At 42.8% G+C, this 288,358-nt stretch overlaps 7 protein-coding genes and 1 non-coding gene across 20 annotated transcripts; 7 read left to right on the top strand and 1 right to left on the bottom strand.

Moving 5' to 3' along the window:
* Nucleotides 1-53,330: 53,330 nt before the first annotated feature.
* Nucleotides 53,331-185,506, top strand: LOC114796374 (ephrin type-A receptor 6-like). 2 transcript variants are annotated; one of them, XM_028990259.1, is made up of 17 exons: nucleotides 53,331-53,409; nucleotides 62,639-62,703; nucleotides 81,671-82,334; nucleotides 112,046-112,201; nucleotides 114,489-114,824; nucleotides 155,705-155,829; nucleotides 156,056-156,218; nucleotides 158,093-158,201; nucleotides 168,668-168,738; nucleotides 170,647-170,772; nucleotides 171,091-171,276; nucleotides 175,762-175,823; nucleotides 176,866-177,075; nucleotides 178,451-178,600; nucleotides 179,877-180,070; nucleotides 180,325-180,474; nucleotides 182,114-185,506. In XM_028990259.1, the coding sequence occupies exons 1-17, from the start codon at nucleotides 53,331-53,333 to the stop codon at nucleotides 182,226-182,228; spliced, it is 2,961 nt and encodes a 986-aa protein (XP_028846092.1). In that variant the 3' UTR covers nucleotides 182,229-185,506. The 2 variants fall into 2 exon arrangements, with proteins under 2 accessions (XP_028846092.1, XP_028846093.1); XM_028990260.1 differs by having other exon boundaries at nucleotides 53,349-53,409; nucleotides 180,325-180,498.
* LOC114797524 (U1 spliceosomal RNA) lies at nucleotides 147,983-148,146 on the top strand. Its single transcript, XR_003750901.1, has one exon. It is a non-coding gene; the product is annotated as a U1 spliceosomal RNA (small nuclear RNA).
* LOC114796377 (F-box only protein 47-like) lies at nucleotides 184,955-188,869 on the bottom strand. The gene is made up of 11 exons (XM_028990262.1): nucleotides 188,837-188,869; nucleotides 188,103-188,264; nucleotides 187,577-187,741; nucleotides 187,410-187,486; nucleotides 187,250-187,327; nucleotides 187,049-187,157; nucleotides 186,626-186,799; nucleotides 186,249-186,398; nucleotides 185,657-185,799; nucleotides 185,180-185,339; nucleotides 184,955-185,077 (listed from the first exon to the last, which is right to left on the bottom strand). Exons 2-11 carry the CDS (start codon nucleotides 188,245-188,247, stop codon nucleotides 184,977-184,979), a joined length of 1,302 nt encoding a protein of 433 aa, XP_028846095.1. The 5' UTR covers nucleotides 188,248-188,264; nucleotides 188,837-188,869; the 3' UTR covers nucleotides 184,955-184,976.
* A 561-nt stretch (nucleotides 188,870-189,430) lies between these two features.
* Nucleotides 189,431-192,390, top strand: LOC114796378 (claudin-14-like). 3 transcript variants are annotated; one of them, XM_028990265.1, is made up of 4 exons: nucleotides 189,431-189,548; nucleotides 189,707-189,860; nucleotides 189,942-190,104; nucleotides 191,126-192,390. In XM_028990265.1, exon 4 carries the CDS (start codon nucleotides 191,388-191,390, stop codon nucleotides 192,087-192,089), a length of 702 nt encoding a protein of 233 aa, XP_028846098.1. In that variant the 5' UTR covers nucleotides 189,431-189,548; nucleotides 189,707-189,860; nucleotides 189,942-190,104; nucleotides 191,126-191,387; the 3' UTR covers nucleotides 192,090-192,390. The 3 variants fall into 3 exon arrangements, with proteins under 3 accessions (XP_028846098.1, XP_028846096.1, XP_028846097.1); XM_028990263.1 differs by having other exon boundaries at nucleotides 189,707-190,104; XM_028990264.1 differs by having other exon boundaries at nucleotides 189,440-189,607; nucleotides 189,707-190,104.
* Nucleotides 192,391-193,669: 1,279 nt separating this feature from the next.
* On the top strand, nucleotides 193,670-198,494 carry LOC114796375 (high-affinity choline transporter 1). The gene is made up of 9 exons (XM_028990261.1): nucleotides 193,670-193,818; nucleotides 194,109-194,376; nucleotides 194,782-194,895; nucleotides 195,002-195,157; nucleotides 195,251-195,399; nucleotides 195,467-195,610; nucleotides 195,765-195,918; nucleotides 196,609-196,826; nucleotides 197,425-198,494. Exons 2-9 carry the CDS (start codon nucleotides 194,193-194,195, stop codon nucleotides 198,073-198,075), a joined length of 1,770 nt encoding a protein of 589 aa, XP_028846094.1. The 5' UTR covers nucleotides 193,670-193,818; nucleotides 194,109-194,192; the 3' UTR covers nucleotides 198,076-198,494.
* A 16,451-nt stretch (nucleotides 198,495-214,945) lies between these two features.
* gcc2 (GRIP and coiled-coil domain containing 2) lies at nucleotides 214,946-229,723 on the top strand. Its single transcript, XM_028991813.1, has 23 exons — nucleotides 214,946-215,106; nucleotides 216,215-216,274; nucleotides 216,369-216,453; nucleotides 216,557-216,624; nucleotides 218,093-218,197; nucleotides 218,399-220,768; nucleotides 220,866-220,929; nucleotides 221,044-221,144; nucleotides 221,270-221,368; nucleotides 221,548-221,667; nucleotides 222,171-222,335; nucleotides 222,579-222,683; nucleotides 223,711-223,873; nucleotides 224,148-224,248; nucleotides 224,405-224,482; nucleotides 224,913-225,050; nucleotides 225,513-225,634; nucleotides 225,879-226,055; nucleotides 226,358-226,575; nucleotides 227,750-227,944; nucleotides 228,074-228,213; nucleotides 228,307-228,508; nucleotides 228,725-229,723. The coding sequence occupies exons 1-23, from the start codon at nucleotides 215,101-215,103 to the stop codon at nucleotides 228,796-228,798; spliced, it is 4,956 nt and encodes a 1,651-aa protein (XP_028847646.1). The 5' UTR covers nucleotides 214,946-215,100; the 3' UTR covers nucleotides 228,799-229,723.
* An 856-nt stretch (nucleotides 229,724-230,579) lies between these two features.
* LOC114796942 (LIM and senescent cell antigen-like-containing domain protein 1) lies at nucleotides 230,580-251,352 on the top strand. Of its 10 annotated transcripts, none has more exons than XM_028991479.1 (11): nucleotides 230,580-230,809; nucleotides 245,354-245,513; nucleotides 246,300-246,366; nucleotides 246,448-246,568; nucleotides 246,667-246,816; nucleotides 248,182-248,332; nucleotides 248,884-248,976; nucleotides 249,379-249,427; nucleotides 249,536-249,611; nucleotides 250,178-250,359; nucleotides 250,670-251,352. In XM_028991479.1, exons 1-10 carry the CDS (start codon nucleotides 230,781-230,783, stop codon nucleotides 250,314-250,316), a joined length of 1,035 nt encoding a protein of 344 aa, XP_028847312.1. In that variant the 5' UTR covers nucleotides 230,580-230,780; the 3' UTR covers nucleotides 250,317-250,359; nucleotides 250,670-251,352. The 10 variants fall into 10 exon arrangements, 8 of the variants coding, with proteins under 8 accessions (XP_028847312.1, XP_028847313.1, XP_028847310.1 ...); XM_028991480.1 differs by lacking the exon at nucleotides 230,580-230,809 and adding an exon at nucleotides 233,496-233,832; XM_028991477.1 differs by lacking the exon at nucleotides 230,580-230,809 and adding an exon at nucleotides 237,016-237,197.
* Nucleotides 251,353-252,092: 740 nt separating this feature from the next.
* ranbp2 (RAN binding protein 2) lies at nucleotides 252,093-269,498 on the top strand. Its single transcript, XM_028990657.1, is given in 33 exon segments — nucleotides 252,093-252,289; nucleotides 252,994-253,061; nucleotides 253,380-253,491; nucleotides 253,567-253,719; nucleotides 253,803-254,033; nucleotides 254,128-254,270; nucleotides 254,428-254,623; nucleotides 255,254-255,557; nucleotides 255,639-255,820; nucleotides 255,908-256,089; nucleotides 256,207-256,330; nucleotides 256,436-256,597; nucleotides 256,724-256,861; nucleotides 257,537-257,668; nucleotides 257,750-257,962; nucleotides 258,042-258,125; nucleotides 258,238-258,379; nucleotides 258,462-258,556; nucleotides 258,647-262,225; nucleotides 262,227-262,255; nucleotides 262,257-262,293; nucleotides 262,295-262,535; nucleotides 262,538-262,702; nucleotides 264,048-264,125; nucleotides 265,235-265,444; nucleotides 265,522-265,602; nucleotides 265,737-265,924; nucleotides 266,014-266,200; nucleotides 266,608-266,700; nucleotides 266,781-266,926; nucleotides 267,032-267,305; nucleotides 268,561-268,898; nucleotides 268,995-269,498. Coding segments are annotated over 33 exon segments (8,685 nt in total). The 5' UTR covers nucleotides 252,093-252,217; the 3' UTR covers nucleotides 269,301-269,498.
* The last annotated feature ends 18,860 nt before the right edge of the window (nucleotides 269,499-288,358 follow it).

The raw sequence follows: 288,358 nt of genomic DNA, 5'->3' as shown, positions 1-288,358 counted from the left end.
TGGTTAAGGAAGCGGCCCCGTAATCTGAAGGTTTCCGGTTCGAATCTTGATCCGCCAAGGTGCCACTGAGGTGCTGTAACATTCGTGCCACCTCTGCCACGCCCCCAGCGGTCAACCTCTCCCATGTATTAGTGTGTGTTCTTCCGGGGCTCACTAGCACCCTCATTATTACCACCTGTTCTTCATCACAGGTAAGTGGTGGTAATCACGGGTACTTTGCGGGGTAATGACTTCTGATCGGTGATTGGTTAGTTTAGCGGTAATGGGTCTGTCCACTCCTCTTTATAACTCTTTAGTCCTACGTTCAGTCTCCCTCACACAACCAGAGTTCGTCACTGCACTGCATGCTGTGCTTAACGGCAATTGACAGTGAGCCCCACAGAAGGACTGGAACTCAACTCTCCCCTCTAGACTCACTACAGCTCAGCCACGCCAGTTCAAAGCCTGGGAAAGACAAGGGCGATCTTTGGCTCTCGCGGAGGGCCTCGCTGAAGATCCCACAACCCGACTTCTAGTGGAGAGGCGTGGCACTTCACGCAAGAACATTTCAGTTCTTTCATTTTGTTTTTGAGTTCAAATAAAATACGCATTGTTATTTCTTCAACCTGTGGTGAATGCCCTGCAGTCCCCTACACAACCACCAGCTCCGCCCGCACCTACAGTGGAGCCTCGCAGCTCCAACCACCATCATGCTTTACACCATCCGTTACAGCGGGGATTCGGGTACCTGCAGGAATTTCCTGCTCTCCTTTCAGCTGTATTTCGCTGAATTTCCTGAGCTGACTGTCGTTCAGAAAATCTCAGTCTTCATCCAGCGGCTTTCTGGGCATGCTCATGACTGGGCGGCAGTCGTGTATCGGGGAGGAGGCCTTGAGATGACGTCTTACTCGGCATTCCTGGCGAGCTTCAAGACCGTCTTCGACCACCCAGACCAGGGGCAGTCGAGCAGTCAGCGCCTCCTGCAGCTCAGGCAGGGCAACGCCTCTGTAGCAGACTACTCGATTGAGTTCCGGATCCTTGCCGCAGACAGTGGCTGGAATGAGCCTGCGCTCATAACAGTGTTCCGGAATGGGTTGAGCCAAGACTTACAGACTGAACTAGCCTGCCGTGATGCCGATCTAGGGCTGGATGCCGTGATCGCTCTGGCCATTACGCTAGACCAGCATCTGCTCGGGAAAGGGCGCGTGGCGCCTGCGACTACTTCCAGACGCGTTCGTCCTCGGATCCGGTCCGATCCGGTGTCAGAGACTCCTGCCCCTGGTCCAGGGAGTGAGGAAGCCGCCCAAGAACCCATGCAGCTGGGGTCCACCTGATTGTCAGCGGAGGAGAAGAGGAGACACAAAGAGCTAGGACTTTGTCTCTACTGCGCGGACCCTAGGCACTCCGTAGTCGGGTGTCCGCGCCTTCGAGTCCCAGAGGGGGGTAGTCTTAGAGTATCCACCACATCCTACCAATTCAGTTCTCAGTTTTTTGTTTCTGGAGTCATTTCCCATTGTGATAACTCTTTCCCTGTGTCTGTCCTTATAGATTCGGGATCGGCTGGGAATTTCATCTCTTTATCCCTGGTCTTTGTTCTCTCAATATCCCGGGTGGAATTGCCACGGCCGATCACCGTTCGGGCCCTGGATGGTCACCCCGTCAGTAATGCACCAGTCATGCAGAAATCTGAATTTGTCACTCTTTCTATCCCCCTCACCATTCTGAATCCCTAGAGTTTTTTTGTTTTACCCATGTTAGACACCCAATTGGTGCTGGGACTACCTTGGCTACGCCAGCATAACCCCAGCATCAATTGGGTCGAAAGCACTATTACCGCGTGGTCACCATCTTGTGTTTCTCATTGCAATTTGGCACCCGTTTCCATTAGTTCTACTTCTATTGAAAGCCCCTTAGCTGATTCGCCCGTTTCTGTTCCCCCTCACTATTCTGATTTGGCGGAGGTGTTTAGTACCTCCAAGGCCTCGAGCCTCCCACCACACCGCACTTGGGATTGCGCCATAGATCTCCAGCCTGGAGCAACACCCCCTCGGTCGCGTGTGTATCCGTTGTCTGAGCCAGAGACTCGGGCAATGGAGAAGTACGTGGCCGAGTCCCTCAGGCAGGGATATATCGTGCGGTCCCGTTCTCCTGCCTCCGCTAGCTTCTTCTTTGTTGAGAAGAAGGATGGCGGACTCCGGCCCTGCATTGACTACCGAGGGCTCAACGCGGTCACGGTGAGGTATCCACACCCCCTTCCACTAATCCCGTCTGCTATTGAGCAACTCCGGGGGGCCAAGTTTTTTACTAAGCTCGACCTCCGGAGTGCCTACAACCTGGTTAGGATTCGAGCAGGCGACGAGTGGAAGACGGCGTTCAGCACAACGTCTGGTCATTATGAGAACCGGGTCATGCCCTATAGGCTGGCCAATGCCCCCGCGTACTTTCAGGGCTTTATGAATGACGTTTTCAGGGACTACCTGATGCACTTTGTCATCGTCTATATCGATGATATCCTGGTCTACTCACCTACTGAGTACGATCACATCAGACACGTCCGTCTCATCCTTCGTCGCCTGCTCGAAAACGGGTTGTACGCCAAGGCCGAGAAGTGTGAATTCCACAAGCGGGATGTAGCATTTCTCAGCTATAACATCGGTCCAGCGGGTGTTAGCATGGATGATCATAAGATACGGGCTGTTTCTGAGTGGCCGGAGCCCACAACGGTAAAGGAATTGCAGCGGTTCTTGGGGTTCGCTAACTTTTACCGTAGGTTCATCCGGGGATTCAGTTCTGTGGCAGCGCCCCTCACCGACCTCCTTAAAGGAAAGCCCAAAATGATCAGATTCTCCCCAAGGGCCACCAAGGCATTTGAGGAGCTTAAGACACTCTTCACCACAGCTCCAATCCTTAAGCTTCCGGACCCCGCTTTGCCTTTTGTGGTGGAAGTAGATGCTTCCGAGGTCGGATTAGGGGGGTGTTGTCACAGAGCTATGGGTCCCCGGGAAGGTTACATCCTTGCAGTTTTTTTTTCTAGGAAGCTGTCGGAGGCAGAGAGAAACTATGACATTGGGACATCCCTATGACATTGGGACATCCCTCACACAACCAGAGTTCATCGCTGCACTGCATGCTGTCCTTAATGGCAATTGACAGTGAGCCCCACAGAAGGACTGGAACTCAACTATCCCCTCTAGGCTCACTACAGCTCAGCCACGCCAGTTCGAAGCCTGGGAAAGACAAGGGCGATCTTTGGCTCTCGCGGAGGGCCTCGCTGAAGATCCCACAACCCGACTTCTAGAGGAGAGGCGTGGCACTTCACGCAAGAACATTTCAGTTCTTTCATTTTGTTTTTGAGTTCAAATAAAATATGAATTGTTATTTCTTCAACCTGCGGTCTCCATTTTTCACCTGAGCTAGAGGGGAACGTGACAGGTGCCACTGAGCAAAGCACCGTCCCCACACACTGCTCCCCGGGCGCCTGTCATGGCTGCCCACTGCTCACTCAGGGTGATGGGTCAAATGCAGAGGACACATTGTGTCACTGTGTGCTGTGCTCACTTCACAGTATATCAATTGACTTTCAATTTTAGGGTGCTTATTTGGCTCAGAATTACCCTTCTGCAAAAGCTCTATATCCCATAGTGGAACGAATTATATAAAGCATGCAGAATAGAGAATACAAAAGGGCAAAATGCATTTATATTTACAGAATTTGGGAGACGCTCTTATCTAAAGGTCACATCACTTGGTTCACTAGGAACTGATCTGTAAATCAGTTACCCTTAGTTACATAACTCAGAACCCAACTTTATTATTGTTATTATGTTTTATGTAGATTTATTTGAACCATGTATTTTAGAAAACAAAAATTGTTTGAAAATCCTCAATTTTTGACTCATCTGTTCAAACATCTAGTGGAAGTTCATTCCACTACCTAGCTGATAACATTTGCACAACATAAATAATATAAAGTATAAAACATCCATTTCAGTATAATTTTACAGTGCAGATTTTCAGATTGCAGCAATTGCTCAGCTGTTTAATGCCCTCATGTCTATTTGACCACATTTGGGGGGCTGTTGGACAACTCCAAAAAAACATGAAATTTTGACAAACCTCTTCTGTGCATAACATATCTCTACCAACAGGACAACACCAGAATCTCATGCATGTTGCTGCAAATGGTGCTACGCCATGTGTGGTCAGTACTCTGAGCACAGTATAACTTGCCAGTACACTGTACTGCCTCATTGAAATGCCATCATCCTGCCATGTCCTGTTTCTGCAGTATCATCTTGTAAACACATTGTCCCTTATCTCATGTATGACATAGAAACATTCAAACTACTTGTCACCACTGGCTGTATTTGGCACAGAACTATCACTATAAAAAATAAAATGAACCGGATTTTTCTTTACACACTGGCAGTAAGGTCCGCTGGGCTATTAAAAGTGAATGCTGATGAATAAGGCAGCATGTGTGTCCATAACAGGGGTTTCTGTAATAAAATATGTCTATCAGGCCGGTAGCTTCATTTACAGCATTTATCAGACGCCCTTATCCAGAGTGACTTACAATCAGTAGTTACAGGGACAGTCCCCCTGGAGCAACTTAATGTTAAGTGTCTTGCTCAGGGACACAATGGCAGTAAGCGGGATTTGAACCTGGGTCTTCTGGTTCATAGGCGAGTGTGTTACCAACTAGGCTACTACCACTCTACTTCTAGAAATTATGTTACCAACTCTGAAAATCAAATACTGATGGGGCAGCATGGTGCACCATAAACATTTGTGTCTATAATAAAATGACCGCTGGCAGTGTTAAGCACGTAGACTGTGACACTTTATCAGGTCTGTAGCTGCCCAGAAATTCTAATATATAACTAAACATAATATTGATGGCCCATCGGTCATTAGCTCTGACAATTGTTTTTGTTACATTTGAAGTAATTACATTGCTATTAACCACGGTCTTAGTTTAATTTCCCAGTCTGGTCTCTAGCTCGCCCTCTCCCCCGTTCTCTCCCGCTCTGCCTCAGCTCCCCCTCCTCTGAAGTCACCTTCACTCTTGCACCTTTGCTGCACTTTATGGTTAAAAGCTGTTATTCCGCCTGAGTGCAGCGCGGCACCGCTCTGTAATATTTCATTCATCAGAACAATTAAAGCGGAACGTCGCCTCAAAGCCGATAATTAGAGTTTTTGAAAAGTGAACCTGACCACAGCCAGGACAAGACAGCTTGATTACATTCATTTACTCACTTCCCCCCCTCCAAAGGTTATTATCCATTGTCTTGTCAAGCAAATAGAGAAGGGGGAACAAGATGAAGAATTAAAAAAAGGAAAAGTGCTGTGGCATGAGTAGGGTGTTTGGAACAAGTGTCCATAATGGGGAAAATTACTCTTAGAGCAAGTGATACATCAGTATAATTTCCAGTCTAGCTGGGAGAAAGAACTGCCTCTGCCTTTTGGGAGTGTATTACATTACACTGATCTGTGGGTTAATGGACTGGAGAGGCGATTTTGCATGTGTGTGAAGTACCAAACTGCATTTGAAAAAAAAAAAAACAATGTTTTGGTAAATGCCCAGCTCAGTATAGATTCCACATAATTATGGGGTGTGCAGCTACTCACTACTCACTCACTCAACAATTTTATTCCAGATTTTTTATGTTTATTCGACCAAAGAGTGTATTAATACATAGAGCAGGGTTATCAATCGATTACAATTTTTTTTTATATTTTTAATAACTAATTTTGCAGGTAATTTAATCATGATTAATATCATACATTACACTGGGGGGAAAGAGTGGGGAGTGACAGGCAGATGATCTGATCTTGATCACCAGCACATTTTTGTGCACATTCATATTTTGGTGAATCCAGTTGATTTGCCTCAAAGACTCTGTGAACATAGGGGTGGTTTGCAAGTCTGGATAAGGGCATATGCCAAATGCCATAAGAATAAACATTGAATTGATTGTCTTGCAGTGTAACTCTGTGCAGCTGAATTCCCTCAAAAAAACACATGCATTGGGTAAAAGCAATCGATAAGCAGTTTCAGACAAGTAATCTTCCACTAATTTCATCACCAAAGAATTCATGTATACACAATTATCCCCCGCCGAGTTCAATTAAGGCCAGTGGTAAATCCATATTGCATAATAAATGGTCACAGGAGTGCTATATACTGTACATTTGTACATTGTTTCATTGTTTTTTATTCTACCACCAGGTTCCTTGCACAATAGAACATTTATTATTTCTGCCAAGGTTACTGTCAAGGTTGCATGTGTTGTTAGATGGCCCTGCTACTAGGCATGTCCTGAGACAAAAGAAAAAAAAATACCCACACAAGCAATCTGTGGCTAATTCCTAGTATAATTAACCCATGATCAATTTCACATAAGAGAGCCGGGGTCACGGCTGCAGCTGAAAGTGTGGGAACAAAGAAATGGAAGATTAAATTATTTAGCATGGGAGTGCTGTGGCTTTAGCATGGTGGGTGTTGTCTACTGCCGTCTTGCATGTAGAGTCGAGGTTCCGGACGTGCGGTTCTCCATTCTCGGTAAATGTTAATGATTTTACAGTCCCTGTCCCCTGTAGCTACGACCTTTGAACCAATGTTTAAAGAAGTGAGTGATTTGAAGGGATGCCAATGGACAGACACTTTATTGCTGAAGGAATATTTATAACACTTGTGCGCTTGACCTAGCGGCATTTTCAGATTCCATTTCATAAAGACACGTGGTGGAAAATTGAGTCTTTTTTTCTTTTTTAAGCTTTGGTTTGGCATTTCGCGGTGACATTGCTAACATCGTGGTAGTTATCTTATGCACTTGTGATGCTTCATTTGGTTAATGATTAAAAGATGGAGGAAAATAGGGGAGAAGTGGGCAGCCAGTTCAACCTTTTAATGAGGTCCTTAATTACACATTAATGTTAATGAGTTCTACTTAGTAACTAACCATTGTGCTGACCACATGAAAAATATATGTTTTTCCACTTACATTGAAACTAAAATTCACACACAGTGGATAACAGCATTGATCTGGTTATCAGATTAACACTGATTAATTTTTTATTATAACATGTTTATTAAAAGACGGCAAGTTCGACCCACCCAGATACCCAAAGCAATACGAAGTGACTCACAATTCAGTTCTGCCGTGCATGAAGTCACCCAAGTCCCTGTTGATGCCTTCAGATTAATTAATTTATTTGTTGTAAAACGCTTATTTTTATCAGTTGACGGCCCAATTTAATATAACACATCACAATATAATATACTTTCAATAAAGATTTAATGTAAATGAAAAGTGTTTTTATTTTGTTTGTATAGTTTATCTTTGTGGCCTCAGGGTTTTCATTTTGCTGTGAGATTTAAGATGATCATAAGTTGTATGAATCATGAATCACCGTGATATTTCTCTGTGCCATTAAAGAAAGATGTACACAGCGGATCAATGGAAAATAGAAAAATAAACACATAAACAAATCCATCAGGAATATTGTGGTGCAGTTATGAACACTTGATGTCACTCTGTCACCCTGATACTTGAAAGCATGAAAGGGTGACGTGTTAAGAACCCAGCTTTGGAAACATTCTTGATAATTGTCACTATCGCGTCTTCCTAAAGCAGCTCTTGCGTAATGAGATGTTGTCACTGATCAGAGAATTTGTCATTGACCATTTCTTTTGTGTGCACCTTGTCCAGGAGTTCCCACACCTCAGAAGGTGTCTGGCAGGATGGATGGAGAAATAAGTTGTGAAGATGATAAAATGTGGGTCCGGGTTGGGTGGCGATTGTGAGAGAGGCGGAGGCGAGAGCTTGCATCCCTCCCCTCTTCACGGCCAGTGCACAAAGTGGAGCGCACAGCCGGCCCTGGGGGAGCACTTGGCACGCGAACAGCTCCACATCCTCGCCGCTCCCAGGCCTCCCAACACACGCAAGAAATGATCAAAACAACAGCAAACAAACCCCCCACCCTCCCACTGACACACGGTGAGACACGCAACCCAACCCCAGACACAGCAAGCTGCACGCCACCTTACAACCTGCTTCTTTAAAACTTTATTTCGGATCATCCCTGTTTTCACAGCCAGACGAGTCATTTTCACTGTATCATCATGTGAAATATTATAGAATGACTTGTTAAATTGTCATTTTTGCCATTTTGAATTCTATAAGAAATGTATATACTACTTATAATATGATTTTTACTTAATCTATGGCTGCAAGTGCACCATGTGCACTTTTGGTGGGTAGATAATATTTTAGTATGGGTTATTTGCTTACAAAGTATTGTGATTGTTTACTGTGTCATAATACTAAATTATAATAGAGCTGTTTTAGAAATGTACAACATGAGATTATGGCTAAAGATTTAAATGAACAGCCCGGATTCATGTGGGTGCCATGGCTACTTGCTGTATTCAAATGCTGGATACTTACCTGCAAATGCATTGACTGTAAAATGCTGTAAATTTTCACCTTTTTTGACAATGTGAAAAATATGAATGAGAAAAAATATATTTTTTGCCCAACCTCATGCTTTGGTTTAATTCATCAGCAGTTTGCTAATTGTTACCTGAAATCAGAAGGTTGCCGGTTCAAATCCTGATCCATCAAGGTGCCACTGAGGTGCCACTGAGCAAAGCACCACACACTGCTCCCCAGGCGCTTGTCATTGCTGCCCACTGCTCACTCAGGGTGATGGGTTAAATGCAGAGGACACATTTCGTTGTTCTGTGCTGCAGTGTTTCACAATTACTTCACTGTATTTTTGTATGGATCTGTGTTCAGTTGTTGACATAATGCATTATTTTATTAGGAATTATAATCACTGCTGCAGAGGGCCACTAATTAGAAATAGATCAAATAATTGTCAGTCATAAGTTCAGTCTTAAATTCAGCTAATATGGCTTCAACTGTCTGGATTTCTCCCCATTGGTAATTTTAACTAAAATGATCAGAACAGCTGATCTATTTGTCATAAATAAAAAAAAAAGTGCTGCGATGGAGAAGTAACACTCGCTATTATTAGAGCTCTTCCGCAGAGCATCACTCCCCTCTCTAATGAATTTGTGTTGTTTGGTTGCCAGTAAAAAAGACAGATAAATGGTGCGACCATCTGCCGCATGGTTTGATGGAGGTTTGGAGCCCATTTCAGTCTGTCTATTTACAATAGCAGAGGCCCTTTCATGGTTCCATCGGCTCGGTGGGAGTCCCCGGGCTGAGCCGCTGCACGCTGGTTTCTGGCCCTGAGGACGGGTGGCCTTGGGCTCCCTGAGGAGCCAGCCTGGTGGACGCCCGCGCCTGTTTATCCTCTCGGTGTCACACAGCAATCGGGACACCTATTTTAGGCTCCCAGTGACCGGACAGGGGAGTAAAAAGAACTGCAGAACTTTCCAAGTCTGGGCTGATCTTGAGTGCAGCGCATCTTTAGGGAAAGTTTGACGGAGCTTGTGGAGGCACAGGGGCTGTCGATCAAGCAGGTGCTGAAATTTCTCCTCAGTCATCCATGAACTAATTAAGTGCCTATTTTTAATTTAATTAAATGTCAGGTCGTCAGGCGTGAGATGCTAGCCATGAGACTTAAACTCTAAACTTTTGGATCTCCCACACAGAATGGCTGCAAAGTAATTAGAAGAAGGTGTCCATTCTGATTGCTTTCCTTCACTTAATTAACTATTAATAAGTTCTAGCATGAATGATGATGGGAAGGCTTGAGTAATTTTCAGGGATTGCCTTATGTGTCTCTTTTTTTATTACATGGTCTTTTCAGGCTTTTATCTCAATTATGCCTTAAAGAGAAAAAAAAGTAAATTTTCTGAAAGCTTTACAAATACACGTAGTTTATTATAAATCCCTTTTTTATTATAAATGTAACTGTGAGATAAACACAAAGGCATGAAGACTCACATGGGTGCGAGTGTGTAAGTGAATGGTGTGTAAGTGAATGGTCAGCTGAAGCTGAAGTGTCCCAGGATGAGCTCTGGCACCTACAACCTTGAGTAACAAGACTAAGCAACGGTCCAGTCACTGGTGAAAAGACACCAGATGGTTTCAAGATAGAATGCACTCTCCAATCAAAATGCACAGGTTACTAGTGATGAATCAAATTATGTTTCAGGTAGAAATACATAGGCATACATTAATATTTACATTACAGATAACTATCAGCATTCTCTGTCATGAGGAAAACCAACTATGTGCCAAATTGTGAACATGCAAATGAGCAAAATGTTTAAGTTTCACCAGCCAAGCAGGGCCCTACATCTGGATGGACAGCATCTGCTATAGGTGCTATGGGATGTGCTGCCCCTGGGGGCAGTGGTGGCCTAGCGGTTAAGGAAGCGGCCCCGTAATCAGAAGGTTGCCGGTTCGAATCCCGATCCGCCAAGGTTCCACTGAGGTGCCACTGAGCAAAGCACCGTCCCCACACACTGCTCCCCGGGCGCCGGTCATGGCTGCCCACTGCTCACTCAGGGTGATGGGTTAAATGCAGAGGACAAATTTCACTGTGTGCACTGTGTGCTGTGCTGCTGTGTATCACATGTGACAATCACTTCACTTTTTAGAATTTTTTTTTTTTTTAGAGCTTCGTAGCCTCTCCAGTCCATTGCTGTTTAAAACATTGTTGTTTAAACCAATCTAGCAATTTTGGATGGCATTTGGCACTTAAAGGCATTATACCAGTTTTATTTATTTTCTGTATATAGGTTTCTATTTTCATTTCATGTTTATTTACTGTTATTAACTGTCTAACTGTCCAACTGCCACTTTTTAACAGTCTGTGTTTAGCTTTTTTTATTTTAATAGTGTGAAGCACTTTGGTCAACCTAAGCTTATATTTATAAAGATTGATTTATTGATTGATTGAAGGTCTGTACATTTTGTACCTGAGACATACAGTATATTATTAACTTAATCACAAGGACAGCCAAGTAAAAGGTTTGCATATATTGATAAGTGAGAGTGCCAATTGATTATTGCCTCCCATGAATATTTAATTACGTCCCTATTGTTCAGTGATCAGCAGTCTCTAACCCTACAAGCTGTAATAAAGTGGCCTGTGAAATAAATACTAGCAGCTAGCTTGTGTTGAATTAGTAATTAGCATGATACCTGTTCATTATCATCAGCAAATACCACAGTTCACCGTCTGTTTGTGCTCGCGTTTGCCCTTGGACATTCTTTTAAGAGCAATAAAACAGTTCACCCGCTGCTCTGTCATATGCTCTAATGAATGTGTTTGTACTTGATTCTTGAAGTGATAAACAGACTTCCATTTTCTCGGCGGACATGTTAATGAACTCGATGAAAGTTAACGAGGCAGGCATAACCTCGCCGTCTGTGGGGGGGGTGACCAAAACCTAATTGATTTTTCCTGTGCAGGGAGGCGCCTGGGGGGAAGATGAGGTGCGTTAAACATAGATGAGATGGGGACTTCAAGCACCCGTCTGCATACTGTGCAGCACCCATAGAGATTTTAGCCTTTTTACAAAGTTGCCAGTAATTTGTCCAAAACCAGATCTATGACAACAATCAGGAAAATGGGCAGCTCTGTACAAGTTACTCGGGGAAAAAAAAAATATCTTCTTTTTAAAATTGGTCCACTTTGTCGGAGTATTTAATCTTGCAAAATAAGCGAGGCAGCAATCAAATCGCAAACGCAGTAGCCATTATAAAAGTTAGAATTAATCTTGTGAATTCAAGTACAGACAGGCATTGCTTAATTTTTTACATTGTTGCTCTGCTGCCATGTTTAAATTTCACATTGTGTTATCTCAGTGGTTGAAATTGTATTGCTGCTTTCACAAAGCTTTTCATGAGAGTGTTTTTGACTGCGACAATAAACGGTGACAATGTGAGTGAGTGACAATATGATTGAAATTTTCATGACATTTATCAAGTCACCATCACTAGTTTTCGATACGGTCAGCCTGAAGCCCTGCAGGATTAAGGTTCTTGCTCAGTCAAATGAACATTGGGTTCGAGTTGAGTTTATTACCCACTAAACTGACTATACAAATCTGATATATATGTATAAAAATACTCGCTTAAATATTACTCAGTAAAGTTGCAATTACACTAATACAAATGACCAAACAATTCCAAGTATTGTCATATAACAGAGAAGTCCAGAAGGAATCATCCAGTTTAAAACATTTTTAAAGAAAGAATGATGAGTTGTGATTAGCCATATGTCTTTTAGTTGACTTTTGAGTCTATGATGTTCTGCTGTATGTAACAGCAAGCTTATAAATCCACCTTGGCATAAGGTCATTGCCATTTCAAATAAACAAACTAAATCTGATTGGACCACAGCGCTACTTAACAGTAATCAGATCCCCGGATATCGTTTCGTGTGTTTGCATCGACACGTGCGCTGCGTACGATAGGGCGGTGGGGACGGGATTTCTCGCTGTTTGAACATCACGCCTGCGAGCCCCTGCCCTGGGGAGGCGTGTTGTCTGTGTCGATCGGCACTGGCAGCTTTGGGCTCTGATTTCATTATCACTGATGACTTTTTCATGAGCAGCGCCTGTCCCTGTGCATCACTGTCAGGTGAGTGGGCGCAGCCTGGATGGCGGAGGGCCTGACTGAGTATCTGACTGTACATCCAGCAACACCCCTGAAACATCCTGTTAAGCTGGAGACCAAACAACAGTTTCGACAAAGTTATGGTTATTCTGGAAAAAAAATATTTTAGAACCTCTGCTATCCAATGAAAGCCACATGGTGGTGAGGCTTTTATTGGCATGGCCTCACACCTCCAAGCATGAAAAAAAAAAATGCAAAAATTGTTTTTAAAATTATTCTGGTTCATATGGTGTCTATACTTGTTCATAAATACATAAATAATGCACTTAATGTGAGAGGTGAATAGACGGTGACGTTTAAAAAATGTACAAAAATTCACATGGCACGCAGGAAACAACATTACCTGTGGGTGTGGGAGAGACTAACATGTAAAGGAGCTTAATAACCCCTACCTAACATGGATCACCTGTGGGTGATTTGGACCCAACACACATGTGTGTGGGTGGCACATGGCTAACCCAGGGCTGCCTATGCATCAAGCTGTGTACACTTTCAAATGCAATCTAAGATTTTTTATTCTTTATTTTATCATAAACCAGCCACAACCAACAGTTGAGACAGTACGAGACAGTCCAATCATGCTTGCATGGCTTAGATTGGCTGTTTTGTGCAAAGACATGTAGAATTAAGGTGCTGTGTGTGGTTCAGAGCAAAAGGTGCGGGTGTGGATGGTAAAATTACCAAATAGCACAATAGTCATGTGATATTTGGTCAGTAACAGTAAAGCATCGCCAACCATCAGTCAGGTTTGTGCCCAGGTAAATCCTCAGCAGACGCAGTATTTAAAACCAGCGAAGCCTGATGCTCTTAATGATGTATTTACAGTTTAAAGCTTGATTTAATTATTCCTTAATGCATAGAGAATGCACCAGCCCAAGCGTGGCGAGCCTATATGGCAATAAAGGCAGAGAATAAGTGTCAGGATTGCCTGCAGCTGGCCTCCACACCTGACTTTAATCCTGACGCCCCATAAATGCCGGAAGTTTCCGCCCGTTCGGGGTCGCTGGCATTTTCGTGGACTCTGCACGAACTTGACCTGGTTTTGTTTTGAGTGTTTTGAGTTCTGGCAATCGCCACACGCCTACGGGTTAGTTTATGTTCGTAATTTAAGTTAAATTGTTTTCGGCCACCGCGCCATTGTTTATTTGTATTTCGTTATTGTTTGTTATAATAAAACCCCGTTCCCAGAATGTCAGACCTCTGCGCTTCCTTCCCTCGTAAGTCCGTAGTCGTGACAGAATGCCAGCGACCCACCCAAAAGCGCAGAGGTGGAAAGCAGAGGAGAAGAAACGCCGCGAAGGACGCAGCCCGGCGCGGCGAACGCGGACACCAGGGGAGAGACGCGCCGCCCGTTCTGGTGGAGCGTTTTCTCCCCGAGAAGCCGTGGTACGCGGCGCCGCGTGATGACGTCACCCCCGGGAAACTCCGCGAAACCCGGAAGCGACAACGTCGGCGGGTGAGTGGGCGGAGCGAGGACGTTGGCGTCGGCAGCAGCGAGGAAGTGACGTGGGCAGCGAGCGCAGAAGATGCGACCCCCACGATCTTCGCCATGTCGAGCCAAGAACTCTGCGCTCTGCTGGCAAGGCTCCCCGTGGACGACACGGACGACGACGAGAGCACGGGAGACGAGAGTTGGGCTCCGCCCATCGCGCCAGTCTGCGATCGTCGCAAGGTCCGTGGGGACCCACGTCACTTCCAGGGGGGTGAGAAGCGGCAACAACAACGGCGGCGTTCCTCCAGCGAGGAGGTGGGCAGCCTCCAGCCCGAATGGCCAGAGTACTGCCCATGGGAGCTTATCGCGCCATGGGTCCAGGATGTCCGCAGGGTGGACGACCCTTGGAGTCACCGGTGGGAGGACACGGATGACGAAAGCGATGATGACGTGGATTTTCGGTGGGCGGTCGGTGCCGGGATGGCTCCGCCCAGCGTGCGCGTCCGAGATCATCGCGGCGTCCGTGATGACCCATGTGACTTCCGGGGGTACGAGGTTGACACGGACGACGACCAGGATGACGCCGTTTGGGCAGTCGGTGCCGGGATGGCTCCGCCCATCGCGCCCATCCAGGAGCGTCACGAGGTCCGTGGAGACCCACGTCCCTCCCAGCAGTGTGAGGAAAGCTGGTGGAAGAGGGCGACGGGAGGTCGCCAGCCAGCAACTGCGCTGCCGGGACTGCCTCGCAGGGAATCCTCCATTCCTGCTCCAGTCGCCGACCCGCCTTCCCTCTGCCCGGACGTTCCCCAGCAAAATGGCAGCGCAGCACCAGCGTCCACACCTGCTGGAGAAGACGTCCACCCCCCTCCACACCACACACCTACCACCATCTCCAGCGACGTGCCCAGCCCCGTGTGGGACCGCCCAATTGTCCCGGGACCCTTCAGTGGGGCAGCAGGGGAGCCAGGCCGAGGGACCGGGGCCGCCACGCCTGACCACGCCGGGGAGCCAGCCCGAGGGACCGGGGCCGCCACGCCTGACCACGCCGGGGAGCCAGCCCGAGGGACCGGGGCCGCCACGCCTGACCACGCCGGGGAGCCAGCCCGAGCGACCGGGGCCGCCACGCCTGACCACGCCGGGGAGCCAGCCCGAGGGACCGGGGCCGCCACGCCTGACCACGCCGGGGAGCCAGCCCGAGGGACCGGGTCCTCCAAGGGGAGGATACAGCAGGGCAGGAGCCCTGTGGTTGCCGCCGTCCACCCCGCCGCCTCCACTGATGGTACTGTTGGGGCTCCGAGGACGTAGCCCTTGGAGGGGGGGCTCTGTCAGGATTGCCTGCAGCTGGCCTCCACACCTGACTTTAATCCTGACGCCCCATAAATGCCGGAAGTTTCCGCCCGTTCGGGGTCGCTGGCATTTTCGTGGACTCTGCACGAACTTGACCTGGTTTTGTTTTGAGTGTTTTGAGTTCTGGCAATCGCCACACGCCTACGGGTTAGTTTATGTTCGTAATTTAAGTTAAATTGTTTTCGGCCACCGCGCCATTGTTTATTTGTATTTCGTTATTGTTTGTTATAATAAAACCCCGTTCCCAGCATGTCAGACCTCTGCGCTTCCTTCCCTCGTAAGTCCGTAGTCGTGACAATAAGTAGGGAGGAGCATACACAAGGCTCACTTAACTGTGCCATCTGATGATGAATGTGCAGGGGCAAGAGCATAGTTGGAGGAATAATGAAATGTGCAGACAGTACAGTTTTTAGTGCAATATCATACAGCCCTAATAGGCCCTGTGTATGCCAACATGTGTCTCTTTGCATTCCATTTAAAATAATTTCTGTTTTATTGGTTGCATAAATCCATGTTTCCCGTGAAAAGCTAACAAGACTGAGCTGGTGGCATAATAACATTTCTCGTGATACATAAAAGAGCAGGGACCTCTTTGCTAAAGAGATAAGTAGGTACCCAAGTCACCTTTCTTTATCAGTCCTTGAATAATTGAATAGTAACACGTGGGTAGTTCAGTCTCCCGATGCACTCGATAACCTTGTTATGCAAATGACATTCAAAATACCACGGTTTCATGTTTTGTAATTGCATCTCATACCAGCATTGTTTTCTTTGAATTTGCACTTCTCCAGGTCTTAATCTGATATGGACTGGTTTATATCTCCAGGATAAAAAGTCACATTGTTAGAAACAGCTACCCTTTGGGTGAACCTCCTGTGTGTAAAGTGTATTTAAAGTGTATCTGCAAGGGAGGTCTACCTTATGTCATGAGTAGTAAGATATAGTAGACAGAAGTTTGGGCTGAAACACAAAACAGATTTTCAATATTTTATGTTATGTAGTAAAACATTATTTAGCCACAAATGGCTCAGATGGTAAGATGTTAATAACGCAAGTTTTCCAAGAAGTGCGGGAAAAGGATGCAGTGAATTTTAAATACTTCATAGGTGTGAGTGGATGGTGTGTGGTGGTGAGTCCTCGCCTGGTGACCTTTTGTCAGGCGGCTGTGCCCCTGATTGGGAATAAGCAGTTATAGATTGCGAGTGATTGACAATTTCGAATAAATTTTCATGACACTAGCTTTTGTTACAGTCACCCTGAAGCCACCCAGGGTTAAGTGTCTTGCCCACATAATACAGGTGGAATCATTGGGGTGAGTTTATTACCCATGATAGCAGTGGCGGTTTTTGATAATGGCCACGTGGGTGGGGGCGGCACCCATGCTGCACCGATGGGCACTGATTGGTTTTCTATTGGCTAATTATGTGAAGTAAAGGCGCCCTCTATTAGTGAGGTGTGCCCGTTGCTTGGGGAGGGTTGGCTGGAGCTGCATCTAATAAACAGCTTGCGAAAAAAAAAACACAAAAGCACCAGACATTGTGATATAGAATTATAAAAGTGGAAACGTTTTTTCCAAATTTGCAGGAGGTGAGCGAGAGGGGTTCAAAATCACATAAAACCCTGTACAAACCAAAGATGCGCACTAAGGTGTAGGTAGGTCTATTAGTTTATGTAATGACGAGATTCTTGGATTCTTGGGTTGGGTTATGGGTGTTGATACTGAGGGCAAAATGAACACCAGTAGAAGATGGACAAGAAAAGGCCAAAGCCATCATGATCTCATTTTAAAAAGGGGAGGAAAGAAGAGGAGGAGAAACAAGCAAAAAAATAAAAGTAGGCACATGTGTCATTGGATAATTTGCCACTTGGCTATGAAGACAGTACACCGATAGTAGACACTGAAGTGGCTTATGGAACCTTTAGGAACATATTCAGCATAAAATTAATTGGCCATTAATTGGAATAGGTGTATGACGAAATATAATGGTTGTTTGTACTCTGCTACGCTAAAACTGGACTACGACATTCCCTTGTAGTCTAGCTGACTTAGCAAAAAATATCTCTTACAATAGTAAGCCACATTATTTAGGAACGTTACCTTACTGTAATTGCAGAGCATTACTACCAAACGTTGATGTTGTGATAGCTTATATAATAAGATGCATGTTATACAAATATAAGTGAATATTTGACAAAAATTAGATGTTTGTTTTAATTATGAAAATGATACTGTATCAGAGTTTTATATTGGTTTCTATTCAGGGACACTTCTGAAATATTTTGGAGCCACTGCCACCGGCCAAGATGAGAAGCAGTCCACATCCCGTCCACAAGACCCAATTGTGGGCACTTTAGGTGCGATTGTGTGTAGCCTGAGTGTGTGTTGCATAATATTTAGGAAAAAGAATTCTGCCACTATGAATGCTGTTTATTCCATATAGCTTATGTATACTAATGTAGATGCATTCTCATAGAAATCCCCTGAGGATGAGCCCCTGCTTACGGACCTTGCAAACTGGCCTTCAGATACCACTGACAGCACTGGAATACATGTGGTTTGCAAAGGACTAAGGTAGCACCTGACTTTGATTTCCCTAGAAATGAAGATTGCAGAATTTGCCACCACCAGTAAAACACTGGATAGTGGTGAAAAGATGCCTGTATGCTGGCTAGTATATTCTGATGTAAGCTGTTTTCTAAAAGACTCTAACTCTAAGACTCTAATCTAACAAGTTCTGGACTGACAGATTGGATGCATGCCAGCTCTCTTCTCACCTCACATGACAATAGTCCGGAACACCATAACTCCATGAAAGCATGGAAAGAACTGGTAGTGATGATTAAAAAAGGTGAAACAATTGACTCTTCTCACTGCTATCACTCAGTCTCTTGCAGTCAGAAGTTTAGCACAGAAACATTGTTTTCTCCTTCAAATGGCAATATTATAAAGATGTTGTGCTCATGATCCCATAATGCAAGAATGTCCAGGAAGGCACATACAGTTACAGCAGCTTTCACTGTCACCATGTACAAAACAAACTCGTTGATTTGTTGAGCAGCAGGATCACTTGGTGATATCAAGCTGGCAAAGTTCTTCTTCATAATTCTACATATATTGCATTCCAGATATTATCCATTACAACTGTGCCATTACAAGAGAAGCCTCATGTCAAGGAATATTTTCTGGGTTTTTTGGAAGCTGTCAAAACCACGTGGAAACATTTTGCATCCTTGTTTTTAAACCGACTGGAAGAGCTGAAAATTCCCTTCGAGAATTGTAGAGGTCAGTCATATGACAATGGGGCGACCATGAGGGCTCCTGGAACTGAATCCTTGAGCTATCTTTGGTCCGTGTGCTGCAAAGGGACGATTCAATGTTTGTAAAGTGTCGTGGTATGACATTTAGAAACAAACCTACCAATCCCAGCACATGTAGTCCCCCAACATACATGTGGATGTAGCTGGCAATCTCCTATAAGAGACAGAGGGAGATCTTTGCGACTACAGGGCAAAAGGCTTTGCATCTGCACAAATGTCAGCCAAGGAAATGTGTGAGGACATGGACACAGAGGCTGTTCTGCAACAGAAAAGACAGAGATCTACAAAGGAGCACTTCTTTTACAAATCATTTGATGAGCCATTAAGTGATGCCCTGAAGAAGCTGCAGTTGACCTTTTTAAATGTTGTTCTTGTTGAGAGATTCCCCACATTGGAGTACTGACACATTTTCCAACTCTCTCAAAAGGGGACCTCACTGAATGGTGTAAAGCCCTCTGTGCTAATTTGCCATCAGATTTGCATGCCTGAGAGCATGCCCAAGAGATTTAGAATTTGCCTGACTCACCTGCATGGAACTTTACATGACAGTGAAATCCGAATTTGTCGATTGCAGTTACTCTCCCTGTAACTGTGGCTAGAGAGGAGCTTTTCACAACTGAAACTTGTGAAGACATGTCTGAGGTCCACTATGTCTCAGGAATGCCTCACTGGCCTTACAATGGCAGCATCAATCATGCATTTGTGGCCAGTTTTCATATGATGACATTATTGATTACTTTGCATCAAGGAAATGTCCTGATTTAGATACCATTTATATTCTGACTTATTTTAATTATTGGTAATGTTTTCTTTCAATACAATTTGAAAACCCATACTTTTATTTATTTATTCATAATGTATTCATAAGTTAGGCCCAAAACATCTGCTCTGCAGAGCATTTCAATAAATTTGTTAAATATAAGTATGTCATGTGGATACGAGCTTTGCAACTCAGTCTTCCTCTTAGAGGAACTGCATTTTGTGTTTTACAGAAACAACAAAAACATAGATTTCCAGGCTAATTTTGCATGTTAAAAAAAAATTTTCTTCAGAAAGGTATCATTTTGACTGGTGTGCCAGTTTAACAGCCCGGGAAACGTGGCGCTGTTCACATCAGGCCAAGCTGCCGCCGTCCACTGAGAGTGCTGCTATTCTCAGGCCTGTGGCTAATGATGAAGTAACTGCGCAAGATAACACCTCCGTATAACCTTGTCATCTGTGGCCCTTAACCAAAAGACTTTTTTAAAAAGACACAAATGGAAAAGAATCACAATCTTTGCCTTTGGGGGGTATTCTTATGCTTAAACTGGATACCAAATCCTGGCAGGAGAATATTAAAGTCATTGTTAATAACTGTGTTGCTAATTAAATGTAATACCTGTAGCAACATAAACTAGATTAATTCAATTCAGTGTACTTGGTCCACAGAGTTACTGCAATTAAGATAACTTTTGAATATTATTATGGTGCTGATCCTTGAGGTGGCTCGATGATGAATCCGTTATATGCTGTAGAAGTTTTACCTTTTGTTTTAGAATTGCCAATGACTCACTATCTGCTCTCTATTGATGACAAAGCAAGTGACATCAAATGAAATTTAACCGAGGGATATGTCCTCATGATTCTGCCAATTCTCTATATCCTGGGGCAGAGGGGGGGATTGTTGGGGCAGCATTAACTCAAATGGGATAATGATGTGTCAGAGCATGACCAACCACAGAAAATTGGAAAATGTCTTTCATCATCACTAAAGTGTCCTTTCTGTGACCCGGTTGGGGTAAATTAAAATGGTGGTGTAGTTACTGCATTGATTCCTGTTTGCGATCTCAGGCCTTTAGGGTTGTAATAAGCCAATGTTCCAGATGGAATAGCAGGCTTCACTGCTCAATGGCCTGTTGGTGTATTAGGTTGATTTGTAATATTTCATTTGTGTTGCAGACAATGCAGCATATCAGACTTTTAATTCAGAAGTGTACAAATTACAGAACTGCATGCACTCTACAGAGAGCATTACAGAGAAGAATCGAATACAGGAACCCTTATTATGAAAGACTTTACCTTTTAAACCTGTTGCAAAACCATCCACATGGTCACATGATTAAAAGAAGGCAATTGACATTAGTTGGTGTTAATTATTATAATTTTCTTAGAATGATTATATCTTATTATGTTAGAAGTCTTAGTTATCTATCTTCTTGGTAGTGTAGATGTGTGTGAATGTGTAATGAAAAGTAACACATTTTTTTTCTGTGGCAGAATTTTATTTTCCCAGGAGAACTATCACAAAAAATGAAAATATGGACATATGTCTTTTCAGAAAACGTTTGTGGCAGTTTTGTTGATCAGAGGATGTTTTCGCTGAATCACCACTTTACTGATTTGCCATCATTAAATAAAAAAAATGTATTTCTGAGACCTTTTTGAAAATTCTGAACGCATAATTTTTCCTGAGTTGTCGTGCCATTGTGACAAATAAATCTATATATTGTAGCAGGCTCTCGCCGCAATAGGGGGAAGAAAGGTGGGTTGACAGAGTCTGGGCCGTCCCTTGGCATAGGCAATATGGGCAAATGCAAAAGGGTGCCATCCATCCAGGGTGTGCCACAAACCTATGAAAAAACATCTAACATTCAACCTTTCTTATAACTAGTTCTTATGAATGTGTTATAATATGAAAATAACAAGCACACATAAATTTACCTGCTTAGCAAAGCCTAACATTTCAGAAATAAATTATCATGTAATAAAACAAATGTAATAAAACAAACCAGAAGTACGTGTTTGATGATCGCATGTTTTGTGGCCCGCCCGAAACAACCCAACCCAACTCAACCCGAGCCTGACATAAATGATAGAAATTGAGCCCAAACCCAGGCTGAGCCACGGGGAAGCCCTAGGGGAATTGTAATTTTTTTGGATATGTCATCAAGCTCAACATGTCAATATTTACAAAAATGATCTGGTGCCGAGGAGGAGAAAAAAGAAAAGAAGAGAATGAAAAATTTGTCTTATTTTTGTCAATAAAAATGAAGGCCACTTAGTATAGTTTTTATTTAAAGCTGTCTTGTTATTAGTCAACAATATTGCATGTCAAATGACCAGCAATTATTTTGCATCACTTATTGTTTAAATCATGTCACAAAGGTTTGTTGATGGAAGGTTAACTTCTTTCACATTTTTGTCAAGTGCTTGTAGTGCACACAGAGAATGCTGGTACATTCCGGTTGGTCAGCCTCCACCACCACAATCTAAAATATTAAATACTAATATTAAATACTAAATATTAATAGTGTAACAGACACCCTAGCCAGTGTTCACTTCATTTGTTCATGCAGAGAGAACTGAAACCTCACAATCAGGAAAATCCGAAACAGGGAAGATTACTGAACAGCTACAGTTCACTCCCCTTCACCCCATGAGAACAACCTTCAAACACATTACAATACAATAAAAAAGGCCAGCGTCTCTGGGTGTAATTTCATTTACTCCACTTTTTGGTAGAGTAAAAAAATCCAAGTGTTAACCCCTCCTCTTAGACTTCAGCTTCCCCAAACTCCACTGTACTCCCCACATTACTGTAGAGATTAATAATTCTGCTGCCAGACCAGATCGAGAGAGGGGGGCACGTGACAGGTTCAGTTCCGCGGGGAAAGGTTGCTCACACTGCTAAATCTTTAGGTGTTTAGTAAGATGTCTGACCACATTGTGGAAAGAAAAGAAAAGCGAGGCAGTTGTCGACCTGTGCCTCTGATGTCGAAATGTTAATGCCCTAAATTAGTATTTATTTTAAAATTTCTATAAAACAATCATAATTTATACTGCAATGCAATATCATTATTTACATGATGAATGTATGAAACCCTTCCATCATATGGTAAGTGAGCTGGTAAGAGAGCATGGCGTTGATTTTGATCAACTGCAAAAAGTACGGAGTACTTATCTGAAATGTCTCGTTCTTGTCAGTCATTTGCATCATGTGACCAATGCACCCATGGAGCATGTAAATCATAGCTGATAAAACAGAGTATTTTTTTCAGACCTAAGTCTGTGATGATGCCAGATGTGTCATCTTAACTGAGGACTAAATGGAACTTCAGATCAGTCGTCTCGCTATGAATACTTCGCTATGATTGGCACATTTTTTGCTTAATTGCGGGATGTGACGCTGGCTGCGCAACAGAAGCCCATATTGCAGCGAGCAAGTCGGGGACACAGCGGGGAGCGGTGTAATATGGATTGATTCCAGGTCTCCCAGCAGCCACTGAATAATATTACATTGCCAAAGTATGGATTGTTGCGGCTGTCAATAACGCAGAAGCTGCCAGCGCTCTTCTTGGGCGTAGGTTGTGCTCAGGCGCATGGTGACACATCGACGTTCCGCACGCTGCAGACAGCATCGATTCCACAGGCAGAGGCGTCAGGACTGCAGGAGAGCAAACAAAGTGCTGGGTAACAGCTGCTTCCTGAACCTCCATACATCACAGCATGAAAGATGGAGGAGGGGCGTGCTGTGGCATTTAGTGAACATCACACTCCTGTTTGTTGCTAGAACTTGCTATGTAAAACATGAAAATAAATTTCATTTTTTTGTCTTGTTTGTAGTTTAGTCAGTTTCAGTTGAGATAAATGGCTGTACATTAAAAATACGAAACAGTGAGCGAGTATAACGAAAACCATGTCTACAGTAAGCAGCAGTGGTACAATGTTTCTGAAATATTGTTGTCATGATCCGGCAGGGGTTACTCCGGGTCCGGAGTTTCATGTAGTCCTGTGTTCCCTGATTGTTATCACCTGTGTTTCACTGTATAAAACTATCCTGTTTGTGTCTGTTCGCCGTCGGGTCATTGTACGGTGATGTTCCCTTGTCGCGTGCATTATGTATTACACCCCTGTCCTGTGACGTCGTGCGTATGCGTCCTGCTTCCTCGCCAAGTCCAGCCCAACGTGACAATTGTATTTGATGCCATCTGCTAGTACTGCCTTTTTGTCTGGATGCCAACTTTTTCATACATATTTACTTTATAAAAAACTCCATACTTGTATTTAGACATTTTCCAAGAGCAAAATTAGCATTTTATTCTTCAGTCTTCAGCCCCAACTATTCTCATCCTTTTCTCCTCATGCTGTACAAGACCCCAATCCCACACAAAGCCTGTCCTTTTTTTTTGTCAGGTCATTTTATCCCTCCCGCTGTTCATTCAATGTGCGGGCCGAACGGTGTAAATTATTGTAATCTTGTCGCATTTTAAATGTCTGCTTCATTGTCTACTCTGTCTCCTGGAAGCCTTCAGTCTCGGCCAGGGCTTGGGCTGATGTCATCTATGAAAAATCCGCTCGCTAGGACTCTCTTTGCTAGAATCTGGGATACTCAGACAAACACAAATATTCCGGTAATGACTGGATCTGGATTGCTTTCTGATGTCCTGTGACTTTTTAGATGTTGGAGCTGCTGGATTTAACTTATGCTGTACTGTGTTTGCCTTTGTTAAACTTGCATAGGTCATGCTTGATATTGGTGTACAGTGTGTGTCTGGTACCAATGGAGAGTAGAGGTGGAAAGCAATTGGCCAGTTTGATAAAGGGATGTTTGAACTAACTGATTAAAACAGACCAAAACAGGCCAAATTTAAAAGTGCAGATACCTGTCTATACGGGATATGTCTATGTTCTTATAACTCTATATTTCAACACTTTCAACACTTACTTCTCTTACTTCTCCAAGTCCATCACAACAAGAACAAACCAGAAGCTGTGGATGACTGCAGAGGTACGTGAGCAGCTCAAAACCCGAGACGCCACATTCAGGAAGGGTGAACCCTAAGGTGGTCAAGGTGGCCCTAAGATCAGTGTGCACGTGTGCAGAAAATTCCCAGCCACTTCGAGGACAGTGGTGACAAGCGGCTCGTGTGGCAGGGCATCCAGGCCGTCACAAACTACAGGACTAAAACCTCTGCCTGTGACAGTGACCCACTCCCTACCAGATGTGCTGAATGACTTCAACAACAAACATAATGATGTGACTGCGAGGAAATCAATCCCTCCTTCCAGTGATCAGGTGCTGTGTCCAACCACGGTGGACGTGAGGAAAACTCATGCTGGATTAGACAACATCCCTGCAAGATGCTCAGAGAATGTACAGACTCGATGGCAGATGTTCTCACCAACATCTTAGGAGATGATTGTTAATTTTAGAAGACAACGGAGGGACCACTCTCCACTGAACATCTACGATTCTTGTGTGGAGATAGTCAAGAACACAAAGTTCTTCGGTGTTCATTTAGAGGAGAACCTCTACTGGAATCTCAACACCAGCTCAACAGCCAAGAAAGCCCAGCAGCATGTTTACTTCTTGTCTGAGGAAAGCCCATCACCCACCACTCATCCTCACCACCTTCTATAGAGGGATCATTGAGAGCAATCTGACCAGCTGCATCACTGTCTGGTTTGGAAACTGCACTGCATCGGACCGCAAGACCCAACAGTGGATAGTGAGGACAGCTGAGAAGATCATCGGAGCCTCTCTTCCCTACAAAAACGGACATTTACCAAACGTGCTGTATCAGGAAAGCCTGATGATTGTGAAGGACTCTACACACCCCTCACGTGCACTCTTCACCCTCCTGCCATCTGGAAAAAGGTACCGAAGCTTTCGGGCCCTCACTGCCAGACTGTGCAATAGCTTCTTTCCACATGGCATCAGACACCTGAACACTCAGGGACTCACACCTCTGGACTGACACACTCACACACACACACACACACACTACCTCTGTTATATTGGATAACATAATCTGCCTGTAACATCATCTATTAATACAACATTCCATTTTGCACAACAATATTTGCACTATTTTACTTTGCACATTTATTTATTATTCATTTCACCTGTTTAGCGCTGTCTGCCTCATTGTTGACTAATGTTAATGTTAAAAAGTTAAATGTTATTCTTGCACTGCCCGTGTCTCCTATTTGCACTTTATGTGGCCCAGTTTGTCGGTGTCGCACACGTGCACTTTATGTCAGTACGTAACTTTGTTTAAATGTTACACGTAGCACCAGGTTCCAGAGAAACACAAATACATCTGAAATGACAATAAAGCTCAACTTCAACTCTTTTTTTTTTACTTTTTTTTGCCATATATAAAATGTAAGCATCAGTTCCCATACCATGCCATGCTTTGTTATAAAATTTAATTTATTAAAATAAAATGTCTTTCTTCTCATTCTTTAATCGGTTATATTCTTTAGTTGTACTATTTTAAATACTGTACTTTTACTGATACAATTTGTTTCAATTGTCAAAGCTATTGCTGGCAAATAATAATAATAGTAATTCACTCAAATAATAATAGTATTTCACTCAAATGATTAAGTTTGCCTCTCTAATTATAAACTAACAGATAGATTCTTCTGCAGGGCTGCATCTCTGCTGATTTACTGTTCACCTTGATCAGACTCCAGCGGTGAGCAGCTTTGCTATGTGTTCAGAAGTATTTAACACTTAGAACTGATGGGATAATTATTGTCAGCATAAACGAATGACTTGGCTCTCCAGTTGGAGCCTTCGGATCACAGATCTCCTCTATTTCAGTAGCATCTAACCCAAGGCAGACTAAATTTTAACAAATGACCCTCACTTCAATTTCAGGTTGTTGTGATAAGTTTTAAGGATCCCCATGCAACATTTGTAAGCAGAATAAATTTCCCACATGACATCTCACCACCTTGAAATAAACACGGCCTGCACAAGCCGAACTGCTGTCATTTTAGAGCAGATTTAATTTCACACCACATGAGGGCTTAACTATTATTAGGCTGGTCTGTTATGCAGACAGATGCCAGCTCAGCAGGTGGGCTGGAAGTCGAGATCACACCATCCCTGGAGGTCTCAGGTAGCTAATGGGTTGTCATGGCGACTGAACTCTTGTATGTGATTGGCAACTCAGTATCAGACATACAGAACAAGTGAATCTGACACTTTTTGCCAGAACTTTTGAGTTACATGAAGTGGTGGTGGTCAGAACTTTGATCTTGTCATGGCTAATGCTACAGTTAACATTATACAGCTTTCTGACTTGTGATTGGTTCGTTAAGGATTACAACTGATCAGCGAAACGGACCATACACTACACAAATTTTAACCCAAACAACTCCATTGGGTTTCCAAAATAACGTTTTGCCATGACCCCCATACAATCCTCACGTTGTTCAAATGGACAACCAACAAGAGCAATGAAAATATAATATGATGCCATGAAATTTACATTTACAATGACATAACATATTGGTGTACTAGGCACCAGTATTTTACAGAAAGTACCCCATTCAGATAGGTTTGCTACATTATCAGATGTATCACTACACCTATTTGTAATTTGTACAAATAGTATACTATAGACAAAAATTTAGTACATAGGTGATTCTATTTCATTATTTGTTTTTCATTTAAATACATATATGCTGTATAAAACCCAGCCACTGGGGTAACATGTGCCCATGCAATTCTTGATGCAGGCCCCAAGCCTAGGGTTGTGTCAGGAAGGTCATTGGAAGTAAAACTTCTTTGTGCAGACAACCTGACCATTTGATCCGGTGTGGCAGCCCCTAATGGAGCAGCCGAGTCAGACATACATGACTCTTTTAATTATGTGGAACTAATTATGTGTTCCCATGCATGATGTGCTCAGTCATTCGCATCAGCAGGTCAATTTATTCTATTGAAAACTGGTTTCTGGTTTACCAAGTAAAAACACACCATAATAGCAATAAACCATAGATCTTGAAGACCTGCAATTTAGGTGAAGTAACATGCCTTTCTGATTGATTTATTACATGTTGTGCTCTCGATTAATTAGAACAGTTAGGACAGTTTTCCAAACTACGCTTATGCTTTTATTCAAAATAGGGCCCGTGTCAAGAAATGAATTGGTGCACACTAGTTTTGTTCAGGCCTGTGTTATCTTGTGTCCTGTGCTCTAATTGGCTGTGGCTTATCCATAACCGCGTGGACCGATCAGGGAATTTTTTCGACGACTGACATTTACCTGAAATCATGTAGTCTAAACTAAAGCATCATAACACCATAATTCTCAAGGTTCCATTCAAATGCAAATTGAATCACGGTTTACAGTGACTAATTGGATGTCTTAGCGCCATGCATGATTCATGATTACACAACTTTTTCTTTTTTTCGCCGTGACATTACTGAAGGATTATTTTCAAGCGAACATACAGTATTGAAGTAAAACAAACGTGGAGAGGATTTCCCACAGCCTCCTCCTTACTGATTTAATGGAGAAGCCTAAGAAGTGGTTATTTATGTCCTGGCCAAACCCCCCAGGGCCTCTGATGGTCTGTCAGGAGTCAGCGTGATGTAAAGGTGTGGGCTTTTTAATCGGCCTGATAAAGCGCAACACCTGTCCTGACAAAATAAGGGGGACAGGGGGAGATTTACAGAGGCATGAAATAGAGATTGAATTTCAAATGAAGAGCCAGGCCACTTAAAATGTAAGGCGTGAAATGACATGGCCCTGTCAGCTGGGCTCCTGCAGGTCTGTAGGAAATAAACAGCGACAGACACCGCGGTCCTCCTGCCTGAGGTCTCTGTGGACATGGGGAAAGGGACAGACTGAGATCCCTTTTTTATCCCCTCAGTCCATGCGGGATTCAGAATTATCTATAAGCCGTGGACCCAGCAAATAATTTTCCTTTCCTTTTCTTTTTTTCAGAGAGATAACATGTCTTATTATAATATTCTTCTGTTTTTTTCGAAAGGCAGGAACAGCGCAGTTAAATCTGCATGAATGTATTTTTCACTTCCTTTTTTGAAGTCAAGACCCAAAGACCTTGTTGTAAGACATGGAAAAAAATCAATTTTAAATCTAACAAGGTCTTCCCGACGGGCCATTATTGTTCTGTGTGTTCAGCCATTCTAATTTTAGCTATTGAACATCTAGCTTTGATACGCTTTATAATGGGCACTTTTATTTTTTCATTTGTCTTTCAGCTCTTCTTTTCGTGCTTATAACATTTTAATGTAAGCAGGTGGCCAGTTCTCTGGTGTGCAGCTAAATTTGTCCCAAAAAAAACTTTTCCACTCAATTCCCCTTCCGCCCATCCTTTAGGGACACCCTAAAATAAATATTAATTGTGCTCTCCTTGTTACCAGAACATTTGGGGGAACTTGCCCCAGGCCTCAGAACTGCAGAACAAAATGTCATTTTACACCAACACGGCTCACACAAGGATATTTTTAAAACTTCAGTGCATTTAATGTTAACCTTTTTTTTTTTTTTTTTTATTCGCCTTAAGGTCAGCCCAAGTAATCGTTGCTGTCACATCTATTCAGTTTAACGCCCCGTGGTGCTATATTAAGACGTTGGTGTCTGTGTTTGCAGACGTGATTACACCATGAAATGACTAAAGCAGCTCAATTCAGCCAAGTGCAACAACGGGAAGCAGCCTTCTTCACCGTCCCAACTGTGATTGGCTCTCAAACCCAAAAATAAAATCAAATGAAAAAAAAAATAAACATAGCCATGCATTGGAAGTAATTATCCTCGCTAAAACAGGCAATCAGCTCCTCTTCACTTGGCCGGCGGATAAAACGAGAGCGCTGAGGCACTTTCCATCGCTTATGTAATCATTCCCATTCAAGGCAACTTCCAAACAAACTTATGTTGCCAGGGCTGGATTTGCGCTAAGATGTGAAATTGACCGTGGGTGTGCTTTATGTTTTACCACGTTGAATTACCTCTGATGCTAAAGGAAGCGGGATTAACACAGAAGAAGGTTACGACTGCAGAACCACATTGGTGGTGTCCTGGGTCTGGAGATATTATAAATATTCTAAAGAATACAACAAATAAAGAATAATTTTGCCCACTTTGATACATACTTGGCTGATAAACCTGATTTCATAAAAAGTCAGGAAAACACTTTTATACGTTTTATTTTCCAATAAAATAAGGTGCATGTTTACAACTCAATCTGATTCAATTTTAAGGGGAAATGACCAAACCCACTTTTACAATCCTTCGTGTTGTCACGTTCCCCTCTAGCTCAGGTGATGAATGGAGGACGTAGGTTGAAAAATGAGAATGGCGTATTTATTTTCAACTCAGGAAAAAATGAAACTACTAAATTGTCCTTTCTTGTAGTGCCATGCCTCTCCTCAAGAGGTCTTGTTGCATGATCCTCAGCAAGGCCCTCAGCGTGAGAGCCGAAGATCGCCCTTGTCCTTCACCGGTGTCTCAGGGAGCTGCGACGTGGCGGAGCTGTAGTGAGACTAGAGGGGAGAGTTGAGTTCCTGCCCTACCGTGGGGTTCACAGTCACTGCCGTTTAAGGACAGCATGCGGTGCGGCGAGAAACTCTGGATGTGTGAGGGAGAACGTAGGACTAGAGGGACCTGAAAAACGTCATTCATAAATCCCTGAAAGTACACGGGGGCATTGGCCAGCCCATAGGGCATGACCCGGTACTCATAATGACCAGAACGCCGTCTTCCACTCGTCGCCTGCTCGAATCCTAACCAGGTTGTAGGCACTCCGGAGGTCGAGCTTAGTGAAAAATGTTGCCCCCCCGGAGTTGCTCAATAGCAGATGGGATTAGTGGAAGTGGGTGTGGATACCTCACTGTGACCGCGTTGAGCCCTCGGTAGTCAATGCAGGTCCGGAGTCCGCCATCCTTCTTCTCAACAAAGAAGAAGCTAGCGGCGGCAGGAAAACGGGATCGCACGATATATCCCTGCCTGAGGGACTCGGCCACGTACTTCTCCATTGCCCTAGTCTCTGGCTCAGACAACGGATATGCACGCGACCGAGGGGGTGTTGCTCCAGGCTGGAGATCTATGGCGCAATCCCAAGTGCGGTGTGGGGGGAGGCTCGATGCCTTGGAGGCACTAAACACCTCCGCCAGATCAGAATAGTGAGGGGGAACAGAAACGGGCGAATCAGCTAAGGGGTTTTCAACGGAAGTAGAACTAACAGAAACGGGTGCCAAATTGCAATGAGAAACACAAGATGGTGACCACGCGGTAATCGTGTTTTCGACCCAATTGATGCTGGGGTTATGCTGGCGGTTATGCTGGGGTTATGCTGTGCCGACTACGGAGTGCCAAAACAAAGCGAGCGAGACAAAGTCCTCGCTCTTGGCGTCTCCTCTTCTCCTCGGCCAACAATCGTGTAGACCTTGGCTGTATGGGTTCCTGGGCGACATCCGCACTCCCTGGACTAGGGGCAGGAGTCTCTGACACCGGATCAGACCGGATCCGAGGACGAATGAGTCTGGAAGAAGTTGTGGAGGTAGTCGCAGGCGCCAAGCGCCCTTTCCCACGCTGATGCTGGTCTAGCTTAATGGCCAGAGCGATCATGGCATCCAGCCCTAGATCGGCATCGCAGCAGGCTAGTTCGGTCTGTAAGCCTTGGCTCAAACCGTTCCGGAACACTGTTATGAGCGCAGGCTCATTCCAGCCACTGTCTGCATCGAGGATCCGGAATTCGATTGAATAGTCTGCCACAGAAGCGTTGCCCTGCCTGAGCCGCAGGAGGCGCTGACTGCTCGACTGCCCCTGGTCCGGGTGGTCGAAGACGATCTTGAAGCTTGCCAGGAATGCAGTGTACGACGTCATCTCAGGGCCTTCTGCCCGATACACGGCTGCCGCCCAGTCATGAGCACGCCCAGAAAGCCGCTGGATGAAAACAGAGATTTTCTGAACGTCATTGAGCTCAGGAAACTGAAATACAACTGAAAGGAGAGCAGGAAATTCCTGCAGGTACCCGGAAACCCCCGCTGTAACGCTCCTCCAGCGAAACATGATTGTGGTCGGAGCTGCGGGGCTCCACTGTCGGTGTAGGCGGAGCTGGTGGTCATGTAGGGGACTGCAGGGCATTCACCACTTGATGGAGTACCTCAGAAACCTGTTTCAGCTGTGTTTCATGGCGGTGAAGTATAGGAAGCAGCTGGGGGGGGTTCTTCTGTTGGCAGAGGGATGTGGGATGCGTCCATCTTCTCTCGTTCAGGTTCGGTCTTCTGTCACGTTCCCCTCTAGCTCAGGTGATGAATGGAGGACGCAGGTTGAAAAATGAGAATGGCGTTTTTATTTTCAACTCAGGAAAAAAATGAAACCACTAAATTGTCCTTTCTTGTAGTGCCATGCCTCTCCTCAAGAGTTCTTGTTGCATGATCCTCAGCGAGGCCCTCAGCGTCAGAGCCGAAGATCGCCCTTGTCCTTCACAGGCCTCGAACCGGTGTCTCCGGGAGCTGTGGCGTGGCGGAGCTGTAGTGAGACTAGAGGGGAGAGTTGAGTTCCTGTCCTACCGTGGGGTTCACAGTCACTGCCGTTTAAGGATAGCGTGCGGCGAGAAACTCTGGTTGTGTGAGGGAGACCGAACGCAGGACTAGAGGGACCGGCTGGTTATAAAGAGGAGTGGACAGACCCATTACCGCTAAACTTACCAATCACCAATCAGAAGTCATTATCCCGCTAAGCACCCGTGATTACCACCACTTACCTGTGATGAAGAACAGGTGGGAATAATCAGGGTGCTAGTGAGTCCCGAAAGAACACACACTAATACATCGACCGCTGGGGGCGTGGCAGAGGTGGCACGAATGTTACACGCATCATATGCAACTTATTAAGGACCCAACAGGAAAGGTCACAAAGGATTAATAAAAGAAACTGGGCTTTATTATCAGAGGTCAGCAAAACACAATGAAACTTTATTTGAAGTAACAGAACAACATCACAGAGTAGTTTCCCTTGTTGACTCGTCAAATCTGGTGCTCATTGTTCAGGAATGTCAGCCATGCCTTGTTTACCTCCGGTACGAACCTCCCCAGCCAACATGTAACTTCAGACACAAAGGGTTAATACAAACAGAGCGACACCTTCATAATGCCAATATGTGTTCACTTCACGTCTGGCAAGGTGATACAGAGAGCTTGCAAGCAAAAATGTAATGGTGTAAATAATCATGAAATGTCAATATAACCCTCAACCATCATACAAAAACAGAAGAACGTTCCACCATACATTATTACAGTATTTAAGCTTTAGTTTTAGTTAATATAGATTAGTTTAGTGTGTATATACATATATAGTTTTCTTTTATGATTGCACTATGGGGGGGGCCTGTGTGAAACATTACTTCAATAAAGACTACACTGTGTATACTGTTGTCCTGACAATAAACCAATCTTGAATCTTGAATCTTGAATCTTGAAACATTACCCCACACACATGATCACTTGAGTTTCAGGCCAAACCTGAGCATCCTTCACAGTTCATCTCTCATGAGCTTCTTTCCATATGATTGGATCCCTGTCCAGATGTTCCTGCCTAAGGTAGCCACTTGCTTTCCTGCAAACCTGACATGGATAAGCGGTCTACAGAATGGATGGAACGGTGGGTGTAGGCATGGAGATGAAATGGAGGGAACCACATGCGGATAAATGTGTAGTGAATACGGAGTAGCTACACTCGGGCAGTTTTCACATCAGAGAAGAGTGCACCTCAGAATCATGAATATCTTGTTTTGTTCATTTCAGCATTACACCAAAAACATGAATACGGCATCCAAAACACGAGCAGATGACTGAATACTCAGCCTCACGTAATATTCTGGAATTCTGAGCTCTCGCAAATGAATGGCCCTGATTGTGGCGCCTCAGTTTCCTTCATTCATTACACAAAGGGCAGTCGGAGAGCGATTGTGTTTCAGGCATAAATAAATATTCTAAAAAGGTCACCTTTCCATCTGTTATTTGCGCAACCTCTAAAAGTAATTACAACCCAAATGGTGTCTGGTGCAGTGTTTGTGTGTTTTCACTGTTGTGTTTAGACAAAGTTTACCCCCCCAGGAGAGAAAATGGGAACATTGCCTACAAGGCATTTGATAGGCGAAACTAGCGCTGCATGTCCAGAATCACTTGACTACGGCCACCTCGTGGTTGCTTCCTTGCGGTGAGGAACATTAGGGTCCGGGACGTTGCTACGCATATAAAATGCACACATTAGGCGTTTTTTTTTTTGTGCATTACACGTGGAAACACGCCGCAACATCTGTGCCATGCTCCCATTTGATTCGTTTGCTAGCATAAAATCTGTGCTGTAAAAAAGAAAAAAAAACTAATTAACTTGGCACAGCTTTGTTATTAAATTTGTTGTTTTGTTGGTTTTTCCTTTTTTGATAAGTATAATTTCAATTTTATTACATGGGAGGGTTGGGGAGGTCAGATTATCAGGTCACTAGCCTATGAAATTGAAAGAACGGTACTTTGCATTTCATGTGAATATTTTGAATGGGGGCAAAAAGTGGTGCAATGAATTAGAATTAAATACTGAGCCTATCTGTCTGTGGTGTACATCACTAAATGCATTTATAAAAACGCTCCTCTAGACTGTCTCCTGTGATTGAAATCATTTTCTTTCTATAGGCATTGCATTTTTTTTCCAGCCATAAACCTCCCGTTCAATTTATGCAATAATAAAAATTTACTGCATTTTGCATTATGGTAGGAAATAAAGAGATAAAGTATAAATCAAGCCTAATGCTTCAGCTTATGTACAGGGACATCACAAATCCCACACTAAATCTCCTAAGGTTGCAGAATTAGAGGGGCGACAGCAAATTCATTTTGCCTTGCTTGTATCCATGATGCAGCTATCTTACAATTACCATGGACCCAAATAATAAAAGCAAATTGCTCCAGTAAAACCTATTACAGTGTAGAGGAGAGGGCTAGTGTTCACATTGGTGGTTCTATGAAAGAAGACTGTGGAAGGGAGGGGTGCAGGAGGCACATATTCCCAAAGTTTGATGTAATACTGACTGAAACAATAGACTCTCACAAGCACTTTTCTGAGCTTTATTAACACTGATTTGTTGCTTTATGAGAAATCCAGATCAGATTGCTCTCTTTATTTGGTTATGGTGCTGACATGTAGAATTAGTTAGATATCTGAAACGACAAATCAGAGATGAAATTTCTTGTCTGTGCTAATACTAAATTTTTATAGTCTTAATACCTCTATGCAGTAGATATAAATTAGAAAAAGATGTCATTTGTGTATAGCAATATAAAATGTTTGACTCTAATGGTTTCCATCTATGCTCCATCTTTGTTCCATCTCCACTGATTTCCGTAATTGTGATTTATTCTTCTTTTCTGGAACAAATTTCTAGTTGAATCTTCGATGTTGACAGAATTGATAAAATACTTATGAATAGGTTGTGTGTTGAGATTGGATTGCCTATTGAAAGTAAAAGTGAAGTGATTGTCATTGTGAAACACTGCAGCACAGCACATGGTGACACAACAAAATAGACAGAATTTGGTACTCAAGCTTCTGTCACGTCCCCATCTAGAGGTTGGGAAACATAACAAAACGAGGGGAATGTGTGCAGTGGGACTACACAGATGCCAGGCCCAAGTGAAATATTGTGCTTTTATTTACAGTGAGTTTTGAACAACCAACCAAACCAAAAGTGCTATATACAACAACAGCACAACAATCCACAGGAGGACAACACACCATGAAGGGAGAGACCGTACAGATACACAACATAGCCACAACTAACAACTCTAACCACTAGCACACAACAAAGGCTTATCTCCAAATATACAACTCTACAACTTTCCAAAACTCTCCTCTCGCCTGCTCCTCCTCAGGCTCCACAACAATGAAGCCCCGACTGGTGGTTGGAATGGTCCTTAAATGCTCCCTGGGCCTGTTGACAAGGGAATTGGTTGGTTGAACCATAATACCAATCTCCGCCCAGCAAGCAGCCTAAAAGGGAACACGCACAAACACAGAGCACCCCAAAACATTCTACAGCCCAAAGGACATAACACTTCCTCTAGTGGTGCTCTGTGATATTACTGTTAACGTGTATTTAAATGTTGTGCTGTTACCATTCTTAATATGTAGTACAGCAGTACAGGTAATATCCGTGTATTTCTGTTATTATCTGTGTATATGACTGCAGCATTGACAGCGTATGGGAGTCAATTATAAAAAATATTCTTATTAGGAGTAAAATTGACTCCTTGGTGAACTTGCTAAAAACCACCTACACTACTGCTTTTTAATGCCGGTACTTGCAATTCCAAATATATTCATAGGTGGTTCTTCACTGAGCAAAGTTTGAGATTGACTGAACTGCATAATTAAATGCTGTTGTTGAGTTTTTTGCACCATCTTTGCGATCTTGCATCATGCTTTTGCTCAGTGTAAAGTTGCAATATCATCTCATTTAACACAAAAAAAAAATTGAAAAAGGAAACTTCTGTTTGTAAGCCTCCATACATTCTAGTTTGGGTTTGTAAAACATTATTCTTGGTTGATTTACATTTATTAACCTATATGACCCTTTAATGGGACTGATTTGCATGATCTAATTATGAGGTCAGTCCCTCTGGAGCTAAATGTTTTGCTCAAGGACATGGTGGCAGTAAGTGGTATTTGAACCAATGATTTTATGGGTCACCTCGTTGATCATTTTAATTTGTTGCCCACCAGGCTGCTGCTAGCTCTCCTGCTCCCATCTGCTGCAGCGCATCCTTCAGAATTGAACTGAATTAGGGTCATGGGCGGAGGCTTTTTGCGGGTCCGAGCCCCGGTGCTGCATCCTTTCCATCGTTTCCACGAAGAACAGCCCTCCCGGCTCTCTCCGCCCTCTCTTCCCCATCACCAGCTACATGTCAGCCCTAGATTGTGTTTTGATGTTCCCACAGACCTGCGATTGAGCTCCGCTCTCGGCAGCCACAACAGACATTTGTCAATTCATATGCATCAGGGCACTTTCCTTGGCCGGCCCCGTTGCGGCTCGCCTGCCTTTAACTCAGGCACGCGAGGCTCCGGCATCAATACAGTATGAGGTTATGAGCAGCCCAGGGCCCGGCTGCCGAGAGTGGTGTCACATGTAATTACCATTATTTATAAAAGTCACTCAGGGCTGGCTGGCCTTGCCGCGTGCTGCTCCCTCCACGCCCAGCCGCGTAAGTAAATATTTGCACGCGATCCTGAACTGTTGAGAGTTTCCGCGGCGGCGAGGGCTTCCATTACATGAAATATTCAGGGCACAGGGAGACTCCCATGAGGCAAAGTGCAGGATTTTAACTCCGGTTTGATTATAAGCGATGATTTTTTCATGAGCTGTGACAGTCTTCTTGAATTACAGTCAGCCGCTGCTCCTTTCTGATGGTCACGAAAGCCTGTAAGGGAGAGGGTGGAGATCCTGGCTTGCACTGGCTCCTCGCCTGTGGGTTTGTACACCCCCCCCCCTAACTGCTCAGGAGGAAGGAACACAGGAAGCTTTTTCATGTTAACAGACATCCACAGTACCATTTATTGTGGTATGGCCAAATACAGCATTTTTAGCATCATGAAAGAATCTACAAGTAATGAATGAATCCGTTCGCATTAGCAGACTCCACTTATGCAAATTACGTTACACCTTCAAACACATATTGGACAGAAGTGCTACCAAATTAAATACATAGTTGGTTTTCACACGAGACACGTGTTAGATCACAAAGCCAGAGCTGACAGAGTGTGCAATTAGGCAAACGGATGAGGGCTGGACAGGTTTAACGTAGGTGTTGACAGGGGACTGTGGGGAGGAAGGTCCCGAGGAATCAAAAGCTCTGAAATTGGGCATGAAGCTGATGCAGAAAACATTAGAACATTAATCTGTACCTAGTGTGTAATAACACGCTATTGGTCTCATTAAGACTCAGATTTGTCTACCTATTTAGTAAATTGGCTAAAACATTGCATTTGGGTGTGTTAGTTGCACGCCCTTACTCCTGCTAATTGCTTTATTTAAATTAGTTTGAATGGTTATTCACCAATTAAGCTTCATTCGAACTGTCTCTTTATTAAACAGTCTTTCTTAGTTTGAACATGTCATTTTATATACAGCGCAATACTGTAGATTTTTTTTTCATTCTGTCTTGCCCTCTTTACACTTTACACTTGGTTGTTATTGAAAATATTGAGTATATATGTAAATATGACTTTGTCCATTCACATTAACAGCAATTAACAGCATTTATCAGATACTCTTATCCAGAGAAATGATCAAAGATTATGATTACAATACAACACAATAGACGTCCTCTTCTTCTGTTTCAGCTGGTTCTCCTTCAGTTTCTTTTGGTAATCTTGTAATCTAGCACATTACAAAATGTGCTAGAGACAACAAAGCAGCAGATATGTGCTAGGAAGTTGTGATTATGACGTTTCTTCTAGCACAAGAAGGTAGCACTGTGTGGAGAAATTCATTTATTAAACAATTTTGGATTTTTTTTTCTATTGATAATAGTATACCAAGGAGCTGTTGGTTCTTTATTGCATTCAGTAGGAATGAGTAGAATACGTGGAAATGGCTGACAGCAGAATGCGGGGCACTCAGCGCGGAGACTCCTGTCTCGTCCTCACCAACCAGCAGGAAATGACACAAGCAGAGCGCTCTGCCGCGATGCTCACTGTCTGGCACGCAGAACCGCGTCGCCGCAGGAGGAGAACCAGCGGGACTTGGGCTGAGGGTGGTCAACAGGAGTGGTTCTAACGAGCTTTCCTCGACTAATGAGGCCGGGAGATACCTCTCTCGTGGAACCTGAGTCGGCATTGCGCAGAAGAGACACCTGGAAGGCCCGCTGATGGCACCGCTAATGAAATACCTCTGAAGTATGCAGTCAGTTGTAACCAGCGTCATATGCCGGCCCACACCCCCCCCCTCCCCCCCCCCATGCCAATCAAAAATGTACACTGAAGCAAAGTGGTAATGCATCTGTTCTTTTTTTTTTTCTGTTCAGAGACGTGTAACACCGCAGACTGCTGTTGGGACATAATGTTCTAATTATAGAGATGCGCCGCAGGCGTGCCAACTGTCCTTCCACACAAGGAGCCGGTGCTTTGTTGATGGTGCGTTAAAGTGCCTCACATCATCAGCCTAAACTGACCCATTTATTTCCGTGAGAGGTCGCAGAGGTCTTCAAGGATGCGAACGCTCCTCCGTGCACAAGGCTCAGGTTACGCGTGAGCGAGCGTGCAGGTATATACGGACCGCTGACCCAGTTCGATTTCCTGTGGGTTGCGCTCAGCGCTCCAACGCACGGGCGCTTCCGTCGTGACATTTTAATGGGCCGCCACCGAGGCTCCGTTCAGGTTTAAGTGTTGTTGGGAGGGTTGGCGCCAGAGGTGAAGGCGTGAACAAAGGTAGCTGAAGATGACGGCCCAACGCAAGGCAGCTATACTTACCTCGTTCGCCGTGATGAAAAGCAGCAATTAGCTTGTCTATGACAAGAATCTTACCTCAGTTAACGGTGCCCCAGCCAATTATTCACTTCAGAGTTCTCAAGATGAGCAAGAACCCCGGACAGATTTAAAAATAAGCAAGGGCCATCAATCTGCCAGTGCATGGTTACAAATTGACTTTAACAGCTTTTTTTAAGGGGTTCTGGAATGTGCTATTATATTTATATCTGTCTTGCATGTAATTATTAGGTAGGGCAATAAATCTGAACTCTCTCGCAGATGTCCTGCTGTGAATATTTTTAGAGGACTGGTACAACGCATCTTTAATTGTACAATTAATTGTACAATTTAGCTGAAACTAAAGGAAAATGATCAGTGAAAGGTTTTCTTTTACTTTTGCTTCCTAAAATAAAAAATAAATAATCCAAAGTCATAGAAACATTTAGTATTTATTGGTGCTGTCAGCCTGGGATTAGAGCAGGATCAGTGGTTTCCACATTAAACTCATCCCTGATAATCTCCCGTCACCATAACCATGGCTGGATTTCGGGCACAGAGTGTTCAGCTGTGATCATCAGCCGTACAATTTTGGAAAAGAGTGATGAAGAAGAAGAAAACATATTTTGAGGGTCATCAAGCTGCCAGTGAGGCCTGATGCAGTCTAATGTCTTCGCCCATTATTCTGCCTCAGTGCCACCCATCCTTCAGATTAGTGGCGATCAATGCGGTTGAGGTGGACCTGCAGCGATCACGCTGTCTTCCCACGTCTATTTCCTCCAGTTCACAGTAAATACCACCTGCACCTCTCATCTCACTCAATTCAGCACACTCACACACGCTCTTTAAACTGAATGCTGGCTTGGTCAGGCATGACACATTGCTGCTTTAAAAAAAATTTTAAATAATGAATGCTATATATCTACACATATACAATATATACAAGCTCTTGTGTTGACAATACTATTTATTTGCCAATGTAGGACAATTTTAAAAATACTTTTTGACTGCTTAATTCACATTCAGGTTAGACGTCCAGAGCTCACTCCAAGTCACTGGACAAGGTTCCTGGTCGCAAGGAACTCAAAGCAAGGTTCTGCTTTTGAGGGGTAATCCATATTCATATATTTAACATTTATTTTTTTGTCACGCTCCTGTCTAGCTTCAGTGTTCAGTTTATAGAAGAGTAGAAGTGAAATTCTTGACTTGGGGTGTCATGTGTATCAAGCCAATGACGTGCGATGCCAGAGTGACACGCGAACTGGGACCAGAACGAGAGAGACGTGTAGGAGGAGACGAGAAACCTCGGTGCGGCGGGACGCAGGGAGGCAGGTAAGTTCCTCCGCGTTAATCTGCGAACGTGGACGGCGCGAGCCGCAACACCACACTGATGTTGTCGTTCGCGTTTTAAGACACAAGACAGGGCAGGACAGGGCGACAGGAAGGAGTTTGTGGATCAGGAGAACAGAGAGGACAGGTACGGTCTTACTGGGTTGAAGGTTTTCGGGGCCGAGTCGAATGGCATGCGTCATTCAATGACTGAGCAGTTGGCAGCTGCTCTCCAGCCTAATATATAGGAGTCACGTTACCTCGTTTCCGTGTTACTCCCGGTCACATGATGAAATCATGTGACAGTTCCCCCCCACCCCCCCCACCCCCCCTCCAGGGCCGGATGAAACGACTCGGGATCCAAGACCGTTCTTCTGGTCCATAGCCGGTCAAATGCACAAGGCACTGGACCCCCCGACCTCTGCGGCGAGAGGCAATAATGCGCTCCACAGTGTAGGCGGGTCCCCCGTCGACGATGCGTGGCGGTGGCGGATCCGGAGCCGGAGGATGAAGCGAGGATCGGACAATGGGTTTGAGTTTACTGACATGGAAGACCGGATGGACACGGATGGCAGGAGGGAGCTGGAGATGGTATGTGAGGGGGTTGATCCGACTGAGGATCCTGAATGGTCCGATGTATCGAGGGGACAGTTTGTGTGACTCAGTCCTGAGACGTAGGTCTTTGGTGGACAGCCACACTCTCTGTCCCACTCGGAAGTGCAGTCGACGAGGGTGCCGGCGATCGTGCTGGGTGGACATCCTTCAGGAGCGATGAGGAGGGCCGACCGCGCAGATTTCCAGGCCTTTCGGCAACCGCGGATCATCTGACGGGCCGAGGGGACCCCACCTGCAGGCACCTGGTGCGTGAAGAGGGGGGGCTGATATCCATGGCACGAATTGGGGTCCCCGATCAGAGACGATGTCCTGGGGGAACCCATGGAGGCGGACCACGTGTTGAAGCACGAGGTCAGCGGTTGTGGCAGAGGACGGTAGGCCGGGCAGGGCGACCAAGTGGACCGCTTTGGAGTAACGATCCACTATGGTCAGGATGGTGGTCATACCATTAGCTTCAGGGAGGCCGGTGATGAAGTCCAAGGGGAGGTGGGTCCAGGGACGATGAGGAATGGGAAGAGGACGCAGGGGCCCAGCAGCCGGAGTGTTGGAAGTCTTGGCCCGGGCACAGACGTCACAGGCATCCACGTAGGCCTGTACGTCCCGCCGTACTGAAGGCCACCAGAATGCTCGGCGAATGAAGGAGAGGGTACGTTGGCGTCCTGGATGGCCTGAGAGGACGGAGGAATGGCCCCAATGCAGTACATCGGGCCGGCAGGTATTTGGGACGTACAGGCACCCGGGTGGGGTGTTGTCTGGGCCAGGGTCGGATGCCTGGGCCGCCCGGACCTTCGTCTCGAGGGACCACCGGAGAGGGCCTAGGATGCGATGAGGAGGAAGAACGGGTTCGGGGTCAGAGGATGGTGAGTCTGGGGCATGTTGACGGGAAAGAGCATCGGCTTTTTTATTTTTGGACCCGGGACGGTAGGAGAGTTGAAAGTTGAATTGCTCGAAAAATAATGCCCACCTCGCCTGGTGGGGATTGAGTTGTTTGGTAGCTTTGATTGATATGAGGTTTTGGTGATCGGTCCAGACCAGAAAGGGGGTGTCACCGCCTTGTAGCCAGTGCCGCCACTCCTCGAGGGCCCACCTGACTGCTAGCAGCTCACGGTCCCCCACCCCGTATCGCCGCTGTGCAGGGGTGAACTTCCGCGAGAAGAAGCAACACGGGTGCAATTTCCGGTCCGGACCGCGTTGAGAGAGGACGGCGCCAGCACCCACCTCTGACGCGTCCACTTCTACAACAAACGGAAGGGAAGGATCTGGGTGTTGAAGAATGGGGGCGGTGGTGAAATGACGACACAAAGATTTAAAAGCTTGAATGGCCTCAGTGGTTAGGCGGAACGGACGTGGTGAAGGTTTGGTGAGAGCAGTGAGGGGTGCTGCGACCGTACTGTAGCCACGGATGAAGCGACGATAGAAATTTGCAAACCCAAGAAACCGTTGCAGTTGCTTCAGCGTCGTGGGTAGGGGCCACGCCACTGCTTCCAGCTTCTTGGGCTCCATGGCAACACCCTGGGACGAGATGGTAAAACCCAGGAACGTGGTGGAGCACTGGTGGAAGGCGCATTTCTCCAGCTTACAGTACAGTCGGTGGGCGAGCAATCTCTTTAGTACTGCTCTCACGTGTTGAATATGGGATTCCAGAGTGGGAGAGTAAATGAGTACGTCGTCCAGGTAGGCATACACCCACCGTCCCAGCATGTCCTGGAGAGTATCATTGATGAACTGCTGGAAGACGGCGGGTGCGTTGCATAGACCGAATGGAATGACAAGGGATTCAAAATGACCAGTGGGGGTGATTGTAGGCCGACCTGAGATCCAACTTCGTAAAGTATTTGGCTCCCGAGAGGGCGTCAAGGGCGGTGTTGGTTAGAGGTAAAGGTGTTCGATTTTTGACTGTGATTTTATTGAGTCCACGATAGTCCACGCACGGTCGCAGGCCACCATCCTTCTTGGTCACAAAGAAGAACCCTGCCGCGGCCGGGGAAGTCGATGGGCGGATGGTGCCGTTTTGAAGCGCCTCTGCCACAAACAGCTCCATGGCCAATTGCTCTGCCTTCGAGAGGGAGTAGAGATGTCCTTTCGGGGGAGTGGTTCCTGGCAGCAGGTCAATGGCCATGTCGCCTGGTCGGTGGGGAGGCAGCTGGACAGCTTTGGCTGGACTGAAGACAGTGACTAGGTCGTGATAGCAGGAGGGGACATGGTCTAGGACAAGACGGGTCGGTTCTGGGTTCAAGGAGGCAGACGGGGAGGGCTGTGGCAGAAGGCAATGGCGATGGCAGTGCACTCCCCACTCCAACACCACGCCCGATGACCAGGAAAGGTGCGGTTCATGGAAGGACAGCCAGGGGAACCCGAGGAGGAGTGGTGAGGTGATAATATTGGTCACTAAAAACTGAATCCTCTCCACATGCGAGTCGAGCCGGAGATGAAGAGGGACCATGCGGTGAATGATGGGTCCTGCGGAGATAGGATGACCATCCACGGAGGTGATTGTGAGAGGACTTGGGAGGAGTTCCAGGGGAATGTGATGTTGTTGGATGAAGGAGTGGTCTATGAAATTTCCAGCCGCCCCGGAATCCACAAAGGCTGTGGTGGAGATGACTCGCTGATTACATTCCAGGACGGCCGGGAGAGTGAGTCGGGAGGTCGGTGGCATCAGATGTGGAGGAAGGGGCCCAGCTGACCGCACCGTGCTGATCTGCTGGGTGTCCCGTCTCCCCGGACGACTAGGGCAGGTCAGGCGGATGTGTGAGGGGGAAGCGCAGTATGCACACAAACCCTCCCGAAAACGCCGTTGCTTCTCTTCGGGGGTGAGGGTTGTCCGTCCCAGCTGCATGGGTTCCCCCCTATGGTCTGGAGGAGTGACGGTGGGCTTAGGTGGTGATAGAGGTGGCCGGGGAGTCTGGTGCAGGATTGGAGTGGGGGCCGCAGTTTTCGGGAGTGCCAGCAGGTGGCGGGAGGTCGGTGGCATCAGATGTGGAGGAAGGGGCCCAGCTGACCGCACCGTGCTGATCTGCTGGGTGTCCCGTCTCCCCGGACGACTAGGGCAGGTCAGGCGGATGTGTGAGGGGGAAGCGCAGTATGCACACAAACCCTCCCGAAAACGCCGTTGCTTCTCTTCGGGCGTGAGGGTTGTCCGTCCCAGCTGCATGGGTTCCCCCCTATGGTCTGGAGGAGTGACGGTGGGCTTAGGTGGTGATAGAGGTGGCCGGGGAGTCTGGTGCAGGATTGGAGTGGGGGCCGCAGTTTTCGGGAGTGCCAGCAGGTGGCGATCAATCCGCAGCGCGAGTTGTATGAGGGCCTCATACTTTGCTGGCATCTCCCGGCTGACCATCTCCCCACGAATTCGTGGGGCCAGTTCCTCATAGTACATCATCCGGAGGGCGTGGTCGCCCAGCGGAGTCTTTGCAGCCAGGGTCCGGAATCTTGCGGTAAACTGGCTGACAGATGAGGAACCCTGGCACAGATGGTAGAGCTGCGACGCGACATCTTCCACACCGTCCGGATGGCAGAAGGTGATTTTCAATTCCTCCACGAATTCGGAATATGAGTGAGACGTAGAACTGGGTGAACTGATTCGCGCTGCCGCCCACTCTGCCGTGGAACCTCCGAGCCGGGAGAATAATAGGGCAATTCGGGACCGGGCGCTGGGGTAGCGGCTAGGCTGCAGCTCGAAAATCAACGAGAGAGTGGTGAGGAGGGCCTCGCCGCTCCCCTCGGTCCTGTTCCAGCGCTCCGGGAGCAGCAAACTGGGTTCGGGAACCGCCGGGGGGCGAGGGCTCTGCGCAGCGCTCGCCGCTTCATGCTCTCGGTGCGCGACAGTCATCTCATGTATGCACTGCCGCAGGAAGCGAACCTCCTGCGACAGACTTCCAAAAAGATTCTCCTGCCGCGCTATTCGATCGCATAGAGCAGCGAGTTGTGAAGCACGTAATTCGGGCTCAGTCATTCTGACACGCGAACCGGGACCAGAACGAGAGAGACGTGTAGGAGGAGACGAGAAACCTCCGTGCGGCGGGACGCAGGGAGGCAGGTAAGTTCCTCCGCGTTAATCTGCGAACGGGGACGGCGCGAGCCGCAACACCACACTGATGTTGTCGTTCGCGTTTTAAGACACAAGACAGGGCAGGACAGGGCGACAGGAAGGAGTTCGTGGATCAGGAGAACAGAGAGGACAGGTACGGTCTTACTGGGTTGAAGGTTTTCGGGGCCGAGTCGAATGGCGTGCGTCATTCAATGACTGAGCAGTTGGCAGCTGCTCTCCAGCCTAATATATAGGAGTCACGTTACCTCGTTTCCGTGTTACTCCCGGTCACATGATGGAATCATGTGACACAGAGAGAGGGAACACCGACATCTGCTTCTGGCGGCTTTGTCACACCTGGTCGCTGCGTGTTCCCAGCAAAGAACACACCCCAAAAGGAGCTCTCACACAGGCAGGCAGGTCCATAACAACAGACACACAAATGCAATATAATTAAGCTCATTTCTAAACCTTAATATAGTTTTTAAATTCGGATTTTAATGGGAACATAGCTACTTAATTTAATTTACTATTGTGCTGGGGATACGTTTTTGGCTCCCTGAGACTAACCGTTGAAGCTAGCAACCTAAAAATCGAGGCGAGGCCAAAGGCCTACGATCTGATATATTGGATGAGTCGGTGCCACCAACGGGGGTTTGGAAAACCCGGAAAAGTAAGAAAAAGGCAACAAAGGACATGTGTTACATTCAAGGCTGCCACGCTAAGACCGTGAAACGCACACAAACAACGATATGGTGTATTGGTTGTTTTGGTAGGTGGTACGGGCCGCCCACAAATCGGGTTCAAAGTGTAAATAGTACGGTTTATCATTGTGCAGAGGAAGAAATTTTTCTTGGCCGAGTCTTTTTTTTTTCTTGGCCAATATGTCACAATCTGACATATTGGTTGTATCACTACCATAACAAGGGTCAGGAAAATCTGGAAAAGTAGGAAAAAAGCCAGAAAGGCCATATCATGCATTTGTGGCTGCCACACTAAGACCTTGAAATACACAAAAAAAAATTACTGAAAAAAACTTGGAATGACACGGTCTCCGCACAAAATGACATATTGGTTGCTTCATTGTTGACTATAGGACGTCCACAAATCGTGACCATACTATTAAAAGTGTGAAAAAAATTGGTTTCTTAGAATTTGCAATGACACGGTTCACAGAACACACCCTCCTTGTCAGGTCGTGTGGCTTTTCGTTACACTAACATGCTAACTTTTCAACATGCTCCAAACGTCACCAAATGTAATGTGATGCATCTTGGCCACGCCCTGTTTGTGTTTTGATGTTAGCATGCTAACATTAGCATGCTAACAATCTAACTTTTCAACATGCTCCAAACGTCCCCAAATTTAACATGACGCATCTTGGCCACACCCTGTCAGCGTTTTTGATGTTAACAGGTTAGCAAACATCAGCAAATTTCACGTGACCGCCTGCTCCATCAGCTACTTTAATAACACTGCCTGATTTCTTAGCTGAGACCAGCTGAGGAGGCCATGCCTGCTCATGCGAAAAACGCCCGGACAGGCCCATCAAAATTTTCATCTGGAATTATGGTGTCTAGTTTTTCTATTGACATTCCATTAAAAGATTGGTAATGTAAGAGTAACATGACAAATATGACATTAGAGCCATAATAAACCATGGTGTTTTTGATACTTAAGAAGGTTTGAAGGAAAATTCTTCAGAAAAATTCAACTGAATCGGATGACATAGATGTGTCACGTTCCCTCTGATTATTGGTGTCCACCAGCAGAAATCCACCTCACCTGCTACCTTCAATCTCCACCACCCACATTGTCCACGCTGCCAAACCTTCCGACGATCCACCCTCATGTTGCGCATTACCTGCTACACGCAACTGTTTCATTGTTTGTTTGCTTTAATGATGGACCTTGTACAATATGTCTTCTGTTTGGTTAATTCTTTAGCTCGTCCCTCACAAGTCATTTGAGGTCATTGAGGGTCTTCTAATTTGAATCAGTAGCAACCATTAGGTTTCATTAAAACTGTAGAAAACATACATGAACAAAATTTCCAGACATAGATGTAAATCTAGACTGGTGCATCAGGTTCTTATGTCCTTCACTAGTTACATGCCTGCGTATTTCATTTTCCAGAAAGAGGCTAAGTTGTAAACGCTTTCAGTTGGCACCAGTCCGGATGGCCTACAGAAGCCAAACACAAATGCCCCAGACCATGACCATTGGATGTGTTAACATTAGCATGCTAATATGCTAGCATGTTCTATGTTGGTGATTTTACAATTTACTAATTTAACCACGTTCTACCTGAACATCCATCACATCATCTTACCTGCCCTTACTCATCTTTAGAATTCTTTTGTCTTTTAATTGACTTAATTTTAGAGTTCAGTTAATTTCTTTTCTTTTCATCGACCATCCTTCTGTAGCTATGTATATGTAACTATGTAGTCAAACTTTCCTTACTTATTATTATTTTAATGATTATGATTGACATTCTGTGTACATTTTCTAGTATGTAAATGAAAGTTTTTCTATGGGTTGTAGGTGGTAAGGGGTCTTTATTTTGTAGCTTTTAGTCAACTGTTAACACCTTCCTGAGTCCGGAATTTGATAAATATTCAGTAAAAAGAACAATTCTGCATTTCAGCTTTGCGTGGAGTCATACTGCCACAGCTTTGCAGCAGTTCCTGCTTTTAAATGATGTTTGGGCTGCAGCACAAATCCACTCCAATAAATAATTCATTAGCTCGTGGTGCTCTGCCCAACTATTAGCAGAGCTCCACCTGCTTCCTAGTGAAGTTTTTTTGCACAGTCATTTTTTGTGTCATCTGACGTGCCACTCCAGTGCCATTAGTTATATTGTATTTGTGTATCAGATGTTCTCAAGCAAATGTGAATAGAGCCTTAAATATTCTCAGACACAGGCATCCCGTTGCGGTGCTGCAAAAATATATTTAGCCATGTCGTGCATGTTATTATGCATTTCATAGCTCACAAAGGGATTGAAGAATTAGAAAAATGATAATGACTTTTGAACAGCATGGGCTCCATTGTCTCTCAGTGTCTTGTGACCGCAGAGTCACAGCGCCCAGCATGCAGACAATCATGCTTTGCTAAATTTTATGAAAACAAATCACAACAGGGCCTTGTGTGCAAGTTTGGGGAAGCACTGCTAGGAAACTCGTAATGACCTGACCGAACATTTGGATATCAATTCTGATATTCCGTGGCTATTCAGTTTCAGGTGGAGACTTTTATCGTTGAAGCGGCTATTCCGTCATTGCGCCATGGTGTGTTATGAGCGTTCCACCGCTGGGGTTATTGCCCCTCAGGAGTTTCTTCCAAAAATGAGATCTACTGTATTTGCTCTTCTCATTGTCCCCCATATCGCAGGGCTCCAGATTAAAATCCATGCCCCATTAGGCATCAGGGGGAGGTGGGCAGCTTCCAGGAGAAAAATCTGCGGTGTCAAGGATTGCCTCATTTCTGGAGAGGTGTCTTATCTGTGCAATGAGCACACAATTACTTTTTAATGATTTCATGCTGCCTCATTAGGGGCGCAGACACCACAGAGACTGTTAAAGATAATCATACATAATGCACATGGGGCCTAGCTGCAGATAGGACAGGGCGTATAGAACAGCCCCTTTCAGGAATTAGAGCCCCCCAAAGTGACGCCTATCACAATACAGCAAGAGTGATGTCTTTTTTAGGATCCTGTCCATGGTAGAATATCCTATTTTAATGGTTCTGAGAACTCTGGGCCCGACTGGTGTAATAGGCTGCAGATGCACCACATCGACTGAGCATGTAGCTGAGACACACACAAGCCATGGGTAGAATTTGGGTGTAAACAGTATTGATATCAGAAAATGCATATGGTCGACTACAGTTATGTACGGGGCAGTGGTGGCCTAGCGGTTAAGGAAGTGGCCCTGTAATCAGAAGGTTGCCGGTTCGAATCTCGATCCGCCAAGGTGCCACTGAGGTGCCACTGAGCAAAGCACCGTCCCCACACACTGCTCCCCGGGCGCCTGTCATGGCTGCCCACCCTGCTCACTCAGGGTGATGGGTTAAATGCAGAGGGAAAATTTCACTGTGTGCATCGTGTGCTGTGCTTCTGTGTATCACAAGTGACGATCACTTCACTTTATTATACAATGTACAAACGCTGGTGAAGGGCAGACTGCACATAGACTGAAAAGCATGCAGCAGCTTACACAGGAGAGTCGGGACCATTCACTTATGGCATAATTCTCCAGAGAGACACATTTTTCCTGCTATGAGTGTTTTGTGTGTTCCTGTCTGTACACTTTGTAAATAAAATATTGTCTAAAAACTCTTTCTCAAAGAAGGGCAATGTTGCTTGGGATGCAGCACAATGATGGCTTTCATCTTTTATGAAGTCGGCATCGGCGGCTTTTAGAGGACCGGTTGAGCAGACGTATTATCAGTGTGAAAAGCTGTCAGCTTTGGAGATTTGATGCCTTTTGGAGACATTGTCTTTCTCCTCGGTTTTACCTCACCCTTCCCACACGCCTTTTATTTTGCCAGTCAGTAAAACTGTGCAAGAATTGCTGCTGTTTAAGTTGCTGAAGAGTCGTGTAAATGAACAGAGCTACAAAATCTTACATTATTCTTCCGGCACCAGGAGAGTCTGGTGCTCTCAAAACAATGCACAGTAGCTCACCTGCTCTCTGTTAACGTCCATAGCATCTTGTTTGGATTGTTGCATCAGAGTTGATGAATCTGATGTTAAGAGTGGACATGAAATATTTGTGTCATGATGTGCTTCCTGATTGCCATGACTGTTTCCACCTGTACGTATTCTATAAATGTACCTTGCATGTGTCTAGTCGGCCCGCCGTCATTGTCGTTCCTTTCGTCCCGTATGTTTTTTTTGTCTTGTTGTGCATCGTCTTATTTATATTTACATCGCTCTGTGTTCCATGGAGACAGTAAACCATGAAACCATAAAGTGCTCAAAAAGGAGTTAGAAAAGTCCACTACTACTATTACTACTAGTAATAATAATAATAATAATCAAAATATTAAAATATTAGTAATAGTAAAAAAAAATAGTAAAAAATTAGTAAAAATATTATTATTAGTAATAGTAGTATTGTAGTATTATTTTCCTGGTAAAAAAAAAAAACTATTTAGTGGTAGAACCAGTGATGTTCTCGAATTGAGCTTGCAACCTGTATCAGAGGAAACAATTTCATCTTTCAAATCCATCTCTCTAGTTGCACTTCAGGTCTTGCTGTTACAGGCTATGGAAGGCAGTTAGGTTCAATAGACAAAAAGATTTTAATCCAGACATTTTTTCCCTGAAGAAAATGCATGAAAATAGATGAGGTGAACATGTTCCCTTCTTAACAGTGTGCCTGACTCAGCCCTTTCCAGACAGCATCAACATCTTTCAACATCTTTAGAAAGACCCCACACCTATTCAAAAAAAAAAACAATGCTATGGAACTTTTTATGTTGACCATGATATGGATATTTGATAAATGATTTAGCACACAAACCTTGGCCCACTGGTCAAAACAAGTGAAAAAAAGATCTTTATATTTTTTAGCAGTTTTAACGCATTTATAACGTTACCTCCAAACCGGCGTTATAAATCTTAAGTATCATTATACATTGCAAGATTTTGCTTACTGTTTTTTTTTACAATAAAATTAAATGGGAGAGGGAAGTTATTTTGACATCAGTTGCACAGATGTCTGTCTGCTGCATGTATTCATGTATATATACAGCTTTCACTGTTACATAGCTTACAACAGATAATGAAAAGGAAATTAGGTTTTATTTGCATTTGTATCTGTGTACACCTGCCTGTATAGGACTTGTCAGGAATTTTCTTTCTAATCATTGTTTTATCATTCAAGAGAGGACGGCATTTTGAAGCATTTTGCTGAGAATGTCTTTAAGAACATGGACTTGCCCCGACTTCACAGAATTTACACGGACCACCTTCTGCACAAGCCCGTTTTTCTCCCTCAGCCTGGAAATGACTAATCCTCTCAGCAGAGGATTATTCACCTTGGGCATAGCGCTGCATTTATCATGTGGTGATAGCAGCAGAGACGCTCAAGTCACTGAAAGTTGGCCAATGGATTTAATCAGCTCATACACAATGTAATAAGTTGGAACCCCACACTAGATAGCTGCCGCATGTCATTGCATGGGCGATGATCTGGTAATTAAGTTGCTTTAGACACGATTAATGAGTTCAAAGAAATGTTATTATGCAGTTCCCTTAATATATTGATGGAAATGCATTTCCTTCCACTGGATTAAAATGACTGCAAAACTATTATTTATATTTTATATTTTAGTACACAGCCTTCCATTTTTCAGCCCAGATTCATTTCTGGTATACCACTTTTACAATGGTCATTGTCCCAAAACAGCTCTGAAGAAGAGCCCAAGGCAACAATGGAATGAATCAAACGTGAGAGCACCCTAGAGGTAGATCAAAGTTACAACATCGGCTGGATCATAACCCAGAAATATCCTCTAGTAGATGACATGGAAGAGGACAGATCTGGACTCAGCATCTGGAATCTAGAGCTTAAACAGTCCACAGGAGCAAAGAAAAGGAGGAGGAAGGATGCATGGACGAAAAGGCTATTTTCCTCCAAGGCCCACCACCTAAATTCAGATTACACAACTTTGGATCACTGCACCATTTACACTAAATAACTTCCTGTCCTGGGATTTTGGTTGTAAGGGTTGGTAATACATGTCCAAAATAGCATTCTGTCACTTAAAAACATACAACCAGATACTCATCAGCGACATGATCACTGATCAATCACTGAATTTACTTTCGACAACCCTAAAATCAGGCTTATAACCTTGACGTTTGACTTACAGTGCAACTTTTTTTTTTACTATGATGGACACAAAACTTCCTTTAATCTTGTCCTAACACCTCTGGAAGAGAGTGCAAACAGTCTATATTAATAAAGACAATGTGACTGATGATTAAGAAAGTGTGGTAAAATCCTGGCACAAATGTTGCACGTAACATGACACCGTCAGAAACCGTGGTTCTGCTGCTTTATATAGATCCCTGCAAATTAGATATGTTTGATTAATCTTTTAATGTTAATACATGAGTGGGTCCTGTCGTGCAGTGAACTTTATTTTTACACAATCATATGATTTTTTTAGCTCTTTTTTAATAAACAACCATTTTGTTAAACCATTCAATTTTACCATGTTCTCAATAAAAAGCAATCACAAGACCTATGAGCCATGAAATGATAGAAAAAAAATATTATTATGTTATAGACTTGCCTCAACAATAATTCCTGACTTTCCCAAGGATTTCAGCCATTCCTGTTGCTGTTTTTATGTTTGAAAATGTTTCTCCGGTTTGTTCCACAGGTTTTAACTTCTTGGACTTTGTGTTTGTCCAATAATCACATTTTTTAACAAATCTAACATAGTTATAAAAGTCGTGTTTGTCTCTGAGACCCCTAAGAATGTTTCAGAAATAATGTTGCATGTAAGCATAAGGTACATACACTGCCTACTGCCCTACTTCAGATTAATATTTACTGCTTGTATGAGTATGAACGATCTTCCTTTAAGTATTATTCTTCATAGTCCGTGATCTTGGTCAGTACACATTCAAAAGACACCTGAAACGTATCGCTGGTCTAGTAGAAGAGTAAAACCGTGAAAAATCATATCGATTTTATTGTGTTTCTATTTTCCAGAAACCGTGAAGCCAAAACGTTGCCTGACACAGAAGCCAGATCTCCGAGGCTCCGTTCAGTTGTCAGCTGACACCCTCTAGTGCCGAGTACAGATCCTGTACAGATCCGAGATCCGAGATCGGAGCTGGGGGAGAAGCTCCTGCTCACTCTCACCTCCGGAGCTCCGCGTCTCCGTCTTTACGCGCAGAGACTCTGGACACCGACCGGCAGCGTCCACGGTTCCCGAGATCCAGACGAGCCGGGAGACACGATGCTTCCAGCCGCCGGGGGCGCGGAGGGGACGGAGCGGGGACGTTCGGCGCGCGTTATGTAAAGTTCACCTGAAATATTGCTGCCCTTCGGCGGGGGGAGGCGCGATCGGCTGTGTTTTCTGCCGCCAACCGCGATCTTCAGGGAAAGACTGAACTTTTCTTTTATGATTTCCCTGCGCCGGACTTTGTCGCCATGGATCGCGTCCGGGACCATCTTTGCGCAGCGGGTCCGAGCGCGGCGCCAAGCGCGTCCTGGAGCGCCTCTCTGATCGCCGCTTCTTAGTCTTTGTCCCAGTCTTTCTTTTCTTCTTTTCTTATTCGTTTTTTTTATCAACCGGATTTTCAGATCCAGTGGTGAAGACCTGAGTCGGATGCAGCTTTTTTTTTTTTTTTTTTTTGCCCAGTGGATAATAGTTAAGTCATGACTTTTGGACGAAGATTCTGCCTCGTTTTTATTTTTCTGCGTGTTCTCTTCTCTGACTCGAGTCACAGCAATCAAGGTGGGCTGCCTTTCCTCACAATGCACCATGATACAGCATGAACTTCACATGAACAAGTGATGTCTCATGGCAAGGTTTACTCATAAATGACGCTTAAGGCACTTCATGCTGCCCTAACTTGTATTCTCTTATTACTGTTGGAAAGAGAAGGTTGTGTGTTGGAGAGGGAGAGATAAAGAGAGCGATCCAAAGTACCATTGCAGCTGATAAAGTGTGGTTTCAAGTGTTACAAAGTTGTGGAGGACAGGAAAATCGGGCATTTTTTGAGGGGCTCCTCATGTCCCTGAGCCTGTTGACGTCCCTCCTCACCAGCGAGATTAGCTCAGGTACGACACAGAGGTATGGAGTCCGAGCAATGTTTAATACGCTACATAAATCCTCGACAGAGCCACACACACACACACAGGCCATTATGGGTTACTCGTCGCCGAGAGAAAAGCAGTAGTGTCACTTTTATTGAACTGAGAGAACAATAATATAAAAGCTCTAGGGGGGGGGGCTGATCCAAGTGTATTCCTGTAAAATCAATTGGACTATTTCAAAGCTCCGTGAACGTGCACACGCAGAGCTGCGTTCCTAACCGAGTGCAGCACTTGTTGGAAACGAGCACATGCTGTAAAACTTTGCACATATTCGCAAATTTCTAGTTTGTTCCTCGAGAAAAGCAAGCAGAACGGTTGGAAAAAAGAAGTAATAAAATACTTCATATAGAAGAAGTTTGAGAGCGTGATTTGATTGGATGGCCGAGGGCTGTTTACTCTTGTGACAGTAAGGCTGCAGAATACTGGATCTTACAGGCCCGTGTGCATCAAGGTTTAAAGGAACCGGCGGTCGGATGAGCCATTTGGAATGGATTGAATTGGTTGGAAAACCCAGTCGAGAACCAAGATTGTGCTGAAGAGCCTCAGGAGTCTCAGGAGAACCAAGCTGACACTGTAAATTCATCAAAATAATTTTTACTCATTGCATCTGGTAAACAAAATTGTAGTGAACTACATCAACAGCATCATCATCATCATTTGTATCATAATTGTAGAAGGAAAAGCTTTAATCCATTGCAATGAAGTAATAAACTTATGGTTCTGGCACAATAAAAAGATCATTTGTATAGTCATTCATTTATTTGATTTTAATCTAACAATTCATTCATTCATTATTTGGTCTGAATGAGCCCTTTCCCAACTACAGGGTGCCGCTGGTTGTCTCCCTCACTTTACTGTCATATTTTAAGAAGCCCCTTGATTCTAGGTCTGTGTGTTTTCGAGCAATAGGGCACACACTTCAGCCAGAGTTTGTGTAGGTGTTGTGAGCGTTAATGGCTTTCGGTGCTGAAAAAGTGCGCCTTCTCATGGTAATTAAAGTGTCAAGTGCTTTTAGATAAATGTTTCTCCTTCTTTTTTTGCCTTATGTAAAATATAGTATGAAAGCCACACAATCACACATTTACAACTCGAAATATTAAAGCCCAGTATCAGCCCAGTGTTTTACAGCATGCAGCATATGCACAATATGCTACGTAATTCGTGAGCCCTCAGAAAACAATGCAGCCTAACAGTGCACATCATCACAGTCACCAAAATGACAAATCCAATTCTGTCTTGATGTGTGGAAAACAGCATGACGTGAGGAAAAATGAACCTGTTCTAAATCAACGCTCTGGGAAATACGCTGCAAAGCAGCAGGAAACTTTGTAGGGGGTAGTCAGATCAGTTGATCACATTCATGTAGCTAATAAATGCATGTTGCATATTATTGTAGAAGAGTAGAAGATGTGAGGTGCAGTGAACAAGTGGTCTTATCACAAAAGAAAATGGAGAGGATAACTGGAGAAAGCCATACACTCATTAATTTGTGGTAAATTTGCTTGTTGAGTAATTATCAGATCATTTTGGTCTATATGTTATCCATATGTATGTCTATGTTGTCTATATATATACACTTATACATATGTATCTGTGAAGATTCTCAGTCATCCAGGTGAATTTGTCTGAAAGTTGAGTCGTATGTTGTGTATACGCATATGTATGTTGTGTATGCTTTTTTTAATCATCAGTTACACTGAGCAGGCTATTGCTGTACGTTTTTGTTATGCGGAGATTTCATGATAGGTCATTGTGTTGGAGCTGTTTGATCTTTCGCACCCCTTGCTGGCAGCAGTGGGAAATCATGCATCACTGCAGTCTAACCTGCGCTGACTAGCCTACATCTTAATCTGATTTGTTATCTGTGAGGGGTTGCTTTTCTGGTGAGACGGGCACCCATCGGCCTTCCAGGACACTCGCAGATTGAGATCGCTGCTGTTGTGGCTGACAAAGCCTTAAAGTTCTGCCAGCAAGCATGTCAAGGATGAAGAGCTGTGGGCTGTTCTCACCTGCTGGACATTCCTGATCAGGCAGCCAGATGGTTTCTGCAGCTCAAAACATTTACAAGCCGCAGATGATGCATAGATCAGTATCTGTCCCCGACTATCCAGATGGATTATTCAGATTATTATGTATTATTATAAAATTGTAGAAATACCGGTTTGGATTCTCACACTATATAAGCCACTTAACGCTTCAGCACCATGGAGAGCTCAGCAACTTAGTTGAAAGTGAAGTGATTGTCATTGTGAAACACTGCAACACAGCACACGGTGCACACAGTGAAATTTGTCCTCTGCATTTAACCCATCACCCTGAGTGAGCAGTGGGCAGCCATGACAGGCACCCGGGGAGCAGTGTGTGGGGACGGTGCTTTGCTCAGTGGCACCTCAGTGGCACCTTGTCAGGTCGGGATTCAAACCGGCAACCTTCTGATTACGGGACCGCTTCCTTAACCGCTAGGCCACCACTGCCCCTAAAACAGTTTTACCCAACAGCTATATACAGTGGGTACGGAAAGTTTTCAGAAAAGAAATAATCACATGTATTCAGACCCAGCTCAGTATTTAGTAGAATAATCCCTTTGATCTAATACAGCCATGAGTCTATTTGGGAAAGATGCAACAAGTTTTTTCACACCTGGATTTGGGGATCTTCTGCCATTTCTCTTTGCAGATGGCAGATTGGATGGTAAATGTTGGTGGACGGCCATTTTTAGTTCTCTCCAGAGATGCTCAATTGGGTTTAAGTCAGGGCTCTGGCTGGGCCATTCAAGAACAGTCATGGAGTTATTGTGAAGCCACTCCTTTGTTATTTTAGCTGTGTGCATATGGTCATTGTCTTGTTGGAAGGTAAACATTCAGCCCAGTCTGAGGTCCTGAGCACTCTGGAGAAGGTTGTCATCCAGGATATCCCTGTATGTGGCCGCATTCATCTTTCCCTCGATTGCAACCAGTCGTCCTGTCCCTGTAGCTGCAAAACTCCTCCACAGCCTGATGCTGCCACCACCATGCTGAGACTTTATTGGACAGATGATGAGCAGTGCCTGTTTTTTTACACACATAGCGCTTAGAATTAAGGCCAAAAAGTTCTATCTTGGTCTCATCCGACCAGATAATGTTATTTCTCTCACCATTTTAGAGTCATTCATGTGTGTTTTAGCCAACTTTCATGTGTTTTACACTGAGGAGAGGCTTCTGTCTGGCCACTCGACTGGTGGAGGTGCTGTAGTGATGGCTGACCTTTTACAACTTTCTCCCATCTCCAGACAGCATTTCTGGAGATGGGAGAAAGTTGGAGCTCAACCTTAGTGATCTTTGGGTTCTTCTTTACCTCTCTCACCAAGGCTCTTCTCTCCTGATAGTTTGGCTGGGCAACCATTCTAGAAAGGGTTCTGGTCGTCTTCCATTTAAGGATCATGGAGGCCACTGTGCTCTTAGGAACCATCAGTGCAGCAGAAACTTTTGTGTAACCTTGGCCAGATCTCTGCCTTGCCACAGTTCTGTATCTTCGGGCAGTTCCTTTAACCTCATGATTCTCATTTGCTCTGAACTGCATTGTGAGCTGTAAGGTTTTATATAGACGGGGGTGTGGCTTCCTAATCAAGTCCAGTCAGTATCATCAAACACAGCTGGACTCAAATGAAGAACCATCTCAAGGATGATCAAAAGAAATGGACAGAACCTGAGTTAAATATTTGAGTGTCACAGCAAAGGGCCTGAACACTTAGGACCATGTGATATTTCAGTTTTTCTTTGTTATTAAATCTATAAAAATGTCAATTCTGTGTTTTTCTGTCAATATGGGGTGCTGTGTGCACATGAATTAGGAAAAAAACAAAAAAAAACAAATGGCTGCAATATAAAGAGTGAACATTTTTAAGGGGTCTCAATACTTACATACCCACTGTATATCAAATGTATGGACAAGCTTGGAACTTAAATGGGTTTATAATGCAAAACTGAAATGATTGTGACCTCTAATCCTACAATTGGACTAGTTTCTGTTGGCTCCATGGGAGAGACGCCACATTCACTCACCCACTTTACATAATTACTTAGTCCTGCCCATCCTGGGACACATGGTGGAGACTCACCCAGAGCAGGGCACACCCACATGTAGACACATCCACACCACACACCATTGAGTGTCTCAAGGGAAACTGTCCCTGTAACTACTGATTGTAAGTCGCTCTGAATAAGGGCGTCTGATAAACGCTTTAAATCTATACAGATAATTCCAAGTTGCCAATTCATCCGGGGAGAAGGGCATAATTGTGCAGCTCTGGTATCAGAAGACTACCTAATGGGGCAAATATGCTGTTTTAGCTCATTCCATGCATTTACTGCGGAACAACACAAGCTGCAAAAAAGGACAAAAAACATAACAAAGGAGTGAAGAATGATGAGTGGGGGGAGTGGCTTGTCCATAGGCAAAATCTTGTCTTCAGGAGAACACATTTATATCCAACTCTGTCTAGTTTGTTCACGGCCTGCAGGTCGTGAAATGTGTCTGAGCATCTGCACTGCCTTCCTCCTCATTTCTCTCCTCTTTCTTGCTTGCTTAAGGCCGTCCATATGGCATTTATGTGATATCGTCATGGAGGTCAATAAACACAATGTTTGCCTTAATATCTGTGGATGAACAGTTGTTCAGGTTTTTTATATGCATCCCACCACTTTATATTCATTCAGGAAAAATATATAAAAAAAAATAGCTCAAAGGAGGTTAACAGGTCCCGAAAGTGATTTTGTTTTAGCAAAATATGCATGAAATTAATTAAATTAACGCATAACATTTTATTCTTTGGGTGCAGTCAAGCGAACTGCGGACATAAACTTGGTCACTTCAGCGTGTGTGTGTGTGTGTGGGGGGGTGACTACTTATGCATGGAAAGCGCATGTATATATATCACCAATCAGAAAATAGTAATGGTTTTGTGGAGATGTATAGGTTTGTGTACATCCCCCTGCCTCCGTTTATCACCACCACGCCATCGTTGTCACGCAGCTGAGGCGGTTAACGCTGAGTCAAAAAGCCGGCAAAGTGCGGCGGCTAGCACGCCTTCGGAATAATTCAACTAATTACTTGTGTGCAGATGCCATTATGGCATTCCTGCCTGATAAGTCACGCTGTAAGAAGTCATTAATAGATGCTGCTGACACAAATTAACCGAAGCATCAATAACCAGGCAGTTGGTGTAACTACAGTTATTTATTTATTTGGCACCATTTCTTCAGCCCCATGTCCCCTTCGTAATGGACGCTGGTCTTCAGTTTGCATGATTTACTCTTCTTTCTGTAGCTTTTGAAATGTATGATTGGTTTTGTTGTTAACCACAGTTAATGTAAATTCTCAAAATAAAGAGACCATACGTACTAGTTGACCATACGTACTAGCATATTGGCAGTAAATCCTTGATAAAAAGGATTACAAAATATATTATTACTGCTCATCATTTTGGACACAAAATGTGTGGTTACAAAGAGATGCCTGTTTGCTGCATTTGTACCTCAGAAACGACTATTTCGGGACTCCTATTTCAGGTCAGGTGTAAACCTTATTTAAGCTACTATTTCAGGTTACTGCTATATAGGAACTCGCAGCAGTTTGGGTGAATGTTGATAGGCCAAATGCATGATCAAAGTCAAAATCAAAGTAAACTTTATTGTCATCTTAGCTATACAGAAAGATGAGATGACGAGGCTAGAGTTACAGAATTCCTGAGAATGAGGTTGTCTTCCATAAATCAGCAGTTGAATATATATATAATCTGTTGAACATTCTATAAACGTTCTGTTGAACGTTCTATAAGCGTTGTCGAGCATTGCAATTAAGCGACGTCACTGACGGCCTCGTTACGTCACTTTACAGTTCCCGCGAGCTATTTTGAGAAACAGCAGTAGAAACTGCAGAGAAAATTTATATTATAAATGATTAATGTCAGTCGACTGGCCAGTAGGAACATGTGGGTTGTCCACTAACTCGTACATTTGGAGCCCTGCAAAGATCCGATGTTCTAACCTCGCTGTGATATTTGCCAGCTGTTTTTTTTCCAGGGCCACTTGGCCAAAGACAGCGATGTAATTAACTCATGTTAATTACTTCCTTCGAAGGCTTCATTTCCTCCCTGCTCTAAATGCTTGCTTACAAATGTTTGTGAACCCCCCCCCCCCCCCCCACACACACACACACACACACACACACACACACACCCTTCAGTTCCCATAACAATGAATAACAAAACTAACTTTTTAGTAAGAAACCTTTAATTGAAACATTAATTAAATCTGTTACCAGTCTGTTAATATTTCCTGTTTTGCTTCTTTCTTTCTTTTCATTGTTGTTGCTGTTAAACAGCACTGTGAAACACGTGGTGGGAAATGCTGAGGTCTCGATGTGTCTGCTGTGTTAAATTATTTATTCTGGAAAATTCTCTGCACTGTGACTCTCGGGGCTGCTATTTACAGCAGGAGGGGAGGGGGGGCTTTGTTTATTTATTTATTTATTTATTTATTTTTAATAAGTCATAGTACAGCAAGCTGCACACTGAATCCATACATCATTACCGAGCGGGTGAGTTTCTGTTGGCTCCACGGGAGAGACGTCAGCCCAAGTTCAGGGAACTGTGGAGATCCATGCTTTAATCATGCTGGAGCACCTGCTCCATATTGGCTGGGGGATGCATAAAGAGGGTGTTATGGCATCATTGTGAAGAGCTTTCCTATGTAGATTTATGTGGCCTGCCTGTTCATGGTGGAAATTACTTAGTTTGAGTAAGTTAAATGCCCCCTTGGTGCTTTGTCACCCTCTCTTCAACTGAAGGTTTAACTGTTGGGGGTCCTTTTGAATTAACAAGCGCCTTCCCTGTTTAGTTAACCGTATGAAATGTTCAGAAAAATATTTTTTATTTTGTACAATTTAATTCCTGAGAGAGTGTGAATACATTTCCATGAAGACAGCACCATAAAAGAAAATAAACAACTAACAACTTTAGAATTTATGAAGTCACAGTCAAAACAGGATGAAATAAGAGGTTTTAATCCACAGCTTACCCTGTCCTGGTGAGACTTGGTTGATCTCACATCTAATCAGCATGTAAGATGCATTGTTGTTTAGATTCGAGACAAAGTGTCCACTTACTTTGAGTGTGTTCAAACATAGAGGCAATTCAGATGAGTACATACTGCAGTTTATACTAGCCATCAGTCTCAGGATTGAGTGTAATTTGTATGATACCAGGTCCTTTAAGAGTCTCAATTTCTAATCCATTCAGGACAGCTTGTGAAATGTTTTTGTGGATGGACGGATGGATGGATGGATGGATGGATGGATGGATGGGATGACTATGTGTACAGTAGTACATGTCTGTACCTAACTGACCTGCTGGCAGAGACTGATTTCATCGCTTTACCATACATTCATACGTTCAGTGAGAGCAGCATGTATGTGGTCATATACAGTGTCTTAAAAAGTGAGGAACGAGGAAGTAAGAAAGTATTCACCACAGTATGTTCTTCATATGCCTTGCACATCAGCCTTTGAAAATGACTTCAATGTCAGTATTGGAAGCACTCTGTGCCTGGAGTCGACCACAATGCTGAAACATTTAAATGTTCATCAGACACTCTTATCCAAAGGGATTTACAATCAGTAGTTACAGGGGCAGTCTCCCTGGAGACACAGGGTTAAATGTCTTGCTCAGAGGTAGTAAGTGGGTTTGAACCTGGGTCCTCTGGTTCATAGGCAGAGGTGGGTGGAGTAGCCAAAAATCTTTCTCAAGTATGAGTAGCGCTACTCCAAAATAATAAACTCAAGTACAAGTAAAAAATGACTCAAGTAAAAAAAGCATGTAGTGATAAGTCTAAGTACAGATTAAGTAGTAATATCTAATGAATTTTTTTAGAAATTATGTATTCAGACAGAAAAAAAATAAATATGCTGATTCTGATATTTCTAAAAAATATAAATTCTACTACTTATTATTATTGTTGTTCTTTTTGTTAATAATATTATTATTTAGAATAATAATAATGGACTAAATCTGAGTGTTATATTGTATATAACGTATAAGGGTCATTATGAACTGGATTTCTGTATTCTTTCTGTAACCTTTGGTTTTGGCACTGGAGACACTGCCATTTTTCATGTCTGTTGGTGAAAAAATGTTGTGATTATTGTTGCTACACATGAATCTACTGTCAGCATCTGTCTAGCAAAATTAAAGAATTTAAATGGTTTTAAAAAGTTTCCCAATGTAGCGAAGTAAGCTTAGTTTCTATTTCACAAATATACTCAATAAAAGTAAAAAGTATGGCATTGTAAACCTACTCTTAGAAGTAATTTTTTTTTTTCAAAACTTACACAAGTAAATTCTATGAAGTAAATGTAATTGTTCATAGGCAAGTGTGTTCCCCACCAGTCTACTACCACCCCAGAGTTAAGTAGACTGTAGAGGGTTGGAGACCTCCAGGACCAGGGAAGAAAATGTCAGTCTCATGCACTGAAGTGCCTCGTTCCTTTGGCAGCATTTGAAGCATTACACAAGAACATTACATCCTTTGTCTAATTTGGGTGTTGGTACCCTGGTGGGTAACACACACTCACCTAAGAACCAGAAAACCACAAAAGTCACCGGTTCAAACCACTTACCATCATTCTGTCCTTGAGCAAGACACTTAACCCAGGCTGTCTAAATAAGCCTGTCTGCTGTCTTTTTTTCTTCCAAATATAGACAAAGTTAGATAAATAATGATTTCTATTGCCATTTATATTACAGAAAAAACGCATTATATTAAAAGTAGTGTAATTTAATGTATAAGATGCAGTGTGTCATGTTTGATGATTCCTTTTTCTGTTTTATGCAGTTGTGCTGTTGGACACCACGTCTGTACTGGGAGAACTGGGTTGGAAAACGTATCCCATGAATGGGGTAAGCCTGCACTGAACACTGAACTTGCATCTTTTTAGCCTAAACATGCAACACTTGATCTTTAATATGTTCATAGCCTGGTCCAACTTAGCGTTACAAGAATTCCAAGTTAAGTGTTTGTTGACCTGTCCTTAAGTGGTCTGACTTTTGACCGTAGGCCTGAATACATTCTTTTAATTCTTTCATATTTTCCTGAGTGACTCAGTTGTCACCCTTAAAGTAGTAGAATGATCTGGGGCTTGCTGTGTTACGTGCTAAGCCCGGTAAATGTCTCCGAATCACTACATTTCTATTTTGTACCACGTTTGAAGCAGTGTCCTTCACATTTTCCTTTTGGCTCTAAGCAGGCAGTCCAGTGTGCTGAGGCCTCACCATAATCAACAACTGGTCAGAAAGTTACAGGAGGACCATTAATGGTATTTTATTCAGGTAGATAGATATGCTGCGTACCATTCAATGGAGTCTGAACTCTGGTCATGTCCCTGAGGAACCCCGTGCCAGAATGTTTTCTACCTTAACAAAGCTCAAATTATCTCTGGTAAAGCGAGATGTGTGTTGGAGTGCAAATAATCTGCCCGGGGCGCTCTGAATACTGTCACTGGCATTCAAGCAGGGTGCCAGCCCTGCCAAGGGCACATGCTGGCAACCACAGAGCGGGCATATTTACATGTCACATGTTAATGACCGATGCCTTTATTAGGAGACAAATGCGTTACTTTTACTCGCTAAGGAGCCAAGCTTTTAGTGCTTTCCCCTCTCCCTCCTGAGCTTGTGTCAAAAAAAGGGACTATTACATCATGTAGGTCAGTCTGACAGCAGCCAGGAGGAAAGGGCTGGCTGCAGCCTTGACTCCATGATTAAGCTGTCAAGACCTCTCTTTACTTGCCCAGGAACACCGGATTGCCCATGAATATGTAACGTGGGGGATGTGAAAGCCGGGCAGGGAGTAGAGGGAGATCTTTGGGAAGAAAAATGGCTCTAAAACCATTCTGAGATGTGAAAAAGCCAATCCAGTGACTACTTGGACTCAGTCTTATCTGGTTGCCATAGGTACCATACAAGCCTACCATGCATGGCTGCTGAATTCTTCTCAAAAAGAGCACCGCTGACTCCTGCTGAGAGCGTTTCCTCAATGTCTGAGTTGGACAGGGATTTAAATAACGTGTATATTTCACGCTTGTTAAGAATTCTAGTTGCTTACACATTATCATGCTGCTGCATGTCTCATTATATTACCATTATATTACCATTATTTTATGTGAATGTGCTTGGCAATATGATTTCCTAAATTTGCTTTTGCTTGGTTGCATTGTTTGTTTCTCAATTTAGATTTTGGTTTTCATCACTGCATAATGACTGAATGCAACCGGACACCCGGAGGAAACCCACTCCGACACGGGGAGAACATGCAAACTTTGCACAAACTCTGTCCGAGCCAGTATTCTAACTCACAACCAAGGAGGCCATGCAACCGTGTTTTTTCCTGTTTTGACATTTGAATATGAATTTGTCTGTCGGTGTAGCCGCAGTGTCGTCTTGAATTTGGTCGGACCAGCTCACGTGAATAAACATTTTGAGCACGTAATGAAAGAACCCAAAAAGTGAGTACTTCAATGAGGAGGGGAAGCTGCAGATGATTACCATGGCTACCTGGGAATATTTTTAATTAAAGCAAAAATTAGGCAAAGGCTCTGCATGAGGCGGCCTCTATCAATTAATTAATAGTGCCTCAGCTCTCCCATCACTGTAATGTATTTTCTAATGAAAGGTTGCATACCAGATTCTGCAGCAATTTGTGGAGAATGCCTCCTGTTTTGAGATGCCGAAATGTAGGACATTCTTCAGAAGGCTGAAATTTGTTTATTCGCCCATTATATTCTAAAGGAAGGTTGGCAGCAAAGTGATTTCAAATTCTCTCAAAAAAACTCTATACCTTTATTTTTAATTTGTTTAATGCATATGTTGACGCTAATGGCAATGGTCTTTAGCCTCATGTGATGTTCGTTCGAGGTTTCCTCATCTCAGAAGTTCACCGTCCTACTGTGCTTATCCAAGCTTGCAATAAATGGCTGAGCAGGAAGTACAACGACTGCTCTTCAACGGATGGCCCCGTAGAGTGTTTCACCAGATCCGGATATTTAAAGGACCTGGCTTTGCTCTTGGTACAGGAATTGCTCCAAATTTGTCCAAAAAGTTCAGTAGGCGTGGTATTTTTTAGCATTCTTAACAGTGTTTGATTTAGCGTCTGCATGCACTCACAATAAGCTTTTCTCAGCAAAGGCAGACACTGTTGAAATATGCATGAGTCATTTCCCACGAGTGTACTGATACAGGACAATTTATTTATTAAATTGCGCAAAGCGGCTTAATGGTATTAAAAGCATGGTGTGCTCTTTTGTTTTTGTTCGACGCCTTTATAATGGATTCCTAATTTGAGCATGTTCAATCCATTGTAAGATTGTTGTTGGGCTCATCCTTCTGCTGCTGTTATGTGGGCTTCTAAGTTTGGCATTCTTCTTTTATGTAATAGTGCTACCATAAAGGTGATCCTCATTTTTAACAGAAAGAAATGATCTTGCTACTCAATGAGCATTCACAATACAGTGCTTATGTTTGTTTTGTTGCTGTATGTTATGTAACCCATTAAAATTTGTTCTGCAACATTCTTCATGCAGTTTTATCCTAAAATTTGTGTCATTTTACAACTCAAAGACGAGCTACGGAATCTCTCGTCTATGGGGTACTTTTTGTGTGTTACCCACTAGGCTACTACCACCCAACTCTTATTGTTACCCATTTAACAAATGTAACTATCCAAGTTGTTTTCATATGTGTGCCACAGTGGGCCCTTAACAGTAAAATAGTCACAGGGAATCTGGAAATGTCTGGTTTTGTCCATTTTTTTGTAGACTTCATAATTTCATTATGGGTCCAGACTGTAGTGAGTTAATTAAAATGTTATCATTGTATAACAGTGATATGACTTTAGACATTTTAAACCATGATTGTTAATCTTAAAGTTTGTAAGAGCTTTAACTACAAACCACACATTGGTCATAAATTCCAATGGAATGAAAATATATTATATCTTGTACCATTCAAAGGAGCAATTACAGTGCTTCTAATAGATCCAGCATTTAATTAATCACAATTGGAATGCCCTGAGCTATTGAATAGCACTGTGTTTCGGTTGTTTAATTATTGCTGGCAAAATACTGAGTGTCACCTCCAGGGGAAGCTTACGAGATTATAGACAAAAAAGACAGGGCAGAAAAACAATCTTGAGCGTGAGCGGCTTCCAGTGACCTCTGTCATTACGAGGCTTGAACAGTGCCAAGGGAAGTCTTAATTGGCTCAGTTCCCATCAAAGATATGCCAAGGGCAACACTTAATGTACTCCAACACCATTAAATTGATGCCATCAGCACCGTAAGTGACAGCGTTGTGGCGAGTGTTAGAAGAGAGAGGCAGACAGTTAACAATTAAAGTGGAATTAAGCCGCGCGCCGAAGGACGAGGATGCTCGAGGAGATCCTTCCCTCCCCAATCTCAGCACCTGCTTAAGCGCCATGCAGGGATGTGTCATAATGAGCCTGGAGTTTGAACTCTCCGGATGGCGTGACAGAGTCGGTGAGGTGGGGGGGTGGGGCAGCTGATGCTTGAGAAGTGAAGCCGCACGATTTAAATTTATTGCCCGGAGAGCGGGACTGGGATGCTCTCCACTTGTCCATTGCGGAAAGCAATCAGGGCCGTCCTGGGGAAAACATTCCCGGGATCCTGCTGGGGTGATGGTTCTGTAATGAAGGGATGGAGCCCTGAAGGCTGCCAGAGATGCAGCTGAAATCTAACCCAAGGTCACGCTTCTCACACACGCTATCTGCCTTGAGACGACCTGTCGCGCCGGGTCGGCGATTTAAAACTAGCCTGTTATTTGTGACGGCATCGTGTTGATTGTATTGTATTCTGTGATGAGTTGTAAATCGATAATGGTTGTACATCATGTCACGGCAGAGCAATTTGGTTGTTTTCTGCTGGTGGCAGCCGGTCCGATTCAAGTCATTTTGCCCACAAAATGGCCTGAAAATCTTTATTTTGCGCCGATTCATTGATCCTACTGGCTTAATTCATTACGTGAAGCGTTTTTTGTGATGAGCGCCATGGCAGCCATGGGTTCTTCTGGTTTTAGATGAGATCGGCTTTAAAAACTGTTACACCACATAAATGATTGCAGTTGGGTGAAGGGTGCACTTTGTTCTTCCACTTTCACCATGTGTAAGCTTTTGTCTGCAACAGGATGTGTCATTTTTTTAAACTTTGTCTGCACACACTTCTCCCTCGACGTTGATTAATATTCTTTCCTGTTTCTGAACTCAATTTTCCTCTTGAAATGTTGACCTTTTGACAGTCTGAACAGTATCCCTGAATCTCGAAAAGGGTTTGATCAGTGGTATGTGAATGATTTATATCATTCAACCCCTCTGGCCGCCCCCAACTGTTTCTTTCTTTGCATATTTGAGCAGCTTCTCCATAGACTTCCCTCATCTGAATGTCAGTGACTTGTGGGATGGTCTCAGTGCTACCACTGCAACGGTCATTTAGTTCCAAGACACAATATTTACACATTATAAATGTATCAACAGAATTTAAGGTGGGTGAAATACTGCTGCCTATTGGATGGAGTATGCATTTGCCACATGATCATAACTCAAACAATGCACCTTTAATGAAAAACCGAACTGGCTGAATAGAAAAAAGCATTTTTTTCAGTACTTTTAGGGCGCTTTCACACGCTTTCACACAGTAATCACACTTAGGTGTGCATCAAAACAACTGCACCGAGACCCACAAAAACGGGTGGTTTTGATTTGAACGGTTGGATTTGAGATTTGAGATGGGAACAGGGAATTTTGGGTAAATTTCAGTGTCATCTGCTTCCTGTATTTACTTTTGTTGTTCCCACAGTGATACATCTGACCAATCAACAGAGAGAAAGTTCTCGCGATATTTGGAGTGATGATTCGCTTGGATTTTTTACCTGTGTGAAAGGAAACCAAACCAAAAGGAAAATGATACAAAACTCACCGACTGATTCGGACCAAATTAAACGTACTGAGGTGTGAAAGCACCCTTTTACACTGTTTTGGACCAATACAAACTCAAAATCAAAAACACTTTTTTATGATGTGTAAAACATATTAATTATAAAAACAATTCGCCTAATGTGTATGCCTTTGCACGATGGGAGGAAACTGGAGAACCCAGAGGCAACACGAGGAGAGTAGGCAAACTGCACACACACATTGAACTCTCAAGTGAAAGTAAAGTGATAGTGAAACACAGCACAGCACACGGTGACACAACGAAATGTGTCCTCTCGTATCCGTCTCATAACCAAAATGTATGTTGAATGTAAAATACATAATTTTACAGAATTGCATGTGTTTGTCTTAGCATCTTGTCTAGCAAGCTGTTTCTGCCTTAAATCCGAAGAAATTCCTAGCAATTTAAGCTGGATGAACGACATTTACACCGTTGGTACCTTTGTTCTCTGCACAGTGGTTAGGGCTAGTTTACCACTTTTCACATGATGGCTGTATTTTATGTGGAACAGAATTCAGACTAAATGGCTTCTTTTGATGAATAACCCTTCCTTACACGCTCTTGGAGGGAATGGGTGGCTGATATAAATCTACTTGGCAGGTTGGCATGCCGTACTGAGACTGAACAATTCTGCCTTTTTGGGGGGGGGGTTGGACCTGGCAGTTGGGCTGAGGCCTTTATCTGCTGCAGGTGACCGCATTTTAAATGTCTTTCCTCATTGGCCGGGTTCTCTGTCGCTCTCGCTTTATCTCAGCCTCTGGTTGCTCGGCTTTAATTGATCAGCCCCGTCTTGAGGCAGGGTCATTCCTTTCTTTTCGACATTCATTTCCAGTAATCACACATTAACCAATACAGACTGGAGTTAAATTGATTTCATTCAGGGATGTCGGGAGCGGTTACTCAGAGACCGTGGATCCCTTGGGAAGGGTGGCAGACGGTCTCAAGCTGAAGTGTACGGTGTGTTTTGCTCCGGAGCAGCCTCGGTGTAAAGTGTCTTTCTCTGGAGACATACGCTCTCTCACCTCTGCTCTACAGCAGATCGATGAAATAATAATGTCTGGGATGAGATTCATGCTTTCTCCCTCAATGAGATCCGTTAAAAAATTTTTTGGGGTCAGGAGGTGTCACAGTTTACAAATTCATTTCAGAGTTTGGTCATTTAGCGTGTCCTGCGCGCCATTGTGTGCTTGTCTGTGCTCCGCAGCCGCTGCTTCGTGCATCCGTCACCCTGAACCCAGATCAGTTAGAGCTGAGTGCACCAAACACTAACACCCAGGCGGGCTGATTCTCCAGCAAAAAATAGATATGCAAAGCAGCCACCTCACACTTTCCCCACTCAGGCTTTAACTTGGTGAAGATCGAATGGGGGGAGAAAAGGAAAAAAAAGCAACTTTAAACTCTGAAGGGCTGACAAGATTCAAAAGTGGAAAGTGTTTTACGCCAGTGAGAGGCCTTGAGTTCTGATTTGAGAAACGTATGAAGTTCAGCACCATCTTCAACATCTCCAATACACACAATAAAGTTAATAATTAAGTTTATGCTATTATGTTATAATTATGTCATTTTCATTCATTAACATTGGACACAAAACAAACTAAAATGCTCTTATTTCTATACAGGTATATATATAGCTGTGGGGCCATATATATGTGTGTGTGTGTGTGTGTGTGTATGTGCCATGACCGCACAGCTATGTCTGCATATATAAAATAGAACCTATAATTTATGTCAGTGCGCGTGTGTGTGTGTATACAGTATATAAAGTACTTTTTATATTTTATATATATGTGTGTGTGTGTGTGTGTATATATATATATATGTGTGTGTGTGTGTGTATGTGATTGCAGAATCCATTCTTAAATGCAGTGTTTTTGTAGAACGTTGTTGATATTCCATATAATGTAGTTCAATAGAATATACATGAACACAGTTTACTCCACCCTGTGCCAGTCAGGCCTGTGGATTCTTATTAAAGTTGCAAAGTGTGTCCGTCACTCGTTTGAGCCATAAATGTCATGGAGCAGCATGCAGGACACAGTTAATCACACTTGCTCTTGAGTGAGCACATTACCGTCGCTCCCTCTCTCTCTTTCTCTCTCTCTTTGCATTGTGAACAGTGGGAGGTGGCATTTTGGCATCAGTGCTCCAATATTTCCCTTTTTCAAAGCGTTTGATTGTTCTTAATTTGGAACAGATGAAAGTTGAATTGCGTGAAAGAGCACCAGCGTTTCTCTGCGGCAGCCAGCCACCGGAACCCTTGTTCCTTTCAGCCTCACCTGAGAGCCTCAATGGTTTATTTATTTGTTGTCCATTATATGGACTGTGCTGGCATTTACTTAATATTATTTAAAAACTCCAACACACTTGAAAGCTACTCGATTGTTTTAATCGATTCTCCTGAAATGGCATTTTTTTTGTTGCTCTGGAGGGTAATTAAGTGTTCTAGTGCCTGTAACTGTGGGGGACGGTAAGGAAAAGCCACCACATTTAACACAGCAAAGTTAAACGCCTGGTGCGTGCTCCCCAACGCATGGCCACACCCTGTCAGGCTGGTGCTGCCGTCCCATGAACTTTCCACCCTGATTGTGACCTGTCTTGTCCTTTTACTCTTGCCTATGAACCAGAAGACCACAAAGACCATCAAACCCCATTACGGCCATTCTGTCACTGAGCTATCCCTTAACCCTGAGTTTCTCCAGGGGAACCATCCCTGTAACTACTGTAAGTCACTCTGGATAACAGCATTTGATAAATACCATAAATGTAAAACATGTAAATGTTTTACCTGAATATTGCACGCTGGCTGTTTATCCTGGTCCTACACCAACAAAAAGAAGGTGCTGACCGCAAATCAAACAATAAAAATGAGTTGGACAATCCAAATTTGGCTAATGCATGGGCCCCATGACAGAATCAGGAGGTTAAGGACCCTGTTGGCAACCTTATAGGTTATACTAAATGTCAGATTTGTCATTATACCTTGTAAAATTCTATGTGGGGCTGTCTCTTTAAAATTCAGCCCTAGAAGAGCTGCTTCAGGGTAATGGGAACACATGCTGAATTCCAGGCTGTACTTATCTTCGCCGATGACACATTTCAGGCCGGAGCAGGAGGTCGTCCTACGGGTTTTTGTGCTTCTCTTCATTGTTCGGGGCGTTTATGATGAGGAGCGGCGTAAATCCAATAGATATTCATTTTGGTATCTATGGTGCGCATGATGGATAGGCAGCTGGGACAGCACTGGTGGCTCCACATTCTCTTTGATGAATTCAGAGATGAGATGAGTCTTTGGATTTTATTCAGTCATGGGCGTTGAATTGCCCCAGTCAATCAAAGATGTGTGTGTATGTGTGTGTGTGCAGCACAGTAGACATTGGAGTCCATGAATGGCGCTGGGATTTTATTTAAATTTTATATGACGTTATGCATATAATTGAGGTTGCTGCTCTCCACTCACTTGATCTTCAGTGCCAAGCTTAAATCGTTGCTTTCATGATTCGGGCACACTGCACTTTCACACTGAAAAATTGCCTTTAAATTTAACAATTCTGTGCATTTTTCAAGCATATGGGCAGATTTCATTTTTGCCCCTTGGGGTGGATGTCGTTAAATACAAAAATCCCAGCGACTAATCCTCTGCAACGCTCCGAGTCAGGGGTCAGTGTCCCGGCTCTTTCATCTCCATGGCACAGATTTGACGGACCCCCGAGAAGGAAGGCTGCGCTTTCCTCGGCATACCAAACAACCGTCCTCCAGGGGACGTATTGACTCTGCGTCCCGCTGCTCTAAAGGCAGTAAACAGACCGAGCTGAGACACAGCATACACAAAAGCCTGGAGACGCCTTCTTATTCCAGAACAGGCGCCACACAACCAGAGGGAGCGAAGCACTTGATCACACCTCAGCTTCATCTTCAATTCTGAAACCCTCTGGACATTTGCGTTTTTTTGGAGTGACTGTCAGGTGATTTAATGGAATTAAACCAAAAATGTGTGTGCGTTTGCGTGTGTGTGTGTGTGTGTGTGTGTGTGTGTATATATATATATACAGAGAGAGAGAGATTCATTGGTGGTTTGGATGTTTACATTTACATTTATGACTTTTATCAGACGCCCTTATCCAGAGTGACTTACGATCATTATTTACAGGGACAGTCCCCCTGGAGACACTCAGCGTTACATGTCTTGCTCAGGGACACAATGGACACTATGGTAGTAGGTGGAATTTGAACCTGGTTCTTCTGGTTCATAGGCGAGTGTGTTACCCACTAGGCTACTAACACTTCTCTTCACAGAAAGGGTGGAGCGGATTTTGTACTGATAAGTGCACCAGGCCTTCTTGGTACAGAAGAGGGGTCCAGGTGACAATTATGTAAGCTAATGTGCTCAATGGGGGTGGCGTTTCATCATCATCTTTAATTATTTTGAGGACAAGATTAAGATCACAAAGAAAACCAAATCCAAGAATCCAGATTGCTTTTTTCAGGCAGTGGAAGGCTCTGCCGTAGCTCTGTGCTGCCCCTCGCGGGTCCTTGTTTTCCCATCAGCCACTTTGAGGTCCCTGCTGATGTCAAGGCTGAAACTGTAATACCTCTTTCCTGTTGACAGGACGAAATGACATTATCAGCTACCAAGCTAGTGATCAGAGGATGATGATTTAGGGGAGTATTGTTCTCTCCCACCCACCCAACCTGGCTTTCTGGGCTTTATTCAACCATTGGTTCTTCAGGGATGAGACAGGGGAAGAGAGCATGTCCCTGGATTCTCAGCATTACTGGGTCTAAGCAGTAAATCTGTATTTCATTTATTTTATGGCACTTTATAGATATAAGGCCCTATTTTCAAAGCACTATAATAGACATAGTGCTTGGGGCACTTTTGACTTTGAGTGTCATTATTTCTGTCACCCTGGAGACAGAAATTTAATGATGTTTTTTAACTGGTAGGAGCCCCTTACAATGATTGACGACCTATGGCCTAATTCTGGATGGTGTAAATCCATTCCAGTCAGTATTAGAATCTGCATCACATTTACTGGCAAAGAATGTTAATACACAAAATGAATTTGGTTCCAGCTGTTGGTGGTCCCAAGCAACACAGTTTGATATTTAGTATAAAAAGCAGTACAATATATATAAACAACAATACATAAAAGCAAGAAATTCAAATCTGACAGAAAACACACTATTACATAGATACACGGAAGTGCAAGCAGTGTTGCCAGATAAGTGATATCTTCAACTCAAAAACATTGAACAAAAACACAAAAAACTGGCAACATTATATGATAAATATTTAGCAACCATGACAATATGTTGTAATCTCGTTTTGGCTTCTCCTGTTAGGGGTCGCCACAGTTGCCACAAATGGTCTGGTTATCTGCACATAGATTTGGCAAAAGTTTTACTGTGGATGCCTCTCCTGACTCAAAGACGCTTACATGCTTCCCCAGTTGCTGGGTTAGCAACCATGAGAGCGTATTCTCATCAAGCACTTTTTCCTCACCTCCCAAACTCAAAGCAACTTAATCTGGCAACCCTCAGTCCAAGGTTCTGCCTCCTTGTTAATTTTCTTGTGCACAGAATCATCTCTGTTACAGACATCACCATGCCCACTACCAAACATTTACATTCATTGCTTTATTTCATTTCATTAAATTTAGCAATTTATTTATTGCTTTATTTCATTGCTTTTTCACAAACGTTACATATTGATGAAGATTGTCCTAGTGGGTAACACACTAAGAACCAGAACCAGCATATGGGGAGCATTTTTCTGTACAGTCCTGGAAAAAAACTATTTTTTGCAGTGTATACACTGTTCCGCCGTTAAAATTACCCAGCTTCTCGGAAATCTGAATAAATTTGTCCTGGGGGAAGCGTCAGACAAAAAGCACGGAGCAAAATAAACAGCTCAAAGTGTTGTATTTGCTGAGATCACAGGACTCCGTCAGGTCTGGGCGCATTGGCCCATAGGGTATTCTACATGCTTTTAAGTGCCCTGAAAGGAACTGGCCGCCGCAGCCATGATGTGGCGGCTGCCGCTGGGATTAGTTAAAAGCTGCGCTGTGCGCCGGCTTTTCTGAAGCATCCTCTAAGGCACTGCCACTCTTCAATGTCTCGGCAAGGTCACATAAAACTGCTGTTCAAAACACACAGCTTGATGCCTGTAAAGTGTGTGGCTGTAAAGCACTGTAAATAAGCTGTGCATGGGAAGCAGGCCTCAGCCGTATTGTTTTAGTGGCCACAATAAAAGCCCAGGTCCATATTGTGCAAATGAAGTGCCATTGTTGGACATAAATATTACAAAAAAATACATTGAAATTATGCACACATCTGTTTTATAATCTAAGACCAAAGGCAATTAAATAGAGGATTTTTTTGCAGTTGCATGATGTAAATGTTGTTTTGGATCGTCTGAAGTCATCTACGCTTATGGTCATCAATACACACTTCTTTTGAATGTTGCCATTAATCAGTCTGAGGATTGACAGGATATTTAATTCCCTCACATCTTCAGCAACCAGAAGGCTACAAATGATTTCAAATAATCAAAAAGTTGTTACCATCTTCACTTTTTTGCTTACTTTTATACGGCAAATGAGATGTGTGCCCTTCTGAAATAACTGTGTATTTCATTTCAGAAATCAAAGTAGTCCACCATTGATGGGACATTCGATGTCGGAGGAGGCTGTGCATGCAGACACTTTTCTGATCATTAGATTGGTTCATAAGATGTTTCATCAGAACTACTATATTTTAATGCTTAGGACAGAAAAGCACACAAAACACTAAAGCATATTTAATTTGGTTGTTTGCTGCCCCACTGTACATCTGTGATCCTATTCAGCAATCCACTGCACCAAACGTCTGTTATCTGGGCCTGAGACATGATAAATTATGAGGTGGTTATTGCGCAGAAACTCACTTTGTTGCACTGAAAGTTTCCCTATCTGGAAACTTTTAAATCTGGTTTTAAAAAAGTCTTTTTATGAGCAAGCATTTCATTCTAAGTGATACTGCCTGCCCGTTATGTTTCTTTATGTTTATTGTTTCAGCTCGTTCAACACTTTGAGCCCGTTGCTGGTCTTTAAATGTTCTCTATACATAAAAATTTACTTGACAAATCAGTGCTTACAACCTGATTCTAGATCAGACAAATACTGTCATAGACCTGTGTCTGGACCATGTGTAAAAATGAAATGTTCAATTTGATGTTTAGCAATAGTGCTAAATAGGGGGCAGTGGTGGCCTAGCAGTTAAGGAAGCAGTCCCTTAATCAGAAGGTTGCCAGTTCGAATCCTGATCCGCCAAGATGCCACTGAGGTGCCACTAAGTAAAGCTCCCCGGTCGCCTGTCATGGCTGCCCACTGCTCACCAAGGGCGATGGGTTAAAAGCAGAGAACACCGTGTGCACTGTGTGCTGTGTACCACAATGACAATCACTTTCACTTTAAATTCATTAAAGTTATAGAATTTAGATTTTTAGTATATATTTATTACACTGAACCACCCCACTCCATGTGCTTCCCCCTGTCTCATTGCTCACTCCATCAGTGAGCTCTCACCCTTGGAGAGGTCTCGTCCGTGACTCATCTTTAATGTGGCAAACGATGAAGGGATTTACAAAGAGAAGCACAAACTCAATAAATGTCTCCATAAATAAAGCTCAATAAATCCTTTTTTTCCTGTTTAAGGCACCATTTAGGATCAGAAAGGCCCAGAGGCCCTTTAGTTTTCATTTAAAGGTCCAATTCGGCAACAGGTCACTATAAGAATGCACAAGCTCCTGTTTAAAGAGGCTGAACTTTCACTTTTTGGCGGATCAAAGTGTTTTGTAAGTTCAGACTATGCAATATAATGCAGCACTTTTCCACCAGAGTGCATGTTGGAAGATACCGCCGATGCCCCCGCCCACCATAGCCAACTCAGCCCCGTACATTTTTTGACTTTTAAATTAGAAGAGGAGCGCTTGAGCATGCACTAATGCAAGACACATTCATCTACTGCGAAGCCCACAAAGGTAGGCGCCATATGTGTGCGGCGCCTTTGTGGTGATGATTAAAGTCGGAGTGCTTCTGCGGTGTAAAAAAAAAAAAAAAAAATGACAACATAAATTCTTGTTTGCCTTTGTGTCTGTTATCAGTTGCTTTTCACAGGGAGGGGGTCTCCTCATTTCCAGACTGCTCACCAGCTCGCATTGGCAGCTTATTCCTCCTCCAGGAAGATCGTTATGACCGGACCCCCCTCTCGGCTGCCACCGTAATGCCCGTGATGGGGAAAAAAAGCCAAGTGAATATTTGTGTCTAGTAAGCAACAGACTGGCCTTTTACTTCAGCAAAAAAAACGACAGTTTTCATATCGGATTTACATGTGTGTGCACACAATGCTAGACTCTTACAACTAAGCCAGAGGATGGTGTTTATGACTCGGAAGAGTACCTCAATACGTTTGTTCAATACAGACGGACAGTTCATTATGAGTATGGATTTTTTTTTTCTTCTTCCGTTTGATCGGACTCAATCCCTGTAGCATTGTTGTTCTCTCTCAATCCATCTTCCTCTTTCTCTCTCTTTCTCAGTACATAGATCACGCCACGTGGCACGGTGGGGTTCGGCTTTTCACTGGAATTCCATTTACAAGGGGCAGGGTGCCTGTGATGTTGTGTTAGAGGCCGAATATGGCCGAATATAGGATCGAAGGAACTCACGCAGAAGGCTACTGACCTCTTTATTAGGTCGAACTCAGGTCACTTTATTAGGCCAAGTTAGAGGCAAGTAATGTGACTGATATGATCACGACCGTTTGATCTAACCATAATCAAGATGTCCCGAAAATAATGTTGGAGTAAATATGCATCCTCCATATAACACACACATATACATGGTATGCTTCGGTACAGGAAACCATGTACTACTTGTTGTATGTAATTACTGCTCAGTTGGGTGCCTTTCTGGTCAATTTGTGTGAAATCTTTTAGAGCATTGAAAATGCCGTTACTATTTTCTGCATGGACCTGACTCTAATTTATATCTTGGTTGAAAATACAATTTAGAGCCAGTGTTTCCTTTAATTTCCTTTTCATTGCTCTGTGAGTTTCAGCCGAGCTTCCTACAAGCTTCCATGATGCATTTTAATTTAGCGGAACAGCAAATTTGACTTTTTAATGGCGCATATTTTTTCATCCCATTACAACGCCTCACCTCAAACCTCTAAATGTTTCATTTCCATTTTAACATTTCCAAAGGATCTGATTAAGTTGGCCATTGAAAGCTGTACAGCCTTATTATTTCAAAAGAAACACATCTCTTTTCAACTTTGAATAATGCAATCATAACCAGCAAAAGAGGCCTTTAGTAATTCATGTTTTTTTTTCACTTAAACATTTAATGTTTTAACGTCTTTGACACGCTGCATTATCTGGTTTTATGTGAGAGTAAAGTGTGCAATGTTTAATGTAATTAACCAAATGTTTTCATGTGTTAATGTGCACATATGGTTTATGTAGCAATTTATGGCATAGGTTTTTTTTTCCCAGAATATAATTCCTCGTCAAGAAATCCCAAGGTAAATACTGTTCTAGGTTAATGTATTAATACTGAATTAAATGATCTTGTATTAAATTACAATAACACATATACATATTAACATATATACATATTAAAACATATGTGTTTTGTTCAATCAGTGAAGTGTCCTTTTCCCCCTCCTGTTTTTCACAAATTTATTTTACACCCTGTCACCATGGACACAAAATACATTGTTAATCCACTTATTTGTAGTTGGTGTGAAGACATAATTCTATTTCTTGGTGTAAGGGTATTAAACTGAGGTTTTCTGCACTACTGTTTTCATCCTTACAAGTGAGAAACCCTGTTTGGGGAACGGTCAGTGATCTCTAAGTTGCATAATTGAATACAGAAGCATAACTGAATTTTCTAGAGATTGGGGTAAAAAAAAAGATGAGTTTATGGATGATGACCTGAAATAATTGCTTATCTGGCAACACTGTTTGCACTATTTTGCATGTGCGGCATATGGGCAGGAGCAGGTTTAAATATTCAAGATGTGTCTGAGAGCTGTCAATCATTGCTATAGACTCATTCTGATTATAAAATATAATTAAAGATCATGTTCTGTGTCATAGAAGTAATTGCACACCAAGAAAGTGTAATTTGTATTACTCAGGTAACTAGTAAGCAGGACTTTTTTTTGGTTGAATCTACTTATCCATCCTGAGATCATCTGACATTAGCAAACAAGACCCATTCCCCATGTCTTATTACAGCACTTCACAGTGCATATTGGAAATAACTATGAATGCAAATTTTACAACATGCAAGCCTGTGTTCATCTATACAAGCAACAGGTTTATGGGAACAAAGATTTCAGAGAATTTTGGTCTGTATAAGTCGATCCACTGAAGCCAAGCAGATTGTAAAATTATTGAACCAACTAGTCTCTGCATAGGTCAGTTAACATTACCGCCGTAATGCGCTGATCCATAGAATCTGCAGTTTCAGTTGGACGTGTAGACATTCCATAATTCTGGTCAGAACTTATTGTGGTTCAATTTTGCCACTCAGTGAAGGCCTGTTTTTTTTTCTAAAGGATTCCATGTTGCCGCTCCCTGTCCATCAAAAGTGAAGCCAGTGATTTACGCTTCAACCATCAGACGTTACTTTAACCAGTGGGTGTTCCGTTTTTTGGTATTTGATATATTTTTTTACCACCCAGTCCCTTCCAAAAAGGACCTCAGAGACGTGGTGAGCTCTGAAATCTCTTTGATGGGATTGTACACATACCCCCTGCCTTTCAGATGTGTCAAGGTCTCTCTACTCTACAGGACACCACCATAAAGATCCTAATGTGTAGTTATAACTCAGCTGGTAGAGGCGCATTGTGTTGGTGGGATATGAGCTTTTCACAATCAGTCCAAAGGGGCCTTGAACATGTAAAATTATTATATTTGGCATTAAACGCTTTGTTGTGTGGCCCTGTTCCACTGATTGTTTATATGTGCATCCTCCAGGTGGTCCGTTCCCCATTCCAATGACCAGACATCATGGACAACATAGTGATGACGATGAAAGTGTGATGTCACTCAAGTCCTGTCTGCGTTTCAGCCACCTCCACTGTGAATTACAGAGTGACCAAACTAAGACAATGATAGACTCAACCACGGTCAAAGTTTTATTCACTCATGCACAGTGTGTTAGATTTGTTTACAGGGGTCAGGGGATTTACGCAGCATTGTGAGTGTGTTGGTTTTCTGAATTTTAGGTTTTAAGTATGTCATCCCTGCTAGCTGCCTGTATCATGGAGAGGAGCGACTAAGTAACTTTAATACTGTGTAATTATGGTTTTATGAACAAAGTTGAAATTGAGTGGAGCCTATAGCAGCAGACATCACAAATGTGATCTCTGTAAACATCCTTTTGCACATTCAGACAGATTATCAGAGCTTCAATTCAATAGTTATATAGCCCCACAAAAATATTTGATCTATGTAACATTCCTCTCAACTTTCAGGCCCTACTTCTTGGATAAAACTTCAGCACATTTGTTCAGTTTCCTCATATAGCACATCCACCGTTTATGCTTATGCAATACGAACTGTCTCTTTTAAAGAAGGCTGCGGTCTCTCCAGCGAGCCGAAGATCCTGCATCAAATGCAAACCCCTCCAGTTTTAAGCCCCATAGAGTTGGTCTTGCTAAGCTCAGCTATTGTGTTAGGTAAAGAGCATCAAAGGGAGTCGACGCAGCTGGCTGTCGGTGCAGTGATGTCATTCTGCCGCGGTGGGCCGCTCACCAGGGGCGTATTACCCCGAGGATGCACACCTCAGGTAGGCCACATTTTGGTGCCTAGAGCGCACTTCTTGTCAGAGCTCCTTCAGCAGAGAGCATGAGAAAGATCCGCAGAGAGCAGCGTCCCTCCACTTCAAGACCACTGCAGGCCATTCCAACCCAACTGGAGATTAACTTTCTGGCGCATCTCTTTACTTTTTTGGCACAACATTGTGAATCGCGTTCAGAGTCTTACGGGGAGGTGCAGGCAAATGTGCTCCAATTCAAATGAGGAACCACTCTGGCAGAATTGACCCCAAAGACAAAGAAATACAAAATGTAAATATCTTTCTGCCACGGAAACCAGACAACCTGGAGGGAAGACACGTCAACACAGGAAGACCATGCAAGTTCCAAACACATTAAACCAGAGCTCAGATTCAAACTCTTGACTTCGGAGGTGTGAGACCACATTGATAAACCACCACACCAATGCAGGGACCCCACTTCATTGACTAATGAACTGATTTACTGTTTAAATGAATCTAAATATGGGCCTGTATACTTGGATGTATCTCCATTGGTTGTTGAATAAAATCCTCGATCAGGGGGCAAATTAGCAGTTGATTGGTAGTCAGCAATGGACCAGTAATGCCTTATGAACTGTATAATGATCTGACAGCTGTAAAATTTGTCTAGTTTGAGGTTAGTCTTAGCAGCAAACATGATCATACTTTGAGTTTTCCATGTTTGAAAATGACTTTAAATGTTGGTCAAGAAGTCTGGTAAGTTACTGAATTGCTCAAACACACAAGCCTAAAATCTCACTTGTTTACTCAGTTTAAAATGTAAGTAAATTTTACTTTAAAATTAATGTTGTAACTTGTCATCGGTCCTCTGCCATCGACTCTGACTTATGCAGTGTTCCTGCGATAAATGAAGAAAAGAAACGAAAAAGTCATTAGATACGGCAAACCCTCAGACTTCAGAGACCGTCTGTGTGACGGCAGAAACGCGCAACATGCGAAACCTGCTGAAGCAGCAGCGATGCTTTTCTAATTATGCTTCTTCTTGTGGAGAGCTGCTGTTTGCATGAGAGCAAAACTGCTCATTAGAACAGCCATCTTATCAATGGAATAATTGGTCCAAATTATCAGGTCTCTTTTGTATTTCTCTTGACTTTGTTGCCTAATGAAGAGCTTCTGTTGTGTTCTCCGTAATTAATTACTGTGAAAACGAGCAGGGGAAGAAGAAGTGTCTTTTTTTTTTTTTTCCTGTCCTTCCTCTTTCAGCAGGGCGGCAGCGTTATAAATCTGTTAGATGGCAATTAAAACGTGGTCATTGCAATAAGCACCCCTGATCAACGGCACATCTGTGTCTTTGGAAATTAACTGCGGAATTATGCCACTCGTCTTTTGCATGCCTGAAACGTCGGTGAGGTGTTTAGCCCGGCGGCTCAGTATCTCACGCAGTAAACATGGAGCTAAAATAGCTCCTGCCCAGGAGGTAATTGCATTTTTTTTCTCCCTGTGTTCTTCTCTTTTTTATTATTTTTTTTTTTAAATCATTCTTGGAGGTCACGGTCAAACCGGCTTGACCAAACGCAGTGGTCCTTTGTTACAGTGTGAATTAATAGCACAAGTGATGGCAATAAAAATGCAGCGTGAACACAGATGAGGGGGAATTAATGTGGCTGAAAACACCTACTGGCTTGACGGACGTTGGGGAATTGATTGATTGGAAAATGTTTTCGGTTCCAATCTCATTCTTTATAGTGTGTTTCTCAGGACATTGGGGTCATTTTTTTCCCATTGGTTACAGGTTAAATAGGGTGAAGGGAACCTGACCACAACCTAAAGAAGAAAAAAAAACTCCATTAGTTTTTGTTCCAGGAACATGGAGACAAATCACCTAGTTAAGAGTGTCTCTCATGGGGGACTCCATACACTGTTTATAATTTAATTCTGCCTTTGCAAGAGTCAAGGACCTTAAGGCAGCATTAACCTGGGTAAAATGTCACCAGAGGGGAGAAGAAAGACAGATACGGCCCGTAAAATGATTTGTGTACTTTGTATGTGTTTTAGTGGGACGCCATTACGGAGATGGATGAGCACAACAGGCCCATCCACACCTTCCAGGTCTGCCATGTGATGGAGCCCAACCAGAACAACTGGCTCCGCTCGAACTGGATCTTCCGGGAGGCAGCCCAGAAGGTGTATGTGGAGATGCGCTTCACCCTGCGCGACTGCAACAGCATCCCCTGGGTCTCGGGCACCTGCAAGGAGACCTTCAACCTCTTCTACATGGAGAGCGATGAGGCCCACGGCATGAAGTTCAAGCCGGCCCAGTACACAAAGATCGACACCATCGCCGCCGACGAGAGCTTCACGCAGATGGACCTGGGCGACCGCATTCTGAAGCTCAACACGGAGGTGCGGGAAGTAGGGCCCGTCAACAAGAAGGGCTTCTACCTGGCCTTCCAGGACATTGGCGCGTGCATCGCGTTGGTGTCGGTGCGAGTGTACTACAAGAAGTGCCCCTTCACCTTCCGCAACCTGGCCACGTTCCCTGACACCATCCCTCGGGTGGACTCGTCCTCGCTGGTGGAGGTTCGGGGGGCCTGCGTGAAGAATGCAGAAGAGAGGGACCCGCCCAAGTTGTACTGCGGGGCGGACGGCGACTGGCTGGTCCCGTTGGGGCGCTGCGTCTGCAGCATGGGCTACGAGGAGGTGGACGGCTCCTGCATCGGTGAGTAGCGGCCTCTCACCCCAGCTCCTGGGACGGGGACGCCCGCTCCCCACGCTCCTCTTGCTGAAAGAAGCTCAGAGGTTATTTGCGAAATACGCTGTAGACTGGAAAGCAGGCTGACTACTGCATAATGGCTGCTGTCAAGAGTCCCAGCATCAGCTGTCTCCACACCGCGCCGAGCTCATAGGCGGCGGCTCATGCTTTACTGCCAATACATTAGCATACATTTCTATTTTAGCGCCTGGGAGTTAACACATGTCAAGACTCGGTATATCCATACATACAAACATTAGCATAGTGTCTTTCTCCTGAATTCGGCAAAAGTGATTGCCTCAGCGTTCCTCATCCTCCCTGCCCCCGCTGTGGGGTCAGAGCCATATTCTAGGTTGGAGGAGAGTATACATGATTTTCTAATTCTATTTGCTGATGTACTGTGTACGCCAGAGTTTCTTGTATATGCCAGGAAAAGTGGTATTTTCAGGTAGGGGTTTGTGTTAATGAGGCACATTTTAACATTACTGGAAATCAGAGCTAAATTTGAATGCAGGGTTTGTCCCTATTGAGGATAAACATGTTGTGGAGGTCATGGTGAGGTCGCCATCATGATGACAGTTTCATTCTTCTTCTGGTGAAGTGGATGAAGCCCAGGTTTGTGCATATTACTTTGTGAGGCTCGAATCCCGCTGGCACGCTTCTGTTTATTTTTTTATTGCCCCAGCATTTAGACATTAAATTATTTACTCACGTTGCACAGTGCGCCAAAATTATCCACTGTATTATTCATATTATTTAACAGCTGAACATCACTGTTTTATCTCTGCTGCCATCCCAATGCGCAGGAATGGAAGATAAAAATAATTATGCACATTGCATACCCCAAATATCATGCAAATTTGTCAAGGTGAAAGGACACCACTAGGGGAGCTGTTTTATCACCCCTGCCCCCATTGTTGGTACAAATTCAGTTTTTTTTACCCATCGTGGATTATTCTAATGATCTAATGTTTAGAAGGACTTGCTGCTTAACATTGATTTTCTAGGTCCACTGAAGAACAGTTTGCATTATGGAAATCGAGTCGTAAATCTGCTCCTGTTTTTCTCAAGGCGAAGCTGCCCTGCACCCTGGGGTGTTATCAGTCAAACGAATCACCCAATAGATTAAGGTTGCAGTTGCGCACACCGCTGTCAGTTGTCAAGCTGTGTGTCTGTAATGGGGCTGAAAAGCGAATCCTTTCACAGCTCCCTTAACCCTCAGAAGGCTTTCTAAAGCCCGGCTACAAATGTCGGCTTCTGTCGGTTGCGCATTCATTGCGGTGGCCGCGTGACTGCAGTTCTGTGATGTCGACTGGCTCACGACTTTCCTTACCTTGCTGATTCTCAGTCCCCTGTCCTCTGCCCTTGTGGCACTAATGACTGAATCCGGAAAGCGCCGGTTCTATTAGAAATCTCCACCTTAAAAAAAAAATCATACTGTAGATATCATGTTGTAAAGCTAGACAGGAAATTCTGTACCTTATCTAGCACGTGTAGACTACTGGATAAATGGGTCTAGTGACACTTTCCGGAATCGTGATGATGTTGAATTTCTACATATTTACCCTTCATCAAGTATTCATGTGGCCAGTCTACCTTAAAAGACTAAAGGTCAGATATTTCTTGGGTTCTCGGGTGGCGAGTCGGTGAACCCTGGTTGTATAGCCTGGGGCTGTCACTGCGGGCAGAGGACATCATCAGAAGGTCGTCGTGACCTCCCCGATCAGCTGGAGCTGGATCAGCTGTGAGGAATTTTTACCTTGAAACCTAAGAAAGCAGCCTTTAATCTTCCGTGTCTCCTGGGTTCCGTTCCGCTAAATCGGATACAAAACCTTGAAAAGTAGTTGTTATGTAGGGGAGTGGCTTTAAAGCATTGCTGCCTGTATTAAAGGTGGCATTCGGTTTGCAGCTCTTTTGGGCTTTTCAGAAGACTGAATTCACTTTTTTAATGCTATATTTTCCCTTAAAATAAAAAAAAATAAAAGTTCAATGTAAAATGGATATAAATTATGTTAATACATGTAGTACTTGTGTAACTGTGTATGTGATTAATAAAACTTTTTATCCACAGATTATACTGTATTTAGAGCAAATTAATTCGCAACTTGTGCTGACAAATTCAGTGTTAGAAGCATAATTATACATTGTATTAAAAATTTAAATGGAAAATGCTATATACAAATTTGAACAGTACATAATGAAGATATCTGTATCAGACCAGTATGTACAGCATTACTCAAAGTTTGCTCTACAAATGTAAGGTTAAACGTGTTTTTTTTAAAAAAAAGATAATACTCAGGGTGCATTTTCAGATTGCAAGTTTAATGTTTTAAAATTTGTCAATACTTACATTTATATTGCCCCCATTTTTATGGTGGGTCCCCACTTACTTTGACATTTCATGGGTTGCTGCTTGTCGAAAGAATTAAAGAGTTCACAGTTGAGTTTCAGCCTGATGTGACCCAAGGCAAAACTTGTAAGGGAAGACAGCACTATGCTTGCCCTGTGGCACTAAGCACACTTCCACAGCCTCAGCCCATATGCCTCTTCCACCCCAAACAGTATAACAATATGCTAATTAGGACTCAATTTTATATGCGGATCAGTGTCTTCCAGCGTCCAGGCCCTTAGAGATTCATAAGAAATTCATAGGCCTGCCTAAGCCCAGGCTGGCTGTAGGGAAATTGCTATGGACGTGTTATTAAGATACTGTTCCCCTACACACACCTTTGATCAAGGTAATGAAGTCATCAGACGATGGTGTGACGCCAAATTTATTTACAGCAAGGGCCGATTTACACATTTGTAGCCGATTATTTTTTCCGTCAATTTCATCGTTCGGTTCAGATTGACCCCTCGGGCTACTAATAGCATTTTTTTTTTTGCGCAAACTCAGCCAAAATAGACTTTCCCATTATTCTAGGATTCAAAGAAGCGGGGTATTTTTTAAATCCCTGTACAGTAGCAGGGTGAGCCTTTGGGGAGGTTTGGAATTGTGGACGCCTCAGCCCCAACAGGAGCAGTTCGCCGAAGCCGTGATGCATGTGAGGGTGTGGACGGCTCACATCAGCACTCTGGAGACAAATGGCCCACAGAATAAACAGCGGAAGTAAATATAGAAACCTGCTCCATTCCTACACCAGACAAACACATGCACAATGACAAAAAAGTTAGACAGGGACACTCCTCTTAAATTTGCATGCGCACTATTCTGTTCCCCAAGGCTATAATATGTCAAAGTTGTTCATGTTGTTCATGTATTAATTTAAAAGAACCTATGTTCTAGCTCGTACTTGTTCTCATTCATGCCATGTTGACCAAAGCTGGCCATAGAGTTCATACTCAACTGCAAGTAATTGCCGACAAACGCGCCCTTTTACATTATTAAACAACATTTCAAGTTCGCATAACATATGGTGTGGTTGAAGGAAATTTGTGTGTAATTAGCAGATATTAAATTAAATGACTTGGCATTAAAACAATAGTTGAATGAATGCAGCCCTATGATTGGTCACTCTCTTCTTCATTGCCTGGACTTTCTTACGGTACGACAGGTGAAACCCAGAGAACATTAATAAACTTTTTCCGTACTTTTAGAGTAACAGCTTGGTGTTGCATACATAAATGCATAAGGTCGGAAAGTTTGTACTGACCCAAAAGAATGTCGGCCCACCAAGCGTAGGCCCAGTATACCCGACTACCTGTCCAGCCCTGTCCTCTATGTGCAGATTATATATTTCTATCATACATTTTGTGAGGAATTGATTTTGAGTGACATGCTGTCTGGCTTTTAAAAAGAAGGCCTGGGGATAACTGGACAAAAGTCTAAAAGCCCCTGTTCGCAGAAGCCAGGCAATCACCCCTTTAATTTAATCTTGATTATTTGGACACAATGGTGCCCTAATCCTAATACCCTGCTGTCGGTTTTCTGTAGAGCGGCCCAAAAGAAATCGTCTGCTGTGATTTCGGGTGCTGCGGTGCTCACGCATCCAATCAATTACTCTCAATTTTCCAAAACCAACATGGAAACGTAAGAGGCGGTAGGAGGTCATCAGAATCTCCGGTTCTTTTTCGCGCTGCCATAAATGAAACGGATAATGTTTCATGCTGGAATGTGTCCAGATAATTCATCGTTTTGCTGTCCATCAACATCAAAGGCCACCATCTGCAGATTTTGGCACCCAGCAGAAGCACCTGACAATTGTGTTGGAAAAAAAAAAGCTCTTCTCAATCTTTTCCTTTAATTAGAAACAAAGATATAAGATGGTCCGTTTCCAAAAATCTGTAATGCCTCGCTCGTCTGTGATGTCTTTGTTAGCACTTCTGCAGGTAGGGAAATGATTCTACAATAATTATCTATAATTAGGATTAGGCGTAATTGGATGCTCAACTGAAATTTGTTCTCATTAGTTAGTGTTCAGATTTTTGTTTGCAGAGCACCAGCGTAACCTCTTCACAGCATGAGCATTTTTATTTACGGATTCCGCGGCGGCGTGTCGGTTATTGCTGCTCTCTGATAACGTGGTGTTTGAATCCATGCCTGTGTTCCCTCTCTAGCTCCTCAAGATTCTCCGGGTTCGGCCACAGTCCAGAGGCATGGAGGCATGCATCGCCATGCCATGAATTGATGATGCTAAAGTGGTTGTGTGGCACCAAGCAATGAACTTGCTTCCAAATTGCTGGGATGGACTCCAGCATCCCTGCAGAAATGCCATAAATGGGTCTTTATGAAGATGCCTGGGGTATGAAGATAATTTTTGAAAGAGGGAGAGACAAACAGTACCCTGAAGTTATGGTCAATCAATAATGCAACATATTATTTAGTGCCAGATGAAAGGATGAGTTGAACAAACAGTATCAGAGGAGCGCTGTTCATTATTTGTCACATTTATCACATTACTTTACATCACTTTGATGGTCATATTTGTCTTACCACCGAAATATAATAAACTCTTCATATTGTTTTTATGTTAATAACACATCTTGGAAGGAACAAGGTGACAAGCCGAGCTCAGATTTCAGAGGTGCTTTTATTAAATCGCATCATGCCGAAATGAAACCGTTTTCACCGACATTTACTATTTGGCTTGGGTGAACGCTCTGATGGGCTCGGATGTTTGGAAGGTGTGCATTAAATCTGAAAGGGCAAGTTGTATTTCGAATGCACAAACCACTCGATAAAACAATGGGAGAAACCTTCTACCAAAAAAAATGGTTTGGCAAGGAACCATAGTATGCTGCTTGGCTGTTGGGTCATTGTCCATGGCAAATGGTTTATTAAGTCACTTCTGGTCCCAGAGGAAGCAAACAATGTGACCCTAATTCTACCTGTACGTTTACATGCTTCAATAAGACGTGTTGAGGGCCCTTTCACATCTAAAGACAAATAACAGGTTTTAGCTCATCCGTTGGCTGTTGACAATACAGCTTGAATTACGTATCACTTTACATATAACAAGTAAATTGATGGTAGAGCAGCACAAACAAAAAAAAACTCTTTTGTGATTTCATTCCAACTTGAGCAAAAGTGCAAAGATGTGAACTCAAAAAACATTGTATGAAACCCATAGCTTAAATCAGGGTATCTTCTGCTCTCAAACCAGGCGATTGTCTCTTGGTTTTTTTGGGGTTTTCTTTGAACTAAGAAATAGTCTTTTTTGTTTGGAGAGATATATTCAAACAACACAGCACTGAAGTCTCTTTAATGGGAAAAGCTTGAAAAGAATTTTTAACAAATGGGATATTCAACATCAGAATTCTAATCCATTTCTAGCAACATGACACAAATGCAAAATACACATTGGTTATAAACTTCGGTATTAAGAGTCTACAGGTACATGAAAACCACAGGCACCGCATGTCTGGCAAATTCATCAGAGCTGTCAGACAAACGTGAATTGATCATGTTGATGTACAACAACCATCTGCAGAGGTGCATTGTTTACTGTCAGGTCTGAAATGAAGTCATGTTGTGTGGCTTTGGAGAACATTTACCCGTCTGGAAAAGCTGGCAGTTTGAAGAATGTGACGTGCTCCACATACAGCACCTTGCTACATCATGCAGGTGTGCTCTTCTGACGGAGCAGTACCAGGTTCAATCAGGACACTGTTTTCTAACTTGGCATTAAACACAATGCGACATGATTGATTATATAATATAAAAAAATAGATAAAGCAAGAAAAATCTTTACTGTTGTTCGTTTAAGTTATATATTGACATGCATCATTTACAACAAGGACAGCGTTTTTTTTTTTAAAACTCTTTTTATGAAAAATGAATGAACTTTACATAAACAATTAAATTGATGGTAGAGAACTACCAAATTTGAGAACAGGTTGAAACTAGCAACGATTAAATGAACTTTACATAAAACGATTAAATTGATGGTAGAGCACCACATACCAAAACAAAACTCTTTTGTGATTTCATCCCAACTTGAGGAAAAGTACAAACTCAGAAAACATCCTATAAAACCAGTAGCTTAAATCAGGGTATCTGGTGCTGCGGGGCCCCATAATCAGAAGGCTGCCGGTTCGAATCCCGAGCCGCCAAGGTGCCACTGAGCAAGGCACGGTCCCCACAAACTGCTCCCTGGGCACCTGGGTTAAATGCAGAGGACACATTTCGTCACCATGTGCTGTGTTTTACAATGACAATCACTCCACTTTCACTTTAAAGATCAGAGGGTAGGAAGCGATTTTGTGTTGTTTGACCCTGAGGATGAACCAACATGCTTGGCGTATAGCGCTGCACTTCCACATCAGTGTTTTTGGCTTAGCGTGAGCTGTGTTTTGCCCATCTATATATTTCTAATGACATAAGTATAAAGGGGAAAATGGTGGAGATTTTGTTTTACAATATTTAAAAAGTCAAGTAATACGATGTGATATGCGCTCAGTAAACACCGTGGGTACAGGAGATTTGTCTTTATGAGCGCGCTCCCCCACATAATTGAAGAAGCGCTTTTACGGTGAGCTTATGTCCGTCTGTGAGATAGTTTCAATTACAGGAAACGATGTTAGATGGGTTCAGGAAATAATTACATGTGCCTCGAGCTGCCAATGTGAAAATTGTGAATCGCCAACTGTGAATGACAGCTTCTATCAGAACAAAAAAACCTGCTCCACCAAGACACCCTGAGAATCACAGCCAACGTTTCAGTTTAACACGCAACTGCTGCAGAGGCTTAATTGGCTTCACAGACTTTTTTATAGGTCTTTGATATCCTTGATTATAAATAAAATTATTTTTGAAACATTGGGAGTCATAGAAATTAGTTGAAATTTGATTTTTGTTTTTTACCAGGTGTGAAAGGGGAGTGAGTGTCGACCTATATTCAAACTGGCTGCTAGTAATCAGTCCGATTAGATTCGGTTAGATTCTTGATTATTTCCGCATTAATTGACTAATATTGCAATTTATTCTAAATCATTCTAATTTACAAATATGAATAAAAAACATAAAATTCTTAACATTCATAGCTCCTACACTCAAAATTACAAAATAAAACTCAAGTAAGAGTGAAATAAGTGTTAAATAATGACAGAGGTAGCATTGAAAGCATATAATACTGCTACTTCTTGGCGCTGACATCTATGTTTTGGATCCAGCGCATCGGTGCATATATATTCTGTGGCAATGTATTTTTTGCGTTGACTCAATCGATGCCGTGGATGCATCACCACAGCCCTACATGGAATAATGTTTCATGCAGACTGAGATTTATTCAGCATTGTGAAAATACCTCTGTGTGCATACGTAATAAATGATGGATGTTATAGTCTTAAAAACCTCTATATTTATATGATAAATTACTCTGCTAAACCTAATAATAGCAGAGCAGGATCTCATCTCTAGAACTAGATTTGTTGTAGTCTTTTGACCAGGGAGGGAGAATATTGTATTTAGTTGTTTGTGCATATATGTGACAGAAGTGGCCTTTCATGCTTTTTGTATATCACCTCTGTAGTTAATGATTTCTAGGTGTCAGGCTCAAAAATTTGAGAACAGGTTGAAACTAGCATACACACTAGGTGAACTGACGACACTGACTTGTCTGTAGGTTTGAGTGTCTTAAGAATTGTTGTGTGTATTTGTGTGTGTGTGTGTGTGTGTGTGTGTGTGAGAGACCTGTGATGGGCTGGCTCCCTCTGTGCCCAGTGTCCCAGGATATCCTCTGGCAGTCACAACCCTGCAGAAGTCTAAGCAGTTGAGATTGAGTAAGTGAGTTATTAAATATAGCAGAATTTTTAATTCCAAATGTGTAAAAATTGCTAATTTTTTGATTAGATGCTGCAGATGAGATTCAAGTTTAGACAACTCATAGTTGTTGTTTCATTTTTGGTAGCATCATTTCCTGTGTCAGACCAGTTGGGGGTGAACAATGACCTAGTGTGTTAGTTGCAGATCTTAACAATGTCTTGGCACCATTGAAATTCAGTAAAAAAAAATGTTGAATAAAATATCCCTGTTCGGGCTTCGCATAAATGTGTTTTTCTGTGTTTTGGACTATGGGTTATATATATTTTTATTATAATAACCTTCAAAGGAATCACTTCTTAAGTGTGTATGATACCTTTGATACTTTCCTCATTAATTCCACTCGAGTTTATCGTATCTGAGTGTTCCAGTTTGCTGAAATCATTGTAGTGTTAAAAAAATCTGCTCCATGCCATCATTACACAAGCTGACATCCTTAATACAGTCTAAAGCCTCTCTGTTAGAATGTGAAAAAAATGGAAGAAGGCTGAATAGCAGGGATTTTCAGTTTTTTTGGTACAGACTCATGGCATTAGAACGTGGGAAATGCCCTGACATTTAGACACAGTCACTCAAATTACACTAGGAATGAAATCTAATAATATAGATAATGATTGGGGCTTTTCAGACAGCAATGCTACCTTAACAACTCCCTAAGCCCGGAAAAAGAAGTCATATGTACCACCTACGATTGTCACCCAGGGTACTGTTTCTGTTACTGAGAGGTCACTGGCCTTACTCTGTGGGGTCCTCATAGGTTAACGGCTGCCAATGCCACTTATATTTCCTTGATTGAACATGAGCAGCCATCATCCCTCTGGAGAAGCAATTATCTGTCATTCAAATCAGAATAGAACAGAAGGAAGGATGGTGGCTTTGTTAATATAAAGATTAGATTAGATTTGATTAAACTCTTGCTAAATGCAAGCTTTGCTTTTTTTGATCATTCTGTGCCTTCTTAATTAAAAAGGGGGAGGAAAACAATCCGCCTGCGTTTTGTTCTGTGACTCAGAAGTGCATCGGATGCGGACGCATTGTCACTTGACAGGTATCACTAGGTTTACTCCCAGATGGAAACAAGTACATTTTATGTTAATTTGCACTGGGAATAAATTATGTAGATTACGGGCGGTGCGCAACTATGGCAAGTTGAGACATGAACTCGCGGTGACTCCTGTTTTTTTTTTTTTTTTTTTTTTTTTTTTTTTTCCATTTCTGAGCGTTACTTCAAAGGCCAGCATGATCAAAGCCGGCAAGGGGGGGGGAGAAAAATCCCCAGCGTAGCAGAGAATGCGTAGACACAGCCTCCCCTGCAACCGAAAACAAAGGGAGAGAGAGCATTTGATACTTTTTGTTTTGCTAGAAAAATCCTGTCAGATGTTGCAACATTTCAATTGATTTTTTTTTTCTCCACCCGTCTCCCCACCCCTATTCTATTTTAGTCCAGCCGCTCTGACACTGAATAAGTCATTAAAGAGCATGCCGAGTGTCCCAGATAAGCCATCACCGCGGTGGTATGATGAGGGGATTGTTGTGGTGAACGAGATTTCAGAGAGGGTGCTGCAGGAAACAAGATGAAATTTGTTTAGAGTGGGGTTGGGGGGGGTCAGGGGCGATAAAGCCTGTGAGCACTGATTTTTAAAAGAAACCAACAACACTACAGAAATAAATGGTGACTGTATGTACAGCTCAATAACTTGCTGGAGACTATTCATTTAATATTTAACAAAACATACATATTGTCCAGAGTGTGCAAAACACATACCAGTGTGTTTTTTAAATATTCCTTATTTAGCCCATGTTAAAAGGTAGGATTTATAACAAGAAAACTCTAACAAGAAAATGTGGGCTTTTCTCAAACGCAAATGTGGTAGACAGTCCATTAAAGTAAAATGTATTTTAAATGTATTCTAAAAGTACTCTGAATACATTGCTTTTTATGTACTGTAATGGAATACATTACTGAATAAATTTCTGGCATTTCATTATCCCGACATTATTACTATTTGGCCGTTCCATATTCATACTGCTGCAGTGCTGAATGCTAATAATCATTGCATTGTGTCTTGATTTTGTGTCCTACCTTTATTTAGTGTTTTAGTCTTTAAAATATGCTATATATATTTAACTGCTGATGTTGTCTATAGTATCTGCGATGACAAAAAATTTGACTAGACAATTTAATCCTTTATAATGACAACTGCCAAGTTGTCATTAGTCTTTTAAACATTATTTATAAATATGATGAGGATGTATTATTTTAATAATGCTGTATGTAGATACACGTGGCTTCAATATTCATGAGATTTGGGTAAAATATTCACTCCATTTCAATATATTGCCTTCCAGGAACAAATTAATTTGGGGGTTTCTTTGTGATTGTTTGACACAGGACAAAGTCCTTGATCTCAACTTAAACTCTGACCTTTTAGATTCACTAAACCAGCCTGTTATTTTTGGATGACGAGTGCTTCGCTTTCAAGAGTTTTCCTATCGGCAGGCATCTCTCAATCAGCCAGTCCAGAGCCTCTGCAGCACACGACACAAGCCTGTTAGACATGGCTGCGCGTGTCTGGCATAACTTTCAGCTCGTCGCTGATGGGCTAATCCATGCTGCTCAGCGCACTTCTGATCTCAGCAAAGTAGGTCAGTTTTTGAAAAAGGCTGGTGCGAGCACTGTCTTTTTTGAGGGGTGGGTGAACTTTGAACGACCCCGTTCAACTTGATCCTATTAATAGCCTCCTAACACGCTGCCTAAACTAGTACAAATGTGTGTTGACAAGCACTCCAGGGAAACTGTTTTTTTTTCAAACTCTAGTCTATGAAAGTGAAATCAACAGAAGTGAATTCTACTAAAAGTGGGAGATATGTTGTATGTTGATGCAATCTGTCAGGTTTTTAATATTAAATAAATACAAATACAAATTTGTGTTAAAGAAATAGTTTGGCCATTTTACTAACATACTAACTTTTTTCAAATTTGCATAACATTCAGATTTCTCCAAAAACAGAGATGATAGATAGGTTGGAAATTAGGACATAAGGAAATGTACATATCCCGTGGCTTATTCAAGGTAACTAGTGTTTCTGTTGTAATCATTATAGATCATGAGGGCAGCACCAGTCTAGATGCACTTTTCACCTATGACATGTCCAAACAGACGGCCCTGTGCCGACCCTTCCAGAAGTTTCTCTGAGACACACCATATGGTTTTTGAAGTGGCCTCCACTCTGATTAGTGAGGGTATGGCCGTGTCACCTCCACCAGACTCATAAGGCTGTGTAAGTGGACCCCTCACTCATCCTTTCAACATCCTTTATGAATAATGCATCCTAATCGTAAGGACACTAATTAGCTCTACAAGCATGTGGACAGTTGTGGAAGGGCCTGCTTTTTGGGCCTGGGATGAACAGGGCTGTCAGGCGCATCACCGAGGGGATCAAAGAGGATCCCTGTCACCTGCAGTGTTCTGATTTTAAAACGTCTCGGCCCTCAGGAACACCTGACAATTATTGCATTTCTGTTAAGGCATCGGCCACAATACCCCAAGTTATTCATTTAATAACATCCATACTTAAAGTGCTTTAATATATACACTCATCAGTTGTTTATTAAATGTGTCTTCTACCAACACAAAAGCAATATGTCATTATTTCTCCAGTCGGTGCCATGGTTGTGACATCTGGTCTGCAGGGGTCTTCAATGCTGAAAGGGTTTTAATTCAAGATTTAAATAATCTTTATCACGTACAAAGGTATACAAGGACAACATGTACAAAAAATGGTATGAATAAGCCCAATGTTAAGCAGTTTGAAGAAAATTAAAGAAATATTTACTTATTAGAGACAAAAACAACAAATTTGCAATAATAGACTAAATGAGAACCTCTAGCGTGCTGGTTTTGGTGTCAGAATGTGGAGTTATTTTAACTGAATGGATTAGACCTTCTGGGCTTTTCATTCTAACATTCTGTTGCATAGGTATATCTAATAAAGTAACCAAGAGGACAGGTTTGTGCATGTTTTTTATTTATTTATTAATATTATGCTGCCTACAGTGGATCTGGCACCGTGCTGTAGTCCAGAGACGTGATAAAACAACGTGTCCGCCCCAGCGCTTCCCATAATCGCCTACAGCGTAAAACTCGCCGCTCACAAATTAAAGAGAGGGCCGTTGGTGTCCCTCCCACCGGCGATGTTGGCATACTAATATCTGACTAGTGCTCCCTGCCGTGGCAGATAAAAGTGAAACAGAACTGAACATATGGAAAGCGCCACACTGAAAAAAGTGAACACTGGCTAAGCTTAAAAATAATTTCATCAGTTTGTCACAAAGAATATTTTAGCATTGCTGTAATGTCAATAAACCAAACAAACATGTTGTCAGTAGCATTATAGTAAAGCAAAAAACTATTTACTCTTAAGCATAAATTAGATATCTTAGTTTAAAAGAGCAAACTAAGATTTTTTTTACTACTGTAATGAGAAAAAACATATTAAACAGCCACGCGAACTCTGTCTAAACTAAAAAAAAATGGAAGTAATATTTTTTAGCATTGCGGTAATGTAAATAAACCAATCAAAGCTGACAGATTACTTCAGCAAGGCAAGTTCTTATACACTGTTATGCAAGACTTTTATTCGAATCCAAGAGGCCCTCATGTACCAGGGCCATAAAAAATCCGCTGTTTTGTGAGAGACTTTCTTCCTCTGAGTCCGACATAGTTACCAGGAGCCTTAAAATCCTGCAGGTTTAGGCCCTTTCATATCCTCTCACTGCAGGACGTGACTGTCCTCCTGAGCATCTTGGCCTGCCCGGTCGTGCCACCTTCTATCTGTGTTGCACATCGGCCTTGTGAGGAGGACTGTCTTAACCAACTAGTGGTCAGTGCATTTGTAATTCCCTCTGAACTGCGCATTTGCACATCAAAGTCAGAGGGGGGCTACGAGTAAACATTCTTTATGGCTCCATCTGCTCCGCCGTCCCAGTGGACACCTGAAGTGCAGGTGAAAGCCTTTTGCGCCACGGCGCATCTCCGTTGCTCTGTTACTCCTCCTCAAGTGGGCAGGGGTGCAGCTCAACAGATACTGCAGGGTATCAGGCTCAGGTAGTCGTGGCTGCCTTCTCCGGTCCTGCAGGATGCCGTTGAAACGATTGACTCAACATTATTTGCGAGGTAGCGAAGACGCATTAATTTCACAGGGAAATTAACACGCTGCTGTAATGCAGTCTATGGCTTTTAGTCCAAGTGCTTGTCATGAAACCCTACTTTACGATTTGGAAATCATTATGAAGGCTTATCACATATTCATATATTTCACCAGAAAGGGTTAAGGTAGTCTTTTGAAAGAATTGCTACGACATCTAGTAAAACTTCAATGACTAGCTTTAAGAAAATAATCACTGAGACTCATTTAATGAGTTATTAACATATTATATTAACGCATTAATTATTAATTTAGATGCTGGTAATCCTGGTAATACTGGTGGTAATACTGGTAATATCTGCTGGTAATTGTGGCAATCCAGTATTGCTGCCTAGGACTGGATTTAGATGCATTATAATTGTAGGTACATAAGATGTGTTGACTTTTTCATTTGTATTATGCACTCATATGCATTTTAACAGTTTTAACATTTCTTAGTGTGTTCTGCAACTCCCTGCTTGTTGTCATCAGTGAGAAGTTTTGTTCTGGTCTACTTATCACTCATCTGATTCCTGATTAGGCCCAAAGCTTCTCATTTTTTTTATCAGTTCGAATTGGGAAAGATGTTGCAAGCCCGGACAGATATCTGCTCATGCATTTTTCTACAATATCAGCATAATTAAAATGTTTAGTATGCAAATTATTTCTGGATATGAGTCACTTTTTACAAACATTAAATGTCTTCTCCTCCTGCTCTTTCATGTTCTATTTATTTAATCCTCCGCTTTATAAGATTGAGGGCATTTGGAGACAAAATGCGTTACTTTTTCCAATGTCTCTTCTTGTATCACAGTAAATATATTATCTGTACAATACCTCAACCAATGTGTATTTAAAGATAAACAATAACTTGATTTTACATTGTTCTACTCAGTCAGCACCGCAGCCTGGTGGATTTATTGAGTTTAATACAGTACAGTTTGTCACATAGTGACAGTGCTTTACATCTGGGAATATCTGGGAATGATGAATGTGCTCTTCTCAGTGTCAGACTTTCCTTCCAAACTTTAAAGAACAGTTTCCTGTTGTCTCAGATAGAGGATTTCACGTAGCAGAGGTGAGTAGGTCACTGACAGCGATATTACATGACCTTGATATTGCACTTAGATGGTATGGATCTACAAAAAGGGCACTGCTAGAAAAGGTTTTTATTGTCATCGTAAAAACCTGCACAGTGGAAGCATGGTGTTACACTACATGACTCTCTTGGTAATGTGTGTAAAATTTGTAATAGTTAACAACGGAAACGGCTGTGTCTTGGGGTCTAACTTTGTGTCTTTTTTTAAGGACAAGGCTGTTCTGTCACTTATCCTGTTACTTCCACAGCTTTACCTATCAAACATTTCCAACCTGATGTTAAAATACATCTGAAATTGACCAGCAGGTTTGACCAGACTAGCTAGGACCTGCTTACACCAGGGTGATGTTCTACAAAACGCTACCAGTAGCAAGGCTCCTTGGCCAAAATCCTATTGGACAGTCATGACGTGTCTTTAGTTATCCTGACAAATCTTATTTTGTGGAACACCATACAACAAGTTTCCAGATAAAATCCTGCAAATCCCAAAAATATATAGAATCAACATTTTAGAACAAACAAATTTTTTTTTCAATCGAATTAATTTATTTATTTTAACTTTTTTTGTTTTGCTACAAACTAACATACTTTCAACATTTTAATAGCTCAAAAATGACACGAGGGCCGAAAAGAACATGAAAGGGGAGAACACAAACAAACCCCTAGACGTTTTGCAATTGGCAGAACAGAAACCAACAGACAGTCCACATCAATTCAGCATCATTGTCCTGCTGCAGTCTCTTCCCTTTAACAGGGCTCTAATCACGGATGCCTAATCAGCGGCCGCTGTCCATGGTTAGAGCCCCAGCTACACCCAACTATGACACATTTCAATGAATTTATTTATATGAATATTGTTATTTCGTTTTTCTGCAAATGAACATATATTTTCAACATTTTTCTACAAACAACCCAAAACTGGATAAATTATTTCTTTTTTTTTTTTTTCAAATAAATAATTAACTTTACTTTTATTGTTGTTCTACTGCAAACTAAGACATGTTTTCAGAATCTGACTACAGATTATCCAATATTGGGCCTAGATTTTCCTTTTTTTCTTTGATGACTGCTGTATAATAAATTTTATCAAACAGACATTACCAGGTCAAGACATCTCCCCCCATCGATCATGCAGTAATAACTTCTGAAGCGCATGCCTTCCAGCACTGTAAGCTGTTATTAGTTGTCTGTGAAGATCCACAGTGGGACCGCGTTACCACTGAGGATTCTATTGAAAAGAGGGGCTCGCACGTACTTACTTTTTTGAATGGGATCTATCATTAAGCATTCTTTTGTTTTAGGCAAGCAAGTCCAGGAGAGAAAATCACATCCCAAGTTTAGATTTTATCAAACTGCACAGAGATATTTTTAATTGCTTTCTCCTACCTGGGGTTCCTGATTGTAGCGCTAGCCTGCTGGGCCATCCTAATTTTAGCAGCATAATTCCGCTGTCAATAAAAACAACACCATGAAGTCATTTAGAGAGCATAACACTAATATCCAATTCAACATGGGGTCAGTGGAGAAAATCCTTGAGTTTGAAAGAGGCTCGTGGCGCTTTCAGTAGACGTCATCGTGTAAATGTGTTAGTGGGTTTTATTTTGTCTTTTTGTCATTTTTTTTTTTTTTTGAGGACACACTGCCTAGCATTTGTGAGTCGAGGGTGCGCGCCCATCATCGTACAACACTCCCTCTCTCATTTCGGCCTCATTGTGTCCAAGGCCTGCTCTGCGAGGCAAATGCAACATCTCTTTACACACTTTCCCCCGGCAGCCGACACGCTTGACGGTCCTCGTATGACAAACTATGATAGGCAGCCCTCGCACCAAGGGGGCATTTAGCGCCGAGATGCCAAATTGCACACCATGCCAGGGTCCAGCTGCGGAAGTGACAGATTTAATTTGGTGTCTGGCGTTCAACGTGATTAAAGAGCTGTGGGAAGCATTTGCACATGAGCTGCCCATTTCCAGGCGCAGGACAAGTGCGGCGGCCGTTTCCAGCCCCTCATACAGAGGACGCCTGATTCTTTTACATTCAGCGGATTGGTCCCTAATTTCATTTTTTTCTGCACAGAAATATTTTGAAAAATTCACAGAAAGCGGTACACATGTGGTACATATTTTAAGCAAAATATGAATTTTGACTTCCAGTATGCCTGCAATTGTTTTCTTTGTATTACCTTAAATGTACAACATTTTTCTAATGAAGTTTGAATGGCACAATTAGGAAAAATGAAAAGAAATTGAACAAATGATTTAATCCACCAGCATAGAGCATATCATTTTGTGTAATTATTCAATTTCTTCCAAATACAAGGCAACATTTTTCACAAAATAAGTGTCATACAAAATCAGACACTATCGCATAATCCAATTACAATAGTTTGTGGCTACAGTTTATTATTATTGTGCGGTTTCTTGGGACTTCTAAAATAATCAAAACAATTAAAACCAGAAGTGCTTTTAACATCCAATAAAACATCTCGTTCTCTCCCACTATATGTGGTTCTGAATGTTCTTTTGCAGAAACGCTTTAAATGAGATTTTTCCCGAGCTGAAAACAGCTGAGGCATTGAAAATGAAATTGCATGTGTGCTCTTGCATGAGAGTTACCCTTAGAGTAATGAAAGAGTTATTACAAACTATTACACTGAGGAACAGCGGCATCTCTCCACAGTGCCGGGCAAATGTGCAGGGCTCTGTCTGTCCGGTACCACCGAAACCCAGATTCTCACGATATTAAAACTCATTCCAATGTGCACGAATGCCCCACTTCCCAAATGGAGCTCTTGAGCCTAGTCGTATTGCAAGTATGTCAAAAAAAATTCTGAGAAATTTTTTTTTTTATTTTTTATAATGGATTTGCATCCTTATATGCACATTTTTAGATCATAGTTTCAGGAAATGCTGAGATTTTTTGTCATTGTAGTAAATATTTTTTACATGCTGGAATCGAAAAGAATACAAGCGCTTCAGAGCGCCTTAAAATCCATTCTGGGAGCAGCAGGAAAGCAAGGCTGTTTAGGCAATATGGGAACACGGGAGCTATACAACCTTCTTCAATTCTGGCTTCTGCCTCTCGTAGGTCCTGCGAACTAACGCATTTCTGGCAAAACGCATCGGTACATGGAAAGGAAGCTGGATGTGTAAAGCACAAGGCCACAGTGGCATCTTGCTCTCATACCCAGTAGAGGTGTGAACCTTCACTGGTCTCACGATTCAATTTGATTATCGATGCATCACGATGCAGCCCATAAATTCTTTACTTAGTCACATAATATTTTCAAATACAAGAGTTAAGGTCTCGTACACCTGTGTGGACGTTTCGATTTGCTACAGAGGGCAGAATGAGCAGATTGGTGCCAAAATTTTGAAACGAAACTTTCCTGATATCAAACATCAGTTTTACTGCTGGCTTTTTAGTCGCTCTGCCTCGTTTTACTTTTATGCTGCCTGAGGATGCGGTTGGACTGCCACAGTTTTCTTGTGAGGGCAGGGCTTCGCCTCATTGGCCAGCAGGTATTTGAGTGACAGCTCAGTTCCCCAGAACTTTCACTGCGAGATACGTGAGCATCAAGAACATGCAGAGCAGCATTAGCTATTAGCCATCACATATGGATCACATCATAGTCAGTCTATTTAATCAATACTTACAATTGGTTAATCTTGCAGTTGATCATGTGCTCAAATATCATTCCATATATCAACGCAAATGGCTGTGACTGCTGTGCACGTGTATCTCGTAGTGATAGGTGTCAAGGTTGTGATGGGAAGTTCGGCTTTTTTCAGAGAGCCTGATATTTAACCCTTATCGGCAAATATGATTTATCAACACAGAAAGCATTCATATAGTAAGGCTAAAATATGAGGCTACGGAATTTCCCATCTCTAGTTCTGGGGATAGGCGCGGTCGCTCACGTATCTGCTGGCCAATGAGGCAAAGCCCCGCCCACACGAGAGAATTGTCCCAGAAGTCCAACCGTACTCTCAGACATCGTAAACATAAAAGCGACTGACAAGCCAGCAGTGAAACTGAAAAAACAAGCTGTAAGCTTCACAAGCGAAAATGAAAAAGAGTGAGATGTAAGCAAAATCGTATGTTGTCAAAAATCCAGCCTCTTGTTTTACATTCCAACGGCGTATTTGTGTTTGATATTAGGAAAGATTTCAAAAATCGTCCAAGTATGCATCGCGATGCATTGACTATACAATTAGTTTCAACACCCCTAATACACAGACATATTCAAACTCTCAGGCACTCCACACTTTCTCCTATATGAGCCGTAGACACAGAATTTATCTCTGTTGCCTTGTTTCAATGGTGCAACAACAATAATACAGTAATAAGAAAAATCAACTTAGAAAGTTAACTCAAACAGTAGGTAAAAGGGAAAGTGAAGAGTAAATGAAGGTATGCACTTACACAAGCTTCATTCCCATGTCCCATGCTCATATGAGCGATGATGCTCAGCCCTCCACCATCTCTCATCATCTCTTTTAGCCGACTCTTAAGCACAATTTACATAAATGGATAAAACAAAAAAGAACCTCTTAGTAGTCAACTGTGTTTTGAAGAAGAGAAACTAACTATCTTTTTTTGTTTGTGTGTAATTATTTCTTTCACCCAGAACAGGATCTTTAATGACATTTTTTTAAAAAAGGGAGACTGTTGATTGACATCTCTCATGAATGTCCTCATTCTGGACGAGTGCCGCCAATACATCACAATCATATAAAAAGACTGTGTTTCTTTCTTATTTTCATTTATCTTTATTCCTGAGATTGTCTTTGACCTTACACCAGTGGACAAGTCCCACGCACAGTGTGTAATGCTTTTGGAAGTAGTGCCAGTCCAGCCGTTTAACACAGACTCACCTCGCTCGCTGTACAACAAGTCATTATATTTGGCCAATCTGAACATTGTGATGCACAAATTTTATTTATTTTCATAAAATCGCAATTTTACCTCATTTTTAACAATAAGCATCAGTTCATGTGATTGATACTTATTCTCTCATCAAGAAACCAGCATGCTGCGTGCCTGTCAGTCCCAAATGACTCAAACACATTGAGGTGTCAGAAATTAGTACAGTGACATGTGACACCATTTTATAAAAGAAACAGCTGTGCAGTGATCGACAAACACATGCCACCAAGAAGGTGAGTGACGTACTTAGTCACTCAAAGACAAAGCAGTGATAATCTTTTCAGTGTTACACTCCAAATGGGGCTGCAGCAGTTAGAGAAAAAAATGATAAAAAATTATTCAAATGGAAGACATTAATTTTTTTAACAAGGAAGGATCAGTTTTGAGAGAATCATAGTTTTGGTCTAAAGAATTTGTGTTTACTTCCTGTGTCAGTCAGGAAGACATCATAGACAGAGACAATCCCTACATAAAGCTAAAGACGAACAGCGACCGAGTTTTATGGCTGATTCGCATTATATTATTTCAAATAGAGACAGTCGACTGCCGAGGTGCTCGAACATGTCCGACACACAGAGAGTAATAGAGGAAAATATCAGCTGAATCATCCCTCATGTGGAAAATGTATAATAAATTATAAATTATAATTTTATTCCAGTTTTTTTTTGTAAAACACAATTTTTTTTAACTCGTATAAAATTTGATTAATTAACTTTTTGAATCAATCCACTTATCCCCTAAAACTTTCCAAAAATTGTCTGAATGGATGTTTATTTAAGTACAGACTGAAAATTAATGTTATATTTTCTACATATTATTGTGATATTATTGCATTATTAAAAAATATGAAAGATGAACCGGACTGCATTAATAAGTAAGCATGCCTCTCTATTCTGTGTCTTCTGGGCCAGTTTCTTTGCATGTTCCATTTAAGTGTCATGTAGTCCATCTATATTTACAGCAGAAATATCAGAGCTGAAAAATATACAAGGCTGGACGGCTTCAGTGTCCATCCTGTAGTTCTAAAAATAATAATAATGCTTAACAATAACAACATGGAAAATATGTAAATTTTGTTGATTCTGGATTTTGACTTATTGACTCTCAGTGCTATGATCATCTGTCAGGTCGTGTTGCCAAGTTGTTTTTGGAGCAGAGACACTTTTGCAGCAATTATCTTGTAAAAATTGGGACATTTTTGACATTGCTGAAGAACGTTTATTGGACACAGATGAAAATGTGAAGGCATAAAGCAATTGTATCTAAAGCATTTGCACACAACGCCCTTATGCACCCAGGCCTCATTTTATAGTTTAATAATTTTCTTTATTTTTTCTTTTGATCAAAGTGTCATATTTAATTACAGTGAGAAAATGTGCTGCCTCCCCTGTTCAGTTTATGGGAATGGACTCTCTCTTTACCCAGTTTATTTCCTCCATCATCTCTTTTTACTGGCTCTGTCAGTACAGTAAACTGTGTTGAAAATATATTCCCTGTATCGTTATACCATCCATGTTACAGACACTGTTCACAAACAGGCTCTTGCTCTGTTGCCTGAATGTTTTATACATCATCATATTTTAAAAAACCTAATCACAGTGTACAATACCACTTCCAGGTTGGTTTTTGGAGCCCATGTTCAGTTGCCATATGTACAGCTCAGTAGAACCTGTACATGTAACCTGAACTGTATTGGGGCAGTGGTGGCCTAGCGGATGAGGAAACGGACCTGTAATTAGAAGGTTGCTGGTTTGAATAGTGAGCCACCAAGGTGACACTGAGCAAAGCACCGTCCCCGCACACTGCTCCCCAAGGGTGATGGTTAAAAGCAGAGAACACATTTCGTTGTGTTACCGTGTGCTGTGTTTCACAATCACTTAACTTTTATTTAACTAGATTTAATTAGCAGATTCAAAGATCAATCCACAGGACTTATGGTAACTCGATTTTGTTATTGATGTTAAAGAAGCTCATCTACTTAAGTAAAAGTACTTTGATTAAAAGTTACTTTCAATTACTTATTTTTGTAAAAAAGGACTGGTCATAAATCCAATACAGAACTAGTTGTTTTATTACACTTTTAGACAGAATAAATGTACAAACTATGTTCAGACCACCCCATAAAACATTTTTAAGCACAATTGGCCACAAATTCTAAATTTGACAGAGGATGACTAGGAGGACTGGCTGGACAGCATGATCTCCTGACCACAGCGACCTGTGGCATTTTATTTGGACATCAAAACACAGCAGTCCTAAAATGTGCCTGATTGGTGAACTGACTGAGCCGCAAATGTATTATTTTGGCAGAAACCCGGAGGAATGAGCAAGAGTTGTTTTTTTTTGTTTGTTTTTTCCAGAGCACACGGAAGAGCAGTTCGTTTAAAAATGATCCAACGTCCATAATCTGGACATGACTTGGATTTAGGGTCTAGCGAAAGTTTCCCTTGTTGGACTGGGGAGAAGAGGTGCTTGCAATATTTCCATTAGCAATGAGTGGGCTTGTTTAAGCAGCTCAAAAAACATGGACAATTCTAAAAACTCTGCTGGACACAATTTCCAGGTACCAACAAGACGATGTCTGATCACCCTAACTAAACACATAATCAAATATGAGAAAAGCCAAAGAATGCAACTTCTTGAAAAATCAGTTTTAGAACAACAATCGTAGAAAAAAAGTTGGCCAGCAGGCATTCTCTAAAGGCACACCATATGACAAAAAAATACAACAGTGGACCGAAATTACATGTGCTGTTACAGTATTCCTACACAAGGACATGACGCCTTTTCAAAACAGTGGAGTGAAGTGGCGTTGAAGGCCTTCATTTAAAGTGGCGTTGAAGGCCTCCAATATGTAGCACCTTTGCAAAGTCGAAATACCCAAATACCCAATTGGTGATTGTGGTTGATTTGGACAATAAATATTTTCACAACAACTTTATAATGTGTTAACAGTCTTTAATACAATGTCCTTTTGCAATCCCTTTGATATGGTCATTATAGGGAAATTTACAGGTCAAATTGCATACCGCAATTCAGATTATACCCCAATATGAATTTTGACATATCGCACGGCCCTATGTTGTAGCCTATTCCAATCGAATCCATTTAATGGATTTGGCTAAATAAGTGTCAAAGCAAGCTGTTTCTGATGAAAGGAGAGCCAGAGTCGGCTCTGTAATTGCTTTTGTGTAGTTGAATCTGGCAACAAAAAACCCTCCACTTCAGTTTACCTGCTTGTCTTGCTCATTGGTTTCAACATATCGGAAACAGATGGGGATTTAAACGAATCCCTGCAGTCGCCACTGGAGAGATGGAGCCTCGAAATTAGTGCTGGACTCGAAAATCATGGTAATGAGATGGGGAGACAAATTTCTTGCCATGAATAGTACAAGATTTATTCAAGCAATGAAGAATATGAATTGCATGCATAATTATAATAATGCATTGCTGTTTTTTTTTTAAAGATTTCCTTCTTACTAATATTCTTTCTGATGTTGTAATAGCCTTTTAGGCTTTATAAAATTCTTAGAATGGATTCAAAGACTGAGTTTGTTCATGTTTGATTTTCCGCTTTTTCTGTGGCAAATGTCAGATTGAAGGTGCTGGTTAAATAAGAAAAAATCTGTGACAACACTGCATTGAGAAGCTTGCGGTTTTCGTCTTGGAGCAGCTGGATCCATGTTTCTAATCATTAGGCTCTTCTCTTTTTTTTTTCAAGAAAGACGTAGACTGTGAGCGGGAAAAGATCCCAGAAGAGTTGCTTTTTATGTGTCTTTGAATGGTTTATAAATGCAGACAGAGACATTTTTCCCCGTATAATGTAGTCTTTGCAGGTAAATTGGAAAGAAATTGGAAAGGCATGGGCATTCAAAAACTTTCGTCAGAGCCTGTCAAGAGTTTTGAAAGCTTGGTAATAACATTGACATATTTTATTATGATGTATTCTTCTGTACTCTATAAAGGGATAAGTAATCAAATACATTTTCATTGATTTACAGTACTATCAAAATTATTGGAATTATTTAAAAATGTCTATGTAAACAATGTTTATGATCTCTGCTAAATCTGTGTGCTGTGCAATGGGGGACACCTGCATTTTTTAAGACCAGGTTCATGGTCATTGCAAGTGAAGTAGCTGAGAGCAAAGCAAAGCCATATTATCTAGACAGAATGCAGTTTCCCACACTTGCAGTTAAAATGATAGTGGGAACATCTTGTCCTCACATAAACCGCTTAGTTTTACTACACCATTTCACCCCATAGATTTTATTTGGATGTTACACTGTACCAGGGTGGCTGCACTATTAACAGCATACTGTGAAGGTTTGATGTTGTTTAACCAAAGACCTTTTTTTTTTTGGTTTTTCCACGAAAATACATTAAGAAGTAATTACTCTACTAATGTGAATTTGACCCGTTTTACTGCTTCTTTAATCAGTCCAACTGATCATTTTTTTTAATAATCAGTGAAGCTTTTAAAGTTACAGACATGCTTTACATTTACAGCATTAATCAGACACCCTTATCCAGAGTGACTTACAATCAGTAGTTACAGGGACAGTTTCCCTGGAGCAACTTAGGGTTAAGTGTCTTGCTCAGAGACACAATGGTAGTAAGTGGGATTTGAACCTGGGTCTTCTGGTTCATAGGCGAGTGCGTTACCCACTAGGCTACTACCACCATCTGTGCTTTACTGCACACAGCATTGCACTGGATCGTTTAAAACGTGAAAGATTTGCTACTTAAAGATTTACTAAACTTGTCTCTTTTTTTTAAGATGACTAATGCATATTAGCAATAGGAATATTCAGTGTTGTTTTTTGGACTGTGAAGCCTGTGCGAATGCATCTCATTACAAAGTTGAGACAAGTGAAAAGGGAATATAACTCAATTTCAAGCAGGTTTTTACTAGGGGAGCATTGATTTTGACTTTTTAAGGTCCACTTCAGGACAGGGACTGACAGAGAATTTTTGCAGTAAATAACAGAGAAGCCATTGAGTTTTCTTCAATGTACCATTGATTTTAAGATTTTGGTGTATTAAAAAAAATATTAACTAAAAAAATATTAACTAAAATAGTATTTAAATACTTCTTATGGACAGTAAACATCTTCAGCTCTATGTTTTATTTTCTGTCATAGTGTATTATTTATGCATTTCCTTGGCATCTGTATTTGAATAATAATCAGGTTCACGTGCATGATAAACTGTGTGTGAGCAAACGTGCCACCTTTGTGTGTCCCCACAGCTGACACCATGGGAACATTTTCTAAATGCTCCTGCCCTCCTGGCCGGCCAGGGCTTAAGTACCCCATCATGCACCTGGGGAAAATTAATAGCAACGATGCAGAAGCTCTTCTGCTGGAGTGCAGTGGTGGTGTGCACGGGTGCACCGGAGATCACTTATGAGGACATGACGAGTGAGCTGGAAAAACACTGCATATGCTGATTATTAAGGACTGAAGTAATGAACTTCTGGGTTTGGTGGTCTGAAAACATTATGTTTTCTGGTGCTCAGAAGTAACACTCGTGCATTTTCCTTTTTATGATAAAGAAATGATATTAACTCAATAACTCAAATATAAAATTTTTTGTCTGCATATTTAATTACTCAGGCAGCTTTATGTTTTGGGGGGTAGGTGCTGCACGTAAATGCAAATTCTGATGCAAATAATTGCATCAATTAAGCTTCATGTGGAATCATCATATCCATTACCTACATATCTGGGTCTGAAATGAGAGTTCAGCCTGGGTCGCTTCCAACTCCATTAACGCTGGTCTCAATTATTGCTGAGTAGCATTCAGATGTTATTTTTGTGAAAGTACTCCAATAATATATAATTTTGCGTTAATGGTTTTGAGAAATGTTCTTCTTTTATTTTTTTTATGCATTTATGAGTTCCAGTAATTCATGCAATGACACCATTTTTAAGACTATTTGATTGAGTATAACAGTAATAAGGAAAAAATCAATTAAATCTATTTTGCTCATTGTTTAGACTAATTTGCCACATAGATTGCATACATAGTAAAATAGTACCATAGATCAATAAGGTGTATTTCATTTATGAAAATGAAGTCCTAAAAACAGCCCAAAAATGTTATTTTTTCTACCATTGGGGCTCATTGGAGAAAATAAAATGATATTAACGCAATACAGTATAAATTACAATTAGGAATTCCCCCTTCAAATATTCAAAGAATACTCTTCAAGGCCCTATATATGCCATGAATACCCTATATGGCTGTTCAGCTGTAGTGTCTACAGGTCACGGCCTTTCACCGCATTAATGATTGGCCGCAATGCAATTCCCTCTGCTAAACTTTTCTCTGACCCAGTGGCAGGTAGTGAGGGATTACATGTATTTATAATCTCATTTATATCTAATCACAAAGAAAATTCAGTTACTGAAAAAAAATTATATTTCACTTGTTCAAATCAACAAGTGTATGTTTATAATAAAAGTTGTTGTTTTTAATTTTGTTGTTATGGCAAAAACTGAAAGTGAAAATGCAACTGTGTCTGTATTTTCTAAGTGAAGAATGTGGATTCAACACATTCATCTAAATCAGCAATGCTTAACTCAGCTGTCAGTGCCTGTCAGTCTGGCAGATGCTGTTTTCACCCTTATCGCCTTACTCCATTCAGCTGAGCATTAATTCAAAAGGAGTATTATACACAAGTTGCTGGCAGGGTTCACACAGGGCACACACTGACAATAAGATCAAATCAATCCATTAGTGTCCGAGAGCGTCCTCTGATCCCAGAAAGAGGTGGGTGGCTGCATCAGAGCCTGTCTGTATCTCTGAGGACAAACCCCACACTCACACACAGGTGTCTGCAGATAAAGCCTTTTTAGGTCTTCTTCACAGCCAACACACACACACACACACACACACACTCCAGGCACCACAGACATGGCCTCATTCAACTCAAACTACATGTAGCATGCGACTCTCTCGGCAGAGCAGATTTAATGCATTTACTCATTTGTAGTGTTTCCATCAAATTGTGAAAATTGAAATTTGCACACGTTGATGGCCTAGCAGATAAGGAAGCAGTCCCGTAATCGGAAGGTTGCCAAGGTGCCACTGAGCAAAGTACAGTCCCCACACATGGCTGCCCACAGCTCACCAGGGGTGATGGTTAAAAGCAGAGGACACTTTTTGTTGTGTGCACTGTGATCTGTGCTGCAGTGATTCACAATGAGAATCACTTCACTTTCACTTTACTGCAAAAAAAAAAAACGTTTTATACTCAAATTTCATATTGCTCTGGATTTATACAAATCCATCGAAGAAACACAACAAGTGAGCACAGAATGTTAAGACTGGTTCACACACACTGAAATAACCCTTGTGTTTTTGACAGTTTTATGTATTAGCAGTGGAGACGCGGCCTCACCATATTAACCAACTGCTTAGGAGCTCCGTATTTCATTAACCTTTGAGAGGCTGCTTCATTATTTGCTGTTGACTTAACCTAGTGTTACACGAAGGAAATGAAGAGAGCTGTCAGGATCTCATATGTGTCCTCTTTTGTCGATGCATGCAGAACAGTAAATGAAAACTGGTATCTTTTTTTAATATCTGCTATCTTTGAAATATTCATTACTGACAAAAAAGCATCAAAGAAAATGTGTTGTTTGTTTGCAGAGCGGTAGAAGGTGTGGAGGATGTAGAGTATTATTGCTTTATGGATTTAATGTATGTTCAGATATAGAAGAACCATTGGCGTTGTGGGTTCTAGTACTGTGGAGTGGTGATCTAGCAGTTAAGGAAGCGTCCCCGTAATCAGAACCAAAATCAGAATCCCGATCCACCAAGGTGCCACTGAGCAAAGCACCACCCCCACACACTGGTCCCCGGGCGCTGCTCACCAAGGGTGATGTTTAAATGCAGAGGACACATTTCGATGTGTGCACCGTGTGCTGTGCTGCTGTGTATCACAATGACAATCACTTCACTTTTTTTTTTTATGTAAAGTGCTGTGGACTTTTTAAGATAGCCGCCTTATGTGGCCTGACAACGAGAATGTAAACCACTACATACATCAGTTTGTCCCGCTTTCTTTGATTTCAAGAGCTGAACTATTCTGCAACATTTGTTCATGTGGTTCTGCAAGTAAATGCTGCAGAATTGTGCTTTTCTTGAAATTGCTGGTCTTCTGTGGAATGGCGGAGACGCACCTCGCCCCAGGGTAAGAAATGGCATCATCTGGCCGCTAGCGAGGGGGAAGACGCGAGGCCGGCAGTCAGAGGCATCAGTTGCTCGATGAGGACCTGCAGACAGGTAAAAATCCCTTCGCACCTGCCAGGCCGGGGAAGCCAGCGCTGTTCAGGGTGCTGAGAATCATGTCCAGGCTGCTGCAGGTACGAAGTGAAGCTTTTACAAGGCTGAGTCTTCTTGGATGACTTCCAGAGCTAATTAACCTTCAGGAACTTGTGCAGAATTAGCCGAGCCCCGGTGTCAGCGCATTATCCTCCCGCGGCCGTAGTCCGGCCCATCACCCACTCCACAGTGATTTCCTGTCTTTTTATTGAGCGTGCCAGTTGCACCTGGCCGGATTGTGAGAAGCAACGGCTCAGTGTGTGCACCATGCTGGCCAGCCATGCTGTGTCTTTTACTTTAACTTCAAGTGAGTCGTGCTACAAAAACTGCAGCGAAATGTTTCATTTTTTCTATAACTGCTGGATTACATTGCCTTTTTGATTTGTTGAAATTAAAGTTACGCTGTGTACAATTTTGACAATTTACACTCCATCAAATAGGGGGCAGTGTATCACCAGAGAGCTGCATGTTAGCAGGATAGCATGCTGACTTCTTAAAAAAATTTTACATTCCTTTTATCATGTTTTTGTCTTGGAGGAATAGATTATGACATTTTGAGTGATTTAGACTGCATTTTATTGCGTTGATTGTAAGATGTTATTTAGATGTATTATTGTTCATTTTTATCTTTTTAAATGGCAGAAATTACTAAAGTTTTCAACCTCTAACAATTTTTTTTCAAACATTTTTTTAAGTTGTTTATCTCTCTTGAAAGAAGCCTACAACCAGTATCATCACCTGAACCTGGAGAAACGTGTGCATCCAACACTGAAGAAATCATAGGGTTCTTTGGAATTTTTATCTGAGAATTCTTTGTTAACCAGTGAAACTCCCTCTGTAATTGTGCGAATAACAATCTGCATCAGAGACAGGGTGCACAAACCATTCTGTGCAGTGTGTTTTGGTGTGTTCTTTTGTCCGTAGGTCTGAACAATGCTCTAAATAAAATGTGTATTTGGACACAATTGGGCCATGACTGCTTTTATTCTTGTTTTGAAGAACCGAGAGAACCTGCTGGTCTTTTGACCATGCGTGTATACAGGTCATGTGAAGGTGGGCCAGGAAGCACAGTCACTTTGTGAGACGGAAGGGACGTAATGAGTGAGTGACAGTTTTACGCCCAAGGATGCCTTTCTACTGGGGGTTAATAAGTACCCTAACCTTGCACAGGCAGAAGTGGTGTCACTTGTAATATCGATGCGGCCGCATTGTGTGCCGTCACCTCGCCAAGTTGTCAGCATTTGTTGTAAGGAACGTAGGCTCCAACGCCTCCCCCCGTCCCAACGCTCCATTCCTGAGCCAGTTCATTTATCAGAAGGGGACAAAATGTGCGGCACAAAGGCTCTCGCTGTTTCAAGGTGAAGCCTTCAAATCGCTCAGCTTGTGTTACCTTGTTAAATCGATGTTTCGCCGTGACAGCGCCCAGACGTGGGATTCACTAAATGCGTGCGAGGCTGGAGTCTTTGTCTCAGGATACATTGGAAACTTATCAGTGAGGGACTGAAGAGAGTTGAAGTGCCATTTGTCCCTTTTGACACCGGTGCTTTAGGAAGGGACCAGGGGAGCAAGGAGGCCAGGCGAAAATTGACTTAATTTTCCTCATTAGAGACGAGCAGAGGAACATCTTAAAGGCGCTTTCAACCTCTAATCTATAATGAAATATATTACTTGCTACCATGAGGACAGCAAGGACAATATATGTCAACACACTCTATAGATCTGCCAGTTTTGAGCTGTTTTAGTTACGTGACTATTTTTTTTTTCAACCAGAGCAAGCTAGAATTTTTGCAAGCTTGACAATGAATAATTATAGATGCTGTCTGGAGCAGTGGAATGTCAGTCATTGAAATATGTGTGGTTCTTTGTCCCCAGCCTGCCGACCGGGTTTCTACAAGGCATTCGCTGGCAACATCAAGTGCTCCAAGTGTCCGCCGCACAGCTACAGCTACGACGACGGCTCCCAGCTCTGCTACTGTGAGAAAGGCTACTTCAGGGCTGAGAAGGACCCCCCTACCATGGCCTGCACACGTAGGTCTTTACTTCATTAAGTGCATAAAAATAAAAAAAAACATCTTCATTCTCCACTGTAGAAAGCCAAAAGAATCTGGATTGAAAATATCATAAAAATGTAGTTGAGCATCTCATTTCTTCATTATGTTCTAATTTGTCATCAAATGGTAGTTTGTTTGCGCTCTGGAAATCATGTGGGAAGATTTGACCCGAAACCACAGCCGAGAGCAGCATAATCAACATTAAAGTAAAAATACAATTAAACTAATTTTCTGTAGTCAGATTAATTGGCACCAATTGTTCTGTAACCACATCTCCAGAAATGTCTAACACTCGGTCACTACATTATAATAATAGTATTAATTAGCGGTATTAAGCGGAACGATTTTCAGTCATTTAAAAAGCTATTTGGATCATTGTGTAAATTGCCAGAAGGACTTTGAGATTTGTGAGAGGTCTCTGGCCCTTTGTGGACTAAGTTGGCTCTTTATTCTAGTAAGTGGTGATTATTCAGAACGTGCCTGAGGAACCTCTCATTTCATACTGGATACTGGGTTTAAATCTCTGTATTTGGGAAAAGAAAGGCTTTTCACAGAGTTAAGTGTGATTGTGGGCTTGCTGGATGCCATTTTCATCAAACAGCAATAATGTTAAAATACATACAAATAGCATGGGTACGACAATAAATCAAGATTAGGATTTATTGTGACTCTTGAGATCAAGGTGAACATCTAAAATTGTGGGGCCTGTTTTTTTATGTTTTTCCACCCAGCTTTGCACATTGTTCATATAATATTTTATAGATCTTGCACCCCTGCCTTCAGAAGGTAAATGACATTCTGATTGGTTTAAAACCTTTCTGCTTTGTGCTGGTGTGACACACCCACAATTGTTTTTTTGTGCTTTAAACTAAGCGTCAGATAATCAGAGGAAGCTGAGCAACAATACACTTCTACAGTGTTCTTTTGTTTTTGTGAAGTACGGGGTGTGAACTGGAGTAGTCCACACCAATCAGTTCATACAACCGGCCGCAAAGTGGCAAAATGATCCAGCGCCACACAGCATTTAAGATGAAAGGTGGAACTGGCCGCCCGCAGACGTCTTTCGAGATTACCATCTCCATTCTGGTTCAGAAAGGAGGTTGATTGATGGCGTGCGATTGAGGCTCGCGGCTCTCCGATGGAGAGAAAGGCTCCAGATAGCGGAGGCCACTGAGTGTGAAAGGGAGCAGGCAGATGTGGACAGGGGTTGCGCTGGGGGAGGAGGGACTCTCTTCGTCCAGGTAAAGAGCTGCCCACAAAGCCCCCCATTGAACAGAATTTATTTATAGAAGCCGGCGTGCCGGCTGCTCTTTGCTGGCCGATGCGGAAACGCAGGCCATTGTGCGCGGCTGCCAGGCTTGGCAGCCTTGGGCTGGTGTGGTCTAATCCCTACTGGGCTTTTAACGCTGCTTCCCCAACACCTGCATGCGAGCTCCTGCCGCCTTCGCCCATCGCTTTGTGCTTTGTGTTTTGTGTGTGTGTGAGATGTTTTTCACAGAGCTATAAAATAGCACTAATGACTAAGAGCATAAAAAAACTTTTCTCTCTTTTTACTTAAAGGCTCAAGGCTGAATGCCCAATAAAAAGTACATACACACTACCAGTCAAAAGTTTGGATCCACCTAACCATTTATGGATCTTGCATTTTTTTACATTATAGAACAGCAGTCATTTATGTTAATGAGCATCTCATCAAGCCGCTTTGATGACAATAGCGGTTAAGGAATCGGCCCTGTAATCATAAGGTTGCCAGTTCGAATCCCGATCTGCCAAGGTACCACTGAGTTGCCACTGAGCAAAGCACCGTCCCCACACACTGCCTCCCGGGCGCCTGTCATGGCTGCTCACTGCTTACCAAATGTGATGGGTTAAATGCAGAGGACAAATTTTGCTGTGTGCACTGTGTGCTGTGCTGCTGTCTATCACAAGTGTCAATTACTTCACACTTTCAATAGTGAAGATGAAGAAGATACATACTTCACTCTCTCTTGCAACCAAAATATTAAATATGTTTCTTGCATTGAATTCTTCAAAATGGCTCCATATCAGTCTCCATAATCGCCACAGAGTGTGTACATGCAAACGTTTGACTGGTAGTGTATATTTCATGAATGTTTTTTAAATAGTTTTAATAGTAAATCGCATTAGAGATTTAGCAGCCATGTTGGATATAACAAATGGCATTAAAGTGGATGCCAAATGCCAATCACCTTCAGGCTCTATGTATGTTATTAAAAAGTGCCCCCCTCCATTACTCTACCAAGGACCTCCATCTCCGCCACGGAACGTGGTGTTCAACATCAACGAAACCTCTCTTTTCCTGGAGTGGAGCCCACCCAGCGATACCGGGGGCAGGAAGGACCTTACCTACAACGTGTTGTGCAAGAAGTGTGGTGCAGACCAGCAGCAGTGCGAGTTGTGTGGCGGGGAGCTGCGCTTCGTCCCACGGCCGCAGGGCCTGATCAACGCCTCCGTCACCGTGCTGGACTTCACCGCCCACGCCAACTACACCTTCGAGATCGAGTCCCAGAATGGCGTGTCGGATATGAGCTCCTTTCCCAGACCTGTAGCGGCCATCACCATCAGCACCGACCAGGGTGGTGAGTCTGCGTTTTTTATTAGACTTTCCCCCTGTTATCAAGACGAATTAAAATACTCAGAACAAACTTGCATATTTCACACCATCGACTGCTTTCTCTCTAGACTAAGAATGTAAGACAACACCACATTTGAGATAGGTTTGAGATAAGGTTTGAGAAAATCTTATATTCAGATAAATAAGGTATTTCTATACTTTCTTTCTTGTTCAGTGCTATTGCTAATCTATGCTGTATTTCTAATCAGGCTAATAAGGTATCCCAACACCTAACTTTTTACATAATACATTACATTACATAATACATAATTAATACTGCTTATAATACATTACATAGAATTAGATCTCCTGAAACAATTCCACCTGAAGTGTCACGATGGAGATGGTGTCATGATGGATTAACACAGTTCATTTCTGTAGCTAAATATAACAAACCTCACAAAAATCAGTTTCAAAATTTGCCTTGTTCTAATGCTGGATCTGGTCTCCTTTCACATTCTTGCATTATATTAAGGTGCCTTCAACGTGTGAGTGCCTTCTCTTGATTCAGATTGAAGCGAGATTGTGCTTTATTGTGATTCACCACGCAGCCCTGCCCGGTAGCAGCGTCCGTTGCATAATCACATTTTAATTTCCTGCAGTGGCATTCTTGCACCATCGGCTGCAACTTGGGTTCCCCCTCCTCCTCCGTCTGCACATTGCAAAGTTCTGTAAAATACCACGGTTTGAAGGCGTGCTCGGTTCAAAGCGCTGTAATACCGGTGCCACCTCTATTATAGTGAACTAGCGTGAAGTCATTACCGCCCACCATGATGTGTGTGACTGATAGGTCATTTCCAGCAGGCCATGCAGAGGAATGCAATCACGCTGTGAACTAATGGATGTGTTGGACCAGCCGTGAGTGCACGGGGGGCGATTCCATCCCAACTCAAATGATTAAAATGCACAGCAAAAGACTTTATTTAGCCGGCCCTAAATATGGTCCCTCGGCATTATAATTGGTTGGTTTGTTAGGCAAAAAAGTAAAAGATGCTTGGTAGGGAGAAATGTACAGTAATATACAGTAACAGGCACATCGGCTATCAGCATCTGCTGTAGAATGTCCAGGATTTTGTGGTGCTTTTCTTCCCCCCCTGGTTAATGCATTTAATATAATTTAATACAAAACTTTTTTAGACAGGAGGGTGTGATCAATTTTTAAATCCAAAAGTAGAAGAAAGTAAAGCATGTAAAGTTCCTGATTATGATTAATGATGCTAAAACTTCATAAAATTCTGTACAAATACAATTCTGTATTTAGTCATCATCCCAATACTGTATGCAGATCAGGTTTGATGATATGAATGTTTATATTTTATATTTTTTGGGATATTTTATGGGTTTACACCTGCCTGCTGTATGCAAGTCTGAATAAAAACAGGTGAGCTATATTGTCACATGTCATTTAGGTTTCTCCAGCACCCAATAACCTTTGACACATCAGTGACGCATCTCTGGCATCACTGTGATTCACACACACACACAACTGTTTGTATTGAAATCAGATGCAGAACCATTGCTTTTGATTCCTAGACATGTTAGACTTTTGTGAGGTCTTACATGAAGATGTGCATGGTGCTCATACTCCTTCTAAGGGAAAGTGTTGGGTGACCCGAGTACAAGCATCTCCCTAAAGAAGAAATGTGAGTGTGGATTTTTGGTATCAGTTATGTGAAGGATCATGCATTATGGAAGGAATAATTGATTATCCAAACCTATATATTTTCTCTCACTCTTGCACAGCCTGTTCCACTTACGTAGCGACTCTCGGGTTTGACAGTCTGGGAGCGAGATATTGCACGGCCAGAACTTCATTTCTCTCAGGAAAAAATGTAGAAGGGGCTTTTATGAAAAATGAACAACCCATTTCAGCTACTGACAGGGTCCACACTGTCATGGAGAAGGTTCTCTGTAACTGCAAAACATTTCTACTACAGGGGAACTTTAAGTTCAAACTAAGTTCAATTTCAAAAAACTTAAGCCAATAATAAACAATTTACTAGTAAAATAAATTTCACTAGTAAAACACTTTGAAACACAGTTGCAAGTGTAACTGACCCTCTACCTGTCAAAAGTTTGGATGCACCAACACATTTTCGTGTCTTTATTTTTTACATTATAGAACAAAACTGAAGACACAGGACTATAAAATAAAACATGTGAGGTTATGTAAAAAATGAGCAAACAAGGGAAAAGTGTAACATTTGAGGTTTAAAACAGGGAGCTATAGATTTTGAACAGTGAACAAAGCAGCCATGAAGGTAAAAAGTAGATTCCTCAAACATAAAAGTGAAGTGACGTGATTGTCATTGTGAAACACTGCAGCACAGCACACGGTGACACAACAAAATGTGTCCTCTGCTTTTGACCCACCACCCTTAGTGAGCAGTGGGCAGCCATGACAGGCTTTTGGGGACGGTGCTTTGCTCAGTGGCACCTCAGTGGCACCTTGGCGGATCTGGAATCAAACCGGCAACCTTCTGATTACGGGGGCCACTTCCTAAAACCGTTAGGCCACCAGAGGCCACCCTCTCTTTCTCCCGATACAACAAATACTAAATGTTTTTCTTGAATTGGAGTCTTCAAAATGGCTCCATCTTATTGCATGCAGGGTAAATGTAACTGATGCATAACTGATGGGGATTTTCATCAAAATCACCAAACCATTCCTTCATTGCGGCAGATCCTCACATTTACTGCATTCTTTTCAGCAAAGTGAATTTCAATACATTAAACACACACGTTCAACAACCAATAGTTTGGGCTAATTCGTGTGTACTACATGCTATAAAATATCAAAAAACAGTCAGGTATATTTGTTTTAAGCATCTATTCTCATTCAAAAATGTCATGGCTATTGGCACCTTGAGTACACAAGTGACGTGAAGTGAAGTGAACATAGTGAAATTTGTCCTCTGCATTTATCCCATCACCATGAGTGAGCAGTGGGCAGCCATGACAGGCGCCCAGGGAGCAGTGTGTGGGGACGGTGCTTTGCTCAGTGGCACCTTGGCGGATCGGGATTCGAACCGGCAACCTTCTGTTTACGGGGGGCGCTTCCTTAACCGCTAGGCCACCACTGACCCCAGCCCCCAACACAAAAGGATATTGTCTCAGGCAAAGGCGCCAGATGAAAAACACATGCTTTCGCAGCGACACAGATTTGAGATAAGATAGGTTGAGGATTGTCATAAAGGTCTTTGTGTGTAATGTGTAGCCCCAGTTTTACTGGGGGGTGTCTTACACTTGTACAGCCCAATGGGCGGTGATAACGCCATGTCGGGTCTGACCTTTCCGTCCCATCCCCCTCAGGACGTGCTATTGTTTGAAGATGCAATAATATCCACGTGCGTATATCTTAGGTGAACACGCTCTCGTATGCTGGGAGCAGAGATTTATGTAGTGGCGGGATTAACCATGGGCTGCCCTGGCCCAGTGTAAATTCTGTCACATTCTCAGATAAGCGCCGGGGGAAATTACGGCTGAATTTACGGCAGGCCGGGTGGCTGGAGCCTAGGCGGGCCTCTGTGTCTGTCACGTTAAATTATACATTTCCATTAAACCACTGAAGACCCTCTAACTTATTCCTGAAAGGTTGTGGTTACAATGGAGGTGTTTAACAGTGGCTTAGAGTTGAGTATTTAAAGCACATCAGGCATGCAGACAACAAAGTGAGGAATTAACTCAAACTGTTATTTTCCGTACTCAAATGTCACTGAGTCCTTGTTGTAACATCATTAAACATCAGACAATATGGCCTCCTCTGGATCAATCTTGTCCACGCCCACTGCAATGCCCCATTGAAATGATTTGCATGGTTTTCATTTTAATGAGCAGAAATTCTAGTATATTTGTATTGCGTGATTTCGATATGTTTTTTGTTTGTTTATCTCTCTTTCTGTCTGTCAGATGCGCCGGCTAGCATGTCACCTTCCACACAACACACCGAATCACAAACTCCATTTACATTTACAGCATTCATCAGATGCTCTTGTCCCGAGCAACGTCCATCAGAGCTTTGTAGTCCATATCTGACTTAATTCAACCACTCCTGCTCAAAGAAGCCTATCAGCTATCTGGCTACACCGTTGTTGTTGTTGTTGTTGTTGCCCTTTATTCTCATTTTGATTGCGATATACCAGAACTTCCCATAGGGGGCAACTGGGTTTGTTTTTTTCTGAAGAAGGTGGAGAATGGAGCGTGGAGGGAGGCATGGCGACGCCCTATTAAGGCCAGGCTTTTCTTTAATCTCCACAAACAGCTGGGTAATTGTGTGTGTCAAGGAAGCAATCAGGGCCAGATAGAGTTCCCCGGCATAGCAATGGCCCTCTTTCATTAATAAATTAGTATTCTTACGAGTCAATGTTGCCCTAATGAAGCACTTTGAAGTGAAAAGAAATAAGATAAGAGAAGTTTTATTTAGTCACAGACGCATGGTGCCTCCAATTCAGAACCTTTCTTAACGTATTAATCTATACTTGTGGAAAAACTCACCAGACAGGAGAACTTTCTGTAAGTTCTCTTTTTTTTTATTTAGGTAGAAGGTAGAAGTGTATTTGGCTCCAGTGTAACTCTGGTAACTCCAGCTTTGGCCAGGATACATGTGATTATGTTCAGCAGGAGATGAATGGGGGCAAACGGGAAAAATCCATCAGCGCCACCGTGCCACGTCCCAACTAATAATTAGCGCCACGGGGAAATTGCAAGGATGTTTATTGAGAACGGCACTGTCAGCCATGTTCCGCATCCTTTTTTTTTCTCCCGCCGCCGAATTGCCTGACACATCAGAACGGGGAACACTAATTATAACAATGCAAACAGATTGCCTGGTTGAAGCGGTGGCTGGCGCGACAAAAGGTGACTTTGCGTGTTTAATCGATGCCCCCGCTGCCTTCGTGAGCAAGCCTAGCAGGTTGGCGGTATTGCCAACTTTAATCAAAGTGAGAAAATAAACTGCTAGTGGCCTTTGTCCCAACAAACAAAAGCTGTGGACAGACGGAGATTTCAGACTATTTCTCCGACCAACTTAAATATTAGACTTGTCATCGTGTCATCTACTGGTTACTGGTGAAAACTGGTAACTGTTTTCAGAATATGTTTCGTTTCTATACACCGTTGTGTAGTTTTGCGTGTCCAGAGCAGACTGTCATGTCCTCGTTAATTGTTTGGCTCTAAATTGCGTTTTTGGATCTTGAGGGTGAAGTTGGTATTGGAATATGGTAGCTACATTTTGACATGCAGTATCTGTACAAGGCGCGTGTAACACTGGCTTTATGGTAATTAGCATATTTTTATCCCGTCTTTACTAATACAACAACAACAATATTTATTATTTCGCCCCCAAATCACAGGCAACAGGCTTTGACTACTGTTGACACCCCCCACACATTATCTGCACCCAAGGACAAACTCAGAAAGGGAATACACCTCTCTTGATTTGGCTCAGGTTCTTTTGGTCCAGGTTCTTTTGTTCTGCAGTTTTAGCATCGTAGGTTGAGGTTGTTGGGCTTAAAGAGAGAGGATGAAAGATACCTTTTAAACTTCAGTACAGTGTTGATTGGCATCAGCATGGAAGTCTAATCTTCTCTGAGTGGTGAAATCACAGCAGGCTGCCGTGTCTAAACAACATCTCCATGACACAAAGCTGATGTGAGTTGGATGGTGTTTTTGTGGAAGCAAAGCCGCTTTTCCATTCGCTTCTTTAGAAATTACATCATTTTTTCATTTGCCTTCGTTTGCCTTTACTTTTATAAAGTTATGAAATTTAATAATAAAGTACATTTTGATAATAATTGTTGCTAAATCCTACCTTCTCCTCTAACACCGCACTTCTCCACATCTCCTCAAACTCGGCCCCTCGCCTTCGTTATTGTCTTCTCTCATCACGGACGACAGGCCTAGGATCAGTGGCTTCACCTGCAGGAAGTGTGAGCATGTGGGCAATTAACCGGGCTGCTTTCCCCAGCTGCTCTGGACTGATTTCTCTGACTGCGGGGCTGGACCGTGACTCCCTGCCCCATCGTTTCCGCTTGCTCTCCTCTGACACTCCTAATTATGAGGAGGACATGAATTATAGGAGGCAGGACGTTGCAGCCTTCGAGGACGAGGTGGCCCCGGTGTGGACACTGGCCCTTAGGCAGCATTGTGGTGGTTGTGAAATGGATTACAGTGGCCGTCTCTGAAACTCCGGAAAGGGCTGTCATACTATTTTCAGCAATTCCTCAAAAAGCTGACAGCAACATATTATCACAGTATGCAACACACACCAAACAGTTATTATATCAGTCACAGTTCTTCTTAAAATATATATTTGTACATTCTGCTTGGAGGAATTCAGATGAATTTCATAACATAATATATTCAGATTATTTTTAAAGCATGTAAACCAGGGCTAATTACAGTCAAACCTCCAATAATGACCTGGGCGTTTGACATCTTTGGCAATCAGAGACCAATTATGACATTATAGACTTTTTTTTTTCTGCTGCATTTTACACTCTCTGATCCTTCCAGAACCAAAAAGATATAAAACCACGTCACCCAAAATCAGCTCTCACAATTTACATTGGCATTTACCGGATTGAGTAGGAGACCTTGCCAGGCTATTATCAGAGACCAGCTTTTATTGGAATTTTTACCATTTTACTCTATTCAAACTCATTGGTCCCTCTTGGCCTCATGGGACATCTCATACTTATGCAGTAGTTATGCATGCTCTTATGATAAAACAAAGACGAACGGCTTGACTTTAATGACTCGTTGACAGTAGACGGAAGACGTCCAGCCTTGAAGCGATAGGTTGTAAATGCGGTTATTAGCAGGTGATTTATGCCCTTGGCATTGCCAACTTGTTATTGCCCTGTAAGGGCCACCATTACAGGTGCATTATGGGTGATGACGGGAGCAGGCGTGCACACTGGCCCGCCATCTGGCCACGTTGCGATGATGGCACCGTGAGAGATGGGAGTGTTTGTGAATGTGACCTTACAGGACGGAGGCCATCTCCATCATGCGGGCTCCGCTCGCCCGGCCTCATTTGTTGTGCTTTATGTGGGTCTGCAGAAGATGTGTCCCAGACAAGAGGCTGATGGGAAATTTATTGGCCACTTCCCTCTCCCGTGTCTTGATTTATCCCAGCGTTAGTTCTGTGTCCATCTGTTTTACTGACTTGCCACAAGTTACATGTCATCCAGGGGGGCATGGGAGTACGGGAATATCATTTTTATCCAACGGTATGTCCGCTTTAAACTTGTTCAACATACAAATACAGGCTAGAACAAATCTTTTAAATTAGGCGTATGTGAGAATGCACTTAATTTAATTCCATGGCAGCTAATGTGCCCCTGAGTCTTAGAGGCAAAATGTGCATCCAAAGGAGGGACACAATTTCTCTAAAGTCGATTAAATTTTCTGCTGCATAAAGCACAAATGGTTGGTCATTCAGTTTTAAAAAATGATTCGATTTCGTTTGCCGCATCTTTTAGTGAAGTGAGGTCAGACGTCTTTATTGAGCAGCTGCATTGTGCGCAGCATTCCTGCGCTGCTGTGTAATAACTTTCCCTCGGACAGGCCTTTATCATCGTTTATGTCTCACGGAAGGCAGGAAGACTGGGATAACCCGCGCTCTGCCTCCAGGCAACAGTGGTAATTATAACCAGCGCGTTGCTGCCCCACCGCCAGCTGCACCATCAACAACAGCACCAGCTGCCCGCCTAACAGCGGAGAGGCGCTCAGCTGAGCAGGCCTGAAAATCCCCCGCCCGGTGCTCAGCCTGTCTCCGGTGTTCGTTTCAGGGACTTGCAATGGCGCCGGAGTTGGGGATGATGCGCGGAAAAGAGCTTTTAAATTTCCATTTTTCTCCATCCTCCCCATTTACACAGCAGTTAACTTCCCGCTGTGTAGCATTGCTTTGTGCGTGTGTAAAGAAACTCTGAGGGTCTGTAGCGTGGCTAAAGCAAAAATGGGGTTTGTTTAGACGTCTGTCACGGGTCACAGTATTACTGGTGAGTGATCTGCATGGCTCATGGAAGAGGGCTATATGGTTGTTCTACCCTCAAACGGAACACGGTGATATATAACTATGATGAGACAGCGGGCCCGATCTCATATTCCACTTTTATCTGTATTATTATTTATCTGAACTGCCTTAGTGCGTCATTACTTACTGTACATAAGCTGCACATTCTAATGGACATTTCCAGATTTCAGGTGCCACCAGCAGCACATGTACAGGCTTCAATATAAAATATATTAATATATATATATACGCTATTAATATATATACTCTGTGATGCCCTAAAGTCTATACATTAATTCATTTGTTTATTATTATGTATCAATTTCTAGTTTTGTTGACATGTGAGAAGCAAGATCATTTATGTTAGGGATTCAGTCTAATAAATTGTTTGTAAAATATTAACAGTCAATATGCTTGCTGCAAGATCGCATCTGTACCTTCCTCGGAATAATTGTTATTATTGTTATTATTTTGGCCTTCTGCTGCTGTTTAAGTGGACTCTATTAAGAAAATTGACTTGACTTGACAACTAATGCTATTTTCTGATTGGCTAGTAGATTAAAATACCTCTCTGTATGCCTGCTCCTCGACCATTAGTTGCGTATACCAGGACACGGCACTGCAGATGAGAGACAGTCGGCATGACAACCCCAGGGCCGGAGGACACCCAGAGCGCAAAATGTTCTCCCTGGTACTTCTGGCGGGTGTCATATCTTTCACTGCCCTCACCTACATGTCCCACCGGTGGCTCACAAGGCCGTTTATTCTGGGCGGCGTGCGTCACAAAGGCGGAACTAAAGGTGGAACCACTTGTATGCGTTCCGGTTCCTGCGCTGCGCCCGGCTCTGTTGAAGGAGGATAATAGAATTTCCTTTTCTACTTTGATGAACTTGGTCACTTGCTCTAGGTTGCATTTCGGCTCCCGCTTCACTTCCATTTCCACGTTCCGCTTCCATTAGATCAGAATCCGGTGCAATGCAATTTACTCCTCATCGGTATGTCACTTCCCATGGAACCCGCTGGAAGTCAAGGTGTGTTTTGGGCCGGGGTTATTGCTGTTTGTCCCAGCTGTGAGAGCCTCTGCACAGCTCCGGGCCCCTGCAGGTCCATGCAAGAATTTCGTTCCAATTTCATTTCCAACTTCACAGTGTCACAGTCCGTCTGGCTCTAATGAAGTTGCTAATATCCAGAGTTTGCGAGTACCTTGGCTGAAACGCGCTGGTGGCGCACCTCCCTCCTCTCCCTCCACATGAGGACCAACAAAGAGAACAAAAGGCCTCTGTAGTCGCCCAGATGGGTGGTGTTGTCCTCGGTATGGGAGGAAAGGGGTCGTCTGGATCAAGGCCGTTCTTGACCCCGTTGGTTCAGCCGTCTACGGCGGACAGAGTGTGCCGGAGGCTTTGAAGCGGCATAAAGTCATTGTGCTCCGGAGAGATCTGTACTTCTGGCTCCGTAATTGCATTGGCAGACGCTTTGAAAGCCAGATGAAAAACAGACATTGTGTGAGTTGAGTGAGTGAGTGAGTGAATTTTTTTCCTCCCCTCCTGTCACTAAAACCACCTGATCATACACACACTGTCATAAATACACCGACTCGGCTTCTGGAAAAAGTATACATGAGGCCTGTTTATTTCAAGTTGTAGGACATGTTTGAAGTCCCTTTACTTTTCATAAAAAGCCATTTGAAGGTGATGTCGGCCACCCCTCAGTGTGAAGATGTACTAGGAAGGGCATTTTTTACATTTTATTTTATTATTAGTCAGGAAACCTTATCTTTGAAGATCAGTCATCTGAATATTTTATGTCAGCAGATCATACAGAATTTCTTTTGTTTTTTTAGCTTCACTTAATTATCCCCACAATAAGGTGACAAAAATAGCTTTCAAATAAAATATAGGTTGGTTGAGGATGTTTCTGGGTCTGCATAATGACGCCGGCTCTTTTCTATTTTTACAGAGTGACGGTCAAATGAGCAACAGTTCAAGGTTATTGCAGGATAGTCAACATAAAAATTCAGGATAATTTTCTGTCAGCAGCATGCATGGACATTTTAACAAGGTTTCCAGCAACAGGGGAGGTCCTAGCTTTTGTAAATAGTGCAAGCTGTGTGGTACTGCATTTAAGTATATTCTGTGACATTGTAATAGTGGTATAGTTGCTGTGTCACAGTATTATAATTAGAATCAGATTTATTGGCTAAGTACAAAACAAACACAAGGAATTCCATTCATACTGCTGGTGTCTCCAAAAATACAATACAGTGAAACATATAGTGAAAAAGACAATAATGCATTAAACAGCACACAATATACAAATTATATACTGTATAAGACTAAAAATACATACAAAGTGCATAGTAATGAGTATAGTTTATGGGGATGATCTGTAATGATTTGTAGGTGGATCAGAGGCTGATAGTGTTAGATTTATTTATTTAGAAATTATCTGGTCGAAATTAGGTCATGATGTCCTATCATTTTTAGATTGCTATGTCTTCTGAAAAAAGTATAGAAAAGTCCAATCACACCAGCTGATTGCCCAATGCTATTTTGGTACTATGATTATTGTATGTAGCATGATAATATATTTGCAGTAATACTAAAGGAGCAAGTAATAGTAATAATACTAAAGGAGCAAATATATTCTAAAGCTATATACAAAAATCATAGGAATGGTTTCAGCATGAGTGCAATGCGGTGAGGAATGAGCATATGTGAGGGACCCTAGTGCAGTTTAACAGTGACTTCATTTTCAGACGCCAAATAGAAAACAATCCAGACAATAAACAGGACAGGAGGCCCATAAAAGGGACAGCCAGTGTTTAGGGCGACGCGCCAGAGAGAAAACAAGGCGGGGTTCAGGTCAACACTCACACAGTGTAACGAGCGTGTGGACAAGCCAAGTTCGGACACCCACTAGCGGGTGCACCGGAGCTTTAAATGGACGTGACCAGGGTGTTCTCAGGTGAGTGAAGTGGGTGCATAAGATGATGTGTGAATAATCAGAGTGCAGAGCATCACAGGACAACTTTTTGGGGCTGCAGCATTATGTTTGCCTTGTCTGGTTAATCCCTGATACATATGTAGAAATTCATCATTGCCGTGTCCCGACCGTGTCTGTCCTCTGTCATTCCCCTCCCTGCATCAAGTCTGTTTTTGTTTTCTATGCATCGAGTTAGTCAAGCATTATGTGACTGTATGTAAAGAAATAATTGGTATTTCACTGAATTTTAGATATGTTACCCCTCTGTTAAATTGTCATGAAACACTTTACTTTTGAATAATTGAGTGCTTGTTCAGTGGACGCTGCATGAAATGTAGACCTGCGCAGATGGATGGATGATGGATGGCTCAGACCTTGTATGAAGGTGAGCACAAAATGGTCAAATGACAGGTCAGAGAGGCAGACTGAGAAATGTTGTGTCTGTCCACGGAGCGAGGCATTGAGGAGCCAGTGAAGGATTAATTCCCCGGAAATAAGCGGGTGTGCGACTGCGGGTGATACATTACAGCGCGCCCGTACTCCGCTGAAAGAGTATCAGGCAGCGGTCCGCTCCACTCCTCTCTGAAGGTCAAACACGAAAGAAGGTGAAGCTTTAGGAAATGTCAGGCCACTTGTTAAAGAACTCACCTTAGACGCTGCAGTACATAAGGCAGGGTGCTTATGGGTCACAGCCGAAAATCTCGGAAGCCCGTCTAGAAAAATCTCCCAGTTTAAGAAACAGTGCACTGTGCACTCTTGATAAGAGTCTGCAGACCAAAACTAGGCAGATTAGGCAAGTGACACTTTATAATATGTTCTAACTGTTGTAATGTCTAATATGATACAGTAACATAAAAATTGCATAGAAAAAAAAAACAAAATCAATATTAATTGTCACTTACAGAGAATTGTGATATAATAAATAATGACTAGTTACTCATATAGTCTGAAGAAGGCCACAATCCATGAAGATTTTAAGCGACAGACATGCATTAACAAGCATTCCACTCAAACTCAAGACTATTATAGTACAGAATGGGTGGGGCGATGTGGTAAAAATAAAATATCACGCTTATTTTACAGTTAAATCATGATTTCGATTTCATCACGAATTTACATTGATTTATATTTATATATTTTAAGTTAATGGATAATACTAATACTCAATTTTCCAAAATGTTCTAAAATACAGTTCTGTAGAACAAAACAGCATTTAGGCCAAAGAACATTTCTGAACATATTTTAATCAGTTTGTGCAATTTTGCCAACATGTTTATTTAAAGCTAAGAATGATAATTCAAAACAAAATACCACCAATAACAAGCCAATTCAAGCAATACAAGCAACACTTAAGACTTAAAATGGGAAAAAATAAAAATGGTAGCTAATGCATTCATTAAACTATTACTGAATAATTCAACAGTTTTAATGGGAACTGTATCTTTTTTGGGTTCTTTCCATCACTTGCTTGTGAGAGCTGCACATCAAGCAAGTGAGAGCTGCACGTCAGTCCCGTTGTTCACTTTAGTGGTTTGAGCGTTTGTCACAGCCTCCCCTCGACCCCCAGACCAATCACCACAGGAAGACATGTGCTATAAACATCCGGCGGCTCCACTACCAAGTTGCGAGCTCATTGCGTGTTAACTCCCAGTGCTGCAAGCCTTTTCGGATAGACCAAGCTTCCCATCGACCCCCATGTTCTAGACTTCTCTCTTGGATTATCCCTGCCAGCTCTTGTTTGCCCTAGACGTTGCCAGCCAAGTGCCTGTCCCTGGATACCCCTCGAGCTCTCTCCCTTGTGTCATCCGCCACCAATCGCTTCCTGACGTCCCTGCAGCCCACACGCCTGCGACATCTGTTTAACGCCGTGACAGCGTCGTTTCTATAAGGCAGACTAGCAAATAATGTGCTAAAACACGAAAGAAAGATAGAATGTAGTCTATATAGACAATACTACGATCGCTCTGCTTCGGCAGATCATCAATACATAGATCGTCTTCACGGCCTCATATCGTCATATTGCCCACTACTAGTACAAAAATCTAATAATAAAATAATAATAATAATAGTCAATTACTGGTTTGTTTTTATAATTAAATGATTCTATATAATGTGGCTATTATTCATAGTAATGGAAGTAGTTGTAATAATTGCATTATTGTAGTTATTATGAATGTAATTTTTTTTTCATGCTGCTCAGCAGCTGAAACTAATAACTAATGCTGATAACTAATCAGCATCCAGAATTTAAGATGCTCATTATGGCTGCACACGCCATTAAAACATTAGAGCAGGAGTCCCGGGGGGGCGCAGCTGGGAATGGGGGTCTCTCATTAGCACCTGCATGGAGGGCCGGTGTCTGTCTGAACTGCACAAGCGCTCACGGAGAGAGCACATCTATCAGAGCGGCTGGGGCGCGGAGCGGGCAGGATTACGGCCATGACCTTTCCACATCTGCCAGCACGAATACACGCTGGCGCACCAGGGGATTGCGGGTCCGCCGGGTGCAAGGACTCGGCACCCACATTGTGCTGAATTTCATTCTGGGCTTCTGACGAATGGTTTCTGCTGAGAATGTAGGACACTGCATGCACGCATGCCGGATTCGTAATTTTCACCTCCGGATAGCAGACCGCTGAAATGTTTGAAATGTTCTGCGAAGACTGTAGAATGCCGTAAGTGCACTTCTCATCTTTTCAGAGCTGGAAATTTTGTGAGATTATTTTAGCAGATGGACAAAATTTTCCAGTTATTGAATTGCAAATATATCTGTATTCTTAGAGTAAAGGCAAGTTCCTGGTTAGTATAAATATAAATGACAATCAGGGGACATTGTTCTGTTTTCCTAGCCATTTTCTGCTTATTGCTGTACATTTACAGCATTTATCAGACGCTCATATCCAGAGCACCTTACAATCAGTACTTACAGGGACAGTCCCCCCCTGGAGACAATCAGGGTTAAGGGTCAGGGACACAATGGTACTAAGTGGGATGTGACTTTGTAGCCTTCTGGTTCATAGGCGAATGTATTACCCACTAGGCTACTACCACCTGGATAGTATATGCACCATAGCAATTTTAATTTAATTGTAGGAAGGATCCTCAAAAGGCTGCATCTCAAGGTCATCAAGTCCCACCAATTTAATTGATACACATTTTAATTGATACATAAATTTACACTTGCTGAACTGTTCCACTGTATGTTCTCTAAAACCATACCCATGCAGATTCTAGAGAGGCTAGGAATGTCTGTATGGATTGCTCACCCATTTAGCACTTTTAGCATTTAGCACTTTAGATGTAACATAGTGATATATAAGCATGGCAGAATTGTTGCAAAAGTAATAGTTGACACAACTAGATAATCATGGTTACGTGGATTTCATTCACTTTCCATAACTGCTTAGACCTAGTCAGGGCCTCGGCTGCCAGACACCATCCCGGGACACTGGGCGCAGGGAGCAGACTCACACACACAGACACACAGACACTGTTCACTCACACACACACACCTACGGCAGTCTTCATTTGCCAATTCACCTAGTACCAGCAGGAAACACTTGCCAACATAGGGAGCGAATGCAAACTCAAACTCACAATGCACAAAGCAGACCTGTTACCTGGAATTTTTACACATAAAATGCCACAGACCAATCAGATAAATGTTTCTGCTTTTCCGAAACAGAACCTCCTCCAATGTAGTTGGTCATCCAGGTTCCACATGAAGGGTTGTTTTTATTAAAAACTTCTTGAATGCAGCACCCTTCTTTTAGTATGAGTTTCGAAGTAAATGAAGTGGCTGTCTCTTTGCATAGGTCCTATGCAAAGACATATTGTCACAAGAAGAAAGCATCTGGTCGTTTTATTGCCTCTCGCTATTCCCTCTGCGTGGCTTTTGGCACACGTAGTTGAAGAACGGGGACTCTGTGACTGTGGCGGGGTGTCAGAGAGTCGAGGAAAGCTGCTCTTCCCCTCACCTCATGGGACAGTGTGTCTGTATCAGCCATACCGCCTTTCACTGTGGGTGAGAGACAGTCGGCATGACAACCCCAGAGCCGGAGGAGACCCAGAGCGCAGAGTTTTCTCCCTCGTACCGCTGGATTGATGGTCTGAGTGGCGTTCCGAAAAAAGAAAAATTGTCGGAGAGAAAACCTTTAAACTTGTTGCTGCGGCGATTCGTCAAACTAAGGACCTGAAGAAACTCTGCGGGCCGTTGACTGTGCAGACAAGGCAGATCATCCTTTGTGTTACTTTTCTACCCGGAGATTTGGGCTTTATAAACATCCACACCAGGGATTATCTGAGTGCACAGGAACAATGTTAGCAGAACTCATTAAATACGCGTCTGTCTCCACCTCTCAGGAGATGCCAGCCCTTTAATTTGCCATCGGAAGCAAAAGCCCTGCCATCCTGGCTGAATGGAGCTCGGGCCATCCACAGAGGCCACAAGGTGACGCAGACGTGAGATGGCCATTTATTCTGTACCATTCTCCCCCTTTCCCAGTCCGCTCCTACCCTAGAAACCAAATTAAAGTCTCAATTGATCCCTTTCATGTCTAGTGAATTTATTTGCAGGAAAGACACATTTTTATATTTATCTCAGTTCTAACTCATTTAACCTTGTAATGTGTTGAACATTTGATCAGCATATTTATCTTTTACTCCAGAGAGTGTCTGAATAGACTGAAAGTTCAGTGTTTTGTTTTTTCGTCCTTAAGTGAGTCCGATTCATTAACCAGAAATCCAAAATGAGCAGAATTCATTTTGGCTGAATCAAGAAGTATACATTTTATGTCTTTGTGGCTGTAATTATCATTTTTGATAGTCTGTTCTTTATCATTTTTGTATCCCAAAAGTATATTATATATATTATGTGTATTATATTTCTTTAAATGTTGTTCTCATTGACTTCAAACTCATTGGTCAAAGGCTCAAGTTCACGGTGACCCCGACATCCTTACTCCCTATTCAAGTGACAAAGTGAAGTGATTGTCATTGTGATACACCGCAGCACAGTGAAATGTGTCCTCTGCATTTAACCCATCACCCTTAGTGAGCAGTTGGCAGCCATGACAGGCGCCCGGGGAGCAGTGTGTGGGGACGGTGCTTTGCTCAGTGGCACCTCAGTGCACCTTTATCGAACCGCAACATTCTGATTACGGGGCCACTTCATTAACCACTAGGCCACCACTACCCCCACTATTCATCATCAATGACTTTAAACAATTTCTTTAAATTTGGCATTCGGGGGCACTTGAACCATGTCTGACCTTTGGTGGACAGAGGTCAATGGTCAAGGTAACTGACATCATATAGAAATAGTTTTCTGAAACTGAACTGTTGTAACTCAAATCTCCAGAAAAATCATAAAGCTTGGCCAAAAAATATAAAAGATCAAAACAAGATTTTATTGAATTATTATATGTCATTGGAAAAACAAAACATCCTCTAAAATCATCTAAACTTATTATAATTGTTCACAGGAGCTATTGGATTTAAATGGTTAAGAAACAAGAAAATGTTTTTTTTGCAATTACAGCTTCTGCTTGCAAAATTCCAAAGACAAAAACAGTTGTTGCCATTATTAAGTAAAACGGTGCAGCTTTTTCCTCTGCTTTAATTTCCCATGATAAAACTCATTGGCCTCTAAATAAAAGAAATGCTCAGAAGAGCTGTGGAGGTGGAGCAGTGAGAATTAACCTCATCAAAGCAAAAGCCATCGGCCTTGGGTGCACCACAGCGTGCATAATATTAACACCCATGAACATCTACCAATCCATAAATATCGCATATCGTCTCAACATGGAGAATCTTGAGGCAGACAATAGTGATCCAGATTTTCTGACCTCTTCTTCTGAAAGGTATGAACTTTCTGTTTGAAAATGTATTATTATAAAGAACAATAATTAAGTAACCATCTAAAAGTCTACTTGAGTAAAAGTAAAAATTACTTGATTTAGAATTTACTTTAAAAGATTAAAAGTTACTTTTGGAAGAAATTTGGAACAAACTATTTTCAGACCACCCCATAAGCATTTGCAGCTCAGTTGGCCACAAAAGTACCAAATTCTGAATTGTCTGGTCCAACTCAAACATTATAATATAAAAGAGGGAAAGAAGCCAAAATCAAAGTATCAAATAAAAATTTGAACAATTCTTTATTAATAAACTGTGCTTTTGTTTTCTTTCTATAGCAACATGTAAAAAAGACCATGTGGTGTGGGAGAAGAGAATAGAGTGTGTAGAAAAACTCTTTCTCCCTCCACACAAAGCACTGTATTCAACCACTCCAACTTGATGTTACCTGGCAGAAAGAGGCATGGCACAATAGAGGTTAAAAATGAACAGTTTCTAATTTATTAACTCTGGTAAATAATTATTGTAGTTACATGTGAATATTAAACGTAAAAAAGTACCAAGGTTACAGAGAAAATAAAAATGAGAAGAAAGAGTAAAGAGGGAGAAGAGAAAAAGAGGGGGAGAGAAAGACTCAGAAGCCTTCCGGCTTCCGATGGAGAACCCCTTGAGCAAGAAAGCTCAGAGCTCCTTTTCCACATGTGAGCAGACCTTTATACCCCTGGCCTACAGGAAGTTGTCACTGACCAATTAGAACCTGTTGTTTCTGATGTCACGCCCCCGGTGCCTCCCATTTGGGGAAGACAAAGAGGGTGGGCGGTCCTGACGGCTGACACTTCACACGTTGCCATCAGACAAAAGGCATGTAAAACAGGGGTGCCGAATCTTCACTCACAATCGTCGACACAGGAATGTCACACCTCCCCCTGCAGACATCTGTTATGCAAGGCAAAAGCAGGCTCCCGTGATGTCCATTCTTACAAACATAAATTAGTTGTCTTTACTGACAAATGGCCGCACTGACTGCTGATATAAAAAATAAAATAAAGCATCCTGCCCCACAGAATACTACACCATTAGACTGTAAAACTTGTTCAGTTTAAGCAATGAAACTTATGGAATTCACAGGCAAAACGCATGTACTGTGCATCCAGAAAGTTCTCACAGCACATCATTATTCCGCAATTTTTTTTGTAGCCTTATTTTTGTAGCCTTATTTCAAAATGGGTTAAATATTTTTTTCCTCAGAATTCTACACACAACACCCCATAATGACAACATAAAGTTTTCTTGAGGTTTTGGCAAATTTATTCAAAAGTAAAAAAACTGTGAGAGCACATAACTATTCACAGCCTTGCCATGAAACTCAATATTGATCTCAGGTGAAGTGAAAGTGAAGTGATTGTGGTGGAGATTTACTGCCACTTTTAGCCAGTCACACAATCAGCTTTCCCAGGATGCGCCATTTCAAGTGTGTGTGTGCGTAAAATGCAAACGATGAGGAGAGAGGTGGTACAAGAGTGGCCAAAGTATGCGGGCATTCGTGGAAATTACACTTCCTGTGTGGCACAACCAGGAAGTAGTGATGCCATTTTTATCACCATTTCAAGGCACTGCAGGACCACAGACAGGTTATTATTAATATTGTATAATTATATATAATTAATATTAAGTATTAACTCATTAGTATTAGTAATGTTAGTATTAAGTCATATTTATATTAAATAATCTCGCAAAGTGAAATTTTCATAATAGGGGACCTTTAGTTAAAGGCACATGGAGGCCCTCCTGGAGTTTGCCAAAAGCCACCTGAAGGACTCTCAGACCATAAGAAACAAAATTCTTTGGTCCTTGGTGTGAATGGCAGGCGTCACGTTGGGAGGAAACCAGGCACCGCTCATCACCAGGCCAATACTATCCCTACAGTGAAGCATGGTGGTGGCAGCATCATGCTGTGTGGATGTTTTTCACCTGCAGGAACTGGGAGACTAGTCAGGATAGAAGGAAAGATGACTGCAGCAATGTACAGAGATGTACATCCTGGATGAAAACCTGCTCCAGAGCAATCTTGAACTCAGACTGGAGCAATGGTTTGTCTTTCAGCAGGACAACCTAAGAGTCCTGACTGGAATCCGATTGAACATCTCTGGAGAGATCTTAAAATAGCTGTGCACCAACGTTTCCCATCCAACCAGATGGAGCTTGAGAGGTGCTGAAAAAGGGGCCAAAGCTAAGATTTGATGCTGTAATGGCTGCCAAAGGTGCATCAACAAAGTACTGAGCAAAGGCCAGAATACTTATGTACATGTGTTTTCTCATTTTTAATACATTTGCCAAAACCTCTAATTAACTTTTTTCGCATCGTTATTATTGGGTGCTGTGTGTAGAATTCTGAGGAAAAAATGCATTTCATCCATTTTGGAATAAGGCTGTAACATGTACAAATGTTGTGTAGGCCTTTTTGGCTGGTAATTGATACGTGTGTGTGTGTGTGGAATGAATAACTATAAGTTAAAAAATATTTTAATGTCTGGTTCCTCCAATTGGAAATTTCTCTACTAATGTTCCATGTTCTCTTTTATATCAATATGTTTGATGCAGGTTTATTAGTAGGATTTATTACTATGGGTTACTTGAGTAATATAGCTTCTACACACTCTCTCAGATGGCCAAATCACTGTAAATCACTTTTTTCCATCTTCATTTTCTGTGACCCAGTTGACATATATGCAGATTCCTACACTAGTAATCATAAAATAAATTATACTAATAGGCCATGCAGTTGCAGAGATATTCTCTTTTTCATTTTGTCCATTCAATAAGGGGGCCCAGCGATGATCAGGTTAAAGTGTGTCTCACACTCGCTGCCAGTCTGCGTTTCCAGGCGGAGCTGCATTCACGGCCCACATTTGGAAGCCTGGTGAGACAGTGGCACGGTGACTAAGAAGGGGTGCGTGCTCATTACTCGGGCAATTCCAAGGCGATGCGGCACAAAGCGAGAGCGCAACCTCCTGAGACAATGCCGACTCTGCCTTCCTGAACGGAGTCTTGGTCGGCTAAACGGAGCAGGGCGGCCTGCCCGGAGGGAAGCAACACATGTCTGCACAGCAGACAGCTTCCCTCAAACCCCCCCCCCAAAACCGCCCCCAGCCCTCTGCTGCCCGCTGTCTCGCACACAGCATGCCTGTCTCCAATTCAGACACTAAGATGCTGTCTCAGGCCTCATTTCTTACTTTCTTCAACAGGCACAAGCTGTATCAGCAGGGCCACAGGTTGCCTTTCCTTTCATTTCTTTCTTCCCAAGTTCAAGCAAGCCTCGTACATAACAAAATGGCCAGTTGTTTGCGACATCCTTTCAAGCAACTGAAAGGCCCTGTGGGCTCCTTTTTGCGACTCCCCGCAGATCTGGTAATGTTGTAATTGTTGCGAAAGGCTAAAATAATCCGTGTTTACCTTCGCCTATCTAATTGTGCGCTGAAATTCTTCGTTTTAATTAGTAGTCCCTATGCAACAGGATTAGCAGTTAAGCCATGGCCCATTGTGCTCAGGATTTCAGAGTGTTGGTGGCCCCCTTGAAAGCAACGCACTCTTTTTTTCTCAGCTGGATCTTTAAAAAAAGCTTGTTTTTTAAAGATAAAAACGTTTTGCTACATTACCCATGTCAATGGAATTAAATACATTTAAAAAAGGAAATTAGCATGCAGCTCACAGCAATGTGTGGAGCGACGTACTCTATTAATTGACTAAATGTAGCAAGCAATTCATTTGAATGTGTGGATTTGTGGGCCTAGCAAGAATTTTGTTAGGAATTGTGGCGTAGAGAGTGTTTATGTGAATTGCCCACCTGCCACGGTAATGTGCGGCACTCGCCCGCACCCTCTTTCTGATTATCTCCGCCTTGCTACGTCCGCACACGTGCCCCAAGACCCAAGCCGTGACAACGTCACCCAGGACACAATCCATATGCAAATATAATTTTAAATAGTGTTTTTTTTTTTCTTGTTTTATGTACTTGAATATTTTGCAATAGTGTCCACATATTTGTCCAAAAATCCATTGGCAGTTTTAAAACAAGAGAAGCCTAATATTCTCTGATGCATGAGGGTGATATTGGCTTTCAAGAGGGCATGCACATCGGGCCCATGGCCTTCGTAAGAGAAGAGAAACAGGGAAATCTCTTTACGGTATGACAGCAGTTTCAGGTCCGCTGCCTTTACCCGTAATTTGCCATCAGAGATCCTGAACCCGGATTACAAAACCCATCTAGTCAAAAGGTGATTGCCAGTGCCTGCTGTGGATTGGAGTGGAGCCCACAGTCGACACAGCAGCTGTCAAGAGAGCAGAGAGAAGCTCTGATTGCATGGAGGAGAGGTTTTCTGCTTCCCCTTGATGCTGCTGCAGTGAAAGATGTTTGCCGTTTTGATATTTATTCCTGAAACAATATCTGGCCATGTTTAAAAAAAAAAAAAAAAAAAAGAGCTGTAAACAGACCAGGCTATTCCAGTCTTCCACTTCCAGTTTCAGTCATTCGACTTTCATTTTCTTCCAACCTTTTCCAATCATTAAAGCAGACTTTGTATAGAACTGTTGTGTTTCTAATCTGCACTGTTTTTTTGCCCTGCCCTTTCTTTTCTGTAGTAGATAGTCGAGATTAGTCCGGTTTAATGATTGGTGTATTTTTGGTTTGGCTAATTTTGTCACACTAAATGACTTGATTAGGCTGTATTTGCATTAATCCTACTCTTTTTAAGTGGTTCCACCATACCCCCTTTCTATACATGCATTCTGATGGACCACCAATAAATGATGCTTGGACCCCAGTTTACATGTTTACATGAATATTACATTGAAAAGTAAGTTTTCTTTAATGCGTGATCAGTAACATGTCTGCATTCTATAATGTTTCTAAATGTTTTCAGAAACTGTCTGCAGATTCTTTTGATGAAGCCGAGGAGTTTGCTGTTTCCCCGGGCTTCTGAAAACAAACTCTTAAAGCAGCGTACATCTGTGCCGCGCTGATGAAAAGATATGAAGATCTCTCATTGCCATGCATTTAAACATTCGCAGCATGCTCACAGCCTCATCATTATACATCATGAACAGATTGAGATGGCAGGGAACGCTGGAAGTGCAACCTCAACCGCTGCACACCTTTAGCATTCGGTATGTTTTTTAACTCCTGATAAAAGGGTATTTACTGAATGTAATTAAGAAACAGACAAAATTTTTTCTAACAGCAAAAACATTGGCTAAAATGAAGCTCATCATACCATAGAATAAATCAAAGTATTCACATTAGTGCCATCAGTGTTACCGTATTAATGTTACAGGGACAGTCCCCCCCTGGAGCAACTTAGGGTTAAGTGTCTTGCTCAGGGACACGATGGTAGTAAGTGGGGTTTGAACCTGGGTCTTCTGGTTCATAGGCGAGTGTGTTACCCACTAGGCTACTACCTACCTACTGCTACGTAGGCAATCTACAAGCCATAAAACACATTATCATGTTTTTAATGCATATGAATCAATTCCAAAATCCTGTCATATAAGAAGGCTTCCTCCAATAATTACAGGGCAAATTCTACAACCCGTCCATGAGGGGAAAATGTATATATTTGTATAAAGGAGAGATGTACTATGCCTTCTATATTGAGTCACAGCTGCAGAATGGTTTTTGTATTTTGCAGCTTCTTAAAATTTCATTGAGGTGCTTATTCTTCTAACCGTGCAGTTAAAACAGTCACATCAGGCTGGATTTTATATATCTTTTTTACATCGATATTACGCCAGCATCTCTTACTGCCACATTGGATCCCAGAATTTGGTTCAGTGTGTACGTTGTGGGCAGAGTAACCTTTTCTGAAAACTATTCCAAATTTACGATTCGGGTTTTTTAGTTATAACTCGTCCTCCTACCGGTTTTTGAAGCATCTGTTCTTTTCAACACAAAAATAGATGTACTTGTATAGATGTGTCTACCAAAATATAAGCAAAATATTACATTTTAAACTTGTGATTAGTCATGATTAAACACAGCATGTAACTGTACTTAACATACTTTATTTTACACGATTGACAATATAAATGAATAAATGGAGCTGCAGGGAAAGAGTGCTAGGTGTGAAAATCGGGCATGGCTGCTCTCTGCATGGTTCTCATGGGTTTGCTCAGCTGCTTTTGACTTCCTTACACAGTCCAAAGACCAAGGCTTGGTAAATTGGAAACACTAAGTCCACCCCAGTGCATGTGTGTGTGTGTGTGTGTGTGTGTGTGTGTGTGTGTGTGTGTGTGTGTGCGTTTCCTGTGATGGACACTAGTGGCCTGTTTTTTATGTTTTTTTTTTTTTTTTGGTGAACGTTTCTGGGCTAGGTTCCAGCTTCCCTGTGACCCTGAACAGGATTTGAGAAAGCAGGTTTAATAAATTGATGGATGGGCGTTCTTTAGGTGGCTTAATGTATTTTTGTCGTACACGGGACTGTCACTGCTAATGGGGAAACTGGACACCTGTGCACAATCTTCAGCTGTGCCTTTGGACACCGTGTGGTTTGCTGAAATGGTACCCAGAATAAAATATTTAAAGAGTTCAGGGATAAGAATGTGGAAGTGAGTCACACCTTTGTGTGCCCGTACTGCTGTGGCTCTACAGGAGGACGTTATCAGATTGCATAAGGAGCTTAAAGAATGTGAATCGGTTATCGTCAGACTGCACGGTCACAAGAACCCGATGTCTGCCTTCGGTGCCTGTCGATGGTGCCCTGGAGCTCAATCCCCGGCCTGTTCGAGCTCAATGGTCGCATGTTGAGCAGCGTTCGTGTTATCACAGGGAGAAGAAAAAAGTTTGGCTCTTGCAGACCCACACACTGATTTAAATGGCACTTACCAGTGATGCTGTTAAGAGACCGGAACGCGACACTCTTACACTTACAAATTGTCATGTATAATAAATAAAGACAGGGCTGCGCGGTAGTGCCACGGTTAGCGACGTGGCCTCACACCTTCAAGGTTGTTAGTTCAAGTCCCAGCACAGACCTTGCGTGTGTGGAGTTGAACTCCATGTGTTTCCTCCAGGTTTCCTCCCACACTCGAAAGACATGTACACTAGGGGACCTGTCTATTCCAAATCTGCTGTAGTGAGTGAGTGAAGCTAATGAACATTTCGGCATGTCACCTAATGTGGATGGGGCAGCTGATGGCCAAGTGGCCCCATAATCAGAAGGTTGCCGGTTCAAATCCCGATCCGCCAAGGTTCCGCTGAGGTGCCACTGAGCAAAGCACTGTCCCCAGTCATGGCTGCCCACTGCTCACCAAGGGTGATGGGTTAAATGCAGAGGATAAATTTCACTATGTGCACCGTGTGCTGTAGTGCTGTGTATCACAATGACAATCACTTCACTTACTTGATCTGGACCATTTCTACGTACTGTTGTTGATCATTAAAAAGTGTTAATTATTATATTGTTCATAGAAAGCACCATGAAAGATGCCAGATACGTATTGAGACAGCTTTTGAATGGCAGAAAAGCTATGTGCAATGTGGTGGAATTCATTATACAGTGTCAGAGTGTTCCCTAAAATCTCAGGGGTGTTTCAGGTAACTAAGTTTGGCACAATCACTGTGTGTTTCTTTTATTTTACATTCCACTCTTGCTGATTCAGTAAGTACTTTGCGTTCGGCAGCAGGTCATGGCGACCTCTGTTTCTGAGGCTTGTTTCTGTCACTTGAACTTTCGTTCATCAAACTTTCATCAAAACGAATGCTGTGAAGTGGCGACCGGACCAAGTCACATCTCAGTCATGACTCTACAGTGTGTGCTGAAATCTGAGTACAGTTGACATTTATGCATGTAAATACCATGTGACTTCATGCAATGCGGAAACAAAAAGGGACACCATTTACCAGGCTCAGGTCTCCAAAAAATGAATACAAGGGGGAAAAATACATATATCACTCATAAGTAGAAAATAATTGGCTGAGGCTAGAGTGTCCATGAACTTCTGTCCATGCCAGAAGCTCATTTCTCAGATAACACTACATATTTAAATACTAACAAATCTAGAAATTCAGTTTTATAACACTTTTTTTCTGCTCTAGCCATTCACTGTATTGTATGTGAATGACCATTCAGTTCAGGATTTCTAAAACATTGTCATCATGCTGCTTAAGATCGAACATTGAAGGCCACAGTTTCCCCTTCAGCATTAAAATACAAGGCGAGAGGTGTAGAGAAATTCTATTGTTATTAATAAATGTTAAAGTTATCAGTGTGTACTTTTTAGTTTGTGCAGAATTATCTGTATATGTTGGTGCTCCGGTACTGCACCGAGTTTACGTCCCAGGTGATGTCTTGGTGTGTCAGTAAGACGTGCTCTTGGCAGGCGTGGTGGCCTCGGGGGATGCCCTGAAACTGGCCGCGGAGGCAGCGTGCCCAGCCAAGGTACCACAGACATCTGTTGCCACTCCCCCAGTGCGACTGCTGGCCCTCGGTGCACCGCGTCTAATGAGGAGAGGGTCAAGTGGCACCACTTCAGATCTCTGGGGTCAATATCGGGGCCATCCCGCATCAAGTACAGCAATGCTTATAGCGCCTAATAAAAACATACTTTTCAGTTTCCGCCGCAATTGTGGACCAACCTGCAATGAGTGAACTGTTTCTCATGGAAATAATAACAAAAAATAAATCTAATCTTGATATTCTGTGCATTTTGTGTCTTGGAGAAGCTCACCAGTGGTACTGTCACGATCCGGTCCGAAATGGGGGTTACTCCGGTCCAGGATCCGGACCGGAGTTTCATTGTTGTCCTGTGTAATGTTCCCTAATCGTTTTCACCTGTGTTAATTGTATAAAGCTGCCCTGTTCGTTTCTGTCCGCTGTCAGGTCTTTAACGTTATGTTCCATGTTCACCAGTGTCTACGTCTCGGATGTCTCCCCTGTCCTGTGATTCACAATTAAACCCCTGTTCCGTGATGTCAGGTGAAAGTGTCCTTCATTCCTCGTCATTCCTCGTCACTCCACGTCCTCCTCTACGTTCACCCGCCGCGTCATGCCCGCATGGACGTGACAGAAAGACCTGACCCACATTTGGACGCCACCTGACGCAGCCCCGCTGAGATCGGAGGAGCCGCGACTCGCCAGGAGGACGCCGCCAGCTTCCTTGTCCCTGTCCTTCCATGGCTTCATGTTCAGCAGGGTCCCGACCCCTGCCTCTCAGTCCCGTGTCTGGCGGCGTTGAAGGTGAGGAGCGGCCATTCAGCGGGGCGAGCCGGAGACTGACAGGGAGCGGCGGACTCATGCGGACTGCGGACGAGGTGCCGGTACCACACTGACCCGAAGCCGTCTGCGCTGGAGAACCGCCGCTCATCCATCTGGAATACCGGACCATTCATTCATTCATTCTGTCATTTATCACTCCTCCCTGTTCATCATCTTTTCTCTCCTCGAGTCGATTCCGTTCGATTCCTCCTGTCCACTCGAACCATTCAGACTCTGTGTTTGGATTTTCCTCCCTCCTTCATGGACTTCTTTCTTCTGGCCCGCCAGGTGACGTGCCATAGGAGGGGGGATTCTGTCACGATCCGGTCCAAAATGGGGGTTACTCCAGTCCAAGATCCGGACCGGAGTTTAATTGTTGTCCTGTGTAATGTTCCCTAATCGTTTTCACCTGTGTTAATTGTATAAAGCTGCCCTGTTCGTTTCTGTCCGCTGTCAGGTCTTTGAAGTTATGTTCCATGTTCACCAGTGTCTACGTCTCGGATGTCTCCCCTGTCTTGTGATTCACAATTAAACCCCGGTTTCGTGATGTCAGGTGAAAGCGTCCTTCATTCCTCGTCACTCTTCGTCCTCCTCTCCGTACACCCGCCGCGTCATGCCCGCATGGACGTGACCGGTACCAATTTCCCAACCATATAAAAAAAAAAAAAAGATTGTACTCCAGTTATGTGTTTGTATCTTTATTAATTAATACAGTATACTAGTATTAGTTCATATGAGTATCTTTGGCAATTATAGTTAATTATAAATCTGTAGTCCATTACATGCTTTTGTTCCTCACTTGTATGTATGCACATTTTTCAAAATTCGACCTGAAGACGCCGCAGAGCATAATGTCACCCATTCATTAGGAATTCAGAATGCTGGTCATCGGTCAGGAGAGGTGCCCTGCCCCAGCTGGCAAAGGGGGCAGTAGGGATGCCCCCATTGTACCTGCACATCATCTTTATGCAGAGACATGCAGACATATTTATGCATCCCGTAAATAAGGGCGGTCAGGTATTTGTGTGTGTTGGGGCAAGTGGTTTGAAGAGAACTTCTGGAGAAGGGAGCAACAGCTGTTGAGGATGCTTGTATTTTATCAGTCGCGGCATGTTGTACCAACCATCGATGCACCTTCACTCTGAAGCTGCAGAACGAGGCACCAACTCTCCAATCAATTTCAAGCAATTTAGCTAGAGTCTACCTTCAACACTCATTTGGACCCGGTTTCCACAAGAGAGAAATTATTTTGCCCAAGTAAAATAAAGATAACACGGAATAGATTATTTTTACATTTACGCTATGCTATGTATAAAAGAAGTAGGCTAGTGTGTTGCGTGTGAAGTTTTATTTAAGCATAGAAAGTTTATATTCCTAGCAGAAATATGCATGTAGAAGCCGATGACGTGACCCAGCCGAACATGTTCAGGGAAAAGGGGAGATCTGGTATCCCTAATTTAACTTACTTATCAACTTAAAGTCAACATATGCAAATCATTAAACACTAAATATTGTAAACAACTGTTTACTCATCACAAGAGGCTTGTAAAATGCTACTCTAATTGAACAAACAGTTGAACAGCTCTGGTGGGCGTGGACAGGCCATGCATATTTTCAGCGACAAAAAAATTAAACACATTGCATTTTAATGTTACAAGATCACAATAATTTTTGAACTGCAATTAAAAAAAAAAAAAAAACTACGGATAAAAATAAAATTCACTTAAATTATTATTTATTTCTCAAAGCCACAGTGAGCCGCAGTGTAATGATGATATATAACACGCTTAATGCTTACAGACTGTAAATGTATTTCTGTGTTTCACTGTTTTCACAATTTTCACTGTGTTATTGAGCTTTTCGGATGTAAAAACAAGAAATCAATATTTAAATAATTCTAAAATATTAAAATTTAAAATAACCAATTAGTGTCTACATTTGTCACTAATTAATCATGATCACAATTTAATCCTAAAACTATATATATTGCATTGTGTGTGTTTAAATATTTTCATCTGATCACGCCTGAGCTCCACTCTGTATGCACCTCAGGAAAAGTGCAAAGTGTCTCAGCAGCTATGTGTCTCCATCTGAAAATTACGTAAACGCAAACATGCCTCACGTTTCATATTTTAATGCAAGAATTGTTTCTGGCTGGAGCGAATTTCGCATCCACATCATAGGTCAGACTCAAGAAGTAAACTCAGCTGCATTAATTGTGTCATTTAAATACATTGAATATTCACACATTTAATATGGCTGTCACAGGGGGAATTCGATGACGTACTTGCAGACATACTTTGGGCGTGGGGATAAGCCGTCGTACCTGTAGAGGACACTGGGCGAGCGGGGCAGGAGGACCGGAGGCACCTGGCCGGCGAGGAATGAGGAAGTAATGGACGCGCTGCAACGCAGCAGGGAGTCAGTTCGGGATCTTTGGGAAGGACCGGGGCAGAGGAGAACCGGAAGACGGCGGGTTTCAGGATGGTCCGGGATCTTGAACTGGACGGGAGTAGGTCTTGGGCGGCAGGAAGGTAAGGGAGCATGGAATCCCGTCTTAACCGATGGGTCAGGTAGGTTCAAGGTCAGGGGCAGGAAGAGGTTGTAGCCAGGAAGTTCCGGTCGGGGTTCCTTTCGTGGTTTCCAGGGGATCAGGCAATTCTCGAAGTCGTGGGCAGGCGAAGGTCGTATTACAGGAATCACAATTATCTTAGGTCGTGGGTGAGAGAGCTAGCGTCTCTGGCGAGTAAACTCATACAAAGAGCGGGCGTGTCTCCTTGGGGTTACCTCACTTTTATACTTGCCACCGCCCGCTTCCATTTCCTCTTCCGGGTCGTCGTCTCCCAGGCTGGAGGTGCCCTCTAGCGGGCTGGAGGTGCGTTGGCCATGACAATGGCACTAATATATGTATTTTAATTATGTAAAAGAATGAAAAAAGTTTTCAAGTAGATCATAATGTTCAGCACACGTTCAGCAAACTTTTTCAGCAATGCAGATTTAGCCACTGGCCTAAATTGAGAACGAGGCGTTTTGCGGTAACCGGCGTCTATTGAGCTGTGCTCAGAGCAGGTGTGCAGGGAGGAGGAGGCGCGGCAAAAAGCCATTAGCTTCTTCTTCTGCGTGGTGTGATTTATATGCCCCCCTTATTTCTTCAATAATCCTTTACTCTCTAATGACTGTTTCGTTTCATCTGATGACCGTCCTATTTTAAGGACTGGCCCATTAAAAGATATTTTATTGTCTGTTGCCCATGAATTCAGAAAATATGAGAGGAGGTTTCAATAAGCAAAATAGCTGACACCCGGGTGACTGAGTCCTAAATATTATTACAAATGTGTTATGGCATTAATTCATTAACATGTCACAGGTTTGATGGAGGTGTGTTGAAAAGGAAAAGTGCCTTTAATGCCCAAGGCAGCAACTGAAGCAAGTCTGCTTCCTCTTTTATTTTAGTTTCAACAGCTCACAATACTTACAGAGTGACGCTTAAGTGGCAGCAACGCTGACTTTCACATTTCTATTTCCCTGAAATGAGAGGCAGCTTTGGGTAGACCATCTCGCCAACATGGCAGAAACCGAGAAAGAAGGCAATAGGGCATCTATTTGCGCCACTTGACTTTTTTTCCCCCTTCCTCTCCTCCACTTTTTTTCTATATTGAACACCAGGCAATGAGCAGAGAGTGGAAAATCGCAGACTAGGTCTCCAGGGACTGCTGGCTTGTAGAAACATCTCTTAGGAAGCTGTAATTAAGATCTCGTGGAAGCGCCAGGTTCTTTGCTTATGCAAGACAAACAATTCCCTCATTAAAAGGGGCACGTTAGTCATGAATGCGATTAATCATTCTGCATTATTTGTTTATTTATTTATTTATTTATTGTCGTTGCATTGGAATCAAATACTGATTTACTGCTTGTCGCGAAGAGCCGTAGTGCTGCACCTTTTTTCTTTTTTTTTTCTACTTCCTGCATGGTATAATGCTGTTCACCCAGCCAGGCTGCTCTTCCCATGCTCCCCTTTAATAAAGCACTTAAGCACCAGGCCGGAATGGATTTTAGGGGATGGGTGTAAATTGGCAGAGGTGAGATAATCCCATTCTTTTCATTAATTACCTCGGAGAAAGAGAGGGGGCAAATTGGTATTGATTGCTGCGGGCCGGTCTGCGGCGGCATTTACTGGCCTGTTATAACACCTCATTGCATTTTCAAATCACCATTTAAGGGCAAGCGGGCCGATCGGCTTGTTGCTGGGGTGCCCTGATTAAAATTTGCGAGGCGCACAGTCGCCCGGCTCATTGATCCAAGACCACTCGGCATAAGTCCGTGCAAGACCCGGACGGAACCAGCGCTCTGGCTTTAGTCCCATCCAGCACCTGGGGGGTGAAGGAGGGAGAAAGAGAGAGAGGGAGATGCCCGGTGCCATGACTGATTGTTTTAATTAACTGTTAATCACACCAAGACGGGCCGCTGTGTTCAGCAGATACTGATGATGAATTGGACATGACTCGTGGAAGGAACATCTGCTGCATTCTGCAGTATGAGGTAGAAGATCCGTTTACCACAGTGAATCGCAGGTGTTCCTGCCGGCCCAACGCTGCGCCTCCCAAAAACGGCGTGTCCTGGTTTTAATAGCTGTCATTGCTGTAAAATATTTTTTTCCATCCAGAAATTTTTTCATCCATAGGTCTACTTATTTCATTGATATTTTGTTTTGGTTTATATCTATTGAGTGAACCTTAATAAGTTGGATTGAAGTATCTTTGGCCTTTTAATAGACATAATAAAGGTATTAAATAACCCACAGCTGCTACTTTTGTGGCTGAAATATTACATGTTCTGCAAATAAATTGAATATCTGCTTAGAGTTGCCATGGAGAAAAAAGGCTTAGCCTGGTGCGAACCTTGAGCAGATGGATTTTCTGGAGGTTACAAGGGGCAGCTTTTACAATGAGAGTCATTCTACAGGAGCTCTTCTGCACAAGGAGAAGGGAGGTGTCAGATGAAACCCAGGGAGGAGAGCGAGGGCGCGGGAGGGGGGAAGTGGATTCCTCTGCATTCTAACTGGCAAGGACAGTTTCATTCGACAGCAGGAAAGCCCTGCTGCTGGGCTGTAACAGGTCCTCAGCTGCGGGCCGGAAAAAAAGTCCAATTAAAGTGCCTCACGTAGAGCGCGAACATCCCACAAATTTACACGTAATGACTTTCGGCTCGGCCCTCCGTGAGCGCTTGCGATCATTAGCACCCTGAGTCTTCTTCCACCAAAGGGCCGTGACGCACCCCTTTCTCTACAGAGAAGGTGTAATTGCATTCATTACAATAAGTCCGCTCTGGTCCCCCTGGTCCATGCTGTGCCAGGGGAAGATGTGTTTAGGAGGTCAAAGCTTGCCGGTATTTTGCAATATTAAATTAACCCCTTTGATTGAGTTTACTCAGTTGTGACCTCCAATTAAGCGTCCACCCCGCGAGCGAGTTTGGTGCCATAACAGGTCTGTAGGACCAGCACGGGTGACCTCATATCCTTCCAAATTTCTTTAACCTCACTTTATAATAACTATCAAAGAATTTGAAATAACAAATTTTATTTGCAAGGGTTTGTTTTTTTACGTGGTCCAAGGAAGGATAACCAATCAACCAGCGTTGTGGCAATTAACACTGAAAAGTATCTTTTTACTTCATATAAATAAAATCGGTTCTTTTTTTTATTTGAAACAAGTTTGCCATTTTTTTTCAAAGAAATTGAATACTATTCAATTAAGATTCCTTCTTTGTTTTTGTGCAAATGCTGTTCATTAAATGTGCTCAAGCACAAACATTGCAATGACCTGGCAAAAGGGTTAAGAGCGCCCAAGGATTACTAATGCAGCACAAGACAGAGGAGCTTCTGTTGCCATAAACTTTAATGCGCTTCGTGATAGAAAAGAGTCTGAACGGGAGTCTGCACAGCTTGTTGCGTAGGGGTGGCATACTTGAAAATAAGTCTGAGTCATGAAGGTCAGAACTTTCTATACTTTCTGCATCAGATATCAGAAGACACCCTCAGAATATTAGTCAGGTAATATTTCATGTTGTAAATGACTGTGTAGGAGGTTGTCTGTACCTCCACTCAAAATCACTTATTCTCTCACAACAAAGCAAATACGAAATACGAAAGTGTGCAAACAACAGAGCACTTCTTCAGGTCCAAACGTGAAATTGCCTGACATGCCTAGCATATGAGTTCCTGTGTCATTTGGTATTTGTCAGCCATTGGCCCCCTCCTCCAAATCACAAGGAAGCCAGTGCGTGTTTTTAACAGCGGATAATTATCGGGTCGGTGAACGGCCCCTGCCAGCCTGTTCCCTGTCAGGCACAGTCACACAAGGAAAGGCTAATTTATTGCCTGGCCCTGCATAACATGCTCAGTGTGTCAGGCCAAAAGTTTATGGAAGTACCAGGTCTGACAGGCAGCCGGGAACTTGCTGTGCGGTTACTGTCATTTACAGCGAACACACTGTAACTGCGAACTTTGCTGCATGCTCGGCTCAAATGACGGGACCTACTAGTGATAGGTCCACAGACCGAAGATGGATGAGAGAGGTGATCACAGGGGTCAAGCTACATTTACTTGAGTAGCTTTTGGAAAAAAAAAAATTAACTTCTAAGTGTACGTTTACAACACGATACTTGAGTACATTTGTGAATAAAAAACGGCAACACATGGCTTGTTACTTTTTTAAACCATTTATACGCTTTATGCGCAGTAGATCTAACACATACTTTATGTTATTAATATTATTATTAATAGGAAATACAAGAATTTGCACATTTTTCTGTCTAAATACATAGTTTCTAAAAAACAAATGAGATATTACAATCAAATAGTTACTCAGTACTTGAGTAGTCCTATCACTAAATACTTTTGTAATCTCAATTCAATAATTTTTTGGATGACTACTTTTTACTTGTACTTGAGTATTACAATTTTGGAGTATCACCACTCACACTCATCACGTCTCATCATGGTGCAGGGGAACGATGTAGCTGATACTTACCTGGCAGGGGAGATACTGTGATCAAGAAGGCGGTTCACCCTGGGCGACGCTCAGCCATTGCACTCCGGCTGTGCCGACCCCTGCGAATTCCCCAAATGTGGCAATCTCGACTGCATCATTTCTGGTAGTGGGGGACTGCGTTCGTTCTCTCCCCTGACAGTGGTGGCCTAGCAGGTAAGGAAGTGGACCCGTAATCAGAAGGTTGCCAGTTTAAGTCCTGACCCCACACGCTGCTCCCCGGGCGCCTGTCATGGCTGCCCACTGCTCATCAGGGATGATGGTTAAAAACAGAGGACACACTTTGCTGTGTCACTGTGTGTTGTGCTGCAGTGTTTCACAATGACAATCACTTTCGCTTTCACTAGCTCAAAAACATTTTTTTTTGTGTTTTAGCATTTAATTTTAGCAATTAGATTTTCCTTTCATTGCATATGTGATAAAGTAAGAGGTTTTATTTGTTTTGTATTAAAAGATGGAAAAATGGTTGGATAAATATGTTCTATTAAACCATTGTTCATTAAAAGGTTCCATATTACGTATCTTCAGACTCTAGCGCTTTCCAGGAAACACAACAACAGTGACAATGGTTTTCATAACATAAACCAAGCAAATTATTGCTTTCTGATAATGCCAATCCCAACTTGTTGGTTTGTTTGTTTGGTTTTATTTTCACTTCATTACATCAAAATGTTACAGGTTCGGCTGCATCTAATTGGTCTGTGTTCACTTCTCCTCTGTGATTCATTAGCGCAGCATGAAAAATCATTTAAACATAGTATGGCATCGGTACAAGCCGAATTGATTCCGGAGAACAGTTAATGGGAACCTTTAGGGGAGAAAAGCTAATTAAAATCATATGCAGGTCAAATGCATTTAATGACTTTCCATTAGTTTGCGTGCAGCCTGGCTGGCGACTTTAGCCATGGTTGAATGGGGAATCTATCTGTTGGCCGCTGTAATTGACTGGGAATTTTAATGGCTGCTCAAATTACCTTAGTTCAGAGAGGCGGTGTATAAAGGTGAGAGCGTTTATTCAAAAACAAGGCGCCCCATTCAGACAAGTTTTTTTTTTAAGTGGTTTATTACACAACCCGTTACGAGCTTGTCTTATCTCACTGAACTTTATGATGAAGGACAGGATCAAAATAATGAAAAACAAGGACCATGAAACACAGAACGCAGAGATGCTTTTACAATGTGAAAAGAATTTAATTCATTCATACTGCTTAATTTTTTTTACTTGTAACCTATATGGTCAGATAGTATATAACTTGTTTTATAAATTCTTGTAACATGCAACAATTTAAAGCTATATTAGTCTGTATCTGTGTCCAACTAAATTGTCAACATTCATTGACCATTTAGAGGCAAGGAACGACACCCGTCCGAGCATGTAAATTACACACTGATTCTCTAAAGAAAGAAAAAAATGCCACTGAATGCCGCGACACTGCAGAAGCACATCAAAACAATGCCACAGTGAATGAGTGACAAAATCAACTCTTTTGGACTGAGTACAGAACAAAACATCCAGAATAATACCTACAGGATGAATAATACTATCCTGTAGTCACATTATATAAGAACACATCTAAGTGTGTATTTTTCTTGTATTGTGGGCTACTTCTGAGTTTTCAAAATGGTATTCACCTGTTGTTGCTTGTATTTTAAGTAATCCTGTCGTGTCTAGACTTGGCCGGGCCATTTTTCGTCTGTATGATGTGCCTTTGTTTTATTTAAATCCCGTTGTCCACGCCAAGTCGTGCAGATGCGTCCTGCTTCCTGTTCCTGCCCCGCCGATCGCCATCGCCCCTGTGACAGAAGGCAGAAGGCGTGTAAATCTTACATACATCACACCCACCCACATTTTGCTTTTGATAACCTGTGGATCCTTTCATTACGCATCCTTTTTTTTTGTGTCCCCTTAATTTGGCATTTTTCCGTTGTGTTTGTGTAAAGCAAGTTGGCACCGAGTGTCTGCAGTGCTGTTTTCAGAGTCCGCCCACATGTCTATAAATCCACGCTAGTTTCATGGCCTGCGACGAGCATTGCGCATTCTTCCGCTTCGAGTGCAGAGCTGTTCGCTCTTAGCTCCATGCCGCCCCGCTGTTGCTTGGCATAGGCTATAAATTTTATTTGTGCAATCCACACTTTTGGACTGTGATAAACTCCTCTCAAGTGCAGACTTGCAGTGTTTTTTCTCCTGTTCCTTTGTAATTCTTTAGTCAGCTGTTTTTTTTAAAGCTTAAGACCCAATAATAACATTAATAAAGCCATGAAAGCTATTTCTAAGAATAGCAAATGCAATAATAATACCAATATTAGTTACCATATTTTTATATTGATTGTAATTTTGTGTACATTTTTATTGTAGTAGTAGTGTTCCACTAAATAGTCCTCTGTACCGTTTCCTAGTTCAAGGTACAAGGTTCAAGGCGTAGGTTTCCTCCGGGTTCTCTGGTTTCCTCCCATCCTCCAAAGGCATGAGGTGAAATGGTGAAATTTACATTTTTACATTTACAGCATTTACATACATTACATTTACATACAGACGCCCTTATCCAGAGCGACTTACAATCAGTAGTTACAGGGACAGTCCCCCCCTGGACACACTTAGGGTTAAGTGTCTTGCTCAGGGACACAATGGTAGTAAGTGAGATTTGAAATGGCGAAAGGTGTGAGCGATTGGTGTTCGTTTGTGTGTGCGCGCCCTGCATTGGAATGCCACCCCACCCTGAATCCAGTGCCTCAGGATGCGACCCTGATCAGGAATAAGCAAATGAGTGAATGAGCCTCATTCTTTTCCCCCATTCACGCTCCACATGTGAAAAAGCCCACAAAGCCCAGGGACGGGGGCAGCGCCACACTAAATGCCACATTCCGGCCATAAAAACATGAGTGTGCAGTCTTTTTTCTTGCATGCACATCAGCTGTCATAACCTGATGATGACTTATTCAAGCAGTGATTAGTAAAGCAATTAGTCCACGTTAAGATATATTTGGCCCGTTTGAGCGGACCATAGTGAGATCTGTGAACATTTTTTTGCTTTTTCGCTTCCAGATTGGAATTGATCTGAGGCATTAGTCACGCTCGGGGCCGGCCGGAGCCGCGCATCCAGCTGACAGTGAGGAGCGGTGGGCAGATTGATTTCAGCATTACCTGGATCCGTGTCCTCGTATTAGCGAGCGCAGATGTAGCATTGTGTGTGGACAGCCAGCATGTTTACATCTCCCTCTAACCTGGTTACACACCCACGGCCTGTCATTGTTTCTTTGTCCTGGGATACCAGACGCACGTTGTCTATAGATTTTTCCCTGCTTTCTGTGTCCAAATAAAGGGCCGGTGTTCCACACAATAAAGTCAGAGGGAATGTGCTACTCTCAATGGACCAAGAAAAGCATGCTTACATAAATATACAATTTACTGCAGATATTATTTACACCAGCGCAAAAGTCATATTTTTTCAGTGCTATATACACGGCTTAAAAAATAAAGGGAAGCCTTAAACAACACTCCGAGTAACTCCAAGTTAACTCTCCACTTAGGCAGCAATACTGATTAACAATCAATTTTACATGCTGTTGTGCAAATGCAAAAGACATTATAGGCAATTAACAAAATGTCCCCAATAAAGGCGTGGTTTTGCACTGGTGTAAATAATATTTCGCAGAATGCTGGCGGCACTTTCACTCTAGTGGTAGCATGAGACGGAGTCCACAAGCGGCTCAGGTAGGGCAGCTCATTCAGGATGGCCCATCAAAGTGAGATATGGCAAGACAGTTTGGTGTGTCTGTCAGTGTAGTGTCCAGAGCATGAAGGTGGAACCAGGAGACAGGCCAGTACATCAGGAGATGTGGAGGAGGCCATTGGAGGGCAGGAACCCAGCAGCAGGACCTCTACCTCCACCTTAGTGCAAGGAGGAAGAGGAGGCGCACTGCCAGAGCCCTGCAAAATGACCTCCAGCAGGCCACAAATGTGCATGTGTCTGCTCAAACGTTCAGACTCCATGAGGGTGGTATGGGGGCCGACATCCACAGGTCGGGGTTGTGCTTACACCAGAATAGACAAATTTATATATATATATATATATATATATATACATATATATGTGTGTGTGTGTGTGTGTGTATATGTTAATATATATTATATATATGTTAATATATATATATTAAGTAGTGTATATATATATAATCAGATATCTGGCAACACATATGACATATTTAGTTTTTTCTTCTTGGTGAAGAATATCCAAAATTTCCATAAATCCCAAAGACATTATTGGTCTGATGAATACAATTATAATGGCTCTTTGAAAGCAGAGCTTGTAAAGTTTAATAGTATGTCAATAACAGTATTACAGAATATTGATCATCCATAAGAACATCTGACAATGGATGTGACATTACACTCAGCTGAGCGCACGCTGGACACTGCTCTTGCTCAGTGGATGCCGCCAGCATAGGAGCGTGTCGGGAACGGACCAGGCTGGGGTGGAGACGCACTGTCCTTTAGCTGCTGCTCCTACAGAGGCAGAGGTCGGAGGTCGGCTCAGGCCAGCGGGGACCTTCCTCTCTCCCGTCGCATGCTGTGGGCAGCGCATGGCCAGGCCAGGGCCTGATAAGTGAGAGGCGGGCGGGCGGGTGGGTAGTGGTGTGTGCTCTTATCAGCAGCATGGCAGGGGGAACACAGGGATCGGGGGGAGGGGGGGGGACTCAGCCCAGACCTTGGGTTGACCTCCTCCACGAGTATAAAGCAGCAGTTGTACACCGTCAGAGGAATCTGTGTTATTTCTCTCTTCGAACCGCCTCTAAATCTCTGCTGTGCTCTGTATGATTAAATGTTGAAGAATGTTTCCTGAAGTAAGAAACTGTGTGTATTTGTTGCCTTTACTTTGAACAAATTATTATTGTTAAAAATAGTAGTAAAATTGTAGATATGGCACAACATATGTTGCATGAATGATGCATACTTAATTTAGTTATAAAAGATTCTTAGAGATATAAGCAGGGTCCTTATGTGCCTTAACCTGTAACCACCTCTTCTAATAATTCCACCAAATGCAGAGTTCCAGTTCAGCAGTGGTTTTCAGGAGACACCACTCACCAGGCAGCGTGGGCAACAACCGTTACTGAAAAGACAAAAAAAAAGTACTGTAATTGCTGCAGCCTGCAACGTATGCTGTCAGTAACTGTGATGCCCAGGTGCCACTGAGCTTACCCCCCTGCTGCCTGGTTACCTGATTATTGGATCCTGGTCACTTTCCACGGCCACTCATTAGACTTGAGTGATCAAGACCATTTATAAATAAGTTGTCCTGCGTTATTTTGGGAGAGATGTGAAGTGATTGTCACTTGTGATACACAGCAGCACAGCACACGGTGCACACGGTGACATTTATCCTCTGCTTTTAACCATCACCCTTGGTGAACAGTGGGCAGCCATGACAGGCGCCCGGGGAGCAGTGTGTGGGGACGGTGCTTTGCTCAGTGGCACCTCAGTGGCACCTTGGCGGATCGGGATTCGAACCGGCAACCTTCTGATTACAGGGCCGCTTCCTTAACCGCTAGGCCACCACTGTCAGAGATGTTGTGTTTTTCAGTTGCTTGTGTGTAGGTTCTGGCCATTGTGCCTTTTTTTTTTTTGCATTTCTGTTAATTAAACGTCACCCTTCTGCACCCCGTGGCATGACCAGTCCTCGAGTTGAAGGGGGATGTCATCCCACCTCAAATAAAAAGTCTAAATCATCCCCCTTCTAAAATGAACATCCTCCTGTTCCATCCCTTGTGTTTATCCATGAATACATAGGCCTATTTAGGGCAGAAAACACAGACAGAATCACGGAATGCAACAAATAACATTTGTTGTAAAAAGTGCCATTGCGTATAATTCACGTTACTGATCGCTGCAGCCCACTGCACATGTTTCCTGTTAAGACAGGACTTTCACACAGACCAAGGCAATGTAAACGTGCGGTCAGCTATGGCCGAAAGGTTGTCGTTGTTGAATCTGAACCACTTGCAAACTCCACGTGGCTTAGCAAATTCTTGATCAAACAAATTAGCTGATTCAATGGTTCCCGTTCATAATGCAAACTTTATTGTTGTTGCAATACACCGTGTCACAAACTGGCCATCCACCCATAGATATACACCATGGGGGTTATGAGAAGAACAGAGAAAACGGAACCACATAGTTAGAGAGGAAGAGAAAAAGACTGTGGGGAAGCGGCCCCCGCAACCAGAAGGTTGCCGGTTCGAATCCCGATTTGCCAAGGTGCTTCTGAGGTGCTCCCCGGGCACCTGTCATGGCTGCCCACTGTTCACCAAGGGTGATGGTTCAAAAGCAGAGGACATGTTTCGTTATGTGCACCGTGTGCTGTGTTGCAGTGTATCACAATGACAATCACGTCACTTTCACTTTTTAGGTGTATAAATACATTTATAATGGAAAACATGGAAATCAGATGAATAAAAATGAAAAAAAAAAAAAACGGAATTCAGGAAAAAAAACATTGCATAGGCAAATGCTAAGTGAGCTATATACATGAATTTACCTGCATAGCAAAGCCTATTATGTAGTAGTATTAATAATGATAATGATATGTACATTTAAATTACATTTTGTAAATTTAAATAAACAATAAAATTCACCATGCTCCCTACTGGGGATCACAGTAAAACTCAAACACAACATAAGAATCGACTAATCAAAGTGAAATGGAACATAATGAACGAATAAAGACACTGATATATTTGACATGTTTTATTTCAAAGACCATAGTTCTTACTAACATTAAATAGATTTGGATTATTTCCACCACATTTTTACTTAGTGTGTTGGGATGGAGCTAAAAGGCAGGAGGAGAAGAGGAAGGTCTAGTAGGAGGTTCATGGATGAGAGAGGACATGCAGGTGGTTGGTGTGGAAGAGGAAGGTTCTTAGGACTGGGGGGGGGCTCGAGATGATTGGAAAAAGTATTCTGACTCAAACTTGGCTTTACATTATGTTTGAGGTGAGGTTACACCATTGCAACTACATAAAATATCACCATCAAATGGCTGTATTAGACTGAGCTGGTGGCACACATGGTGGCATTTTTAATGTTATACTCCTAATTGTCTATTAATTCCACTGGCTGAGGCTGTTATTACCCACCGGCCCAGACTGAATATTTGCTCAACAGAACTTCTGTCAGCGTCGCTAATATGCGTTGTCCCCTGCCAAACACGCTTCTTTTCAATTATTAATTTATTATTATTATTCAATAATAAAGCAGCCACAAAGTTGTGGGTAACTTTCTCTCGCCATTAGGGGAAAACAAGCTGATATTATTTTCGCTGCAGCTTCCCATAAAAATGTACCCGTTTGAAAAACGTCGGGCTCCTATTGAGAGTTGTGATGAAATAACGCTGGTGAGGAAAGTGCTGAGTCTCCACCTCGGATCGATTGTGCTGCGTGGAATTTGATAAAGGAAGAAGGGGCCTAAAATGTTACCGAATTCAAGTATTAGATTCTGTGCATGCTGTTACTTAATGCCTTAAATGCTCCATAAATATGGCTCGTGGAAATTCGATGAATGCACCCTGAAGGAGGGTCCATTTGCGGGGCAGCCCAGGTCATCCAGATCATATAAGAGAGGGATTAATCTGGCACAATAGTCGGGCCGGTCAGATGGGACTCGGATGGTCTAACAGCCTCCCACCTCACCCTGCAGGAGTCTCTCTGGTGGGGATGGTGCAGAAGGACTGGGCCTCTCAGAACAGCATCGCCCTCTCCTGGCAGGACGCAGAACCGCCATCCTTACCCGTCCTGGAGTACGAGATCAAGTATTACGAGAAGGTAGCGCTGTGGCTGCATTGCTGAATTATGCATTCATTCAGTGGATTACTAGCAGTTTGTTAAAATCAACATGGCAGAATTTACATATAATATGAATATTTCTGTACATGCAAAAAATAACGACTATTTTCATGACTTTAAGTAAAATGCACCAGAATCAGTTATAAGTTGGTTCTTTTTTCTGGTTGGTGCTTGTGAACCCCACTTCCTCTTTTGTCTCCCCAAGGAGCATGAGGAGCTCAGCTACTCTTCTACCCGCACCAAGGTCCCCAGCGTCATCGTCACCGGACTCAAACCCTCCACTGCGTACATGTTCCACATCCGCGCCAGAACCCCCACCGGCTTCAGCAGCTACAGCCACAAATTCGAGTTCTCCACCGGGGACGAGGGTAAGTTCTCTAGTCCGTGAGTCACAACTGGGGTGCTAGTAGCCTTGAAAACATTTCCATTTATGGCATTTCCCACTGTAAATTTCCCACTTGTGTGAACTAATAAAGGATTGTCTTATCTTATTTACCAGAAGACCCTATCCAGGGCGCCTTACAATCAGTAGTTACAGGGACAGTCCCCCCCTGGAGACACTCAGGGTTAAGTGTCTTGCTCAGGGACAAAACGGAAGTAAGTGGGGTTTGAACCTGGGACTTTGTGATGATCTGGTTTCTTCGGCGAGTTTGACTGTCCCTGAAACTACTTCTTGTAAACGGATCTTGATTATGAATCTGCCACTTTTTATTGGCTGTGGGGTCTCACAATGGGGCCCCTTGTGTGTGGAATTTGCATGCTCTCCCCATGTTGGTGCCCCTTTTTTCTTCCAGTTTCTCCTGTTTCCTCCCGCCATTAAAGGCATGTACACTAGGTGAATTGGCTTCTCCAAATGGGTGTGTGTTTGTGTGTGTGTTTGTGAATGGTGTACACACCCTGCGTCCAGTGTCTGCCGTGAACCAGATTTCGAATGAACGGTGGTGGACAGTGAGTTTGAATGTTTTTCTATGGTCAGTGTACCGATTTCGTCCTGCCCATTGACATGGAGACTATAACTACATAATATAGCTATATATAAAACTATATCACCTCTTTTGAGCAAGTAAATTCCTTTTTTTCAGCACCAACGAAGCCCCTTGTCTAAGGTCATACATTGACCGGGTAGGGTGCATGACTTTATGTACTTATTCAGACTGGATCAGATTGATATGCATTGTATAAGAACAGTGCTGTTCAGAAACCAACCATCTATTGGTCTGATTATCGGCAACCCAATAAGGCATAATCACACGGTAATTGCCTGTGGAGGGTTCTCCGCCATCATGCTGCTCAGATAGTCGAGACCACAGTGACTTGACGAGACCACAGTCTAGTTTACAGCCAGCTGGATTATGGCCAGAGAACATGGCAGTTACTATGATCATAACCCTACTGGACAGCAGTCCTGGCACTGCAAGAACACAGCCATCAATTCCGAGCGCCTGATGTAAGCAACTCTCCGATAAGTGAAGGAGTTGCTGCCTTACGGTCGTTCCTGTTGTCGGTGGGCCCTCGTCGTGTGAGCTAATACCCGAGCCAGTGGTCCTTATCTCAAGGGGCGGGCTCTGACCCGCCAAGACTAAAACGCTTTAATGCGGGCGGAAGGGACGCTGGCCTCCTCTCCTCCGGCGTTGACATGACGGCTTATGAGGGCTCGTCTGCCAGCGTACAGCGCTCTCATTAGGGCCGCGCACAATCAGACAAGCTCCATTAATTACGCCTTTACCGAGAGCGCCGGCCCTGCAGCGGGTTAAAGTTCCTGCGAAGTAATCTGCCGTCGGGATCGGCAGTCAGAAGAGGGCCGGTAATTACCTCTGTCCATCCGCTGTTGCCATGTCAGGGGCTCTTAGCGGAAAGGACATTTCGATTCGCCTCACGTGGGAACATCACGCGCCTTTTTCCCCCCTTCACTCCCGTCATTGATATTCATCATCGGTAAAAGCTGTTTTGAAGAATTTTGCAGCAACACATTCAGTATCCTTTTGGGAGTTTTTGGAAAGATTAAAAAAAATTAACTCATAAGACAATTGCTGCTATTTGTTTCATGAAATTATATTAATAATTGTTGGTCTCATAGCGTATACGTAATTAAGGCACCCCAAATGTAAATTACAGTTCGTTAAGTTTTAAAATTGTTATTTAATTGAGACTAAATAGTTGTGGAACAGGAATATGTGTGCATGTGTGTGTGTGTGTGTGTGTGTGTTATATGTAGCCACATCTCACATCTTTATCTCCTCAGCTTCAGACATGGCTGTAGATCAGGGCCATGTGCTGGTCATCATCACAGCGGCGGTGGGCGGCTCCACGCTGCTGGTCATCCTCACCCTCTTTTTTCTCATCACTGGACGGTAAGTGAGCATCAACTGAGCATAACACACACACACACACACACACCTAATTAAAGCCACTTGAAAATAATCGTATCTTTCACCAGCTGTCCTTTTCTGTCAATATAATGTTGATTATTGGTTATATGTTTTCATAAAGTCACTAGAAGTCAGAGATGACCAGTGCAATTTCCTTTATTTTCCTTTTTTATCATCCTCCATACACCATCTGAGCAGCATTTTTTGCCCTGTCTCTTCAAGGGTATTCCTAGTAGCTTCCTCGCATCCTCCATCTTCTAGACATTCAGTTCTTTTTTTTCTCCTTCTGCTTTGAGGGCTCCGTGTTTATCCTGTTTGATCCGAGTGCTTCTTGGGCATCTGTAGTCCTTTGATCACCTTGGATTCATTCATAAGTTCCTGTGCTAGCAGCTCTGGCCATCATTTCTTCGTTTGAACAGCAAACCTCCAACTCTGGCTCCATCTCGCCATCACTCCAGTTCACCAGCTCCTCCCTTATGACCGTCTCACTGTACGGTACAAATATTGGACGAGGACTGTGCGGCCCCCTGTGTGTACAAGGTCCTGTGTTCCCTGTTGTTCTCTGCAATGTTCTTGTCTGATCCAGGTACAGTGCAGCCATCAGTCTTCTGCTACTCCAGTCCACCCCTGTTTCTCTGATTATTTCTTATTATCTCGTTCCAGTCGACCCTGTCCAGTGTCCTTCCGTTGTCACTTTTCAATTCTCTGTCTACCGTTAATCTACCTGTCTACCTCCGTTTACCTTCTTTTCATTCCTGATCTCACTCACTTTTCATAACCACTCAGGGTCCTGGGACACTGGCCGCAGGGAGGGGACACCATTCAGTCACACACACACACACACACACACAGATACGGACAATTCAGAGTCGCCAATGCATCCAGTGTGCCGGAGGAAAAGTCTGGACTGCGATTCACAACCTTGGAGGTGTATGGCTGTGTCACTAACCGTCACCCCACCGTGTGGCCTGGCCTTGTTTCCAAAAAATACTTCAATACATAAACTAACTAAACTATCTCTTCCACAGTTTTTTAGAGCCAGCTTTCTCTGATAGAGGTATCATTTTTACTGCAGTGATTTCCCCTGGCCTTTGTCCTGTCTCATATTTCTGCCGGCACATATGTGTCACCAAATGGTGTTTTTTTTTTGTTTTTTTAGTAGTTCTGCAAAAATGTCATCTTCTACAGTCAGCTGACCTGCTTTATCACCTTTACTACCTCATCTCTGAGAATACCCAGTCCAAGGTTATCTAGTTCTACTTCTTCCTCTGGCTCTGCTCCAATCTCTTCACTTGGAGCTAAATATACTTCCTCCACGCGCTCCTCCTACCTCACTCTTCTTCAGGTTATGCTAGTATTCTGCCATCTTTGACCTCACCTGACCCTGGCCTGATTTTTCCATACTTCTGCTTCACTTTCACATTGAAACTACTAGACTACCTTTATCTAACATCTCTTGTAACTTCTGTCTTCAAATCGTCACTCGTTTTCTTTTCAGTCTTTTCTTCAGTTTCTAACATTGCTTGTATGAACCAGGCATTTTCTTTCTTTCCTTCTTTCTTTCTTTCTTTCTTTGCATAATAACCTAAGCTCGCCTTTGTTGCACTCTGCATCGCACCGTTAAGATTTTCCATTGTTCATCTACTCATGTTCCGGGTCTTAACTGTCTGCTGCCAAAAATACCCTCTATTCCACTGTATGAACATTATCTTTCCTGTCTGGTGTGGCGGCTCTTCGTATCCATGTTCAATAAATTGATTTTGTGCTAATTAGTTAAACTCTGGATAATTAAGACACCTGGGCTTGTGAAATATAACATGCTCTTCTATTTTTCAATATCCAATTTTTACCCAGATCTATATCTACAGGTAAAGCCTGCTCAGGGTCAGCCTGATCTGTCTGTAATCCAGCAGTTTTAAGGATAAATCAGCCAGTACTTTATTGATTCTCCTATCTGGGGTGTTGTTTTATTCCTGATCAGTGATTCTAAAGTGATTGAGTGAACGTGTGCATGATAATGTTTAATTAGAACTTTAATTAGAACTAACATCCATAAATATTCATTTCAGCCGCTACAAAAAAAAAATTTGCATGAACTTCCTAATGTTCCATCCCCCAGGAATAAAAACCTCTTCGTTTTGCCAAGCATATTTGGCTTAATCTCATTGCTGCGCTGGTATAATTAAAAATTGATTCTGTAAAAAGTTGGCAATCGATGAGGGCCTGTGACCGGATGGAGTGGAAATTCTGGCAGTGTGTCATGTCCTCACCTCTGGAATACTCTCCACTTATGTCAAGTGCACAAGGTTGTGGCATACATCTCTGTGGCGTTTTATTAATTCGAGGTTGGCCTGTGCTGCATCACTCCTCATCACGCCGGCCTCCGTTTCCCTCCACGGAAGCCCCATACTGTGTCCAGTCTCCCAGCGCTGATGTGTTTTCATTGCCACTTGGCCCGGTGTGTCGACCCTGAGCGGCAAGCCTTTCCGGAGTCTGTCACCCTGTTCACACTCCCACCGCACCACCCTGTCATTACCCGCATCTAATTCCGCTTCCCGCTGCTGTCCTCAGGACCAGGCAAAATGACCCTCTTTATGGGGAGATGGCTTTGGAGAGCGCCCCACCCCCGAAAATAGGCATCGGTCACACTTCCGAACCACTGCATCGCTTTTCCAGCTAATTAAGTGTGATTTGAGTAGACTCACCGGGGTTTGGACGCCTGATCCCAGCAGTTGGGGGTACGTGAGTGATGTCTAAGCTGCAGGACCGAGTGAGATGCCACTCTAGGATGTGGATCCAGGGTCTGGACTGCAAGTTTACGGTATATGCGCCACTTTAAGTGGAAAGTTGTGCTAATAGCTGCCAGCTGCATGGTTTTATTAGCTAAAATACAGTTTAAGTTTCACACAAACAAGCGTTCAGCAGGACTGGGGACTGTTTCCCTGAAGAATTTATCACACACAAATATCAGTTATTTCTCATACATGATGTTACATGAGGGTCTCTTAAACTTAAAGCTGCACTGCATTAAGAAGAAAAACGCATGCAAAGTTCCACTTACACGCCTTTATGGCACTTTGAGTATAAAAGTTCAAAAGTTTACAGCTGTAATCTTAGTGTCTAAGTGTCCTAAAAATCCCAGATCTCCAATGGAGCATGCACTTATCCATATATTACAGCCTGCATTGGTGCATCTCACTCTCGCTGTTCCATAAAAGCCCCATAAATACCACCTCTGGCTGAGAAAAAACGACTCGGGTCATTTCATATTTATTTGCATGGTTTCATTTCTGCATTGTGTGCGAGTGGAGCTTTGTAAAGTCGTGGTGAACTGTAGAGTTGAAGATAGCATTTTGGTCTTTTCATCCTCGTGTTCTTATTGATCTTTGATAGTAATATTTAATCATTGATGATTCAGGCAGTGCAAATGTTGGTGGATTTTTAAAAAAATAATCAAACCTCTAACACTCTTGTGACGACTGCTGTCGTCATGCAACAAGTTAGGGAGGAGGTGCAAATGCACAACTTAGAAAATTTTAATAGAGAAATAATAGAATATTTAATAGACAAAAAGAAAAGCACCGGAATGGATGGAAAAATACCGGCAAACTATGCTCATCACTAGGACAAAGGCCGACAGCTCTTCTGAGACAGAAGCTCATATTTAAAGGGCCCTGGGTGATCAGGTCCTAGCACACAATATATGTACCTACGTTAAAAAAAACTCTAGTCAAGTGTATTTCAGTCCTGCGGAAAATCATTTTTACCACTGAGGACTTCTGAAGACAGTTGCCAGTAGCTGCAATGATAGGTTTATAGTGTAAGATGCACAGTGAATGATAAAGGACTTGCTAAACACCACACAGGGCATTCTATAAGCAGATTTGGCGAAATACTAACCCCCACCGCAGATCCAACACGTAGTGGAGTGACTTGTTGAGATGTACTGTGCAGCCATCAGGCTTGCAATCGTTGAAGAACCAATTCATGCTGCACATAGATCATCAAAATCGATGCTGAGATTAAATTAATTCAGTAATGATCAGAAGTTACATTGACTGTGCTAAACACAGAACATTATTTTCTACTTTCTATCCCAAATTTGTCACAGAACTGTGTATAAAACCAAGATGCAGACACCTCTATTCAAAGTGACTCAACAAGGGTCATGTCCAGGTACGTGATCCGCCTGGCAACCCAGGTCTGTACCAGGTTCCGGGTGGTATATGTCAATAATACACCTGCATTTTACCCTTTTTGCCTTGTATTCGGTGGTAAATGTTGGGTGCCATTTTCCAGAATTCCAAGGTTAAACACCATCATATAGTCATACACATAATATTATAAGTAAAGACAATATAGTGTAAAGACAGTCACGGCTGTTTTCTCCCTCTGGCTGGCACGTCTGTTGTGACAGTTCTCCGATGTAATACACCTGAAAGAAAAAAGGAATTTATAACCTTGAAAACACATTGATTTTACACACAGCTCTCGGCGTGGAGTGCCAGAGATAAGACTGGCTCAAAAACTTACATCAAGAGCCAAAAATATTGCCTTTTTGCCATCATAGCATTTTCTAATAATCTCCACTGTCTTCGCCAGCCCGGGCCCGTCTTGAGTGTAAACACAAGATGGCTTCGGGGCGGGAAGTGAAGACGGGATGTTCGGAGGTCTGCTGGAGGCTCATGTTGCTGCCGCTTTAATGAATGGGTTGACCCCATCGCTGGGGGTCGGCGGCGTCTCTTCTCCTCCCCCCAACATCCGCTACAAGCTCTGTCCATCGGTCTCCTTCTCCTGAAACGCCCCAAAACACGTCGCTGGCTGCCCCTGTATGCTTTTCTAATTGTCAATTATGCCGTAAATGAGAGTTTACCCCTTCACCCCAGCCGGAGTGGCTCTCAGATGTCCCTTTTCTCACTAATTACCCTACTGATTGCTTTGACCTTTTCGAAGCGAGAACTAGCGTAATCAATTTTTCGACGGGCCTGTGGTCAGCCGTCATGCGTGTTGGGTTTAAGGTAAACGGCGCTGCTGAGCGCGGGGCATCTGGAGGATGTGCAACAACCGCCAAATCCCGGCTAATTTCCGCACGATGGAGCCGCGTACCCGCAGCCACCCCCCACCCTCCTTCCGTCTGTGCCATGAAGATATTTCAGCAGCCCGGCGGTCCCAGCCTCCACACCCTCGTCTAGACTGCGAACGGCAGGACAGCTGTCTGTCACTATGCCAACCGCAGAAGATGCGCTGTCAGTCAGGGACGGCGGAGGCACAGACGGCACAACACACACGGACACAGTCAGATGCACACGTGCAGCAGAAAGGCCGTGGTTGTCACATTTATCATGTTCCGACGCGGGCGCATCTGATCGCTCCAATTCCGCCGCCCGTTGCGTGTTGGATCCGGATGGCCCCTCCCCCCCCCGCTCACCTTTGGTGCGCAGCTACAATTCATTAGCTGTGTTTGTCTTCCTGTGAGCAGCTCTCGCGGAAAATCTGTGCAGCTCCTGCCGTCACCCCGTCGGGCCCAAGAAGTGCTGGAGCATTTATAAACATGCCTCACTTCAAGACACACACACACACACACACATTTATAAATGCAACCGTCTGTCACACTCGTACACTCACACAAGACAGTCCCTCTAGGATTTCAGGGGAGTTTGCGGAGGGGATTGTTGCAGCCTAGAACGCCTGATTTCACGTTCAAGTTTTCTAAAAATAAAAGTACCAAAGTCGTGGCCAAGGTTTATTTATAACATTTATATCATTTATGTGCAATTTTCTCAATCATGGCTTTCCAATGCTTAGATAACATAATCTCACAAAATAGTGTAACCAATTAATGTAATTATCCTTTATTAATAAGCAACTTACATGAGGCGTATGTGTCATAGGTCATATATCAAGAAAAGCTTGCACATACACAACCTTTTCTTCTGCGAGGTTTGTATGTAGATGTGTAAGGAATAAATGCCGTATGTGTGAGGTTTGAATGTAGCTGTGTTAAGAATATATGGCGTATGTGTGAGGTTTGTATGTAGATGTGTGAGGAATATATGGTGTATGGTGAGGTTTGTATGTAGATGTGTGAGGAATATATGGTGTATGGTGAGGTTTGTATGTAGATGCGTGAGGAATATATGGTGTATGTTTGAGGTTTGTATGTAGATGCTTGAGGAATATATGGTGCATGGTGAGGTTTGTATGTAGATGCGTGAGGAATATATGGTTTATGTGTGAGGTTTGTATGTAGGTGTGTGAGGAATATATGGTGTATGTGTGAGGTTTGTATGTAGATGTGTGAGGAATATATGGTGTATGTGTGAGGTTTGTATGTAGATGTGTGAGGAATATATGGTGTATGGTGAGGTTTGTATGTAGATGCGTGAGGAATATATGATGTATGTTTGAGGTTTGTATGTAGATGCGTGAGGAATATATGGTGCATGGTGAGGTTTGTATGTAGATGCGTGAGGAATATATGGTTTATGTGTGAGGTTTGTATGTAGGTGTGTGAGGAATATATGGTGTATGTGTGAGGTTTGTATGTAGATGTGTGAGGAATATATGGTGTATGGTGAGGTTTATATGTAGATGCATGAGGAATATATGTTTTATGTGTGAGGTTTGTATGTAGATGTGTGAGGAATATATGGTGCATGGTGGGGTTTGTATGTAGATGCGTGAGGAATATATGGTGCATGGTGAGGTTTGTATGTAGATGCGTGAGGAATATATGGTTTATGTGTGAGGTTTGTATGTAGATGTGTGAGGAATATATGGTGCATGGTGAGGTTTGTATGTAGATGTGTGAGGAATATATGGTGCATGGTGAGGTTTGTATGTAGATGTGTGAGGAATATATGGTGCATGGTGAGGTTTGTATGTAGATGCGTGAGGAATATATGGTTTATGTCTGAGGTTTGTATGTAGATGTGTGAGGAATATATGGTGCATGGTGAGGTTTGTATGTAGATGCGTGAGGAATATATGGTGCATGGTGAGGTTTGTATGTAGATGTGTGAGGAATATATGGTGCATGGTGAGGTTTGTATGTAGATGTGTGAGGAATATATGGTGTATGTGTGAGGTTTGTATGTAGATGTGTGAGGAATATATGGTGTATGTGTGAGATTTGTATGTAGATGTGTGAGGAATATATGGTGTATGTGTGAGGTTTGTATTTAGATGTGTGAGGTTTGTATGTAGATGTGTGAGGAATATATGGTGTATGTGTGAGGTTTGTATGTAGTGAGGAATATATGGTGTATGTGTGAGGTTTGTATTTAGATGTGTGAGGTTTGCATGTAGATGTGTGAGGAATATATGGTGTATGTGTGAGGTTTGTATGTAGATGCGTGAGGAATATATGGTGTATGTTTGAGGTTTGTATGTAGATGTGTGAGGAATATATGGTGTATGGTGAGGTTTGTATGTAGATGTGTGAGGAATATATGGTGTATGTGTGAGGTTTGTATTTAGATGTGTGAGGTTTGTATGTAGATGTGTGAGGAATATATGGTGCATGGTGAGGTTTGTATGTAGATGTGTGAGGAATATATGGTGTATGTGTGAGGTTTGTATTTAGATGTGTGAGGTTTGTATGTAGATGTGTGAGGAATATATGGTGTATGTGTGAGGTTTGTATGTAGATGTGTGAGGAATATATGGTGTATGTGTGAGGTTTGTACGTAGATATGTGAGGAATATGTGGTGTATGTGTGAGGTTTGTATGTAGATGTGTGAGGAATATATGGTGCATGCGTGAGGTTTGTATGTAGATGCGTGAGGAAAAGGTGGTGTATACACAAGCTTTTCTTGATATATGGCCTAGGGGGCGCCTCATAAAGAAGAAATCTTTCTAATCTTTATAAGACAAACACACATTTTTAAACACACCTTGATGCAACGCTCTTTCTGTCTTACGCATATATACCCACACTTAACAACACCCCTCACACGTGAGCAACACACAAACACAGACCTTCTCTTGCCCTTACCTGTCACACCCTCAACCACTTCAGTACACACCATTCTCCACATGTCTCCATTGAACACGCACACACCCCTAAACACCCCTGACAATCCCATTTCTCCTTCTGTCTCTCTGTCAAATGGAGACACATGTAAGTTTCGATAATTTTGGGATCTTTCCTTGCTTTTCCCACCCAACCCTACAGGCATGGCCACGCAGCCATCTTCCATGCTTGCCTGATGGCTGTATCTTGAAGATGCGTTCATGGTAAACTCTCCTGAGGGTCTCTCAGCCCCGGAGATCTTACAGTAATTGCATCCAGAAGCATGTGATAAAATTAATTATGCGATCGGTAGCTCAAGTGTGAACCAGAGGGGTGTGAATCCACTCAGGAATGTGATGGGAAATGGGAAAAAAGACCAGAGTGCAAATCCTCAAAGCTTTTGAGGAATCTCCTGATGTCACAGTGTGGCCTGGCTGACCAGGAGCTGTTTTTCTTTCTGAATTTAGTAAATTGCTTTTTCCTCTCTCCATTTTTGCCAGCAGTTACCCCTCTATTCAACACTTGTGATTCCATGAGATGCACAAAGTCTAACAACCATGAGGAAGCAATTTCTTAAAGAATATTCACAATTTTTCTGAACACAAAATATTATGTAATATTATCACAATTTCCGCCAATTTAATTGATATCTTTGAACCAAATTGTTCCTACCTGAATGCAGCTGCATTAACTTTTGTACCTTGAGTAATGCAAAGCAATGTAACAAATGAAACCAAATCAATTAACAACGCAATCAACTAGACCTGCAAGCAGTTATGAGCCACCCGCGACCCGGTTGTTGCCCCTCAGCTGATTTACCATGTGGGAAATGTTAATAGTACAATGGTAGTGTTTGCAATAGGCTATCAGTCACTGAAATCTTTTGTGGCCATGTAACAAATTACACATTTTTATGTGAAGCGTTTTTTTGAGATACAGATTTTGAGTGAATCAGTGTCTGTGATTCATGGCAACCCTGTGGACGAAATTTCAATAAATTTAGTGTGCATCCAAAATATGTAATAGACACAAAGTAAACTATGTTTGATTTTTTTTACGAGAGGATACTGCCTTTTTGATTTTTCTCAGCGTAGCAAAGTGAAAGTGAAGTGATTATCATACAGTGCAGCACAGCACACGGTGACACAACAAAATGTGTCCTCTGCTTTTAACCATCACCCTTAGTGAGCAGTGGGCAGCCATTGCTCAGTGGCACCTCAGTAGCACATTGGCAGATCAGGATTCAAACCGGCAACCTTCTGATTACACGGCCGCTTCCTTAACCGCTAGGTCACCACTGCCCCTGGTATTGAAGCTGTTTCCGTCCCCACACACTGCTCCCCGGGCCCCTGTCATGGCTGCCCACTGCTAACCAAATGTGTTGTTAAAAGCAGAGGACACGTTTTGTTGTGTCACAGTGTGCTGTGTTGCAGTGTTTCACAATGACAATCAATTCAATTTCACTTTCAAATCACCTCAGTCGCAGTCAACGTATTTTCATACAGACACAGGAAAATGGGTCACATGATCCCGACAAAATCACATGCTTTGTCAGTGATGCACATGTCAATTACAATCAATGACTACCTTTAAATCTCTTTTAAACTCACTTTTACACCCCGGCTTTTAACCCAGTGTGAGGGGGTTCTTATACGGTGTTCTTATGCAGTGTTTTCAACTCTTTTACTATTGTTGTCTTAAATGTTTTCAGTTTAATTTAAATTGCTGCATGTTCTCTTTTTATTTGATTTTAATTTTATTATTTTTACTAAACATTTTGTCCATGTCGGTCCTGTCCCTTGTAATTGGTATGGTAAGGTCAGTGGTTTATTCATTTATTTCACATCTTAGTGATAATTTTGGGGAATTAGTAGCCGTTTTTTGTCAGTTCATAAAGACATAACAGCACACATGTTTTCAGGGCTGCACCGAATTGTATTTTTACAGTGTCTTCTAATGACACACTCCACAAACATAACCGCAGGCAAGGAGGGTGCAATAAAGGAGACATCAGGTTTAGACAGAGCCAGCGATCCACTGTGACAGGACCGGAGACGAGTCCAAAACGGCGCCGGCGTACAGAGATGCTGTCTGCTGTCAGTTGACTCCTCTCCCTCTGTTCCTGCTGTATCAGTGTCAAGCCATTACAGTGATTCCCATTATATCACATTTCCTAAAGACCCGTATACAGCTGTTTGCTGGGTGTGCGTGACAGTGTGTCCGTTGTTCACACTGCAGTCCCCTGAGCGGCGTCTACCGAGATTCGCTAAATGGGAAGGTTTTTTTTTTTTTTCCTTAATCTGACATGTTGAAAAGGGTCCAAATATAGTTTGCAGGGGCTGTCTGATAATCAGTGGAAGTGTGCTGTCTGTGTGGCTTGTGATGGGGTGTCATGGCTGATCTTTTTTTTTTTCATGTCTGTTGCTATGGCAGGTGTCAGTGGTACATAAAAGCCAAGATGAAGTCTGACGACAAGAGGCGGGCGCCGTACCAGAACGGACCTGGTGAGCCTCCACACTCACACAGACCATACGGGATCTCTTTCTGCACACTCACACAGACCATACGGGATCTCTTATGCAAATAGGGCCATCCTAAATATTTAAATCCAACTACTATAAATATGTGTACCGGATGTAAGCGAATAGCTCTCACTTTTATCTGAGGTACATGTATCCAGAGGTATTGCAATCAGGATTCTGTAATTGCACTATATTATATTTTTCCCGGACGCCCACCCCTAAACCCATTCTCAAGGCGTTAACATTTCCACACAAAAACATTCAGAATGAAGTGTGCACTCCCATCCTCTCCGGTGAATGGCAGCCGCTCTGCAGGGGAATTGCCGGCATTTGCATGCTATTTGCAACAAAAAAAAAACAGCCGTGTCAAAGCAGCCCCATTTGTTTTTTTGTGTTTTGATGCTTACTGTACGATGCCAGGCGCCAGTGTGAGGATACCTGTTCCCCCAGCAAGGCCTCCCTTTTTTATATGAGGCCGTGTTGTATCTCAAGTCATAACATTTTATTTCAGTGGATTGAAATGTTGGGGGGGGGGGGCTGCCTCTCTCTCTCTCTCTCTCTCTCTATCCGCCTCTCTCACTCCGCCAAACCCATCAACGCTTTTTTTTTTTATTCTTGAAATGAGAGAAATCGAAAAATGGTCGCTTTGAGCAGGTCTTCAAATATACGTGTCTGTCCGTCTCTCCGTCTGCACGTCTGCTTGTTGGCATGGATCTACCTGTGCTTGTGACTTCTAGGCTCAAGAGTGAGTTGCCATTCAAAACTTTGTGCGTGCAAAATGGTGATAATGGTGAAAGAAATCATTACACAGCATCAACAAGGGTTGTTCGTTTGTTCATCAAGATTCAGACTACTGATTCAACTACTGATTCTTTTTTTTTTCTACTACCTCAGGACACCTTTGAGCTCATAGCACTGCACTCTTTGCCAGATTTAAAACAGTGCCCTTAGTCTTTTTAAGAATGAAAAAAGGTGTGGGGTCAGTCCCAATAAAGCTCTTCTTTTCTAGCAGTAGATCCATACATATGCATATACAACACTGTCATACCCACACCCACTGGGTGCTCCTGCCACATGACTAGGCTGGCATTTTTCACCCCATGGATATTTGACTCTAACTTGACCTGTGTCTGCATGTACTTAAGTCTGCCTTGTATGCTCTGTGTTGTGTCTACCCCTGTCCCCACAAGACGAAGACACTCTCCACGAGAGTGTTTTGTTCTTTATTTGTATATGTCTTATATATTTGTCTTTGTTTTGGCCTTGCTTCTTCTCATGCTTGCAATCATGACAATATTTACTACCAAATGCCTGTGTGTCTATATGTGTGTGTGTGTGTGTGTGTGTGTGTGTGTGTGTGGTCCCAGCAAGTGTGCACATGTTGTTGTCTGATGCGAAACTGAACAATGCAGTGCGGCACAGCCTGGTGTTTATTGTGACAGGCCCAGCTCGTCCTCATTATCCATTCCGCTGTCCACTCCCTCTGTTTACAGCAGGGCCTTGATCCCCCCCCCCCGCCTCCCTTAACCTCAGAGACCCACTAACTGCTCCTTACTAGCAGCCCTGGACTGCAGCATCCGTGCCGGAGTGAAGGACATTCTGCAACTGTGAAAGCCTGGGGAACCGCTTCCCCTCCCTCTTTTACTCCCACCCATAATATATTGATGCCTTTCTAACCTTCAGAATTCAATTACTCCTCTAAACTCGGGGTGGTTTTGTTTTAAAGTCTGTTTTAGTGCATCTCCTTTGCTCCGCTTCTTTGCTATGCATGAGCATTGATTGCACGTTGACTAATGAGAGGCACTGAGTCGACTTCACCGCTGAATGTCGGTCTTCAGCGCGAACCCAGTACGAAATGTATTTTTTCGGGCTCCTCTGATTCCTCAACAGTGCCTTTCCCTGGCATAAAGACGTACATCGATCCAGACACGTATGAAGACCCGACGCAGGCCGTGCACGAGTTCGCTAAGGAGATTGACCCATGCCGCATCCGCATTGAGAGAGTGATCGGAGCAGGTGGGACTTTATCTGGTCGAATACATACAGTTTGTTGTTATTCATTATTTTTGTACAGTTGTAGTAAATGCCTTTATTTAATTATTTTAACACGAGCTAAAGGTCTTTATAAATAAGAGAGCTACATCTCTTTGCAGCTTTAGTTGGCAAAAAAAATTATCCAAATCTATTCAAGCACCATGACTGCCATCCAGTGGACTGGTGGAGAAAATGCAGCTGATTTTAACCCCCAAATTTAATGAAATCCCTGTAAATATAAGTCGAATTCTGTTGTCAAGCATAAGGGTGTCTCCTGACGAGTGTTGACACGTACGACAGGCGAGTTTGGGGAGGTGTGCAGCGGCCGTCTGCGGATCCCGGGGAAGAGAGAGATCCCAGTGGCCATCAAGACCCTGAAGGGAGGATATGTGGACAGACAGAGACGGGACTTCCTCAGGGAAGCGAGCATCATGGGACAATTCGACCATCCCAACATCATCAGGCTGGAGGGGGTGGTCACGAAAAGTAAGAATCTGCTCTCCTTACACAGGTCACTAGTCTGCGCAGACAGAGCGTTCCTGTCCTAGTCACTCTCCCTCTTAATGCTGGGTACAGATGAGTACCCATCCCATGTGTCTCCCACATCAGATTCAAACAGGCTCTTACAGAACCGACCGGTGCCTGCCGAGAGCTGCGAAATGGAGGGAGGGGGAGTTGGAGATAAGGAATTGGGAAGATGCTACGGTGGAAGGGAAGGGTGAAAGAAAAAGGGGAGGATTCCCAGTGCGGATCTGTCACATGTCCATATTCCGGGGATGTCCAGGGACAACAATGCATGGTTGTTTTGGGCCTGGGTCTAGGTCAGGTTAACGCAGCGAGGAGTGTGGGGTGATGAAGACGATGGACAGAAGCGATGGACAAATTTTACCTCCAGAAACTTGAGAGTCATGATGCTCATCAAACACACTGCCTTTACAACAAATGGCAGATTATTATGGTGCCATGTAGCAGATCAGATGATCCATGGCCCAACGTGTGTCCAACGTCTAAAACGTGCTGCCAAAATATTGTTTAAAAATGTGCCACTTGGTTTAGATTTGTTTTGTTTCATTCCCAGTATGTGTAAAGTATGTGTAAAATTAAAATGGATGGAGAGCATCAGTTCTCTCAATTCTACGAAGTACTCAGAAACGTGCATATGCTTGATAAGATAATGAAACTGGCGGTCCAAAACAAGACCAATGTGCAAAAAATGTCTTCTCTGTGACGCCCTTGAGAATAAAGTCATTCGGAGGAAATGCATTCAAAGAGGACACTTTATTTTTTCTTTACGAATGTTAGCGCAACCCTTGTGTGAACTGTAGCCGGAATTAGACTTGGAGGTGCCTCAGAATTTTGCATACGGGTTCCCTGTTTGGATTATTAATTGAGATGTGACACCACCAGGGATCACAGGCCTGGATAATCACTGTCATAGAGGCCGGATGCCGGGTTGGGCAGCTGAATGCCTCAAATTGCGTTGAAGTGTAATTTCTTTCGGCTGCTAACAATGCGGAATCAGAGAGGAAAATGGGCGGCTGTTTTCACCGGCCGGTAATGAATGTTGATTTTGATGGCACAGGGTTGAATATAATTGATCTTTCCTGTGCCGAGTGACAGATAATATTGGCCTTTTCAATCTATTAGCATTTCAGTACAGCTCTTGGCAGGAACAGTGGGGCTGCAGTCATTACATAGAGGCTGTAATCGCTTTGTTTGCACTCGAGACACTTACTTGTGTCACTCTGAATTCCCAGCAGTGGAAGTGCCCTGTTTTTTTTTTTTTTTTAATCTGAACTATAAAAGGAACAATAAGGCAAGAATGGAAAGAACAAAAGACCAGGAAAGAGCAAGGGATTGAAGGAGTCATATGTATGTTTACTGATCTTCGATAGACTCACAGAAAGCACAGAGTCTTCCTACAAATGACCAAAAAACTGTAAATCTTCCATCTAAAACCGGGCCTGATATCAATGGTACCAATGGCATAAAATTCAACTGAGCAGTCCCAAGTTTATTCACAAAACCTTTTTTTTTGTGGAGTGGATCCAGCCAGCCCTCAATAATTTAACATCAGTGCAGGGGGATAATGAGGCCTATGATTGTTGTAAAAAACCAGGACTGTTCTTTCCCAGCAATGGTCAAGTTCCACCTTTAAAATAACTTGAACTGCATGAAGTGGGGAAAAAAATGTTCTGACACATTAATGTCACCAGATCTTTGGCCGGAGTGTCAAATGAGGTTGCCTGAGAGCTCGGCCAGCATATTTCTTTCATTTGAAAAGCACTCAGCATTCCTTTTGTGGGACTTTGAGACCCGAGATTACTTCCCACTGCGCCATTAGTATGCACATAGCCTTTCCCCATCAGTCCTGCAGACTACTCAGCAATACGAGACGCCGCTCGGCTTTGACACTCAAGAAAGTGTGTTTGTGGAGGACAGCTGCATCTGACACGGCGAGTGAGTCATCAGCGACACCCGTCACATCCCTGCATATGCCGCCCGCGCCGCGCGCCGCTCCACGGCACGCTGCACAGCAGCCCTGGCACGCTCCGCCACTGTAGCGTGGCGCCGACAATCTGCTGCCTGCAGCTCACCTCACCTCACTTCCTCTCTTTTCTTTTATTCCGCTTCTTCCACTCAATCTACTCCACTCAATCCCTGCCACTTAATTGTCTTTTTCTTTTCTTTTTTTTTATTCGAATGCACCTATCTGTCACAGATTAAACCATCTGTTGCCTTTACATGTGACCATGTGAGGTTTTTTTATTTTAGAAGTGCAGGTATTGGAACTGGAGCTCTAGCTCACCTGGGTGATGAGAGCAGGATACTCACATATACAGTTTCCACTGTAGAAGATACCAGAAAAGGTTTCCTTCCTCTCTGCTCGTATAATAGGAAAGTGAATATTAAATTGTGTCGTTGAATATTAGGGTGCTAATAATCCGCAATTAAAAGTATAAACCAGAATTCTGCTGTTTACCTGAGCCACTGCTGCTCCTGGGGGAGGGAATCCTGTAATTAATGAAAGTCATTCTGGATTAGAGTGTTTGCTAAATGAACAAAATGTGGAAAGAAATATCAAAGTAATTAGTTCGCTGCCTACAGAATACAGCAACAATGCACCAGTGGGTGGAGTTCTGCCTGCTGTTACCCAGACGCGTGGAAATGTGAGAATGGATGAGCGCAGGTGGAAATCTCAGAATGTGGTCAGACATGAAAGCCGTCGAAATGAACTTTGGTGAGACTGGTAATAAAATCACTGTATCACTCAGAGGTTTACGGTCACTGAGATGGCCCATTTTATGGCTTATTTAATCAGTGAAACTGTTTTCAGATTTGCTACCAATCAATTAAGCTTTTAAAGTGTCAGACATTAATTAACACAGCGTTCCATCGGAACTCAAGTCTAATTGTTGGCTTATAACATTTACATGTATGCAGATATTCCATCATTAACAGACATGTCCAGCTTGCAGCATCATTTACTTGAACAACGTCTGGACTGTATTTTACTTTAATAGAATATAATTTCTATTAAGACAAAAAAAAAACTGAGGACAATTGCCATTTTTGCCTTTGATGCCATACATGGTAGCCATTCCCTGAGATCTTAGGGTTGGCACAAATGACAATACCAGCTGACAAAGTCCCACTGTCAACGCAAGGTGATGCAGATGAGCCGAGGCCGACGTGCTCTAGAGCTGATAGAGCAGTCCAGTCAGCATCAGGCACGGCTCATCTCCTCCTCCTCCTCCTCCTCCTCCCTCCATCTGGCTGACGGAATGGTGGAGCCTCCGTCACTCAGACCTCCACTTTCCTCTCAGCCTCTCAGTTGGCTCTTTAATGCCAGATGAATGATGTCGGGGTTTAATGAACATGACTATTCAGGCCAACAAGAGAAGACCTTGCTCTTTCAATTTCTCCACTTCTCTGTGTATGTCTCTTACCCACTGGGATTGGTTTCGCTAGCCGTCTTGAATACTGCAGCCACCATTTTCTGTTCTAGTTCAGTCAGACGAGTTTTGGTGAATAGAACCAATATTGCAAATAATCATCTTTGAAAATCAAAGCTTTCAAAATTGTATTACTTCGTGTAGAGCTGTTTAGAAACATATTTTGTCCCAAATTATTTCTTTTTCTGCAGTATTCCCTGTCAGTAGTAACATCAAAAATGGGAAGCAACTGGCTGAACAGGTACTAACAGGAACCATATCTGGAACTTTTTTTATTTGAAGAGGGAAATCACAAATCCTGATTTGTGGGACTAAACGACTGTTCATTGGAAAAATCACGTAAGACCATTCAATTACCAACCTACAAGGTTCTAACCTTGACCTAGATAAGAAATAAATTGCACCACGGGGATTGTGGTTGGGTTTCATTTTTTGTATTTTATCTGTATAAAGGGTCAGAGGATTAAACTCCCCTCGAAGTGCACTTTCATATTCTAAAACTGCTAATGATTATGATCACCGCCATGCACCAATCCATTTTACATTTCTAGCATTTAGCAGACGCCCTTATTCAGAGTTCACACACTACTCTGTCCTGATTCCCATATCATAGTGAAAATGATCCAGTAAAGAGAGCAGGGAGAGCTGTAAGTGGCCGTTTGGTGGGGTTTAGCCCTCGATTTGACAGTCCGGAGGGAATGGACTGCAGACTCCATAGCAGCCCAGGGTCAGGATTAAAGGGTGCAGTCATTTTTGTAATATGACTGATGGATAACATTCACTCCTCAAAGCTCAAAACTGACGCTAATCTCTTATTAACTTTGGCCAAGGATGATGATTTCCTTCTCAAACGCGGCAGGGAATAAGGGTACATTTTCATCGTTAATGTGCTGGTGGTGAGCGCTTTTAATTGCAGATATTTCGTCTGGCATGGGTCACAGCAGAGGGTAGCGGTTGCTCTCCAGTTTTTTTGGTTTTGTTTTAAAGACCGGTGCTTCATCTTGTCTTCCCGCAGGCCGGCCGGTGATGATAGTGGTTGAGTACATGGAGAACGGCTCTTTGGACTCATTTCTGAGAGTGAGTATTTGTCTCGCAGAACCCGACACATCCGTACTGTTCACTGGGAGATTAGCATGGTAATGGTTTGCACTGGGAAATGGATTCGTCCTTCAGGCATCCGGTAATGTTATTCATGGATGGTTCAGATGACACACGCAGACAAAACCAACACATCTGCATCTCCCCAGTTGCATTTTCAGACCACGGAACCGCACAACCTAGACAGGTTCTCTTAGGGTTCTCTAGTGTGTGAAGATTCATCCATCTGCGCTGATCAGCTGCATTCTTGTGAATGCTTGTGCCTAAATCGGCAGCGGTGGTTAAAAATATCCCGTTGTTAGACAGCACCACATCCCCCTCAACATGCGGAAAAAAAGATTTGAACAGCCATGTCTATGTAGGCATCTACGTTCAAATCCTTCTAACTTGTCTGTTATTACTGTATTTTCCTGCACGATAGATTTGTTTTTCTGGAAAAATGGCATCATCTTACATTCGGGATCTCTAAAAATAGAATACAACATATATGATAAGAGTTTTAATGAGTCTGCTGCTTGTGTTGCCTGATCAGTAGAAAATTTCGCACGTTTTTGCATCTTTTATTTGCAAAAATACAACATATATGATAAGAGTTTTAAATTAGTGGGCTGCTGGTGTTGCCAAATCGGTAGAAAATTGTGCACGTTTTTGCATCTTATATTTGCATAATTAAATTACACACAAATGTGTATTAATTTAAATGTGATAAATTACTTAAAAAACTGCTGTATATTATAAGTACCATTATCTCCAAATAAAATATTTTATTTGTCATCTTGAGAAAGGGGGATTTATATTTGCAGTCATCCTGCATTTATATATTTATGACTTATTTTCAGTTATGCCACAGGTCGAATGCTTAAAATAGGATGTGTAAAATAGGATATTAAGAAGGACATAGCTACGTTTACAACACACAATTTTTTGTAAGAAATTAATATTATCAGTACAGATCTTTATCTTTAAATAAGTTGCATAGCCTGTGTTGTATGTTCTACCTGACGCTTTAACCTTCCTTCAGAAACACGACGGTCACTTCACAGTGATCCAGCTGGTGGGGATGCTGCGTGGCATCGCCTCGGGCATGAAGTACCTCTCAGACATGGGCTACGTACACAGAGACCTGGCGGCACGGAACATCCTGGTCAACAGCAACCTGGTGTGTAAAGTGTCGGACTTCGGCCTGTCCAGGGTGTTGGAGGACGACCCAGAGGCCGCGTACACCACCACTGTAAGACAATTCCCCCTCATTAAGACAGAATTATTATTGCTTTCGAGACTAGGGCTCAAGCAATAACACCAGGTACTTGAGTAACTTTATTAATTAAATAATGAAGATAATGATGAACTTTTGCAAGCTTTGAAGTTTTGTTTATTCCTTTCTTGTCTGCTGCCGTAGCATGCAGTGGAACGAAGCTGGAGACACTGTACTAATTACTGAGCAAATTAGTGAAAGAAGTCAGAAAAAGCACCAAAAGTGTTACACTCAATTTAAAATCTGTCCATGGTTGCAACTTCAAACATGCCATCTGTGCATACACGCATAAATAGGTATGTAATGACTCTACTATATTCCAGCTACCCAGATAACCATCAGAACAGTCTGTAGAATTCTCAGATATTAGAGTTGCAGATATTAGAACATTTCATGGTTTCCACCCCAGTATCTTAATGAATATTTAACACTTCATTATGTTGATGAGAATATTATATTACTGTCAAAAGATATGTATATAGCATATTTCAAACAAAACCAATAGTAATAAACCTTCATACCTCCTCCCCAGCTATGTTAAAATTTACATTTACGTTTACGGCATTTATCAGACGCCCTTATCCAGAGCGACTTACAGTCAGTAGTTACAGGGACAGTCCCCCACTGGAGACACTTAAGGTCAAGTGTCTTGCTCAAGGAAACAATGGTAATAAGTGGGATTTGAACCTGGGTCTTCTGGTTCATAGTTGAGTGTGTTACCCTGTCATAAAAGTCCCATGACAAAATATTATATTATAACCAGTTGCCAATTAAGAACTTTACTCATTTTAACAGAAAACTGTGCAGTCGGTATGCATTTAGCAGCACTCTCGGCTCCATTTGAGGTTTTGCCCGCTCTCTTTCACTGGCAGCTGTTCTACAGGCCTGTGTGGAAAGTTTCATTCAGCTCTTTAAATCCAACTGACACTCTCGTGACCTCTATTCTTCTGGTCACTGGTGTGGGATATATTGCATTCTGGGGTCCATAAGCCATTTTCTGCATGACAGAAATCTATGCTCACAGATGGAGCCGGCTGTCTTGGTCACAGTGAGGATAGGCGTGAAGGATTTGCTCAGACTTGTGATTTGACTTTGCCCTCGTTCGGAAAGAGTGGTGGGGATAGAACGCGCCGACTCCCAAGTCCTGGTAAACCTTTTGGCAGCTTTAACAGCAAAGGCAGTCATCTCAACAGCAAAGGCAGTAATCTCGGCACAAAAGCAGATGCTGAAGTTTATGAACGATATTCACGCTGCGTATGCTGGAGCGTGTGGGCTGGGGACCCGTTTCCTCCAGCGCTGAGTTTGAAGGGAAATCCATGCTGAGTGTAAAGTGAAATACATGTGTTCAAAGGGAGGGAAAATCCCCATCCGATGGACGGCGCCTGAGGCCATCGCATACAGGAAGTTCTCATCAGCCAGTGACGCGTGGAGCTACGGCATCGTCATGTGGGAAGTGATGTCGTACGGGGAGCGGCCCTACTGGGAGATGTCCAACCAGGATGTAAGTTTCGAATTGTTTGGTTAACATACTTTTTTATTTCTATCAACTTTTCACAATGTGAAGCGGCTGCTGACTGAAGGACCATGCTTTAATTTAAAAGTTTCTTTAGTATTAAAACAGCCATTCATGAAGCCTTACAATTGACTTTTTTAATTAATACCGAGTGCACAGAGAGGCCTTCTAGCCAATCAGAATCAAATTTATCTGTGTGCAATTCACACCAGTCTCTGTACATCAGCATCACAATGTCTCTGTATTACTTTACTTTACAATATTATTTAATTTACCAAATTATTTAACAAGACTTCATAAGTATAGAAAGTGTACATGCTCTGCAGCCCTTATGTGACTTCGTTACATTCCTGCTGCTTGGGTTACATTGTACAGCGTCACTGTCAGACAGGAAGAGTGTAAATTTGGAGCGCCAGGCCTTGGCCAGAAGACCTGTGCACTCCTGGAACTGAATGCCGCCAAATCCTTTGCCCCTGAGCGAGCAGTGAAAGTCTGTCCCTAATCCCACCTTAGTTTTACAGAGAGGGCAGCAGCTTGGAGAGCATTTGGAAGTGCTTTCACAGCCCCCCACAATCCCTCCAAGCTCGAAGCCACAGTCCAGCGGCAGAGCAGAGGGATGCTTAGCCCCGACTGATCTCACTGCAGACAGCAGGTCGGTCGTATGGGTCTGACTGATAGGCAGAGAGACGTGGCTCAGAAACTGTTCTGCGGCCTTAAAAATAAACTGCAGAGTAACCACAGGCATGAATTTCTTGGAATGTGCCTCACAAACCGCTTCAAATTCTAAAAGTCGAGGGCAGAATACATTTTTATATGGAACTTGAGGTGCACGCAAACGTCCTTTTTACTCACAACTCACAAGTGTTTTTCTGTACTTTACTCACAAACACATTTTTTAAGTAAATAAATGGAGTTCATGGGAGTCTGATTCATGCTACAATTATTGGACAAAACAAAAATTAAATGCTTAAAGAAAAAATATTTGAGAAAATATTGATATGAATAATAAATCTTCCTGATTACACGATAACACCATTTGTTTTGCTTGATATTAAAAAAGTCTTGTTCAATAATTTGGGCAAAAATCTGATTCCACAGGCAGGTAAAAACACAAATATGCACACATGAAAAAACAAATCAGAACAATCAGGGGAGCACAAGACAAACTCCGGTCTGGAACCCATGGGACTGGAGCATTTGGGAAATGTTTTTATATCCGGTCCATTTTCACTTGGAAATTTCCCTGTGATCCTCTAACCTGCAGGTGATCCTGTCCATAGAGGAAGGCTATCGTCTGCCGGCACCCATGGGCTGCCCCGTGGCCCTGCACCAGCTCATGCTGCACTGCTGGCAGAAGGAGAGGAACCACCGGCCCAAGTTCACCGACATCGTCAGCTTCCTGGACAAGCTCATCCGTAACCCCAGCATTCTGATCACGCTGGTGGAGGACATCCAGGGGTACGAACATCGCTCCACACTTTCATCTTCAAGTCAGCACCCACTGACTTATGTGTTAACAAAAAAAAAAAAAAAACAGTGTGGCACGAAGGAGAAATACTGAAAGCTATTAAAATGTTATTACTATTGCTGTTGTTTTGTAGAGCCTTCCTTGTATTTATGTATTTAGTATTTATGCGCTCTAATTATGACCAACCAAAGAAAATGAGTTCATGACCTGCCTTCATCTCTCGTGTGTGTGTGTGTGTGTGTAGATTGCCGGAGTCTCCTGGAGATGTCCCTGATTACCCGATGTTCATTTCCATTGGAGACTGGCTGGATTCCATTAAAATGAGCCAATACAAAAACAACTTTGTGGCTGCTGGCTTCACCACGCTGGACTCAGTTACCTCGATGACCATTGAGTGAGTAGCAGGAATCCCAAAGAGGTGAACAAATAACAACATGTCGATCCAATCCAACTTTATTTATTTGGCACATTTTAACAACTAAAACAGTTTCCAAAGTGCTGCACAAAAAGACAAAGACCAGAATAAAATGCATTAAAATTAACTAAAAATAAGAGTATAAAAGTAATGAAAACAAATAAGAAATTGTCATAAGACTAAAATTAAGTAAAATAACAAATAATAGGTAAAAACACAGAGGACCACACAACTCACGGTGGGTTGAAAGCCAGAGAATAAAAGTAGGTCTTAAGATGAGACTTAAAACACCCCACAGTGCGAGCTGTCTAAGTCTCGTCTTAGGCACCACGAGCTGGAGCTGGCCCTCAGGCCTCAGGGCAGGTCTGTGATATACTGAGGGGCCGGTCCGTTGAAAGCTTTAAATCTTTCTAAATAAAATCGATTCTAAAAGGCATCGGGAGCCAGTGCAAAGATGCTAAAATTGGGGTGACGTGTTCACGCTTGTTGCTCCCATTCCAAAGACACGCTGCAGTGTAAGCGGGAAAGTGAAGAGTGACTAATTCCGGTCTGAAGTGCATTACAAAAACTTTCACATCACATCCAAGATTTGTGACCAAGGGCTTGAGGTAATTATCAAAAGGACCTAAATCCATTTGGGGGTCTCTGGTCCCAAAGATAATCACCTCAGTTTTGTCCTCATTAAGACATAACCAAGCCTTGACGTCACTGAGGACAGTCTAAGTGGGGTGTCAGGGGGCTGGATGAATGTAGAGGGACAGCAGACATGTACAGTAAAATCCCCAGCAATTAAACTCGTATCATAATTTGTCAGCACAGCAGCAATGAAGTCAGAGAAAAAAGGATAAAGTCCTTATTATACTGAGTAGGTCTGAAGACCAATATGCACAATACCGGTTCCTTTCGTCGTAACGTGAAGTAGCTCAGTTCAAATGACGAAAAAGACATTTCAGAGAGTAGCTGAAGATGCACACTGCTCTTCGGAACAGTCACCTTCTGAAAAGGCGCTGAACTCACCCGCATTGATCCAAGTTTCCGTGATAAACAGTAAAGCTCTGCTCTGTGAAATAGCCCTGAAGAATTAAAGTCTTGTTCAGGAGTATCATACAGGGTGGCGGTGTGCCTGAAACTGCATATAACATCTTATATAATATTTTGTTTGCTAAACATTCATATATGAATGGGTGGTAGTAACCAGAAGACACAGGTTCAAACCCCACTTACTACCATTGCGTCCCTGAGTGTCTCCAGGGGCACTGTCCCTGTAACAGGGGGGCACTGTCCCTGTAACTACTGATTGTAAGTCAGTCTGGATAAGGTCGTCTGATAAATGCCATAAATGTAAATGCAAATCGATGGCTTTCACATAAGATCTCTGTTATAGACATGCTGGCACCACGACCGTTACCAAAGCAAACATGAAGATAGATGATGACTGCTTTATTTCAATAATAATTTTTGGCAAACTGCAAACACTCCCAAACACTCCCAATGCACAAAAGCTTATAAAGCACCTTTAAAATATCTACACTATGAGTCAAAAAATGACTGTGATTGAATCATTTTTCCATGTTTTACCTTAAGTAGTAACTTCTTTGCATTTCTTCTTCTCCCCCAGAGATGTCAGACAAATTGGGGTCACACTGATAGGCCATCAGAGACGAATAGTCAGCAGTATACAGACACTAAGACTGCAGCTGCTTCAAGCCCATGAGAAGGGCTTTCACGTATGAGAATGTAAGAAGAAAGCTCCAAGCCTGTGCCTCAGCCATCTTCTCACAAAACCAGACTTTTCCTGTCCACAGATGCAAGGCCTCGCTTTTCCTGCAGGCTAACCAGCTGACCATCTTACTCCCAACACGCAAACTCAGCTACAAGAACCATTTTTCTACTCAGTAGCTTCCGCCAGACCCTGGATTGTGAACCTTTACCGACCGGCATGTCTAAAGGAGACCATAGGCCTTGTTGCAGCAAAAGTGTGTCTATGTGAAGCAACAGTATATTAACAGTAGATCTGTAGATTTTGGGAACGTGATCTACAAGTACTCTCCATGTTTTGTGACCATGTAGCTGCTATAAGATGTGCAATCCGAGGATTGATTTTAATATCAAATTGTTTTGAGGTTTGATAATGTCCAATGTCATGAGGCATCTCGTTTTATTTACTCGAATCCAGAGTATCTGGTATGCTTATACTTGAACAATACAGACAGCCTAAGGATTTCTGAATGTTCTTGACTTTTAATGTATAGTCTATTTATCAGTTGTAATCTAAATATAATATTTATATATGTGGAGTCCTGTGTGTGAAACCCCCTAGTGAATTTTTGAATTTTATTTTCGTATTTAAATTCAGCAATATATGCAGTTTCAGTAACGATTGAGTGGAAAAAGGGAACCGTACGGAACACGGTACGTAATTCAGGGGCCGTGGCTGGAGCTGCTGGAGAACATTGCTCTGAGGTTTCAGTACAAGATCTTACTCTTAACGTTCATGTACAGTAGGTCACGTGTACATAATTTGGAAAAAAAAAATTGTCCTATTTACAAATGCAAAGAGGAGATATGTAGGACGACTTTGGACAAACATCCAGCTTGTTCCTCGCGGACTTAGAAGCAATGTTTAGGAAGCAGAATCATCCAAGTGCCCATGTGCTGCTGAGAGGCAACAACGGGGGTCGGATGTTCAAAGCCATGCCGTAAACTGAACCCTTCAAGAAAGAACCACATTTCGTGGACGGGAACACTAACATACCTCTTGTTCAGAGCAGGAGAAGCTCACAGTAGGAGAAGCAGATGTCCATTTTTGTACAAAGTAGACGTACTTAAAATTTGTGTGTTTTATTTTTGTATGGTTTCCAAAGAGGCATACTAGATCTTTCACAGCACAAAGCGCACAACAGTGCCAATATTTATTTGCAAATAAAGAGGAATAGTAGTTATGTGACACTAATTATTGTTTTATAAGGAAGTGTATGATTATGATTATTGATCATTGATTGTAGACTCAGTCAGTTGAGTTGTGCTTGAATGTCTAGATTCCCTTTGGCTGGAAAAGGTTTTAGGGTCACGTAAAGAATTAGTATAGCAGTGGTTCTCAAACCCAGGGAGACACACAGCTCTTAAAAACAAATGTATAAAAAGTAAAATATTCAATAGATCTTACAGATTATGAATTCTGTTAAGATTAATATGTCAAGACAAATTTAAGGCCTTTTTCAAAATATTTGGCATGTTGCAAGATCACAACACCAGTTTTACAGAAATGTATTGAGAAAAGAAAACGGCCTTATATTCAGGCCAATGCAGTATTTTATGAATGGACACTTGTTATAACGCAGGGGTGAAGGGCGGCTGTTTGGGTGTAACGGCGCTGCCTCCAAAAAGTTCGAGAACCGCTGGTATACAGAGTTGTGTGAATCTTGAATGTGACACATTCTGTTTCCTTCTGTTGTCCCGTGGATCAGGCTTTTGATGCTGTATGTCACACACTCTTGTTTAATTCTAAACGTTTTCCACTTTTCACAGGTCATAAAAACACTTTGCCTTCGATCTTCGAATTCCATCATGCAAAGTTCATCAACCCTAGTTCGGTATTTGTTCTGATATAAATAACTAAATAGACGCATACTGTTTTAGCTCAGCAGATACGTATTAAGCCTTTCATACAGGACTGTGGCCCTGGGGACAACGACAGCGGGAGGCGTTGAGCAGTATGAAGGCAGGACTCTTAAACTAGAGGTGCTCGGTCTCCCTCCGGTGGACGTAAAATAAGTACAGAAATAAAAAGACTGGCCTGCAGGTGGTGTTGCTGAGACGTCTGCGTGTGTTTGCTCTTGTCGTTTTTTTTTGTGGGTGCTCCTTGCAATTTGTAGATTTATGTCTGAGTCTGCTAAGAATGGAGACACATCAACATGTTGTCATTGCCCAGTTGTTTAACACAGAGCTTCTCGTGTCTTTCCTTTACTTTTAATTGCACTTAACAAGTCCACTGGACCTTAAACACGATTTTGTATATTTAATCCATAATCCATTACTTGAATAAACATTTTATTAAATATGTGAGTAAATGTATAAATAATTGACAAATGACAAGTGTACAAAAAGGTGTTACATAGAAGTCCATCACAGTGAGGTTAGAACTGCAACTGAACAGATAATGTAATCAATTGTTAAATGACTGAAATATAGATTTAAATAAATATATATTGTACAATAAATATAGAAAAACAGGGACTCATATCACATCTGTGACCCAACATGCTTCCATGAGAGTGCTAACAGCATTATCATGTTTTTTTTTTTATTTATCCAGAGCCTTGGGCTTGTGTTTGTCCTTCAAAATTGTGTTCACTGACCACAACGAGATGAACAAACAAGAGGAATAAAATGTATTGGACATAAAGCGGCGTCCAGTTAGACAGAAGAAACTGTAAACCTTGACATGGTGAAATTCTGCCCAGGAAACATTGGCATCAGTCTTATTTCAGGAGCATGTACACAATCTCGGTGTGAAAAAGTGCGCTGGCTTTGAGGAGTCTGCAGAAGCTTTGCAGCATGTCCTCATTCTCATTCTGATTGCCTGCACAAACAAAGATTACATCGCTGCCTGCATTACTGTACACTTTACCAGATGATATCTGCAGGTCTGTGAAATAAATGCCATCCCCGTTTAGAAAATTACCTGAAGCGACGAGCGCATACATTTCCATGGAGACCTCAGAGAATGTGTTCTCCATGCTCTGGATGAAGGACCACTTGTCAGAAGCCCCTGGGAACAGACTGCACAGCTGCTTCACTATCATCACAGGCCACTTCATGCAGTAGCAGTCCTTCTCACAAACCTGCTTAAACAACAGTGTTTTCATAAAAATCTGATGAATCAATCCTGCAATATATTTCATTTAAAATACCACACAAACTGGACTATAGTCTTTGTTAGAGGTATTTTTCAGATGTAAACAGTGCATATAAAAATTCTGATGTCAATATAACATTTGTTTAATTGCTATGTTTTCTTTTCAATTTATGTATAAAGTTTTAACCAGTGCATTAACTTGCTGATCCCTTTATATGCATAAGACTGGTGGCAGATTTTCATGTCAGGGTCACAACATACTAGTACCCAAACATACGTAATATGTGTTTAACATGCATTTACCAAGATGATTAAAACCAAGAGCTGTGAGATCTCCAAGACCCGTCCATTGAGCGCCTTGTTGGCCAGAACACTGTAGCAGATGTTCTTCCCACAGAAGACGAGCAGTCGCGCCACATTTTCTATGTGCCATGGCTGAGGAAGGACTGAGAATCGGATGTTAAAATCACTGTGGTTGCAGTCCATCTGTACCATTTGGTTGCAAACTTTTATGAAACTGCAATGACAGCTTTGATGTTCCGCTTTGTGGGAAAATAATTTTCCAACATTTTCCAAAAACACTGTACAGTGAAAAAAACAATCAGTAGAATTTGGGCAGAAACTTGGAAATGTCAATATGCTTCAGATAGATAAGTTAGCAGATTACATCACGGGAAGAATAGAGTGAGCATGCTCTAAATTTGACAAAGAGGTGCTGAAGTGCTGTGTTAGAGCACTATTATTTGGACTTAACATAGATAATGTATTTTATTTCACTGTATGACTTTGGAAAACCCCCAGAGAAGGGCTAAAACAAATACCACTGTTCAATGTACTTCCCACATTATTGAGATGTAGATACTAAATAATAAAGAGGAGCTGCCTCTGGTGTTACCTGTTATCTCCTCTATGATGCTCAAAACATTGCCGGCACTCCATTCTCTGGAGTCTGTGTTCCCATAGAGTAGAACAAGGGCCTTGGCCAGGTCCCACAGCTGTACCTGGGCCAAAGGCACATCACACACCTGCTGCCAACCAATCTTTCCTGAGAGACGTCAGGCATGGTTTACAGGTTACAGGACGTTCAGGAGCATCTCAGTGTTCATCCAGTGGTTTATTATACAACTGTGCAATTGCAATTTTTCTCATGACTGTGTAAATGATACAGAATTTACAGACTGTCTCTTCACATTATGTGTTCACAAAGTAAACAAATCCATGCAGGAAGGCAACATGAAAGGGCAGAAAGTTACTTTCCAACTTGAATTTTACCATCAGTGCAGAGTGGTCCACAGAGAATGAAGAGCAGTCGTGCCTGGCTCACCATCGGCCACGGCCTCAGCAGGTGGGTCAACCAGAAGAGTGAGTCTCCAGCACACTGATTCAGGTCCAGGAGCACACTGCGACAGAAGCGTCGAATATGCTGCTCCATCCTGTCTGAGGCTCCTGTCCAGTAATGATAAACAGCCAGATTTCATGGGATTTTCTTAGAACTCCCAACAGCAGGTCTTATCATTTTTATTAATTCTCCCTAATATGCTGATATATCAGACTTGATTTGGCATACACAATAGAAAGTGTCAGTTACAGAAGAAGAAATGAATGAACGTGTCAACATCAGCATCTCGCCAAACTTTAGCAATAAGTGCAACAGCTTAAGAGACAGTTCAGTGAGAAGCATCGGGAACAACTTGCCTGGTCTGCTTGTTAGGATCGTCTCAATCCTTCGAAGCAGATTGGTGCAATCAGACAAGAAGATGAAAACCCTGTGGCACTCCAAATCATCCCACCCTGCTATTAATGTCTGCGATGCACGGAGAAGAGACCAGGAGAAGCTGCGGTTTCATACTGAAATGCAACTCACCAAAAAAGTGCCAGAAAATTGTGCGCTGCTACCTTCAGGAACATTCCGTAGCAGGCGTAGCCCAAACAGCCTGAAACTTCAGTACAGTGATCAAGGGAAAAACAGGGAACCTAGGAGGAACCGGATCTTGAAATATAGTTTTGATTCAAATTCAGCGGCAGCCCGCAATATTTTATCCTACGCTGGTCTTACCTTTGAGAACCTGCTGCTAATAAACTTCAAGCGATCCTTTGTTGGTAGTAGCAGCGTACATCTTTTGAACAACAAGCCTAATCCGTGAGAAAAGCTGATACTTCACGTCTTCCCCTCACTCGACCCCCCACTAATTTCACAGGCAAAGCATTCGAACCTGCCCCTACCTAGAGATCTGTAGTAAGCCAACGTGACGTGTTCGTCATCGGGCGAGGTGCAGTGGTGAAGTTTCTGTATGACCATCCTCGTCCTCCAGGACAGAGTTGACACATGGTTGACTATGCATGCATTGACGGCTTTCGAAACCATGCTGAAAACGCTCAGGTCAGTTACTGGGAAAAACAAACGAAAGTGAAAGTGATTGTCATTGTGAAACACTGCAGCACAGCACACGGTGACACAATGAAACGTGTCCTCTGCTTTTAACCATCACCCTCGGTGAGCGATGGGCAGCCATGACAGGCGCCCGAGGAGCAGTGTGTGGGGACGGTGCTCAGTGGCACCTTCCTGCAAGGCCAGTGGCAGTGGTGGCCTAGTGGTTAAGGAAGTGTGCTGTGCTGCAGTGTTTCACAATGACAAGAACCCACTGCCCCTAATACTGTACTTCATCAAACATGGTTTGTCATATATTCCAGAATGTATTTTACGTATTTAGCTTTTCACCATTAATTCCATCCTGGCCCTGTTCCTCACCTGTGAGGTGCTCTAAAATGACATGGAACACTTCGGCGGGTAGCTGCTCAAAGCAGCCCTGCTGGGAGCTTCTCTGGCTCCGCGTCATGATCCTTCTGGCCAGAGAGGGCTGGAGCTTCCTGGGCGGCCGCCGTGGTTTCACCATGGCTGGAACCGAGCCACCTTCACACACCAGAGCCAGACACAATTCTTCAATTATGTCACAGTGTCTTGCACTAAATCAGCCCAATAACAATATGGTCGCTGATTTTGTGTATGTGTGTGTGTGTATATATATATATATGTGTGTGTGTGTGTGTGTGTGTGTATGTATATGTATATAAAATGTCCCGCTGGTTGTTAATGTGTGTCTTGTTTTTTTTATTCTTTGTGAGCGCTGCACTTGGTCAGGGATATTTAATTAATTTACATTAGTTATATTAGCCGATAATCACGAGTTTTGGCGGTTTCGTTCGTGTCTCACCTTCCGAGGGGCTAAATATGTGGGAGGATTTCAGCTCTGACGAGAAATGTTGTGACCTGCGCGCCATCCTCTCTCAGAACGACTCAGCGTCGCGTTTTAACCCTGATAGCTAGCTAGCTAGCTAGCTCGAGCGCTATTTAGCGCCACAAGCGAACACGGTTTTAATTACGGACTTTATTCTCGTCACACTACGACTTCTTTAGATATTAATGTTGTTTGGTCTGTCATAATACCCGGTGCTGTTTAATACCCCAAAAATCTCATTGCTTACCATTTAAAGTGAGCCAAATGAACGCGTGCCCCTTTTCACTTTCAGTAAAGAAAAAAGTACGAGTTATAAAAATTCTCGGAGCGTGTATTTTGCCTGAAACCATAAATGCCACGTTAACAAAATCCTAAATATGTACTTCATGTGTAATATGAAATTTAAAACGTGAATCTCTCTATTACTCAGACATGCGGCATAGTCTGTAACACGCTTCTGCGCATGCGCGACCCCCATCAGCGTAGTCAGTCGTATTAGAAGCAGAAGCTGGATCCGGTATTTCCAGCGCAGGCATCATGGCTGCGTGTTGTCCTGAGCAAGCATGGGGATTACTTCATACTGAATGGTGCTGCTTATCTCTGGGTCTGTGATCCGATGACAGAGTAGCCCATTTGATCACTCTCTGCATTAACAATAAAACAATTACTACTCCCTATTCTGAGTAAATAACTGTGTCTCTTCTACAAGAGCATGTAGCCAAGACCTAACTAACCCTGGCCTGTGGTTGGTTTGAGCGAGTAGCGGATTAAACCGCTTCCTCTTAAGGCTATTAACACCCGCATGAATGTGGTCCCTCCTACAGTCCCTGCACGGTGTAATCCTATCAACGAAACTCACAAGGCATGGGTCCTCTCCGCTCTCCACAGAGGAGCAGGACTGTCACTCAAGGCCCTGCAAGCTTCCCGGTGGGGTTTGAGGCCACGGGTGAAGAGCAGAGGTACGTGCCACCTTTCCACTGTGGCGCCCTGATTCGCAGACCCTAATAATTTATTCTCAGTAAGTTAGTCTGGCACGATCCTGTTCTGTTTTCCTTTGGCGTGGTGCACTTCCTGCTTAGAAAATTGAATTGTGAAATAAATCAAAAATATCTTCCAGCTGCCTGCTCATCTGGCCTAAGTAAATGGGACGGGGCGAATCAATGGCCTCTCCTTTGCGACGGTGACAATGAGGTCCCCGGGCCGGAGCTGCGTTTATAGAGCGCCCTGATGGTGCTGCGTGTCACAGTCCGCTGACAGCCGAGGAAGTGCCTGTGAGTGATGTGCTGATGATGTCCACCATCCGATCGGCAGCACGCCGGGCGGAACAATAACCACTGTTCGCCCCGCAAAAGGGGGGCAGAGAGAGCTGGAGACCGGCGCCGGCTCAACCTGGCGCGCCGACTGCAGCGAAGCTTTATAAACTCCAGCGCCCATGGGATCCAGGGGACACACAAGCGCTTACTGACCCCCAACATGTGAGGAACCAGGGTGAAGGCTAAACTCCTTTTGTTAAAGGTAAGGAGAAATTACGGTAGAAAGAATTTGAATAACATTATGTATATGATGAAAATGTTTTGCATCAGCATCATTATATCAGGGTTTGGTTATACTAGAAATGTTGTGTGTAGTTAAACTCCATCATGAGCATGGATCACAGTGATCTATTTTTAAGAAGACAGCATCTGGGGCCAGGACTGTGAAAATCTCCCTGCGGCCTCTCGCCCGTCATCTCCAGTTCTTGCTCACAAGGTTAGCTTTGTTTGTCGCAGGAGCATTCGTTTTCGGGATCGGATGCGACGCTGGGTACAATGAGCAATTGTGTTAGAGGCGTGGTCCTTCGCTTTCTTAATAAATAAGCCACTTTTTAATAGTGGCTGTTTATGTGGTTCCACACCTCTGTGCTGAATCATTGCTTGTCATTGATCCAAAGCGCCTCAATGAAAGGACTGACGCGGCATTATTGTCATAAATACCATTTTTCCTTCTGCATAACTGGATCGGTACTTAGAACTGTGCCTGATTCATTGATGTCTTCTTTTTTTTTCTGCGATACATAACCTTGCATATCCATCACTAGTACGGACTGTAATCAGTCCCAAGTCATGTCAAGCAGAGCTTTGTTGTCACCTCAGCCCTCCTGGAACAGGAAGATGGAACATACACATTATGAACATCTATGGGAATAAATAGGCAGTGGTAAAACAGAAGGGACTTTCTAAAAGTGTAAAACACACAAATAATACTGATAAAAAAAGTGAAAGTGGCAATAATGTCTTACTGATATGTAGAGATTGTGCTAGAAGAACTGGGTGTCGACTAGCGATCTCCTACAAGCAAAAGTCCACAGATGGAGAACAATATTGTATTGCAGCTCACATCATGTCATCGTTTCATGAAAACATGGAAATTCTGCAATAAACAGTTTTTGCAAATTAGCAGTAGACCATTAGATATATCAAAGATTTGAAGAATACTGTTGAATTGTTTTTTTTTTTTATATATATAAATGTGTTTGCATGTCTTACTTTTTGCACAGACGAGACAGACTCAACAGAAAAAGCCACAGGTTTCCTGTTTGCGCCCATAGGAACACATTAAGCAGGTGAAGCTTATCGCCGCTCACATTAGTCACGCAGGCAGCCGGCTTCGGAAAGCTCCGGAGACGTCACAGAGGAATGATTTCACGACTGTGACTGACTTTGATGAGAGTCTGTCACACCGCGGGGAATCTGATCTGCACCGAGCAGCTACGTACGGAACTCTTCCTGTGTTGAAGGAACTTAACTTATGTGTCACCAATGGCCCACATGGTCGTCCAGCTCATGGGGTTTTTCCTAGGCTTCCTGGGCCTGATTGGAACAGTGGTGGCCACCGTAATGCCGCACTGGCGGAGCACGGCCTACGTTGGCTCCAACATCATCACCAGCACCTCCTACATGAAGGGACTCTGGATGGAGTGCGTCTCTCACAGCACCGGCATTTACCAGTGCGAGGTCCACCGCTCGCTGCTGGCCCTGCCCCAGGATCTGCAGGCTGCCCGGGCCCTCATGGTGCTCTCGTGTGTCACAGCCGCCCTCGCCAGTCTGGTCTCTGCCGTGGGCATGAAGTGCACCCGCTGTGCCCGGGGCTCGCCGGCTAAGAACGCCCTGGCTGTGACGGGCGGGGTGTCTTTCATCTCAGCAGGCATCCTTTGCCTAGTGACGGTGTCGTGGACCGCCGGCGACGTCATCCGGGACTTCCACAGCACCCTGCTTCCAGTCGGCATGAAGTACGAGGTCGGCTTTGCCGTGTACGTGGGCTTCGCTTCCTCGTGCCTCAGCGCGATTGGTGGCCTGGTGCTCTGCATGGCCAGCGGGGGCGCCGGTCCACCCCGGCACCCACCAGAATTCAGCACCCTGCACACACCTGCCCACCAAAACCCCACGGCCGGCAAGGGCAATCACACTCCCACTCAAATATCGCCATCCAGTAGTGGCTACAGGCTCAATGACTATGTTTAAATGAGAGGGGAAAAAAACTATATTTGTCCGATTTATATATTTCTATGTTGAGGGTGTTGTTTTAAATAGCATTTATGGTAGAAAAAAAGTAGCTGGAATCATGAAAATGTATTTTTTTCCTCTCAACATTCGTGACCAACAACTTACCAACTAATGATTGTTAAGCCAGATATTTATGGATGAATGAAGAAGGTATCGCTCACTCATTTCAGTCTAACCTTAAGTGCATCTTTGATGCCAAAGCAGCTGTATTTATTATTCATGTCAATGTCTATTCCTTAGACAAATATGACAAATAAATGTTGCGTATTCCTATTCCACAAAGACTTTTGATTTCATACCAGCATTGTTTTGCCATTATTTCATTGATTCATTTTTCTGACAAGAACAGCAATGAACAAAATAGATTTTTAAAGTGGCAATGAACACACAAAAAAAAACAGACAAATTCTAAATGGGGGTGAATTTTATAGTGATATTGTGCCTAAGGCACACATACATGCAGATCAATAGTACTGCATGCATACTCACTCACTGGACGTGGTACTCAATGTCATAAATGTCACTGCATTTATGAGCAACATTCTGGGTTTGTTTAAAAAGCTGTTCACAGCTTCTCGTGAATGTTCGCTTTAGATTTGAGTTGAAACGACTCACTATCGGTAGTTACAGGGACAGTCCTGCCGGAGACACTGGGTGGTCTTCTGGTTCATAGGCGAGTGTTTTGCCACCACCAGGCTACTACCACCACCAAATCAACCCGATGTACACGGTCTGGCCACTGAGAAGGGTTTAAAAGCACGACAGTGAAATGAAATAAATGAGCAGGCCTTTGGTTTGAAGGCGTGTGACTGTGTTTTGACCGCATGGTGGCGACAGAGGACGCTTTTGCACGTCAATGCGCGCTCACTGCTGTCGCTGGCAGGGGGATTAGTCTTTATACCCAGACCGGTTTTCAGGAACTATATATATATATATATATATATCATTTATATTAATATATTTTATATGTATATATATATATGTGTGTGTGTGTGTGTATGAATACAGCATACGATTTTTGTTTCTTCTTGTGAGAAACATTAAGCATAAAGTCCTATTCATGTTTCTTATAAAATAATAAATTAGCAGATATACTGTAGATCTAGTTTTTATTTTCATATTGTTTATTTGCACAGCATCTTTTGTGCTGTCTGTGGGACAGACTGTTTTCTTGCTTCAATTTTAATTGGTCTGTTTTTCTTTCTTCTCGCTCCTTTAAATGAACTGTCGACGCGACAAAATAGCAACATGCTGTCTCTGAAATTGGTCTTCCCTTTTTCCTGCAAAACTAAACGCCTTTTCCAATTAAAGTACCCCTATTGGCCCCAACCTGAACGGGAAGTGACACACACACGGGACGCGTGTGTGTGTGCCGTCCCACGCCGTCCCACGCCGTTCGCGTAATCACGCAAGACGGGCGATCCCTGCGTTCTTCTCGTGGCGAACCGATTATTACACTTCACTCAATAAACGATTACAACTCTAACCTGCCTATTAAAGTTGTCTTTTGAGAACGGGTCTACTTTGTCTTCATACGGACGGACATACAGAAAAGCCAACATCCGTCCACGGACCTCTGACGTCCGTCGCCCTCGGACCTCTGACGATAACGTGTCCCTTAAAAGACACCGTCAGGTCGGGCATTACGCACGGCCTCCCCGCGGCCACCACTTCTCCAGGTCGGAAGGTAGGAACTTAGCAGAAACCAGACGTGCGCTGGAAAAGCGACTTTTTATTTTTAATAACTACGTGAAAACGCGCGTTCCTTAAAAAAAAAGAACAGAAAGTTGCAACAGTTCGACAGTCGGGACTGTTTAATGCCAAAAAAAAAAAACCCGATGTAATAAAATCATATTCGATTTGAATGAGTAATCAGCTTGTCGGCCAGACGTGCGTTAGTTATTAATATTAATATGATAAGAATGGCGTTTTTGCTTGAAGCGGGCGCTTGGGTGCCGTTCGCCTTTTTGCGCGCAGGTCTCGATGCGCATCAGACGCGCGCAGCGGCAGCAGCACCAGCAGCATCAGCATCAGCATCAGCATCAGCCTCGACAGTAGAAGATGGCCATCCACGCGGAGGGACTGGTGGCGATTGTTATCTTCTACGTGCTGATCCTCTTCGTGGGGATATGGGCGGCGTGGAAGAACAAGAACTCCGGGGCCGCGGAGGGTTCCGACCGCAGCGAGACCATCATGGTGGGCGGGAGAGACATCGGTTTATTTGTCGGGGGCTTTACCATGACCGGTGAGTTGGAGACACTTCTTACCACGGGCTCAGTGAAACATGTATGGATTTATAGGCTAAAAAGTCCATATTGGCACCAAAATGTTGCATTTTGAGTAAATCAAGCTGCACAACAAGTTAATGGAGCGGCGCGATGTTGCGATGCAACTTAAGAGCAAAAAAAAAAAAAAACGTTCTGCAGCTCTATTCTTCGTGGCGAAACCCTGTGAATTATTAATCGTGAAATGGGGAAACGCTAATGGAATTTATGAATTGATTAAGGCACCACTGTGGCCACGGAGGAGGCTGCGTATATATGAAACACATTCAGAAATGTCATTATTATTATTTTATTATCTTTTTTTTTTGCAAAATATGCACAAATTGTAGTTTTTCCATTTTTTCCCTGTCGTGGTGCTTTTCCAGCAACTTGGGTTGGAGGGGGTTACATCAACGGCACTGCTGAGTACGTCTACTTGCCTGGGTATGGCTTAGCCTGGGCACAGGCTCCATTTGGATACGCACTAAGCCTGGTTGTGGGTATGTGTTTTATGAAAAAAAATATATGTAGCAATTCCTGTTCAAAGATTCTGTTCAAACTCTCTCTTCTAATTGATCCGGTAATTAAAGCACTTTTTGCCCGCAGGCGGTCTGTTTTTCGCCAAACCCATGCGGTCCAAAGGATATGTCACCATGCTCGACCCTTTCCAGCAAATCTACGGCCAGAGGATGGGTGGCCTGCTCTTTATTCCTGCCTTGATGGGAGAGATCTTTTGGTCCGCTGCCATTTTGTCAGCTCTAGGTGTGTGAGTCAAGCATCAAGTCCCATTTGGTCAAAAGAAAAAAGAAAAAAATAGCCGGTTTTCCACTAACGGGAACCCCTTCTGGTCTCCAGGGGCGACCCTGAGCGTGATTGTGGACATCGACATCAACATGTCGGTGGTGATCTCCGCCCTCATTGCCATTTTCTACACGCTGGTCGGGGGGCTTTACTCCGTGGCGTACACTGACGTGGTCCAACTCTTCTGTATATTTCTAGGACTGGTGAGTTTTAGGATATTTTCCTTTCGTTGTTTTTAAAGCCCCTTCAAGCCCCTTCTTTCCTTTCCAGTGGATCAGTGTGCCGTTTGCTCTCTCGAACCCTGCTGTGTCAGACATCGGCGTCACGGCCGTGAAGAAGGTGTTTCAGGCACCGTGGCTGGGCCAGATCAATCCGTCTGATTCGTGGATGTGGATAGACAACTTCTGCCTCCTGGTAAATGCAAATGCGGCGACTGAACCGATCCCCAGATCGAACCTCATGCCACCAAACCTTTCTAGCGTAAAACTGCATTTGGTAGGCATGGAGGTGGTACGGCAGGATGCGCCAGTCTGTGTGCGTGCATTGAAAATGACGTTCTTGTTCCTAGATGTTGGGGGGGATTCCCTGGCAGGTGTATTTTCAACGGGTTCTTTCTGCCTCTTCAGCTACCTACGCCCAAGTCCTCTCCTTCCTGGCCGCCTTCGGCTGCATTGTCATGGCCGTGCCCTCGGTCCTTATAGGAGCGATTGGGGCATCCACAGGTGAACGCCCCCAAACACCTCAAACCTCCGCCTCTGCCCCTTTTAAGTGTTTTTTTTTTTTTTACACCACACTATAACACTGTTTCATGTCTATTTGGATATTCCACCGCCATTAATTAGGACGTCCTTGATCAAAGCGCTCGCATTGCGTGATGTTTGTTTACTGCCGCTTTTTTTTGACTCTGCTGTGGAGAGCTGATGGTTTACGGGCCTGGTTTTTAATTGAACGCAGTTCGCCCCCGCGGCTGTTGTCTTGGCCGCCCGCCTCGGAAAGGATCTTCGATTGCCGCAGATCTTCAGAAAGAACGGCAACAGATGTTTCCTGTCATCCATTATTGAAGCGCACTCATTTAACATTTCATTTTTTTTTTTTGGAGAAAATTGCATCTGAGGTGGGATTAATTAATTTGGTTGATGGCAAGCTACGGCATCAAAGTCACTGCTAATCAGCGGCAGGTTTTTATTTGGCTCCAGAGCGAAGGAACGGACAGATTGACAGAAAGGCTGCACGGTTGAGAGGAAACATACTGAATGTGGTAACATTCTCTGTTGAAGTGAAGAAAGACCAAGCAAATATTTGCAATGTTGAGATTAGTTTTGATGAAAGTTTTCAGCGTTTTGAGAGCGCAAGGGTTTCCTCTAAATGACCGGATTAGTGGATTTAACCACAGTGTCCCCTGATTGCCACAGATTGGAACCAGACGTCCTACGGCAGCCTGCCGCCGGTGGAGAAGGATGAGTCTGACATGATCCTGCCCATCGTGCTGCAGTATCTCTGCCCGCCCTACATCTCCTTCTTCGGCTTGGGTGCGGTGTCAGCAGCGGTTATGTCATCGGCAGACTCTTCCATTCTGTCCGCCAGCTCCATGTTCGCCCGAAACATCTACCAGCTCGCTTTCCGCCAGTCGGTAAGAAACAAAAGAACAGAAGTGCTTCTATGCTAGCAATAAAACGATTTCGGAAGGTAAATCCGAAAGTGAAAATCCAGGCCAGGATTTCCTTTCCTTTTCCAGGCATTATTTATAGGGATAAGATTTCTGAACATCAATTAATTCATATTAATCTGATTTACAACAGATAACACACCTGAAAAAGTGTGGTCATCATGCAGCCATGGCCTCAAAAAAGCGAAATGATATTTTGTACCGTGTGTTTTAACAGTCTTGAGAAAAAGTGGCGTCGCCACTTATGAAATTTGCCTGAAAAACGGATCAGTGGTCACAGTTGAGTTGAGTGCTCACTTCTCAACAAAGTCAACATTGCTGTTAAATCCATGCCATGTATTTGATATTCAGGCTGGACATGCATTTAAATAAATAAAAAAGCTTTACACATGAAAATATGAATAAACATATGAAAATGTTTCATAAAATATGAAATAGGCCCACTCCTCAGCTGGTTAAAGCAAAATCCTGGTCTGGAGGTGAACATATCACATCAACACTAGATCAAAACCCATGTATGAAATCTCCTGACTCCGCCCTGTACGCTGTGTTTGCATCTCAGGCATCAGACCGGGAGATTGTCTGGGTGATGAGAATAACCATTTTTGTCTTTGGAGCCTTGGCGACGGCGATGGCCCTGTTAACAGGCACCGTCTACGGCCTGTGGTACCTGAGCTCGGACTTGGTCTACGTCATCATCTTCCCTCAGCTGATCAGTGTGCTCTTCGTTAAAGGGACCAACACTTACGGCTCGGTGGCCGCCTACGTCTTCGGCCTGCTTCTCCGCATCGGTGGCGGGGAGCCGTATCTTAAGCTTCCGCCTTTTATTTATTATCCTGGGTGGTACCAGGACAAGAAGGTTCACCACCTGACTCAGGAGATTGAGTACGTCATTGTTCAGAAGTTCCCCTTCAAGACGGTGTCCATGCTTGCATCCTTCTTGAGTAATGTGGCTTTCTCGTACTTGGCGAAGTATCTCTTTGAGAGCGGCACCTTGTCTCCCAAGTATGACTTTCTGGAGGCCGTCCTCTCCAAGGACAGTAAGGAGATCATGGATAGGACTACCCTAGTGAACAATGACAATATCGTCCTGTCAGAGATGGCTCCGGTCAGAGCGCATCTGGGCACGTCCATGGCAGGAACATTCACCAATGAAGAAGCTCTCAGCGATGAAGGAGACACCAGCCCAGATTTCAATAACGAGAACGAGTGAAGGCGTGACCACTGGACAAGAACCACAGCTTTAACTACTTTAGGCCCTTGATGTTTTTCTGAGATCATGTATCTGTTCTTCTCGTCCCCCCTTGTTTTCGTAGTAGATTGAATTGAAAAGAATTGCTGTTTGTGATTATTCATCAGACTGTGTAAGTATGGAAATCCATCTACTGTATTGCTGTACTGGGACGGGTTGATGGGAAGAGTGCAAGATTTGAGTGTCCTGTTTGATTATTGATTGTTTGGCACTTTTATTCTTAGAATTGATAGAGCAATAATGTTTTGAACACACTGAAAACTGTGGACATTTTGATTCTGTAGTTTGTGGAAAGAACATTGAAAAGGTCAGGCGTTTTTCTTTTTTTTTCTGGTCAATTTTGTTTTTTCATTTCTTTGCAAGTGTAAGGATGGACATCACGGGAGCCCGCTTTTGTGTTGCATAACAGCTGTCTGCAGGGGGAGGTGTGACATTTCTGTGTCGATGGTTGTGCGTGAAGATTTGGCACCTCTGTTTTACATGCCTTTTGTCTGACGGCAACGTGTGAAGTGTCAGCCGTCAGGACCGCCCACCCTCTTTGTCTTCCCCAAATGGGAGGCACCGGGGGCGTGACATCCGAAACAACAGGTTCTGATTGGTCATTGACAACTTCCTGTAGGCCAGTGACAACTTCCTGTAGGCCAGGGGTATAAAGGTCTGCTCACATGTGGAAAAAGGGACTCTGAGCTTTCTTGCTCAGGGGGTTTTCCATCGGAAGCCGGAAGGATTCTGAGTCTTTCTCTCCCCCTCTTTTTCTCTTCTCCCTCTTTACTCTTTCTTATCATTTTTATTTTCTCTGTAACCTTGGTACCTTTTTTACATTCAATATTCAAATGTAACTACAATAATTATTTACCGGTGTTAATAAATTAGAAACTGTTCATTTTTAACCTCTATTTTGCCATGCCTCTTTCTGCCAGGTAACATCAAATTGGAGTGGTTGAATACAGTGCTTTGTGTGGAGGGAGAAAGAGTTTTTTCTACACACTCTATTCTCTTCTCCCACACCACATGGTCTTTTTTACAAATATTAGAAAAACTCTTTCTCCCTCCACACAAAGCACTGTATTCAACCACTCCAATATGATGTTACCTGGCAGAAAGAGGCATGGCACAATAGAATAGAATATTGAATGTAAAAAAGGTACCAAGGTTACAGAGAAAATAAAAATGAGAAGAAAGAGTAAAGAGGGAGAAGAGAAAAAAGGCGGGAGAGAAAGACTCAGAAGCCTTCCGGCTTCCGATGGAAAACCCCCTGAGCAAGAAAGCTCAGAGTCCCCTTTTCCACATGTGAGCAGACCTTTATACCCCTGGCCTACAGGAAGTTGTCACTGACCAATAAGAACCTGTTATTTCTGATGTCATGCCCCTGGTGCCTCCCATTTGGCGAAGACAAAGAGGGTGGGCGGTCCTGACGGCTGACACTTCACACGTTGCCGTCAGACAAAAGGCATGTAAAACAGAGGTGCCAAATCTTCACGCACAACCATCGACACAGAAATGTCACACCTCCCCCTGCAGACAGCTGTTATGCAACACAAAAGCGGGCTCCCGTGATGTCCATCCTTACACAAGCAATCGACACGGATACGCAGAAGACATTATAATTGGTATTCAGTGCCAAATAATTTATTCGGGAGTTGAAATGCCAAATAGTGTGCCAAGATTTCATTCCAGGCCTCTCATTTTTCACAACAGAGAAGAGGTGCTATCTGCAGCTTAGATTTTCACAATATGTAACAACAATATCAATAAATAACAATAATGCTTTCAGTTTATTATCAGCACTACAAATACTTTTTACTTTGTTTTAACATATATACCATTTCTGCACTTCATTGTTTCTAAAAATGTTTACATCTCCATCAACTATCATGGGAGAAATCTGCTTAGCTATCAGAAAATATTGTCTATTAATATTCAGCACCGTGGATTTGTACTGCAGTCCAGTTGTCATCAGTGGAGGGTATGAAGAACTATTGTTCGTTGGGTGCGCTGCAATGAACTGACGCGAATGGGACACTTTGGTGGATTTAATGTTGTGGATTTACATGTTTCTGTGCTCTGGCATCGCTGTTGTGGTTCCAAAGTGAGATGTAGTGTGTTTGATTCATTGCCTTAAATTAGTTGCTTTAGAGGCCTAGTCTGATGCCATGCAACGTGTCAGTGGGCTGTATCGGGCAATCCTCTTAGACTTGAATGTGAATGTTAAGTCTCCTGTTGACCTTAGACCTGATCGAAGACTATACTGTGTCTGTGATTTATCTTAATGAATGGTGTGGCCAGAAGAAAAATTGTCAGTTGCTTGACTAGCAATTATTTGTGACCATTTGTTGTAAATGCCAATGTATATTTTTATGTGATACATATATATATACAGAGTACAGAGTATATATGCACAGTTTAAATACTTTACAATAACTACATTGATTTTTTTTTTTGAGGAACAGTAACACGAGATCATTTAAAAACAGTACATGAGAATATATTTATTTATGTAGTGTCGGATACTACAGTGAAAAAAAATGTGAAATCAACGGAATAAATGATATTATTTTAAAAAATGACATTTGCACACTTTGTTGTTTTATACTATTTTGTCAGGTGTGATGGCTCATGCATTTCTTCCATTATTCAGCAAACACCTGTGACTTCAGGCTCGAGTGTGACTGACAGCTGGAGAGCCACGGCTGTTATGAAATTTCCCGGGCGGGGCCCTGATTGGCAGCGCTCCTGTGGTGCGTGGCTCCAGATTAAACCCCTCGCCAGCCCATCATTCTTACGGCGACAGCTCGAGAGGTCAAATGGAGACGGCCTCATCCATTTGTCTCCTTTCAACCCCTGTCTACAATGCAGTTCACAGACGTCTCAAGATTTATGGTTGCCCACCAAAGTGGTAAAACTTAGGAGGAAAACTGGCGAAGTAGATGGTGCCAATAAAAACTGACACTCTGCAAAAAAGAGAAGCGAAAGAAAGACTAAAAGCTCTCGTTTCCAGAGACACCCTGTTAGAGAAATGCTCATTCTGTACATTCCAGATTCAATATTTATGTTTCCAAGCCAGTTTTTAATTAGAAGTTTTATCTATGCCTTAAAATTACAGTACATTTCTGAAAACATCCACGTGACGTAGTACAACCTTTGTAAGGAAGCAGGCTCATAACTGAAGGGTTGCGGGTTCAAATCTTGAAGCGCCAAGGTGCCGCTGAGGTCCCCTTGATTAAAGCCTCGTCCCCACACGCTGCTCCCCGGGGCGCCTTTCATGGCTCCCCACTGCTCCCCAAGGGTGATGGTTAAATGGAGAAGGACACATTTCGTTGTGTGACCAAGTGGTGTGCTTGCTGTGCTTCACAATGATGAAAACGATCACATTTACATATGCAGCATTTATCAGACGCCCTTATCCAGAACGACTTATAATCAGTAGTTACAGGGACACCCCCCCCCCCCTGGAGCAACTTAGGGTTAAGTGTCTTGCTTAGGGACACAATAGTAGCAAGTGGGATTCGAACCTGGGTCTTCTGGTTAATAGGCGAGTGAAGTGAAGTGAAAGTGAAGTGATTGTCACACGTGATACACAGCAGCACAGCACACAGTGCACACAGTGAAATTTGTCCTCTGCATTTAACCCATCACCCTGAGTGAACAGTGGGCAGCCATGACAGGTGTCCGGGGAGCAGTGTGTGGGGACGGTGCTTTGCTCAGTAGCACCTCAGTGGCACCTTGGCAGATCGGGATTCGAACCAGCAACCTTCTGATTACGGGGCAGCTTCCTTAACCACTAGGCCACCACTGCCCCACTAGGCTACTACCACCCGATCACTTTCCCTTCATGTCATGATAGTGTGGGGTGTGACTCTTAATACCGTGCAGAATGAATCATTATTTGTTGAATGGTTGTGCCGTAAAACAGTTTGTTATGTAGCGGCGCTTTCCTTCTGCTCCTGCCACTCATCATTTTAGGGCTAAGCCGCCCAGTTTCTCCGGTAAAAAAACGACTGTTGTCTCTCCAGCCATTGCAAGCACGAATGGCGCAGTTAGTCACCGAGCGGCAGCGCTTGCCGCTTCCACCCCCAGGTGCAGTGGGAGAGTTTATTAGCGAGAGCGCCACGTGGACAGCAACATAAATTACGCTGGGATTTATTACAGACGGAGTGGGCCGGACGAAAAGCTGAACAGACACTTTGTACGGTGGTCAGGAAATGCGGCGTGGCTGAAGGAGGGGCGTTTGTCTGCAGCAGCAGTCTACCTCGCCCCCTTCAGCATTCTGTTGAATTTAATACAGTCGCCATGGGTGGATTTATCAAGAGGTCTCACGGCATTCTAGAATGTGTTAAAATACTTCAGAATGGAAAAGGCCTTGAGTTAATGTATAGTTATTAAAAGCAATATTGGTATTAGTCATACTGGTGATCCGGACAGAATTTAAATATGCACAGAACCGATTCATCCCCAGGAGTGTCGCAGGAAATGCATGGGCTGCGGATCCCTAAAATAAGACACACCCAGCTTATTGCATTCTGACCAGCTCCTGTTTGTCTGAGAACCGGTATAGCGCAGCGGCAGAAAGATATTGGCAGTTTGGCGCCGTGGTAATGCCATCTGAGACTGGGTGAGCAGGTAGATGCCCAGGGTGATGCGGGCTCTATTTGCCAGAGGTTGACGGGAAAATTCACCGTCTGCCCCGTTCATGGTATCAACTGCCGAATTTCACCTCGGGGGCCTTCAGTCAGGCTGAAGCCTGTGACAGGCGTCCAGGGCAGAGTCACCGATGCAGGGCCGAGTCGTCACAGGCACTTAAACGCATAGAACTCTACTGCAGACAAAACGACTCGCGCATAGTCAGTACCCAGGCACTGTTGAAGGGAGGGTTATTGGGTTAAATGGGCCGTCCTGTCCTGAGGTTCTATGATTGATGATTTTCGCAGCAATTGCTAAATGAATGCAATGAATGACTGGAATAAATGATATGACGTTGCGTTATCATTTTATCAGTTTAGTGTATTTTTATCATATCTTGTTTATTCACTCTGGTACGTTTATTATTGGTGACAGCATTCTAACTGGAAGAACTGAGCTGATTAAGACTTAATGACAATTAAATAAACAGGAAAACAAACCGGTGACACATGACAAGCTCATGAAAACTTTCTTTAACCCCTCCACTGATGCCGTGCCTGAATGAAACAGCTCCAGAATCCGCTGATGTTCACGGTCTGCACCCTCCGTCACTTCTGTGATCGATCTAATCATGGTCGCTGTGTCCAGTGTCTCGTTAGCCCTAATGCACCTAATGAGGCCGCTGGCCGGTGGTCAAGGTCCCTCTGCAGGATGGAGATCACACGCTGTGTTGCTGATTCAACCCCCCCATCGGTCATGGAGGCCATTTACGTGGTGTGGCTTCAATCAACAGAACTGCCCTCTGGGGGGGGGGGGGGTTTAGACCTGCCGCTGCTCACAGTCAGCCTGAATTAACACATATGTATGTCAGGATGTTTCCGGAGCTCTTCTGGTGAGGAAGGGGGTCTCTGGTTGATCCAAACGAAGCTCAGCCCATCAGACAGTGCCTCGGTTATGAACGGTATGGATCTTTGACAAAATTCCAATATTTAAAGGAGGATTTTTTTTTCTTTGTTATTGTCAACAAAGGGTACATGCAGTAAATGATTTATTAAACTAATAGCTCTGAAACAGATAGAAACCACAACAGCTTGTCTGTATCGAACCCAGATAACCTTCAGAGCACAAATGTCATTACAACATAGCCAAGATGGACGATGCCAGCCATCTTTTAAACTGATTTAGTTAATGCACTCAGCCTTACGTGGACGGATTGGAGATGTTGGCTCGTTGGGATGCGGAATTAATTCAGTTCTTTTACATCAGTTGTCTTGAATGGGACCAGATGTGATCAGTCCATCAAGCAAACAGATATTGAAAACATATTAATCTGGTTACTGTAAATGATAGCTCTAGAAGCATAGTTTTTTTTAAGTTTCTTTTTAAAGGGAGGCCTGTAATACATGCAAAAGTAAAAATAAATTGGCTAAAAATGCAAAGCATAGTCACAACGCTATGGAGAGGCAGGAAGCACAATTGCAAAGTCTGATTATTTAAATGAAGGAAGAACACTCCCACATCCTCACATAAGACAAAAGACACAAGGCAGGCTTATGTACTACATGGCGGCAAGTGTCATGTGCTTATTTTCATGCACTAACTACATTCTGTTTCCATTTTGTGGACAAAAACAACTTTGGGTTGTCCACATTTTTTTTTTACAATTCTGCCCTCAAAATGGCAGGGTGCGAATGTCAGTTTGGAGCCCCGAATGAACCACTGCTTTCATTTTCTGGGACAAAATTGTGTAAATAAAACCATATATAACAAAAATGATAATAACACCACAATAGTGCGCTGCATAGACACATCCAATGTACATTTATTTAATGTGTAAACAGTCACGGCAATCAGAAAGCACAGGGCAAGGATCACATGGAAATCCCGAGCCGGAGTACCAGGAAAAGTTCACGGTACGGGAGAGTAACAGGCCAACTTGTATCATTCAATGACTAAATGACATGTTTGGATAAAATGCTAGCAGAACATGGGCATGAAAAACTTGGAGAGCTATGACCGTTACAGTCAATTGTAAGCCGGACTGCTCTTATAATAAAACAACATATTATTTGTTAAAAAATGTTTCTGAGGAAGTGAAAGTGTTCTGATCGCTCCAGAACTGATTTAGGGATTGTCAGACGTGCCTTCCAAGGGGAGGTTCCATGAATACACCCCAAGTAGCCAGAAGCTCTTATTTGAAGATTAGAAGATTGTTTGTATTTGTATGTTCTCCTTTGGTCTATACGCATATGCGTCATGCAACTCTGCCTCTAGCCTCACACCGCACCTTGAAAAAAGGTTTTGGTCTTCACGATACATTGATACAATTTTGCGTGTTCCTCGAGCTGCGTATGCTCTCTCACACAGGAAACCTGTTTCCGGCAGCGCCATCCATCTTGCTAACAAACCCCTGCCACTGTGTTCTGTTAACGCTTTACGAGGGTGTCATTTAAAAAAATGACACATGGCATGACAGAATTTAGCCGGGCAAAATTGGCAGTGCCAGGCAGCGGCTGAAGCCGGCTGCAGGAAGTGATGGATGGACGGCTGCTGACCATTGCCGGTTATCTATTTGATTATTTTCCTCAGGTCTCCCTCGTCCGTGAATCAGAGGGAGGGCGTGGCACCTCCGCTGTCAGTCAGAAGGGAATTGAGCTGAGACAGCTGGGATGTCCAGCGCCTTCAGCCTGTCAATATCCATAGGTGATGCGTGATGGTGGAATAAACAGCGCGTCCAGCGCAGCCCAGAGTCACAGGTTCAAATCCCATCTACTACTATTGTGTCCCTGAGCAAGACACTTAACCCTGAGTGGAGAAGGACTGTCTCTGTAACTACTAAAATTTTACATGAGCTCCAAGACTGGCAGGAAGCAGTCGGAATATTCAATAAAAATAAAAATACAAACAGAAATGAAATAAGAGAAAGACAAAAACGAATGCACTCACACAAAAGACACACAAAAAGACACAAAGTAGACTTTGGCAAAAAATTTCATGTACAAAATGAATATAGAATGGAAATAAGCACTTGACACATATATCTTTCACACACACACACACACACACACACACATATATATATAGTGCTTTTTTCCATTCTATATTGGCGGAATTACATTTGGTCAACAAAATTTCTTTTTTGTCCTTAATTCAATACGGACACTTTTGTTCTCTGTCAATGTGGAACTCAAAAATAAAGCAAGCAAGTTCTTACATGCTGGTCAATGTCTTCCATTTTACTGTGTGTTATGGTAAACTCTCCACTGGAGAAAAGCCAGATTGGCCCTGCCAAGCCACCCTTGAGAAAACAAGGCACCCTGGGTGCGGCGTAATTGGTAGGAACATTGATTGTGGCCGGCAGCTGACCTCGGATATTGCCACTCTCCTAAAGCACTTCCTCGACTCTATTAATTGAGTGTGCAGATGTTGTCTCGTTTCTCATTTCGCTTAGACGGTCGCCAAGGAGGAAGCAGCCTTTAAATCTGGTATTAAATTAGACATTTACATTTGTCACCAACATGTGCCACCAATGGACAACATGACACATCAATGGACATGTTCTATGACTTTTGACCAGTCAGAAAACCATTTTTAACAGGCTCAGTTGGTAAATGTAATAATTCATGTGAATTCTTCAGTCTGTATTAATATCAGTTGCTTGGCTGATGCAAATGGCGAGGCGCTGCAAGCTCATTTGGATATTATATGTATGAATATTCAGGAGCAGCTGCTAATAAACATCTGGGCTTCCTGCGAGACCCTACAACCAGCTCTGACTTCGAGCTGATCAGAGGTGGTATTAATTCATTAATGAGAGCAGCAGAATCTGGTAGCACGACGCTAATTATCAAATACATCTCCACAGGAGAAGGAAGCATCGCAGCCCCAGTGGTATTGTTAAAAACAGATATCTGCTGACTGCTGTACCATCCCTGCTGAAGAGAATATTTTTTTTAAAGAATCTTTGATAAGTTAATAAAGGGAGATGACACATCAGCAGATTTTCCGACTCTTATAACTAAAAATTTTGCAGTTTTGTGTAAGAAAAAAAAAAAGTGTGACAAAGCATATGCTTTGGTCTCTGACCAGACCATGACAGATTTAAATACCCTGCATGAGTGTCATCACACGGAATAAAGAATGAATCTTAAATTATTCAGCACCATACATTTACTTAAGATTTAAATATTTTTTTCTTTCAACATAAAAGCCTATTGATTAAACCCGCCTCTTATGCCAGCGGGCAGGATTGGGAATATTTATGTGTTCCCTAAGTGATGTCCCTCTTAATGTAATTGCACAAGGGGAAGGTCTGCGGGATAGGAGGTGCTCCACTCTGCTTACAGTGCTGTGTCTTACACTGGCCTATGATTCATCCCCTCCATTTATATCCATACAGGAAGCCATGGCAGCAAATTAGATTGGGGAGCTAAGCAGGGGAGGATAATTTAATATAGTCCCAGCAAACCCATTTATTCCCTTGTGCGTTGTAGTGGGACACCTTCCAAACTGGAAAATCCAGCAAATGCAAAGGAATGACCGTAAGTGGCTATCTGAAGTCCCCAAGAAGAAAAGAAAAAAAATGTTGAAATGTAACCAAAAGAAATTGACTTTTACAATAAACAAATAACAAAAATTGCAACCAGTAAACAATTATATAACATAACATGTAGCATACAAAATTTCATAATATATAGCATCACATATGTAATAAATTATTATTAGTAAATTATTATAATTCGCCTTTGTCAATACAATTTGGCAACCTTCTACCTTCTTATAAATAGATTAATATATAAAACATAAAAACACTGATATTTAATAATCACTAACCTCCACATCACTGCACCAAAACTATGTGATCTCAAGTGGTGCTTTTCTCTCTGGAAGCCATTGGTCTGAGATGGATTTTGTCTGGAGGGAGGATTTATGAACGACTAATGCACATAGTAGACTTTCTCCATGGCCCTCAAGGTCTTGTAAAAAGGGGGCGATAGGGGGGCCGTAATGTAGAGCAATGGGCTTCCCTCGCCTGCGTGAGTATCATCTTTAACATTCTTTCTGATATTCCTGGAGGCCCAAGTTTAGTCTTTTCCCATTTTCCGATCTTGATTGATAAAATTGTGCTGTGGGTTTTACACTGTTTTTCTTTCTGTTTAGTTAGAAAAGGTTTTCGCCAAAAAGTTTTCCAGATTCCTCATGTCTAGTTTCTTGGAGCCATAGCATTAATTAAAACAGACATAGTGCACCGTCAAGAGAAACGATCCACTTTGAAACATTACAGCCACTGCAATATGCACAGAATGGCGTTGAAGATCAGAGTGCTGCCAAAGTGTCTGCAGTATCTGCAGTGTCATTACTTTAAGTGAAGTTGGGGTAAATATGAGGGACATTTATCCAGTCATAAAATACTCTTACACTGAGCAATGTGCAGCAATAGCTGCGGTTTTGCCACATGTTCACACATCAATGTTTCTGTTTCTGGCACCTTATGAAAGTATGCCATTCCATGCCGCTTGAAATCGATGCTTGCGTTTCATATCACTGTTAAAATCCCAAAAGCCCTATTCTCATTTTCGTCTTTAATCGCTTACTAGCCGCCTATAGGGTTGAAAATTATGTTTCCCAGAGTATCTGGAGCAGTCAGTCCAGTCTGTTTTCTCTGCAGTCTAGTAATTAACAACACACACACACATATACATACATATATAGATACATATATACAGACATATATATATATATATATATATATATATATGTGTGTATGTATGTATACACACACACACACACACACACACACATATATATGTGTGTGTGTGTGTGTGTGTGTGTGTGTATATATATATTAATACATTATTTCAATTTTGCTAGTGAGGGTATGTACAGGTGTGTGTTGAATTTACAAATGTTGCGGTAGATCTTCCTTGCTGAGTTAAGAGAAGAGGCTGGTAGATCTCTGCAGACGTGGTCCGTATTGATGACAGAGCTAATGGTGTGTGGCCAGTTAGAGGAGCTCACACCTGCTAATGACAGTGCTGCACGTCGGCTCCAGCTCTCACAGATTTCAGGAAAGCGTCAATTTAACAAACCCTAATGCGCTGCGCGGTGACGGCCGAGCTAATAGGCTGAATTTTCTTGCCATTGTCTCACTAACAGAAACTGTTTTGACACCGTTCCGCCGCGCTTGCCGCTGCCACTGTAGGGCACGCAAGTGTAGTTATAGCCGTGACCCGGGATTAAATCAGGGGAAGGAATGGCCTGTCATTTTCGTTTGGCTGTAATTGTGTGTTGATTGGGTTACCACGAGAGCTACGGTTTCTAGGATTTCTTCGAGCTCATTTGTGAAGCTACTGTCTGTATACCCCCTCCCACCACCACCATCACCACCTGTAATATGAGAAGCTTATTACCCCTGCATTTCATAAACGTACAAAATGCAGAAATATGACTTGTACATGCAGAGATGCAGACCCATCAAAATATGTGTGTGTGTGTGTGTGTGTGTGTGTGCACCATGTGAAGGATGTGTTTTATACTGAAAAATGATAATGTATATTTCAGGAAGGGACGATGCGGGGGAAGGGACACAGGGACCCTTATACAGACGCCAGGGAAATGTCCAGATTGTGACAGTAGATGCAAGTCAGCAGATACGTACTGACTTCCAACGTACAACGTACAGCTGAGTCCAGTCCACAGAGCGGCCGTTTCTTGGTGTGCTCTCGATTTAGGGCTCAGCAGATGGACCCAATCTCACTAATGTAGATTTTTTTTGTATTTGGTGCTCAGAGCACTAGCACTTGGCACTCCAGGAACGGATAAGTTGCCTTTACAGCTAAATTGTGTAAATAAGCAGCCAAGATCGGTTCCGGTGACTTGCATCTCCTTGTTTATATGCTACAGTGGAGGGCATCACCTCACTTACTCCACCCATGCAAAGCTGATGAGACATTTCTTCTTCTAACTGGTGATTGACTGAAGACTGGCACTGGTAGGGGAATCATAAAACCAAAGCGCATTAATAAAAAAAACGCGTTCTAACATTGCTTCATTATGTAAACAGTGGTGGGACGCACCAGTCTGTTTCCAGGCACTGACTCCGGTTTGAGGCCACGCCAGCGGCTCCATTAGCTTTGATTGAAGGTGAAGCAGTGCAGCTTAAACTCAGAGTGAAGGTGAAGAGTCCTCCAGTGAGCTCATCAGACAGAGAGAATTATGGGAGCAGGTTTCCCAGGCTGGGGCTGCACCGCTACAAACCAGGACTGATTACGAGGAGACGCTCGGAGCCCGGAGGAGGCGGTATTTCATCCAACACTCGGCTGTCGGGGTTAAATATGGTGAGGCATCGCAGTCTGCGGCAAGCCAACGTCATCTTCAAACAAGGAGGACAGATGCGACCAGATAATGTAATAAACCATGTTTCGGGGATCCTGGATGCATGAAGGCCGAAGTCATGCCATGTGTACTTGCACACTTCATAATGCCATGTGTTCTTCATAAGCTCTTTTTCGAACTACGTGTGACGTACTTCATTGAGCCACAATTAAACTTCCCTTTGATTGACCATCAGCAGAAGCATCTTAAAACGGACCCATTGTCAGAGATTGGATGGATGGACACCAGTCTTGCTGAAGTACTTTAATGTTGCCGACACTCATCAACCATTCACTGATACTCATACTACTCATGGTCACCCACACAAACTATGTGACCCACTTGTGAGCCAGGATGAACCACACCAGGATATGACACGTCTAGACTGTCTTATGTCTGTAGTTGGCATTTGCATGTCTGTATTCAACTAATTCAAATCCTGACTGAACAAATAAGGCGCCTTTACTGGGGTCTATTTATTCTTACTTGATGGTAAAAAGGGGAATAAATTGCTTGCGTTACAGCAAGAAGAGACCTTACAGACTGTGAATTATGTGTTGACACAAGATGTAATACAATCCTAACACTGATATAGTGCCAAAGGTAGACGACTCACATCCTGACACCTTTTATGACACATTGGACCATTAAAATTGGTTTAAAGGGCGTTTTTGTGTCAGCAGAGTTTATCAAGGGGCATTGGTTAAGCGAGCCACCCCCTCAATACAGCACTGGAAGAAAACACTGCAGTGGTGCAGGAACAAACTTCCATAGCTCCCAAATCATATATTTTTCTCCCATGGTGAAATTGCCGCTTTTTTAATAGTCACGAATGACTATACCCCACCCCCCACCCCCCCCCCCCCCCCCCCCCCCCCCCCCCCCCCAAAAAAAAAACAACCTTCTCTAACAAATTTTAACCATGTTTAAAGGTCCCCTATTATACAAGTTTGACTTTGTCAGAAAATTTAACATTACTACAAGTTCCCCAAACCTGTCTATGGTCCAGCAGTGGCTAGATGGTGATATGTGTAAAGAGTTCTTTGACCATTCTGCTTCACTGTTCAGAGAGCGGCTGCTCAGACGGTCGGATCTGGAATTTGAAAGTTTACCTCTCGTTTCTCATGCTTTATCTGCCGAGAGAATTTCCTGCCCCTTCCCTAAAACATTATCTCAACTGACTGTCATGGCCTTCAAATATTTGAAGCATTGCAGTTGCTTGGTGATCGGATGTAAAAATGTGCACAAATGTTTTTTTTTAGTTCCATCTCATGAGAAAAATGCTGACATGACTTCCTGTCATAAAAGAGAGTTCAGACATAGAATTAGGGGACCACTAAGACCGATATAAAAGCAAAAAAAAAAATTCATGTCAGCAGACCTTTAATAAAGTCTATTTGTCATGTTGTGTGAAGAATTAATAAGGCACCGAAGCGCAACATTGAAATGACAATGGAATCGATTAAACAAAAAGAAATACAGCATGATGGCCAAACAAACTAACTCTAAAGAACCGGTAACATGCGACTGCAGAATCAGGACCCATCACAGGACGGTGACCACGTTAATGCAGGAACAACTCTTGTCTCCTGCTCACACACTTACCAACCGGTGCTGGCTGGGTGCCCGGCAGCGCCTAGCCGTTACACTCTTAATACAAAACCAGTCGGTAGAGAGAGTGAAAGTGACCCCACTTCGATAAGGTCTGCTTACTCATCCAGGCTATTCAGCAATTCCGACATTTTCCAGACCATGGAGGTCTAGGTCAGGTGATTTTGTAGACCTGGTCATGCTGGAACTTCATGAGCTTCAAAGAATGCTATGTTGCTATTGTGATGATGCTGGCTCACTTCAGATTATAACGCAATCTTAGAACTAGTTGAAAAGATTCATATAAATGTATATGAATCTTTTCAACTAGTTGTAAGATTGCTTTAAATTTACATTTAACATAATTTTTTTTATCAGAATATAGATTTTTGCATGGCTTTTTGAAGAAAAAAAAAGGCGGACAGCTGACTTAGAAGCGAAGAACGGAAGGGGGAGAAATGAAGGGATTGTTTTTCTCCCTCTTTCTCTGTCCCTGAGTAATCAGGCCTGGCCGATCGGCGCAGACGGAGGCAGATTCTGCCTGGCTGACTAATGAAGAGGCTCTGCCTTCGACAGCTCTGCAGCGCGACCCTTACCTCTGTTTGACAGCCTTTAAACATCACTCCCGCAGTCATCAAATACGCTTACACTGAGGCTCAGCAATGGCGTGGCTGAAATGCCTTGTTAGAGAGCACAACAGGTATAGCAGAACACATTTGCCATTTACTTTTAAATACAGCCACGAAGAACACAGTGTTACTTTCAATCGAAATGTATTATTCTATCTATGTGTTGTTTTATTTCTTTGTGCCATCTACTTAAAGCGAAGTGCGTCAAGCGCTGAAAGGCATCGAATTGGATGTGTATGATTAAAGACCCCAGTTTTGTGAACGTCAAATTTCACAAAACAAAAGAAACTGTTTGTATGCTGTGGCCCTCTACAGGTCTCTCAGCACCTCAGCCTCAATCTTTTATATGCCATGAGCAGTCTTCACTATTTCCTTTCACTTAAAGTCATTTCATTTAGGTCATAGTTCAGTTTTTCTTAATCATTTTAACAGTTGCATCCTCATCCTCACTGTGCCGTCATATTACAACTGTATATGCAAGTGAGGCAACCTGAAGTGGAAAAATAAAATCCCATTCATTACAATGGGATGCCTTATCCTGGCCCTTGCATGGATATACATTAATATAGAATTAAATGAGAATTCCTGTTCATTATTTTCACAATGCCAATCACTTCACATTCACGTCAAACAGCAGGCTCAAGAGACCAATGATCAAAAACGAAATATGTATCTCGTTTTTACACTTTGACCTCTTATGGCAGCCCCGCATACAGAGATGTGAGACGACATCCATTAATAATGCAATGCTGTTCTGTGAGGTCACCATGGGTTACTGTGTCCAAAAACCACTCCCCAAAAAAAACTAAAGGGGCTCTGTAGATAATCTATTATGTGTACAAATATGTCAGAATAAGATTAAATCATGTTGCCAATTGTGGTGCAAATGTTGATACATAAAAGACCTCATGGTAGGTTGGGATCTGTACAGCACTTATAAAAAATAAACATTAGATGCTTCGCTATGATAGATCTCAACCTATTTGATATTATTTATCACAAAGAGATATTATGTGGAAAAGTCAGTATTGAAGATTTCAAGCCAATTGCCTCAGCAGCATTTTACTCTTTTGTTCATGTAAAAAACTACTTTGGGCTATTTCAGTTGGGTATTTTAAATGAATAAACCCTGAAAGGATTAACCTAATTTTCACAATAAAACTCTCATAATATCCAGGATGGAGAACTATGTAGAATATGTTATTTATTTAAATTCATACTAATTATACAGACATGGATCTATAATTACAATGGCCATTAAGTACATAATTGAAGTGCTTAATAATTGTGAGTATGCTTACAATCGCAGTGTGCTTGTACTCTGCACGAGGTCAACTACGTTCAAGGACTGCAGTGATGATTAGGCCGAGAAGGTAGAGGAAATGTCAGTGGCAGAGTAGCAGGGGCCTTGTCATTTCAGACCTCGGAGTTGCCTTTGCTCCTGGGGGGGCCAGACAAGGCTCAGTTGTTCAGTTGTTGGTTTTTTCTTTCTTTTAGACGCCCACAGCAGCACACTGCGGTTCTCTGATTGAGCTTCCTCCACCCCCAACGCACAGGGGGGCAGGTGCTGATGAATTTGGAGGATGGCAGATTGTGGATGCTCAGCCCAAGGCGACAAGGTGTCTGTAAAGAGAGGGCCTTTTAGTTTTACGATGTGCCAAACTGCATCAACAAACCGAAATGCATCTGAAATTAATTCAGCTGGACACGTGGGGATCCCAGAAAATGTCCTGCCAACCAGTCCATACATGTTAGCAGTTGCTCTACAGTGCATAAATGTACACATAAATGTAATTGCACAACTGCATACACTCCCCATACAGTTCTACTTCTCCATACCTACCTCATCTTACTGCTGTGGCACTTTGAACTGGTTTTAACAATGTTTTATAGTGCATGATGTTGCTACTCCATACCTGCCTCATTTACTGTAGAAAATGTTTTTTTACTGTTCACAACATTTTTATTACTTTGATGTTGCGGCACAAGTCACTTTTTTTCAATCTTCTCTTTCTGATGCCAAAACAGACCTGCTCGATATTCAATGGATTGGATTCAATAATAATAATAAAGTGAAGTGATTGTCACATGTGATACACAGAAGCACAGCACACAGCAGGATTCAACATGCAACGAGTGCACAAGCATCCCTGTTTATTTGCACCAGCTCCACCCTGTGCTGTTACTAGGCTTTTCAGCATATATGACTATAATGCATCTGTGTCTGTGTTCTTCGGAATGTTGTTTGTGTTTCTCTTTGAAACCAAATGCTGGCTTTTATAAATTGGATTTCCCAGTTAAAGGTCACAATTATGCATGTTGCATAGCTCTGCATCAAACCTGCAATAGTTAATGTGCAAGATTATTATACAGAAGTCATATCTCAGAAACAAAATTGAATCACACGTAGTTGTAACTGAAGCCCTGTGGGCATTCACAAGGTCCATTTTAAAAGCAATTTCATTCTTTCTTTTTTTCTTGACCTTTGGATCGTTTATGAGTTGCAGCAATGATGACGCATAAGGAATATATATCAACCAATATTCAAATATTCCAAGCCGCAGCGCCCGCGCGCGATCAGGTGACGCGCGCGGTGACGCGCACGGTGACGAAGGCGGAAGCGGAACAGTGCATCCTGGACGCTGTGCTACCGCATCACCGTCCTAAAAACATGGTTTAACGTGGCAAACCGGCCGGTCTCTGCACTGTTGCGGGCGTCAGGTCGAGTTCATTCGGACCCGAGTTGTCGGACCCGTGTAGGGACTCACGCACGATGGAGGTAAGAAGGAAATTCGGGAGGTTGGCGTGTTAGCATATTAACGCTAGCTGGCTTGGGACGATAATAATAATCGGCAATATTATTCGGTCGTTCTCCGTTTAATGAGTGATCATCTTATGGGGGAAAAAATCTATTGATTGTTCTGTCGTGGTGATGTCATGCGAAGGGTCTCTTCAACTGAGGGGCAGATAGTACTAGAATTTGATGGATCTAGATTATGTGTATTTAGGAAAACATTTTGTCAAATATCAGCCTCAAGATTTAACATTCAACACATAATCATCGGCATTATCTGCTGTATGCCTGTTTGCATGTATGTGTAATATCTCCTGAAGGGATTTTTTGTTTTGGCAAATTAGTGGACATTAATGGTTGACCGAGGTGAACGTGACCACAATTTCTTCATGCAGTATGGGCTGCAGCCCCAGTTTGAAGGGAAAAGGTCCGCTGAGCCATCTGGTGTTGCGTTATTCGCGAACGGTTTGTGCAAAAGATGCGTGACTGTCATTGCGACAACTTGCAAGAGAACGGTGCACAATCAAGGCCATCGTACAATAAACGACACAACACGCAGCAAAACTACAATAAACAACAAGATTATAAGGCATGTGAAACCCTGCAGTGTAGTCCTTGTAATGGAGCAGTTAAAAAGTATATCATTGGTCAGGAGACTTCAAACATCATGATTTATAAACACGTTCAGATTTTACAAAGGTGTTTGTCAAAGGAACACAGCCGTAACACTCATCTTAGGAACTCTGGTTCACAGGCACCTCCTGCCATGCACTGAATGATTCGGTGATTTGGTGAACGAATTGTTTGAATGGATCTTTTTAGTGAACTGATTCTAATGATTCTTTACATCAAAAAGAACTGCCCATCGCTAAAGCAATCAGCTGTTTGTTAATCTCTGTTTTCATGAGGTGCGAGACATGGCCTTGTCCTTAGAACCTTGTCTTATTGAGTATCAGTATCAACCCGTTTTCTCATTGAGGAAAATTATCCAATGTTCAAACTGAGGGAAAGACTAGATTGCATCAAAGCATGATCATATAACGTCTATTTATGGACATTTTGGCTGCTTCATTTATTTATTTTTAATTTGCAGGGAGACTCAAGTGTTGATTCTGCTGCCTTAACCCCCGGGTCAGGGACTGGAAAATCAAAGGTAAACAGAACTGACTTCCATAAATCCAACTGAAATAATTATTTTCTTTCATTTAGATCACTGTTGCATTATTTTTTTTTGTTCTTGCCTTTAGCTGGACAATTTGTCTAAAGATGACTTAATCAAGTATGCAAAGAAACAGATGGTGGTAATGCAGAAGTTAAAATCAAAATGCTCAGGTAAGACGTGGCTTTGAGAAATTAATGTCTTACTTTGCTATCATTTAATGATAAATATCATTTAAAGATCATTTAAACTGTGTTGCTATTATTTTTGTTTTAGATCTAGAGAAAGAACTAAATATTCTTAAAGCTGAACCGAAGCCCAGTTCCGATGACTCCATAATAAAGGTATTGTCATTAAAGGTCCCCTATTATGCTTGGTGCAAACAGGAAGTCGTCTCTGTTTTTCCGGAAAGTGAACCACTTGTTCTTCAGATTCTCACGTCACGGAACTGAAAAATACATCTGTGCTCATTTTTACATCCAGTCTTCAAGCAACTGCAATGCTTCACACGTTTGGAAGCCATGACGTTCGGTGGAGATAATGTTTTAGGGGAGGGGTGGGAAATTCTCTCGGCGGACAAAGCATGACAAATGGGAGGTAACCTCTCCCCTTATGACGACATAAGGGGACAATTTCCATATCCGACCTGAATGGCGAAGCAGCATGGCCAAAGTACCAGTTATTTTCAGTATGAGTAGGGTTTGGTCTTTTGTCTTATGGCAGTGCATGACTCTAGTGTGTGACCTAAGTTCTCAGTGGTGCGATCAGCCATTTGGAGGAAAAAAAAAAAGTCTCTGTAACTCTGAAAGTCCATATCGTATTCTAAACCAATTAGAGATCGTGATTGGCAGGGCCCTCCTCTGATTGGCCATGGTCCTTATATTCCTGTGCATTTGAAAGTGTGCGTGCTGCAGTCAGACAGAGAGAGGGGAGTATCCTAGACCCTTCAAATAGACAGAATGGAATAAGGCACGGATTAGAGCTCAGGCCTTAAGAGTTTTTTAAAAGCCCAAACCTGACATCATTGTGTTAGGGGATGCTGGCCAACATGTTTTGCATGCATTACAAGTCATTTTTAATGTTGTTTTTCATGGTTAAATTTTTTACAATAAAATTTCCACGCTTAAAAAGATTAGTGAATCTATAAAACACATTACATGCAGCAATAAATGCACTGGCCCAGTGTCCCTTCAGCAACATGCAGCAGCAAACAGATCATCAGGCTGAGATGATAATAAAGTTCAAGCCCTCGAAACACTTTTTCATTTAAAATATGTTTTTATTTAATGCCTGGTTTTAATTTCAGCTCAGTGAAGTACTTTAAGCACAAACCCAATTTTAGTAAGTTACATTTCTTGTACAATTGTGCTTCAAAAAAAGAACTTTTTGCTAACCAGATTGGTATTTAATAATTTACAAGTCGATATTGCAATTTAAAAAGCAGACGGGAAAAAAAATGTGTAAAACTGCGTTGTTAAATACGATGACGTCAACAATTTGGTGAACCTACCTTAGGGGCACTAGCGCAAATATTTAGCTGTGCAGTGTGCCTGTTGAAAGCTGATAGACTCCTATTAAATATTAAACAAAATTAAATGTCACGTTGAACCGTAGACTGGTGATTTAATATATTGTTTTTGTTTCTGGACATGAATCTTTTTCCTGCTCATTTCATATATACATTTTGGGATTGGGGGGGGGCTGTGCACAACAGCATTTAACACCCTTGCATGTGACCGATATTGTTTATACTAATCTGATTCTCTCAGCAATGGATGATGTAAGAAACAGTGTTTTGTCTTCCATGTACAGGAATTGACGGATCGAATGGATGCGTTGCTTCTCGAGAAAGCTGAAACGCATCAAAATCTTGTTCATTTGCACAAAGAAAATGAAAAGACTAAAAGGCAGCTGCAGGTAATCCAATATGATGCTGAATAACGTGTATATTGTCTAGACCAGGACGAGTAGGACAGAATATTGCACGCACCTTTTTTTTGTTGGATGCCATGCAGAAGTCTATTTGAATTCGTTTTCAATGTTTTTTCTGATTTAATTTAACCACCTCAAGCTATAAGCTACTTATGGGCTATATGGAATGTTTGTATTCTTATTTAGGATTCCCTTGAGGAGCTGAGAAAGCTTCATGAAAAAATGGAGCAAGCAAGAGAAGAGCACTTGAAAAAAGTCAATGACCTGGAAAATAATATTGAGATTTCTCAAGCAAAACACAGGGAAGAACTAGAGAGACTGCAAAACATCATCAAGGCCAAAAGTGAAACAGAGCAACAAGAGGAAACACAGAAACAAAAAGAAATTGGATTGCTTAATGCAAACTTTGAAGAGGTGTGCCAGAGCTACGAGAACAAGATATCAAGTTTGCAACAGGAGCTGGAAAATGCTGAGAAATCCGGAGTCACTGACATGGAAGCATTAGAAGATGCTCATGGTAAGGCACTCTTGGAATCCCAGAAGGACATAGAAAAACTACAGGAAAAGATTTCAATGATCAACATAGAACATGAAGAACATGTAAAAGAGTTAACTGAGCAACTTGAACTAAATGCAGCAGACTTTGAGATGGAGAAAGAACGTCTTCTGCTGCTTCAGGATGAGCTCTCAGAGCAGCTAGCCTTAAAGGAAAGCTATCTTCAGGACGTTCAAGAGGAGGAAGAGGACCACCACAGCTTAGGAGCACAAAGCGCATTGGTGTGCAGGATGCTAAATGACTCAGAGGACCAAAATGAACAACTAAGTCAGCTCAGGGCCTCCCTGGAGGACCTGCAGTCCCAGAATACCATGCTTCAGGAGGAACTAACCTACTTGACCAATGTGAAAACAACACTGGAGTCAGATCTGCAGCATCTCAGGCAGGAGTTCCACCAAGAGAAGGAAGAAATGGAATTCAAGATTAATGAACTTCAGATGACCACGGATGACACTGAGAACCAGCATATCACAGATGAGCCTGACAGTGCTAACCTTGAGACACCCGTGATGAATGACCACCACAAAACAGAGCTGAAGGACCTTGAGAAGCAGCTGTTATCCAATTTTGAAAAAGAAAACCTGATGCAAGAAGTGCAGGAGCTCAGATTAAGGTGTGAAGAGCTGTGTGTGGAGAGGAACTCTGCTGTGGGTGAGTATGAGCAGGTCAAAGAGATCCTCAGAAACCTGGAGTCAGAGCTGGGAGAAAAGACCAGTGACTTTATAAAGCAGTATGGTGCTATGAAGGAACAGAGCGCTTCGGCTGTTCAGGAGCTGCAGCAGAAGCTCAGGAGAACTTTCAATGAGCGGGACGACTTACTGGAACAGATCAGGAACCTAGAACGGACGGTGGAACAGTTGGAACAGGAGAAGCAGGCAGTGCAGGAGCTTAAAACCACTTCGGAGGTCTTGAGCAAAAAGAATGAGGAGGCTACATCTCGGTTGCACCAAAAGGAGTCAGAGGTTCAGGGGCTTCTGGAGAAGCTTGAAGTGATGTCTTCTGAGAAACACAACCTTCAACAGCGTGTAGAGCAAGCCGACGCGGAACTGGCAAAAGCCAAAGATGGTTATGAGGCTGAAAAGTTAGAAAAAAACCAACTTGAGGACAACTTAGAAAGCTTGTCTAAGAGTAGCACGGAGCTGCAGCACAAAGTGGAGGGGTTGTCATCGGATTTGGAAGGGGCTTTGTCGGAGAAGGAAAGGACCAGGGCGCAGCTGACTGACTTGGAGAACCGACTGGGTCACGTCGTGGCAGAGAGAGAAGAGCGGTCCGCATCTCTGAATGCACTTAAAGAAGAGCTGGCTGCCCTTCAGGCTGAATACCAGCAATCCCAGGATCTGCTGGACCAACTTAGATCTGAAGCTGTTGCCAGCTGCACTAAGGAACAAGATGATCTTCAGAAGCGTCTCCAGTCCATAAAGGACGAGAGCGACTCTGTGCGAAAGGTTAAAGATGCTGCAGAAAATAAGATTGCAGAAGCCCGTAGTTATATAATCAAGGTCCTTGAACAGAGTAACTGCGCGCTAGATGCGGATGTTGACGACATCCCCGGCCTGTTGGATGTCCTCGTATCCAAGGGCCAGCAGGAGAGAGATGACATTAGCCGTCGATGCGACAAAAAGGTGGCAGAACTGACTGACGAGGTGGAGATGGTCAAGCAGCAGAGTAGCGAGCTTCAGGCACACGTGGAGGATCTCGTTCGGGAGAAGAGTTTGCTTAAGGGCAGCTTGGATGAGGTGATGTCTGACGCTGAGGCCTTACAGAGGGACCTTTCCGAAATGAGGGCTATGAACGAAAAGGTGAGGTCAGAAAACCGGGAGCTCCTCACTCAGATTGCGGAGGCTTCAGAGAAGTTGTCGGCTAAGGAACATGATGAACGGTCAGGGGAAAATGAGAAGGCCATGGGGGAAATCAATAGCGAGAAAAAAGAGCTCCAGCAAGTGCTGATGGAGAAGGAAAGGCTTGTGGCACAGCTAAAAGAGGATATTGCCCTTCTACAGGTCTGTCTGAAAGCAGCAGCTGCAATTATGACTAATGTTGTACCATTATGCCTTGCAGTATTTAATACGTGTACTCTCTTTTATCACTTTATTTCAGAAAGACAGCCAGAGTGCTTCTGTTCCAGATGAAAATGAAAGGAAGGAGTACAGTGAGAAAATAGGTCCGTGTTCGCACCTATGCACACATTCAATAATACACATTTAGGTTTGTAGTGTGCTTGTGTTCCTTTGCATACCGTTCAAAAAGAAATTAGTTTTATTTTCCGTTTGCTCAGCGGCCTTAGAAAAAGAAAAAAAAAACAAAGACGAGAAGATGAACAAAATAAAGGCCATGGCAGTGAAGGCAAAAAAAGAGCTGGACAACAGTAAGAAAGAGGTACTGCAAGACCCCACTCTTGCTCGCTGTACATTAAACATGCTGTTTTACCGGATGTGGACAGCAAAAGCTGCCATCAGCCAGGCAATGCTCCGATTGATTAACCTCTTGCTCGTAACACAAAGGTCCTTGCCCTTAAAGAAGAGGTGGACTCATTGAAAGCGGATCGAGACAGAGTGTCCAGCTCGATGAAGGACATTATACATGGTGCAGAGGACTACAAGGTATTAATCAGGTTTAAAGGTGTTTTTATTTTTAAGAGCATTTTAATCAATTAATTTAAGCACATTTAAATAATTCTGTTCATGACATTACAGCTTAGTCTTACTTTTTAAAAATGTTTAATTTGTGTTGAAGTCCTTTGCTACGAGAAGAAAAATTACAGAATGAGACTCATTTACAGAACCTCATGATGGATTACGACAAGCAGACAGAAGAACTGGACAAACAGAGGGAGAGGCTGGAAAGGGCGGAGCAACAGATTGGAGATTTGACCAAACGTCTGCAAATGGCCCTCCAACAGGTACCTGTCTTGTAGTACTGCTGAATGTGACTGTAATATTGTTTAAAATGCAGTACATTTTAGTATTCAATGTTGGAGTATGTGATTATATTTATATTTCATTAGAGTGATTGGCGCACGTTCTGTACGTCTATGTGCTTGAAACAGGAAAATCCTAAACTGATCCGTTATAAGGGTTTTTACCCTGCAATTTTATTACAAAAACATATTCCGGATGTTTTGAATATAGGTACAGAGTCACTTGCATCTGACTGAATCAACAATTAATGTATTTAAATAACCTGTTACATATTCTGTTGTCACGGTAATGATCACTAGACACAGCATGGTCCATGTTAGTTTTCCTAGCCTTACGATTTCTTAAAATTTCTTGTTTCAAAGTAAATTCAATACTATTTTTGAAAATGTCTGAACTGACAGTGGTCATATCTGGAGCTTTTCTTCAGCTTTTTTTTTTTCTTTTGCAAATGTTAACTTGTATTTTTGAAACTTGCTTCCGTCAGCATGAGGAGTTAAGATCCGAGAGGGAAGACCTGACGGCCCGGATGGAAACGCTGCAGACTAACGCGAGGCAGCTGGAGGCTCAAGCTTTAGAAATGCACAAAGTGAAATGCTCACTGGAGAGAGACCTGGAGGGGGAGAGGCTTTTAAAGGACCAAAAAATAAAGGTACTGTAATAAGCACAACAGGGCAGAGCGGCAAAGTCTGCACTTTCTTTCCGGGTGCATGAAGATTACTGAAAAGAGAAATGTGCAGCTGACCTCCTGGCCCCATTTTCTGACCATTTACTGGAAAACCCAGTTGTTATACAACATTAGTTAGATAGCAGCACAGTCATTTAGTACTTGGCCTAGTTTCCAAGTTCTGTCCTCTCTTTTTGATGATAATACCTGGTTGATATGTGTTCTCAGGACCACTTGTCTGCTGTAAAGGAAGTGGAGGATTTGCAGTTGCAACTGCAGAGGCAAAAAGTTCAACTACAGCAGACTGCACAGGAGCTGGAGCAGCTTCGGAAGGTGAGCCGTATACTTTACACTTGATGCAAGTAACATGCATACAAAAGATCTCAAGCTTGGTGTAGTGTATTGGGTAAAGCATAGATTTAAAATGCACGTTTCATGCACATGACAACCTATGACATTGACCAATGAGAGGTAAAAGGACATCCAAATATGAAACATGGGGTATATTTGGCAGCAAGTGAATGGTCAAGCCTTGAATTTGATGCAAGGAACTGAACGGCTAAGCTATTATGCATCCCCTTTCAGAGTTTTTGCTGCTCCAGTGTTTTTATATCTTTTTATCAGTTCTTTATGTGCTGTATTGAAATATAATTACAAGCATTTTATACTTTTAAAATATATAAAAAATATATATATTTGTTTTTTGATTATAAAGTTTATGCAAAGTTTATACCAAGTTATGCAAATATTTGCAGTGTTGGCCCTCTGCAGTTCGCCCTGGCATGCTGTCAATCAAGTTCTGAGCCAAATCCTGACTGATGACAACAATTCCTTAATAATCAGTGCTTGGGAGTTTGTCCCAATTTGTGGGTTTTTGTTTGTCCACCCGCCTCTTGAGGGTTGAATTGGATTAAGTTCTGGGGAGTTTCCTGGCCATGGACTCAAAATGTTTTGTTCCTCAAGCCACTTAGTTCTCACTTTGGCCTTATGGCACGGTGCTCCATCGTGCTGGAAAATGAATTGTTCTTCACCAAACCGTTCTTGGATGGTTGGGAGAAGTTTCTGTCGGAGGTCGTTTTGGCACCATTCTTTATTCAAGGCTGTGTTCACAATGAGTGTTGATGAGAAGCAGCCCCACACATGAATAGTCTCAGGATGCTTTACTGTTGGCACCTTTTCTTCTCCGGACAACCACAACATGCCCCAAACAATCGGAAAGGGGCTTTATAGGAGAAAATGGTGGATAATGGCATGATCATTTGTTTTCAGTGTGTAAATGGTAGCACCAGTGTGTAAATGGTAGATGTGTTATATTTGAATAAGAACACCATGATAATTGTTTTTTATCTGGACCTCACAGGATGCTCAGCAGAACACACTGCTTGACATGGAGATGGCAGACTATGAGCGGCTGGTTAAAGATCTCAACAGTAAAATTTCCGAGAAGGACGTTCGGATCGAGGACCTGGAAGCGCAGATTCAAACTCAAAAGAAGAAAGAGGAAAGACTGAGTGAAGAGATTGGTAAAATGCACCTTTGTTTACCACCTGTGTCTTTCAACTCACAGCTGATCATGTCAAGTTCTGCTGTTCCTGTCTGACCTCTAAGTCAGATGTGAAGCCTCTGTTGTCAATTAGAATCGGTAACTACGATGAAGAACTGAAAACAAGGCCTGGATTTGGATTTTATTTGAACCCTTGTCCACCACATTTCCAGCACTTTTTTTTAAATAGTCATCGACAGGAACTCGCGCATTCATAGAAATATGAATTTAAATATCTTTCATTTTTTTTCAAGGTGCTTTGAAGTCCCAGGTGGACCAAGGGGAAGAAAAGTTCTCAAAAATGAAGCAGCTGCTGGTGAAGACCAAGAAGGAATTAGCAGATGCCAAGAAAAATGCAAGTGCCAAACATTGTTACTGTGAACCATATATTACACAGATTGCATAGACATTATACTCAGTTCCCACCAAACTTTGGTGGCACAGAAGTGAAGGAAGCATCGTCATGGTGACTAGGAATGTTGTAAACACACTTTTTCGACTGTGGTTGCAGGAAGCTGCTCAGATGGTTGCGCAGGCAGCTCTGAAGGGTGAGCTGGAGGCTCATCAGCAGCAGCTTGAGGACCTGAAGGTAAACTTGTGGTGCACAGAGGGGTGGTAGTAGCCTAGTGGGTAAGATACTCGTCTATGAACCAAAAGACACAGGTTCAAATCCCACTTTGTCCCATTGTGTCCCTAAGCAAGACACTTAACCATGAGTGTCTCCGGGGGGACTGTCCCTGTCACTACTGATTATAAGTCAGCGTCTAATAAATGCTGTAAATTGTAATTGAATTTCAGTACAAGACTATTTCAGTGTTCTTGTTAAACAGTCGATTGAGCAAAGTGTTGCTTAACAAATCATCAGTATCATTGGGCCTTGATTCCTGTGTTGCTTCAGGGGAACAGATGCTGACTAAAGCTGTAATTAGTTCATGTAAATGACCATGAATAAGCTAAATTAATGAGGATGTCAAATCCCTCTGTGTTTGTGTGTATTTTTTTTGTGTGTCCTGCTTCAGATCCAGTGCAGTGAGCTGACTGCGGAGCGGCATCGGCTGCAGGAGAGGGTGAAGCAGGTGACGGAGCAACAGCAGCGAGTGGCCAGCTCTTTCCAGCACCGTCTGACTGCTTCACAGGAGGAGTGCAACACAGCCAAGGTACGGCCAACCCCATCTGACCCCTGTGACCCCGTCCCCGACACCTCTTTCCCGGAGAAAACCAGGTCTCGGAGAACACTGCCGCCTTCCAAATAGCAGTATAGATTTTCCATTTGACTGGTCCGCAAGTCCGCACCACTGCTAAATGGCTTAAACAAAACTTAATTATAGAGTGACACTCCTGAGTGATTTCCCCCACAGTCCTAATAGCTGATGATGAACAGCGTGCCAGAGCCCCAAAGAGAAAGTAGCTCCGCGTTCCCTCCTGCCGGGAATTCCCTGGTCGTTTTTGTTAATTAATTGTCAGTGGACCCGTCTGAACAAGAAAAAGCACCGGTGGCGGTTTCCAGCAAGGATTTTTCAAATGGATTAGTAAATGGAGGTTTTGTGAACTTGTGTTAAGTCGTTACATTAGAGTTGTGCTTCTCTGCTAATGGATTTCCATATTAAAAAAAATCTCAGACGGAGCTCGCGGCCACTACATCCGAATTTGAGAGCTACAAAGTTCGGGTTCACAACGTTCTGAAGCAGCAGAAGAGCAAGACCTCCTCCCTGAATGACAGTGATGTCGGTAGACAGGAAAGGTCTGTACTTCAAGCTGATGTGTTTTCCCTTGTACTGATGAAATAAGGGTATTCCATGTAATTTTCATAGACCCTTTACAGTATATATGCTGTATATTGTGTATATATTAGGATTTGTCTAGGGTTGTAGGCTTAGATGTTTTGTTATATTGGGGAAGATACATATTTAAAGTTTCTTACACTTGAATATGTGTATGTCGCATTTTGATGCAACGTGTAAATGAGGTGTCTGTGTTTGTGTCAGGGAGCACCTGGAGACGGTGGTGGAGCAGCTGAGGATTCGTCTGCAGGACACACAGCAGAGTCTGCAGGCCACCAGCACAGAGCTTCAGCAGCTGCAGACGGAGCACGACACTCTGCTGGAGAGACACAACAAGATCCTGCAAGAGAACGTGGCCAAGGAGGCCGAGCTCAGAGAAAGGTCCCACAAACCCAATCATGTACATTTACGTTTACCGACGTGACTTACAATCAATAGTTAGAGGGACAGTCCCCCTGGAAACACTTACTACAATGGTGGTTGGACTTTGTGGCCTTTTTGTGTGACCAAAAATGCTACTACCATTTAGAGAGACTTGGTCATAATCTAGAAGTTCTGGTTGTCAGATTTTTGGTTGTTTTGTACCATTTCCATGTCTTGAAACAGCAAAACATTTTTTTTCTAATAACTTCCTTTCAGAATTCTGTATAAGCTTCTGTTATTAAATGTCTGTCTGTCTCCAGGCTCCTGTCCCTTCAGTCGGAGAACGTGGCCCTGAAGTCCGAGCACACCCAGTCGGTCAGTCAGCTGACTTTGCAGGCCGACACCATGCGTAGCAGTTTCCGGGAGCAGCTGCGCCACCTGCAGGACGAGCACCGCGGCACGGTGGAGACGCTGCAGGAGCAGATCAGCCGGCTGGAGAACCAGCTGTTCCAGCTGCAGAAGGAACCCAGTGTCCTCAGTAAGATTACTGGAGCAATCAGCAAGTGCTCTTTTCCCCAACGAAGCAAAATCCATACCATACAAAATCCTGATTCTGAATTGGCAACCTTAAACTTTCTCAAACACTGTCATATTTAATTTGCTTGTCATAATGATAAATGCTCTTTATTAATGAGGGGGGGTGCAGGTGTCTGGTGGCCTGGTGGTATCGGTACCTGCTGAAGTGGACTCGGGCTACCTTCATTAATTGCTTGTTAACTAGTTGTATTAACAACCCTATTGTTGGATTTCAGCCTGATGGGGAAATATAATGAAGCATATAAATGAAAGTTCGGTCTGTTGATAACTGCCCACCCAGCTGTCCGTAGGATTTTTTTGTTGCTGCTGTCTTGCACCATCTTGGCTCCGTAATTCTGATGATTTAAAAGCAATATGTCAAATAAAAGTGGGTGGGTAACTCCGGCAGATGTCGGTCTGGTGGTTGTGGTTTCATAATGATGAACCTTGGGAAGGCTCATTTGCCCGTGGCTGGGTCCACGGGGTGGGGTCTTTAGCTGCAGCCCAAGGCGCAGGTGGTGCTTTTAATGACTGCTGCCGGCGGGAGAGAGACCCCCTTCATCTCCCCGCAGCCAGGTGCTTGTTAGTGGGCCGGAGGGAGCTGCTTTCCGGCCCGTTTCTCTCCCAGAGTGGACCGCATCTGTCCATCTGCGGAGATCAGTCAGGCCGTGATTAGCGGTGGGTTTGCACGTTCTGGCCGTTGTCATGAGTTAACGAATTTGTTTTCCGCTTGTCTCCTAATTTACCCGATGTAAGGTTTATTATGGACCCGGTGAATACCTCTGGTTGCCCGGCTGTAGGCGTGGCTGCGAATGACAGGGTATTGACTGCGCTCGCCATGTGTGAAGGGCAGTTTTGGGTTGATGTTGAAGAAAGGATGGAAAATTGCTCTTCCCACACGTCTTTCACCGAACACATCCATCAGAAAGTGCCCACCTATGCTCAACTCTAACATCTTGTTATATGTTTCAAACAACAAGATGCACCTATACTCTTAAAATCTTTTTATGGGCTTTAATGCCTTTGGCCCTCTGGTGGTCATGGGAGTGGGATTTAAAAAAAACTCAGTGGGGTCTTCAGTCAAGTCCAGTGCATTCAAGTATTTGACATGTAGCATTTTCTTTTTCTCTTCTCAGACTCCGCTTCAGTCCAGCAAGGCAAAAAGCCTCTGCAGGACAGGAAGCTTGCCGACCTGCCCCTGTTTGACCTGCAGTCTATGGCACGAGAAGAGGGTGAAGGGATGGAAACCACAGAGACCGAATCCGTCTCTTCTGCAGGCACACCTCTGCCCTCCCTGGAGCAGCTCCTCACTTCTCCAGACCCTAAACGTGGTGAGCTTGTCTGCACTACCCCAGTGTAGTCAATGGTCATAGTTTACCTGAAATATATAACAACCATTGCAGTATGTGGTAAAGATGAAGAGGTGTTGGTCTGACTTTTTGCTCTTTGGTCGTGTGCAGAACCTTTCGTGTGGCAGGTTGAGCCCACCAAAGACGAGCTGAACCAGAAGCTGAGCACCGCGAACCGAAGCCTAGAGCACGTCAGTGGTCTCCTGCATGAGACTGAGGCAACAAATGCTATCCTGATGGAGCAAATTGCGGTATTCCCAGATAGACACTCTCTTCTGGAAGGGGTGGAGTCCGGGTCAGGTTGGTTGTGGCTCCTCATTTATTTGTCCCTTCCTCTGCTGCAGCTGCTGAAGAAAGAGGTGAGGCGGCTGGAGAGGAACCAGGAGAGGGAGAAATCTGTCGCGAATCTGGAGTACCTGAAGAACGTGCTGCTGCAGTTTATTTTCCTGCGCTCGGGCAGTGAGAGGCAGGCCCTGCTGCCCGTCATACACACCATGCTGCAGCTCAGCCCCGAGGAGAAGAGCAAGCTGGCTGCCATAGCTCAGGGTATGGACTCATTCAAACCTTCATGCTATTAAAGTCACAACATCAGTGGAATATTGCAGAATTGGTTTTGTGTGATGACAAAATAGTGACTGGACCCTTGTGGGTATTACACTTGTTCCCATTGTATTCATGAGTAAAACACTAAAGTATTGTAATGTAACACTCAAATCATGCCTTGTGCAGTAATTATTTTTTTTGTGTGTGGGGGGGCTGCAGGTGAAGAGGAAGTGGCAGTGTCCAGAGGATCTGGGTGGACATCCTATTTGCACAGTTGGTCCGGTATCCGATGATTTGGAACAATTCAGAAGCCTGATCAGTCGTCAAGGTTTCACATTCCACAGGATCTACTGTCCAGGAAAACATCTGTTTGAGCCTGTTATTCTCCACATGCCTTTATTCTGCAGTAGAGCTATATTTTTGATAATTCTTTTTTTTTTTTTTTTTTTTTTTTTTAATAAATAGGGCCACGTGCATCACATGCTGGAGCGTTTGCAGGAGTGTTTGCATCCCAGCAGTTTTGCTTGCGGCCTGCAGTCATTTCACTAGCTTGAAAGTTATTGCAATTGAACCTAATTGGTCAAGCGCCACAGCCAACAAGACTATTTGGATATTTACATGACTAATTGTCTTAAAGAAATGTAACTGTCCCGGCACATCACCATGGTGTAGCGAGTGAACAGTGTACAATGAAGGCGCATTGCAGGTAAACTGTTAAATAAAAGTTCTGAAATGACCAGTTAACCCAATTTGCATAGTCATTCCTAAGAAGAGTGGAGCACACTACTGTATTTTTAACTTTTTTTTTTTTTTTTTTTTTCTTGGCTTGTTTGATGCACAATATTCTGACTTATGAATGTTAGGAGAGGAATAAATATCTAGCGGCACAGTAAAGGGACCAAAATAATTCCACGTTTTATCACACACTTTCCTGCTGGCTGTAACGCTCGGGAACATTGAATGTATTTGTAGTATATTCCTTTTTGCGTTACGTTATTTTTACGTATTTAAAAAAAAAAAATCTGAGGTACAAATGATGTGTGTGTTTATTATGATTATTTCTTTTCATATGGGTCAAGTGAAACCTTGTTTTCTGAAATTGTGAAATTTCTTCTTCTGTCTGCTAATGTCTAATGTGTGAAATGCTCAAAGAGATTATTTGGAAAAATATATTGCAAATTGTGATTTTACTGTGAAATAAATAATAAATGTAACACACCAGATTGAGGTTAAGAACATTTATTAAAATGTCTTCGTATAGCGTTTGATCAACGTAGCTTCTGCCAACCTCTCTGATGAGTCGACGTAAAACGTACTGAACTCCAGCTTCAGTCAACGCTGCTTCCTTCACAGTGATGTTCTCATCTGTCTACTGGATTTAGTTTGTCTTTTGTCAGATTAAAACTTAACACGATGGTGCTCTCCACCACTGAAATGAAGAATGCACATTTATGGCCGTATGGACGCACCTACCCTGGTGGTTATGGAGACTAAATGAGAATTCATTCACAAGAAACATATTTAGGATTTTTTTTTTTGTATTAGGAGGAAGTGAAGTATGTTTGATGAATCTGGTGCACTGTCGTCATCTCATCACTGTCGCCGCTTGATGAGATGCTCATTAACACGAGAGAATGAGCAGAAGGTGTAGAAACCTTCAGGACTGTTGGAAACTGTCCCCGGTGTCCAAATTAAGGTGGTGGGAAGAAGACAAAAGAGTTTAAAACGCAGCAGAAGCTCCCTGATTCGGAGAGACTCACATGTCCCACTATTTACTTTATTGTTTATTACATAACCTCACGTGTGTTAGTTCTGCGTCTTCAGTGTTGGTCCATAAACTTTAGTGTGTATGTGTACGCTGTACAAATAAATAAATGATATAAAACTGTCTTTTTCGAGATTTAGTTGTTTTAGTTGTAACGAGGCTCTCCGCCATGTTGCTCCCAGAGAACGGACTTTTCCAGATGCGTTTCCCGGCCTCGGGCAGCTCCCTCCGCGGCCGGAGCGGCGCGGCTCGGCGCGGCGCGGCGCGGCTCGGCGCGGCTCGGCGCGGCTCGGCTCGGCTCGGCTCGGCGGTGCGGGGCGGGGCGGGTCTTCCCCACGCTCCTCTGGGAAGAGGCGAGGTCGCCTCGCCATTCCAGGAACAAATGGCTGCTAGATAGTTCACTTCCTTTCTCTCTCGACCCCGAGGGCGTCTGCAGTGAAGTGGGTGATGAGGAGGGGACGAGAAGACGAACAAAAATAAAAAAGAAACGGAACCGTCGTCGTGGGGGGGATGCTGCGGGTGGCAGAAATGACCGGCAGGTAAGTGCGAGTACCGACACCGAAAAAAAAAATCTATAAAAAATATAAATATATATAAACCCCGCGGATAAAAAAGTGGCATCGCGGAAGTACGTTTCGGGGCGCCTTACGTGGAATAAACACGAGTTCGCGCCACGACTTGCGCGGGCTGCGTATGCACATCTGCTGCACGAAAAATACGTGCATGAACGCAGCGTTTTTTTTTATTTACGGTCCTTCGTCGGTCACGTGCGCGGCCACGGAGTTGCGACACACGGCGACACGCGTCCCTGCGGAAGTTTAAAGAAAGGCGGATTAAAAAAATAAATTTTCTTAAAAAGCCCCCCCGGTCCGGGAATGTCTGCGTGCGTGGGGAGAGGAACTCGTGTCCAGTTCCGACGTGTTTTGTTACTTCGTTCATTATTCGATGTGGGCTCGACTGCACCACTTTGTCGCAATTATTTATCATTCTTTTTGTGTTTTTTTTTTCTATTCAAATGCATTTGACATGTAAAGTTGGACTTTGTTGGACTTTACATGTCATGCTGGTCTGTGTCACCATTATTGATGACAAGACTCGAAAAGGACACGTCCAGCCTCACGGTGTTGGGGGTTTTGGACGGCACGCCTTCCCTTTATTCCTGAAAAGTTCCCCACTCCGGCCGAGTTGCAGCAACAGCCGCGGCCATTTATAATTCCACTTCATGCCTCAGCAGATCCAGCCTTTCAAATATTAATAACCTCCTGTGTGCATTGTCAGGATGCTGGCTTGCCGCAGCCGGCGGCGCCTTGAGATCTTGCCCCTCGGGATGCGGTTTGTTCGTGTGTGGTCGGCGTGTGTGACTCCACTGTGGGTGCGAGGGTGTCATTTTTTGACCGCTGCTCCCGACCGCACCCGGCTCAAGATGGGATGAACTGACGGTGGGTTTCCAGGGCCGTTGTGGAATGTTGCGTTCGGGCCTGGGCGCCGGTTGGGAAATATACTGAGTGTGTGTAGGGTAAAGAGTGTTGGGGTAAGTAAATGTCCTCGTCACGACATTCCGGTAAGGGTGCATTTTTTATTTTGTTTGCAGAAGTGAGCCAGGATAGAGAGAGAGAGAGAGAGAGAGAGAGAGAGTGAGAGTGCGTGCGTGCACTGAAGGGACATGTCAGTACCCTATACAATTCAAAATTCACATTGCTCATTGATACGTGAGTGTTCGTTCTGTTTCACTGTCAGTATTAATGTGACAATTGCATTTTATTACATCTTCAAGGGCATGTTGCCCACACCTAGAATAGAAACAGGTTGTGGCATTACTGTAGTTATGTGTTATGTGTAAAAGGATTTAATCCAATTGGCTCGTGTTTCTACTGCCTGTGGTATTTTTATATTTAAACTAGTTTTGTTCTTTTTTTAATTTCATCGATTTTATTCAGGTTTTACTTCACTTTTACATTTTGCTTGATAGTTCTATTTATATACCTGCCATTTGTCTATTTATCTACAGTACAGGCCAAAGGTTTGGACACACCTTCTCATTCAATGGGGCAGTGGTGGCCTAGTGATTAACGAAGCAGCCTTGTATATCAGAAGGTTGCTGGTTCGAATCCCGATCCGCCAAGGTGCCACTGAGCAAAGCACCGTCCCCACACACTGCTCCTGTCATGGCTGCCCACTGCTCACTCAGGGTGATGGGTTAAATGCAGAGGACAAATTTCACTGTGTGCACCGTGTGCTGTGCTGCTGTGACAATCACTTCACTTTATCACTTCACTATCTAAATGTGTTTTCTTTATTTTCATGACCATTTACGTTGGTAGATTCTCTCTGAAGGCATCAAAACTATGAATGAACACATGTGGAGTTATGTACTTAACAAAAAGTGGAGACCTGGCCTCCACAGTCACCGGACCTGAACCCAGTCGAGATGGTTTGGGGAGAGCTGGACCGCAGAGTGAAGGCAAAGGGGCCAACAAATGCTAAACACCTCTGGGAACTCCTTCAAGACTGTTGGAAAAGCATTTCAGGTGACGACCTCTTGAAGCTCATCGAGAGAATGCCAAGAGTGTGTAAAGCAGTAATCAGAGCAAAGAAACTAGAATATAAAACATGTTTTTACTTATTTCACCTTTTTTTGTTAAGTACATAACTCCACATGTGCTCATTCATAGTTTTGATGCCTTCAGTGAGAATCGATCAACGTAAGTGGTCATGAAAATAAAGAAAACACATTGAATGAGAAGGTGTGTCCAAACTTTTGGACTATACTGTATCTGTATGTCTGTCTGTCTGTCTGTCTGTCTGTCTGTCTGTGTCTATGAGCCCACACAGCCCAAACACTTGTGCACCGCCATCTACTGTTCGGTTTTGAGAGCGCATTACATCACATGACTTGATTCTTCCATCCAGAGGAACTCCAGGAGCGTTCTGGAGCAGCTCCTGCTTGAGTGTTTTACTCAGGGGCACAATGGTAGCATTTGAACATGAGACTTTGTGGGTCATCAGAATTTTTTGGCACTATTAGGCAACTTCTATTTGTGTGTCTTTGAGTTAATGCTCTGTGAGTCTGTGTTTCTTCTTACGGTTCAGTATCTTGATTAAACTCCAAAATATTATATGCACAATGTTTGAATTAAACATATTGGTTTTGAATGTAAAAAGTTAATATTTGCAGCAGATACATATACAGATGCACCAAACCAAACTAGGAAGTCCAGAGGAAGAGGAAGCATTGCTCATATCACGCCTCAGAACTGGCGTTGGTTTTTTAAGCTAGATGAGAGCAGGCGTCCTGTAATGCTCACTGGATTCTTTCAGAGGTCACACTGGGTGGTTGGAAGTCCCTGGTGATCTTGGTGAGCTCTAGACCCGATGCTGACGACTACATTCCAAACCATGCAGCAAGGCAGCGTCAGAAGGGACCGTCTCCAGAAAGCGCACAGGAAGTGATGTGGCTTTATTGTCACAACGGCTGTGTCAGGGAGTCTAACAGCAGCAAGATAAGCAAGAATTGCCCATAGTGCTTCAGAATTGTGATCGGCTTCTTAGGCCTTTTAAATTGGTAAGACATTTTTTTTTTGTACATGTTTACTTTCTGTTCATTAATACCGAGAACTGTGGTACTGTACTTTAACAGTGGCATTGCTGGTTTAATGTGTGTTCTTTTTACTAATTCACCTGCCCTTCCTACTTGTAATGACTTATAGGGTAATACTTGAAAATCATCAGTATATCCTCCTGAGTCCTCTGCAGGGCAAAATGGTCAAACTGTGGTCATTTTACTTTAAATGTCCTTTGACTAACCTAATTTGGTCACACTGCACTGCCTAGGAGAGATCCTGGGCTTTCTAATGATGTCACTAGAAAGGGGGAGGGGCTTACTGAGCACATGTACCACCTTTTCAAAAAGGTCAGCATTGAATCGGCCACATTTTACAGCACTAGGAGAGCAAAGTGCAAATCTCATAAATTTCATAGAAAATGTGTGTGCTGTTTCTTTATTTTGATAGTCTTAACTTCATTTTAATGAGATTTATATAATGTGAATGTAACCCTTCGAAAACACAACTTGTATTGAATACTGTCCTGGAGAGGACAGCAGGACTTAGTAACTCTCATTTTTACAGGTGTTCACTTCCTCAGGGGATGAGGAAGGTAGATAGGATTTTGCTTAGGATGGATGCAGGAGAGTCAGACAGAGCTGTCAGGAGATGAGATGGAGGGACAGACAGTAGAACAGCCCATGGAAGGCTTAGAGGAGGATGTTGGAAGTGAAGTGATTGCCATTGTGTACCTTTGCCATTGTGTACCTTTAACCATCACCCTTAGTGAGCAGTGAGCAGCCATGACAGGCGCCCGGGGAGCAGTGTGTGGGGACGTTGCTTTGCTCAGTGGCAACCTTCCGATTATTTTCTGAATTTACCAATTCAGTTCACCAATAATCACACTAACTACTTCAACTACTGTTTAGACGCCAGTGCCTACACCAGGGGGCGCAGTGCGCAAAGGGGATTTGAACCTTCCTATTTCGGGTCTGCTTCCTTTCCTGCTAGGCCACCTCTGCCTCTTGGATTGTTCATATGACACCATTATATGAATCTATGGTTAACTTTGATTTAATAAGACCTGCTGTCCACTGCAGAATAAAAAAAATATTCTACCGGCCTCACTTAGGATTTTGTGAATTTGGATTCGGAATTAAAACAAACATTTTAAAGAGGGAGTAGAGAGCAGCATCTAATTTTTTTTTAATGCATGCCCACTAAACGTTGGGAACAGCAACATGGCCAAAACTGCAACAAAATTTAAACAGTAATAGCTGAGGATGTTCACGAGGGGCGTAGTTCTGCCCTGCAGTACCCGTTTTGCTCGGAAGAGGGCAGTAAGAGAGCCCCTCTTGTTCTCACTCTGGCCACAGTCGGTTTCTTGTGAAAACTTTACACCCTGTACAATATTCTATAAATTGCTGAAAAAAAGATAAATATTTTTTAAAAATATAATATTTCTGTAATAAAAAATATTTCGACGTGTTTCCGAGAAGGCATACACATGATTTCAGGACCTCAAATTATTAGTAGTTGCTTCCATCTTCATATGTTTTTTGAAGGCAGGAAATAATTGAGCATCACTCTTTAGTGACGAGTGTAAGTATTAAGTTTTTTTTATCTTTGCATTTTGTCTCGCTAGAAACACACAGTGTTGTGTCAATGCAAGTGGCGGGAATGTGGCAGGTTAAGGTAGGAGCAGATGAAGGCACACACTCACACACGTCCACGGACCATGGGGTTTAAAGGTCTGCAAAGACAAATCTTGCCATGTGGTGCTTTAATGTATTCGTTGAAAACGGGTTTTATTACTCGTATTCCGTATGAGTTTGAACTGACATCGTACCTATGTAAGTATTTGCTTAGTGGTATTATAAGTTCAGACTATTTGGCAGCTCCCTGTACATCATCCGTTTCCCAATTTTCAACATCCTGTCTCTATTGAAGCATCACAAGGCCTCATACACACGTAATGACACATTACCAGCTCATTGTCTGTGGCGCTTGCAGCATTGGGTCTGCTATAAAGAAGACGTCTCTTGGTCTTATTTGGCCATAAACTCTGTGCATGTGAGTCAATCCAAACCCGTGTTTTGGGGTTAAAACGCTGTGTTTGTGGCATAAACACAGGGCTCTGAAGGTGCTGCTTGTCTTCCTGGGCAGCCATGGGACTCAGTCGGCCTGGGCCAGTGATGTAGGTGACGTTGACACTGTGGCGGGACGTTGACGCTGCACCGGTGCTCCGTTCCCATAGGAGTGTGGGGACAGAAGCCAGTGTGTTTCCTGTGGAGACGCTGTTTTGACTCCCTCTGATCTGCCAGGTTGACCTGAGCCGAGACAAATTCACACGTTCCTGAGACTAAATAAGGCGGCTTTCACTACACACGCCTACTGTCATTTTTTCTTTCGTAGTCGTAGTCTGGCTCTTTGGGTGCGGAGTGTGTTTGCTCCCGGTCCGCCCAGTCAGTTTCTGTATCGATGAGAAAAGCGATAATTAATTACACTTTGGAGTATCTCGGGAGATATATTGCTTCTCTTTGTGGTGCTTTTAAGTGCTGTTTATTTGCCTCTGTTGACTGGACAATTGAGAGGAAATCCTCAACTGACTGCAGTTACATGACAATACCATCATATTGTTTTGAAGGAAACATTCTGATGGAACACACACAGACACACACACACAGACACACACACACACGTTGTGGATGTGAGTGTTGAGAGGAAGGTATATTATTTATATGAATTTTTTTTTTCCCATGTTGAACTCTGCAGGAGATGATTCTTCTCCTCTTTCCTGTCTCTTCGTCTCTCTGTGATCAGTGGAGGGAAGTTGTGGGGGGGTGGTCAATGATATCCTGATGTCAGCGAGAGACAACGCCCCTCCTCCCCATGAACAGTGAGCGCCGGGCACAGCAGGAACTGGGAGGCTTCGCTCTCCATTGGTCCTTTTTACCTGTGCTCCAGAAGGCGTGGGCGTGGCTAAAGGCGGGGGGAGGGGCATGGAGCTGATAGGTATCCTAGTAGCCACTCCCAGCCCTGGGTCATTTGGCTGGGTGTGTGCCCTGGAGGTGTGTGTGTGTGTGTGTGTGTGTGTGTGTGAGGAAGTGCGGAATGTAGCAGGCTGCCGCTCCAGTGCAGAGTAAGCGGGACTCGCCGAGGCGGGGGCGGGGGGGGTCAGGCGGGGTTGGGGGTGGGCTGCCCAGGTGTGACTCCTCGAGGGGAAGCCTGCTGTTTGGATTGCGGCGGCGTCCTGGCTGGAGGAGCTTCTCTCTCTCTCGCGCCGGCTGGAAATGAACGCTCTGAGGCTGAAGGAGCTGTCCAACTCGGACCTGTACCGACGCAGGCAGGAGCGGCCCGACAGCCTGGCGGCCGGCAGGTACAGGTGAGCCGTCCCGATACCGCCGCAGCGCAGCCAGGTGTGGTCCGGTCGCTCCTGGTCAGCGATTAGAGGCCCTGAAATGGCAGGAATGCGGAGTAAGAGGCTGGAGGTGACCTTAGCTCTGCAGCAAAGTCTGCAGCGTTCTTCTCTCTCTAGGGACAACCCAGGCTGTATCGTATGGCGCGTATCAGTGGCCCGCGCTGCCACTGGGTCGGCTTTTTTTTTTTTTTTCTCATTTCGCTTGCGCAGATTCAAAATGTTCTCGAATTTTGCCAGTGGATCGAAGGTTAATGGTTAACTCCGCGGCAACAGGGTTCAAGAGTAATAAAAGAAGAGAGAGCGAGAGAGAGAATGTCGAAGTTTGCGCTCGCATTCGCTGGTTTCCATGTGACGACCCCCCCCACGTATTCCCAGCATCATTGTAATAATGACTTTTCCTGCAGTCTTCTTTCAAAAAAGAACCGGCTTCCTGTTCCCTCCTTTCAAAGAGGAAGTGGGAAAAACGAGCAGCTGGGAGCAAGAGCAGGAACGGGTCATATGGATGTCGGAAATGAGCAGCCTTCAAATAAACCTTTACATGCAGTGTCTGCTCCTGAACTCTTAAACAGGCATTTGGAACCATGACATTAGCTGCAATAAGAACATTGGTTTAAGTAAAAAAAAAAAAAGGTCTGGAGTTAAACTTGTGGATCCAGTGAAACAGCCACGCAGAACATGAATATACAAATAGACTAAAGGAAGTATACACGTGTAAAGGTACAGAAATTGTGTGCTAGAACGTTAGTACAGTTCTAGTTGACTTTTTGGTGCATGTGATGAGCAGCGATGGGAGTTACGTAAATATCATTGCGTAATATTCCTTTCACACATGATATCAGTGAAAGTGAAGTGATTGTCAGTGTGAAACACTGCAGCACAGCACACTGTCGACACAACGAAATGTGTCTTCCGCTTTTAACCATCACATTTACATTTACAGCATTTATCAGACGCCCTTATCCAGAGTGCCTTACAATCAGTAGTTACAGGGACAGTCCCCCCCCCTGGAGACAACTCAGGGTTAAGTGTCTTGCTCAGGGACACAACGGTAGTAAGTGGGGTTTGAACCTTCTGGTTCATAGGCCACCACTAGGCTGTGATTATTAGAATTTAGAACCAGAGCTGCATGGCCTCCACGTGCCTGTGCATGTTTTCAGCAGTGCGGTTACTAAAACTGTTTGTTGGTCAGTGGCACAGGTTTGCTTAAATATGATTTTGGAATCTTGCGTTTCACAACTTGCATCATTAAAATTCCAGGCCCCGCGAGTTCTCGGGATGTCGGAGATGTTTCCTTCGATTGCTGATGCTACCCGGTTGTACAGTTTGCAATCTGTTTTGATGCAGTTACCCCTGTCGGCCGTTGCCATGGTTACTGTTGCCTCAGTTGAGTGAATGAGTTGGGTTTGTTTAGTTAGGCTGCACTCGCTGTTTACCCAGGCCTGTTAAGATGAGACGGCTGTTGCATAGAAATCACTGCAACTACTCAAGACGTGCACGTTAACCCTCGGTTGTCATGAACGACTGCCATAAGAAAAAAAGTGAAACTGAAATAATTTGGTTAGCGATGTTCTTCAACGATTTTTCATTTCATTTAATTATAGACATTTTATGGAAAATAGGAGAATAAAGCGTCGGACAGAAGAAACCTGTTGCTGACTCGGGAACTTTCTTACCATGACACAAAGTTTGTTTTAGTTTTTAGGTTGCCCAGTTTCCTCCATAAAAAGAGCACAGATTAAAGAACTAGTAATATTCTGGCAATATTCTGAGTAATTTTAGTTGCAAGGGATGCAGTTCAGCCTGTGGCCAGAAGAGGCCATCTTCAGCCATGGAGTTTGGGAGCAGAGCTCTGCATCCTTTACCGACCATAACAGTCATTTGGTGCAGAACTGGTCATCCTGAGCCTTGTGTGCATAATATAGAAGGCTTTTCATACCCCCCCACCCTGCCGTCAATGAAACATGTCCTGAGTAAAGACTGTGCATGAACGTTCGATTGCAGGAAGGCTTTGATGTTGCAACAATGTTCTGAACGCAGTGAATGTTGAAGCATGCCCTGCCGTTGCATGTCTCAGCACAGTTCACGCCACGGCTGCTAACAGCGGCTACGTCACTTTAACTGCAGGCTACGAGACAAAATAATCCTAAAGTAATGTTTAATTTATAAAAACAAATCTGTTATCTTTATATCTAGAGATTATATAGATATATTGATTCTGAGCATAATAATTCAATCTCTGAATCTCTGAACATAATAATTGCCTCTGAATATTCATAATGTTCATCTAATTTTGATTATAGATTCATTTATAGCTACTGTATGCAAATGTAAAACAGTAGCACATAGTAGGTATTTAGTACATTTTTAGTACATTTTTTAGATTCCCTGTTTAGCCTTAAATATTTGGACGTGCCACGTTCCATAATGTACAATAATAATACTGAGAGTTTAAATTAAACACAAAGGGTCGGTTTTCTGTTCACTGTTCGCTATAATGGCGTGTTTTGAACTAAGTACTTTATGAAGTTCTCCTTTAGTCTAGGGCTTGGAAACTGACCGATCATGTGGCAACAATATGTAAACTAATCTGATCTTCATACATAACGACATTCACGGAATCCATTCATGAATCTATTAATATTTATAGGAGATTTAGTGTTAATGAGCCTGAACCCATATCCCATGGTGAATGGAGAATAAATTCCTGCCCATGTGTTCTCATGGTCCTGATAACTTTCACGTCCTATTTTAGCTATCGCCATATTGGTATCAGATTTCGTTGCAGAAATGTCATTCTTTGTTTGTGTTTTTTTTAAGTTGAAAGTGACACTGAAGGACAGCAGCACGTTCCTGCTACTTCAGACTAAAATGTAATTATTTTGTCTAGTATCTGGCCTTTCACACCAACAGCACTTGAATTTGGCTTTGGATTTGGCTTTGGCACACCTCTAATCTCTTGCTTTCATGTTATGAAAAGTTCTGCGGCCCAAGGAAAGGTCAAGAGACTGAAAGCAGACAATATCACCCACACTGCTGTGGCTGCACCTGCTTTTGAGGAACGTCTAATAACAGTGGAGTCTACATGGCAGAATTGGTTATTTAATGAATTCCTGTTTTGAGATGTTTCGCAGACGCTGTGTATGCACCAATATTCCATTAAAAACCGGAGTAAAAATGCTGGTGCGTTTGTGTTAGTCACTCAGGAGACGAACATGAAGTTTGAATGAAGGTTAAATGAAGTCTGATTTACAGTTCTCATGCTCCAGTAATTAACATTTTGATATATTATCATCATGTTGTATATCAGAGGATTCAGGAATCTGAGCGATCTGTCAGTCTCTATACGTTAGGTGCTTTTTACCGTTTACAATGGCACAGAGTGTGTATATTCTTAGTTCACTGTGTTTCTGTGTCCTGTTCTCAGTACTTGAGATGAGGGGATATGAGGAGGGGATATGTCATCTCCCCCCCTGAATTAAAACAGATAAAACCATCCCCTCTTTCCATCCTATGCGGCATTTTATCAATGAATGCATAAGGTTATTGAGTAAAATACTGTGAGCGAGAGGGCATGCACAAATAATGTGTGTGCCAACTTTTCACATTTTTCATTACCTCAGTAAGCGACATAGCAGGTGAAGGCAATGGCATAGGCAATAAAAGGCAAATGCTAAGGGTGCCATCCATCCAGTCGGCACCACAAACGAAGGAAGTAAAAAAAAATGTGTTTCTTAAAACTAGTTTGTGTTAATGTGTCTTAATATGAAAAGAACAAGACCACAAAGCCTATTAAGTAGTAGTAGTAATACTTATAATGCACGGTACTCCCACATCCCAACCCCCAGCTATGGCAAGCCAACAGGGCCAATAATTAGAGCGTAAAAACGCTGTTCCCCCCTCGACAACACAATTTTTAGCGCTTAGTGGTAAACCGCAAGTGGAATATAGGCGTGTTAGAAAATGTCGAAACAGCAATATATCGCAATATTTTACGTGGTAATATTGTATCGATACAAGGACATCAAGTATTGATATATATCAAGTATTTTGTGTACAACTTTAGTCCACCGGTGCTAAACGGTGGTGCTGTTAAGCATTTTCTTTAGTGAGGTCAGTGCGACTACAACCTCCACTCCTGTAGATGCCGCTGTACAGCAGAATACTTGTATTTTAGCTCTTTTTTTTACATTTTCCGCAAACTGTAGAATATCACAATATTTCATGATATAATTGTATCATGAGCCATGTATTGTGATACATAGCGTATCGTGAGGTACCTAGTATATAGAATATAGAAATTCTATTTTTGCTTAAACAGCAATAAAAAGAGTGCACAGTTTGTCTCCCACCATGTGCACTGTCATCAGCACGAAATATGTTTGATAAACGCTAAAATTCGCCATTTGCTTATACAACTCGACTACTGCCTGTTTTTCATGTTCTCGTTTCCATCCTCTTGACCGCAATCACCACCCTTTTAATCAGGGAGGCTAATGCACGTCCTGTTTTGTGCCTGGAGCTCGTGCTTTGCCCGATCACAACTACTGAAACCTTGACCAGAGAGAGAGAGGGGGACATCCGGAACATTCTGCATGGAGCACCCCCACCCAACTCAGACACAGAGTCAGCTGCCAGGACCTAGTTTGGAGATGAGACTATACTCGGCATCTATTTGTGGAATGATGAAAACATGCAGAAGACTAGAATAGAGTAGAGTGTGTGGTTTCTGTGTAAAAGTCCTCTGTGGCATGGGGACAGAAAACACCTCGGTTTTTTTCTGGGGTGGGGGACAGTAATGCAACGAGGGTCATCTGCAAGAATTTTAATGAGGGTTTTTTTAACGCTGGTCTTGACTCTGCAAAGCATTTTGGGAGTTTAATGATGATGCATATTATATTCCTCATGCTCATGTTTCATGTGGGAACCATAAAAATCTGACCTTAATGTGAAAAGTAGTGAAAAGCAAAATCAACTCGGCTATTAAATTATTCATATTACCATATCGTATTTTTTTTAATTGAGAAGGTTACAGTTGTACAGTTTTACAGGTATCCACAAATTAGATCGCACCATGGGCTTTGTCTAGCGTAAAAGAATGTAAATACTATAAACATTTGTATTAGGGCTGCGGTATATATATTTCGGAATGAAAATAATTCATCATTTGTAAATGATGTGGTGAATTTCCACATAGAGGTGAAAAATCAATTGGTTTGTAGGGGGCTTAATATGACTTACCGTTGGCCCTGTCTAATGTTAATGATCAATTAGATCATAATATTGGTTATGCATTATGCCGGATATGCTATATATATTGTATAGCATATCAGTTAGGAAGTGCTATTGATACAGCAATATATTGTGATATCATACGAAGTGATATTGTATCGATACAGGGACATGAAATATTGATATTGTTGTATACGAATTTAGGTAGTGCATTTGAACGTTTTCTTTAGTGAGGTCAGCAGAGATGAGAATCAGCGTGCGACTACAACCTCCACTCCTGCAGATGGCGATTTGAAAGTAAAAATCACAAAGTCAAACATGACAGACCGATCACAGCATCTTTTATTTCAGCTGTGTTTATATTTTCAGTTAACTGTATAATATCATAATATGTACAATGTCCCAATAGATCGTGATATAATTGTATCGTGACCCGTGTATTATGATAGGCATCGTGAGAACCTTGCCAATACACACCCCTTTTTTTTTTATGTGAATATATATATATATATAGAGAGAGAGATAGAGAGAGAGAGGGAGAGGGAGAGGGAGAGAGAGAGAGAGAGAGAGAAAAGGAGAGAGAGAGCGCAAAAAAACATGTAGTGTACTCCATGATTTCTTAAGCATCACTCGACATTGCCAATCCTGCGATGCTGCATACGTGAACATTGCAACAACGATGCCGCACTTTGTATACATTTTGAATTGCGGCGTTAATCATGCAGATCCAGATGCATAAACAATCGTTCCGCTCTTCTGTATTTCATAACTTCATCTGTTTTAAATTTCATTCTCGTCTGTTTTCTTTCCCCCAAACAAAAGTGAAGCAAATTGCACAACCCACTCGGAGAGCCATTTGGATCCACTTGTGTACGTTTGTCTCCGAGAGCTTCGGCTCTACTGCACACACTGTGCGTTGAGCCGGGAGGAGCAACCCTCCGGGGCTGGTGGGACTCGTGAGCTCGCGCCAGAGTGTGAAGTGTTAGCGCCGAGGTGGGAGGCATGCTCGGCCACAGCTCCCGGTGATCTCTCTGGGGCAGGCTGACCTCTCCGTGCTCCGGGCTGTGCTGCCGGCGGCTGGGTGGGCTCTTAATTTGAAAGAGTGGCCCTGCCTGTAACTCAGTCTGAGAGCGAGAGAGAGAGAGAGAAAGAGAGAGAGACAGTCGGACCAGGGGAGTCGTTTTTCTCGTCCAGCTTTAGTCCAGCTCTGTGGATCTCTACCTTTCGTCACCTCTGGTTTTTGAGCGGAAACTCTTTTCCATGGACGTCCGCGGCAGAATGAATTTTCCCATGATTCCTGAGAACGGGGAGCCGCAGGTGGAGATGAACGGCGTTCGGCACCCAGACATGGGGGAGGCAGAGGTCCCTGTCTCCAGGTCGCAAAGGAGGCGCAGTGACGTTAAGGTCTACAAGGAGTTCTGTGACTTCTATGCACGCTTGTAAGTGCTGATGTTGTAAAGCAATGTGCTGAATAAGTGATTCGAACTGTTAAAGTAATAATAAGGGCAAGAATAAAGTACCATTATTATACCGTATATTATACTCTAGATGGTTATATGCATATGGAGTTGGATCTATATGTAATATTAAACAAATGTCCTTTTTTTGTTATTCACAGCCTATAAAAACAGATTCAAGGAATATGGAAGCTGGCATAATTGGCTTGAACCAGTATTTATTCACTGGTTTGAAATTGGATTTAGGTTGTAGGGTTATTTCGTAGATCTCGCCTCGTTGATGGTCCAACCATCTCATCCTGTTCTAGATTTTATTCTTTTTTTCCAGTCCCTTCACAGGCAGGGTGTCTGTGACACCCTTTCATATTCAGAAAGTCACAGCTTTGTGCACCTTTTGGCATTTGAATAATCGCTGTTTTGTACAGTTTTTCTTTTTTTTTCCGAAGTCGGTTCATATCTCGGTGTGCCCTCTTGGCAGCCGGTGGAAATGCTCTGGGGGGGGGGGGGGGGGGGGGGGGGGGGGTTGTCATTTCCCCCCAGTGTTTCCTCGTCCAGGGTGTGTCACTTTATCTTCTGATGTCAGAGCAGCCATTCTTCACGTTCGGCGTGCGCACTAAACGGCTATTTTCAGTCACAAAGTCACAAAGTGACCGGGTGCCGCTGACTTGGGTGAAACCGCTGGGAGGTTTTGGCGGACATTCCGCGCGGTCCAGCTGACCTGCCGATCCCCTGCCCACGCCGTGTGTGGAGGGCGGCTTTACTGGCCGCGTAGCGCTGCAACGCCATACATGGTGGTTCAGACTCGGTGGCTCGCATTCTCCAGGAGACATGCTGGAATCCTGACCTTTTAAACAAAGCACCTCGACCGTTTCAGGCCCTTACAGCGGGAGAAAAAGCTCCGCCCGTGCTGTTAATGCGCCCCTTGGGATTTTCCACTGTTATCCGTTTACATTGTTCTTGGCAGTCGGACTTTGATGGTCAAATTTCCAAATGTGCAAATCTGTGTATGACTCTCTCTCTCTCTCTCGAGGATTATCTGTAGCCTCGCCCATGTTGAGCGGTAAAGTAAGGCATGGCCCGAGTTCAACCCGGCGGTGAACACATGAGTTTTGCTCAACGCGTTTAAAATCACGGTTTTGAGAGATTAGGAGCCAACAACAGGCGCTTTTCTGTGTCTCGGGGACGTCCCTTTGAGACGCAGCACTATGCAGTTAATTCTCTACAGATGGACGCTGTATAAATGTCATTTATCTTTGCAAATTTCCATTCGCGCATCAATAACACATGTCAGATGGAATCGTGAAACACGCGATTGTTCACACAAACATCTGGAGGTCACGCTCTTCGTCTTCCCTTTAATGTCTTTATAACTTGCCGCAATATTTCTAAGACTCGTTCTTTGTTTGTCTTTTTTGTGTGATCCTGTCTCTTTAGCAATATGGCAAATGCCTTGGCAAATGCTATGTGTGAGCGCTGCAAGAGCGGCTTCGCCCCAGCGGAGAAGATCGTCAACAGCAACGGCGAGCTCTACCATGAGCAGTGCTTCGTGTGCGCCCAGTGCTTCCAGCAGTTCCCGGACGGGCTCTTCTACGAGGTAAAGCGCACGAAAAACCGACCACAGCCTGCGTCCAGTCTATGGTTCCCGCCGTGTACTGCTGTACCGTGTACTGAGAGAGAGAGAGCGAGAGAGAGCGCAGTGCGTTTTCATGCACGATGCATCAAAGGGGTAGCCCGAGGGACAGCGGAGTGCACTTCCAGAGACATCGCACTCCCTTTGAAGTGCCCCCCCCCCCCCCCCCCCCCCCCCCCCGGGTCAAAGCAGAGCAGGGCCGCCCAGGTGATGTGTCCTTGATATTCGATTTTTTTATGGCACTTTACAGAAATAAACCGATACTAGCAGGAAAATCTTGAGGAGTAGGATCTAACAACGTTCCCAAACATATTTTATTGGTGTGCTACTGGTGCTGTATAAGGGGAGGAACCAGTGGAGATAATAAATAAAGTGAAGTGATTGTCACATGTAATACACCGCAGCACAGCACACAGTACACACAGTGCAATTTGTCCTCTGCATTTAACCCATCACCCTGAGTGACCAGTGGGCAGCCATGACAGGCGCCCGGGGAGCAGTGTGTGGGGACGGTGCTTTGCTCAGTGGCATCTCACTGGCACCTTGGCGGATTCGAACCAGCAACCTTCTGAATACGGGGCCGCTTCCTTAACCGCTAGGCCACCACTGCCCCGATGAGTGACAGTCCTCGCTCATTTTACTTCCTATTTCCGGATGATTTAAAGCCCCTCCTGGCAATCCTTCTCTGAAGGACATTGACTAGGCTGAGTGGTGTATCGATTTGCTTATTTCTGAACTCCTTCTCTGCAGTTCGAAGGCAGAAAGTACTGTGAGCACGACTTCCAGATGCTCTTTGCGCCATGTTGCCACCAGTGTGGTGAGTAATGTCTGCTCGGGTTTTTTTGTGGATAAGGTCTTGATATGAGCATCATGTGAAATTTTCACTCTCTGGTTGTAGGGGAATTTATAATCGGCCGTGTTATCAAGGCCATGAACAATAGCTGGCACCCTGACTGCTTCTGCTGTGACCTCTGTGAAGCCGTCCTGGCCGACGTTGGGTTCGTGAAGAACGCTGGCAGGTGAGTCCAGACATCCGTGAGGGAGCCATGAAGAAGGAAAGCCAACAAATAACCGTGTGCTTTTTATTATTTTATTTCATTTTTTCCCGTTTTGGCAGACACTTGTGTCGTCCCTGTCACAACAAAGAGAAGGCTCGCGGCATGGGCAAGTACATCTGTCAGAGGTGCCACGCGATCATCGAAGAAACCCCTCTGATGTTCAAGAACGACCCGTATCACCCAGACCACTTCAACTGCTCCAACTGTGGGTCGGTACTGGAACGTAATAATAACGAAATGACAGACTGCGCCGCAGCGGCCTTTTATCACCACGCCAGACGGTCGCTCTTTATGACTCCGGGACAAAAAAATAAAATAATAATCAGTGATTATTAATGAAGGAGTTATGGTGGAAAAATGATGTGTTGTAAAAGGCACTAATGTTCACCAATAACTTCTTCTGGGCGCCGTCTCGTACGCCATAGAAGGCCGAGAAAGAACAAATTTCCTTCTTAATTTGATATCATTTGGAAGACATAATTTAGCCTGAAAGTGTTGCGCTGGTTTTGCTTCGGCTTGAATTAAACATGATGTGCACTCCATTCCCAAATACAGCTTTGTCATCGCACGAGTTTGGGGACGCACACGCAGACACGCTGGAGGCTGGACAGTAGTTATCAGCTTGGGGAATGGGCACGGGAGGGGCTGGAGACGCGGACCGGAGGCGAGGGGGAACGGGAGCGGGGCTGGCTTGAGGATGGTCAGCGAGCGAGGGTCAGATGTCGGGGCATCTTGGGTGGCACAGGCGGAGATTGTCGCGTGGTTCTGGGCGGAACCACGATTCGGCAACATGCCGTCTTGAAAGTAGTAAGAGCAGGGGATGTCCAACATGACCACCTGGCCTTCATGCTGGACGCTTACTCCAGGTTGCTTCCGGGTTGTCTCCGTGGTTGACCGTGCGCCCCCTGGTGGGCTGGTGGTGATATGACGGCCGTGACGTGTACACTACATCATACTAATTCCAAGAGCTGGGACATTTTAGTCAGTGGGCACTCTTCTGGACTGGCAGGATGTATTACGAGAAAGTTAAACCCGTCCAGCTCCACCAAAGCGGCCTTTTAAGCATGCAGAAGAGAGTTTATGTGTTGCTGGCCTAATAGATTAGTGCCCTCCTATATAAGGAAGAGGAGAGGGGGACAGTGTGCGATACTGGCAGGACGCTAAAGCAAACAGAAAGCCTGGGAGCGTCATACCAGGATCCTTACTCACGACTAATAGTCCTCCACGGCCTGGTCAGAACAGCAGTCTTCACATTCTAACAGCACTTCTGTCATTCAGATCATTCCTTACAAAAATCTGGAAAGACGGATAAACCATTGTGTGCCTTCTCATTTTTAAATTTTAATGTCTTTCACGCTCCTTTTTCCTTTGTGACACTTTTCATGCTGTGGAACACAAAGCTGGTGTTTTTATTACAAAATCTCATTTCTAAATTTGCCGTGAAGACGTTGAAAAAAAAAAAAAGGATTTGTGAAACGTTACAAAGGGCCGATATGTCCGTAATCTTTATAATTTTTTTTGCTGGTGTTGTGCTAATGAGTCCCCTCTGCATCTCCCCGCCTGCTTTTCTGTAGCAAGGAACTGACGTCTGATGCCCGGGAGCTGAAGGGCGAGCTCTACTGCCTGCCGTGCCACGACAAGATGGGCGTGCCCATCTGCGGCGCTTGCCGCCGACCCATTGAGGGACGTGTAGTGAATGCCATGGGCAAGCAGTGGCATGTGGAGGTATTTTAACCCCCGAAAATTCTTTCTACCATATGCATTATTCCACGGTCTTGGTTGTACATCAGGTTGTCATAGAGTTTGGTGTTTAGGAATAAATTTATGGAAAAAGTACATTTATTGACTGGGTTCTTGCCGTCTCAGAACCTCTGTCTGGATTTTTCCCCTCTCCTTGTCTTCTTCCTCCATGCCCCCTCTTTCAGCACTTTGTGTGCGCGGTTTGCGAAAGACCTTTTCAGGGACACCCGTACTATGAACGCAAGGGCCACGCCTATTGCGAAAGGCATTTTGATATGGTGAGGTGGGGAATGACGGTGTGTCCAGATTTCTGCTTGGCTTCCTCTGCATGCGCTGGTTTGCACCCTGACGTCTCCCATCCGCCAGAGCTTTAAACCAACAGTAATCGTCACAGAGCTCTTGAGCGATCAGCACATTTTTATGACTGGAAGATGGAGTTGCTGCTGCCGCCGCCTCATTGTTCCTGCCGCCGAAGGACATGAGTCATTCAGAAAGCAAATGAACTAACCTGTTGGGCTGGGCCTGTGTATTTTCAGCATTTTGTGTGTGCTAAGTGTGAGAAACCCTTCCTGGGACACCGGCATTACGAGAGGAAGGGCCTGGCTTACTGTGAGACGCACTACAACCAGGTACAGTGAACGAATGGACAACGTTTCCGCCGGCGGACAATCGAACCGGCCTTCCTGACAACCATGCACTGCGTAGTACAATACCCTCGAACCAAAAAAAAATCAAAAATGTTTCTTGCACATAGAACATGAGATGATATCCAAGTGTGCAAATAGTTTGTGGCTGGGATTTCTGCATGACACCTGCATTTTGATGCTGCCATGACTGATACGAAAAGTTTGTCGTGTTCGTAGTGCCCCCTACTGATGAAAGTGCGTATAATACTGGTAATGCTGCACATGTAATGACCAGATTTTTAGACATAATGTTAAGTGTAATGTGCACAGCATAGTCAAGATGACAAAAGCAGCTCATGAGGAGATTACTGAAGGTTTCTTTTCATTTCATCCCCAACATGGCAGCTGTTTGGTGATGTGTGCTATCACTGCAACCGTGTTATTGAAGGAGATGGTAATTAATTATTATAAAAAAATTATAATAATACTACTACAAATGCCGGCTTTTATTCTTTTTGTATTTCACTGACCTGCCCTCTGTGATTCCCGTCTCGTTCCCCAGTGGTTTCTGCCTTGAACAAGGCCTGGTGTGTCAGTTGCTTCGCTTGTTCCACCTGCAACGCCAAGCTGACGCTCAAGTGAGTTTTCCTTCACGGCCAGTTTATAATGCATGCTAGTCTTTGTTGTCATCTCAATATATACAAGTCTGCATATACAAGTATACAGAGAGACACAGTCTCAAGGTAATAATGCATTATGGCAATATACTTTATGGCACTACATTCTGGCTGGTATTATTGTAGAGATTAATAAAGTGCTAATAACAGGTTATAGTGCTGTAGAGGCATCTGCTCGTATATTGTTACATGTAAGGTGTGTATTGTCTGATCAGGAAGGGCAATCATTTGTCAAAAACAAAAAAAAAAACGAAGAGACATTCTCTGTTTAGTCCAGTGTGTTTCATTTATGAGATGTTTTAAGGTTTTTGAGTTCATGAAGAGCGGTCAGGTTTTGGTTCTTGAACTCTAGATGCTTAGTCTTTCCCCCTTTTATAGTCTCTGAATTTTTCCTTTCATCCTTTCAAAATCTCTCTTTCTCTCTTATTTTTTTTATCTCTTCATCTTTGCTTCACTCTTCCACTCTGCTTTGATACCCGTGGCGGCCGCCGTCCCTCCCGCCGTGGCCCGGGCCCTTGCTGCTTCAGGGATAAGTTTGTGGAGATTGACCTGAAGCCAGTGTGTAAGCACTGCTATGAGCGGATGCCCGATGAGTTGAAGCGCCGCCTGGCCAAGCGCGAACGCGACTCCAAGGAAAAGAAAAAGAAAGTGGCAACCTGTCTGTAAACTTCTTTTCCTTTCTCTTCACATTTCTCCTTTCCATTCGTTGGTTAGTGCCATCTCCTGTCACTTTATCTTTCTGAGTTGTCGTTTTTTTTGTCTAAACTCCATCTTCTGTCTTATGCACTCCATCTTCTGTCTTAGCCACTTTGCCTGTGTATTTCCATCTGCTTATTCATCTAAAAATAAATGTTTTTTTTCCACATTATCAGTGCATGATATGTATTTAATGTAGGGTTCTCTTTTCCAGAGCTGTCGCAGGAAATATGACATTAAGTTGCATTGTATTAATGATATACTTGCCTTTTTTTGAAGCTCAAATAATGAATAAGCGACGACCCTGAATGTTCTTTTCCCAGGAACAAGTTTGTGGAGTTTGACATGAAACCGGTGTGTAAAAGGTGTTACGAGAAGTTCCCCCTGGAGCTGAAGAAAAGGCTGAAAAAGCTCGCCGAGACAGCTGGCCGAAAGTAGAGGGCCACAGAACTTCAGAAACGAATGCTGGGCTTCTACGCTGGATTCATGATTGGATGCTTGTGCCAGGAAATGTGCATATCGGTGCAAACTGTATGAATATTTGTCTAATAATTTCCCCCTCTTTCTCTCTGTTTTTCTCATATATACTCTATATACTATTCAATACGTAGGACTTTAACCTTTTCATTCTTTCTTTTTGTACGGTATGTGCAAGATGTATATAATAATAATACCTAATGCTTTGTGCTAATAGTGCATTCACATATGTACATTTATGAAATGGCATTTATCTCTTTTTGAGAGACCCCAGGCTCTGTATTCCCAGTTCTGTGTCTTTCACCGTCATTCTAACACTAGAATATTCCACAATGTAGACTGAGGTTCAAAATAAAATTGTATGCCTCCCCTGTTCATATATTTCATAGAATATAGTGAAAATGTTTAATGTGTGTATGGTTCAGTGATAATGCAGAACTGTGTTTCTGGGTGGACCGCATGAGTATGGCAAAAAGGTTACTTCATGTCAAGAAAAAGGACAATAAAGCACACATATGAAATCTGTTTATTTCCGGTGTCTATACTGTACAACGTTCCTGTTGTTAATACCATGATATTTGGTAAGCGCCATTATTTTGAGGAACATCCCACTTCATGAGCTCTAATTCGGAAACCTTTGGTGGATCAAACCCTGTTGTTGAAGGTGCTCTGTTGTTTAATAGCCTTCACCGTGGGTTGGATGAGATTCATCCAGAGATGTTGAAGGCTCTGGACAATGCAGGAGTTGCATGGGTCAGTAGTGGCCTAGCTGTTAAGGAAGCGGCACCGTAATCAGAAGGCTGCCGGTTTGAATCCCGAGCCGCCAAGGTGCCAATGAGGTGCCACCAAGCAAAGTACCGTCCCCACACACTGCTCCCCGGGCGCCTGTCACGGCTGCCCACTGTTCACCAAGGGTGATTGTTAAAAGCAGAGAATCAAAATTCCTTCGGGATTAATAGAGTTAAAAAAAAAAGGCAAAAAAGAGTAGGCACGGCCTGGCAGAGACGCCATCATGACAAAACTGAATTGAGATGAAAAACAAGCCAGAACATAGTCCAGTTCATCTCATTCTATAACAAGATCTAGTACTGTAATTTTGTGGATTTTTTTAAATTTACTTTATATATTGCTTGTCCTGTATAAAGTTGAATTTAATAATTTTTTTAAATATAAATATAAACAAGCAATAACCGTCATTTCCGCGGTGCTGTAATGCATACTCCGGTCCAGTGGGTGGCGCAAACGAGTTCTAGCGCCGCAGAGTGACAGGCCAGCCCGCCTACATTTTACCGGTCGCAACGGATCGAGGATCCGTCTCTGGTGGCGTAAATAGGTCGGAAGCCTTGAAGCCAGGTTCCCCCTTCTGAAGTGAGGCGAGACCGTACGCTGCAGCCATGCGGCGCAGCAAGGCTGACGTCGACCGCTACGTGTCTACGGTCCAGGGCGCTTTCCCTTCCCTGAAGGAGGTGGGTTCGGCCGGCTAACGCTAGCAGGCCCCGCCGGCCTGACGAGCACCATTTCCCGCCGCGCGGTAATGTTGTGCAACACGTGTGCGCAAACTTTACGCGAAGTCGTTTTTAGGACGAAGCTCCCCGCTCCCGAGCGTCTTCACGAAGGTCCGGTTCGGACTCGTAGTTGTGTTCGCTTCCCCTTTAATCCCGAGGAGCGCGGCAAGACGTTTTTTTTTTAAACTTGTGAACAGTTGACGTTGGTTGACCGGGCGGCATCAGAGACTTTTTTTTTTTTTTTTGGCGACCTAATGCGGCTCTCCGTGTTGTATTTAATGACGTGCTGTCAGCTTCTATTAAACATCTTGAGTTTCGGCCAGAGCCACTTTTTTTTTTTTTTTGTAACTGACGCGTCTCTCGTTTCGTTTCACGTTTCCTAAATGTAAGCGTGATTTTGAGAACGCGAGTTATTTAATTTAGTGTTATTTTGAAATGAGTGCGGAGACGTGGGGTGCAAGCAGCAGACCAGAAACCACAGCAGAGTTGTGGGGATACATGGCAAATAAAGAAAGTCAAAAGAAGCAGTGACAGCACACAGGCACCAGACAACATTGCGGTTAAACTGCCTTTAACCTACAGTTCACCAACCAAACAGCATTTTACTCTGCAGAGCTCATTGAAATGTATGGATCACGATTATATTCGTTCTCCTTTTCTTGCAGAAGCCTGTCAAGGGATTCTTGTTTGCTAAAATGTATTTTGAAGCCAAGGAATATGATCTTGCCAAAAGGTAAGTGTTCATCTCAATTCATTTTGCATATCTGTGTTATTTTTGCACATTTCTGCTGATTTTGCACATGTTTGTCTTGTGTGTCCTGTTTTAAATACCCAGCATATCCTCTTACAAGCATGTTATGTGATGTTGTCCTGTTTGAGTTTATAGTCTACAGTATTTGAGTTTTAGTATAGTTTAGTGTGTGTATATACATATATATTTCTTTTACGATTGCACTATGGGGGTCTGTATGAAACAGGATTTCAATACACGCTATACTGTTGAATCTTGTTGCAATATTTATTGATTTGTATATTAATACTATGATTTTAGGCACGTGTCAGAATATTTAAAAGTTCAAGAGAGGGATCCCAAAGCTCACAAATTTCTTGGTCAGCTTTATGAAAGAGAAGGGGACATCGACAGAGCAGTTGGATGTTACAAGGTTTGGACTATGTTCTTGCACTCGCTGGAATTATGTTTTGAATCACTATTAAACCCTGTCTTGCTTTGATTGAAGCGCTCCGTTGATCTGAACCCAGCCCAGCGCGACCTTGTCCTGAGGGTGGCGGAGCTCCTGTGCAGTAAAACCAAGCGTGACAGCCGGGCAGAATTCTGGGTGGAAAAGGCAGCCAAGCTCATGCCTGGGAACCCTGCAGTCTTCAACCTAAAAGTTTGTATTCGACATGAAGATGCAATACAGTCGTGCCCGTGAAAATGAGAGTACTTGATTTTAAACCTGCTCTGTCTCTGCAGGAAAAGCTGCTGAGCTCACAAGGACCACAGGGCTGGAACCGGCTGTTTGACATGCTGCAGTCTGAGCTGCAGATGAGGCCTGGAGATGCCCACATTAATGTCAAGCTGGTGCGGCTCTACTGCTCCGATGGGAGGCTGGAGGAGGCGGTCAAACACTGTCTGGCTGTTCAGAGGGCTGGATTCCTTCGTCAGAGTTTGGACTGGTGCACTGTACTGGTACACACTCTGCAGGTCCGTCTTGTAATCTTATTAAAATTCCTGTCCCATTTGAAAACTATTCCACTTCAGCTAGTTTTCGATAATAAACTGATACATTTTTTTCCAGGACTACTCAAGCCAGCCGAGTGTGTCGTCAAATGAGAAGTCTTACCGCAACTTTCAAAAGGAGATCCTTCTGGCTAATTGCAACCTGTTAAGACTGTCGCTTTCTGAGCAGGACATTGCAGAGAATGTGGAAGCGTTGAAGAGGTAATAAAGTGTCACCAGTGGCTAAAGTACATTTCAGAGCAATCATCTTGACACACATTATCCTTGCGTTGTTGTCGGAGTGCATGGACGTAAATAGTCAATTACTTCAGTTAGACAAGCGGAACTCTGTGTGTAAGATGGTTAACTTTACTTCCAGCTTTGACCGTGCCATGCAGTGTTTGAAGAAAACAGCCACCAACACTACAGACGAGCTTTCTGAAGTGTTCGCTGAGCTCAGAGGGCACTTGTACCTTTACACTGGTACACTTCTACTTAAAATGGCGCAGGCGCATGAACAGCAGTGGAGAGCTGTGGTTGACTTGGCTACACTCTGTTACCTTCTGGCATATCAGGTAGGCCTAGATCAGTTTATAATTTGAGTGCATTTAAATGTTACTGTTTTGAAAGGGTAACATGTCCAGAGCTAATGAACTGCAGCACGAAGTTGTATAATATCTGTAAAATGTATAACTGTATACCAGATAAAACAATATCTGGGCAATTCTACTGAATGTGGACTGTCACACCCATAAGGCCTGTGAAATACCAGGTATTTCTATGATCAGAGTGATTTTATATAAAATCTTGAGTTTTTTTTTTTTTTTTTTTTTTTTTCCACCCAGCGGTTGGACTAAAAATATTGCAGAAAATATTTAACACCATGCTTGTTCATATTTGATCATGCAAACAAGTCAGCTGATTCAAAGCATGATTTTATCATGATTCCAGTTAACTTTTTTTATGTATTCCAGTTCTCCTTAATGTTTGTTTTATTTGATACGGTTTCTAATTTACAAGATGCTGTGTACAATCTGTGTGGATCAAATGACATTACTTATCCAGTACTTATTCATAACTTTGAACTGAATTTGTATGAAAAAATATAGATGTTTGTTGTATCGATACTATATTCATATGTAAAATATCATAAATTGCTGTATTGATATCTCTCTGAATCTATATTTGATTTGTTCATTTTTAAGGTTCCCAGACCCAAGACCAAGATTACTAAAGGTGATCAGTTCTCTTCCCAACTACTGGAGCTACTGGCTTTTGATCGTCTGAGCCAGTCCGGACACATGCTGCTCAATATGAATCAAGCAGATATTAACCACTTTGTGAAAGATGTGGTGGAGGCGTTTGGGAACAGGAGTGGACAGGAGGCCTTGTTTGAAACACTCTTTGGTGCCCGGGCTCCTGACAATCTGTCTTTCATTGGCACTGATGACATCCGCGGTGTTACTGTAAGGGTTCCGGACATCAATGATCTCCTCAAATGGGACAATGGTAAATGTTACTGAGAAATCAGTGTTCTGAAATCTCTTGAGTAGATGTTTAGATTCTGATCATTTTTCTTGTATATTATAGGTGCCATTATGATGCATGATGGAGACTTGCAGCACTTAACATGGCTGGGTTTACAGTGGGCACTGATAGCTCAAAGACCAGCCCTGAGAGACTGGCTGAAGCAACTATTTCCACGTCTCACCTTGGAGACCTCAAAACTGGACACTAATGCCCCAGAGTCCATTTGTCTCCTTGATCTAGAGGTATGGATGTTTATGGATATATGCATGAATCATGGTTCTATGCTGCATCATTAGAAAGATGTGTTTGTATGCTCTATTTTCCTGTAGGTGTTCTTATGTGGGGTAGTATTTACAAGTCATACCCAGCTTCAGGAGAAAGTGAAGATCACAGAAAGTTCACCATTGCATGAGCCGCGATGCTTACCCATGCACATCACAAAGCTCCTGTACACAGAAAGGCAGAGAGATTGGTGGAACGCCGTTTACTGTCTTATCCACAAAAAAGCACAGTAAGTCACTGTGTCTTTTTACATGTATGGTTTGTCCAAAATGAACGTTTTTAGATTTGCTCATTTAAAAAAAAAAAAAAATTCTCTCCCTCTCCCCCCCTCCTCTCCCCATTCTAGACCCGGTACATCTGCAAAACTGAGGATTACTGTTGAGCATGGTCTGAGCACTCTGAGAGCTGGAGAGAAACATGGCTTGCAGCCAGCACTTCCCATACACTGGGCTCAACACCTCAGCGAAACGGTACAGCTGCAGCCACTTGTCATTACCACCTCTCATCCTGTCTTTAATTCTTATGTGTAATCACTCCGAATTACACTGTTTTTTTTTCCCATTCTGCCCTGCCAGGGTGCTGCCATAAACTCGTATTATGACCAGAAGGAGTACATTGGACGCAGTGTTCATTACTGGAAGGTGGTTCTTTCTCTCCTGGAGAAAATTAAAAAACGCAGAAGCATTTCTGAACCCCTTGATCCAATGTTCCTTCATTTTCGAAGTAGAGATATACAGGTACTGCGTCGGTCATGCTAAAGAAATAATTGATTGTGTGACTATTACATTTACTGGTTAATGACAAGATCATATCAAAATGTTTTCATTCATGACTAGATAAACTATTGTGTTTTTCTTTTCTAGATTTCAGAAGTAAAAGGGTATGAGGAAGATGCAAAGATTGCCTTTGCTTCTCAACTTGACATTGAGGGGAAAACCGAGGAGGCCATTGCTACCCTTGAGACAATTAATAGTATTGAGTCAAATTGGCAGCTGGCACGGGTATGCACTATATTTATTGGTCTTAAAAGTCCCGTTTGGTCCCTTAATTCTATTTCTTAAGTCTCTTTCTGAAATCCAGCCTTGGTGGCAAATGCTCTGGGTGGAAAAAGCATGAAAAAGTGGACAATCATTTAAGTTGTTTATTAAATATTTATTAACCTCTTGCTCACCTCTCGGTCACTGAAAAAAGTTCAGGCTCAGGATTTGGTTTTCAATATCACCTCTGAGTATGTATAAAGTGTGCTTTGGTCTTTTTCGCTGCTCAGACAGCCTGATCTGGAATTAGTCCTATCATAATTTCCCACCCCTTTTTATGTTCTCAGTCATGTGAACCTTTTTTTTTTTTTTTCTGGAAAAATGCAGACACAACTTCCTGTTTTTGCCAAACATTGTGGTTTGTGAATGGTGTTGATGTGATTTCCTCAAATGCCTGATCACTCTTCTCGTTGTCCTGCCTCTCACCTCCTTATTAACATTTAAAGCTACAGACACAGAAACGGTGCATCCTCATTGTTTGACTGGTTAACGTGGCTGTAATTCTGCACCGAGGCATTTTTGATACAGTATTAGGGGACAACTAAGACTTATATAAGAGCAAAAAAGATTTTCATAATAGGCAATCCTTACGATTTTTTTCACACATTTTATATGATTTTTTTTTTTTTTTTATTACAGATATTTCAGAGGTTGTCTGAGGAAGCTGGAAATGGTGTGGAGGAAACTCAGGACCGGTGTACCAACTTTCTCCGCAAGTTCAGAAAATATTTGTCCAAGATCTATAATGCTAATGCAGCTGATGTTGAGAAGGTTTGATAAGGTTCTACCTTATTTATTTGCCTTAAGTTACTTATATAGAATGTAGGTAATTTTGAACTGTTTTGTCTCCAGCTTCCTGTATCAATGGAGGAAGTTATGGATCTGCTAAGTGATGTTAACCAGCAACTTGGAGAGAACAGAGAGGAAATGGCGGATAGTGAAAATGAGGGTCATCTATTGCACTCAAGCCCACACCAGCTCTTAGAACCTGCTGCTGCTAGTTCACACATTAAGTTTTCACCATCGCCAACTAAGACCATTTCATCTCCCTCAAGAAGACCAATGGTATATAGTGTATATGTGTGTGAGATTCTGCTCCTTTTTTCCCCTCTTCAAATAAATTGAATTTTCTTCTTTTGTGCAGTTTTCTCCTAAAACACCACCTCAGTGGGCAGAAGACCACAAGGTCCTCATTCAGATGCTTTGTCAACAAGTAGAAGCACTTAAGGTAGGTTAAGCTTTTCTTTGTTTTGGTAAAAACACTTGTTTTTTCATAAATGTGTTGCTATTGACCTTTTTGATCTTTGGTAAGTGGGAATTCTTTTTTTGTTTGTTTGTAGAATGAAGTTCATGACTTAAGACTCAATTCATCTGGTACGTCAGCCTCCCCAAATCATCGAATTTATGGAGAGGGATACACCACAGAATCCCTTCAAGACCCTTTCCCTGCCGCACAAACCTTCCATGGTGCCCCTCTTACAGGTTGAAGAATTTACCAATTTTAATTAATTATAACTTAAGTGTCAACTTTCTAATTTTTTTTTTTGTTTGTTTTTGTTTCCAGTAGCTACTACTGGTCCTTCTGTATATTACAATCAATCTCCAGCTTACAATACTCAGTATCTCCTTCGTCCTGCTGCAAATGTAACACCAACAAAGGTATGTGAGATAGATTACTTAAAAATGTAATTCATGGAATGGGTGCTCACCTTTTTAAAAAATATTTCATATGTTTAATTTTATTTAAAGACTCCGGTGTATGGGATGAATCGACTTCCACCACAGCAACATATGTATGCCTACCAGCAGCCTACTCACACTCCACCACTGCAGGCAACACCAGGATGTGTCTATCCCCAAGATTTTGGGACTCCTCTCCGTTTTGAGTCACCAGCAACAAGTTTGCTCTCCCCATATAGTGAGGACTATTACAGTCACACGGTTCCTCAACCTACAACAAATCTTCCCTTACCTGAGCCAGGATATTTCACCAAGCCATCTGTGGTTTCTTCACCCCAGCCACCAAAGACTGGTGAAGTAAAGACTGTTGATTTTGGAAAAATAAGCTTTGGCCAGCAAATTCCAGCTGAACCCCCCAAGATGGCTGCTTTTGGCACCCCACCTGCCCCTGACACAGTACCAGCTGCATTCAAGTTCAACTCAAATTTCAAGTCTAATGATGGAGATTTCACATTCTCCTCTACTAATTCAAAAAACAGTGAAAGCCTTCTGGGACTTCTGACATCAGACATGTCTTCCAGGACTGAAGGTCCGTTAGAATTCAACCCTAAAGCTCAAGACCCACCTACAAGTCAGGGTGGTGTATTTACTTTTGGAAGCAAAAACGCGACTGGCTTTTCTTTTGCGGATGTGGCACAAAGCAAAACAAGCATTTTTGGCAAACCATTTACTTTTACGGATGTATCTAAACCTGTAGAGCAGGAGGATAAATGTGGTGAAAGTGACAATGACAGCACACACGTTGAAGAAGATGAAGATGGACCACACTTTGAGCCCATTGTGCCATTGCCTGACAAAGTAGATGTCAAAACTGGTGAAGAGGAGGAGGAAGAAATGTTTTGTTACCGAGCCAAACTATTCCGATTTGACACAGAGGCAAAAGAATGGAAGGAGCGGGGACTCGGTAGCATAAAAATCCTGAAGCACAAGACCTCTGGCAAAGTACGTTTGTTGATGAGGAGGGAGCAAGTCCTCAAAATTTGTGCCAATCACTACATCACTGCTGATATGGTTTTGAAACCAAATGCTGGCTCAGATAAATCTTGGGTCTGGTATGCCATGGACTATGCAGATGAAATGCCAAAGACAGAGCAGCTTGCCATCCGTTTCAAGACCGCTGATGAGGCAGCACTGTTCAAATCAAAGTTTGAGGAGGCACAGAGATCAATACCTGAATCTCCCCAAAAGAAAGATGTGGAGAAGGCTCCAAAGAGAGATCTCAGAGTCATATTTGCTAAGAAGGAAGGAGAGTGGGACTGTAATGTGTGCTGTGTTAGGAATACTGCCTCTGTTAATAAGTGTGTTGCTTGTCAGTCTCCTAATCCTGATTCTAAGTCTGAAGACAAAACTGATGGAGCGATCAAGGGTATCCCATCTGTGGTTCAGTCGGCAGGAACGTTTACCTTTGGATTTGGTGCAAAAGACTCTTTCACAAAAGGGTTTGGGTCTTTCACACATAGCACATCAACTTCAACTGCTCCATCTACTACTACTACTACTGTTAGCTCTGGTTTTGGAGCTCAGTTTGCTAAAAAAGAGGGTCAGTGGGATTGTGACTCCTGTTTAGTCAGAAATGAGGCTTCAGCCACGAAATGCGTGTCTTGTCAGACACCATGTCCCGAGAAAAAGTCTCACGGTGGATTAGCAGCCATGTTTGCTAAAAAAGAGGGTCAGTGGGATTGTGACTCCTGTTTAGTCAGAAATGAGGCTTCAGCCACGAAATGCGTGTCTTGTCAGACACCATGTCCCGAGAAAAAGTCTCATGGTGGATTAGCAGCCATGTTTGCAAAGAAAGGTGGCCAATGGGATTGTGACGCATGCCTGGTCAGGAATGAAGGCTCTGAAAGTAAATGCGTTTCTTGCCAGACGCCAAATCCCAACTGGAAAGGCTCAAGTCTTACAGCACAACCCAGCAACCCTCAGCCACCTGCCCCTACCGGATTTAAAGCTACTTTTGGAATCAGTAGCCCTTTTCAGTTTGGTATAAGCAAAGACAATGCTCAAGCCGAGGGGCAAACCTCTAGTACTAGTGGCTTCTCATTTTCAGTGCCGACTGGTGGGTTCAAATTTGGCACTCAGGAACCCTCTAAAGCTACACCAACAGCAACCCAGTCTCCGGCTGCAGGATCAGCATCTATGTTTCTGAAAAACATTGCTGAACAGCACAAAGAGAAAGAGGTGGTTACGTCCATGTCAGCATCTGAGCTGGAAGACAATCCGCTGTTTTCTTCAAAGACTCCAGCTTTCAGTTTTGCAGATTTGGCAAAGTCCACATCAGGTGACTTCCAGTTTGGCAAAAAGGACCCAAATTTTAGAGGCTTTGAAGGTGCCGGTGCACAGCTTTTCACCTTAGTCCAGCCAACCCCGAAAGCAGAAACCTCTGCAGACCAAGAAGATGAGGATATGTACAAGACTGAAGAAAATGACGACATTCAGTTTGAACCAGTGGTACAGATGCCTGAGAAAGTTGATCTGGTTACTGGTGAGGAGGATGAGGAGGCTTTGTACTGCCAACGTGTTAAGCTCTTTAGGTTTGATACTGATACTGGGCAGTGGAAAGAGAGGGGTGTTGGCAACCTGAAGATTTTGAAAAATAGCCAGAACGGAAGGTTGAGGGTGCTCATGCGCCGAGAACAAGTTCTGAAAGTTTGTGCCAACCACTGGATCACCACTACAATGAATTTAAAGCCCCTTTCTGGATCGGACCGTGCCTGGATGTGGCTTGCTAATGATTTTGCTGATGGCGATGCAAAGTTGGAGCAACTTGCAGCTAAATTCAAAACTCCCGAGCTTGCAGGGGATTTCAGGCAGAAATTTGAGGATTGTCAACGGCTGCTTTTGGACATACCCCTTCAAACACCACACAAACTTGTTGACTCTGGTAGAACAGCCCATCTTATTCAGAAAGCTGAGGAAATGAAATCTGGTCTGAAAGACCTCAAGTCTTTTTTGACTGATGAACGAAAGATTAAAGATGGAAGTAAAGTCGATGCTGCATCAAGTGATGCTTCTGGTTTGAGCAAAGCCCATGCTGAAACCACTGGCCCTACACTGGAATGGGATAACTACGACTTGCGCAAAGATTCTCTTGATGATAGCTTAGACACCTCTGTATATGCTTCCCCATTAGCAAGTAGTCCAGTCCCTAAGAACTTATTTCGGTTTGGGGAATCCACTCGCAACTTCAGTTTTAGTTTTCAGCCTGTCCTTAGTCCTTCTAAATCGCCTGCTAAACTCAACCAGAGCAGGGCATCTGTAGGCACAGATGATGAGCAAGACACAACTCAGGAGGAGGAGCGGGATGCACATTACTTTGAGCCAGTCATACCCTTACCAGACCTTGTGGAGACCTCAACAGGGGAAGAAAACGAACAAGTAGTTTTCAATCACAGGGCAAAGCTATATCGTTATGACAAAGAGCTCAGTCAATGGAAGGAAAGGGGCATTGGAGACCTTAAAATCCTCCAAAATTATGACACCAAGAGAGTCAGGCTTGTCATGCGCCGTGATCAAGTCCTTAAACTTTGTGCAAACCATTGGATATGTAACACCATGAACCTTGAACAAATGAAAGGGTCCGAAAAGTCCTTGGATCTGGAGTGCCTTAGATTTTGCTGAGGGGTGAGGGCAAAGTTGAACAGTTGGCTGTGCGCTTTAAAACTGCAGGACACTGCCAGTTCATTCAAGGAAATATTTGATGAAGTTAAGAATGCCCAGGAGAAGGAGGTACTTGTTGATCCGCTGTCAGCAAGGCAGACGCCTTCAAAAGTGGCAACTTGTGGTCCAGCAGCTTTAACTGTACTTGAGGAGACCACAAAAGAGAGGACAGACCTATCAGAGATCTGCTGCACACCTGAGAGCAAACCTGCTGCAGGACACAGTCCTCGGAGTGCAGCCAAAATGTGGTGTCTCCTCCAAAATTTGTGTTTGGCACCGATTCTGTTCAGAAAATATTCGGAAGCCCGACCTTACAAAGCTGTTCCAAAGACGAGGCTCCAACCGCTTCAGTGTTTGGGGGTTTCTCCAGTACACCAGCAATACCGGCTTTTAAAGTTCCAGAGGGAGGTAAGGCATTGCTTACTTTTCAGTTGTTTGTTCCACTTTTAACCCCTTTGTGCACTGAGGCAATAATGCATTTTTAATTACTTTAGTAAAAATAAAGATGACTACATTAATCATTCAATAGTTTGTCCACATGGTTAAAGACACTCTTTGGTCTACAATTTCAAAGATTCAAACATTTATATTTCCTCATTTAGTCATTTCAGCGTAGTAAATAAGTAGTGGTAAAAAAGGCAGATAAATCAAAAGCTGCCACCTTTGCAGGGCAGTGGTGGCCTAGTGGTTAAGAAAGCGACCCCGTAATCAGAAGGTTGCCGGTTCGAATCCTGATCCGCCAAGGTGCCACTGAGCAAAGCACCGTCCCACACACTGCTCCCTGGGTGCCTGTCATGGCTGCCCACTGCTCACTAAGGGTGATGGTTAAATGCAGAGGACATTTCACCGTGTGCTGTGCTGCTGTGTATTACAAGTGACAATCACTTCACTTTTTGTAGTTTTTCAAGGTTTGTGGATAGATCTCCCCAAGTGTTGCCCAACCTATCCAAATATGGAAAATGTTGTTTAGGACTACTACAGTTCTCCAACAATAATTTTACTCCTTTGGGTAAAGTAGCTCTTTCGTGGCTAGTATTTTACTTCAAACATAAAGCTAACCAAACCAAAAGCCTAGATACAACATACACTGTACTGCATACTACACTAGATATATGACCATACAGGTATCCCACAATACGATGCAAAAACCCTCTTTGCAAATTAAGATTCTAATTCCCAGCAAATTGATGTTTGGGCCCTTTATGATTATTTAAATTTTTGTTTGTTAAAGGCCAAAAAAAGATTTTGATTCTATAAACTTGTTTTAAATGCCCTTTTTATGCTGACTATGCTGACTAGCTTTGATAAATGTAGACATGTCTGGAGGACTATATTCATTCTTGGATTAATCCCTGGCTTTTGTAAGTTTATTCACAGGTGTCTAGAATAGTTCTATAAAATGTTGCATTCCATTTCTGTGAAATACTGGTTTTGTATACACTACTATAGTATACACTACTACTGAGTAGTGTTTAGATGTTGATGTCTACACCAGGTTATTCAGTGCACAAAGGGGTTTTAGTTCTGCTGTGTGAGGAACATGCTGTGCGTATCATGTAACTCATCACGTCCATATATTCAACTCCTGCATTTCATTTATTGTATTGCAAATATTGCTATTGTACAGGAAGTTGTACAGATCTTGCACTTGCTCTGAATGGCATGATGACATGACCTAAAACATTTAATTCAGAGATTTGAAAATAGTCACCTTAGGCTTTAGTTTCTCACGAACCCCACCATTATTTTTTAGGATTGGATTTTAGGCTTTTCAAAGATAACCCTATGGCTTTTTGGACCAGCACATCATCCACCCAATTTGACCCCAAAGGTATAGTCACTGCACTGTGTGTGCTGTGACGTCACCCACTGAGCTGTCACTGGCTCTAGCTGCCAGTTAACCCTGCTGTATGGTGTGGAATCATGAACATTTGTGCGTGTTTAACCTAACCTGTTGCATGCATTTGACAATTAGTGGTTGTGCTCTCTCATGCTCGTCATTTGAGATCGAAATGTTAACTGGAGTGTGGTGCAAGAGGAGTTTAAAATATGTAGGGGAGGTGCTGAGCAATCAACATGCTTTTGCAATGGGACACCCTCAGTTACCTTGATCGGAATCTGCTGTATGCAGCATTTTAAGGTCATGCACATATTTATTATTTATTACAGTACGTCTAGTGACATTGGACCATACTGTTGGGTCCGTTCAAAGCTGTGGTGCACTTTTTGCACGCATGCATGCATTGATGATAACATATCTTACAGACATCCACTTTTTTAACATGTTTGGCATGGTGTACTGAGGTGGAGTGGGTGGAAATGGGGGGGTAAATTGTACCAAAATTTTTAAAGCTGTGCTGTACCAGCATTTGGGAAAATCTAAAGGACTACCTTTTTAAAAATTCTGTAATAATACTTGTGAAAAGATGTACTAAATAAAAAGTATTGTTTAATCATGTCGACATTGGATATTTAATTTACCTGAATGCAAGACCTTTTCCATTTTTAAAATAAAGTTAGTAGAAAGCTGCTATTGGTACAGAAGTAAAAATTTTGGTACTGCCCTATGCTCCTCCATATCAAAAATGACTGCAGTGAAATAGAAAGATCTGTGTCATTGTGTGTCGTCGTCGTCTTCCCCCCCCCCCCCCCCCCCCCCCCCCCCCCCCCCCCCCCCCCCCCCGCCAGTTTAAGCACTTTGCAGTATAAAATATACTTATTCTTCCTAGCCCAATGGGTAATGTCTACCAGCACTGTTGCATACCCGCTCTCTTGTCTATGCAAACGGTTAATTTGCCTTTGTTAACAATTTTCAGTGTTAAGTGGTAAGTAGCCTTTTTTTTTTTTTTTTTTTTTTCCCTCTCTCCTCCCTCCCTTCACTGAATCTTCATACCTTCTGTAGTGTGTTATGTTAAATTTGTGGCTCTGTCTGTCTTACAGATTCATCTCAGGCAAAGGAAGATCTGTCTGTTTCTGTTGGTGCTGGTGCTCAGCAGACCACCAGACATGAGCCAGACTCTGAAGAGGTCCAAATTGTCTTTGTGCGTGAGCCAACAAAGGAACAGGCAGAACTGGCCCAGACACTGAGGTTACCCCTCACTTTCTTCTGTTACAAAAACAATCCAGGTTACGTCAGTGATGATGAGGATGGTGAGCCTTGTCTCTGCTTTTTAAGCTTTTATTGAGATTTGTGTACAGTTGAAAACCAATTCAATGCTCTCGTATAGATGAAGACTATGAGACTGCAGTAAGAAATCTCAATGGCAGGCTCTACCCTGATGTGCCAGAGGCGGGAGCAGCAGCTGATTGTAAGCGATTGCTTAAGCAGTACATTAATGAATATAACTCACTTGAAGTAGTGTACTTAAAAGTTGTTTGACTGACTGGTGCTTCAGTGTTCCATGAAATGCCTGAAACTGTGTGTCTGTTTCCCTTTTAAAAGGTCAGGGTTACCATGATGTACAGGACCCTGAGTGTATCCTGCTGTGGGAGAAAAAACCGACCCCAGAGGAGGAGAGGAAGGCAAGAAGCTTGCGGCTTCCCCCAACGTTCTTCTGTGGTGTGGGCAGTGATTCAGAAACTGAGAAAGACAAGCCTGAGGACTTTGAAACTGAGGTCCAACGAGTGCAGGTAGCGCTGGTACCTTTTTACATTTGGCATTTGGACAACAAAACAGACGCTGAAATGGAGAATTGTCAAAATAACATGCTTTGTCCTAGGATGAGCAGAAAAGGGAAGCAGAATCTGCACTCAGAAGCACAAGTGATGTCCCTGTTGGACACATCAGTGCTGTGTCTGAACAGGCTTCGTTAGAAGCAAGTACCACAAACAAGGACAGTGGGTGTCCAATTGACCTGTCCACGAGAAAGAATGTTGAGTCAAACGTGACCTCAAGTGCTTTTAAAGGTGTGATTAATAAAAGTATGTACATTATAAGTAAAAGCTGTATTAATGATGACATACTGTATTTTACAGTGCATCCTGGTATTCACAGCGCATCACTTTTTTTTAACATTTTATGTTCTAGCCTTATTCCAATTTTATTTTAATTAAATTGACAACCTCAAGTAAACTTTTTTTTTTTGTTTTTCTTCCACTGTCATTATGGGTGTGTGTGTGTGTGTGTGTGTGTGTGTGTGTGTGTGAGATTCAAAATGTAATCTTTTTGAAATAAGGCTGTGATTAACAAAGTATGGAAGGGATGCACTGTGAATACTTTTTCGGACGCACTGTATGTGTGCCTCATCTTTGTAGATTTAAGTTTTCAAATTTTTACAAAATATTTAACTTATTTTTTTCCCCAATTTATGCAGGAGCAGAATCTCCATCGTTGGGGTTTGCTTTCAAAGGATTCTCATTTGCGGACTTGGCTAAGGGCTCTGAAGAATTTGCTTTTGGAAAGAAAGGTGTGTATGTGCATGTGAACATTGACACTATCTTATTTTTTTTTTAGGATTCCTTTAGCTTAAACTCTGTTTTCCTGTAGATGCTAACTTCTCTTGGGCAAATGCTGGAGCTACGGTGTTCGCTAATGCAGCTGAGCCCAATAAAGATGCTGAAGAGGAAGAGGGAAGTGATGAGGAGGCTGGAAATTTAGACATTCACTTTGAGCCAATTGTGTCTCTGCCAGAGGTATGTTTTTTTCTTTTAAAGCAATAATTGCTCTATTAACACTTTTTTTAATTTTTTTATTTATTTTGAAACCAGCATTATTTTAAAATGATTCATGTCTTTCAGGTGGAGGTTAAGTCTGGTGAAGAAGATGAAGAGATCTTATTTAAAGAGCGCACCAAACTGTACCGGTGGGATCGAGATCTGAATCAGTGGAAAGAGCGAGGTGTTGGTGATATTAAGATCCTCTATCATCCTGTGAAGAAACAGTACCGTGTGCTCATGAGACGAGAGCAAGTGCTTAAGGTTTGCGCTAACCATATAATCAACCTAGCAATCGAGGTGAAGCCTATGAACAATTCTGCCAACGCCTTGGTCTGGACTGCAACAGACTATGCAGGTATGAGTACAGTTCCTTTCTGTAAATAAAGTCCCTACCTGTCCAATAAAATTAAAATTATAATCTAATTTATTATACAGTATCTCGTAAACGCTAGGACCCTTCAAATTTTTGTAAATATTTTATATCTTTTCTTGGGTCAACACAGCCATTAATGTCATAATGTTTGTTTGTTTTTTAGTGTCTGTGCCTTGTATTATTTTTCCCCTTTAGTCTGAGCAATTAATAACAAAATTTTATCATTATTATAAATACCCCCATTCTGGAGGTGGTGGTGGGCTTCAGTGGAACTTATTCTTACCTGTCTTCAAAACCTGAGAGCCCTCCATCTGATTAGCCTTTACCTGCTACTCATTTGGATGGTCATGTTTTCATGTCAACAAACTCAAGTTAGTATTTTTTTATTTTATTTGCATTCTTTTTAAATAAAAGAATGTCTAGGACAGAGCTATTCACTTTGATGGAATGAAACGGACCTGTAGAGGGTTCCCGTGCCAGCAAGGTCCCTCTGAGCAAAGCCTGTCATGGCTGCCCACTGCTCACCAAGGGAGATGGTTAAAAGCAGAGGACACATTTTGTTGTCATTGTGTGCTGTACTGCAGTGTATCACAATGACATTTCACCTTCACTAACTGGAATTTACTGTGATGCAAGGGGGTGCCACCTGAATTCTTGTCTAGGGCTTCAAATTTGTTGGGGCCTGGCCTGGATTACCTTGTTTTAATTAGGAAATGGTATTGACTAAAAGCAAATGCTTGAATCTGTTTTATTAGGTACTTGTGCTATATTGACTGAGCTAAACAGAGAAATAAAAAAAAGATTTAAATAAAAATAAGAATATTCCGACTAAAATATGTTTTAGTCGACTGAAACTTGACTAGACTAAAATGAGACGAAAATGAGTATGGATGTAAGTAAAACTAATAATAACTCAAATGACCGCTTGACTGAAAGACTAGACTAAAACTAATAAATTATTATTATAGCAAAAATGTCGTTCTGGCATTCAGTTTTTTTTTTTTCTTTTTTTTTTTTTTTTTTTTTTGCAGTAAAACAACTTTGTCACTGTTTAGTAAAATGCACTTTGTAAATAATGAGCTATGGCCGCTTTGCTGTTCTATACAATTAGTGTGTCAAATCTTCAGTGTTGTCCCAAGGAAAGATTTAAAATATTTACAAAAATGTGAGTGGTGTACTCGCTTTTGTTAGATTTTTGATTTGCATTAATTTGCTTGTTTCTGTTTGTTTGAAACAGAGGGTGATGCGAAGGTTGAGCAGCTCGCAGCAAAGTTCAAAACTCAAGAGCTGGCAGAGTCTTTCAAGAAAACCTTTACGGACTGTCAAGAGCGCATGTCCCAGCCAGATTCCATCTCTCATATCTCCAAAGCCATGGAACACTCCAAAGAGGGCAACCCGCTGGTGTTCTTCAACATCACTGCTGACAACCAGGCCCTGGGAATGATCACTATGGAGTTATTCTCTCACATTGTACCTAAAACCTCAGAGAACTTCAGGGTCCTCTGTACTGGAGAGAGAGGCTTTGGATACCGCAACAACATTTTCCACAGGGTCATTCCTGATTATGTGTGTCAAGTGAGTACTCTCCTCAATTGTCTATAAAAATTGAATAAACTTTTTATACACACACAGACACACACATCTTTGACGTACAATCTTGTTTGTTGACAGGGTGGTGACATCACAAAGCAGGATGGCACTGGAGGGAGGTCCATTTATGGAGGGAAATTTGAAGATGAAAACTTTGAAGTGAAACACACTGGGCCCGGCCTCCTCTCCATGGCAAACAGTGGCAGGGACACAAACAGCTCCCAGTTCTTCATCACTCTGAAGAAAGCTGAGCATCTCGACTTCAAGCATGTTGCTTTTGGCATAGTCAAAGAAGGCATGGACATTGTAAAGCAGATTGGTGAATTTGGAACGAAGACTGGCACACCCATGAAGAAGATAGTCATTTCTCATTGTGGACAGCTTTAGAGCTTAAATGTTGTGCCTGCTTCTGTCTTCACGCTGTACGCTTCTGAGGAGTGCTTTACAATGTCATTCATTTACAATAATAAAAAGACTGTACATGGTTTGTTTTATATGTAATGTTTTTTTGCATGTAAAATCTCGTTTTCTTTGCCTTTTTGATTTGTAGAATTGTCTTTTGATTAAAATGTTTGTTTGAAATTATTTGTGAGGTTTTGTTTTCTGTGTTTTACTTCATATAGCAATAACTAATTAGTTCGATGTCCCCTAATTGCATTAATTTATGGTAAAAATGTGTGTAAACAATCTTCCTTTGCAGTACAGCATGGAAAGAATCTTCTGGATTGTCTTATACATAATTGCGTCTGCTTTCACATGTGTATTATACATTCCACCTCAAATCTAAGATTGGGTCAACTCTTTGATTGGATTGAGGAATGTGGAATATTAGCGATGCACCGATACCAGTATCTGGTATCCGCCTCGTTACTAGGGCTGCAACAATTGAATATTTTTGGAATCGAGTATTCTGTTTTTTGTTTTTTTTTTTGTTTTTTTTTTTTTTTTTATCCGATTAATCGGATAAATTATTCCTTTGCAATTTTAAACAACTCAATAGTGTGTTATGCAACATGAAAAAGCAATTGGCTGTTATTCCTCACAACTGAATGCTTTTATTAGATCAAAGTTTAAAACCTATGGGTTACTGGCTTCAGAATTAAGCCCATTTAATCAATCTTTCTGTGAAACATTCATGATGTACATGAAAAAAAAAACTATGAAATTCACAAACATAGGTTAGCCTATTTGTCCTTAGTTTTATTTTAATAAAAAAAAGGAATAGGGCATGTACCCCCTGCTATAACCCATCTGAGAATAACGAAAAAATAAAAAGTATAAAGTTACAAATAGTAAAAAGAAAATATAAACAATTCAAGTATTACTAATAATCCAACTTAAACAATACAGTTCAGTTTCCAGTTGTAGGTAGAATGAGGTAGGTAGGTAGAATGTTTGTCTTTGTGCAAAATAGAGAGAGAATTTGTCTCAGTGCATGAGTGTGCAATGCATGTGCAAGCCTGCGCCGCTGTGATGTGCAACAAATGCTATAAACTCGAATTTATGCTAATGAATGTAGATTTGTCCATCTGTTGCACCTTATGTATGGGGAAGGCGTGTTTTGAGATGTAACCTATCATGGTGTGTGTGTACGCGTGCTCTCTTGCTACTTATCATGCCTCATCACTATCGAATATTTACTACCGAATAGAGCAGTGGCGGCCTAGGGGTTAAGGAAGCAGCCCCAGAATCAGAAGGTTGCCAGTTCGAATCCCGATCCACCAAGGTGCTACTGAGGTGCCACTGAGCAAAGCACCGCCCCCACACACTGCTCCCCGGGCGCCTGTCATGGCCGCCCACTGCTCACTCAGGGTGATGGGTTAAATGCAGAGGACAAATTTCACGGTGTGCACTATGTGCTGTGCTGCTGTGTATCACATGTGACAATCACTTCACTTTACTATCAACTCATAACACAAATAATGTACGTTATAAGAAGCGCTAATGTTAGCTAGCAATCATAAAAATACTACGATACCTTGTAGAAGAGGACGTGAGGTTTGTTCGGTTAAAGTGCTGTAGCATTAACGAAGTACTTTTATGGTAAGCCAGGTCTGTTTTACAGTGTATACACTGCACTACGTTGTCCAGACAGAGTAAAAGGGTCCCACACTTTAGACATTTTACGCACCGGTATCTTCATTTTCCGCCATTGCCATTGAGCTCAAAATAAATAGCGCCTTCTTAAATCTTGCGCTTCCTTAAAAATGTGCTTCAGTTAAAACAGTCTGTGTAAAACAATGATTCCGGTGCTGCGCAGATCCACACTGCGTAGCTCCGCAGGAGCGATACGATAATAGATGGACTTTGTGACTAATTAAACGAAGCCTCGAGGCAAAGAATTTTCCTCAAACATTTTTTGTAATCGAATCATTCGAGTTATTAGAATAATCATTTCAGCCCTACTCGATACCACATTTTCTAAAGTACTAGTACTCGTTAAAAGTCCCCCGATACCAGGGACCTATACCACGGGCTGAGAAATGTTTATGTATGATTGGCGTGTAAGGGGTTAATCTCATGCTCAGAGCAGGGAGAAGGTCAAGGTGAGACATGTCAGCCGTGTGGAACTATTTCAAAGTGAATGAAGACGACAAAACAAAGGCGGAGAGTTATTTCATTGTCGAATCAATGTACTTGCCCATTGGATCCGCTTCCTACAAGTTTCCTTAAACAAGTTACACCTGATGTTATAAATCTTTTCCTTAAAATGATTAACTCGTCGTTTAGCACCGGCCACGTTCCCAGTTCATTCAAGGTAGCAGTCATTAGACCCCTGATTAAAAAACCTGATCGCAGTCAGCTCTCAAATTATAGACCGATATCCAACTTTCTGTTTATATCAAAAATGTAACATAGAGCCATAGCCCAGCAGCTGAGCGCATACCTAGACAGCAACAATATCCATGAAGTTTATAAATCAGGATTTAATCAGGATCATAGCACTGAGACGACGCTGGTTAAAGTGGTTAATTATCTGTTGTTGGACTCTGATCAGGGACGCATCTCACTGCTTGTTCTGCTTGACCTGAGTGCAGCGTTTGCACTATTGGTCATGCTATTCTTCTTTACCAGGTTAGAGAATGTTGTTGGGTTTAAGGGAACAGCCCTTGTAAGGTTCAGATCATATGTGACCGATTGGTATCAGTTTGTGGACACCAATGGTGATTAGTCTTCACATAGTAAAATAGAATTTGGTGTTCCACAAGGTTCTGTCATAGGTCCGTTTCTATTTTCCTTATACATGTTAGCTTTAGGTGACGTCATTTAGGTGACGCAAACATGGTATTAGCTTCTATTGCAATGTTTACGACACACAGTTGTATCTATCAGCAATGCCAGATGAGGGGCAGCAGCTGAACAGAATAGAGAATTGTCTGAAGGACATTAGACAGAGGATGCTCACCACTTTTCTTCTGTTAAACCCTGATAAGACAGAAGAGAATTGAGGGTTTTGGAATATCGCTTTTTATTGAACGGAAGCCAGTAGGTGGCTTCCGTTCAATAACAGAGAGGCGTCCAAGTAACAGAGAGGCGTCTCTTCTTCTCCTCCAGACCTATGCAACTACGTCCCGGTGTAAAGTTTCTCCCCTTGCACATGCTACATAAAATCGCCATAACACGCACATCCCGAATCCCAACAGAACACTTTTACCCATAACATGGTTAACTATTTGCAGTCCCCGGGCGCGTATCTCACCCACAAGGCATGCTGTTCCCAACTCAAGGCCGGCCTGCACCAACACACAACATATTGTATGTGAAAAACAGTAGGTGAGGCGAGTAGTACTCACTGTACTGTTAATGTTGACAATATGTTAATGTTTCCACTAGATACCAATTTATTTGAGGCCTGTACACTTTGTTTAATAGTATTTTCTTATTTCATTTTTTTTAATAATATTTTTTATATATAAAAAAAAAAAACAGGCAATGCCAGGAAATATTTTGTTGAAAAGATGCTCTTGTTTTAAGACACTCTTGATGAGTGTATGTGTCACGACGGGGATTTGACGGGGGAGGGAAGCGTTCCAGGAACTCCAGGCTGGTGCCTTCTGGGACCATTCAGCCCCTCTCGCTGCATGTCCCGCTGGCCACAGCCGTCTCTCCAGTTGGCGCCTGCTTTCACGGCCACAGCCGTCTCTCCAGTTGGCGCCTGCTGGGAAAGGGATTTTATTAACAAACAATAAAAGAACACAAATAAACGCGGCTTGGTGGCCGGAAAACAGTGAAACAACGGGGAGAACAAAAAAAAGGCCGCAGGCGTGTGGCGGTCGCCAGAACTCAAACACTATAAAAATGGCCAGGTCAAGATCAAGTTCAGACACTGAGTTCACTAGACATTTAGTCCTTTAAAATGTCGGCGCTGCAGAACGGGCGGAGTTACAGTCTTTTAAAGTCGGTCAGAATTGGCTTCAGCTGTCGCAATCCTATGGTTACATGTAAATAAAAAGTAATCTTCGAAAGCAATTCATATTGGCCTGGCAGGTCTATGGTTACAGCAAACCAGAAATCTGAATATCTGCTGAGGGTTTTAAGTCATTCATAACGTTTTGAAGTCTAAATATTTGCAACTTCCTTGACATATTGTTTCTTTTTAGCCTGAATTAGATTTAATTAGATCAGATGAATATATATTACATGTTTGTTTTAGAATGATCATTACATATATAAATGTTTTTTATAGCTAATAATAATAATAATTTAAAAGCATTTCTCTAGGGAAATGTTATATCGCAAGAAATATCGTAATTGCAATATTCAACAACAATATCGCACATTGCATATTTTCCCAATATCATGCAGCCCTAATTGTAAGTTGCTCTGGATAAGGGAGTCTGATCAATGCTGTAAATGTAAATGAAGGTTATTCTTTGACAGATGAAGTGATAGCTAGACACAGCACTCAAGGATTTTAGAAGGAAATGAAAGGAGAGAAACTGGATGGTAATTGATGATATCTGTAGGATCAGCAGTAGGTTTCTTTAGGATTGGAAGAACCCTGGCTGTTTTAAGGCAGATGGTACATGGCCAGATGTGATTGAATTGTTTATGATATAAGAAATGAAAGGGATGAGGAGAGATTGTTTTGAGCATTGCAGAAGGGATTGGATCTAGTGGACAGGTAGTTGGATTGCCTGTAGATATGATTTCATCTGATGTGAGCTTAGAAAGTGGACGTAGAGCAATTGTAGAATCTTCACAGGGTAGAGTAGAATTTGTGGAGGAGAATGTCTTGCAGATTTGTTCAATCTTCCCTGTGAAGAAGTTGGCAGAATCATCAGCAGTTAGGGAAGAGCAGGGAAGGGCAGGGAGTCGGAAGGTTGAGTAGAGATGAGAATATGTTGTAGAGTTTTTGAGGGTTCCAGTTTTGCCTTGTAGAAAGCAGTTTTAGCAGCAGAGAGGTTAGTGGAGAATATCAAAGATTCTGATAATACAGTAGGTCTGAGTCAAGCTCTGATTTCTTGTATTTTGTCTCCGCTGTTTGTAGTACTGCTGTGCAATATATTGGATAGCCAGGGTGCAGGGGGAGAAGTGAGGTGAGGAAAGAGTTGGTGGCTGTCTCTAGTGGTAAGAAGAAGAATTAGTCAGAGGTTTGGAGATGTGAAAGAGTGTAGGAAGATACAGATGAAGGTGAGACAGTGTGAAGGTTGTGTCAAATGAAGGATGAATCCTGTAGGTACAGTGAGTGTGAAGGTCAGGAAGTGGTGGTCAGGGATGTGAAGTGGAGTGGAAGAAAGATGGAAGTTGGACAAGGACGACTGAAGACCAGGTCCAGGACATTCCCTCTTTTGTGTGTGGGAGAGATGTTGCTGTTGGTCAAGGAAAAAGAGTGCAGAAGGGGAAGAAGGCAAGATGATTGGAGTGGAAGGTTGAAGTCTCAGAGGAGAGTTAGGGGGGTGTCTAAGGAGCAAATGCTGAGAAGAGTGTGCAATTGATCAATAATCAAGAACCAAGGTTAAAGTCATAACCTTGGATTGCATGCAGTTTTCTCCACACATACCGCTTAGAATTAAGGCCAAAAAGTTCTATCTTGGTCTCATCAGAGCAGAGAATCTTATTTCTCACCATCTTGTGGAAAGATTCCAAGCAGGCTTTCATGTGTCTTGAACTGAGGAGAGGCTTCTGTCAGGCCACTCTGCCATAAAGCCTCAACTGGTGGAAGGCTGCAGTGATGGTTGACTTTCTACAACTTTCTCCCACCTCCCGACTGCTCAGCCACAGTGATCTTTTGGCTCTTCTTCCCTGATAACTCAGTTTGGCTGGACTGCCAGCTCTAGGAAGGGTTCTGGTTGTCCCAAATGTCTTTCATTTAAGGATTATGGATTTTTTTTGTAACCATGACCAGATTTGGGATATTTTCTTCTTCACGTCAAGTGTACATAAACACAAAAAAAGAGAGAGAACATTCTATTTTAACTTGGTGTCCCTAAGCCCTTTAAAATTACCTACCAAAGCCCTTCTGTCCCTTTGTTTTTAGAATTCACAGAAAAAAGCCCGAAATAAAATCAGACCTGATGAAAAAACATCACAGCAAAAAAAGTTGTGGGCAGGACAGGTTAGTTTTAGAATGTCAAATGCCACCCAATCTTGTTCTGGTGAGTGGTTCTCAGTCTCGGTCCAGTCTGCCTCTCCTCCTCCTTCTGGCCCTCCGGGATGACTGTCTTGCTTGTGGAGCAGTTAATAGGTGGGGGTCCTCCAGCACCACCTCGAGATTACAGGATAAGTTTGTATCAGTGTAACTGATTTTTCCATGTATATAACATACATTTTTAATTAGAAGAATTAAAGGCCAAAGAAGGATTTACTCTGTATCACCTCTGCACCCGCAGCAGCAAAGGTGCTTAAAGACTCGAAGAATTGGAGAAAGCTCCAATTCTTTGTAGGGCCTTGCGACAGCGACAAGAATGTTTTTGAGATGATGGTCCCTCTGGTTCTGGTTCCAGTACTTCCTGATACATTGGCATCTGGTCATCCTCAGAAACCAGCTTAGGCTCTTCCTGAAGCCCCTTTTCTTTCTCAATGTCCTGCTTTTCTTCTTCCTGCTCAGGCTGGTTCTGTAAACAGCCAGAGATTAGGTTAACACACAATACACATAGAAAAACACATTCTAAAGCAGAATTTAAAACCAGCTGTACAGTCGTCATCACTGAACATTCACTTATTCAGTGTTCAAATCCACAGTTCACCAAAAATTCCCCTTGAAACATACACTCAGGTTAAGGGAATGGGTAACGGTTGGAGTTATGAGGTGATACAGAAAGGAACCAACAGATTTACCTTCCGCTGCTCCAGCAGGCGTTCCATCACAGACGCTGTCACGTGAGGTCTGTTAACAAATGGACGCTGCACACACACACACACACACACACACACACACACACACACCAGTGTTAGTACTGGTAGCTGTTTATTTATATGAAAAATTCTGGGGTATATGTCAGTAGAGTTAAAATTCTGAATTGCACTTCCTTACCATACCAGCTCTTCAGCAGAAGGCTGTCTTCCAGTATCCGGAATCAAGGCTTTGTGGACGAAGACCTTAAATTCCCTAGACCTGAAAAGAGAACCATCTGATTTAATTACAATCTTCCAGTGTGTGTGTGTGTGTGCAATGAAGAAAATATTCATCAATATATTTTTTTCAGGTCCCAGAATGTTGGCAGCTATCCTAAAACACAGACAGACAGAATGTAGGCTTTTCTTACACTTCCATGTACTCCTCTGTTAATGAAAAGTGTGTATGTCTATGTGTTTGTGTTCATGAGTGTGTGTTTACCAGCTGCGGCTCGGCCATCATTTCCAGCGACCACACAGGGGAGGAGAAGTGAGCACAGCGACACACAATGATGATTTTTTGGTTTTGAAAAAACTTACCAATTGAGTGTTCCAGCCATCTGAAATGGGGTCCATCGATCTTGCATCCCAGATTGCATGCAGAAAGAGATAAAAACAATCTTCTTCACCCACAAATATAAACACATTCATCCAGCTTCTTTATTGATCTACACAGCAAGTGGTGAGTAACTTATTTCTGGAAGTCAGTACTCACAGATCTTCACATATCCGGCATCATTACACCAGGACATTGTCTCCCTGTGGACTCCCTGTGGACACTCATAGGTTAGAAATGATAGTATGCTCGTAATGAATGCTATTCTGGGTTAATTCACCTGCTCTCTCACTGTAAAGAAGCCTCATAACTTTCTGATCGTGAGATTGTATGTCATGAGATAAATGTTGTGGTGTATGATGCCAATGCCATGTAGAAACTGTAGCCCATAGTGGATACAAAAAGGAAGTACCTTACATACAGCTCTGCAAACATATAGGTTTATTTTTGTTAAAGTGGAGTAGTTGTTACCCGTAAGACAAAGGCAGTCTCATCTTTTTTTAATGCCCCCAAATCTGTCTGGACAAAACATGAAAGCCACCCTAAATACACAGAAGAAGACAATACACTGAATTGTGCTTCCGTGTTACATTCATAAATATCACGGAGGGAGCCTCCACCACAGAACTCCATGGCTATGAAGAATGTGATATTTTCATGGACCCTAAAGAAGAAAGACAAATGATGAAACCCAATCACAAGGTTTTAGAAACAAACTCTTGAGCTGCTGGACATGCTATTGTGTTAATTGTAAGCAGGTATAAAATCTCCTGGTTAAATACAAATTACACTTTATCTCTCTCTCTCTCTCACACACAGTCTCTCACTCGCCATACAAGGCCTTGATGGCCACAAGCTCGTCAGAGTGGCGCTTCTTAGCCTTCAGTGTATTTGCTTTTGTCATGAATTACCTTTAAAAAAGTTTTTGGCCACATCCACCAAAAAAAGAAAAATATGTGTGATGACTACATGCATACATAATCGCATGCTTGCATGGGTCCTAATCAGCCAGAGTGGCAGTTTGTTTGGTGTCTGATTTATATGTTAGACTGTGTGCAGAGTAGGGTTGTCATGCATTGCGGATGTTTATACATTGATCCCTGTATCCTGCGGGCCTTTTATGTTTTTCCCGCCACTGTGCCGTTGTTGTCATGTATTAAAACTCACTTTCACCAATGTCCAGGGGTGGTAGTGGCCTAGTGGGTAACACACTCGCCCATGAACCAGAAGACCCGGGTTCAAATCCCCCTTACTACCATTGTGTCCCTGAGCAAGACACTTAACCCTAAGTTGCTCCAGGGGGGGACTGTCCCTGTAACTACTGATTGTAAGTCACTCTGGATAAGGGCGTCTGATAAATGCTGTAAAATGCTGTAAATGTTTGCACCTGATTCCTCCCTCACCAGTATAATACCCTTCAGTAAATCTGTTAAACCATGGGCCCTTATTCCTGCTAGACAATCACCCAAATACCCCAAAGTACATATGTTACTGGGTCAGAGAAAATGAATTTTGGTGGTCTACTGACATACCTTTTATGTTCCTGTAGTTTTGTGAGATTCATTCACTTGGTTTGATTTCAAACTTTTGATGCATCCATAAAAGGGTATAAAAGGTTAGGGAATAAGGGTATAAAAATCTGCTAGACCTGTTTAAACATTGTTCCTAACTCCTTTAAAAATACTTTAAAATATATATATTTAGTCAGTAACTCTGTTTATTATTTCAGTACAACCCTGAGTAACAGGACTAAGTGATTAAGGAAGTTGAATGAGTGAGTGAGAGCTTGAGAAGTTGACTGAATGGATAATCAGAAGGTAATAAGTAATTTTGAGTTACATTAAATTAAAATGACAGATGTCACATAATATAGGACGAAAAGGGACAAATATTGAAAACAAATACAAAACAATACAGCACATTGACAGAACAGAACAATGCTCTGGAACAATAGGTGAACACAACAGAGAATCAAGAAGGACTGAATATAAAGCAGGAACATTTACAGTTTACACATCAATTGGATAACCAGGTGGACATAAATAACTCAGACAAGACAAAACAGTGGCTAGTGGCACCATGGCATTCCAGTAGTCTTCCTAACAAAACTAGAAATGTATGTACCACTATATTTAGGTGATTGAATAGTTCAATAATAAAGCGTTATTAACTCCTTTTATGCATCCTTTGCAAGAAAATATCTTATATAACTTAAAATATTTTGGTACAGAAAGGCACTTGATGATATAAAAATGTGGACTGTAGTCTTAGTCACATCTCCTGGACAATGTAAATAAAAAAAAAAAAAAACAAAGTCTACACGTCATCTTACAATCATCTTCAGGAATGTGAAGTCATCATGGACAAGATGATGCCTTTTGAGGATGTCCATGGTGTCAGGTCTTCTTGGTCCACAAAATGTTGGTCCAGATGATCTGATCCCCTTTGTGATGACCGATGAAGATATTGATGATCTCAGATAGTGATGCTTTCAGAAAGTGATGTTTTCAGATAATGATGATCTCAGATAGTGATGCTTTCTGTGCTCTCACTCTGTAGGTCATTGTGAAGCTCGCAGTATTCTTAGTGAGATAAATGAAGAACATTCATTTACCAAGTGACCACCAGACTCTTTTTTCCCCCAGACATAGACCCTCTACCCAAACTTTAATCTTACAATACCAATAAAATACTAATGAAAGAATAAAATAAAAACTAGAAGCCAAAATTCCAGGGGAAATTTTGATGGGTCTGTCCGGGCATTGGTCACAGCTGCGGGCATGGGATTTGTAAAATGGGGCTTCTTTACTGTGGTACTGCAGTATCACTTCAAAGAAGTTTTATTTTACAAATCCGTTGTTTCTTTACGTTTGACGGTCTTCGCGTGGCGGTCTTTAACATTCTTTAATGTTCTTTTTTGCCATTCTCAGCACAATAATAAATGGTCTGTCTTCCTGACAGACCCAATTAGATGCATTGGAGCCTTTCTACAGGCATCTAATAAAAAAAAAGGCATTTAACCATTTGTTGGAATACTAGCACTGTAATGATGGCTTGTTACCAAGGCATGAGCTTTTTCCTGCAAAAAAGGAAAGTGGAAGACGCCGGGCTCGTGAATGTGGCCAAATTTCTCAATGGTGGGACTAAAGTATTTCTCATGGCTGTGAGAAATACTTGCTTTGCTCAGTGGCACCTCATTGGTACCTTGGCGGATCAGGATTCAAACCGGCAACCTCATGATTATCGGGCATGATTAACATGTAAACATTACATGGCCTGGTCTAGCCAATAGCATTATATCACCTACTTGGGAGGCGGGAATAAAGATAGTAAGGGCCCATCTGATTGGTCAGATTTGGACACACAAATGCTTGGCACATAAATTGATGCTGTGTCCGAAATCGCATACTACTTGAGTAGGTACTACATTTGAATTATATTTTTACATTTTACACTTGAAAAGAGCCGTTTCTGATAAATGCTATAAATGTTTCCCGCCATGTTTTGAATATGACGCCACCTCTCCCGCTGCCTTATGGGATAGTGAAGTGTCCATTGAATGCATACTACAGAATTCGGCTGGAAGTAGTAGGTCATCCGGGTACTTCTCGTCTACTGTTTTTCGAATACTATGAATTCACCGCTCAGCTCGTCCAGTTCCAGCCCGGTGTCGGTGTCCAGTCCGTACAGCGCGTACTACTCGCCACGCATACTGTTTTCTACATACAATATAGTGTGTCGGCGGAGTTGGGACCAGCATGCCTTGCGGGTGAGATACGCGCCCTGGGACTGCAAATAGTTAACCATGTTACGTGTAAATGTGTTCTGTTGGTGATCGGGATGTGTGTGTTATGGGGATTTAATATAGCGTGTGCAAGGGGAATCAAATGCACTTTACACCGGGACGTAGTTGTGTAGGTCTGGAGGAGAAGAAGAGACGCCTCCCTGTTATGTCGAAGCCGGACGAGTAGGTATTGGCTATTAGCGTGACCTACTGGCTTCTGTTCATTAAAAAGCGTTATTCTGAAACCCTGATAATTGAGCCAATTGTGACGGCTCGTCACAATAGTATATAGTATGCGATTTTGGACACCGCATAAATTACATTTATCGCAACTCTTTGTGATACAGATATCGTGTATACTATTATCGCAATAACGATAATTTTGCAATATATTGTGCAGCCCTACAATATACCACCTACTGTCACAACATGAAAGACACCTATATATAAACGCAAACAAAATGTCTCTAATACGTTTGTCTACAGTGCTTAAAATAAAACCAGCAATAGCCTACTTAAGAGGTATAATTATATCTTACCTCAGCTAAAACAAAAGCGGCTTTGAAAAATATAGTGGAACTTGAAAAGTTCTGATTCTGGAAGGAGATTTCAAATTGTCACCTTCCAAAGGTGTCTCCCAGCAGCTTACTGCAGCCCGTCTGGCTTTGGATCAGTTATTAACCAAGAAGGTTGAATCATCTCTCTTCTTTGCCAGACATAGGCTTTATGAATCAGGGAATAAACCTGGTCGACTTCTTGCACGTTTGGCTAGAGGGAGGACAGAGACTAATGTAATCTCACCCTTAAAAGATATTTCTGGGGCTCATAGGTTTGAAAACAAATACATTAACCAAATTATGAAACAATATTACCAAACTCTTTACTCGTCAGAATGCCACTCGAAAGAGCAAAGATTGGATTTTTTTTCTTAATAAAATTCGACTGCCCTCTCTAACAGAGTACAAAATTAACTTTAGTAAATCACAAGCATTACCTTTAGGTCATTTTGAAACTGAATCCATAATTAACTTCACCTTTAAATGGTCAAAAAATTGGTTATCTTGGGATTAATGTGCCAGTTGATTTAAATAAATTATGGAAACTTAATTGTGCTCCGATTATTCATACCAGTCGCTGGCAAGCACTTCCCCTTTCACTGCTTGGTAGAATAAGTTTAATCAAAATGAATATTCTCCCTCGACTACTGTACCCTCTCCAGATGTTACCCCTATGGTTAAGTAGGAAAGTCTCTGCTCAACTAGAAAGCACCTTTTCTGTATTTATATGGAATGGAAAAAAGCCTAGACAAAAGATCAAGTCTTTGCAGATGTCAGTGGAATTGGGTGGATTAGCTTTGCCAAACATCTATTATAACTGGGCTTGCCACTTCACATTCATTTGGGAATCGTTTAGGTCTTACTATGATCTGTGTCCTACTGTAGATTCCTGGTCCTGCTCCCAATTATCTGTCTGGAGCTTGTTTGCCTGTCCCCATAAATATGATGATTCATTGAGGAATGTCCAGATTCTTTGGGAGAGATGAGTTTATATTTATACTGAATCCAATATATTCTAGTCAGGATTTTGTTCCTGGCATGGACTCACCTCTCTTTAAAACATGGTACATGAAGGGAATTTGTATACTTGGGGACTTATTCCAGGATAGCTCTCTAATGTCCTTCCAACAGCTACAACAGAAGTTTGATCTTCCAAATCAACATCACTTTGGATATCTGCAAATTCAGCACTATGCTATTTCAAAGCAAAGCAGGTACCGGATTCCATGGCACCTAGCAGGCTGGAGAGTTTATTTCTCGATTACAATCAATGTTGCTCATTTCATTTCTAGATTTTATTCCTTTTTATTTGCTAATGACTCTGGGATGTTGAGTACAGTGTTCTGGAAATGGGAGGAAGATCTGGGTAATGTTTATATAGATGATGACTGGCAGGAGGCTATGAAAAGTGTCAGATACACTTTTGTTTGCAACCGGCTTGAGAGACTAATGTATAAGATTTTACACAGATTACATTTAACGCTAGTATTAATGAACAAGATTGATCCCTCTGTGCCAGCTCTCTGTGTTAAATGTCACGCAGAGTTGGGGACATACTTTCACTGTTTCTGGAGGTGTAAGCTCATTTCAAGATTCTGGAATTTTGTTGCTCACGAAATCAGTTCTTAAGATAAAATTGAAAGTTGATCCTTGTGTTTTTCTTTTGGGGTTCCCGTCTAAAAGACAAGCAATGTCACTGAAAGTTGATGCAAAAAGTTATAGATTGTTAGACAAAATGCTACTTGTGGCAAGAAAGTGTTTGTTCTGAATGACATTGTTCTAACGACCATTATAGTATTATGGTATTATTTAAATGTTTATTTATTTATTCTTTTATTTATGTATTTTGTTTTTATTGCATAAGTTGCTTTTGTATTTTGAAGTGAAATTCAAGTCACAATACCTTAAAGTGATCGTACATTTATCCTGCAAATACTGAATAGTGTATATAACAAATGTTTTTAATTCAGTTGACCATACTTGAAGAAATTTATTTTTTCTGAGGTAATCACTTCATAAAAATGCTTTAAGTACAACCAACTTATCCGGGTTTACAGTTAAAGTATTTCTCATGGCTGTCTTGCATGACAAAAAGCTTGGTCTATGAAATCTGACAATAGAGTTTTTCCTGGCTGTCTTCTGTAATAGGCTACATCTTCTTCTTTAGAATCTAGTGGTCCATAATCCCTATAATCTCTTCTGTATCTTGGACTACTTTGTGTGCGTCCTGCGTTTCTGGACCAGTCGCTTTGTGTGTGTGTTCCATGGGTTTGCACACAGTCATGCTCGTTAAGATATTGTCTGCGTGGTCCATTGCGGTTGGCAGGCATCCTCGTCTGACCTCTTCTTGTTCTCTGTAGAAAGGGCTCCTGGACTCCCACAAACGATTCACATGGATCCTGTTTTTCCAGACCATCACCTGCGCGCTCTTTAAAGTATTGTCTGCGTGGTCCATTGCGGTTGGCAGGCATACTCGACTGACCTCTTCTTGTTCTCTGTAGAAAGGGCTCCTGGACTCCCACAAACGATTCACGTGGATCCTGTTTTTCCAGACCATCACCTGCGCGTTCTTTAAAATATTGTCTGCGTGGTCCATTGCGGTTGACAGGCATACTTGTCTGACCTCTTCTTCCTTGAGGCAGGGGTTCCTTGACTTCCATGACTGATTTCTGTGTGTCCTGTTTTTGTGGAGCAGTATCTGTGCGCTCCTCAAGCTGTAGACTACCCATATTGCTGGAGGACTGCATCGTTTGTAGCCTCTTCTCGTAGTCATCCATCACCGCCTTTATTTTTTGCTCATGAGCCTCTTTTTCAGCCTGGAGACACTGTTTTAGTTGTCCAACGGACTCCCTTTCTATTTCCAGCTGTCTTTTGAGATCCTCTTTAATCTGCAGTTCCGCAGCATCTATCAGCTCCCTTTTTTTGCGCTGATTAATCTCTTTTGAAATCCACTCGTCTTTCAGTTCTTGTAACTGCTTATGTGCTTCAGACAAGGCAGTTGTCAGTTGTTCCTTGCTGATTTGCAAATCCCACAGCCCTTCTACATGCATATCTTCTTCCTTTACATATATCTCAGTTGCCCTCTCAGATGGTTTCTGTGTCAGACGGTCCATTTCATTTGTTTCATTAGACATTGTACTTTTTTTTTTTTTTTCATTGTACACTTAAATAACCATCTATTTAAAAAAATATATTAATGTTAAAGATTTTAAGAGTGTACATGTTAAAGAAAATACACGTTATTTTGAGATCTTCTTTAATCTGCAGTTCCGCAGCTTCTATCAACTCCCTTTCTTTGCGCTGATGAATCTTTTTGGAAATCCACTCGTCTTTTAGTTCTTGAAACTGCTTATGTGCTCCAGACAAGGCAGTTGTCAGTTGTTTATTACTGTTTTGCCACAGCCCTTCTACATGCATATTTAAGAAAATATATGTTATTGTATTTAAAAGAAAATTAAAGAACATTTAATTTTGCTTGTATGAAGCTTTTAAAAACTCATACATAGTCTTGTATTATGAAACATATGAGAGAATTTTAATGTATGCTATGTGTGCTTCTTTAAAAGCGTCATACAAGTAATACCACTAATTCAGATATATGTCAATTTGATAAAGAATAATAAATAATAGATTTATTATGTATTATGTACTATGACATAATACATAATAAATCTATTATTTATTATTCTTTATCAAATTGACATATATCTGAATTAGTGGTGGGCCGTTATCGGCATTAACGTGCTGCGTTAACGTGAGACTCTTTATTGGGCGATAAAAACGTGCTGCGTTAACGTGAGACTCTTATCGGCGATAAAAAAAATATCGCCGTTAATCTATTCACAAAGTTGGGTTGGGAGCTGGGTCTATACTATGACGCGCTCAAAAGTTTGGTCATAATTAGGTGTTTAGCTTCTTGTATTTTATCCCATATCCAGGAACACACTCAGGGAAGAATTCGGTCTTACCACCAGGGGGAGCTATCACTGGAAGGGGGAATTGGCGTTAACTCTCGCGGTATTTTCTTTAGATAAAGAAATGCCTGCACGAGCGAACAACACTAACGATTCCTGCCTGTGTTTTCTCTGTTAAATACAGGTTAGTATAGTGCACCACTATTTCTAAATACACCCACTGGGTATAATAGAGAAATTACTCATAAGGGCTGTCGGAAAACGCGACAGGTATCACATGGTTCGGAGTTAGTAAAAGTGTGAGACACGTGTAATTCAGAGAAATGGTGGCCACATGTTAAGGCCACTGATGTGCTGTGGGATGGGGAAATACTGGAAAGATTCTGTTCAAGGTGTTTTTGAAAGTAATTATTGCATTTATGTTAAGTAAAACTGGTTTGTACTATTATGAAAATGGTTGTTCAATGGGCTGAAAGCACAAGTATGTGGGTTGATTCTGTAAAAGTGATAGCAGATATTGAACGAATGTAATGTTCGAATGTGTATTTCTGAAAACTTAATGTAATTCAGGAAGTGAGTGTATGTAAATTGTTTGTAAAGTTGAGAGTAAAATTAATTTTTCTTTAGATAAAGAAATGCCTGCACGAGCGAACGACACTAACGATTCCTGCCTGTGTTTTCTCTGTTAAATACAGAAACCGCAGACACAAATACACTTTTTTTAAATCTGTCACAGTCCCGGGGCGCTGGGATCTGTAACAGAATTTTGGAGGCACCGCTGGGATCAGTGTGTTCAATACCAGATGAACAGAGCTGATCCTTAAAAAAAAAAAAATAATCAAGCATCAACTATACAGGGCCGGCGTGAAGAGTGACCGGTGTGTGACCTAGGCAGCTGAGGTGACCAGAGCGTGAGGGGAACCAAGCAGCGACGGTGCAGCACGGCAGACTCAACCACGACTGGGACAGTGAGCCATGGCTGATGACAGATCTTCAAGTGACCGTGAGAGGAAGCAGCTGACGTGGGAGATCAAGAAGAATCTTCACAGGCTGACACCAGATGAACTGTTCAGTGTTGCCGAGAACATCAATCCGGTACCCGAACTTGATTACACAGAGGTGATTAGGGGTGATGAAGAAAGCTGTTATGACTATATACATAGTTATCTACATTGTAAGACACTAATGGAAACAGAAGACCAGGGGTTTTCAAAACTACTGTACCTGTGTGACATTTTGGATGAAATCAGTATGAAAAAGGCGGGAGGGCAGTCTAATGTTAGCGAACCAGAGGTGAATGTACCTGATCCCATTCCTACCTCGCAAGTAGTTGGTCGGCAGGTGGATCATTATCAGCAGCTGATGGCGGATTATGATACAATAGTAACACGGTTGTCAGAATATGGAGGTCTACCACCCTCACCTAGCCCACTCTCCCCTACCACACATGCAGTTCCACACCCTGTACCTAGCACACTCCCCCCTACCACACATGCAGTTCCACACCCTGCACCTAGCACACTTCTCCCTACCACACATGCAGTTCCACAACCCACACCTAGCACACTTCCCACTATCACACATGCAGTTGCGCTACCCACTCACATCCAAACATTCCAACCACCTCCTCCACTCACCACTTTATTCCCAGCCTATGCACCTGTCCTAAATCGACATCCTTTGACTACTACATCTAGTACACATCCGGCTACACCTGCAGGGGTTTCACCAGATGGTGTTGTCTCTATTCGAGATCTATCATTTTTTGCAGCGTAGAGAATTAAGGATACAAGGAGGTCAGATTGGAGACACAACATCTGACATTAGCTACCACAATCTAAACAGACAGATTGGCCCTTCATGCCCTTCATGCTAACCACACAGAGGGCGAGGTCATTCAAGGTGTGCTGTGCATTATTAAACCCGGACAGTTCAGAGACATGCTTATCAACAAAAGTGACCTCTCTGTTGCTGAGCTGAAGAGCTTCTTGTGTTCACACCTGAGTGAAAGGAGTGCCAGTGAACTTTTTCAAGAGCTGATGAGTACCAAACAATATGAGCATGAAGGCCTACAACAGTTTCTCTATCGACTAATTGGGTTGAAACTGAAAGTCATCTTCGCATCAAGACACAATGACTCCGACATAAAATATGAACCTCGCACAGTTCAAAATGTGTTCCTGAGAACGATTTACCAAGGCTTCTTACCCAAATACAGTGACATTCGGAATGAATATCAAGTGAAGAAGCTGAAAGACAACGGAGATTAGGGCAATGTCCACGTCAGAAGATAACCCAGGCACACAGTGCTAATCTTATGATGGACAATGAAACCAATAGGTCAATGAAATCAAAATTAAAAGTAAAGACCAAGGTGGAACAAGAGTTGAGCACCAAGATTGAGGCTTTGACTAAGTTGGTTGAGTCTCTTGTAGCCACAAAAGCTTCAGAACCTACATGTCACCCTAATGCAGCACGAGGAGTGTCCAGGTGGGCACATAAGCTTTATCGCTGTAAGAAATGTGCTGAAAGGAATGCTGATTTCTGCGGTCACTGTTTTGTCTGTGGTCTTGAGGGCCATAGGGCTGTTGGATGCACCAAGAGAAGTACATCAGTTGGGGGATTCAGCCCACCCGAGGTACAGGCCCACGCAGCTGCTGAGGGACGAGACTCTTCAGAGTCCGCAGGTAATGCAAGCCAGTTTGATCAGGTTCACGCTCATTGTGTAAACTCCCCCATCCAGCGCAGTCCTGTTCGAGAAAAGGTGGTTAAGCTGGTTGGAAGAAAATGCACCATTAAGTGTTACTTTCATGGGTACATCACAGATGCTCTGTTAGATACAGGAGCTCAAGTAAGCATTTTAGACCGACAATGGGTGGAGACTCACCTCCCGGACTGTCGAGTACGACCGCTAACAGAACTCATAGGAAGAAAAGTGCTGAGTGTACAAGGGGTGAATGGAGAACCACTACCATATGATGGATGGATTGAAGTATTAGTGAGCTTACCAGGTAACAGGGATCCAGAGCTCCCCATCCATGTGCCATTCCTGGTGAGTAGCATTCCCCTTGATCGCCCCGTACTAGGATTCAATGTTATTGAGCAACTAATTGTGACCTCTCAGGACGGCATGGGTGCATCGACCACCCTGGTGGACCTCCTCCGCGGTGCAATGGACATTCAAGATGAAAAAGCTACAGCTTTGGTAAACCTCATTCAAATTAGGCCAGTAGAAAACTCGGTAGTGGACAAAGCTGTTGTAAAAAGTGGGCTACATGACACATTTATCCCACCAG

Source organism: Denticeps clupeoides, chromosome 9, assembly GCF_900700375.1.
Source record: "Denticeps clupeoides chromosome 9, fDenClu1.1, whole genome shotgun sequence".
Lineage (NCBI taxonomy): Eukaryota > Metazoa > Chordata > Actinopteri > Clupeiformes > Denticipitidae > Denticeps > Denticeps clupeoides.
The sequence above is the reverse complement of the archived record's forward strand: the minus strand, read 5'-3'. Positions and strand labels throughout refer to the sequence as shown.

Excerpts from the sequence above, each read along its gene's own strand:
- LOC114796378 (XM_028990265.1), top strand. The coding sequence starts at position 191,388 with ATGGCCCACATGGTCGTCCAGCTCATGGGGTTTTTCCTAGGCTTCCTG.
- LOC114796377 (XM_028990262.1), bottom strand. The coding sequence starts at position 188,247 with ATGGTGAAACCACGGCGGCCGCCCAGGAAGCTCCAGCCCTCTCTGGCC. Across the intron at positions 187,328-187,409 it reads TTAGCAGCAGGTTCTCAAAG|GTTCCCTGTTTTTCCCTTGA; the intron begins GTAAGACCAGCG and ends GGTTCCTCCTAG. Across the intron at positions 185,800-186,248 it reads CATCATAGAGGAGATAACAG|TCCTTCCTCAGCCATGGCAC; the intron begins GTAACACCAGAG and ends TCCGATTCTCAG.
- gcc2 (XM_028991813.1), top strand. Across the intron at positions 222,336-222,578 it reads TAAAGGACCAAAAAATAAAG|GACCACTTGTCTGCTGTAAA; the intron begins GTACTGTAATAA and ends ATGTGTTCTCAG. Across the intron at positions 224,249-224,404 it reads TAGCAGATGCCAAGAAAAAT|GAAGCTGCTCAGATGGTTGC; the intron begins GCAAGTGCCAAA and ends CTGTGGTTGCAG.
- LOC114796375 (XM_028990261.1), top strand. The coding sequence starts at position 194,193 with ATGGCCATCCACGCGGAGGGACTGGTGGCGATTGTTATCTTCTACGTG. Across the intron at positions 194,377-194,781 it reads CGGGGGCTTTACCATGACCG|CAACTTGGGTTGGAGGGGGT; the intron begins GTGAGTTGGAGA and ends GTGCTTTTCCAG. Across the intron at positions 194,896-195,001 it reads CGCACTAAGCCTGGTTGTGG|GCGGTCTGTTTTTCGCCAAA; the intron begins GTATGTGTTTTA and ends TTTTGCCCGCAG.
- LOC114796374 (XM_028990259.1), top strand. The coding sequence starts at position 53,331 with ATGACTTTTGGACGAAGATTCTGCCTCGTTTTTATTTTTCTGCGTGTT. Across the intron at positions 171,277-175,761 it reads GGAGGGGGTGGTCACGAAAA|GCCGGCCGGTGATGATAGTG; the intron begins GTAAGAATCTGC and ends GTCTTCCCGCAG. Across the intron at positions 180,475-182,113 it reads GTTACCTCGATGACCATTGA|AGATGTCAGACAAATTGGGG; the intron begins GTGAGTAGCAGG and ends CTTCTCCCCCAG.
- LOC114796942 (XM_028991474.1), top strand. The coding sequence starts at position 243,723 with ATGGACGTCCGCGGCAGAATGAATTTTCCCATGATTCCTGAGAACGGG. Across the intron at positions 243,902-245,353 it reads TGTGACTTCTATGCACGCTT|CAATATGGCAAATGCCTTGG; the intron begins GTAAGTGCTGAT and ends CTGTCTCTTTAG. Across the intron at positions 248,626-249,378 it reads GCGAAAGGCATTTTGATATG|CTGTTTGGTGATGTGTGCTA; the intron begins GTGAGGTGGGGA and ends CCAACATGGCAG.